This window comes from Lentinula edodes (assembly GCF_021015755.1).
Source record: "Lentinula edodes strain Le(Bin) 0899 ss11 chromosome Unknown C8R40scaffold_41, whole genome shotgun sequence".
Taxonomy (NCBI): Eukaryota; Fungi; Basidiomycota; class Agaricomycetes; order Agaricales; family Omphalotaceae; genus Lentinula; species Lentinula edodes.
In genome coordinates this window covers 174286-420700 of record NW_025764347.1, presented here as the reverse complement: position 1 = coordinate 420700, position 246415 = coordinate 174286, and the positions used below count along the sequence as shown (strand labels likewise).

Sequence of the window (246415 nt, the reverse complement as noted above, 5' to 3'; positions counted from 1 at the left end):
GAGCTCTCCTCTGTCTTCCTCTCTCCTTCCACCATTCCTACTCGATTGGTTCTGTTCCCCCTCGTTGGAACCTTCCGAATTACTATCACCCGGTCCCCCGGAAGGTGGTGGAGGAGGAGGAGGCGGAGGTGGTGCCCCTCCCCCGCTCCTTCCTCCCTGTTCTCTTTGACCCTGTCCCCCTTGACTCAGAGGTCGTTCTCGATCTCTCGATTGACTAGAAAAATGTGGGGGAGGTACTCTAGGAGGGGGGTTAAAACCAAAACCGCCTTGCCTCCTCCCTCGTTTTCCAACGCGTACGCTCCTCCTTCTGGTCTCCCATACTCCCCTAGCTCAGCTCTTTGCACTCGGGCTCCCCACTCGTGAATACGTCGTCGGTCCACACTCGGAGTATCCGGGATCTGTCCTGCTTGTTCTACCTGGGGGTTTCCATCCCTAGCTCCTGTAGGAGTGTTTCGGTTAAAGGATATTGGTTCCATAGCTTGCCAGCTCCTTGGCTGGGGAACTACAGGAGAAGGACCCCCCCTCGTATATTCTCTCATTACCCTAGGTGCTCGCCCGGATAATCCCGCCGTGTTTCCTGTTTTGGAAAGGGGTCCTCCCGTCGGTACTTCCCCCGCTGTGAATCCTTTCTTTACCTCACGGAGTTGTTCCTGGAGCGTCTCAATGACCCGAGCCTGTTGTTGGATCATTGCTACCGATTCCTGAGAGCGTGCCGACTCGAAAGCCATGCCAGGTCGGTTCATCTGAGTTCCCGTTACAAAGGGAGTTCCAAAAGGAGCTCCCTGCGGGGGTACCGCCTCTTCGTGAACTGCCAACGTTCTTCGTTGGTTCGGGCCCCTGTGACTTTCCGTTCCCACTGCCTGAGATTGCATTGATACCGACCCTTGATACGGAATGACTGATGGATTGCTCAGTCTTGGAGGAACGTGTACAGGGTTGGGAGCCAACCGAGCTGTCAGATCTTGTCCGGAGATCCGGGATGAATGTTGTGCGCCATCCATCCTCACCTCACCAAACTGGTATCGCTGCGTCGAGACTGGGGTTAAAGGTTTCGTTTGCAGGTTAACTCTGGGGGAGGAGTCGCATTTTGAGCCAAGGCATGTACATTGGGGGAGGTCCCAGAGCGTAACTGGGGGCTCCTCGTGGCCGTGTTACCGGGGTTAAGGAGTTCAGGAACCTCGGTATTCCTGGGCGATGAATGTTTCTGTGCCAGGAAACGACCATCAGATCCATGGAGCTCCCCTTTCTGGTCAAATTGCTCCGGAGGGAACTCCCCTACGCTTTCGAGTTCGCATTGAACCATATACGAGGTTCCCCGATTATCCGCGACCAGTCTGCGACGGAATTCCAAAGCTCTTTCTAGATTCGATCCAGAAAGTTCCTCCGACAGCATCAGAGTGTCTGATTCCGCTAGTAGCGTCCGATGTCGGGTCTCCTGCGAACACAACATCGCTTCAGACTCCTCACTCCTCACCAGAAGCTGGTGCATATGCCTCATGGGCGTGTACGTGTATACCGTCTGTCCGTTACGGACCCGGACGGGACTATCCTGATCAGGCATTGACTCCACTGGGGCCAGGAGGTGAGCCGTGGTGTATCTCCTGCGTCTACGATTTTTTGCAGCAATTGCGTTAGCATCCTCGTTACTTTCCTCATCGATTTTAGCTGCTGCTTCCGCTAGGTTTGCGTTCCGAAGTATTTGGATCGCCTGGTAGTTCGGTATGTTAACCCTCGAAGGGGGAGGTTCAAACCGTACGGCTCCTGATCTGTAGTTAGAGGCTCGGTACAATATACGTAGCCCTGCTTCGCCACAGAATTCCTTCTCCCTTCCATGGTTATGAGGGAGGAGGGGAAGTATTCCCCTCGAGTTTCGGAACGATCGTCCGTAACGTGCCTCTGCCTCTAACAGTTCCAACATCCTCTCTGGGTCCAACAGGACGTTGTACAGCCAGAGAAAATCTGATCGATTCGCGGGGGTCATCAGCCACTGCTGGGCCTTCTCTGGGAGGTCTATCTCCAATTGAGTTCCTACTGTTAGGAACTGTACTCGTAGGTCTGAGAATTCGAGACCGTCTCCCAATACTTCGATCCCCATTGACTCCAATACCTCCCTTAGGACCATAGCTACATCTTCCGGGATACACTCCTGAATTCGAATGACGTCTTCCAGACGCAATGTCATTTCGGACAAGGGTTGTACGGGGAAGTTGGTCCTACTATGGTGTATTGCGTGTGTACGCTCCCAGTTGGGCGTATTCATAGCTGGGCTCTTCAGAAGACTGGAGAGTGAACTTCCTCGTCTCGGGGGAGGAAGGTTAAGGGACTGTACTGGAGGTGTTGGTAACCTCCGGGATGACGCCCGAGATTGTTCGGATACGGCAGGGGATACCCTCCTCTCTGGAAGTTTCTCCTGTTGTCGTACTGTGAGAGGGTCGGTACTTCCCCCTTGTATCCTTTCGATAGCGGCTACTTGACCGCTGACTCTTCCACCCGCGTTCGAAGCTGACTCCATGTCTAGCTGCGGTATCGGTCCAGGGGGAGGTCCTCTCGTTCCCCAGGTAGGGGAGTATGCGAAACCTCCCATGGGACTACTGGCAGGTTGGGCGTAACCCATGGAGGTAAACCTCCGTTGTGGTGGTCCCATCCCAGGTTCCACTGGAGGGGGCCCCTGAACCTCCGGTTGACGTCCCTCTGGGGTCCGGATGTTACTGGCGGTTTCATCCCCGAACGACTGTTCTGGGATGGACATCAGGCGTTGACCAGCTGCCACCGTGATGACAGTGGAGCTAGCAGCCTGGTTCGATTTTTGAGCTTGTGTCGTGTTTCCACGAGATAAGGCGCTCTTTTGTTTCTTCGATTCGGTTTTGGAACTAGAAGGTCGTTCCGTTGACGTCGCCGACATTTCGTCGCGACGAGTCCGTTCAGTGACGGGAGAGCTTGGTATAATGTAAGACCTGGGTCAAAATAGGTCTTAGGGTAGGTTTTGGTATGTGGAGGTTTATGTTGTAGCGTGCTAGGAGCAGGCTGGAGCTCGAAGGGAGCTACGAGAACCGCGACCGAGGACGGGAATGACCTAGTAGTGGTTGGAACGACGAGATGGTGACCCTTGAGGGGTTCCTAGGAGGTCCAGGGAGGTCCCTAATGCGTAGGGAGGTTCGGGACGAGTGCGGGACCGTAAGATATTGCGTAGTAGGAGTTGTACTCGCTAGAACGTCAATATAGAGTCGAGTAGGTAGTTTATGCAACGGGGTCTCGAGGGTGTAAGCTCCCGAGAAGGGATATGCCAGGGAGGGTAGGTCCCTGGGGACTGGGTTGGAGGATGGTCGTCCTCGAGTGTGGGAGGTGGTAACGGAGAAGCAATACGTAGTTCGACGTGAGGGATAGCTTCGACGTTACCTAGATCGAGGTCCCGAAGCTTACGAAGTAGCTAGGGAGCTCTGGGAGGTTTGGGGAAGAGTAGCTCACCAAGCGGGTAGGCGTTGGGGAGCTTTAGTAATGTTCGAGGGAGCTCGGGGACTCACTCGGAAGGCTTAGACTTGAAGTAAAAGCGTATATTCGATCGTACAGACGATCAGAGAGACAATAGACAGAAGTAGAGAGAAACAGAGGTAGAGAAACAGAGAGTAAAGAGAAATCCGTATGGTTAGCAGGTACAAAGGGACAGGGACTGGACCTATGCAAAAGGGTGTGTGTTCAAAATATACCAAGCTGGCGCTTGGAGACGTTACGGAGCTACTTAAATAGGTATGGGAAGTGAACAAGGGAACATCGGAACCTAGGGACATGAGGCAGTAGTCGAAGGAGACAGGTGATCGAGATTTGTACTTAATGGGGCTGGTGCTAAGGAGTTTCGTACGCGTGTCGGGAGGTTGTCAGGATAGTCTTGGGGAGGTGCGTATTACCCGTGGTCCTGTCTTGGGGAGGTGCGTAGTACCCGTGGTCCTGTCTTGGGGAGGTCGGATGTCTTGGGGAGGTGTAAGGAAGCATGTGGGATGGTGCTGGGACTGGTTGGTTGTGGTCAGGGCATGACATTGGCCATATACTCTGTTATAAATTATTACTGCTGTTGGAGTATGCGTTCAATATCGTGCAATGTCTATGTACACTGCTCTTGTTGCACTGTTTTTCTAGTTATATGAACAGGTTGTTAGAACTTTTGTATTACTCTCATGCTGTGTTGCACTATGCATCCTTCATCGGTGATTCTAAATTTGTCTTTATTGGAGGTAGGCGCAAACCCAAATCTACTGCATATGAATCGCTTTGTAGTGTGTTCTATTCCCCTTTGGCTATAGATTCACCGAAGCCTTCATAACCAAAAGCACCAAATAGTACAACCTGTTTGGCCACAAGTGATGTTCCTGCTCAATTGCCTTGTTCTGCAACTTTCACTTTTCAAGCGAGGTTACCCTCACATGATTTTCTTGTCAATGCAAAAATGGATGAATCCTCCCCACTTGCACATAACCCAATAACTACTCTACCTCGCTCACCCACCTTTTCTTTCAAAAGTCGGCTTCCCTCATACCAATTCTCCACTGAAGCTCCTATGCATGTCCTTTCAACTACTTCGCCTCCACCACTATTGCACTCAATGGTGTCAACCCTGTCATCATCTATAAATTGTAAACTTGGTGTTGGCACCAATCCAAGTACACATAACCATACCATTGAAAGTGAGTCTTCTGGTATGAAATTGGTTGAAAAAGCAGTCTTTCCACCTCCACCCAATACCCAGTCCCACATTGATAATATAATCCGAAAATGGTGTACAGCTTCATTACCTAAACGATTTGAAGAAGGTGGTTGTGCTGTTTGTGGTCTTTTAAAGCCTGCAACTAATCTTTCACCTTTAAAGCATATTAAAAATATGCTGCATTCTTGAAGTACCTGGTGTGTCCCGTGTTCCCAGGAATACTTGCAAAATGATATGTGACAGCTGCAGGTCTGACTTGCAATCTAGTAAAGTACCCTGCTATGCCTTGTGCAATGGATTATGGTTGGGCAATGTCTCACTTGAATTGAAACACCTCACATTCTATGAGCGTATGCTTGTGTCTCGAGTCCGACACTCTAAGTGTTTTGTCTGTGTGCAAAGGGGTGGGTCTAATGGTAATGGTCACAGTAAATTGGTTTCAAATGTCATAGCTTTTGAGAATCCTACACCCAAAATATATGATGTTCTTCCTCCACCACGAGTTGATATGGAAGAAGTTCTTGCTATAATGTTTTCTAGTTCTGGAACACCCACAGACGATGAATATAAGCGTGCTTTACTACTTGTTTGAAGAAATATTGTTGCAGAGGCAATCCATTGGTGCATACTTAATCATAGTGATTACAATGACGTTCTTTTTTCTCCTGAAAACTTGCAGGGATATACTGAAGATGCTCTGATTGTGGCTATTGAATATTTTCAGAAAGATAGTAATCGTAATGCTGAAGGAGTCAGTGTACATGATGACCTTGAAGATGATGGTATAGAGGGAAGCGAATGTGTATTTACAGTACATGGTATTATTGGAGAAGATTTGCAGCATATAATGGTAGATGCCCAGAAAGCCTGTGCATTGAAGCATCTTGATGATGGTGGTAGATTCCTCCACACATCTCATGCAGAGAAGCCAGAAAGTATATACAACAATCCTCATCTCTATCTGAAAATGTCCCCATGGCTATTCCCATATGGCTTAGGTGGCATTGGAGGCACGCGATTATCATTGAGTAAGTTGTCCGATGAAAAACATAAATCATTATTGATGATGTACCATGACAAACGGTTCCAGACTGATCTGTCCTTTCCATTTATTGCATTCAGCCATGAACAAGTCAAAGCAGGTACCACACAATCTTACATTGTGGCTAACTCAAAAAAGTTTGACAATATTGCATCCCAGATGCTATCTATTGATAAGCAAACTTTGGAAGATCTTGCCACGTGAATGGCCACTGGCAAATTTGTGAAACCCTCATCTAATGAAGAAACTGAATGTTTTGACTTGCTCCGTGACCTGAATTATGGCTCCAGTAAAGTGAAAGGTTCTATCACCAGTAAGAAAAATATGCAACATGAGATTTGGTCACTTATCACTAATGTTGGGGCACCATCATGGTACTTTACGCTGGCCCCTTGTGACCAAAAACATCCCATATGTATGTACTATGCAGATACCAATGACTCCTTCAATGTTCCGCTGTGCACAAGTACTGAGCACTGCCGCCTCCTTAGTAATAACCCTGCTGCAGGTGCGCATTTTTTTCACTTCTTGGTCTCACTATTCTTAGAAATTGTTGTTGGTTGCAAAACTTCTGCAGAACCAGGTATCTTTGGTCCAACTGCTGCTTATTATTGTACAGTAGAACAGCAGGGGCGACTAACACTTCATTTACATGGTCTCATTTTTTCAAAGAATAACTTATCACCACTGGAAATTAAGCACCATCTGCTAGATCCTGCTTCTGATTTTCAGGTCTGCCTAATATTATATCTGGAAAGTGTTCACATTGGAGAATTTTTGACAGGAACCAAAGATCAAGTAAAGACAGCTGTGTCACAGGCAGAAGATGATTGTACCTATGTTAGTCCCGAGCTTCAGATGCTGATTCCTCCACCTCTTTTTTGCACTTGTGGCCACACAGATTGTGGTACCTGTAGTGATTATTTGCTCTGGCTCAATAACTATAAGTTCACAGTAGATGATCTACTCACAAAGTCAAATCTTCATGACTGCTTCCGTGCTTTTTATCCTGATGGTACCATTCGCAGTTTAGACAAATGGGCAGTTTCTTGCCTTAACAACAAATACAAGAAATGCAAAGCTCGGTTTCCAAGACCTGTACATTCAACTTCACATGTAGATTGCGATAATGGTCATCTCACACTGAAGAAACTTGAACCTTGGCTTAATGATATATCACCACCTATCACATATATGCTGCGCTGCAACACTGATGTAACCTGTCTTCTCTCTGGTACTGCTATCAAAGCAGTGGTTGCATATGTAGCTGACTATATAACAAAAGTCAGATTGAAAACACATGTTGTTTTTGACAGTTTGAAAGTTATCTTTGAAAAAAATACACAGCTCATCACCGGTTCCCAAACTAATAAAGAGAAAGCTAGAATACTGATGACGAAAATGGTTAACCTGTTAGCTACTAAATTGGAACTTGGTAGCCCAATGATATGTATGTACCTTCTTTAACATCCAGACCACTATACTAGCCACATTTTTGTTCCTTTTTATTGGAAACCATTTGTGGTTGAGGCTCGGAAGTTTTGGCATCCTGAGGATCATCATGAAGATAATAAGGTGTTACTAATAAAGCAAAATAATACTTATGTTGGATTATCATCGACATATGACTATACACACCGCCCCAATGAACATAGTCATTATAACCTGTATGATTGGATTCAGCGATTTTACCGCATCAAGCGGCCACGCACAAAAAAAAACTGATTTAGATGATGCGGGCAGTGCTTCTGAAGGTGACGACAATGCTATTCTTCAATGTCCAGGCTTGCAACACATGCAATTTTTAGATGGACATCCTCTATTTTCCACGCATTCAGTTGCAATGAGAAGAAACTGGACCAATGTCATACCTAATTTCATCGGACCATCTCTACCCTGACCTGACAAGGAAGATCATGAATATTATTGCTGCTCCATGCTTTCATTCTTCAAACCTTGGTGCTCAGGAGACAATTTGAAAGGTGCTCATGAAAGCTGGCATGAGGCATTCACTGCACACAAATTCAATAAGCAGGAATTATTGTTTATGAAGAATATGAATCTTCGGTATGAATGCCTAGACTCCCGTGATGATTTCTGTGCCCAGCTTAAGGCTGGTAATTTCACATCTTTAGCAGGAACTCTTCCTTTCAATATCGATAGCATTGATGAAGGGCTATATAATTCACTTGGAACTAAGACCTCAATAGATGCTGACTTTGTTGATGATGAAAATGATGAACTTGTTGTGCTGTATGATCCTGAAACTGGTATGCAAACAGGTAAGCTATGCATGGCCCGGCAAAGAGCAATGAAAGTTATGCGTGATATTCTTTTCTCATGTGGGTGAACAGATTCTATCCCAATGTCTTTCAATGTAAACAATACTTTTAATAATATTGAGCAGAGCAATATTCCAATACACTGTGCAGAAGACTGGTCTAATCTAATTAGGACAACACGGCAATAGCTGTTGCTACAAAGAAGGGAACATGCAACATTGTCTTCTAATAAAGAAACCAACTCAGGCAAATATAAATGCAAGCCTAATATTGTTAAAATCTGTGATAAATCCTATTTCAAAAAATTGGGCATTGAGTATGGGAGGATCAAAAAAGTCACTGAAACAATCATTGATGAGTTCCAGTTGAATATGGAACAAGAACAAGCTTTTTGCATTGTTGCACATCATGCCTCAGGTGCTTGCTGTGAACAATTAAATATGTATATCGGTGGAATGGGTGGGACAGGTAAATCTCAGGCTGTAAAAGCACTCCTTCAGTTTTTTGAATCTCTGAAATGCAAACATGCAATTATTGTAGTCGCCCCAACTGGAAATGCTGCTGCATTGCTAGGTGGTTCAATGTATCATTTCTTATTGGGAATCAATGGTAAATTTGAAGAAGCACCAATCTCAACAATGTCTAAAGTATGCTCGCGTTTGCAAGGGATTGAATATGTTGTATTAGATGAAGTTTCTATGGTATCTTGTAATGAAATGTACCGCATTTCTGAGCAGTTAGCGAAAGTGTGCAATGAAGTTGGACTTGCATTTGGTGGTATGAATATGATTTTTGCCGGTGACTTTACCCAACTACCTCCTATCGGTGGTGAATCTGTTTCATTGTATACTCACCGCGCTGGCTCTGATCCTAAGTCATTGAATGGTCAGCGAATGGCGATAGGAAAAGCACTCTGGCATCAAGTAACTACTGTTGTCATACTTAGAAAGAACATGCGAAACCAAAGTGATTCACCTGAGGATTTGAAGTTCCAAAAGGCTCTTAAGAATATGAGATACAAAGCTTGTACAAAAGAAGACATTAGGTGCTTAGATGGTCTTGTTTCTGCTCAAAAGCCTGGGCAACATTTTATTGGAGCAGCACCATGGTGAAATGCTGCAATTATTGTTGGTGGGAACAAGCAAAAGGATGAGATTAACCGACTAGGGTCAATGAGATTTGCATCTGATACTTCATAGAAGCTAACACTATTCTACAGCGAGGATAAAATAGTCACTAAAGCAGATAAGGGTAGCCAAAAAGCTTCAATACCTGCTAAAAAGTCCAAAGTCAATGCAATGAGCCCTGACTTGCAAAAGATATTATGGGACCTTCCACTATCAACTCATGAGCACCATGCTCCTCCAGTGTTGCCTTTGTGTTATGGAATGCCAATCATCATACGATACAATATTGCAACTGAACTCAATATCACCGAAGGGCAGCAAGGAACGGTTCACTCATGGCACAGTAAAAAAGGAAAGTCAGGACAAAATGTATTGGAGGTACTATTTGTCGAACCGGATAATCCTCCATCTCCTGTAAAGTTAGAAGGTTTACCTCTCAATGTTGTTCCACTTGTAAGAAGGGAAAACAAGGGGCACATTACACTTCCTGATGACACTAAAATCAATATTGCCAGAAATCAGGTTGATGTTTTACTGGGATTTTCAATGACAGCTCACGCATCACAAGGTCAGAGCCTATCTGTAAATACTGCAGATTTAAATACACTCGGGGGCCACCATGCTTATTATACAGCATTGTCCTGCAGCAGGAGCTACCATAACACTGCTATCTTGCAGGGCTTTGATCCAAAATTTATAACAGGAGGGGCCTCGGGCGCACTTCAAAAGGAATTCCGGGATCTGGGAATTCTAGATGAGATTATGAGGTTGAGATATGAGAAAAAATGTGATTCATTAGTACAAGGGTCAACCCGCTGACACGCCTAAATTTTGGCTAGACGTCTATGCTGTGAATTGTGACATTTTCATGTATAGATTTGTATCAAGAGGACTGTAATTGAGACCCAGATTGACAGTCAAAGTCAATACTGAATCAGTCTAATAAGTTGAAGGGACCATATACCCATACTACCACAAGTTGGTTAGTTTACCCATCCCCGATACTACCTTCGGATAACAGTCTACCTGCTTGTCAAGCAGGATTATACCAGACTCAGACTACATCTGAAGGATGACCATTCATGTATGACATACCAAGGATATTCTTATTGGACCTTACACTGACAGGAGTTTGGAAGAACTTACTCAAGCGACCATGAGCCAAGGATTGACTTGAAATGACTTTCTAGAACTCAGAGATTATCAAATACTCCTTCTAGAACAAGATCATGCATTAATCTAAAAGACTGCGATTTAGTCTAATAGACCAATCAAGTTGCATGGTTGAGGAAAATGACTAGAAGAATAATCGAAGTACTGCAAGGCTCCGAAGACATATCAAATGAATGTCAAAGAGTCCTGACGTAGAAAATACTGAAGAATGCAATTAAATGAATACTATGTGTAACTCCCTTGAAAGAGTATAGGCACAATGGGTGTCTATTGAAAGAGAGAAGCAATTAGTTTAATCCAGATGAATCAGATTGATAGGATTAGAATTGAGGAGAGCTGATTTGCCTCCGGACGAGTTGACAAACAATCGGAGGAAGTGTTGAACAGCAGTGACAGCTGAACACCATTCGAGTCATTCTCCAAAACAATTAAATTAAATGAACATCGAAGTACCTACCTATGTTTGGAGGTATACTGAAATCTTGGAACCATTATGGACCAAATAAGGACATGAAGATTCAAATTAAGTGGTATCTGACCAATTGTAGAAGTTTCCTTGCAGTTCCAAACATTTATTGTATTAAATTAATTGTACTGTGCGACTCTATATTTTCTATGTATAAATAGCGATCCGATGTATCTGGAATACAAGTGATTTTGGGACGACATTGCAGTGCTAATCCGTAAAAAGGAAAGACACACTCCCGCCAGACTGAAACCTCTTCACTAGCAGCCATTCAGGCCCAGCACTTGTGAGTATAGGAACATTGTGTTCTGCTCCTTGTGACTGCAAGAAGTATATCCAGTTGTTGGGTATTCTTTGAACTTAGGATCAGTCGTTGGTCTTAAGGGCAAATCACGCTGTGTGGTTGTGCCAGCACATAGTTCTAGCCCTCCGTAGGGGTCTGTGTGTTCCGGGTTTTAATTTACTTTGATTCAAACCCCCAATTCTTGATATACCCATATCAATACAATCAAAGCACAGATCGTGCTGAATCTACCTTGATCAAAGGGATATACCAAATCCTTAGAACGATTCAAATTGATTGATCGAAGCTTCTTACTTAGCTCTCAAAGCTTTGCGGAACCTTTGCCAACGCTACCCCTTGCTATTAAATAAATTTGATAGCAGTGAACTCGCATATTGTGTATTAGATTGGTTGGTTGGAGGGCCCATTAGATTCCTTCCTTTCCCTTTCACACAAAAACGGGGCAAGCTCATTACTGCTCTCTACTTATAGAATCATTCTGCAAATGGAAAGGTTCTAATTATAACCCACCTCTCACGCACTCTGCAATCAAGTGGTCACTGAGTGATCCTTATAATTTAGAAAAAGATGACCCATTGCCCTGGACCATTATAGGATCAACTAAAACTCAGGCAGGGCGCAAAGCTGCTTCTAGTACAAAAAGAGATACAACTGCAACCACCTTGAGTAAGAATACCAGCAAATCTCCTGCAAATGCTTTATCTCTTTCAACTACTGCAATACCTTTGTTACAAATCCACGTGCAGGCACCAAAGCGCTCTGCCTCTGATGTAGACCTTGTTGACCCCACCCTACCAACAAAGAAAGCAAAGCACTATGCAAACAACAATAGTACAGAGTTTGATGTTGAATACCCATTTGGAGCGACTGAATCAAATGCTGCATCCATATCTGATACACTTGGAATTCCATCTCCACTAAATGTTGCAAAATTGTGGCATTTGCCACTGCATACAAAATCATTGAATGCATTCTATTGGCAGGTATCCCAAGTCACTACTTTGAAATGGTCAAATAATTTGTGCATACGACTCTTTGTTTCTCATACTGAGACAGGTCTGGAAGGAAACTACTTATGATGTAATATTGTACATGAAGTTACCTACAATAATGGATGGCTTTCGACAACATGCCTTAGGTAAAACATCATTGGAAATGGTCTGCGACAATTTCCGAAGATCAGTACAATCTCAGTGAAATCTGCAATGGGGTGCTTATACAAGTACTCAGGATGTACTGGCACAACTGTTGCGCACTAGTTGCCCGTGCTTTGATGCTTCTTTGAACTGTGAAAATGGGCACATACCACAGCGAATACCTCACCGTCCACAGGCTACTCAACTGCACCCACCTTTCATTCAACCACCAACATCTGCATCATCATGGTTCACTGATATTCCTCGTTGCATCACCTGCCATATTCGGGTGTATAAACAACACATATTGAACAGTGCACCTTGTATTATATCATTCAATATTGATGGGGTGCACCCTTTCTTGATTGACTCACATATTAGCAGGGATATTAACAACGAAACTGTTCATTATAGATTAGTGGGTGTGTCATACTACAGTTTCAATGATATGCACTTTTTATCAAGGATCATTACTGGGATGGGTGAAATATTTGTACACGATGGGATGTGAGATGGAGGGAATATGGTTTTCGAGGCCAATGCAATCACTCACGTAGATTTACTCTGTTGCACAGATTACACAGCATCTGCACTTATTTATATGTGACTTTGATTTTCGGACTTGTTCTTGCCACGTGCGCAGCGCAATGGCCCACTTTCGCATGTTATTAGAACCAGTTGCTGACATTATCTGCATCTGAAGGCCTTGGCTCTTATTGTACTGTACTTAATTATCACTATGACTCTTTGTAAACAGCCAATTGGGCTTCCATCTATCAATTCAATGACACTATAACAGTAAGGAGAACATTAGCAAGTCATGTATGGAGTGGAAGCTAGGATCATCTATGATATTTTGTACTCATCTATCTGCATTTTTTAGTCTTTTTTCCTATAGAATGTGTTTTGGCAAGATAGCTATAACTGTACAATAGCATGACTGGGGGTAAGGCCGCAAGCAGCAGGTGCCGAACACTTTCAATTATTCATCTGCTACATCTGCAAAATGGGCTGAGAGTATATCCTAGTGCTTTTACTGCTGGGAAATGCTCTCGACGGCTTTCAAACCCTCAACCAAATACAGGCTTTGTAGATGAATCATAAGTAAAAACAAAAATTTCCAGGGAAGTAGGAACATACACCTCTTCTGATGCCTTTTGTGCAAAATCTAACTTGCTATGAGGATTATGCCTTGCCCTTGGAAGCCATTAGCTACTGGGACAAGTGGTGTAATAGTGGTGGAAAATGAAAACTGAAGAGCATCTGCAAATCCTGGATTTTTGGCTATGGGCTTAGAGCAGATAGCCCTCAGATCTGCTCTCAACTGCTTTCAGACCCTTAACCAGAGTTGCAGGTTTTGCAGATGGAGATAGAGACTAGGAGCTTCATAACCTAGACTCATCACATGGAACAGCTAAGTTGAAACTACTTGAACTGAGCTGAAAGCTATGATACCATGACAAGTCACTTCTTGCAGCTGCACTGTTGTTAAGATCATGTACACCGTGTAACCATGCCAGAGGCCACAAGGTGTCTAAGGGCGGAAGGTCGAGTGGGACAGTAGTGAAGTTATTAACAACACTGCCATTATGCCATTAGTCCCCGGAGATTGAGAGTATAGAAGGGAGGAGCCAGTAGCAGCCAAGTCGGAGCGGCGGTATCGCCGACGACGAGGAGCAAACCAAAGAACTAAGTCCTAAGGTTGTAGTAGAGAGTACTTCGGGGCGAGGAGCCTGAAGACTTAGAAGAGCACAGAGTTAAGGAGGGAATCTAAGTCAATAATTAAACTGAAGAACTACAGTAGTGTACAGGCAGTATGTCAAGTCCATGCCTCGGCCCTCCATTCCACCGCTCGGTACTCCGAAGATCCACTCCTTATTGTAATCTCTTCTTATTGTTCTTTCTCGCTACACATACCCTTTCGTTCTAGTCCCTCCTTATTGTCTTTTACTTTACCCTGCAGGTACTACTCGTATAGCTCCTAGTAGTTAGTTTGGCGTTCCGCACCGATGCGCCGTTCCGTAGATATAAATACTGCCTGTACGCTACTGTAGTTCCTCAGTTTAATTATCAACTTAGATCAACTTAGATCTCCCTTCTCAACTTAGCTCTTCTCTAAATCTTCAGGCTCAACGCCTTGAAGCACGTTCTACTTGACCTTAGGACTTGAACGTCCTCTGGCCCGCTCCGACTTGGCTGCTACTTAGCTCCTCCCTCTATACTCTCGATCTCCGGGGACTAACGGCGTAACGGCGGTGTTGTTAATAACTTCACTACTGTCCCACTCGTCTTCCGCACTTAGACACCTTGTGGCTTTGGCACGGTTACACGGTGTACATGATCTTAACACAGTATTTATATCTACGGATCGGCGCATCGGTGCGGAGCGCTAGACTAACTACTAGGAGCTATACAAGTAGTACCTGCAGGATAGAGTAAAAGACAATAAGGAGGGACTAGAATGAAAGGGTATGTGTAGCGAGAAAGAACAATAGGAGTGAGATTACAATAAACGGTGGATCTTTGGAATGCCAAGCGGCGGAATGGGGACCCAAGGCATGGACTTGACAACTGTCTTCATTGCCACATTCTTAGTCCTCTTCAACTTGGGTCTCAATTCTTCTGACTCAGAAATGTCATTTTAATCTGAATGGCCATAACATATGTAGACCTTTTAGTGAGCAAACACAAGAAAGTATCACATATGCACTTTGGACTAAATGGCAACTGTTAAAGTCTATGCAAGCTACATTCATTGAATGGCCTTAGGCACTATGTGAAGTAAAGGCAAAGACAAGAGATGGCTTTTGAATTGCTGGATAAAAGATTTCCAGAGTTTGGCAGACAAAATTCAAAGCTTTGAGTGATTGGGCTCAGGATGACACAATTTCAATGGACTAGATCTTTGCCCTTGTGTCTGGAAAAATTTACAGTGGCTAACACTGCATAATCTTTATCTTTATGAGTATTTCATGAGTATTTCATAGGTTTTGGGAACCAATGTGCCTAAAACACCATTTGGCAAACTCAGTCTAGTCACAATTTTTTTGTTCCCAAAACTGGGCTTCTATCACTCAAATTCTCCATACAAATGCAGATTCAGCAGCAATACCTTGAATGATGTTCTTGCCACCAACACAGAGTAATAATGATGTAATTGTTACTAGCACATGACCGTGGGAGATGGCCAAGCTCAACTTCCCCCCTACAAAATGAACGGAAAGATTTTAGTAAGAAGCCTTACCTAAAGGTTCGGCAATAATGCCTCCATATTTACAAGGAGCCAAGGCTTCCAATGCAGATGGGAATTTATTACTAAATTGGGGGTGTTCGTGGGAAATGGCCATCACTGTACAACCAATTGATGTCGATAAGCGCCTGAATAAGTAATTTAATTTTAGCGCTCGTAGTAATGTATGTTCTTTGTTTTTTGTTCAACCGTTCAATTCCTTCTCTTCGCTCTTTTCGTGTTTGTTTACATTTGATTTAGCTGAAGCAAAGGACGCGAACCAGTGTAGATCAGCCTGCACCCAAATTGGGTGGCATATATGAAGGATAGACAATTATCTAGTACACTCACTGGAGGAACCAGCGCAGTGTACATGCAGGATGTAAATTTCAAGGTCGGAAACATAGAAGATCCGATGTTGAAAAACCTCGCGATAACGCTAGTATCCGAATGGAATGGTTCACTCAAGCTCTAGAAGTTTCAAAGGAGCTCTGAAAATTCGCTCGAATTGTTCGTCACGGGCGTAGATTGGAGGTGTTTTGCTGTAAGTAATCGCCCCTTCAATCAATTGGGTTGTAGTTTCCAGACCCCCTCTAATGCGGGCCCAGGTTGGCTGCATCGACAGAGTTTCAAACTTTAGCACGGTTTGGACCCTATCGCAAATCCTTGAACTTGGTAAATCTACGGGGCAAGTTGGATGCATTACGTGCTTTACCTGCTCTTGCTGGACGGTTCGTGTTTGCGTTGAGAGTTGTCATTGAACAAAGACGAGAACCTTATGATAGATGCTGCGCCGATATCCGAAACAGGTTTCGATAGGCCGGTTCTTTTTCTTCTTCGTCAGGTGTGATGAGTGTTGTTGGTTTGGGGATGGTTTTGTAGGAGTACGAGCCACTAAACTTGATATTCACTCCAGAATCGACTTCCGAAAGGAAGGAAGGGAAAATTGATGATTATCGGTGCGGTTTTGATCTCTTCCCGCTCGTTATCAGGTCCCTTGTCTGGAAACCCTGCGGTAAATCGCCATATTCACACTTGACCTGTCACATTCCTACTGCTCATTGCCTGTTTACAGTAATCATAGGCCAAATCGCGATCGTCGCGTTGTCTTCGGAAGGGAATTCAATAACTTCCTCTTCGACATACTTCTACGCTGCTAAATCGGTCCTAATGTAGCCGCTGCCACTAGGTATAAATTCAAGTTATCTAGTCATGCGATCGCCTCACCTGTTTTACCTTTATCCCCACAACGGGCCGTTCTGAGGATCCAATGAACATCTTGACCTACGTGCTGGGATCCAGTGATGCCAGTATAAATTGCATTCCCAACGAATAGATTTCTGGCAAGGTCAAGCTTCTTACCTTCCTTTCCGCGAAGTTTTTCCTCGATCAGCCTCTCTCTCTCTAGTACAACAATGGCTCGTTTTAGGGCACATTCTCTCAAAATCGGTGATCGTGTCACCAATGCTGCTCAATTGACGATGAGGTAGGGTAGCCATCCTTGTAGTAATCGCCATTATCTGATTCATCATCTAAAGGGAAACTATATTTCCTCTGTTCCTCGTCACCATTCTATACTTTCTCTGGGTTAGTACAATCTTTCCCTTATGCTAAGCCAACTTACCGAAACCAATATTCTTTTTATTTTTCGTTTCAGGGCTTTGCCTATGGTCTACTCGATACCCTGAACAAGCATTTCCAAATCAATCTGGGCATCACTCGAACACGCTCCTCCGGGCTCCAAGCAGCGTACTTTGGTGCCTACCCCCTCGCTTCTCTAGGCTACGCCAACTGGGTTTTACGCCATTATGGCTACCGCGCTACCTTTATCCTTGGTCTTACTCTCTACGGTATCGGCGCATTTATGATGTGGCCCGCTGCCCTCAAAGAATCTTTCGGTGGATTCTGTGGAGCTACATTCATCATCGGTAGCGGCCTAGGCTCTCTCGAAACCGCTGCCAACCCCTATATGGCAGTCACTGGTCCTCCCAAGTACTCTGAGCTCCGTATCAACATCGCCCAAGCTGTCCAAGCCATCGGGACCGTTGTCGGCCCCGTGCTAGGCAGTTACGTATTTTTCAACGAGACCGGCGAATCTGTTGACGCATTGAAGACTGTTCAATGGGTGTACCTCGCCATCGGGTGTTTCGTTTTTTGCCTCGCAATTGTTTTCTACTTTAGCGTTATTCCGGAGGTAACGGATGCTGATATGGGCCAGCAGGCTGACTTGACGCATGGAACAAACGGGGACGACGACAAGCCGTTCTGGAAACAGTATAGACTCTTTCATGCTAGCTGGGCACAGTTTGCGTATACGGGATCTCAGAGTGAGTTCATATATATATATATGCCTTGAGGAAAAATCCGGGAGGCAGTCTGACTGGTTTGCAGTCGCAATTGCGGGATACTTTATCAATTACGTCACAGAGATTAGGCCCAACACCTCTTCTGCACTTGGAGCCAAGTTCCTCGCGGTTGCCCAAGGCTGTTTCGCCGCTGGGAGGTTTTCTGGTAGTGGTAGGTATTGATTTTTTTTCAAAGATATTGGCCAGTGCTGATTGTGTTCTCCTTCCTTTTCTATCTGTTTTTGCTTCTTGATCTTCTTCATGATATCAAATCAAACGCGTTCAACATATTGACGAATTCATTTCGGAAAAATCACATCTTTTCTGCTCATCTCTATCATTGATACCCCCGGTGTCGACCTTCTGACTCCCCCGCTATTCGTACTATCCATGGATTCACGCACTTCTTCCTCACTCAAAAAGGTATAATGAGATTTATTCGACCCCGATGGGTCTTCCTTTGCTACCTCTCCTGTGTCATCATCTTCTGTGCCGCATCCATTACACAACGGGGAAACATTGGCCTTGCCATGCTCACGCTGACACTGTTCTTCGAAAGTGTATGTTTCCCGACAATTGTTGCGTTAGGTATCAGAGGATTGGGTAGACATACAAAGGTACGTGTGGAGAGTTATTTCCGTGTTATCGAAGGTTGAAATACTGGTTTAACGTTTAGAGAGGCGCTGGTGTGATCGTCGGAGGCGTCGTCGGCGGAGCTTGCAGTACGTGCTTGCTATAAAATCCATCCCTTCCTTCCACTTTTGAGTTAATCAACCGCCTTGCTCATCCTAGTCCCTCCAATCCTTGCCGCGGTCGCCGACCGTCGCAACAGCACCGCGTTCGCCATGATCGTCCCCGTCATGTTCTTTATCTCCGCTGAGACCTATGCCCTTGCTGTGAACTTTGTTCCCAGCTATAGGGATCGGGCGGATAAGATTGGACAGGGCATCATTGCTGACGGTGCCGCATCCAGAAACGATGTCGAAAAAGCTGCGGGAGAGGTGTCTGAAGAAGGGAGTGTAGACGACAAGGCGGTTGTTTACGAGATAGATAATGCTTGAGGGATATGAACGATACTGAACGATGAGTTGCGACACGAATGTTGACGAATAACGTTGTGTATATGTGTGCTCATGACTGTATTTCTATTGAACCGGCCTTTTGAAAATTTCACGGAATATGCAAGCTGGAAGACACAAATCACTTATCCCTTGGATGTGGAAGCTGGGAAGTCTCGTCAATCCAAACTCGACCAGGCGAGCAAAATTACACACTCCAGAATTTGTCCAAAGGTATCCACAGAATGATGATATTTTCATTGAATCAAAGCATAAACGTGGGTAGGTTATCATTCAATGTACTTTCTACCTGGATGTAATCCGTTCCATAAGCCTTCCAAAACTTTTGCAAGACCATCTTCCTGTCAGGCGAGGAGATCGCAGAGTAAATCTCCTGTAGTTTGGGAGGCAATGCCGCTTCTACATCGGAAGGGTTCGAAGTGTGAGCTTCTGACTGATTATCCGAAGAGTCACGAGTAGTCGACGATTTTGATGATTTCGGGCTTGTAGACGTATCATTTGGAACGCGCGACTGATATGTTGCTGGCGTTGTAACATTACTCTTGAAACTCGAACTATTCGCGAAATCATGACGTGAATCTACAGCTCTGGGAAAGCTGAACGTAGCCCTTGTCTCAGTAGCTCGCTCCTCAGGCTTCAAGAAGTCTCCTGAAAATGACTCTCGAAGCCGACTGGGATTTCGAACAATACTCGAATCACCACTAGCACATGAAGCCCTTTGTGGTCCACCCATTATAGGCTCAGCAGTGATCTGATCTCCGTCCTTTCTCCCATTTCCGCTCGAAGTATTGCTACCAGTATGAGACGAGCGCCGCGAACTGGATTCACGTAACAATCCATTTTCTAGGTCTCTCAATTGCTTGAGGATTGCCTCGGTCTCTTCCAAATCACCCGCTTGCTTCCAGACCCGCAGGACATATTCGGGAGGAAATTTATATCGATCAAACAGAATTTCGACCATCATATCGACGAGGCGTGATTGGTCGATTATGGAAAGCCAAGACATTGAAAGGGAGGAGAATGATTGTTGAACCTTGGTGAGAGATTTAGCTGAAGTTGGAGGAAGATTCGGTTCGGAGGTGTTGCGGACTGGCTCGGCAGCAGGAAGTAAATCGGTGCTAAGCAAGAGGTTGGATCGCGATATATTAGATATCATGGCAGCTTACCTATCCGACGTCGATGTATTAGATGGACTCAGAAACATCCTTCCCATTGCTATATCTCCGTCTTGCTCGTGGTCCCGGTCCACTTCCTTTTTCGAATGGTCTGACGAAGAACGATGATGATAAGGGATATCCTTCATCTTGTTCGACTCTGAAGAAGACTCGGACGATAAGGTCCGTTGCTGTACAGGTTGTGGACTGAGTTTGCGGGATCTGTCTAGAAGTACGTGCTTCTTTGTTGTCTCTGGAGGAGGTCGACTGGAACCTTCACCTAGTCGGACACGTCGGGCCATGTCTTGCGCTTCAAAACCTTCCTGAAGATCGCGGCCATTGGTAGGTACGGTTTGCTCCGAGGCATCAATTCGGCGTCGCTTCTCCTGGACGTTGATCTCACGTTCAGGAGTTTCTTTGCGTTTTTGACGTTGAGGCCTATGAGCCGCAGATTGATCGAGGTGTTCCTGAGCCTGTGGTAAATCCCGAGATGTAGATGCATCATCTTGAGTATTTCGAAAGAGAGTGCTTAGATTCCGTTTCTGTTGTAAATCAATTCGACGGTCAAAGTCAGCGGATTCCCGCATGTAGCGATGCCTCCAGGCTTGCCAGGAGTGCCTTCTTGCCCAAGGAAATAGCTCTAGCTATCAACCATTAGGATCAAAATATTTGGCTTGTCGAGGTCAGAAAACGTACGTTATCCACGAGTTGATGGTACAATTTGTTTCCTTTCCTTCCTTGATTATATTCCGCTAAATATTTTACCAGATGTGCGTCATCTCTGGGGTTAAATGCAGTTCTACCTCTATCTCTATGCACGTTGTCAGTAGATGAAGTACATGAATCAAGCAGAGAGATTGAACGCATTACCCAGGAGCCATTTTGATAACGTTAGATAGTCGTTAAGTTATGAAGATATGAACCGTTGAAATGTAATAAACGTTGGGTATAATGTGCGGATGGTACAAGTCGAAATCTGGAAGTTGAGAAGGTGTAGAAGGACAATAGACACCGACAGAATTCGTGGACACGATAAATTGGGACGAAACCTCACGTGGTCACGTTCCGGACCTGTGAGTCAACCACTATGGCAACAGGGACAGGACAGCTCGATTTTGGCCCGCCGGCCATCAATATTTCAATGCCGACCAAGGACCCCATCGTCTTGTGTTATCACGTGCACTGCACGGCATAACTTCTTTCTTTCGCGTTGTTTTGTTGATCAGTCCAAATAATTGCTGCCATAAATTCACTATCATTATTTTCCTTCTTTCTTTGGGACTGGTCTGAACCATGCTCATCAGGCTTGATGTGTCGTCCGGCGGACCTCCATGCTCATTTGCGATAGCCTGATGAGTATTCAAAGAGTGCCTGTTTGGTGTCACTGGACATCAAGGCAATTACGGCGAGGACATTAAAGAGCTCTACTACTACCATGACTCAACTCCTTCCCACTCGTACATGAGATTCCTTTACAAATACCCTCAACGCCGCTACCTGTATAAGGAACTGGTCACCAAGAACCAAAATCGTAGTCGTGACATTGCTGAGTATGAGATTCTTGACTCAGATGCATTTGATGAAGATAGGTACTGGGATGTCTTCATGGAGGTAAGTCCTAGACACATATATGCACGTATCTTCTCACTTACATTACATACCATCAGTACGCCAAGGACAAAGACTAACCAGATAATATCTATATCTAGAAAAGCCTCTGATGCCTTCCTTGACTGCTCATAATCGCAGTGGCATCGATTACATCACTGCCAAACATCCAGACCAACCTAAAACCCACCTCTATTGTCCTCCTTCTCTCCCACCGGTTGGTCCAGATGGCAATTTTGATGTTGATCCCGAGACAGAAACCGTTGAACCAGAATTGCTATTTACCGAGAACAACACCAACTTTAGTCGCCTGTACAGAGGTCAGAATGAAACACCTTACCTCAAAGACGCTTTCGATGACCATGTTATTCCTTCTCATCGCCCTCCACCACCTGAGGGCAATGAAGACTTCTTCTCATATAAGATTCGCTCTTGACCTCGTGTCTACTCTACTGCTGGCTCCGAATTTGACGAGCACGTATTTTACTACTGAGATATCTGATCGCCATAACTAACATCGATCACTAGATGGATATATCCATTCTTCGCTGCATGGGACACTGCTTTCCATTGCATTCCTCTTGCAGTCGTTGACCCTGCATATGCTAATAAACAGCTGGATCTCATGACTAGGGAGTGGTACCATGAAGCCCGACGGTCAACTTCCCGCCTACAAGTGGAACTTTGGCGATGTGAACCCACCTGTACACGCCTGGTATGCATGCGACAATTGCCTTATCATCTTTGAATTTTGATTTTTATTAAATTTCCAGGGCCACTTTCCGAGTCTTCAAAATCGAACGAAAACTTTATGATCGCGAAGATCTTGAATTCTTGGAAAGAGTATTTCAAAAGCTGTTATTGAATTTCACCTGGTTAGTCGTACTTCTTATCTTTTGATCTAACTCGTCGTTCTGAAAGGTTGTTTTAGGTGGGTCAATTGAAAAGACGCTGAAGGGAGCAACGTCTTCAAAGGTGGTTTTCTAGGGCTGGACAATATTGGTCTTTTTAACCATTCTGAACTTCTTCTGACTGGAGGAAACTTGCGTCAAGCCAGATGGTACCGCTTGGATGGCTTTCTATTGTTTAAACATGTAAGTTTTCTTTCATGAGTTCCATCTTCATCTATTGAACGTCATGTTTAGGCTTAATATTGCCCTTGAACTCGCTAAACACAACCACGTGTATGAAGCTTTTTCAGGTTTGCCACGATAATCGCGACGATTCCTTACTAACCTTTTTTTAAAGCACTTCCCTTTCATTTCTGATGCTATGACATACAAAGCTGGTGATAACGAATCAAGTCTGTGGAACGAAGAAGACGGAATGTACTACGATGCGATTTCATTTGGTCCCGGCAACACCATGCAGTTGCCTGTTCGCAGTCTCGTCGGCTTAATTCCTCTATATGCGACAATGGTCTTGGAGCCTTCGGTTCTGAAATGCTTGCCCGGATTCAAGAAACGTATGGAATGGTTCATTGACAATCGACCGGGGGTTCCGGACAGGAACATCGCCAATATGAAAGGTAAGTAAGTTGACTCATCTCTGTAAGCATCATTTCTTATCTTTTTTCTTCTCTGCTTTAGTCGGAGGAAGGGATCAGCGTCGATTGTTGGTGCTGGCTAGCAAAGAACGTCTAGTCAGTCTTGCAGAAGATGCTTGATGAAGACGAATTTTTCAGTGAACATGGAATTCAATCATAAGTATTTTTGATCATTATGGGCTCGTAAGTTACTCAAACTTGAAGATAGATTGTCAAAAAAGCACAAGGACGAGCCATTGGGGTATGGATGTGCACTGTCAACAATACAATGTGAACTATTGGCCTGGAGATTTGAAGTCAGGCATGTTCGATGGAAACTCCAGCTAGACTAGCTTATATAATCTTGATATCGATATCTTTGTCTTTGTACACATAACTATCCCACATGTCTTCTAAACGACGTATCAATATACAATCATCAGATGCCCCTACTCCTGAAAAGAAACCCAAGAAAAACCAACACCTGCCTCTTCGTGAGCCTTTTAGATGTTTCTATTGCTCGACATGACCTAACTAAACGGGACATCAGCACAACCTAGGTCTGATCTCCTACGATGGGTACATTACTACTGGCATCTAGGCTTTAGTGACAAGGATATCGCCAACCATGTGATGGATCACTTCAACCATGAAGAGTATGGTATAAGGTATTTATATATTCTCCTTGCTTGCCTCAATTCCTAATTGTTTATTCTTTCTTGTAGCTACAAATCTGTTCAACGAATACGGAATGACCTTCAGCTTCTGGGTACACATCAAAGAAAAGCTTCATTCGAAACCATAATGCCTTATTTTCTGGAGCTTCGCGAGTTATACCCAAATATGGGAGCACGCGCTATGGTGACAGTCTTGAGACAGGAATATGGCATTAAAGTTCCAGAGTGGGTTTAAACATTTCTACAGATTCACAAAATAGTTGATCAGGATACTATAGAAAGCTGTTAAATGATTTTTTCAAAAAATTTGAGCCCGATAAAGTTAAGCAACGAAAATACAAACGTTTCAAGCGACGGCGATTCTGGGCTGCGGGAATCATGGATGTCCTTACTATGGACCAGCATGATAAGCACCAGCGGTTTGGCTTACGGTATCATCTGGGCTTTGACCCTTTTCCTGGACGGATTGCTTGGTTTCGAGTTTGGTGGTCAAATCGCAATCCCAAGGTTACATCAAAGTATTTCCTAGACTCTTCACGAGAAAGAGGAGGTGTGAGGCTTAATGTTTGTTGCAAGTGTCATTCTGAATATGTATCTGTTTAGGTGTTCCTTTAGTTTCGCAAAGTGACCCAGGCTCAGAAAACTATGGCCCCGCAAACTGTCAAACTGCTATTCGACACCGTCTTGATCCAAGTCTTCAGAACACCCGTCAGCATCGGTGGAAGAACCATACTCAGAACGTCAAACCAGAATCAGTATGGTCCCAGATGCGGAGAAATTTTTTTCCTGGGATTGAAAATGTTCTTGAACGTGGCGTCATCAATGGATTATTTGACATTAACAATCCTCTGGAAAAGTATGTGCTGCCAATATATGAAGCAACTATTTCCTTTACAGAATTCTTTAGGTTGACACTGCGGTTCTTGGCCATACCTATGATTCAAGCACTGTGTGACTCATATGCCCGTCGCTATAATTCTAGTCCCAGACGGCCTGACAAGCGCAAGGTTTTACCGCAAGGAATTCCAGATATAATCTGTGCCAAACCACACTTGTACAATACAGAGGATTTTACGGTATGTGATTGAATTAGATATCTATGGTCCTTACTCTAACTGTTGCGTACTAGGTGAAAGTTCCTCATGAGCTTTTCGATGAGATGGAAGCGAAATACGCACCACCTGATGACCCTGCTCTGCAACTCACTCCACCTGAATTCCAAGTGCTGGCCGACACTGTCTATGCATCACTCGGTAGCCCTGTCATAACATTAAACAATCTATGGGGAGTGTACTCGGATATGCTCGAAGGTTTGCGACTACTTAGGGAAGCTCAAACTGAATCTTTTCAGACAGTTTTGCAAGGATCGGATGCAGCTTTTAACTGTGAAATGCCGTTGATCCCCGGCTTAGAGGAACTGCGTGAAGGCCTTGAAATTGTTCCAGGTGGTCCTCGTTACATGGGAGGGATAAATTTGGGGGAGGGTGTAGTATTTGATATACAGGAGCAAGAGTCTGAAAGTGGAGATGATGAGGATCACAGAGAGTATGCTGACTGGACAGACTTAGAGGACGAAGCATAGTAAAGCTGTGTATAGAAGAATTTGATTTTTGATGATTAAGCATAAGATGTTTTATTGCGATCGTGAAACCTCTGCTCCTGACTCCATTTGAACCAAAAATGTCTACTCCGATACAAACAACTGATAACTTAACCTTTCAAAACGTACCTGGCCATGAATTGCAAGCCGAATTTACCAATACTGGTGATGAACCAGAGATATGCGAACGGCCTACCTGCAAGAAAGTTCTTCCCCTGGGAGTTAAACGTGAATGGTTCAATGGAAATACTGGAGGGGGGCGACTGCTTTGTCCAGAATGTGCAGCACACTATCGCCAAAAAGCCACAACTCGGAGAATCAGCAGTAGGTTAACTCTTTTTTTGCAGAATCAGACTGACATAGTGTATAAGATACAGCAAATGTAATGGCTTCTCCGCTACTTCCTTCTCCTCAAATCGATGAGGCAGAAAGTATTAGAAAAGAAAATGCAGGAGCACAGCGTGGAGGTATAACTTTATCTCTGTTTGTGCACAAGAAATCTGACAAATTAAATAGAACCGGGTCAAGAGGAGGTTCGAGTAGGAGCTTTACCTGCTGCTCAGCCAGCCAGCACTACTAGTCAATATATACAGGATAGAGCTGGGCGAGTATTTTTAGTTCCTGCTCTACCTCCACCATCTTCCTCTGGATACATTACCTCAGCATCGCAACCTTTAGTGGTCCGATCTTCTACTTCATTTGGATTTCATCCTACCACAGCCCATAACCCCTCTGGAGTCCGGGTTGGGCTACCTGGACTGCCATCAGCCTTACCACTTTCCACTTTGGCACCTCCGGCATCTTCGCTTGCTGCTAGCTTGAATGGCCAAGGATATGGATATACTGCTAGTCACTCCGTTTATAATGCAAACCGTTCCCAGATGGCTGGTATGGCTTATGCAACTGATATAGAGAAGAAGGTTATGGTTGAGGTTAGAATGGTCGAACTTCCTGAAGGAAGAAAAAGTTGGAAACCCATCGGCGTATGCACCATCTTGCTTGCACCATAATTTAAATGTTAACATAAGATTTTTTACAGGCTCTTATGATTGTCATTCCTGGAGTTCATATCAACATCGGCGTGCATGCGCTAAAGGCCCTGGCCTTTTCAAAAATCTTGCCGATGTGGCAACAGTGGTCCAGCAACCACCCCTTATCTATTTGCGACGTCAGCATGAAGGACAAAAATTGGCTTGAATTCGAACCTCTGAATATTCATGACACCGATGCTATTAAAGCCCAGTACTACTCGAACCCAAAAAAGGCTAATGCACCACCTGCATTCAAAAAAGACCATAAGGCTTCGATTCTTCTCCATGTCCCAAATAGAATTATCGGCGAGGTGGAGTATCAAAAAGCAACAAAGACTTGTGAGCAAGATCAGGAGTCTACGGGCGCTCCTACAAGGTCTCCCTCTCCTACCGTAGGATCGAGTCGCTTATTCAAGCCTTCAACACCTCCTCAGGAATCATACAAGAAGGCACGGAAGGGAGAAATTCCATCTGTTTATCGCTCACCTGATAGAGAAAAGCTAGCGGCTGCTTTGCGTGCAGAGAAGATGCCAAAGACAACAAATAATATTGCTATACGTGAGCATCGTTCATTTGTATTGAAACACTATAACTCACTTTATCTGATGTTAGTCCGGGAATCAGCAATACCTGTTCGTGTCTTTCATGCAAAGAATCTTCATCTCGATCAGTTGATTCTGCTTGCAGGACGTAATGCTGCTTGGTCGGAGTACTGCGAAGAGGGTACTCCTAGCACCCTCTTTGTCGACCTGAGCGAAAAAAAGGCTGCGAAGGGGGAATTCAAAATGACTAGTCTAGGTCAAAGCGAGCCTCCTGTATTTGATGGCCCCGAAGTTGCAGTAAAGCAGCTTTTCTTTACCAAAACTTCCATTAACTCCAAGCCCAGCAAAACGTCAGAAAATATTTCGAAGGGTCGAGAAACTACCGTGGTCAAACACTTTTATCCATGTGATCCAGAGAACCAGCACCGTGCTTTGGTTATGGAGCTTAAGGTTATCCAATACGGACAAGCTCTACTGAATTTGGTGTACGCGTATATCCAATCAGTCAACCCAAGCGAGAATGTGGATCGGTTTATCGAGATCCCGAAATTCCGCTTTGTGCAAACAGCTCTTGCAGTAGAACAAGTTCCTCTGTCTACTCCAGGTACAAGGCCACGAGTTTTCCTATTAGAAGAAGATTTATTAGCCATGAACAAGGGACCATTCAAAAAATACATGTCGAACATGCCTCACATTTTCATGATTTTCAATAACTCAGAAGATGCAGTTCGCGCAGATTTTCTTCGCTTTACCCAGCATGTGATGTACTGGAAGACAGGAAAAATTGCTTACGTCTCAGACTATCAAGGTAGATATTGCCGTACCACTATGCTATTGTTAGTTGATAATTTTATCTTGCAGGGAATAGCTCGACACTCACTGACTGTCAGTTGATGACCCACAGGTATTAAACTTGTTCTTGCGATAGTTATTCCAGCTCACGTTTAACATGATACAGGAGTCTTGGACAAGTCTTTGCAGACGGGAATGTGCCAGAGGGATTTGAAGGCTTGGAAACTCATCATGATTGCAACAATCGTTTTTGTGAATTCTTCAATTTGCCGAAGATGAACGAAATTCCCCAGGCTCGCGTTGACTAAACACTTCATTCATTGCCTTGCCGTAGGTACTATTACTATTTTAATGTCAAGCAAAAACCCCGTCTGTTTATGAGCTTTGCTATGAAGTCTGCTATGAAGCAAGCGTATTCAGCATCAAGCTGAATACCAGAACATGAGCACACACCTTGATGCGCACACTCTTTTCCGTTTCCTTCCTTCTGATGAGCACAATAAGAGGGTTCCAAAGGACTAGAACATGAAGAGTGACTGTGGCAGCATAAGCATGTTTGTCACCAAGGTCAAATACCCGCCCGGGCATAGAGTGGGTAGTATGTGCCGGTAGCGGTAAGATGGAGAAATCAAGAAGAATATTGCTCACCTCACAAATAACCTTTCGGAGGAGCCAAGCCAGCCAGCTGGGCACAGATGGTCCTGTGGGAAAGATACATCGTAGGCAAAGCTAAGTGGCAGTTGGAAGGAAACACGTGAGGGCTACTGGTGGAAGCTCAATTAGGCAAGGTAGGGAATTTGGACAGGTTTGCCTTTTTGGGCTTCGACCGTTCCCAGCAAAAAAAAAAGAAATCAACAGCACGGCACTGGCTCTGGTTATCGCTCGACGTGATGCAACAGGTGCATGGGGTCTTCGGTCGGCATTGATGGCCGGCGGGCCAAAATCGAGCTGTCCTGTCCCTGTTGCCATACACCACCACCATTTCCTAAACGTCTTACATAGATCCAGATAGATCCGAGTCTTTGATCCCCTTTACATTAGATGAATTGTGTTTCGCGACTAACAAATACAAAATCGAGTATTAGCTATGTATGAGTCTTTAATCTTCGCCGACAACATTCGATATAAAACTACGTCGTACATCCTCCCCGAGACCTTTGCCTATGAGAACCACTTTTCCTGCAAAGGGGAATTCCGACTTGGTGCTCTCATCATCTCCCTTAACAGGGATAATCTCGTACATGCTCCGCACGCCTTGGAGAACATGCTTTTCGCCGGAAGTCAGTGTAAGCAGACCCTTACACCGTAGGACGTTGATGTTGCCTTTCGATGCCGATTCTTTAGATTGAGTGTCGGTGCCTTCTAACTCTGGAAGACAGTTTTCCCATAAGATAGTACGTATCCAGACATCGAATGCAGCAAATTGTGAAGCTGAGAGGGGAGGAAGAGATAATTGCAGACTGGAAATACCACGGGTAACGTAGTGCGGGACAGCAGCGGAAAAGGATGAGTGGGTGTGTTCATGCTCATGCTCGTGGTCGTGGTTGTGTGGTTGATTCTGGTCATCACGGGGAGGAAGATGCCGACCTGTACTATACGCCTGTATTCCGAGTATATGAGCCAAATCAAGCTCCGCGCGAACGGTTCGGTGAAGTGGCGCAACGGGATTGACGTGTTTTATTGCTGCTTCTATCGCAGAAAGTGTAGAAGGCTGCACCAGATCGACCTTGTTTAAGATTATCACATCCGAACCAGCAATTTGCTTCAAACTTTCCCCAGGTTCATCGTCTCCGTTATTTGAATGATCCTCTTCCATCTGCTTCAATCCAAATACCGCATCCACAACGCACACTACACCATCCAGTACGATACCGTTCTCAGAGCCAATAGATTGGGCATCGATGTACTCTTCATTGTGCCAAAACATGCCCGCAATAGGACCTGGATCTGCGAGACCTGTTGCTTCAAGAAGGATATGATCGAAAGCGCCTCGTTTCTGCATTAATTTCTCAATAGCGGCTGCGCCGGAATCCTTGATACTGCAGCACAAGCAACCATTTGCAAGCTCTAATGTCGTCGATTCGCCGTCAACGGTGACAGATTTAGCTATGGAAATTTATTTAGTAAGCATTGGTTTATGGGGCCCATTCAGTGCACGTACTTACTTACCTTCTATATCAGCTGTATCCCCAAATTCGTTCATAATCACCGCTATCCGGTATCCATGTCGCTCGGTCAGTATTCTCCTCAACAGCGTTGACTTCCCGGCTCCCAAGAAACCACAAATGATAGTCAACGGAACCCGTCGAGCAGTGGGACTTCTGTCGCTGAGTGATGGCACATTCCCTTCAGTAGGAACAAGATCGCTGTCAAGGATGGATATATGATTAGAAGTTAGAAGGTGTGCAAGAAAAAGACAACAAACGGTATCTCATCAGCGTCGGAATCCATGATGACGAACTAAAAAGTTGGAGTTATATACCGTGGGAAAAGGATTTCTTCCGTCGCGGCCGCCCCACGCAAATTCCTCTGTACTCTTTGCAGTAGCCATGCTCTGTACCACTTGGGCTTATAGGTCTTGACTGATCCACGCGATAGGCAAGCGTTTTTCTATCTTGAGTGAACATACACACAGCAGAAACACAGCCTTCCGGTCAGAGTTTCTCAAGCACCAGCGGCGCCAGCTGAGGCTAGTACCGCCGCTGCTAACCACAGAATTGGTGGTGCTCTCTGTTTTTTTGATCCTTCATTAACTGCAAGTGAGTAAAGCTAGATAATAAGGCGCAGGGAGCTGCGGCGACCAGCTAGTTTGGTGTTAAACCAGTTATTCCAACTCTGACCTGCACTGTTGCTGATCATTCGCACCAGTACTTCTTCACAGACTAGAATATCTTCTGAGCCTTCCATGGCTAGCATAAGCCGGCTCTCCAACCCGTTTATACGCATACCAAAATCTGCAGGTGCTTGAATCTCCTACCAAAGGAGTAGTAATCGAATCATACGATAGATTTGATTGTTTACATCGCCCCTATTCAACCTAACTCTTCCATCGTTCTCGTACCTCTGTCCTCTCAACATTCCGGAATCTTTGACATTTTGCCGAGAATTTGTACGTCCGTCTCCTCGTCATTGGCACTGTGTATGAATTTTGCCTCCATAATCGTAAGTGCTCCTTGGAATTTTCAGCTCAGTCTCTCGCTGATCGACTCTCTTTTCATTCATGATTGCCCTCATGAGACGACCTTATGTCTCATGGGAAGTTTGGCGTTGCTCTGCGCTTCAAATGCTCGATTTCACGACAATGAATAAGTCCAGGATATCGTCTACTACATATCCCCAAATCCCGCTGGCTCAAGCTTTTCCATGTTCATTAAATATATGCTTATACGCCATTTCAAGTGCCGGGCTTGAATTCCGCCGAATAGAACAACTTATATGCTTAGTGCTCAGCCCCTCAATTCCTATTTTCTACATATTGCAACCAGCGGGGGCTGTACTGATCTGCTGGAGGCTCGTTGCTTTTCCAATCCTACTTTCAATCATGGAATCGACACACTTCCTCGTTCGATTTTTCCTCCATTTGTCGTGCCACGGAGTTATTATTGATACTGTCTTTCAATCACAACATACGCCTATGATCTCTACTACCCTCCGCCCTGCGTTCATCTACAAGTTGCTCTTCTCCGACCATGTTTTAACCTTCACGTGTACAGCGCATGCAAGACTGCATTTGGTGGAAGTATCTTGATCAGACCAGACACCATCACCACCAGCCACCACTAAGTGCTCCACACGAAAAGAGCTATCTGTGACGGCGGCCCTTCACTTTTGGCTTGTTTCGTGACATAGATGCTGTACCTGGTGTCAAAATGGATGGCTCTCATACCATTGCAACGTCCTCTTTCTCAGATTTTGAGTATCGCATCTGTTCTTAAACACGGTCCGGTCGTTTCCTTGTTTCTGAACTTCCTCGATAAAAATAAACCAAGCGGAGTTGGAACAATAATCACGCCCCAGAACTCACCGCCAACCCGTGTATCGTAGGGTGAATCAGTGTAACACTGTCGCCTTTCCAATTGCGAAAAGAAATCGATAGCTGAATGTGAAGATCTGGACGGCAGGCAGCAAATGCGGTAAGTGTTGCGTCTTCAAACACCTGAAGACCTTGCTGAGAAGGTGTGTCTCTTAGGGTGAAGGGTGTAACACATTTCACCGTATAAGAGTCATGGGGGCTCAGGAAAAGAGTCCAAATTGACATCATCTTTGCCCATATTCCTCATTAAACCCCTCGAAATGGTTGTTCAATCTAATGGTACAAGACCTCCTCAATGGGGACCCGAGATAGCACGGGAAGTTTTCATCATCACTCGAGGGTTAGGCGGATCTGTTCTTTCCTGGGGCCGCGCTGTAGTCCTTCCCCAATTGGAATTCTCAGCAGTGCCGGATGTGACAAAACACTGGGCTCTGCTTATAGGTGACACTTATCACCAGCTGGAGAAGGCCTCTGGTGTCATTTTATACCAGCATAAGCCAAAGGAATGGTACGATGGCTTTACCAAGTACTCTGTTGGCTGGACTAATCTTGATGATGATACAATCAAATGGCATGGTAATTGGTCTCACATATATCATCGGCCTCGAATGCTGACGATGAGTGTAGCACAGAGGACTATTGATAGTATGCCGCCAACTTATGATCTTACTGCAAACAACTGTCAAATCTTCACTCTTGGCCTGATGAATCGAATAGCACCTGGCTGTCGCCAATTCAAAACCTTATAGCCTCTTGTAGTCGATGATACTTGTACTCAGGGTGTGCATGCCGTGCTGACTCCCGCTTGGATCATATGTTGAGGACCTTGCGATTGTATCTGCATTTTATATTCCATACTCGTCCTAGATTCTCAGTCACTTTTCCTACTCAATCTTTCTGGCACAGTCTCATTATATGCTAGTACCTACTATGTACAGTACGGGAACACATCGCGGCGAGACCGAAGCTTACATGAGCTCGAGATGGTAGGTGTCTCTCCGCAATAACACAATTCGGGAGGCCAACCCTCTATGTTAATTTCTAACAATCTATGTTCGATTGAGCCCGTAACAAGATGGAGTGCATGGAAGAGTAGGGACGAGTAAGGAACATCGCGCGACCAGGATAGCTATTTCAATCTGAAAAAACATTGTTTTGCTCCAGGGATATCATGCTTCGTTAGCAAAGGCCAACGATCCACGCAATCCTCGAAGTCAACTCCAATGGGATACCATTTACGTGAGCTTGGCAACATCGGTATCCATGAAGGGAATTTAAATCAAACATGATGTTCGTGTCTTATAAATCGAAATCGAGAGCCACACAATGTCATTGTAAGCCGTCTGAGTCGGCTGCAAAAACAACTGCCATTCCATATCCTACATATTCTCATTTCAGAGAAACTAGTAAAACCTATCTTGCCCTGATCTTGCCCAACCAATATTCTCAAGCTTGGTCCCAAGGATCGAACAGCACCTTCCCTACCTGGCCCTGATCGAAAGCTCTATACATTTCCGAAGCTTGCTTGATATCCACAACACGGTCAATCAGACTACTCTCTGTGCCCACTTTGCCAAATACATCTTGTCGTTTTACTGTGTACAGAAGAGTTGAACATGAGATCAGTATGCGAGCGAGTGATCGGGAGTATGTAGAAAGCGGAGAATAAGTAAGCGGGTAGATATGAGTACACACCTAACAATTCGAATGCCATGGGAAACATCGCACGAGCAGGACAACGTCCGAAATCAAACGAGATGTTCTTATTGTATAGATCTTGCCCAGTGAAAGGAACGTTCTTCGGTGCATGTACACCTACTGAGGTGATGACACCGAATGGTCGCGCGAGATCATACGCCGCTGTTAATGCGCTGTTATTTCCAACTACCTGACAAGCAAAAACGACATTAGCACATTCCCGACCAAAAATTTATCGTATCTTGTACTTACCTCCAACACACCTGTACATCCAACATCTCCAGTCCACTTCGCCACCGTCTCCTTCGCTTCTTCAAGACCCTGCACTACGAATTCTCCATTCTGGCCTTTCCCATCGGACCCAATTGCTTCGTACACCTTTTCCATTTTCTCTCTCCGGCTTTGGTTGATATCAATAGCCACAATGCGATACGGCAGACCCTTCTGAACTAAGGCATCAAGTAGCGCTACGGCAGCACACACGCCCACAGGACCCAGTCCGATCATAGCTATGGTCAAGAGGCGGTCCTCTTGAGTCAGTAAACCAGAACCGAGATCGATAGTAGGGCTCGAAGGGTTTAAGCTCGATGGCCAAGACCTCCCTGTAAGCATTGGCTGCACCTTTGGATGGGCTAGGAGCTGCGTAGCGGCAAAGACTCCAGTAGGAAGGATATCCGATAAAAGTAGCAAAGAACTATCTGAGATATTTTCGAGGAGAGTTTCCACGTCGGAGGTGGCAGTGAGCGCGCTAGACCAGGAAGCTGGGGAGCTGAGGTTGTATAGTGTTCCTCCGGCTTTGGGTACGCGTACGTATTGGGCTTGTCCTCCATCTAGCTTGGGACTGCCGAAAAGCGCCCCAACAGGACAGCGCCCGGTATATCCTAGTCGACATACACTAACAAAGGGAATAAGGTGTGAAGCATGTGAAGGTTGGTCTCGAAGGAAAATAGGATGTGTGTTCTCACTGGCATTCTCCACAATTGACCGTGAACGGCGCGACGACTTTGTCCCCGACGCTCAGCGTTGCGTACAAATTCGGTCTTCCACTGGTGGATCGAGCAGCGTTGGGACCATAGTTGGAGCCCAATTTGACGACCTCCCTAAGGAGGCAAAATTTGACTTGTTGATTATGGAACTGGTAGTATAATTTAGATACCCGATAAACTCATGGCCTGTTATATGACTGTGGAAGTTCGATCAGCATAGACGAGGAATTGGAATGATGTTAACACATACACTTTCGTGATAGGCTGTTGTCCTCGATAGATGTGCAGATCGCTGCCTGTTTATGCACGTCGAAACAAGTTTACACAGCTCGAGCTCGATTGGGGGTGACCTACCGCAAAGCCCAGCAAGCTACAGCATTCCACTTCTATGAGCTCATGACAGTCTGGATTTGAATACTTGTGAAAGAAAACTTACAGTCACTTTCACGACTGCATCATCCGGATCTTCGATTCTTCAAGGATCTCAGTCAAAGTAACGGAATTTGGTACGAGGACTTACTGAGGAACAGGAACATTCTCTACTCGGATATCGTACGAAGGGGGATGCCATCTTGCAGCCAGCATTGTTCCGGTATTGTTAGAAGACATGCAAGAAACGAATTGAGCTCGCGATAATTCCAATGAAAATGTCCGGTGACACATTTTGCTGAAATTTCTTTCGCGGGAACGGCGAAAACCGAACCGAGCTATGCCACTGAGAGATTTAATCAGCATCGTCGTCAGGGACCATGTCGTGTATGGGTTGGTAAATTTCACTTGCAGAATGCAACATGAAAGGGCCTCGAAAATTTCAAGAATGATTGAAAGCGGCGACGCGTCTAGACGCCAATTAGTCACGCCAATTTCATTCACCGCTTTGCCACTGAACATCACTTTCTCTATTGACCTCCATCGTCAATTCTATCCTTTTCAGTTTCTCCTCCAACTCACCATGTTCAACGGGAATCTCACTGAAGAGCAGCTCAAGAATGTTATCCAGGGACCGGGAGACGTGGAATGGAAGTAGGTGGTATTGTCACAAGTTCACGAAGAACAACTGTTTTGAGATGATGATTTAGATATGAAATGCGTCGGGAATGTCAGGAAATTCTTCCTGGTCTCCTTCTTGGTCCCTTTGTTGCCTCGAAGTCTCTAGAGACGCTTCGGAGCTTGAACATCTCACATATGTCTGTATCTCTATCGTTGGCGTTCAGTAATCGGTACTCATTCACTCTCTCGATGACAAATCCTACATCTACAGCGTGTGTATACGAGATCAGAAAGAGGCTTTCTCTGTCAAACCAAGATTCCCAGATCAGTTCATGTATCTAGTCCTAGACGTGGAGGACAACGAGGAACAGAATCTAATTCGTCTTTTCCCCTCGTGCGTCCTTATTTGTCTGTCTGTAGCATCGCACTCACTAACATGTCAGTTTCTTTTATCATGCTGCAGTGCAAAAGCATTCATCGATACGGCGATTGCGAATGGTGGTCGCGTCCTCGTGCATTGTAACGGTACGCGTGTCCCCTCGGACTCCTTTAGCAAGAGAATTGCAACTGATTGTTTACCAGGAGGTATCAGTCTATCGCCATCATTCGTTGTAATGTTCGTTATGCAACATTACGCTCTCTCTTGGGAGGACGCCCTACACATGGTTCAGAACCGCCGATATTGTATATCGCCTAACGGCGGATTTCTTACACAGATCAAGGTATGGTTTCCTGTAGCTGGCAGTACGCACATTAATAAATAAATCAATATGATAATCCATCAATCGACAGGAATATGAGGCCATATACAGAGCTAACAGAGCAGTGTCATCGTATCCTGCGATGCCTAGGAATGTTTCGCGGAGGAAACGGAGCGATGACGATGAGGAGGAGGAGAATCGGTGAGTCTGATTTTGTGGCGTCCTCGAGAAATCCTTATTCCTAGGTTCGACAGGGACGACGACCGTAAACGGCCGTTGGTTGACCACACGACGCACACCTACCGGCCAATAATGCCGGTATCAGTAGACGACCCATATGCGATGGAAACATGATGGATTGTCCTTGGTCCTCAGTTCCTTTTTCCGAACGTATATTTTCTAGCCCTGCCCGCACATCTGACTCTAATGTAGCCATTTCTCCCACATCATGCTCATACATTAATCTTCCACATTTATACGCCAACCACATCCCAACGTTAGAGTGACTTGAGTTTGGCTTTTTCCTTCTCTTGTAACACTCGTTTCGCATGTACGTCTGTTTTTCCACAAAGCAGCGTCATTTTACATTAGTATCATCATTGTAGTTTTTAGGAAACAATCGTTTACTCACCGTTTCGTTTGACGAATGCTTCAACAGATATCCCAGCAAAAACAACGGCGGCGCCGAGCCACTGCCCGGGCGTGAGTTGATGATTGTATACGACTACAGAGAGTAACATTGTGAACATTTTGCGCGTTAGTGTAATTGTCCTGTGAAGCGAACGTCAGGGAAGTGAAGAGATTGAGCGATAGACTACGTACACCAATGTCAGTGAACCGAAATGCTGCAACGTTTCAAAGATAAATAATTGTCCCAGTGCTCCAGTAACGCTGAATTCGATTAAGGGTGATATTATTCCAGGGTGTTGCTGGACGAAGGTCAACGCTGCGACGAGTTCAGATCTGCCGTTTCCAGAAGGCAATAAAACCGGAATAGACGGAAGGGGTAGCACCATAAGCACGAAGGAGATGCATGTACACATCAAATTAATCCAAAGCATCATCTGCTGTCCAGAAATCTTGTAACGCGAAAAAATCTCGTCCTGTGTCGAATTTATCGCGCCGTCCAAGGCCAGGTTAATCAAGAGGTAAGAAGCGCCTATTAACGACGCGTATGGCGTCGACCCATGGTCCATTGAAGCAGAAACTGCCTTTTTACCACCGTGTTTTTGGCTATCAGAGCCGAAGCCCATAAAAATGGTTATCCCAGTAGTGACCATGAAAACAACGAGATATTTGTGGGGCGCAAATCGACGACGGTAGAGCAAAACGTTCATGATCATTACCGGAACAAGTTTGCATGATTTTCCGAGGACCATCGCGGGGTAAGATATATAGGAGAGGGCAGCGAAACCGAAGGGCGCGGCGAATGTGATGAAAGTGGCGCATTGGGCGTAGCTAAGTAGGAGCGCTTTGGAGGAGAATCGTGTGTCGGGTCTTGGTTTGGCTGATCCATTGGTATGGTGGGTGTGGGTGTGTGCTTTGCCGTTAGCAGTAGAGGCGGAGGCAGGCACTCCAGAATTTTTGTCATGGAATCCCAGTGCCTGTATAAGTGTCTCCGAGGATTTCTTGCGGACTAGGATATACATCAAAGCAGATAATGAGCTCAGAAAGCTCTGGCAGGTGCCGAGGAAAAGGGCGGAGCGAAATTTCGCGGATGATTCGCCATCTATAGATTGAAATGGAACGGATACTGCAACGCGTCCTGAGTTTAAAAAATGATGAGAAACAGGAAGATTAGCGTACGTCGTTCTTGTGCTATGGCCCACCACTACAATACGATGAATACCAACGCAGGACACAGAGAAAGGCTGGCGTACTAGAAACATGGAATAGACTCCAGCAACGCAGAATATCAACCTTGATACAACAGGTCAGAGACTGGAGACATCGGAGAGCAGCGTTAATACCTTATGAAGGACATGATAACAAGGTCAGAAATGAGCTGGCCAGTGGCTTTTTATTTTTATGATACCTCGGATGTTACACGTCGCAGGACGTGTAGCGATCGGATCAGCGGGCCGCCTATTTAGACCCTAACCCAGATTTAGCTGTGCTTCAGCCCCTTCCCCTGCTAACTCCTTGTCTCGAGAAGCAATGTCACGGCCAAGGCAATAAGTATATAAGTATTCAGTACAGCAATACAGGAACGAGACTCTTCGTAAATAAATCACAAGATGGCCAGGGTGTATACATAGTAAGAGATGCGTTTCGCACCTTTATGGGGGGCGGTTTCGGCCCAGCAATGCAAATCCGATTGAAAGCAATGTAACCCAATGTAACACATTGATTTTCAAACTTCGGGTCCTAAACATGTCTAATATCCCCTCCGTAGCCTTTCGTTCTCTTCCCTTAACCTTCGATTTTCTTCCCTAAGCTCCTTCAACTCTCCACCGTACTCACCCATCAGCTCTCTTAATTCCTTCTTCCATCCCCTTCCCATGCTGACTAGGTCCAGATGCAAACTCATCATCTCCGCGCGAGACTCTTGGTGAAAGTCATACATCACATCTCGAACGATGTTTCGTAAAAGACCTTGTGGGGAAGTTCCACCAGGAGATCCTGGGATGTTAGCATATTGCTTGTGGAGATATGACTGGGAATGACGAATGGGAGATCCGTTCCAAGGCATGGACGAGGCGGATGGACCACCGGAGGGACCTATAGACCCAGGTCTTCGGGGTGATATTTGCCAGGAAACACTTTCCTCCCGTTGGTTTTCTTTCTCCGACTCAATATCATCATCTGAGCTTGCCTCGCGAACAGCGCACCCATTGTCAAATTCCTTCCCGGAGTCTTGGAAAAGCACAGTTCTTGCCTTGCCTTTACCGGAATCTCTCTTTCGAGATTTGTTTCCCGGTACCGGCAGGTCGACGTCATCATCTGCATTGACCTCAATGCCTACCGGCGCGCCGAGCACTGGGGAAGCCATCCCTCTACGTCTACTAGCAGGCAACGGTGTAACAGGACCAGGACCAGAACTTGTCATAGCTTCAATATCAGATAAATCGGGGGACGGTGTGCGAGCGTTGGACTGTGGACCTGCTCCGGAAGTAGAACCAGTCTTTGTTTCTACTTTCGACGATGAAGCGTGTGAGCTAGGGAAGATAACCCTCGACTTTTTGACGTCTTTCGGTACAGAAAGATGATCTACCTCTGTCCTTGTACGTGTTGCAGCTGCAGAGATTGACTCCGTTGTTGTAACTGTGACGTCGGAAGCTTTCGGAGCCCTCGATGTACGAGTAGAGCTGGTAGATACAGTCCGCGTCCTGCGAGAAACACCCGTGGCATCTTCATTGACTTTCTTTGATGTTGAAGCAGAAAGTGGCGAAGATACTGCCGCCGTCCTGGAAGTCGTGGAAACAGTGCGTGTACGTCGAAGATCCTCTTTTGGAGATAACTTAGACCTGGAGGCGGATGCAGATAGAGGTGAAGGCTGAGGTCGTGGACGGAGTCTAGCGGATGTACCAATCCGAGAAGCGGAATCCGAGTTGGAAAGAGCAGAGGACGCGGGATCTCGTACTCGCTCGGGAGTATCTCGAACTGGTGCTGGTCTAGACACCTTAGATTTGTCACGCACGACAGGCAGGGTATCGATTTGTACTGTTCAAGCAAGTATTAAGGCTGAGTAATGGATCATAAATAGTGGGATGCTCACGAGAAAACTCATCACTATGATTGAGACTTGTATTTCCTCCGTTACTGATGCTCAGCAGGTTCCTCAGAGGTGAGAATACCTTCTTGTTGACACCTTCCTTCTCCTTTGCGGCAGAAACTCTTTCAGTACCTGCGGTCAGCCTTGCGGGCTCTTTGCCCTTTGATGAGACTGACACAATGCGTCTAGCAGGCGAGGGTTTGTTTACAGAGGCGATGGTAGCTGATGGCTTGCGTGAGGTAGGTTTAGAGAGTTCGGTGCTTTTGGTAGTCGCAGGGGGGTTCTTGGTTGTTTCTGAGGCTGATTTGGCCTTTGTGTAAGAAATGAATCAATATCTTGAAATATAGAAATATTTTGCGCGCACCTGAACACTCATTGTTGCCAATCGTGCACCATTCTCACTAAGGACTACGGATTTAGGAGGTTTATCAAGTGAACGCAAATCCAAAATGAGAAGTTTGCCGTTCTCCGTTCCTAAATAGACACTGGCGCCTTCTTGGGAGAAGGAGAGAGAGGCAATCGGCACTTTGACATTGATGGTTCGGAAAAGTCTATGAGGAACCATGAACTTCAAGGCATAAATGAGTACAAGTCCAGAGACATACCCTTTTTCCTTGTCAAGATCAATGAGCCCAAGGGTTCCTCCGGTAGTAGCAACTGCAATCAAAGTTTTGCTGAAAGGGCTACATGAGATCGCACAGATGTTACCAGAAGAAGTCTCGCTCAGGGAAATAACCTTAGCGGGTCCAGATGGGCGATTGATATCATATATAACGACCTTCTTTCCGATACCAAGCAATAAGCGTGTCCGAGCATGAGAGTGGAATGTGCACGTCGTGATAGACTGTTGGTCAGATACAGGCAAGCCTCGCAGGGCTGTATGTGAAATCAGCGTGAGATTGTGCACATATGCAGCTTTGGATGAGGTAGAGGCCAATAGAGTCGAGTCACAGGACGAAGACAGAGATTTGACGGAATCCTGGTGGGAAACGAATGTTTGGGAAATCTTCGTCGTCGAGCCACACTCTAGAACGTGGACCCTTTCACCTGCACCAAAAATCACTGAGGATTTTCCTTTAACTACCAAGGACGTTATAGATTCTGAGGTAGAGAAAATATCCACTATAGAGTGGTGCTCGGCATCGTATCTGTGAATTGTATCTGCAGAGGCGATAAAAAGGAATTTGTTGTCAGAAGACCATGAACTGGCTACGGGAGGGGAAAGGAGAGCGACGGTAGATGGATAAGATGACGGGGCCTTTTTCAACACGATATGATCAAGTATGCTAAGGGCTTCGGTGCTTGTGATTGCGAGCATGGTCGCGTTCGAGGTTCAACAAGCGGTTACTCGGGCCGTAAAAGCCAACTCGTTGAGACATGTGATCGTTCTCTAATCTAATCTTATCACTTTTCTTCTTACTTATTTACCATGAAAGATGGATTGAAGCTTCGACGTCTTTCAAAATCATGCCTGGAACTGCTACCTGTAGAGGTGAGGGCTTTATTACCCGAAGCTTGGATCAAGCGCTCATTACTCCCCAAGCTTTTGTATGAAATCCAGCTTTACGCTCTATCACATTCTCTTCCATACACATCCCACTCTCTTCACCTGATATTCAAATCTGCACCCTCATCTTTCCGAGCGGAATACATCTTCCTGTGCTCATCTGGTAGCTCGGAAAATTTGTACACGAAAGCTCTTCGATACCCATTATGTTCACTGGAGGTCCTCCGATTTATCAAACTCCAAAGTAGGAACCCTGTCACTGTGTTGGAGCTACCCAAACGTCTCTTCCGTGACCTGGGTACTCGGAGGGCCAGCTCCAAGTGGACCGATCAAGATCATCCTCTGCCGTTCATCCGCGACTTATATACTGCCGGATTCTCTCTGGACCTTAACTCCATCAACGGTTACGCCCTCACCAAAGCAGTTCAGACTGAATTTTACGCTCTTGTCAGGCTTCTACTTGATAAAGGTGCTTCGCCCACATACAAGGACAACCTTGCCGTCCGCGTGGCTATTCGACGGAAAGACTTACGAATGGTAAAACTATTGATAGAGCGGAGTTCTGGTGAAGTACATAAAAGGAGAAGGCTGGAAGATCGAATGAAAGTTTCGAAGGAATTGTTGAAACTTGCGGTGAAGTGTAATGCACAGGACTTAGTGGATTATTTTACGCGGGAGAAGGGTTGTGTACCCGATATGCAGACGTTGTACCTCATGCGCTAGATATATCGTGCGTTGGTTTGCGTACTTTCCGCCACTCATTTGTCTTACCCTGGCTTTCTGATAAGTGAAAACTCGTCTGAGAGTATATACAGATATCGATGCAAGTCTGCTGTCCTTTGATCATGATCAAGAATATTCCGCTTACGATTCAATACGCCAACGTGAACCCACGCGTCACTAAAATGAAGCTGCTCAATATACACGCAAATGAACACCGTACAAGTAGTACCGATCCCATCTTTCGATGTCCCTTTCTTCACGCAAAGCATCGAGTAAAATCAAGATAGTACCTGTGGCCTATGGCGCCCATCATTCATCCAAAACTTCTTCAGAAATCCTGTCGAGAGTTTTGCTGCGTAATTGGAAGAATACGATCAAGGTGAATTCCCTACAGCTCTGTCTCAGACGGGAAAGATAGACCCAACTCTCACATGCGTTCACATATGATAGTGCTCTGACATGAGGGCCACTCAAAAAAAGAAGCGTCTTACATTAAATAATTGATCATCATGCCACCAGTCGTATTCTTCCCGGAAACTACAGAATAATCAACTTCAAGAATAATTCTCCGAGAAAAGAGAATCAGGAACAAATTAAGTAACGCCTGTTTTGACTCTGACTGTCAACATTAACCAAGACGTAAAGTTTAAGCTATACGGGTCTGTAAGTTTCCAATGTGCACAAAGCAGTTCGTCCGATAAACCCAAAATTGAAGAAGTTTGAACGTCAAAATTCGACGCAACACATTTACTGTCTAGAAGTTATCCTCAGCCGAACATGGTCAGTGCAGTCGTTGATCTATCAGACGTACATCTGTCCTTGTTTGTAGCGTCAAAATTTGCTGTTTTACAGATGTGAGTATATTACTCGACGAGCGTAGAAATGATTATCTTACCTAATTTTTGGCAGACGACATCATCGACGTACAACTTGAACATAAAGCTTTCCCCTCGCCAACACACGTAGCAATGATAAAATTGTTTTTATAGTTGTACCAAGGTCGTCCGATTACGCACTGGCAGGCCCAAGGACCATCTCGTTGCGCATTCCTTCTTTCGACGAGTCTACCATTACCGCCGTTAAAACACAATGCCAACTTGTCACTGTGCTCACACTCTCTTACAGTTAGTAGTTCTACTGCTAATTCTCCAAGATGTATTTCACGCCACTGCAATTTTCCGCAATTACACCGTTGACGATAGCGATTCGTCCTGGATCTACAGCCCTTATGGAGCGTGGAATATAGGAAACGATTGTCATGGCTGTGACGCTCAACCTAACGCCACCTTGGCTTACAATCATACCTGGCATGATGCTGCTGTGTGGCCTTTCCGTCATCTCAATACCGAATAACACTGATTCCTTCATCTTACTAGTTTTATGCTCCTCCCAATCAGCAGACAATGACAGATCCCAATGTGCCGTTTACGGCCAATATTACCTTCAACGGCAAGTTTCCTATCCATATATCCATAATATCACAATCAGGGTTCTTATCCTCCATCAGGCACTGCCGTATATGTTTTTTGTATCATGCTCAATAGCGCGACATATCCGATCTTTGGAGCCTCAGACATAAGCTTTCATATGGATGGGGTTCCAGTCAGCACGTACCAGAACTCACCGACAGAGAACCTGGATACCTATACATATAACGTACCTGTTTTTGCCATGCCGTCTCTTAAATACGGGACACATTCATTGATGGTTCAAAACGGAGTCGCTAACGGGACCGATGCGCTGATTCTGCTAGACTACATCCTTTACACGTATGCAAATGCCAAGGCTCGTTTGGCATCAATACTAAATCCGCATTTTAGGGCGGACGATGGCCTTGAGTCCATTACCCCCGGTCCTTCAAACATTGTAACCACGAATTTGCCTACACCGTCGCCTTCATCTCCGAGTCCCTCAACTTCCAGCACCAGCAGTTTGTCAGTGAAGAATTCCAACGCGCGAAATTTTATGGCAATAGAAATAGCTGTTCCCATTAGGATCGTTTTATTGCTAGGGGTGGCTTTATTCTCTCTCTGGCGAAGACATCGCCTCCGTCCACTCGAGGTCCGCCGCCAAAATCTGCGAGTTCAACCTTCATATTTTTTCCCCGTAGACCATCATGATGGGCATACTCAATCGCCCCGAGCTCAAAAGCACAATCCTCGTGGTTGGTCCGAGGGTTCCACTTTTGTGAGCGCCAGGTCGCCTCGTGAAGAGTTGTCGACCTCGACTACCACGCGAATAGTAGAAATCGAAATCTTGCCCCCTGCGTATTGTGCTACGATGTGAGCATCGTGACTTGGGAATGGACTGTAGCTTTACTGAGCAGAAGCATGTAGCGATTTACTTAGTCATGATCATTTTTTCAAAATACGGTTCACTGATCTATGGCAGTCACCAGCCCCATATGCAAACCTTTCACTCTGTCTTAAAGTTCTGAAATAGATAATGGAGGAATGGACACCATATTATTAATGCAGAACAGAGAAAATGGGACAACGTTCAAGTTGACCTGCAGGAATATCACCTATCTCCAATCTTCAGGACTTGCTACAGATTCTTTTCCAAAATTACGAGCGTTCCTCGATCCAAATGGAACGTCCTACAGTGTCCTGTCCCTATTTCAGTTAGGGAGACAACGTCATTGCTCTAGGATACCTTTCGGGATCACCTAGATATGCAATGAAACGAAGGGGCTGTTAAGATGGCCCTATATATTTACACGGTATTGAAGCGGCAACGCGTCAGTACTTCAGTACTAGGTGGTAAGAGGTGGTAAGTGGTATGCATGATCGACAGACCTTATACAGACCTGCCACTTCCGTAATTATATTTTGGATGAGTTGTGCTGAAGAAATGAGTACAACATCGTTTAGTAACTATCAATCAATCGATCAATCTATACACCTGTCCAGGTCGGTTTCTTCGCGGTAAGTTTTTGGATAATTGGATTTGGGAAACACTGGTGGTATGCAAAATATTCTCAGTTACTCTGATGAACTCACAACTCGGAGTCAGCTGCAATGATCCTCTTCCGCTACATGAGTCGTAACATCATAATTTGAGGTACTATGTAGATAAAGATACTATCACTGTGAGAGCGCAGCATGTAGTTGCTTTGGAAACTAAGAGAGCACTGGGCAACATACTTGGATATTTGATGAGGCCTCAGTCTCAGGCTGGCCTCAGTCAAGTCCTTGATAATATGATATTCCCGCAATGGATAGCGATGGACCCACAATACGTTACAATACGTGACGGACGGATTCTGATTAACTAGGGCGGAAGTGAATAGATCTATCTTCTTATAGTCTTTTATGCATAGTGGTGTTAGAGTGCCGTCAGACTGTGTGCTTTGCGGTTCAGACATATGTTACATGGTGAAACATTAAGTAGCATGTATCATGTAGTGCTACCATCATCTTTGCAAGCAAATTCGGGACAAATAGCCTGTTGAATCTGCTTGCCTGAGCTACAGAAGGTCACAGGCATCTACAAAACCTGTATTTTCGGCTAAGGGTCCGAAAATACAGGTTTTGCAGATGGGCGCCAGGGTGTTTTGAGGGGACCCCCGTTTATGGTAGGGGAGGTTGGTTCCTCAGCCTTCCAAATGGGCTTAATTTTAACCGAACATTTTCTTCATAAAATCCTTCAGGAATCCTACAAGTTCAACCGAATTTTGGAACTGACTTCACGATGGACCCCAAATTTGGGTCTTAAAACTTGAACAGCCAGACATATTTTGGTGCCTATGCTTAGCGCTAATGTAAATCTGCTCCATGAAATGCATTAGAACTGGTCCTCAGTTTGAAAATTTGAGCCAGAAAATATGGCAGACTCTGAGTTCATCACAGTATGCCAATGTTCTAGTGAGTGCAGGTCCGATATTGACCGGAATTCATGCGAAGCTTCAGTCAACATCTGCAAAACCTGTATGTTCGCCAGAGCAAGGGTACTGGCTGGAGAGCGCTCTCCAGCATCGAAAGCACCGAAAGCAAGATTTTCAACTTGCTTTCGGTGCTTTGGCTGCTGGGAAGCGCTCTCAGCTGCTCTCGGATGGTTAGCCGAAAATACATGTTTTGCAGATGAACACCCGTTCTTGACCGAAAATTTTACCAATATACATGCAAAATCAGGTTGATTTTGGCCCCTATTATGAACAGGGGTGGCTGTTCTGAGCGGAGCAGCAGTGTGATGGCGGTAAAATGGCATGACGTCCCGAATTCAAAGGCTAATTTGAAGTCCCTTCTGGTCGGCTTGTCTTGTAGCCCTGGGGTGGTTAATCTTTCAGGATTTCATTGAAACCCATAGACATATATTCATAGTGACCAAAGATACGCCTCGAGTCCCGCAGTAGATAAATCATATGCCGGCCATGATACACAAAACCGATAAAATCAAACAACGAAGCTGGAGTACTAGTATCCCTTACACTACATGAGCCGTTCAATAGACGATAAGCCGTTCAATAGACGACAACAATTATTTGTGGTGTAGTCATGGGCAATAATTAGTGGGGTAAATTATAAATTTCAGAATGATTTCTGTACACAGTAACATATCATCTCCTTGTCTTATAAATAGCAGGTAGAATTTTGTTAGCTAAATTTACAGTAGTACATAAGTAGCAAGTACGATTCGATCTTCGACCAAGCACATGAATTCCGTAGTAAAGGAAGACAACTTCCGTGACATGATCTATTGGGAAGGAGATACATAAGTATCTGTAACTCTTTACTAGTACTTATGGTAGACACTTGTAACAATGAGATTCACCTTGCGCCTTGCCCTTGGCACTCGCCATAATCGGAGAAAAGAGCCAATCTGAGAAGTATCATATATGTAACGAAGAATCGCGCGACTCGGGAATGTCTCCGAGTGTGGGAAGTAGGGAAGCCTAAAGGGTCTGCAAGAGATGGATTCAAGAAGGCTCGGGGATATCCAGAAGATGCTTACACCTTGAACGAGTGTGAGGTCACAGGCGATCCATTTGCGAGTCCCAAGCTGTCCCAAGCTGTCCCAAGAGGCCCCGAGTCAAGATTCCATACACATAGCATAAAGTTCGAGCACCATATCCGATCGGAACGACTGGATGGGAAACCTGGGGATTGGTTTCCTCGACATTAGCATAATATCAGAGCCATAACGTATACACTCGAGTTATTTATATGATATATCCAATCAGCGCCAGCGAGTGGCAGAGCCCGCTACCTTGATAGTAATTGCAAGGGCCTAATATGCTGCTTACAAATTCACCTGCGAGAGCCGCTCAGAACTCTGTTCTTTGCTCTTCTCGCAGGAAGAGGAGGACAATGTGTTGTTATTGTAGAGGCTGCAGAGTTAACATAGAATGTGAAAGAAACTGTACATCTGCAAAACATGTATTTTCGGCTAACCATCCGAGAGCAGCTGAGAGCGCTTCCCAGCAGCCAAAGCACCGAAAGCAAGTTGAAAATCTTGCTTTCGGTGCTTTCGATGCTGGAGAGCGCTCTCCAGCCAGTACCCTTGCTCTGGCGAACATACAGGTTTTGCAGATGTAGAGCAAATTAAATGACTGAAATTGCATGACTAAAACACGTGGCAGGACATTTGATGGCAAAATCAAAATGTTGGGTCTGTAAGCTTCTGTGAGACCCTTCTACCTCTAAAGAGGTAGCGGGAATAGTAGTAGAGATACATACATGCTTTGTACAGTGTACACCTGTACTTGACCCGTCCTGTTTTTGCTCTCAAAATTTCAGTTCTGTGCAGCGTGTAACCTCTTCTGATTCTTGATAATATTAGATACACTCCTGCAGAATTCAACCATTTGAACCTTCCATGGGCCAGCGGCATCTTTCAGCACTCAACTGTCCAGATTGGACTTCTGATATCGAGGCATCAGGTCTTGATTAGACATCGAGCGCTCGAGCTACGATGACTAATAGTTGGTTGTCAGGAATCAGCATAGTGAACCGCTGGGACGGTTGAAGACGACTAAGTAAGTACATATACTTAGGCACGTAGTTAAACTTATCATCAGAAACTACCTTTGAGTACGTGTTTATACCGTCAGGCAGGCAGGCATACCCCGGCTGGAGGAGCTCATGATATCCACGTCGGAGTCTCTTGGAGATGCCTACTTGTAGCAGCCTTCATAGCAAAAGGATATATATATTGTGAATGAATACATATAAAGCTGATGAATCGAAGTTCAAAAGAGCGCTGGAAACAAGCAGCAACGAGGACTCAGAGAAGTAAAGTGACTTTAAGTTCGGAACCTGGAGTGTCCGATAGCAACTTCAATTTTGTGTGCTCAAAAGTACATTGATCAACTTGTAAGAAAAACCGGAGTAATGCAAGAGAATTTGACTCTTCCGTACGTACATTTGGGAGATTACCAACTCGAGATATGTATGCACTCACTAAAATATTGGTGTTATCATTGTTGCTGTGATGTTCAATGGAGGACACAATGAACCAATCCGCCGTTCTCATATTCTATCACCTCGGATGGGAGATGATGGATGCTTCCCAGTATTTGGCCAGCGTCATTGAAGGGCCAGCATCCACTCTCTGCCAGGGCGAAAGAAATAATAAATCAGAATAGGGTGCAGGAATAAGTGGATGTATGCCCTGGAATACGAGCTAAACCATGCGGTACTTACACCTACAATCAACAAGTATACATATGTGACATGTACTTGAAATGAGCACAAGACTTAAGAGATCAAGGGCCAACATGGATGTTGTAAGGGTTGAGCGCTGTCGAGGCCAAGTAAGTAACTTACCTGGGACTTACAGATTGGACCGACTGACTTATAAAGCACTCTTGAGCCTTACTGAGCACTCTTCAATCGGTTTTGACAAGACGAATTTGTGCGAGCTTGGTGGTCAAATTGTGAGGGACGTGTCTTTCAATGGGCGGCCTACAACAATCAATGCACATATAGTCAGCAAACAATCGTACCCAGAAGTTTGGAAAGCAGAATCCTGGCAGAATCATACCAAGAAAATCAAATGAGGACAGCGAAGACTCGGATATCCGATGGTTTACTCTGATAGTCCTCCTTGTTCGCCGTTGTACAGCAGGTGTACCTAGATGTACGAGCGGCACTGTGAATCCAAAGGCCGTTTGTTGCTATTCGTGGAACCTAGGGAAACCTATGAAAATCGTGTGATGAGCGAGATGAGCACTCACAGCCGACGCATGATAAGTTGTTGAATTGTTCTACTCCTGCTATGACTGGGCGTTGATGTACTTACATATCTGCGCAGAGGGAGGTTTGTAAAAGCTTGGTAAAGCAGGGTAAAGCCTCGGGAACTTGGAAGGGCTCTACATAGAGTAGATTTCTTCGAATCCGTCCGACACGGGTATATCGAACGGTTCAACGGCTCAACTATGATTTTCCACGAGGTTCTACGAGGAAAAGTACTCCTTTTATTCTCGCTCTTTCATTATATGCATATTATATGCAGACGGAGATAGGGAAATGGTCGATGAAAATGCTCGACTCCATGTTTTGCGAAGAAGCGGAATCTGTCCATAATTCATGCGTACCAAGGTTATGGCTGCGCCGTGCAAACCAGGCGGACACTCGTAGATTGAGGGAGACGGAAAAGGACCGCAAGGCCCGATGCTCGTTGTCTCATGGTCCTCTGACCTCGAATGGTACTCCAAAGGTCTGGGACCTGCATAGTAAGCGCAAGATTGACTGACAGGATTAACTGTCAACACGGCTCCCGAGCTTTTACTTGGGGACTGACAGATATCTTGTTTTGACTAGCAATGTAGCCGACTACGATGTAGGGAAATGGTCGATGAAAATGCTCGACTCCATGTTTTGCGAAGAAGCGGAATCTGTCCATAATTCATGCGTACCAAGGTTATGGCTGCGCCGTGCAAACCAGGCGGACACTCGTAGATTGAGGGAGACGGAAAAGGACCGCAAGGCCCGATGCTCGTTGTCTCATGGTCCTCTGACCTCGAATGGTACTCCAAAGGTCTGGGACCTGCATAGTAAGCGCAAGATTGACTGACAGGATTAACTGTCAACACGGCTCCCGAGCTTTTACTTGGGGACTGACAGATATCTTGTTTTGACTAGCAATGTAGCCGACTACGATGGCGTTTCCATGCTGAACACCGAGCGGTATCGTCGTCGTTCATATATATATGCATGACGGGCTGCAGACAAAATATATATCTGTGGAGGTCAAGGAGGTCGTAATAATTATGTAGTCAGTTCGACGGTTTTCAGCGTTGGTACCTGGAGGTGGGGAGTGGGGACCTGTGGGAACCGAGAGTCGGCGAGGGGCTGAATTGTGTCTGGTAATGCGGAGTGGGAGACAAAGTAAAAAAGTTCAGTACCACTTTACACGTCCGGTTACCCGATTTTTTGGACCAGGATATCGTCTGATATTGTTCGTTACTTCGATTGCAACTGTAATACTTCCTGTGCTTCTTCCTCGGGGGTTTCAACTATTCGGTGTAACTGTTCCTGATTGTTCTTATCCTTTGTTTTATCTTGGTCTCCGTGGCAGGATCCGCTGGTCAAAGGTAGCTAGTAATATCGTCCGCAAGTAAGGTTCTCTGAATCGAGACCGAAAGCCTGAGAACAAGGAAACGGGTTCAATCATTAATAGAGCGCTGGATTTCGACTTATGTATTACCTGGAAGTTTCCGAGTCGAAGAATCAAAGAGACGATTGTTGACTTGTGATTTTCGTTATGTTGTGAGGATCGTCCGTGGTTAACGTTGCTTCTCCATTCTTTCCCCACAATTCCATATCAACTTTTCAAGCTCAGTTCAACGCTTCAACGCTGGTCTGTAAGCCTGATTGAAAGCATGAAGCCAAGAGTAAAAAAAATCAGGGAATATGAGGGAATATGCCGTTGGAATAAGTTGAAACAAGTTTGGAAAGTCTTGGGATATGCTGGGATAGCGCAAAGCTACACAGGAAACGTGAGCATGATAACATCAGTATTAGTCTGCTTCCTTCAGATCGACGGTGTTTTACCATATGCATACTCGCTATTTCCGTGACCATCTTTACAGCATGGGGTGAATCCGAGTGATCCTATCCCTTCGAGGAGTCAGTTATGCCTGCCTGAAGGTCCTGGACAGACGGTGAAGAGCGGTGAAGTTACTGGGGTATACTTAAGCCATACGATGATGCACGTTGAATCCCGTATCATGGAGATGGGGAACCGAGACTAAGAGTCGCCAAGTGTGCGAGCAGAAGAACCCTCGAAGAGCCAATGATAGATAGAGGAATCCTTCCTCCCACAGCTATACTGGGCTGATCCAGGCTGATCCTAGGACGTGTCACCCGCGTCTTTAAGAATGAGGTCTTCCATTGCAAGAGGGGTGTACGTATACCTCGAACGTTCAATATTTTAGTGTTTGTCCGGGTGAGAAGTTTAGAGATTATTGGGTGAGAGAGTAAGCCGGGTGGTCTCCAAGCGGTAGTATCTCGTTTTCCAAAATACCAATCCGCCGAGAAACCATTACCACGGGAGAATGAGTCTGAATGAGTAGAAAACTGGAGTAAACAATGAAAAAGTAAGAATAACCGAATGAGGACACGGGGATCAAGCGTCAATGAATATCGCGGAGATTACATCTTACGGAAAGGCCGTTGAATCGGAAAAGGAAGGACGGGACCAAGGGCGGAATTCAGGGTTGCCAAACGGTGGCTGAGCCGCTGAGGTACCATGGATTGCATAATCACGATGGTTTTTTTTTACATGCACTCCAAAAGTATAGCGGCGACTTGCGTGTTACGCTATTATACGCACGGTGAATTTGGGTATGTAACTTTGTAGATAACTCGTCCTTCCTCCGTGAGGCTGGACAAGTTCCTCCCCACCAAAACTCTCTTCTTCTGGCCCACAAACGACGAACAAGAAGGGCGATTGGAAAACCGAGAACGTCGGATATGATGAGCGCAGACCGGCCAAGAATAGCGATGGCGATGAACTCAGAAACACTTTCCTTGTCTATGAAGACAACCACGGCGACACTCTTTTCTCTTCCTACAGAAATTCTGGAACACATCGCGTTTTACTACGCCTGTCCACGAGTACTAGGACCTCCAGTTCCACTTACTGCACTGTTGCTGCTCTGCAAGGCTGTATCATACAAGCTGAGCGCAGCACGGCACCTGTATGCGCGTGTATTCAAGTACAAATTCTCCTTCAGCGCGATCCGACGACGGGGATTTGAGCCGAAAGCTGGAGAATGGTCTTGGCAGCTGCGATGGTGGTCCGAAGTGTTGAGAGGTGTACGGAGCAGGCGCAGAAGACTGGGATCTGAGCCGTATATGGACATTTCTGACGCGGAAGAAGCCGGAGTGCAAGAGACGATGTATGCGTTGTGGATTATGTGCCTTGAGGATGATGGGTGTAACCGGGTCCAGATGCAGCTCGCCGGTGTCTATGAGTGGGTTGAAGGGTATATCCGGACGGAAATGTACAAGACTCTTGACAAAGGATGGCCGCTTGCTAATGCAGGAAACAGCTGTGCCATGTGGGTCTTTTGGTATCTCTCAAGCAAAGGTCAGCGATCGTTCATTATTTTCAATCGTTCAAACTAATGATTTCTGTGTAGCCCGTCTCATGGATGAATCTACTGAGCAACGAGAATCACTCATTGACCTTATCCTTCCATTCCTTGCCGTTCCTTTTCGGTATCCTTCCTCCTTTGCTCCAGCTAATCACTTCCGTCTTCCGCTCCGGTCTTCCGTCCCATCGTCATCCTCGACGCCATTCAGTATCCCGACTCCTCACGGTCCCTTCCCAATCTACCTTCATCCCAACCGACATACCTGGCTCACACCTCATTTTGACCGCTGGACTCCTTTATGCACACCGCTCGCAGCCGATGCTGCTAAATTGGTATACTTTTCCCGTCGTGAGACGATGCTTTTTAGTGTCCTTGATCTATTACCACGAAACAGGGAAGAACATCGGGCTAGAATCCGCGCCCGGCTTGCGGCTCAAGGCAATGGCGAAATAGATGAATTTCAAGTCGAGACCGTGTTACAAAGTGAACTTCCTCGGCCTACACAGGAAGATTTTGAAGAGCTCAATGCCGGTCTACTCGGCGGAGATATGGTCCCTTCCTCACCTTTTTCTAAAGGTGGAGGGACACCGTTACCTCGTACATACGACCCTTGGGACGATGCTCGCAAAAGACTGCCTAATCTCCTCGACCCCAGATTAAATCATACAGATATTTCTGAGTCGAATTTGGACACAGCAGAACAAATATTTGGTGGTGAAATCGACGAAAGTGCATGCTCCAGCCGTCGTTGGGACGCTGATTGGTGGCGGTTACGACTGTGTCGCTCGGCTTGGGTGGGTCAAGGAGAACCCGAATCCGAAGATAACCTCATCGCTTCCGATGTCGGTATCATCACCAATAACGCTGATACAAGTATCGTAGCTGATGTGAATGATGAAGAAGGAGAAGATTGCGACGACGACGGCGAAAACGACGAGGTGATGAGTGACTATGACGGCGACGGACAGCAGCACGTAGATATGCCTGTTAATGGAGGGGCAGAAGAATCAGCACAAGTCGAACAAGTTGACAACGATATGCAACGAAATCATACTATGCTTACTGGATATCCTCAAAAAGGTGCCGTCTTCACGCCCGGTTCGCTCAACGGATTATGGACAGGACGGATGATCGTAAGTACTCTCCGTTACTTTGTTCACAATATTTTGTCGAATCACTCCCAACCTGCCTCTTATCTGATCGTCTTCGGGTATGCTAATTCAAATTATTATGAAGATCCCGGACGAGACACATCTCCGTGCACTCCTTCTACCCCCTGCACCGACAGCAAATCAGCAAGAACTCATACTTCCCCATAACCAATTTCCTCTACCCGACAATGACAACCACGAAGACGAACCTCACCCCGCTGTTGTTGCTGTTCAAAATCCTCTGAACAACGCCAATCTTACCCCGAACCCTCGTCAAGAAGCTGGACACCGACCCATTCCATTCAATGAAGGTACTCTCGGGCTAGTCGCTGTACCCTTATACGTTCGTCTTTCAGAATATGCAGTGTATTCTGGCGGGAGAACAGTTCCATGTGCTCATGACACTGAAGATGATAACGATTATGGGACAGATTTTGATTTTGACGGCGACGACGGAATACACTCTTCCACTCGTTCTCACAATAGCGGAGACAGCTCAAATACCACTCGCGCTGGCAGTAGTCACGATACGGTTCCTAGATCTACGAGTATCAACCCCGATGATGCTTTTGATCAGGGTATAAAAGACAGCTGGTTTCCTCCCAACACAACATTATCCACTAAAGGTGATCGTGTTATTGCCTCCGTACCTTCTTCTGGTCCAACCAATGGAGGAGAGTACGAGTATGTCGCGGTTAGGAATCGTGATATTAGTGCGGATGATGATTTCCGGTTTTCCCCGTCTGTCGCTTCGACATCTACTTTAACTTCCGCACGCAGCGAAGCAGAAGCTCAGAGCCAACGCAAACCTGGGACGTTTCATGATCGAGAAACGTGTACGGGGTGTATAGCGCGGGAGAGGGCGTTGTTGGTTGCAAGAACTGAGGCGCAGGCACTAATAGATATCGATCCTGAACATCCCGCAGATGCTTCATCAGATGGATCCTCCGACGAAGATCTGTCTGAAGAAGAACCCGCAGAGGATCTCCCTCCGTACGTCCCCTCCGCAAAAACTATCCCTCCTTGCAACGGCATCCGAGATGTGCTGATCACTGGAAGTACGGATCCGCGACATGCTGCTGCGTGGGGCAAGTGGGTGTGGAGAGGACGAGTGAGGAAGTGGGATGGGTTGGTAGGTCTGGTCAGGAGTGTCGATAGTGGGGTAAGTTTCCAAGTCATGTTTTTTGTTCTATCGTGTCTTATCTTGTTTCATCATCTATGTTTTCATGCTTACTGACTGCTCCTTCCTTTTTCGATTTTTACTTAGCCTTCTGGATCCTCTTCAGGCAACGGCGGCGGCGGGAAGATTTTCTTCTATGGCACCCTTCTTGGTGGACGAAATCTCGTAGGAACGTGGCGGCTAGCGCATGAAGACCCACGAATGCCTGCGTATGAAGGCGCGTTCACCCTAGGGCGAAAGGACGAGTGATTCAACGCGTCGCTCAATCGACAACCTAGTTCATGCTCTACAGAGTCCGGACTGATTCTCAAAACAACACACGCGAATCTAGAAAATTGTTGACACCCCAAAACTTTGTAGAAACAGAAAGGCTCAAACCCAACGCTGTTTCTTCCTATATTCATATCTCTCGCTGCTCTCGCGACCCCTGTTGATTTCGTCTCATACTAATGAATCTCCTTCGTGCATTTGCATCTTGTATTCTTGCTTTATCCCAGTATTATTCCCCCTTACTTTCCAGGGGTCCTTTTCCTTCGCCCATCTTTCGCCATGTTTGTTTCCCGCACTGCACCGAACTGTGTTGAATTCGTAATATCGCATCCTTTTTCTTTACTTGTATCACGTACCGATTGCATCTTGGACTTTGGACTTCATTGGAATAAGTAATCAAGTTCTGCACATCCTTCAAGTATTTAAATCTTTCGAAGTATTTAATTTCTTTTTGGGCCGTCCATCGACATCTTTGCTTCATTGTCGAACTGACTCGCTCCTTCATATGCCGCATTTGAAATTCGTTGGAAATATACCTCTCCCCACTGCTTCTCCCAACCCTCATCCCTCCTCTCCAACGACTTGTCATTTATCTCACTCTCCTCTGTGTTGTGTTGTGTTGTGTGTTGTGCGTTCTGTGTGCGTATTTCGTGTGTTGTGTGTGCTGTCTTGTGTTTTGTTGTGTGCTGTGTTTAATATTCGTAACAGTCGTGCGTCAAATGTATGCCTAGCTGGGCCTATACAATCGATAATTGACATACACCGATGCTTCGAGTCCAATTGTGAACCTATGTTCATACGTACAATTCTTCTTCACTCCATACATACATACTCGTCGTACTGAGGTTGCGAAACGACGAATCAGGGAAAAAAAATACAACCAAAAGGGACCAATGGCCAACGTGGGGATCGAACCCAAGACCTTCGCGTTATTAGCACGACGCTCTAACCAACTGAGCTAGTCGGCCATACTTTCTATTTTTCACTTTTAAATTCTATCTCATAATTTTTATGGTCTAGGCAGGTGACCGCGTCGAAACTCCCGGGTATTTGGGCCGGGTTGCAATTGCTTGTTTTCCCTCCAGTACCCATCCTATACCCGGTTTCGACCACAATATCCAAGTTATTACAAGCTCTTAGCTCACACAGATGATCCTTAACATTCCTCGTGGTCCTTTACTCAGATGCTTTTCGCCGACCCCTACGGTTGCCCGTAGAAGCTTTGGTACCCGTCGATATAATTCAAGTCAGCCCCCAGACGATGGACCTCAGGGGTCTAATGGAATTGGAATTCCTCCACCACTCGCTGGAATAAAAATTGTCGACCTTACTCGCGTTCTGGCAGGGCCAACTGCAACAATGCTGCTGGCTGATTTGGGCGCAGATGTTATCAAAATTGAGCAAGTAGGAAAGGGCGATGATACTCGTAAGCTGTACCCAGCTTCCATTGTCTATGTCATGGATTGAATGCCTTGGTTGTTTTCTGTAGGATCATGGAATCCTCCTTCCGCGCCTCTCCTACCCCAATCGTCCTCTTCGAATTCTCTACCAGAACGTGCTCATTTCTTGCCCCCTGAATCTGCCTATTTTTTATCTTCGAACAGAAATAAACGCTCGATTACTGTCAATTTCAAAGATCCTGCTGGTTTGGAAATTGTGCACAAGCTCATTGAACAAGCAGATGTCCTGGTGGAGAATTACATTCCTGGTAAACTCGCAAAACTGGGTCTCGGGTGGGAGCAGTGTCATAAGATCAATCAGAGGTTGATCTATGCTAGCATAACTGGTGGGTGCTGTGGAAATTGATGGCCCCGTCTTGTACGAGTCTAGTGAATCATTTGAGGTATCAATAGGTTACGGACAGACTGGGCCATATCGTCAACATGCTGGCTACGATGTGATTGTCGAGGGTGAAGCAGGGCTGATGCATATCACGGGAGAACCGTATCCGGCCAAACCTGTAAAAGTTTGACCTCTTTCTCTTTCTACTTATCAGACGATATCTGATCCCTTACTACTGGACAGGTCGGCGTAGCTGCAACCGATGTCGCCACAGGCCTATACACACACGGAGCCATCATGGCTGCACTTATAGGAAGACAAAAAACAGGAAAAGGGTGTTGGATTGACTGTAACCTGTTCGAGACGCAAGTTGCCGGGTTAGCAAATATCGCGTCCAATTACTTGATAGCAGGGCAGGAAGCACAGAGGTTTGGTACAGCTCATCCGAGTGTGGTGCCGTATCAGGTATGATTCTTCTCGTATGACCATATGTGTGGCTTCTGATGCTCGAAAAAAAAACAACTTCTGTTTCCAGGTATTTCCGTGTAAAGCACCCGATGGACAGGCAGGCGACGATTTCATCATGATTGGTGCTGGAAACGATAACCAGGCAAGCGATGATTCTTGCCGTTTTAATTTCCGTCCGACAACTATTTTTGTTACCATCTTCAGTTCAACACTCTGTGTACTCTAGTTCTTCCTCTTCCCAGCTTACCCTCGGATCCACGATTCTCTACAAACGCTCTTCGGGTGGCAAATCGCAACGAATTGATCAAGTTGCTGGAAATAGAGCTCAGGAAGTACGTGTGTGCTTTGTCAACTATTATCATATTTACATCTACCAATTTATCCTCGTGTTCGTGTTTGCTGAATTCATTTGGATCCAGAGAGACCAAAGCCCACTGGCTAGGAAAATTTAGAGCAGCAACTCAAGCAGGAAAAGGTGTTCCCCATGGTCCCATCAATAACATCAAGGAGACGTTCGAGCACGAACAAGCTATCGCAAGGAACGTGACTGTCGAAATCGATGTGGGTTCTCTGTACTATATTATGTGACCAATTTCCTGGAACTACTACTAAATTTCTTCCAGCATCCGCGCGCAGGACCAATCAAACTCGTCGCTCCCGCTGTTTCATACAATGGGAAAAAGATGTCTGTGAAGAGGCATCCGCCGTGGTTGGGAGAACATAGTGACGAGGTGGGTGTTCTCTTGGCTCTAGGTCATAATAGTGCACATGTAGACTATCGCTAATCAATGCAATTGCTAACCAGGTCCTCGCTGAATTGGGGTACTCCGCCGCGCAGGTGGAAGAGCTTCGTGCGAAGGGAGTAGTTTGAACATGTAAGAACTATGTAACTGTATTTTAAGAGGAGGGTTCTGATTCAGGCTATGCATACCGTGAGTTCTCCCATCGGCCTGATGGTCTAGGAGTATGATTCGTTGTTAGGGTATGTTCCTTATTCGACGAGGTCCTGGGTTCAATTCCCGGTCAGGCCCGCTCTCCTATGTTTTGTTTTGTTGAATAACTGCAGTCTGCACCCCACTTTCACCCATAGGCCTGATGTGTGATTTGTTGTGAGGGTTCATTCATTTGATGAGGTGTCAGGCCTTATCCCATGTTTTGTTACTGGATAATATCTGTACTCCTTCGGTGTTTTGCATTTATGTAGAATCACCAAGTCTTACTTGTATGTAAGTATCCTCATCTTGCAATTCACTGTCAGTTACAGTAGTCATGTTGTTCTGTTCTCACCTCTCAGAAGCAGCTTCCCTGTTTTTCCTTCGGATGATATCTGCGCTTGCGTTGTTGCTCCTTTGCATTGATTCTCTCGAACAACGCTCATTCTCTGACTAAAATCTGCGACGACTAGAGAAATAATCTAGTGACATGCGATGTCAGGAATAAATAGATTCACAAACAAAATTCTACTCTACGGCGCAAACCGTTAAGGTGCAGGTTCACTGCAAATGCCTGGAAAGCACCAGCATGAATGCGTCGTTGCGTCGAGAAATGGCATGGCTTCTGGCATAGAGACTCGCACACGCTATACAGTGTACCACAATGGTCGTGTGGCAGGGACAGCGATGCATTCAAGTCGCCTCAAGACATTGAAACCAGAGCGGATAAGTTGACTTGGATGATCATCAGAAATTTAAAAACCGTTGGGTTGATACTACATAGGTACCTCCTCCCCTTTATGGAGCTCCAGCCCAATATCGGGATGTAAATCATGCAAGAAGTATCGCTAGCAGTGTCGACCTTTTGTCGTCGGCTTCCATTTGAATGAGGATTCTCATGAAGGTGTCCAATAAGACCCATGGCCTGACCATTCTCTCCAGATTGAAAGCTCCGCAAATGAATCAATTTTCACGTAGTCCCACTCGTATCAGAGCTATCTTTCAGCAGCCACTGTTGCTGGGATAGGAAGGATGCAGGTTTGTCTACTACTTTATGTGAGTTACCTGCAAAGTGCTCAACGAAAAGGGCGCCAATAGTTGAACGCTGAGGTTTGAAATTAGATCCAAATTTGACGAACGAATCTACAGATACTACATGCTTACTGTAGAGTTAGATATAGTTCCTGAAAGTCAAGCCCTCCGAGGTCCATATAAGGTTGAGATGTGCATCTCAAAATCCACGAGATAGATCGGAGATTACAATGCCGCTACTTGATGTTCACCTGTGGGTCTCTGTTGGTCTTAAAATCCTCGATTAGGACGAGTTGACTCGACAGAGGTACATACATATAGGGAGTTGCAGCAAGTGGCTGGACGGGCGCGAGATGTGTTGCCAATGGGATTATGTTGGCGATTATGGTAATACCTGCCACCTATCTCCACTGCAATGGTGTAACAGCAAGGAAATAAATGAGTTTATTATACGGAGTCTAAGGCTATCCACATCGCGCCAAACGCCGCCGAAGCACTCAGCACTCGGAGGCTCAGGAGTTGGGTCTGATCTGGCGTGCATCTGAACGCTATATGGTTTGTTCAGAAGACCTAAACGATTTTCTGTTGGATACGAGTCACAAAGTAGGAAGGTTTTGTTTTTACGAATTGAAGAACAACTTGCGCAAAATCCATTAGACTAGCAAGGACTCCAAATTTATGTCCCGGAAATCAACACGGAAAAAAGTTATAACATGGAAGAGAGATATGACGCGCTTCGGAGGTAATCGGCATACCGGAAAAGTCAAGCTCTTGATCAGTGACCACCATCATAATCGTAGCTCAGTCTACGTCTCTTTTTTCTTTCTCCCTCAATGTTGTCAAAACAAGCTCTGCGGAATTTGCCTTCAAGGTCGAAGGCAGCCGTCGTCGCGGTCAGAGCTCAACAATCCGTGATTCCTCGTCGACGTGACTTGGCAACTCCTGCTGCCAACCCACCGTCACCTAATGATATTTTCGCTAATGGCACCAATGCTTATTATGCAGAGGAAATGTACAGGCATTGGAGGCAGGATCCCAGCTCTGTGCATGCTTCTTGGGATGCCTATTTCAAAGGACTTGACAAGGGTCTTCCTAGCTCTGTAGCTTTCCAACCTCCACCCAGCCTCGTAGCACCTCCTACCGATGGTGCTCCAGCTTTGCATGCTAGTGCTGGTGGTGCTGAACTTGATGATCATCTCAAAGTCAGTCATTGAAAAGCTTATAGCCGAAATAGCACAAATTACTCAGTTTCATCCGTTTTTCTCCGCAGGTTCAACTCCTCGTCCGAGCATATCAAGTTCGCGGACACCATGTCGCTGAACTTGACCCTCTTGGTATCTTGGATGCTGATCTCGGCAATATTCAGCCCCCAGAGCTCGAGCTCAGCCGATATGGCTTCACCGACCGTGATTTGGACAAGGAAATTACTCTCGGGCCTGGTATTCTCCCTCATTTTGCTACGGAGGATAGAAAGACGATGAAGTTGGGTGAAATTATCAAGTTGTGCAAGCGTATCTACTGTGAGTACCGAACGCGTTTTCTTTCGAGCTTTCCTCACTAGTTTCACAGGCGGTGCTGTCGGCATTCAATACATCCACATTCCCGACAAAGATCAATGCGATTGGATCCGTGAACGTGTCGAGATTCCTAAACCCTGGAATTACACCGTCGACGAGAAACGTATGATCCTCGACCGTCTCATTTGGTCTGAATCCTTCGAAAAGTTTATCGCTTCGAAATATCCCAACGAGAAGCGTTTCGGCCTCGAGGGATGTGAATCTCTCATTCCTGGTATGAAAGCTCTTATAGACCGTTCCGTCGAACATGGTGTTTCCAATATCACCCTGGGTATGCCTCACCGTGGTCGGCTCAACGTTCTCGCGAACGTCATCAGAAAACCCATTGAAGCTATTCTGAATGAATTCAGCGGAGCAGAAGGTGATGAACCCGCTGGAGACGTCAAATACCATCTTGGCGCCAATTACGTTCGCCCGACGCCCTCAGGGAAAAAGGTCGCTCTCTCTCTTGTCGCCAACCCATCTCACCTGGAAGCCGAAGATCCTGTCGTTCTTGGAAAGACACGCGCTATCCAGCACTTTGAGAAGGATGAAAAGGCACATAACACTGCAATGGGTGTTTTACTCCATGGTGATGCTGCGTTTGCTGGTCAGGGAATTGTTTACGAGACCATGGGCATGCATAATCTTCCCAACTATGGAACTGGAGGAACCATTCATCTTATCGTCAATAACCAAGTTGGTTTCACCACTGATCCTCGATTCGCCCGTTCCACGCCTTACCCCTCAGACATTGCCAAATCTATCGATGCTCCCATCTTCCACGTTAATGGCGACAACGTCGAAGCTGTAACTTTCGTGTGCCAGCTCGCTGCGGATTACAGAGCCAAGTATAAGAAGGACGTTGTCATTGACATTGTTTGCTACAGACGATATGGACACAACGAAACCGACCAACCGATGTTCACCCAACCTAGGATGTACAAAGCCATCGAGAAACAGCCTACAACCCTTACTCAGTACTCCAAATTCCTCGTTGGAAGAGGAACTTTCACTGAAAAGGATATTGAGGAGCACAAGAAATGGGTCTGGGGTATGCTCGAGAAGGCCGCCGCTGGTGCGAAAGACTACGTACCTACCTCGAAGGAATGGCTTTCCGCCTCCTGGCAGGGATTCCCCTCGCCCAAGCAGCTCGCAGACCAGACTCTCCCGACCCGCGCTACCGGTTCCGACGAAGCCACCCTCCAACGCATCGGTCGTGCCATCTCCAGCTACCCCAACGGTTTTACTGTCCACCGCAATCTCGGCCGTATCCTCCAAACCCGTGGTAAGACTATCGAAGAAGGCAAGAACATCGACTGGTCGACCGCCGAAGCACTCGCATTCGGTGCTCTCGCCCTCGAAAACATCCACGTTCGTGTTTCCGGGCAGGACGTCGAGCGTGGCACCTTCTCCCAGCGTCACGCCGTCCTTCACGACCAGGCCAACGAAAAACAATACGTCCCTCTAAACGACCTCGGCTCCTCCCAAGCTCGCTTCATTATCTGCAACTCATCCCTGTCTGAATACGGTACACTCGGATTCGAACTCGGATACTCTCTCGTTTCGCCCGACTGTCTGACCATGTGGGAAGCTCAATTTGGTGACTTTGCAAATAACGCACAGTGTATTATCGATCAGTTTATTGCAAGTGGTGAGAGGAAGTGGTTGCAGAGGTCTGGGCTTGTTATGAGTTTGCCGCATGGTTATGATGGACAGGGTCCTGAGCATTCAAGTGCAAGGCTTGAAAGGTTCTTGCAGCTCTGCGACGATCATCCCAACGTCTTCCCTAGCCAGGAGAAAATCGAGAGACAACACCAAGATTGTAATATGCAGGTTGTATATCCAACTACTCCGGCTAACTACGTGAGTCTGTCTGTCCTCTTCCATTTGCTTCTTCTCACTAGCAATGATGTTCTCGACGTCTTAGTTCCACGTCCTTCGTCGTCAAATTCACCGTGACTTCCGCAAGCCCCTCATTATATTCTTTTCTAAAAATCTTCTCCGTCACCCGAAAGCTCGCTCTGACCTTTCTGAAATGGTTGGGGATACGCACTTCCAACGATATCTGCCTGAGCCCCACACCGAAGAACTTGTCGCACCAGAGGAAATCAAGCGACATGTGTTGTGTAGTGGTTAGTAGGTCACTTTGAGAAAATAAGATTTTTTGCTGATTTCATGAGCAGGACAAGTTTACCACACTCTTCTCGCTGCTAGGGAAGAGAGAGGTATCAAGGATATTGCAATCAGTAGGATCGAACAACTTTCGCCCTTCCCCTACGACATGGTATGTTCTCAATTACTACTGTTCCCATCCATTCAGATTGTATGATTGGTTTCTTCGTAGATCACTCCTCATTTGGACAAGTACCCCAACGCCGGACTACTTTGGTGCCAGGAAGAGCCTTTGAACAACGGCGCATGGAGCTATGTCGGGCCTCGTATTTACACTGCCGCCCAACAAACCGAACATCACAAGGGTAAATACCCGAGGTATGCTGGAAGAGATCCTACCAGTTCTGTCGCTACTGGATCGAAGGTCTGTCGCCTGTGCTCCTTCAGTTTCTACTTACTCTCGTTAACTGTGCACTCATTAGGCTCAACACAAGAAGGAGATTGAGATGTTCCTCGATGCCGCTTTTGACCTCTCTTCATAGGTCCGAGCGTCAATCGATAAACGCTTGAAATGGTATTATCAGAGAAAATTGTGCAGCGAAATGACGTGCTTTCGAGAATATAAAGAATGCCGTTGCAACATTAGAAATAATTCCAACCTTCCTTTTTGTGTTTTCAGTTTCACCTGTTTGTCCCAATCAATTACATACATCATGATAGCTTTTATAATGTGTTTTGCGATTTTAAAAATCTTTGCTGCTGATCAGGTAGATTCTCATCTGCAAAACCTGGATAGTTGCTAGAGCAAGGATATTTCTTGGGAACGCACACCTAGCAGGTATCAATACTGCTGGGAGTGCTTTCCCAGTTGGACAGCACTCAGCTGCTCTCCAGCTAAATACTAGTTTTACCTAGATGACTTGCTGCTTGGAGGGGTACTTTTTGATATTTGAGTTGAAGGTGAATGTGGGGTGCCACCGAAGGGTTTCTAATGTCCGATAGGCTTCAGAAAACTCATCAGTGCTTAAGCAATTTTAATTATCTCCCAGCAGCTCGATGAGCAGTCGATATGTCTACCACGACCATTGCGTCCTGCAAGTGGTCCAGCATCTGGATCTCAAGCCGGCAAGCCCTAACCTAACCCAACTTTAAACTTAATCATTTGGTGCCTGAATGGAATAGACCAGGCTAGATCATGCTTCTTTCTCTTCTCTTTTGAAATTTGAATCTTCCGGTCAATCGTATCTTTCGTAAATGGCAAGGTTCACGCTTCAACTCCCACTTCCCACTCGTACGCTTGCTTCGCCAGTGATTTCAGCTTGTATTCGCTTCCTTCATCCGGGCACCGCGAGACTAGTCGTAGGAATGATTACAACCTGGATCGGGTACTCCAATTTTCACTGCGGAAAGGATGAAGCTCCGAGAAACTAGAATCTATGTCCTCATGACATTAAAACTAATGTATCCGAGCCAAGGGTAGACTCCCAATTGAATATCTCTCACAGTGAGTAGCCCTAATTCTCGAGCAATCTTTTGATGTACAGTTCAAGATAGCTATTAACTATACTGAGACGATATGTGGATTTATCGCTCTATCGATAAAGGATTGGTCAACATATGGTTTAAACCTGATTCTAGCCTTTTACGGGGTCCACGGGCCTTAACTTGCATTGACCTGCGCGAAACATCTCATGGTACATGCGGCATTTTCTGCTTGCTTCAGGTGCTTCGCTCACGCGGTTCGATTTTTGTTCTCGATTCCCGGACCTGAACGGCTGAACCTATCTCTGTCGCCCACAAAGGCCCACCACTGGAATGAATAGTAATTCTAACCGGAGGGGTCTCGCATGTATTCGAACAAGCAACCTGCACAGCTGCAATAACGAGCAGACCTTCGGACAGCATATTTCTAGTTTGATCTAAAAGGCCGAAGGCAATAGCGCAAGCTATCCATGTCGTCTTTACTCCTATGGCGCGGTAGGATCAAAGCCTACCGTTCGATGGAATTGCCTACTAGGACCGCCTTCTCATCGGATCTTCTGGTTTGGGTACTGTACGATATTAAACTACATGTGGAGGTCTTTTTTTTTTCCTGATTCGACGTCCCGGTTCAACTTTTCTTCGGCGTTCGTATTTTGGAGCTTGTCGTATGACTTACATGTAACTCATACAGTATCCGTAACGGGTATGTGTACATCCAACGATTCAATTTATGTACATATGCCCCATGGCCATGGGATTGAATATTTAATCATTGAACCTCAACATTGAGCAAGTTTAGTGGTGCGTTTAATTGGTAACAAGCAAGATAATAAGGCTAGACCAACGGGCCGAAATCAAAGTTGACGTCAGACGGATCGGCAATATCCGGTTCTTGATTATCACTTTCACCTCACACTCCCATTTCCGCCCCCGACAGCCTTCCTGTCACTAGCTTCTAATTTGACTCTTGAATACCCTTTTCTACCGCTAGAATGCCGGTGAACGAGCCATCAGCACCTCAGCACACCATTAAAGCCACCACTGAATCTCCTTCTTCCTCAGTAAAGGCACTCAAAGCCAAAGTTGATATTAATGATCGCGATTCCCATGAAGACAAACCTCCAATCTCTCAACCTGCTGCCAATCGACCTTCCTCTCCAAATACAGATTCGTCTAAAAACCAGAATTGCGAAACCGAGGCAGAAGTATGTCCTACCCCCAATTCAGTATTCGCCACCTTTAGCGAATCTTACTTTCAATCATAGACATCATCGTCGGACGAGGACGAAATAATTGACATGGAAATTTTCAATCAAATCTTGGAGCTTGACGAGGACGACACGCATGACTTTTCACGAGAAATGGTTGAAGCGTATTACACTCAGGCTGCCCAAACATTCGATGATATGGACGCTGCATTGTCAGTATCTATCGTCGATCTTTTTCTTGCTACATATTAAAAATCTTAAATTGCAGAATCAAGAAGGATCTAATGACTCTTTCTGATCTGGGCCACTTTTTAAAAGGCTCTTCCGCTACACTCGGTGTAGCGCATGTCCAAAACTCGTGCGAGAAGATTCAGCGCTACGGCCAGTTACGAGATGAGGAGAAGGGTATCGATCTTGATAGCAAACAGGCGCTAGACTTGATAACCTTGCTAATATCTCAGGTCAAGGGAGAGTACTCCATCGCGGAGAAATGGCTGAGAAAATGGTATACGGAGCATAGCGAATGATCGAAGAGTTATGCTCCACCCGCGGTTTTGCATTCAGAGGAAGAGCGCGAGAGGGAGGGCCAGAAGGCAGGGAAGTAACTCTCAGAAAGTTGCCGCGGGGCATGTGCCGGAGCTCAGGAAGGTTTTGTTTTGGTCGGGAAATACATTCTCACCCCCTTCCCTCACCCAAAGCTTGAATCTATACATTATTCAATGCAATCCGTACATATTCTGGAAGGATGAGGCTCGAGGAAAGCAGATCGAACCGTGGAGACTGTTGCATAGCAATTGTACAATATCGTACTCCATCATTCATCGCATCTCCGACTGGACGCATTATTTAGTTCATCCGATTCGTTTCACGATTTCCTATCATTTCTTTCTTTGGATCAATGCTCATGACTTCGAGAATCAACTTCTCAACGTTCTTCATCTTCATCTTACTTTTCCTCGCCTTAATTGCTATGCAATATATATCCTCATCGTAATTGCTTTGATTCATATCTACATTACCCAAATCTGCTAGATGGCTAGATTTGATGCGGTAGGTTTACTGGAGGTACCCTATTCATATACAGGAAACGCATGGAAGATGTACTACAATGATGAAAAATATCGGCGATCATCGACAGATGGACTCGCAAAACCCAGAGGATACATAAAGTAATAGATAGCCTATGTGTATGTTGGGAGGGAATAAGTTTTATGCAAAAATTTGGAAAGAAGCCTTTGAATACATATTCGATGTCCGACATGTTAATTTATGCGAAAGTGGGGTGTCTCCTCAGCCCAGCTGCGCGCAAGGCATTTGCAGCTTCGGTAGCACGAGGTTGGGGTCTCGATTGCGCATCAACTGCAGGTTTGTCCTTGAAGGTCAAAAGGTCGTACAACGATGCTATTTGATCACCCTAGACACGGTGGTTATTGAGAAAAGGATGGGAAAATATTAAAATTGAGCAACACTACCTTCTGTTCCAGAATATCGACAACTTCCCGCAAATGCTGAGCCAAGAGGTTCCTCCGGGGAACATCAGATACAGGATCCATGTCTTTATACTGGTCGGCAAGTTCAACGTACACACTAAGGGTCAATCATCAGTACAGATACTACATACCTCGAAGATGGCACAAACCTTTTGTAATGAGTGAAATCATCCTCGAGTTCTCGAATGACACGAGCAAGAACAGTTTGTTGAGGCAGATTCTTCCTTTGTTCGTAGGTGTCTCTAGGAGGACCCATATCTCGCTGTTTCCCATTCCTCTTCATCCCGCGCGCAAAGTGGTCACGGAAATTCTCTTGATTAGCCTCCTCTGAGCCTTCAGCGAATCCTTCGTCAACATCACCATCCGCTTCATAATTATGCTGATTAACATCTTGTGCAAAGCGACTCGGGAGCCATGAGGGAGACATGGGTCTTGTATCGACTCCGCGGGGACCTCGATGTCGACAACACACATTGCAGGTTTTCTGGTTGTGCTCAGGCGCACTGAAGAAGAGTTTCTCAAGACGCTCGCCGCGAATCTGGGGGAATGGAGTCTCAGCAATAGAATCGTCAGGATCAGCGTGCCTATACGATGGCCTGTGATTATGAGTCGTTGCATGCCCAGGAGTAGGAGGTGAAGGACGATTCGGTTGATGAATCTCCTGTGCCTCTCGAGCTTTGACCCGCCGTAGTCGGACAGATGCGGAGCTCAACGCTGGAGATGGCGATCTATTTTCTTCCTGGAAATGCAGATTATGAACACAGTCATTCTTGTCAGCGACATCTTCAACTGTAGCCCGTCTTTGTGTTGCAGCAGTAGGCGCAGGTACAGGAGAAGCTGAGCGGGAGGGATTCAACACTCTGGAATCGAACTGAGAGCGAGAAGTACCCGCGGCGGAACGCTCAGACCGCCTCTCTTCAACATCTGCGGCGATACGCTCTAGTTCATCATCATCGATGAATCGAGTAGGTCGTGATATGTTTCGCTGGCTGGCCCCAGGAGTACCCACAGTTGCGCGATCTGTACGAACGGTCTTGTCCAATGCGTCTAATTCACGGGAGGATCCAGGAATGGACATAGGATCGAAGGGTTCCGGCTCTTCGTGATCATCAAGGTCTTCCTCCTCCAGTTCTTCATCCTCCTCCTCCTCTCCATCTTCCTCTTCTTCGAGCTCCTGCTGATGCTCGTCTTCCCTTACCCCAGTGGAATCAACTGCCTCCTCAGTGTCTTCCAGAATCTCCTGCTGCGCCATAGACTCGGAATTGACCTGCGACACAGACGCCCGGGAGTTCTCGCGCGCAAGCCTTCGCTCTTTGAGACCTTCCTCCACTACGCCTCGCAGAACCTCAACTTCACCAGCAAGTCTCTCGACCTCAACCCTCAGACGAGTAATGTCAGACGTCTTCTCCTTAAGCGCTCGCGCGTCTGATTCACGGAACGAACGAAGCTCAACCAGAAGTTCTTGGTGCGAAGAGAGTTCCGCCGTTAAGCGAGTCAAATGTGAACGCAGAGTAGTGATAAGTGATTCCAATGCTGCAAACGCCAAAAGTAATTGAACGACAAGTCCAATAGGCAAAAGTATAACAATGTACCTTTCTTTTCCTCCACGGCTTCCTTGTATCTCACTGACGCATCGATGTCCGCGTGCATACTCGTGTCCCTCGCTCGCGTCTTGCCTTTCATACTTCTCTTCGCGTCGGCAACAGCCCGCTCGAGCTCACGCTGGTTCTGCAAAATAGCTTCCTCTTTCTGTATAACCCTCGTACGCTCTCTGGCAACATCCTTCTTACACATCTCGAGCTCCAGTTCCAACTCACGTACTCTGCGACGAGAGATTCCGTTTTCGTCTTCCAGTTGCTCCAATTTGTCTTGAATGGTGTTCATGACGGTAAGAAGGCGTACTATAACACAAAGAAATTAATAGATTTCCAACGTCAATCAAAAAATAAACCATCACCTTCGATCTCTCTGGGTTCATTACTGGATTGATATGGGTAGTGGGTACTAAGTGCTCCTTTAGCTGGTGACTCGACTGCATTCGTCAAGCCAGTTACGTCAGGTAGATAGAGTTTACTATGAGAGATATTGTGTCCCTTAGATAAACTGGGCGTGTTGTATATTTTTTGGGTTCGCTTTGGGGCAGGAGTCCCATTCGCAGGTGGAATGTCGTACGAAATGGAGGGAATTTCGGCATTAGTGTACAGAGAATCTCCGATGCTACGATTCTTGCTCTGCGCTGCGTAAGTGCGTTCGACTTCAGCGTCAAGTTCTCGTGTCAAACCTCGTGCTTTTTGAGAAAACCTGGATGTAGACGAAGAGGGAGTTGGAGGTTGGAGGCGAACTTCAGGATGAGGAGTGGATTGATTGTTGGTGCGTTTAGTTGACTGACGTGCTTTAGGAGTAAGAGCATTCTGTTCGTTGGCCAACGATAGGGAGGCCTCACGAACTAAAGGTGAAGTGACGTGACGTGCAGAATTAATAATAGATTGTGTTGAGCCAGGGAGGTTAGATGAGCGATGGCGAGGAGTGTGTGTAGGATGAGCCACCCGGGGACGTTTTGGCGAGAATGACACTCGTCGAAGGGAATCGACAATTTTCGGGCGTGAGGAAGGACCACCTTCAGAGTCGGATGAAGAAGAGGAAGAAGATGAGCGCGAGAAATGAGGGTTTGCATCTCGAGGGGCAGGTGGAAGGGCATAACCCGATTCGAGAATTCGGTCTAATTCCGCTGTACTATCGACCACCAGAGGATCGAGAGATGTACCAGGACCAGGAGCCTACGAAGGATAAACACAAGCAGAAAAGTAAAACGGAGAGGCTAACCGAGTATTTTGACCTCGAAGGGTCCAAATCAAAAAGACTGAACCTACTGTCAACACCACCGATGATGTTTTCTAAAGGTCTGTCAGGGTCATACTCTGCCCCACTGAGACTAGCATCTCGCCGGTTCCCTCGCCCTCCAAGTCCAGCCGTAAGGGTCAGAGCACTGGCGTGATGCGCTGCAGTAGACATGGTCTCGCCTCCATAAGGATTGATGCCTTCTTCGTCATCGCCTGTGCGATACGACCAGCCATGATGTGTGTCGCCATCACCAAAGTTGCCGCGAGAGTGGTTGATAAATGAGCCAAAATCGTTGAGATGGCCGGAATTATGTCTGGGATACTCTATACTGTCGTTGTCGCCCTGTGACGAGAGTCGAAAGGAGAGGTCGGTGTTTTGTAGGTTGTGCTCTAGCTGAATGCGATCTTGCTCGAGTTCATCGCCAGGAATTCCTGGATGAGTAAAATCGAAGGAAGTTGAGCGAGGATGCCTTTTCATCGCAAGGAATGAACACAACGAAGACAAGCTTGAGCTTGAACGCTAAAGTAAGCGAAAAATAAGGATCAACAAGAACCGAACGCGGAGGTCACGTGTAGCGCGTTCAAATTCGCCACGTGGGGCCTCCGACCAGTCCAAACTCCTTCGTTAATGCAAAGATTCTCCAGGACTACTGTCGGGCCCAAGAGCACTCGTTGCTTTACTACAAGCAAGAACGAGATTAGACGTTCATACCTCTATGTGCCCTCATCCTCGGACAAATTACTGGAAAAGTCACTGACTGTTAAGTCTGATATTATCATCTACGACCTGGAGGATAGTGTATCTCCTGCACCTGCAGACAAGAAAGATGCAAGGGATAGACTGCGTACCTTCTTGAAGGTATGCTGCTTGCTAGGAGATGAATATTCCTCTAATTGCATCTGCAGCGAAAGGACGTCCCACAGGCAGAGCGAGTCGCGATCCGACTAAACGATATCAGCACTCCCTTCTTCCAGCAAGACATTACGCACATTGTACGTTTAAACCTCTTGCTCAATCATCTGTACCCACGTTTCATGGAAAACGTAGCTCCAATCCCCATCTGTGCGGACCTTGATATTACCAAAGATCCACTCCGCACAAGACCTCCACTATGTATCGCGACATATTCACCAAATCTCTCAGAAGCATCCTCACGAGACTCCTTTACGGATTGTTCCCAGCATCGAAAGTGCTAGGGCTCTATGGAATCTTGGGGCTATTGCGGGTTGGCAATCAGAACATGGCGCGTTACAAGGCGGCGCCGTGAGCGGATTACTTGTTCGTTGTTTTGTTGTAGTTTATTGTCATACGTTCTCATTACCTCTACAGTTTGCAGCTGAAGATTGTAAATTGCATGGCGGTGATAAAGATGTTCCGTAACTTACAGGCTCATAGACTGTGCGGACACGTCCATCATCCGAACACGCTCGCGGCAGGAACTGCTATACACTCGTTCTCAAATTGCAATCGCAGCAAAGGCTTTCGGTCTAGAGGCCATCGACATGGTATGTTGACTTCCCAAAGCCGTTCCTGATTTCAATGATTTGACTGTAATCCTCGCGTAGGTTTGTATACACTACAAAGATCTTGAATACCTGAAAGACGAATGTGAGGATGGTCGAAGATTAGGGTTCTCAGGGAAGGCAAGTCGCTTCCCTTTTCTTCTTTCCCATCTTATCGATCTTTCTCTTCCAATAGCAAGCTATTCATCCTGCGCAAGTCGAAACCATACAGAACACGTTTGTACCTACTGCTGAAGGTAAGTTCTTATCGTCTCATATACTATGTTATGCTATGTACAGTACGAACTATCTGGTGTTTTGAACCCCATAACTCAAATGCCTTTTCCCGTCATAGAAATTCTCCGTGCAGCAAAGATCCTCCGTGGCATGCAGGTTGCACATGCATCCCAGAAAGGCGCCATTGGTTTGGATGGTGAAATGATCGATGCACCGATGATCAAGCAGGTCAATTTGTATTACAGCTCATTCATTACGCGCATTACACTCATCATCTCCATCATTCAGGCCACAAAGATCGTCGAGATAGCGAAAGAAGCAGGGATCGAAATACCCCAAATCAACTAAACCGTCCGACTGTCATACCTAAATGTACAATAACCAATACGCCTACCAATATTATTCTTGCCGCTTTCTCCCTTCTGGCGTTTGTGATTCACCGAGCTACATTCAGATTCACAAGGCGGCTTCTATAAACCACAACGGCTTTGACTGGCCGCCTGGTTTGCCGACACCGATACACGTCAGGATCCGGCGGTCTACGCCTATGAGGCAATGCGCAGGCTATGGACTGTTAGTGAAGTCATATTAGCCCAGAACGGCTAATTTTCGCCTTGCTTATCTGCTCCGCATTTCAATCTTCGACCGGAAAAATCGCACAGGAAGCTCCTGGACGATCGTCGAATTGTCAGCTGAGAATTGTTTCACCAAGGTTTGCTGACCATGGGAAGTTTTTACATCTTAGAAAAGCTTAAGCAAGGAGAGGCAAGGAGGCTCATTGCTCAGCTGATACAATTACCTGCTGATGTATAGTATCTTGCATAGTACCTCGTATGATGCTCAATGATATGTGTTTTTGGTACTGCATCTGAGAGCGTACAATCCGGAACTACAGTAAGCATTGATTTGAAACAAGGCTAGAATCGGGGTCGAAATAGATCGAACTTTCTTCGCTTCACCCTGTGCTCTTGACATGCCCTTCGGCGACATTCCTTTCCTTTCCCTTATAAGCGGCCTCATTATGCGTATTTCTCCCAGTGCTCATCACTCTCCCCAATTATCGTCTTCATCAACATCTGTTGTTGAACTACCTTCATAAACCAAACGCTAACGACCCAATTTACTTACGATGAAATCCACGTCCTCCATTATGAACCTGCTCGCTTTCTTCATGACGATCCTATTCACGATTTCGAACGCTGTCCCTGTCTTCAAGCGGGATGTGTTCGTTCCTCCCATCACTTATCCGACTAGCACGACCGTGTGGAACAACGGAGAAATTCACAATGTCACTTGGTGTGTTTTAACCAGTATGATAATTACTTGCAGTCACTAATCAATTATTCGTATATCGCAGGGACATCTCTCAGGCTCCTGTAAACATCACAAACAAACTTGGCAGAATTCAGCTTCGTCAAGACGGTCTCACCACTCCTCGTACGCTCATGCACTTCCCCATTATATCACAACTCTGACTTGCCATTTTCTCTTCAGTGGTCCTCGCCGATGGCTTTGACATTCTTCTGGGAACCATCAATGTCACCGTGCCATTGGTTATCACAGCCAACAACTATGAGTTAGTTTGTGAGTGCTATATTGACCCTGAATGGTTTACATTCGACTTAAACTATGTTCACAGTATTCGGAGACTCGGGAAATTTCAGTCCTGAATTCACCATCAATGGTGTCTCCGAGTAAATTCTGGGGTCCAGTCTTTCAGTTTCTTTCATGTTTCTTTCATGCTGAGGCACTGAGGTTCATAACTTTGGACAATTTTTCCAATGATCAGTGGACCTTTTCGGATGCTTGCTTCGTTTAGTTAACTCAAATAGTGTATTCTAGTCACGGACAAAGGACTCATCAAGTTGTATAATTACTATATACAACAAACAATGCATGGTTTCTTGGTTTTCTCGACCAATGTTCAGATACTTTACTCAAACTGGACCTTGTTCTGGTAAGAGTATGGTTTGCTGAGTGCACCAAAATAAATGACAGAAGGCCATGTACCTTATAGAAAGCAACATAGTTCTCGATAGGCTTTGCACGATCACTTATTGTGTTGGGATAGTACCTTTGACAAAAGTGAGATATAGTAGCACGAAAATAACGTGGAAACACACCAAGCTACGTCTGACACGGTCTTTCCGCTGATTGTCGCGTCGTAGTATGAACAGGTACTATTTCCGTCGAGTTAGATCCAATATCATCAAGCTTTGGAAGAGCATCTGCCAACCCTTTCCATGGACACACAGAGCTACAAATAGGATGTTCAACACCGAGCCCAAATTTCCAGTCAAGTTATGGATGGTCTCATGTAACAGAGCTTACCTCGTATCGGATGCAACAAAATACTCTTTCTTGACTGAGTCGGGAGGGAAATAATGGTTGCCCTCGATGACTTTGGTGTCATTGGAGTCAGCGAGAACGATACCGTCGAGAATGGCTTTCATGATGATAGTAGGGGTTCAGAGAAGATGACTGCGCGTGGTGCCACCCATTCCCGCATTAATGGGCGTTTAATCATCATTATCAGTAAGCAAATCGGGTTGCGTCGTCATCGCCGTTTTCAAGAACACCGATGTGCTGAAATGCATAGCCTATATTATGATACATTGCAAAATCACAAGGAACGTTGAACAAGCAAAAGGGATATACAATTCTAACGCCATATCTCCCAATGATTCCTGACAATATTTTACGGCTTCAGAGTTTTGGTGTTGGTTTCTTCAAAGCTTTGGCCTTTTCTCGTAGCACACGACGCAGTAATTTTCCACTGGGATTCTTGGGTATAGTCGTCACAATCTCGACCCCTCCTGCTAGTCGCTTGTAATAGACCTTATTGTCGGAAACGTGCTGTCAAAGGACCGGTCAGCATACTGATCAATTGAATTATGATAAGAAATCACCTTCTGAATCGAAGCCTTCACTCTTGCACTTTCTTCGATACTACTTATGGCTCTTTGGGCAGCTTCCGGTTTGAGTACTACGAACGCTAACGGAACTTCACCACCTGCGCAAACCAGGTCACAATTAGGCGGAGGAGGCGAAAGATGCGAAAGAGGAAAGAACCCAACTGTAATCGTCTGGAATACCAACAACACAAGCATCTGTGTAGGGATGGAGATTGAGGCTCAACTCCGACTCGGACAAGAAAATTGTCGAAGCGCACCGTTCACATCGGGATGGTCTAAGATGCACCCTTCTAGTTCAGCCGGTGCAACTTGGAAGCCTCGTACTTTCATAATTTCCTACGATGTACATGAACATCAAATGTTGAATACCTTCGAAATACACTCACTTTCATTCGATCCATGATCCACAATTCCATGTTTCGGTCTATCTTGGCTTCATCTCCAGTTCGCACCCATCTACCAAATGATGTCAAATTAGCCAGGATTATAGAATCAGACCAACCCATCTATAAAGGTTTCTCTCGTACTATTTGGATAACTCAGATTTTGCAATGTACAGCAATCTGTGCAGCACGTACGCTTGTTCGTTGTTATAATAACCTAACGCATTAGAAGGGCTCCAGATGTATAGTTCTCCTGGCTCGTTGAAGGTACCAAAAGTCCCATCTTCCTTGAGGATTCGAGCTATAAAAACGGTTGAGAGATGGACCAACATGACTCCGCTTCGAACATACCGCGAACACCTGGCTTCAGCAAACCAGCGCCTAACGTCTTTAATTAGTTTCTGTAATCTACATCTGGCATGAAAGTGTATTCACTTCCCGCACTCCCTCGCTTCTTCGAGATGGGAAAAGCACTGACCGATGTGCACGTCTCAGTCATTCCTATACACGTAGATGGCGTCATTGAACATCGTAAAAGCAACGTTCACGATACATACCGTAGGCTTGACCAATATGAGCCTCCGGGAATATATTAAATAACTGATTGTTTACTTCATTTGAGAGCGGGGCAGCTCCAACCATGATGAATCGAACACTGTCAAGGGCATAATCTTTGAGAAGTTCAGTTTGCTATCAAAAGAAATTAACTCGAGGTTTGGGAAAGTTATTGAAAGGGGTCAAAGTAAACCTTGCAGAAAAGCACAATATGCGGAGGAACTAGCCTGAGGATCATAGACGGACTTCAGTTCTGATCGAGGAAAACAGAATGAACAAACATCAACCAACATTAAGTGTGATATACGATAGCGGTCAATATTCCTGAGCATGTCAACAAAATTGAATTTCTCCACGAGAACAAGAGACATCTGAAGATGTTTAGTTAACTATTCTTGAACCAAATTTCAGTGTGGGCGAGGGACTAGTTGTTTACCCTGCTGTAAAGAATAAAGTGAAGCTAATTTGATGTCATCGAGCTATAACGTGAAAGAAGAGTATCCTGAGCACACGTACATTCAGGACAAGCCCGTAAATATCTAAAGGGGATGAATTCAGACTAGTTCAGTTTGTGAATGGAGAACAACCCACGATATATGGGTAAGACTCCGATGGAAATATCCCCAGGCCTGAAACGACGCTCGTGCCAAGGCGCAGACTCTTGGAAAACCTTGAAATGGATTGCCATTTGAATCACATTTATGATTACAGAAAAATGGGGGATTGCGACCGCCTGCAAAAAGAGGTTCACAACTAGGACATGGTCATTTGACCGCTTCAATGCTCGCCTTTGGTTTCCCAGTTGTTCCTAGAATATATCAATATTCAAAAGAGTCTGCTAGATAGTAGTTATAAGCATACCAGATGAAAAGCTTAAAAAAGCAAGCTTCGTCCTGGCGTCTATTTTAGGTTCCACGAGGTTACTTGGTCGATTAAGGCCTTCCCAAACCAGATTTGAAACGGTTTGGAAACCTTTAGGTGCATTCTTTGAGTCAACATCAAATACTATAACACGGTCTAAGGCGATCCCAGCGGAACGTGCAGCTGTAACAGCGGTTTCTAGTGCGTCCGGATGCACTAGAATGAGCTTCGCATTGCAAACTTGGATTTGATAGAGTAGTTCATTGCTAACAAAGTCCGGATTCGCCCCTCTATGACCCAGTAAGGTACATGCACATTTCTTGAGCAGGTGTAAACTCACGATACAATTCCTCCCACACGGTGAACTGCCCAGATAGCAATGGGATAATCTTTTTGCGTCGATGGTCATCAGTACCTTGAGTGCGCGTGAGCACACGACATACCAACATGATTTCGACTAAATATGAGCACTGCCGAAGCTCAGCCTAGAGCTGAATGAACACAGCTACGTTGCACATACCCACGTCATCATTGGCTGAAAACGTAGAAGGATATAAGCTATGTGAAATAAAAGATAACATTTAGAGCCGACCAATGTTGTATCGAATGCTTATTGCATTCGCAAGCCCGAAACTGCGACGCCGAATCTGCTTGAACAGTTAGTCGTGGACCAGGTGAATTAGGCAGTTCCACACTTCAGCTAAACCGATTTTGCGGCCGGTCCTTTCCTCTATGAACCAGGGATTGGGTTCTAAGCCTTGGACAGGCTGGCCATTGGTTACAAGCTGTTCGTTTCCATGATAGTCAAGAAAGAATTGTGGGATGGAAAGGTTATCTGGGACGGTGGGCAAGGTCTCTGTCGTTTCGAAAATGTTCATGTCTTGGTGGTCATACGAAACAATCACGAAAACAGCATATTTGAGGAAACGCGGGCCATGGTCAGCTGGTGGTTAATGTTAATGATCATGATCAATGAACATTGATCAGACCGGCTACGGCTCCATCTTGTCCGGACGTGCGCAAGTGCTCTCACGAATTTCATCGTTCACTCTGGTTTCCAACACAAAATAATAATGAACAATGTCCGGTACAACATTCTCGCAGATGGCATAACATTCATGGACACCCGCTTCCGCAACGAACTTTACAGTGATATTATTACTATCAGGGATGTGTCGGAAAACTTCAGTTGCGCTAGATGGTTTATCCTTCAAGCGTACAATAATGAATTGGAAAAGGGCACTGGGAGCAACTGATTGTGATGGAGGAGCGGGGCGTGAAGAGCTTATCGCCGGGTATATTCTGATACATATATTCACTTTGCTGCTGAGATATATGTCTCGATAGAGGCTGGGCATAGTTATAAAGTGGAATTAGAATGTGGCCCTGCCGACGTTGAACGAAACGATGCTGTTTGAGTAACTTTCACGAGAAACATGAAGATTCTGTTTTAGATATGTAATCTGTTCATTGATACCAAGGTCTTTAAAGCAGATATAGCCTTTGAGATATCTGCTAGCAATCGAAGCGGTTTTCTTAAATAGCCAAGACGGAATTTCGGCATCAACCAAAATGGACTTCAATGGATAAAGAAACGTGAAATTCGGGATATAACTTACGTCGACCACATTACTCGGCGCTTGAGGAGGTCCAGTTTACACTCTTAATGCATCTATGTGACCTTGTCTACGTTCGCTGGCCAGGCCCTTCTTGAGAATTTCATAAATAATATGTCCGCGTCCAAGCAATCAAAATAACCTGACAACCTTAGGACTTCAGACCATCCTCGACGTCCAGTGCAGAAACCAAAGTTGGGGTTCCCCATGTAATCAGATGTAATCTGACTTGCTTCACTCGCTTATTTCATGAATTCGCTAACGCAGGGTATATTTTCGTATAAGTTCTCGTAAGACATACAGAGCATAGATTGATTTCGAAATCTACGGTACTTACATGCACGATAACCAGATGATAACCTGCGATGAACAACGATACGAACACAATTTCGTGCCAGCCATGATGGCGTCGAGTGCCAAAGGAAGGCGGACATGATGATGTCCTTGGGGAACGATCAACGAAGATGCACATCCTTTACATGTGGCTGGATGGTTGATATAGGCTCATTAACAATGAGTAGTTGTAGCGACGACAACATTTCTGTTGAATCCTGTTCTGCGTAAGCCAGCCAAGCGCAGGCATAGTCCGAAAAAGAAAGAAAACTGAAAGAATAAAAATAAACTGAAAATCAAAAGAATTTAGAATTGAAGAAATGTAGATATATGCGACTTTGCAATACGACAATGCCAAAAAAAGACGGTTAAAGGAGTGGATGCTGTGCGACGGACAGCGTGCAATCGTAGACGATGTCGATAATTGTGACAAGTAGTTGCTGAATGAACATGCTTGTGGAGGGAAAGCGAAGACCAACTGCTAAAAAAGGAAAACATTTCATTGACTGCAACGAAAACGAAAAATCAGAACATACTGTGAATTTGGACGGGAATGGAGATTGATCGAGTCAAACAAAGTGTAGATTTACTGATGAAAATGAAGGGGAACGATGAGTATGTACTGACGATGAAATGTATTAGTTGGCAGAGGATATAAAAGAAGTGTTCGTTCATGAATGAACAGAATCGGGAGAACGACGATAGAAATATGAATATAAAATGGCTGGGATGGAGGAGGAACTCATAAAGTGCGGGGATGTGATGTCAAAAAAAGAAGAGCGAGGAGTAACATTAGCACTTCGAGGCAGCAAAGAATAATGTCACAGATGAAGAAGGTACGGTCGTCAAACAGCGGAAACCTGAAGGATACATACAAACGAAACCCCTTGAATGCCAGAAAGAAGATGATCGAGCAAGGCGTGAGGTAGAGACATGAAAGTCATGCAAAAACGGGGTGCCGATGCTCGCGAGGTGGTTCAATGGTCTGCCTCTTGTATGGTATCTCCATCATCGCTCAATGTCTCCACTCTAACACCTCTAGAAGAGCTCACACTGCGTATGTCCCTTCCCTCTTCAGCCAATTCTCTGCTTAATTCTACTCTTCCACGCTCTTGCGAATCGGGGGATTCGCCTTCTTCGACTGGAGCATCTGCAAAATCGGGTTTGCGTAACATTGTTCTGAAGGCATTGGCAATGATAGCTGCATCAGCACCACTGAACGGTCCACCTTCCCCTGCACTCCCACCATGACTGATCGATGAGGCTCCATCGGGAGAGACAACACTTGGTGCTCGTTGGAAGCCTGTAGCACCATGTCCAGTTGAGCTTGGGCCTTCGGCCCCGCCTGCTAGTAGAGGTGAGCCCGGAGACTGCACATGAGCCATCATAGGACTAGAGGAGCCCATAGAATTTCGATTGGAATCCAGCTCGCGTCGACGGCGAAGTCGTCGCATGATGAAGAAAGCCAGTAAACATGAAGACGCGATTGCCAGAAAGCCAAGGACGACGATCACGGCTATTGCCCAATGAGGAAATCCACCCGAATTGCTGCCGGACTGGATGTTTCCAGATCCATTCGAGGATGACGCGCCAGAAGCAGTGGTCGATGATGTCGACGCCGCTGCAGAGGCTGATGCTCTAGATGCAGATGCAGAGCTTGCAGATGCTGCGGAAGCAGATGAAACGGAAGCAGATGAAGCTGAAGCAGATGAGGCGGACATGCTTGATAAAATAGAGTCTGGGAATGTCGTTTCTAAAAAAAAAAAGAGAAATTAGCGCATTACATCAGAATCGAATTTATGAGAAAGGAGACTCACGGACAGCAGTGAAGTGGGTCTGGGTATGCGCCGATGCATCAAAAGTAGTGGTATTGGGTGTGATGCCGAAATAAAACCCATACGAAGTGTTTGTTCCACTGAAATCAGGGCCGTTCTCACCCCACCACGAGTCGTTTGCTGGTAGGGTGATAACTCCAGCTTGATATTTCGAGTTGTCCACGTTCGGGATTTCCAGGATTTGCTCGTTTGAATCTCCATGAAACAGGTATATGTTAACTTTGTTGGTCTGAGCATACGAAGGTAACTGGGAGTTCCCTATGCGATAAGTGAGCCAAGGCAGACATAGAACTTCGACATATGAGACGCACAAACGAAGGTGACAAATTGGGATTGAGCAAAGACGGAGTCCGCTGTCGGGAAACAAGACTCGATGTCATTGCCAGAAAGGATATCGCATTGAGTCTCTGCTGTCTCTGTTGGAGCAGGAGGATAAGGCTCAAGTGAGCAAGATCAACAACACAGCACTTACCGACTTCGCTCTCCAGAGCTTGTCTAGCAGAGAAAGAAGAACTGGCAGGAAGCGAGGTATCAATGTCGACTTTCCGTCTTTTTGGGGACCTTTGATGGGACACTACAGGTTGTGTTTGGCGGGGCCAAGGAGCATTTTCGACACGGCGGGACATGGTATAGAAGGATGAAGGGCTCGAGGTGAATTTGCGGGAACTGGTGACCAGTATGATGATGATATATGTGGAATTGATGAATATTAAGAAGCTCTAAGTCGCATTATCCAGTGTCAAAAAAAGAGAGCGGCGCAGCAGGCAGTCCTTCGGGACCTGTGCAGGTGAAAGTTTTGCCAGCGACGTCGACGACAACGATAATGAACGCCAAGTTTCAAGCGTCCAGGTCCAAACAAAACCAAACTCGTCACAGCGTGACGATTGATGTGCCTTGTCACATTTGTGATTTCATTTTGCGGCCTAAATACTCCGATCCGTGCTCAGCGCTTGAATATCATAGACTTCGTGCGCTCACCAGCTTTTCAGAACCTTGAAAATAGACTTTCGCAAGTCTATAGGATAAGAACTCTAGTAAGCGGACATGTCTAGCCACGCGTATACCAACTTGCTCCAGCATTTGCACCGTGCTCAACCAGCTCTTCCGTTGGAGACAATTCAATCCGCTTTGGCTTTCCACATCGCTAACCACAGTCTGGTACCCACTCCTCTTGCCGCGACTGCTATTACCTCCCCCTTGTTTCTCTCTTATCCATTTACCTTATCCCGTCTACAAACACTCTCAAATTCCTTCCGGCATGCTATTCATCTCAAATTCACATTACTCTCCGGACCCAGGTTTACCTTCTTTGAACGCAGTATTTCCGCCCATCTAGCTCAATGGACGAAAGAATTAATAAAGGGACTACAAGGCGGCAACCCTCTACTTCGACTTGCCGCAGCGAGTGGTATCCTCCTGGGTTTGGAGGACCTACGAACGCAAGCTAAAGCCAACAGCCTTGATGTTGATTCGAACAGCAGTGATCTAGCAAGCCAAGATCCGGTTCCGAATGCCACCAGAGCCAAAGTGGAAGACGAGGTTGTCATCGCTTTTGCTGAAGTCATGGATCAGGAAGGTGTCGGTCGCGAGTGGGAGAGCGAATTCCAGCAAATAGCTCTTTTGAGCAATTCTGTTCCAGGTAAGCCCTGCTGTGCTGCATAGGGTTTAGAGTTTCTGTCACCATGTTCTCGAGCTTCACTAACTTTATTTGGCTTTATATTCCATGTAACATATATGTCTCCATCAACTTGTCGCAATCTCACTATGGGACCTTGCCTCGTTTGCGATGCATTGCGATGCGGACGATGCCCACTGATGCACACTAACCACTCATTCCGTGGGCTGTGCCTTTAAACATTGTTTAGTAGATGCTCCAGCAGGTCAGTTAATCAACTTAATGTGGCGTAACCTTTTTGTCGCACGTTGAACTAAACCTTTACATCTACTTATATATTCTACGCCTCGCTTCCAACGCGTTCAATTTGTTGACATTTGTATCCTCCTTCAATTTGCACGTTCGGTTGCCTTCTCCGAATTTCAAGGTCAGTTCAATTCCTGCCGTCTTGTAAGTAAGCACTAACCAAGTTTGCCTTGCATTACTTTTCTGTCACTTGCGGTACAATCTCCGTTTGACATCTCTTTACCTCGAATCCCGATTTATTGTCAACGAAACAGATCAAATTCCATCTCCGTCCATTTCTCTTCCTACACTCTCCCTTATCCTTGCTGCACAATCTCTTCCACTCGTCGCTTCATCGAAGCTCAAAGCACTTCCCCTTACTGCGCTTTCACAGATTTTGACGTCATGTATTACAGAGGCGTTCAATGAAGGTGACTTTCTGCACCAGACCACAGCTTCGGAAACACTCCAACCCTATATTGCTTCCCTTAGTCGTCTAGAGGCACTCGTGCTTTCTCTCTCACTAAGCTCTCGTCCTCGAGAAGGGCTGTCTTCATCCCAAGAGACTCTGAATCGTTTGCAGGAAATAGCAGTCCAGGTTGTGGGAGTCATACCACAATTATTGTCGGTAAACATCCCATCAGCCACGATGGCAGTAAGCCCGTCTTCTGGACCCTGGATTACGCTCAAGACCCTGCTGTTCTCCATAATCATGATATCTGACTCTGTCCTCTCCGCATGTCTCTATATTCCACCTACTGACTACCGTCTCTCACCCACGTCGTCCTTATCATCTCCTGCTTCCCTCTCACTAACTACCCTTCTCACCCTCTTCCGTCTATCTTTTGTTGTCTCGCAATTCGGCGGTATATCATCGATGGGGGGCGGAGAGGAAGCATCGTTCAAGGAGATGCGCAAGGCTGCTTATTTGGCTCTAGATATACTCGCTAGCGGGCCTGAAGATGTATCAGAGCGGTTCATAGACGAGCTGATGGCGCATCGTGTATCAGTATACCCTGGGTCCCAGGAGTTGGGGCATCCACAGACCATAGTGGAAAAGGGATTGAAGCCTCCGGTTGAACAGATTATTGAATTAGCGAAGATTTCTTTCGCTTTATCATGTATTGAACAACTTGTTCCCGTTCTTAGCATCAAGTATCTCAAAGGACCTGTATGGAACCTCGTAGAGCCAAACCTCGATCTGCGTCATTCGCCACCCGGAACGTCTGAAGCATCCTCTTCCAGTCCAAACTATACGACACAGCAACTCATGGATCAATTGATGCGGGAGACGTTCGAGTCGGCACATTCGGTGGTCTTGGCTATACTCGCAGCGAATGCGACAAATGCTGATCTCAAGGGCCCAGGAGTTTCGGGATCGAATGATGGGAAAGGCAAAGCTCGGGAGGAGGAAGATCTATCGTTGTCAGATTTCTGTACCCGACTAGTACCGTTTTACTCAAGATGCTTAATTCAGGTAAGCTTTTTCAAGTAATACTAAATGCGCCAGTGTCTTGATACCTCACTTTAGAATTCAGCTGAAGGCAAACTGTCTACCTCGCAATTGCGGATCGCGTATGCGGCACTCGTTCGATCGGCCTGTAGTTCTGTTTCCCCTACAAGATACGAAAGCGATGAACTATCTCAATACACTCTCGCTTGGTACTGTATCTCAAAACTACTCAGTGCCATACAAAACCTTGGAAACGACATTCCGGACCTCGAGCAGAAACATCGTCTCCATATCACCTTCATTGCATGCGTCTCAGCCCTCCCGTTATCCCTTCTCGGTCGCTTTTTTGAAGAAATCGACGGTGTTTTGCGGGTCGACAGAGAAAGTAAAAACTCGGAAGATATGGCAGCCTTAACGATGCAAGATCAAAACCGAACAGAACTGATACAGGCATTGTATCGGGAGTTATCACAGATGGTTGGTGATAGAGAAAAAGAATATGTTTTGCGATGGTGGTCTGCGTTTGCGGCGGAGAATACCATTGCTCCAAACAGAAGAACGATCTCGAAGTTGTGAATATATTCCATGTTGTAATGTAAGTCTCTAGGGAGCGGATCTCTTCCGAATCTTGATAAGCGAGTTCGTAAGGATCCACAAAGAGTCGAAGACACTTCAGGAATCAACCTTTCTCCGACAATCATTTGACTAACAAGACATGCAGGAGCATCGTGGTCGAATGCTTACAATCCAGAGTTAGACTTCATGTGCTACAAGCATGCATTGTGTAAAAAGTCAGAGCATAGAGTAAGGAGAGTCAAAAAGATACAAAGAAAATCTGAAACAGTAAATATTACAAAGCCTGGAAATTGCACGGTTCTAATAGATGTACTCTGAAAATTAAGGAAGGTGATATTCAAACAAATAGGCAGAACAGTCAAGGCGTCCGTGAAGAGAGGTGTCTCATCAACAACTCATACCTACAGGCTAGCGTCAGGACTGCGAATACTAAGGTAAAAGGAACGACGCACGTCAACATGGTAACTGCGCTGTTTGGTACAGTTCGTAAGAGATTGATGGATAACCCTTTATACAGACTCGTCCAGCCCTCCTTACGAATAAGCTTCTTTGTGGTGTGTATTACTCCTCGCCCAGTATGACGTCTTATCATCCCGTCTGATGAGAGATCGTCCGCGAGAGGACGACGTTGCGTCTGTAAACGTGTTCGTATGACTTCATGAGGGTAGGTAGTGACTGAAGCAGTCATCTTGGCAAAAGCAGAGCAAAGAAGAATGGTGCGGCTGGTCAGAGGTTCCTCGGAGTCACCTTCTTTTGAGACCAGATTCAGGACAGAATGCAAAAGATTGCGAGGAAACAAAACGTACGTGCCCAAATCTTAAGTTGCTCGTAAAGTGGAAATTGTACTGCTACATGAGCGATGCCTAGGAGACTTGGCAAGAGTCCTCGGTAGAAGGCGCGAATGCCTTCACTGCGATAGATAGTGAGTGCGGCATCGAGTGTATGTCGATAGCGCACTTCGTCCCGGGATTGCGTCTGTGGATTGAATATGAAAAGATAATCGAACAAATGAAAGCCAACGCACCATAAACCGTGTTTTGATGACCCAAAGCGGATTGGTACAAATAGTGCTGCATGCTCCGGCTGTCATTGCTGAGAGGATATGTAGTGACCAAGGATGTTCGCGCATGGCAGGTTGATAGCCCTTGACCTGAGCGGCAGGGTATATCCAATTCTTAGATTTGGAGTTCACACCTAGAGGTGCTTCACCGAAAGCAGACTTAATCCCGTCATAGACGGCGAAATATATGGCCCAAGTTGGAAGATATCCTAGGATTGTTGGTCCCAGACCACGATAGAAACCTTTCAGTCCATCATACTTTGCGATTGTTTTGATTGTTCCTTCAAAGCTTAATGAACAAAGAACGTCAAAGCTCAACACAAAAGAAGTGCGACTCACCGGCGATACCCTCATAACCAACCTGACCTTGGACGAACCTCTGAGCCTGAAGTTTCGTCTTGACAACATCAAGAGGACAAGTCGCTACACTTGCAACAAAGCCTCCGCCCGCGCCAGCTGGATAGAACTTGTGTGATAAGAAAAAAATGTTAACGAGAGCCCACGAACGAGTTACTCACCGATCATGCTGTTTGCAGTCCATTTGGTCTTGCCAGACTGCATAGCTTCGCCCCGCAGATGCGCGGGGTCCTGGCGTTGCTTCTTGGTCGGTCGTTTTGAAGAGACTAGGTCGTGGAGCTCGTTGGACAGTCACTGGTGCAGCTTATGAGAAATCTCTTCCGAAGTTATCCGGCCAAGCTCCGGGGTTCTCGGAAGACATCGGCAGAACTGAAACTCCAAAGGAATCCTCTTCGATTCCCGTTGATTTCTCTTTCAGGTGTTTTTGTCAGCCGAGTTCAAAGAGGCTAGGCGTTGCGCAATTATCAGAGGCATGAGTACCACAGCTTCTGAATTGTATAGTACAGAGCTTATATGTGAGTCCTTGCCAATGATCTCCATTATCCACAGGTAAATCAATAGAGCTCTTCATCAACAGTTCTCAACGTCCATCGCCATCCCGCCAAAATCGCGCCCTCGACCCCGCTATTCACTGAGTCACGCCTAGCCAGTACTCACACATGCGACCTGACTCTTGCTTCGACATAGTGCTGGTCTTCACCCACCTTTGTGGGTCGTAATCATGTTTTCTTAATTCTAATCCTATACAAACGAATATCCTTTCCTGATCAGTCACCAGATGCAACAGCCTTTACCGTCGCCATCCCCATAATGTGGCTGAGCCTTCCCGAATTCATACCACCTGGAACCGATAAAGATCCATACTACTACTGAGGAAAGAAACACACGGACAGATCCCTATGCATGTCTTACTCAGGTGGCTCACTCTGAACGATATTTGCATTTCACAATGCCAGTCAGTAATTTTCTGTAACTAAATAATACGTGTGTTAATTACTGTAAAGCAGCTGATGAATTTGAAACTTAGAACCACTTCAAATCCATTGCGGATTAGGTACTCTTTCCCGGAAAAGCACCGGCAAGCTTAAGGAATCCCTTGTCTTGGTTGGATCATTTGCTGGTCATGCTCCGAAAAGCTCTGAAACCTCACGGAATAGGTGTCGCTACAGGTGAACACACGCACAACAGGATGGTGTTCAAACAATTGTTACAAGCCGAAGCTATCGATGTATGCCAAATCGATTCATGTAGGTTGGCGGGCGTGCGTGAGGTCATCAGTGTGTTGTTGATGTGATAGACTCGAACCAGTCTGCTGCTGAGAAGCGATATGCGGAATCACTTTCTCGGCAGAGATTGAGCGCCAGTTTCCAAAGTGTCAACATCCGAAGCTACTGGCTCGAGTCTATTGATGTGAAAGTCTAAAAAAGTATGACCACTGTTTGCTATCAGCAGTGGTTAAAAAGATCGCATTTTGGATTCGCGTTCCCTCTTCTTCTGAGGCACATTGAATACACAAGTTGCTATCTGAGGTTCAGCTGAGTTTCACTCTGTAAGTGCTGACATTCAAGTTGTTGAGCACTACTTGGCATGGGGATTTCATGCACGAGTTACTGGCTAGTTATTATAACGCACCAAAGCTTTGCTAGATTCTTCTCATTTTTCCGCAGTGGCTAACAGAAGTTCGAACCTCCCAAGAAATTCGCTTTCCCGAGTGTGTCTTCGCCGTTGTTCCCGACTTGGCTTCACGCGTACCAGAAGAGAAGTAAAACAAGACAAAAACAATCGTCACCTGTGCGATTCGAACACACGCGGGCAAAGCCCAACCGCTATCGACTACATGAAGGTAGCAGGCGATCCCGTTAACCTCTCCGGCAAAGTGACCTGACACTCGGGTTGCAAGGTCGTAATATAATCTTGAACAAGGAAACTAACATTCTCGCTGCGGAAGTTGTTTGGACTCTTTCAGATCTTGTTGACCGATTTTAGCTTGAGTGAAGCAGCTTCTTTTGTGCTCCTCATCATACAACAACATGCTTCTCATATGAGAGATTCAGAATTTTCATCACCCACGAACTCGAGTAGGTACTGTAGTTAACTAGTTTTGGCTTGATATAACCAGCTTTGACCCCCCCGCCGTTTGCTTCCGTCCGATCATTAAAATACGTTTCCCACACTATCTCTGCGTTGGAAAGTTGCTTAGAAATCACCATTCCAGCTAATGGGCATAAGGCTGAGTCTTGGTTCACTCAGAATGTATCTCCGTTGAACCAGTATTGTGCTTGAGCAAATGACAGACCTTGCTGCGGCAAGCCCTGGACAAGCCGGACGTACAATGAAGCAGGGCACTCGTTCAATAAGAGGGTACGTAAATATTTTGGCAGTAGTATGTACAAAGCCGCCAATTGTACTTTGTGGATCGACAATGGACCTATTTGAATCGTTTAGCAATGCCGAATCATGTTCGCCAAAACCCAAAACTGACAGCAACGGATTACAAGTGATAGTATGTACAGAGGTGAATGCAAGATTTCGAACTGACAGCGTTCAAGAAATAGAAGAGCTGAGAAGTGTGAAAAGATGAGTAAGCATAACATTTCACCAATCAAGAGCGAAGTTGCATCGCATCATAACGCTGCATTTTCCAGATACATCCCATGTCCACAGATCGTTCCTTCCACATCTTCATCTCTGTCCACCGCTTTTGCCTGTAGAGAAGCAGACATCGTGGTCCAAGAAGAGAAGTCAACATCGAAGAGGAAAGAACAGAACTGGACCCTGGTTTGGTGCGCGTGATGAACACTACTTGTCTCATTTTTGGGGATTGCATAAAGTGACCCGAAAGAAAGGCCTCTGTGTTTGGTGCTACACCGTTCGGCAGAGAAAATGAGGCCTCGATCAGATTCGGATATCGCGATTGGAGTGGTGCAGAGCAAGGGAACTGGACTTGCGAAGACCTGCACCCAATAATGTGCAACGTTTCGATTTGGTCCAAAAGTTGGCTTCCTTGCGGGAGACTCCAAATGCAATCTTCCATCACGGTGAGGTGTTTCAAGAACCGATGTTGAAAGACACAGGGAAAAGGAGCTTGATGCGGCCCAGGAGAAGTGTGCATGGCATCCCACGATCGCAGTTCTCTTGCACCGCAGGCAAGGGAGATGAGATTCGGGCAACAGTTGATGCAGAACAATACACCAGCATCACCTAGTCCTAGTAACTGAGCAGAAGTATTGGGCAAAAGCCATATATGCTTTACTCGAAGCGCCAAAGTCGGATTCTTCTGAAGCCACATCACGAAAAGCGGAACCTGGTTTTTTTGAGTGATACGGATGGGAAGGAAAGGTACACATTCGTCTCGCACAAGTTTATATGTCGCTCTGCAAGTCAGCAGGAGGGAGAGATAGGTGGATTGTGACTGAGAACCCGCTAGACACAGTATATTGAGAGCAAGTTCGATGGGAAGATCGCAGAGCCTGAACGACAGGCTAATCTTCCTGGAATCGCTATCAGCACTACCCATCTTTTTAGCTTGATCGGTCAAGCCTGATGTGACATTGTCGAAACCGTCTGTCCATTCTGATTGAGCATCCTTGGGCACATTGATATCGTCCACCTAGAGTTGGATCATTCAAGTTACTGATCATTAACATGAAATCGTCGGAAGAAACGGCTTACGAGCCTTAGAGAAGAGTCGTTCGTTGGTCGATAAGTTGGGAAGGGGTCTCGCAAGAATGAATAAACAATAAAGATTGATTTAAGCAAAATTGTAAGGATAGGGACCTCCATGGTTCACCTGGGAGCAATTATGATCAGGGACACCGTGAAATACTCAGAGAATTTAGTTACACGTGACGACAGAATCGCTTTCGTCAGCTTTTTCCGTAGCCTTATGAGCACTCAGCTTGCTGAGCTTCGTCTTCGTCTCCGCAGTACTTATCTACATCTTTCTTCCATGACTTCCTTCATCATCAAATCTCAGGTTGATCGCCCGCCGCACTCATGGAAAAAAGATTCCAACTGCGCGTTTTGTCGCATAATCAATAACGAATCCCCATCGAACCGTGTATACGAGAACGACAAAGTGGTTGCGTTCCTAGGTCATTTCGTCACATCATATATGGGAAACTTGGACAGGAAGGCTGACATTCTGCTCTCATGACCACTCGCTGTCATCTGCCTACGTACGAGAAGACATAATGCCATTGAGGAAAGGGCATACCCTCGTCGTACCAAAAGTACACTATTCTAGGCTGTCAGATCTTCCTTCTGAATACGCCGCCGCTGTTGGTGAAGCTGTCTCCAAGGTAGCTTATGCGCTTACTCAAGGTTCGAGTTCGTGTCATTCCGTACGGTGTTTTGAAATGTACATATATGATGCACTAGCACTAGGAAATACCGCACTTAACGTTGTATGCAATCAAGAGTATGCACAAGCAGTGCCTCATGTAAGAGATATTTCTTGTAAATCGTTTCTGAGCCGTATTCGATCAATTGATTACATTCTAGGTCCATTATCATATCATACCAGCGCCGAATTATAACGCTTCCTCATCGCCCGCCATAGCTGAAGTATCAAACAACAAAGGACCGCCTCCAACTAGAAGACAGATGCACCAGATAGAATTTGAAGGGCGGGAAGAGCTAGACGATGAGGATGCTATGTTGTTAGCGAAATCAATCCGCGCACGATTATAATTTTTGTCTAGTCCACTTGACAAAATCTAGATCTCTCTGGTTTATATACCCTTTCAAGAAAAAGCTACTCTATAACTGAACAAAGGATGGGGAAATGGATTCCGACTCGTGATAATTTGATTCCAGTCGGCAAAGCCTAAACTCAAAGTGAGTAAAGTGCGAAGCCGATAGCTAAGCATATACTAAGGGGACCACATCGACCCTTCACATCAACAAGGAGACCACTATGCACGATGGAGTAGAAGGTATATTCGTGGTATAGCTTTGATTCACGAGGTTCAAGGCCCCAGCAGAGCGCCCCAAGATTGCCCAGGATCTAAACTCCCCGACTCGCGTCTATATACCATCTTGTTAGTGGATCCATGATCGTTACAATCTATCTTAGAAATATAATGGCCCATGCACGCCGTTCTATGCCTACTTACACTTCCATATGTCCTTTCACGGACAAAGTTTATCTGCTATTTCCTCCAATAACTTCTTCACTTCTTTTTTACTGATTCCATTCTCTCCGCATCCTCCCTTCGCTAGTTTTCCCTTGAGAATTGATTTCGCCTGAAGCACCTCAAGGAGAGATGTCATCTGGGATTGATAGAAGGGAGAAAGCCGCAGGAGGCAGCCAAGGCAAGCAGTCAAACGATGCACTGTAACATAAACAAGACGATGTGCAGGAGAAATTCATGAGCAGATGAAAAAATGAGGAGACACAAATCATACTAACCAACATCCTCGTTGACTTTCTCCCTATCAATAGCCTCCACCACCGCACTCACCAGTTCTACTTCCCAATCCTCATCTTCGATGTCACTCTTCCCACTTCCACCACCATTTTTCACAGCATCCACTCTTCCTTTCTGTAAAAATGCCGCAGCGTTGAACACCAAGCTCGCCGCAGCAGTTCTCACACCGGCGTCTTCGTGTAACAAAGTTGAAACTAGTAACGCCGTCATTGAAAATTTAACTTGGCCTAGAAGGAGCTGCGGTGCGAGGACTGGACTGGAAAAGGTGTTTGAGAGGAGACGCAGCAAAGTTAGGAGATATGCACGAGGTGCACTAGCTACGGAAGAAATCACTTTGGATAAGAATAAGTGGATGGGCGTGGTGTTGGGAGTGGATTGCTGAGCAGCACACCAGGTTGCGACACTGCTGTCCAATAATGCTAAGCGCCACATATCGACTAGAGGGAAGAGTGATTCCAGCGGAAGTGCTTGTACTAGTGTAGACGTGGTCTTTGCCCAGGATGCCAGGAGAATGGGATTTGCTGACAAAGGAGGTGTATTCGAACGAGATTTGAGGTACGGTAACACTGTATTGAATAGGACCTGTTTTACGTCGGTTTGGCTTTGAGTAAAATTTGGAGACCATTGCGTGGAAGTAACAAAGGACATAAGTTTGTTCGCAGCGGTGTCTAGCGCGGGTGCTTGAGTAAACAATATCGGGTTGAGCGACAAGGCCTGCATGGCTGGAAGCGATAGGGAATTGTGAGGATGGGCTATGCAACAACATGTCAGCTTTTTCGAATAATCCGAATGAATTGGAGTTTTCCGCACGCGGGAAGGCTTGGAATAGAAGCAGGTTTATTTGGGATCGAAGCTCGTTGGCATCAGCACCTTTCATCTCAGATATCTACAAGTAACAGGAATAATCAGCAATTCACGCGACGCAAAAAGCCGAAAACCATGCCTTCTTTCCATCTAAGAAGAACATGAATGTTGGCATGACTCTAACACTCCATTCGGCTCCCAGTGCTTTCCCGGGGGGAGTAGAGAGATCTATCTTTGCGAAAGCAGCACCCGCTCCACTGACGGTTTTGACGCCCTTTTCATGAGCGAGTTGTTCATATACAGGAGCGATTACTCGGCAGGGAGGGCATGTTATCATATCGGAGAAATTTACCACCACGGCTTTGTGCGTCCGTAATAAACTCTGGAGAGAAGCAGAATTGGTTATTTGATGTAATGGGGCTACCAAGGATTCTGTAGCCTGTAGAGGAGGGGCGGATGAAGGTAGCATGCCTTGCTGAGCCTGAGCGGCAACAGCCTGGAGGATAGAGGCCGCCAACTCAGGATTGGGAGTTGCCATTGAGGTTGGAGCAGCGTTAGTCGGGAGAGGTGGTTGCATAGCTCCAGGACGCCTATACATAGCGTCTATTGTCGGTCGTAGAGCGGCACCAAAAGGAGTAGAAAGAAAGTCAGATGGAAGATCTGAATTGAAGTAGATGGGAAATCAGAGTGAGTCGAGATAGTGCCTCTGAGAAGAAGCCCTACCTTTGATGAAATCAGGTATAGATCCTCCCGTTAGGAAAGCAGCACAGTCATTGGTGAAGGAATTACAGTTGAATTCTGAGTCAAAGCATCCATAAAGAACATCTTGCGATCATTTAGTTATTTGAACTGACCTAGGAGGTGATACTGGGCAAAAAGTAAGCGTGAAACCTGGGAATAGAGCGACAATGAGTTCACCTTATCAGCTGTATAATGCTCCCTCATCTCTTCTAAATATTCATTGAATGTTGCTTCATCTATGTCAGTTGTTCCGAGGTCAACAATGTGAAGGGGATTGCCATGCTAAGAACTTTCGATTGGATTGTGAAGAGAGTTTCGTGGGCTGGGCTTAACGTACATGAGATCGGCCTGGAGGAGTTATATCGATGCCTTGACCGTAGAATACTTCTTTTCCGAAAACCACGATGGACGTGTGCCTGTACAGTAATACGAGATGAGCTCTAATAAAGAGGAATTGAACGCGAAAGAATAGTACTCACCATATGCCATCGATTTGTCTGCCTGTCAACTGGAGAGACATTTGCTTCGCCATGCCACTGCTGAGATCATAGACGTATAGCTTTACGGGTTCAGGCATTGTTCAAAGTAAAGATGATAAATTCAAGTTCAGGTAATAATATTTAAGTAGGATTGAAAGAATTCGGAGGCAACGACGCGCGTACACTAGCGCTCATGATCAGGATATTGGGCATGTGATTATATCGGTCATTCGGTTTCCCGGCAGGCCTTATAAAGTAATCCTTGACCGTTTTACGGTTACCCGAAGTATAGTCTGCTCCTAAATTCCTCCTAGACTCTCCAATTTTATAGATCTTCGTTGTGGGTTTTTGCGATCCCATCTTATCTTGCCTTTGATGCTGAGGTCCAGTTCCAAATTCACGCGTTGTCGCCCATCAGTTGTGCGTCTATTTCCCATGTTCATGGTCATTTTTCTCACTCAAAAGAATTGCGTTTATGTAGGGCTCTTACTCCCAAAGCAACCCTTCATTTGCTACTTCTATCATGTCTAAGGCATCCCGGCCATCGAAATTGAAATCTTCTGCGTCTCTTCATACCTCTGAATCTGTACCTCCTGGATATGTATTGGATCCGAGGGCTCCACCAATGCTACGATTTCAAGAATCCCTTCCGCATCTTCCCGTGCCTTCCCTCTCGTCAACTGCCGCCAAGTACCTCGAGACTGTCAGACCGCACGTTAATGATATTGCTTTCGCAGAGACGGAAGCTGCCGTGAAAGAGTTTATATCATCGCCGCAGGTTGCGGAACTGCAGAAGAGGTTGGAAGCAAGGGCAGCGGAACCTGGGATCAAGAACTGGCTCAGTAACTGGTGGAACGACGTTGCCTATATGGGCTACCGGGACCCAGTAGTCGTATTCGTCAGTTACTTCTATGTGCATCTTGATGACAAATTTAGAAGGGAACCAGCTGCACGGGCCGCTAGTCTGATCAAAGCTATGATGGTTTTCCGTGAAATGACTGAAGGGTATGTGAAAGGTAATTTTCATCGTCCACCTCCACATTACTCATTATGATCACAGCCAGCTACTTGAACCCCAGAAAGTACGCGGCGCACCTCTATGTATGGATTCATACAAATGGTTGTAAGTAAGCTCATTGACATTGCTTCTGCCGCGGACCTTCATAACTGACTTTGGTCCGACGTAAGATTCCATTCATCTCGTTATCCCGTGAAACCGTCAGACGTTGCGAAAAAACACGATCCGAAGACAAATAATCATGTTGTGTTCATCCGCAAAAATAGGTTCTTTTCCGTACCTCTAGCTATTGACTCCGACCCAAGACGTGAGCTATCGGCAGCCGAACTTGAAGTGTTCGTGAATTCTTTCGTTCCCTGACATACATTTCTGTTATAACTTGCGATTTAGCCAGGTAGGGAGGATCATCCAGCAAGCTGGTTCTGAATCAGCTACAACCGTTCCAATTGGCGCACTTACTTCGGATAATCGTGACTATTGGGCCGATGCCCGAAAGACAGTTATTGATGGGTCCCCGGAAAACGAGAACGCGTTGCGGGAAATTGAAAGTGCCATGATCGTCGTATGCTTAGATGATACAAAACCAGTCACGCGAGAAGAGATTTCCTGGTCTTGTTGGGTCGGGAATGGACGGAACCGCTTCTATGACAAACATCAACGTTAGTACATACACTTTTGACCTGACTGACTGACTCATCATCTCTTCAGTTATCGTCTTTGACAATGGCCGTTCAGGTTTCCTGGGCGAACATTCGTGCATGGATGGTACCCCTACGTTGCGAATGAACGAGTTTATTCTGGCTGCCATAGCTCAAAACAAGATAAATCTTGGACCTCCGCGTACAAGCGAAACTGAAGTTTCACTTCCTCAACCAGTTGAGATCAAATTTGTTTTGAACGACAAAATACGGAAAGATGTCGCCTCCGCTGAGGAACGCTTCGACAAACTTGTCGCCGATCATGATTTGCACGTATGTTACCCCAATCTCTCATATAATTTATTACTAAGATTTCATTTTGTTATTGTGCAGGTGCTTCATTATGAAGGATACGGGAAGAATTATATTAAGAAATTCAAAGCGTCCCCGGATGCTTGGGCCCAGCTCGTGAAGCAGCTCGCTTTCCACAAGATGTTCAATCGTCCCCCAGTTACTTATGAAAGTGCCCAGACGAGGAAATACCAACTCGGACGGACCGAAGTCATTCGAAGTGCCAGCAACGAGTCCAAAGCATGGGCAGAGGCAATGCTTGATCCACACCAGACCGTGCGTTCCATTTAATCCTACTCAATGATCAATCATTGCCTCTTTAGATGGTAACTAATCAGTATTTTTTTCGATCAGGACGTCCATCGATCTTCGTTGTTCCGCGCTGCAATGACGCGTCATCTACAGTACGCAGCTTGGGCTGCTGACGGACAAGGAGTTGACAGACATCTCTTTGGGCTCAAGAAGATCATGAATGAGGGTGAAGAATTGCCCGCTATCTTCAAGGATTCCTCGTACGCTAAGACTAGCCATTGGGAGCTGAGTACCAGTCAGTTGAGTAGCGATTACTTTGACGGATGGGGTTATGGGGAAGGTGAGATTGGGCATTTTATATCAGTATAATTTTGAGAGATCTGATATTGGCTGCTTTGTGTATTCGCCACGTACCTTTAGTCGTTCCCGATGGATACGGACTCTCCTACTCTATTGGAGACGATTACATTCGTTGGACAATCACAAGTCTTAAACGCAGTACTGCAGAACTCAAACATTATCTGGCTGAGGCAGCAACAGAGACGCGTATCATGATGGAAAACGCTGCTGCTCAAATTGCAACGGATAAAACCAAGCTATAGTGTAGTGCTATGTAGTGCGTCATATCTTTTGTTGGTATCTATCTCCCACTGATGGGCGCTATACGATGTGATTCCACTCACATTCACTTTTGTCCATAGTTGTAGGCAATGGGTTTAATTAGAAGTGGCCGAAGTCGACGGAGTCATCCCTCATGGAGATTAGCCGCTGCAAAAGCTGAACTTAGGTCCCCGGTTCTTCCGGATCCGAGCATTTCGCAGCGCTGGCTCACACCCTGTAAGTACTAGTAGGAAGGTAAAAGAAAGTTCAAGGGCAAGTCTGAAGAGGAACAAAATTCACAGCGACGTTCTTACTTCAAAACTGATCTCAAAGTCGTTTAAGGTTTCTTTGGATCTTAATGCTCACAAGACAGGGCTGAGAGGGAAAGATTAGGAAAGATCGACACATGCGTTCTCACTTCTGTCCGTGTATTTCGCATGCAGTCACAATTTTCGGAAGAATATTTTTGTTCATGTATATAGATAGTGTCGAAGTAGTTGGGCTCATTTGGCGGTCCTGCTGTGTGTAACCAGATGTAACCTCTCCGAAAGACCAAGGGGGACAACCTCAATAAGGAAGGACGCCTTCCATACGGAGTTATCAATAGCTGCCGCCGCCCTTTTTGGAATAATCCGATTCGGAGTTCAAAAGATTTATAATTTCTGTCTTCGTCCGGAATCAAGATGTTTGTTCTCGTCTATCTGTTCTCGTTCTTCAATGGGATTGTTCAAATTGCTGTTGTAGGTGTGTACCAGGGTGTATTGCATAAGATCTTATAGCTGTCCTATTGATACGGAGAATGTATAAAAGTCAAATAAAGAGACATCGGCGGAAGAGTTGCGATTAGGAAGAGATCTTTTGAACATTTCATATATAGACATTTCTAAATTCCGCGTCTCCGAGGCTCTCCCTTGATATAATATTGTGTAAGCAACCCATTTTATCCCTCTTCTTCCCAGCCAAACACATCTTATGCTGTTTGCACGCACATAGTTTTCTCTATCTTCGACCGCCAACCCAGGCTGCTTCCAGAATGTCACCGTCCGTTGCAACTTTCAGTGGACCCAGCATCAACATCGATTGTTCTGCAGATGGAAGGCCTGTCAAACGTCCTCGCAAAGACCATCAGCCAGCAACACACTCCGAAGGAATGCACCAAGAATTTACTGTTGAACCCAGCTCTTCACAAAACCATGTATTCATTTCAGAAACTTTGACCTCCAAAAAACAAGGTGGAAAGAAGGTAGCTTGGCCCGACCTTTGTCGCCAATTTTTGGGTAGATTCACAATTCTATCTTTTAGGTTCCATTGTCATGTTGTGAATGCAGGCGGTGAGAGTGGTACTCCATGAATGAAAACATATATAATTGAACTCGGTTGTGTTGATCAGATTGAAGTTAAGAGTGAGCCTGCAATTTTTGCCGCCGATGTCTTCAGCACTCACGTTGTATCAAGTGTGATCGAACCTTTCCTTGGTAGGGCCCATAAAACATCTTCTCATCTGTCCTGCCTGACTTATCTTGAAGTGGGTCGTGCAAGAAACGAGGGGTTAGCGACATATGTCCCGATGGTGAGTTTCCGACGTTGTTGTTCACAGCATCTTCCTCAGCTTATTCGTCATAGGTGTACTGGTTTCTGGCAAGGGAACGAGGTAGATTTTCCGTTTCTTATCGAAAACCACGTATTCGTTTCTGAATCTATTCAGATTCATTCTTGCCAATACTGAACAACTTCATTCCAAGATTCAAGAGATGAGCGAACATATCCGGCGGCTTGAAGAAGCTTTAGAGGGAACTTCGAGTCCATCCAATCCGCATCCACTCCTTCAACCCGAAATGCTCAACGTGAAAAGCACCATGCAGCTTTACGGTGTGGCTCAACCGAAACATGACGGGTCTTCCATTCCAGTGTCGGCAGAGCGGACTATCGACCACGATCTCAATCCAGATATCGAGCCCAATTGGTCTGATGCAATGAGTAGCGTAGCTGCGGTATGCTTGCTTGTTTTTTCGTTAAGCTTGTCGGTAACAATATGTAGGGCAAACGACGTGACGATAGAATGGAAGCCGAGATTCAGCGTCTGAACCATGCCTTTCCTCTTGGCGATGGCCGCACTTCTCTTGAGTCGAGCCTTTCCTTAAGAGAGTATATCCGTTGCCAGCTCCCTTCTCGGCAAGAGAGTGCATACCTCTGGGAACAAATGCGAGCTAACGTCTCTTGGCAGTATGTCCCTTCCGATTGCATTTTCCTGGGCTCCGAAACTCATGGGCTCCTCACGTTAGATGCAACATCCATCCAGATCCTAGTTTCATTTCTAATCTTCTTCACCATTGCTATAGTACCCCATTGGAAGAGCTCAGTCCCAGACGTCTTGCACTGCTTTACATGATCCTTGCTATCGGTTGTTATGTTGATCTCAACAGACCAGCTGAGTCTCCCGACAGCGAAAAATACCATATGCTTGCCCGCGCTGCTCTTTGCGAAATTCCAGTCTTGGAAGACACAACTGTGGAGACAGTCACCGCACTGTATTACGAACTGTGGTTCCTATTGGTGTTCTCAGACAAGAAAAAGAGCACAGACCAAGCCTGGGCACTCATGGGTCTGACTGCCAAGCTTGCTCAAAGTGTATGTCGACAGTTGTAGTATCCTTCATAATTCTGACCAAAAAAAACACCGTAGATTGGACTACGTGCGTTCCATCCTTCCATTCATATTGTTCAGCCACTGATCCCATCCAGATCGTAATGGGGTCAAATCTAAGGTCATTCCCGAGGAGGTAGAGAACCGTCGCAGGTAGGCCGTACACATATATTTGCTCTAATGATGCTGAGGTACATCGACCCCACTAGTCTGTTTTGGGAGCTATTATGTTTGGACTCCCGTCTTGCACTGTCTCTAGGTCGACCTCCATCTTTATCCGTCAAACATATGGATTGTTCACGTCCGATGTATATTCCTGACCCTCATTGTGATTTCTTGGAGTCCTCTCATCATTGTGAGTGCAATCTATTACTTGATCAGAGTGTCCACTCAAGGCGTAAGTACGTTCAGATCAAAGCTGGAAACACTCTTTCTATGTCGACTGTCTATATCCCATTGTCGATGCTCTTTCCCAACCTGGAATTGAATACAGTACCGTTCTCGAACTGGACATGCAAGTTCGAAAATTTCCCATCCCCGAACACCTACAAAGACAGAATTCGCAATCACGTATAATGCTTTTGCAGCAGGTCTCGTTCACTATGGCTTATGAATCTGGTACGAAATGCTCTGTCATGCGCTTACCCCAGTCCGTTAAACCCCCGGTCAATTTAGTACTCCTACAACTCCATCGGACCTACTTTATGAGAGCTCTCAGTGGTCCTGAAGAAGCTTTCAATAAACGGCATAGATATGCCCCATCAGTTGTTGCAGTCTGGCTTGGTGCTGTGCGGATGATAGCTGCAGTTGAAACACTGTATCGACGTGAACCCGAACTAGCTGCACGGATACTTGGATATTGGTCGAACACATTCTCGGCGGTGGTAGGTGAATATGTACACATTTTATGTTGCTGATTGATTTCCGATCTCACTTAGGTTGCAATTGCGCTGCTTGTCAGTCGAGCACCGTTTACATGCCTGTATGTCTCAAAAATCACTTGTCAATGACTGATTTGTTGAACGATTATGACAGATCCCCTGCTGGTCTTCAAGAATTGCAACGCGCGCGACTACTCTACCAGGCTGTAACTCATACGAGATCTAGTGAGATAGTGGTAAGTTTATATATTTGGTGTTTCTCAACAAATCTCGACTGACTTGTCTAGCCAATGCTTGACATTATCATAGCGAAAGCGAATAACATCTTTCAACGATGGTATCATGGCCAAGATGTTCCCACCTTGGTGCTACGGCACGAAGACGAACATGATACCTTTATTGATCAATTGATCAAGATGGATTCTAATCCGTTCGTTCCTGCTCCCAGTCCGCCACCAACAGATGATTCATTCCAACACGCACACCCTCTCCTCACACAATGCATTGCAGAAGCTCACGAGAGGGCCAAAATTATGTTTCCGATGCGTAAACCTTGTCAGTGCTCTGTTGGGAACCCTACCACCTGTCCGCCTTCACATTCGTGGACTCCGCCTCCGCATATAGACCTTTCGAGGCCCATTCTGCCCTATCTGTATGCCGAGATTGCTAATCCTTTTGTGTTCGATGCTGCTCCCGCCATTCCCCCGATCACTTCCCATTACACCGGGTCTAACTCAGTTAATTTCGAGCTCGGTGCGTTGCATCCTAACACGGAACAGAGTTGGATGGGTTGGTTCTGAGCAATATATAAGTCTGGCCTTTACGACTAAGTATATTCATGATTAGGACGTGTATCTCTTTATGTGTGTTCTATCACCGGAAGGAGAAGAATTTTCATCAAAATTGGATACCAGTTTTGTCCGTAGGTTGCCGATGTCGTTCACGCTCTTTCTCAATCAGGATTATTGCGCTGTCTTCGGAGCCCTTGTGAGCCTTCATGACACAATTTAGCGCTGGTGAAACGATAAGATGAGAGCTAGAACTTCGTAGCCCCGAAGGATGAACCGAATTTTGGAGGCTCTAGTGCACACTCCCAGCTATCGAAGGGCAACGGCCGAACATGAGCTCTCCATGTGACAACGGGATACATAATTGGACGTAAGTATACTGTGGAAAGAAGTTTAAGGAAGCATGTAGACGGAAAAGGCTGTTTGACTTTAGAATTCGACGTTACCGGAGTCACAGATCGGCTTCTCAACTTTCTTAGTATGCCCCAAGTTGTCAGGCCTCTCTTTAGCTCAACCTCCCTCTGTTCTCCACCATCATGCTTGTCTCGGGCTTACCTGGCCCTGACGACGATGGGAATGGTCGTCCAATGAAAAGAGCGCGAAATTGGGGGAATCCACCCTTCGGCCAATATCAAGAGTACGAAATTCAAACGAACTCGTATAGCGGTTTCGACATGCCTAAGCAAGATAGACACGAAGCTTCCCTCGCTACTCCTCACAAGGAGAAGAACCCGAGCCGTACGTTGTCCTGTAGGGAGTGTCGACGGTAAGCACTATTTCTTGCTTTTTTACTGACACGAAAATTAACCACCCATTTTTGTAGGCTTAAGTTGAAGGTAGCTACTATTGTGATTTTGAGAATGGGACATGTCCTCATCCTCCTCGAGTGTGATCGAAATTTTCCTTGCCAGGTTTGTGCATTCTTATATCCAGCGATTTTCTTTTTTTGAAATCGATATTGATTAGTCCTGTCGGAAACGGGGATGTGGTGATATATGTCCTGAAGGTCATTCTAGTTTCTCTGTGGAAGCCCCTTGCCTAAAGTCGTTTTAGGAGCTCTGACCTCTGGAAGGGGTAGCCGGTACGTCTTTCTAAATATCTCAAAATCAATGACCAACAAGGATTACCCAGATTCATTCTTGCAAATACAGGACAACTTCATGCGAAGATTTCGCAACTCAGTGAACGCGTTCGGCAGCTCGAAAATGCACTGCGCGACCATACTAGTCCTGAACACCCTTTGCTTGCTCCAGATCTTCTCCAAATGAAAACCATCCAAGAATTTTATGGGACGACATCCGCTTCGCAAGCCGAACTTTTTCCACGAGATGGCGAGAACTTGCATCAAGCCGTGAATACGTTGTCCCTCAACAGTAGCGATAATGCTAATATCTATATGAATGTGACCTCCATCTATAATTTTCCATCTCCTTTTTTCTAACATGAATCAGGAACATGTCGAGCAACTGACTCAAGGACCGCCCGAGGTGCCTCAAGAGGTGCTTCAGCTAAGCATCACCTTTCCCTTTCCGTGGGCCGTGGATCTCAAAATCCGACAGCGTATTCGAGACGCTTTGCCCCCTCGAGCAGAAGCTCAGTTAGTATGCAAGGAAGCGCAAGGAAATGCGTTGTGGCAGTCTGTTTCACTTTGAATGCTTCAGTAGTATTGACTTCGTTGACAACGCCTCTGATTTAGATACAACCTCGACGCTTCGGAAACATTCCTTCCAAATCTTCTGCACCACTGTTACGAGTCACCTATTGAAGACCTCAGCCCTAGACGTTTGGCGCTATTACTCATGGTTCTCTCGATAGGATCCCTGGTCGATCTCAACAAGCCTTTGGGTAATTTATATGGTGAAGCTTACCATCACTTGGCCCGTGCTTCTGTTTGTGAGATTCCTCTCATGGAAGAACCCGACTTCGACACGCTTCATGCCCTCGTACGTTTTTCATCTTTGCCACCCTTTCAATTGAAACGCACTAGTATGTACTGACGCGTTAAGCGCAGTTTTTCATGATCTGGTACCATCTGATTTTTTCCGATAACAAGAAAGCTGTGGGGTATGCTTGGAACCTAATGGGTTTCGTGGCGAAATTAGCACAAGGGGTGAGCTATAGTATCCTTAAGCTCGTCCTTCTGAAACAATATTCACCGATCTCTTCCTCATCTTAGCTAGGACTTCGTACGTAATTGAAACGGCGACCTGAAGCCTCTTTCTGACATGCGCAAGCAGATCGTGAAGGTTCTCGCATCAAAAGGATACCTGAGGAACATGAAAAGCGGAGGTTCGTCTTCTGGGAGCTCCTTAACCTGGATTGTCGTATGGTGGGTATCTGAGCTTCCACGGATATGCTATCTCTAATACATAGTTTTAGAGTCTTTCTCTTGGACGTCCACCATCCATCTGCTTAGCGCACGTTGATATTAAGCCGCCTTCGTTTACCGCCCCAGGCTTACATGTTCCGCGTGAGGAGATGATGTGTAAGTTTTTGATGTCATTTGTTCGTCTGACGCTGACCCTAAATAATAAATAAACATCAGATCATGAATGGAAGAACAAATTCTTCATCGACTGTCTGTCGCCTATTCTGGAGACGATCGTTTCCGTCAACACTCCACTATACCAGAGAACCGTCGAGCTGGACAAGAAAATCCGCGATTTTCCGATTCCGGAAATACTCAAGGACGACTACAGCTCCGGTTCTGGTTCCAGATCCCTTGCCATGCAGAGAGCTCTGTTGTCGACGGGGCGCGATATAGGTGAGTTCTATCGTTTAGCATCGTAGCGTAAGCTTTGAGCATCTCTTTACCTACGTTCGGCTTGTGCTACGTTCTTTCACAGCTCTTCTACAACTTCACCGTCGACCATTCATGGAGCTCTTGAACAACTCAGAACACTTTGACTGGGACAGGGAGTTCGCTCCATCACTCCTCGCGACTTACCTGAGCACATCGTCCATAATTGGGGCGGTAGAGACACTATTCAATAAGGAAGAACAGCTAAGTGGAAGGTTTTTATGCTTCTGGTTCAATACATTTTCCGCATCTGTGAGTGCCCTGATTTCCGATTGGATTTAGTGGACGCTGAGCGAATCAACGGCTATCAACTTCACAGGTCACACTTTCCCTCCTAGTGTCCAGAGAACCTTCATGTTCACTCGCTCCGCGCGCACTGGAGGATTTGGATCGTGTCTATAAGCTTTTCATGCGAGCCGCGAAAGTTCTGCCGTTCTGCGCACGAACGCTGGTAAGTTAGGCTATCACTTTCGTTACTTCGAACTCCGCGAACTTCTCCCCTCGAAACAGCGGCGATTACTCACATTATCTCTTTTTCTCTATATAGCCTGTCGTGAAGAAGATGCTTGATAAAACCACACGAGGTTATATGGACTGGTGCCACCGTCGCAATTCGCTTTTTAGCGCGAGCGACAGTGGCAACACCGAATCGTCATCCTTCCCTCCATCTTCCCAATCCCAATTGCGTCAATATCCTGTCCTAGGCGCTCCCGTTCCCCATTCTGGATCCTCAGTATCTTTGCAAATCTCACCTCATCTTTCCTCGACATTTCATGATTCTCATCCATATCTTAAACAATACTTGCAAGATTTAAACAGTCATCCTCCTGTTCTTCCTACTTTCCTTGCTTTATCAGTGCTGGGGCCTTCAACGCCGTCACGCAACAACAACATAGTAGGCTCGATCGTAATGAATGATTTTGGTCCGGGCCCAGGAGGTTTCCGTGGCCCTAGTTTGGGTACATTGTCCGCTCACCCGCAAAGCTCAAGCTCAGGTCCCATGAGACTCCAGTCTTCATCAAGCTTTGGAACGGGACAGACGCAAGAACCAGTATACAACATCGGCTCTTTTGAGAGACCTGCACACAGTTACCCTGATTCTCACCGACGTCTCCAGCCTCCATATTATGATGGCACAGGCCCTTGGCTCCCAGACATATACTCTTTCAGTACGGTAGACGGTATAGGTGTCGAGAATCGGTACAAACCGGCTTTGGCGCCACCGACGCCGTTCATGCCTTCTTCGCCCCGGGTGGACGAGAATGAGAAGGTCAATTTCGAATATGGAGCATTGACGACGGACTTAGAAGAGACGAGTTACATGGCGTGGTTTTGAGTTTTTTTTTGTTTCATCCCAATCTCTTTGCACATAGTAGGTGGCAAGCGCGTTTTTCTGTACTCGTAAACCATGCCCTTATCTGATGCAATTATTGTATGCCTGGTTCGCAAGTACCACTTCGTTGTCGTTACGCATCGTTCTTATATTTTGTAAGCCATGGGTCATCTTTCTCTCTGTCTACCTGACTTTTACCCGATACCTTCGTTTATTTTCTCTCCATGTCTATCATACTAAACGTCTTTTACTGTATACACATTATTGTTTAAGTCTAGTGTATAAGTATTTCTAGTTAGGCTGTGTGTATGATATGGGTGTTATTACTTGTATATACTTAACTTTACCGCATTACCCGTACATACACAGTTCGACTCTGCCTTGAAATTTATTTCGTTCGTTACAGCTAGGCAAAATTTTGTTCAACCTTTTTGATCATTTTTAGTATAGAACAGTTCAGACAGGCTACACATCGTACTTACTATTCATCGGTATTTCACTGTGATGCATCACACAGGCCCACTCACCTGCCGCCGCTCGCCGGCGCTACTTGGTTAGGCGCCTTCCCGATGTCGAACACTCGTGACTCTTGTTACTCTTGCCTAAAGACACTTAGATCGACTAACGCTGGTTCGGTATGTGTCCTTCTTCAATCTCCGTTTTCCATATTCCAATCAATATGGAGTCCCTTTCCACTGTCCTGAAGTTCTCATTGCTTCATTTGATATAGTTTCCTCGATACGAAAAGGGTACTAGCCACAGAAAATTTGCAGGACAAAGGCGTCAGTCAGTGGTTCCACGTCGTTTGGGCTTTTTACCTCAGGACTGATTGATCCATCCATATTTTTTAGTCGTTTGCTCTCACTTTTGTGACCTATCCACAACTTTTTTTTTGATGCCCGCCATGGTAGTTTTTCCATCACATTTCTTTTCGGGATGTTTTTTACTTTCGACCCTTCTTGCTGGGGTTTTTGCGTCACCTTTGACGCATCAAATTCGAAGAAACGAATCTAGTAGTATGTGTTCAAGGACTATGACTCGAACGAATACTTATTCATTCATCATAATCCAGGTCGTATCCATAACGTACCCTTCAGAATGTTGCGATTTCTCAGTCAGCCGACCGCGATAGACCTTTCGCCTCAAATCCGAGCCTTAAACGAACCTGTTGGCTCGGGTGAATTTTGGGCATTGGAGATTGATAAGTTCTATGGCCAGAATGCATTTGCGTATGCCATCCGCTATGATCCCGCTGTGCGCAGTCACGTCGGAGGAAAGGTCGAGATCAATCGGGGACTGCTGAAGCCTCAGCAATTTCATGATGCTACGTTCGAAGAGTCAACATTGAAGTTTCAAAGTATCAAGCACAGGAACGAGTTCCTCAAGCAATTCGAAACAGTCGACCCGAACAATAATGCTAGAAACTTGGAATTTCTGGAAAATTTTTTGACCAAGATGACGACACAATTCGAAGGAAACCCGCCGGTGCTTGCGACTATTCCCCTTAGGTTGACAGAGCTGATCACGGAGATGAAGCGGTGGGAACAACATGCGGATGGTGTGGTAAAGACGTCGAAGGGCTGGGAGACGGTTACAAAAGTCGACGCTCTATTTGCGAAGTATGACCAAGAACATCGCTAATTATCCTTGTACTTTCTTTTCTACGAAACATAATGTCTTTTGGATTCTTTTGGGCTCCCCCATCGCCTCATGAATTTCTCGAAAGATAGTCATCCCCCGTCATTCTGGTTGCATTGTTTTTCACGAGGATACGCTTTCCACATATGTTTATTGTGAATCTGGAAGAACAGACGGATCACGTTACCGTATGAGTGCATTTTACAATGTACATTCCGATATGTTCAAAGTTTTGAGTTGCCCACTTGCCCACTGCCTAATACTTCGCTGTTTTCCATCATTGGGCTTCGTCTATGCCGCGCATTCTTCCTCGTCTTCTCAAGAAACTAAAGAATTCCCATAATCCCGAAACCTTTGACCGCTTCAGCCTCGATGAACATCGCTTCCGTGGCAAATCCCTTTGGAAGCCTTTGCCCCAAAACCCATTTCCGTCATTCAAACCATCAGATCATGGTCAGTCAATTTTATTGACACCCGGAAACCCGATTACTTCCTCAAGAGATTATATTCGACGCAAGTCTTTGCCACCGCGTGTGTATATACCTGAGAACGCTCAGAAAAGGAAGAGGAAGAACGCGTATGAAGTATATGATGAGCCTCGGAGGATGACGGGTGGAGAGAGAGATTGGTGGGCTAGTCCGTACTGTATGTTCATTTCGATTTGTATCTTCTTGAGGGTATCCCCAATTTCAACCTAGCTGTTCTCTAGTGCGAATGCTGTCCACTCCATTACGGAGGTGTCTTCAGACCCAGCAATTACTTCCATCAGGTAAGCAGTGAGCTTTGCAGTATTCAATCTGATCTTACCCTGCTATGGTTTTCTTATGTAGCGTTTCTCATACGCTTGGGTGTTTTTCAAGCTCCTTCATCCCAACCACTGAGATTATTCTCACCAACTTCACCTTCACAGGCGCTTTTACTCCCCGATGGACTAGAACATTCGAAATTCAAAGGTCGGAGGTCTGGCAAAGCAGGATATGTTTTGTGCTGGAAAGACGCTGTTGAACATTTACGAGTCTCAGGTATGCTATTCTACTTTCTATTTCCATGCTATATTCACGAAAAAGCGATAAGGCGCGTACAAACGCATAGCATTCAACTCCCGCATTCCTTCCGTCCTCGACCAAATTCGCCATCTACTACGTCTACGAGTCTTGCAGGAACTCCAACTTGTCATTGACGCATTGCGATTCCGACCTCGAACACTCGTTATGAAGGATAGACCACTCGTTCGAAGGCTCACCAGAGCTGAATGGCATGAGCTCAAAGCTACGGGACTTATGCCTATTACTATCACGGAGAACGCGATGGCAGTCATCGTTGTTCCTCCATTAAACCGTCATCCAGTGACGAAACAACGCCCGAAGGGGATAATGTCTTCGTTGCCTCCCCCTGAAGATCCCGAAGATTCGAATGTGCCTCGGAAATTTGAAAGACCTTCATTACCCCTATGCACCCTTCATCTGACCCATCCATCAGCGGAAACTCACACGATCAAGAACAACCTTCCTCCTAAAGACATATCCTTTTCTAACCATCATTCTCACTCTCGAGTCCCTCTCTACAACGGCGTTACACTATTTCCGGATCCCACACAACGTGCTGCGCTGTTGGATTTGCTTTGTGGTATACTTGCCATCGAAAGAAAAGCCAGGGTGAGGAACCAGGGTCGTGCTATAGCTCCAGGGGAAATACTATCTTCGGAAGCTAATCAAGCCTCGAATTCCCCTTCATCGTTATCGTCGATTCCGTCTTCATCACTTTCTTCTTCTGTCGATGACTCCACCCGCATAGACAACCGTGCAAGCCACGCCTTCCTGCTCTATTCAGACGCACACACCGCGCTCACCGCTGACATGGCTGGTGTCGGGCTTGCATTATGGAGAATTCCTATGTTTGAGGGTATGGGGTGGGAGTCGAAGCCGCAGGGCGACGTGAAGGGTGCGGCTCGTGAAGCTTCGGAGAAGGGAAGTTCAGACTTTAACGTGGAGGATTCATTTGGATCATCTGGATCACCGTGGGTCAAGCGATACAAATATCGTTCAATGTTTGGGGATGAGAGGTATCGGGTGCGGGTGTAGTTTTTCGGTCTAACAGTCGCGTAAGTTATGAATTCTCATTTTGCCCTCTATCTGTTCTGCTGTGTGTCGTCGATAGTATGTAAAGTCGTGGAAAGATTTTTACTGTGATGCATTGGAATCAGGTTTTGTGCAGATACAAACAGCGGATACTGATACTTAGATGTGGACTGGAAACCCGCGGTGGTGGTGGGAACACCCTGGGCCAGTGTGACTACAAGCATATAAGTAAGCGGTACGTTTACATGGACATCGAGAAGGTAAGTATTGCTTTTCTATCTTACTGCACTGTTGAGGTTGAGGTTGAGATGAAGGTAGACGCTGCCGATCCTCCTGCACAAAGTGACATGAACAAGCTGTGGCATTCCTGCTTCGAAACGACGGTTGCGCACCCGAACATCTGCAAATTGAGAATCCGGCGTGTGATTACCACAGAACACCGCCCTTCCATGTCCTCATCATTGACTTTGACATTTCTGTCGCGGTAGGGGATGTAGGGCTTCTGGAGTTACAAAGGAACGTAAATATTGTCAACGCTCAACTCTTGGATCGAACCGCAATATATGTTTGTAAGATACTTTTGCCTTCCGACCAAGATATTTTTGCCTTCCGACCCCAAGCAGGTTCTCGTGTGATTCAAAAGTTTGCATCGACCGCGGAAGGCTAGGGCGTTTGCAGATACGCTGGCCGCAGCGCCTGACCCGTATCAGGTTGCAAGATTGTAAATGCGATCGGAGGACAAACATGGTATAGGTCAAGCTTAGAATGGACAAACAATCGCGCGTCGCATTGATACTGAGTAAAATCGGCCGCCGCATATGTTTTCGTGATACAGATAACATTTGATAGCATTCCTCGTCGACAATTCGCTTTGGCTGAGAATGGAAGACTGACTCCCCTGTAAGGGTTATTGGATAGTGCATCTAAGTGAACCTGTCAATGAACTCTGAGCCCTGATCATGTACATACATATTATGATGCAAATAGTTGCGCACTCGATGACTTCAGCTAAGTAGGGACTGCCAGGCGACGATGCGACGATGTCCGGACTGGTCCGGAATTCAGATGTCTTTTTAGACGGTTCTGCTGATCGCGCAAGCTCGCTGAGGATGTGATAAAAAATGTAATAGACAATAACACAAGTTTTTCACGAGCACGGAGACAGAGCAATGCAGTGAAATACGAAACAGAGGGAACAATGTTACGTCGGGAAGGCTCGCGCATCGTCGCGTGGAACTTTCTTGGTTTCCGCGCTTTTGATCAATGGTTCCGAAATGTCTTTTACTCCTATCTTCCTAACTCAATATGGCAGCGACCTGTTAAACGGAACCTCTTAGGAATAGGAGCGATCAAGAATATCAGGTCGCTATGGACTTTGGGCTGTATAAAAGCACCGTCGGTTTGACAACTTGTAATTTCGGTTCTGCCAACTGCCCTTACTCGGTCAACGACGATGACGGACCAACTTCTCGATACACCATTCAAGCATCCTGTATCCTTCACTGGCCTTGCAGATAATGCATGGAACCGTTTATCGGAAGCTGCGCTTAGTACAGGATGGAAGCCTGTCACGAAACTCGCTGAAGCTGCTGTTGTAGCGCAAGTTCAACTCTTCTTCTTCTACTTCCAGGTCATATTAAACATCTTTCTACAGGTTAATGCGTAACATAAAGCAAGGCCAACTGAAAGTCCTCACATTTTCGCATATCTACACTTTTCCTTCGCACGAAACAACCGCACGGATTGAGGACGGTGGACACAAGGCTGAACTGCGAGTTGTCAACGATGTCTTCTGGGTGCGGCTCTGCGCTATGGGCGATTTGGGTTTCGCGGAAGCCTATATGTATGGCGATGTCGAATGTGACGATTTGATATCGCTTTTTCAGGTATGTGACTTTCCGTTTTTTGTAATATCCTCTTCATTATCACCCTACCAGATTTTTTTGAACAACCGTTCCCACCTCTCTAATTTATCCTCGTCTCTCTCATATCTTTTCACCCTTCCTCAAAAATTAACCTCCTATCGGTTCCTCAATACAATCTCCAACTCCCGCTCAAATATATCTGCGCATTATGATATCTCCAATGATATGTTTGCTGGGTTTTTGTCCAAGGACATGACATACTCATGTGCTATTTTCGAGGACCTTGATGGCGATCTAAAGGGAGGAGAACCAGGAGAATTGAAGGGAAGATGGAACGGTGGTCATGGATTGAAGAAACTTACGAATGGCACGACGAACGGCGTGCCATTGTTGTCTATGCCATCTCCTGCATCAAAGAAAACTGGTCTAGGTCTCCCTTCTCCTCCTCTTACTGCTTTAACGAAGACCGAACCCTGTACCAGTCCAGAACCCCATGTCGCAGCCGAGTTGCCCTCCTTCTCCGACCCTCTTGAAGACGCCCAATATCGCAAACTGCACCACATAATCCGTAAAGCGCGTATTCTCCCTGGTCACCGTGTCCTCGAAATCGGTTCCGGCTGGGGCTCTCTCAATGCTCATCGCTAAAACCATCCCAAACACAACCGTCGATACTCTGACTCTGAGTGTCGAACAACAATCCCTCGCTCTGTCGAGAATCAAAGCTGAGGGACTTGGAGAAAGGGTGCAAGTCCATCTAATGGACTATCGTCACATGCCCGAGGGGTGGAAAGGCAAGTTCGATAGAGTTGTGAGCGTGGAAATGATCGAGGCAGTTGGGAAGGAGTTTTTGGAAGGATTTTGGGCCAAGGTGGAGTGGGCGATGAAGGAACAGGAGAGTGTTGGGGTGGTGCAGGTCATTACGATTCCCGAAGCGAGTGCGTCCTATGTTATCGAAGTTGAATTCTGCGTACTGATCTTTTTTTGGTGATCTTTAGGATTCGAAAGGTACATAAAGGAAATAGATTTTATCCGGAAATGGGTACGTACAGGAGCACGCCTTTTTTGATAGCAAGGTACCAATTATAGACCCCGTCTTTTTTCTTTTTCCTGCAGAGTAAGTTTATAATTATCTATCCTCTACCTTGTGAAGTGCTCACCTTTTTCGTTTTAATAACCAGTCTTCCCAGGCGGATTTCTCCCAACCCTCACTTTCCTCCTACAGACTCTCACTTCCGGCTCCCGAGGAACGCTCACCGTAGACTCCATCTCGAACATCGGACCGCACTATGCGCGTACCCTGAGGGAATGGCGGAAGCGGTTCGTACAGAGATTTGAGGAAGTGGTCGTTCCGGCTCTGCAGAGGGATTATCCTGAAGTTATGGGTGTAGCGAAAGGGAAGGAAGGAAGGAAGGAAATTGAAGTGTTTAAAAGGAAATGGATTTGTGAGTGTCCTCAACAACCAAAAAAGTTCATGTCCACCCTAATAATAATATTCAACAGACTATTAGTGAGTATTCAATCATCATCGCTGGCGCCCCGCACATCTTGGCTCGAGTTGTCGTCGTTGCTCGTGTCGATCGAGTTGTTGCATCCGCGATTCATTTTGATATCGGTTTCTGATTATATCCTGTTTTCTCTCCCTTTCGATAGTTGTTACTGCGAAGTTGGATTCACGACGCGGACACTTGGAGGTATGTGGCATTTTCAGATGTTCGCTCCTACTTTTTCTTTCAATGTGTTGTTTACAACCTACGCCCAGATCATATAATCACATTCACCCGAGAAGGAGCGCAGTCTTATGGGTGCGATTCTTTCAATTAGGATTATGGTCTATAAAGGTCACGCAAAAAACAGAAAATAGTTCGTAGTTGTATTGTGTCCAGTGGGGGGCTATCAATGTTCGAAATCTACCATATATGCAGCTTGCTTTTTGGTAGCGTGAGAAGTGAATATCGAAGTAATAGGACGACGCCCTTCGACTTGCTTGACGCGAACCCACACATCACATGGGCATGTCACTCCTCTGGCTGGATCTCCAATGCTAACAGCAGAGTTTACCTGAAGACCGAACATTTCTAGAGATGACATGAGATGTCCTTCCTCTTCTATGATGCCTCTTGTCCCTGCCCATTGCTTGAGGATTGGGTGAACAGCAGCTCGGGCTATATGCATCACAGAAGGATCATGGGATTCGGAGGATGGCGGATGGACAAAGAACTGGTAGCGGACTGGACCGTCAGTATTTGCTTGGGAGCTTGTTGGGACTCGTTGGATGGCCCGGACATTTTGAATAAAGGATTCGAGTCCAGGGTCCGATGCCACACGCAAGTTGTTGTACACGATTTCTCCTATCTGGGACATGGCAGTACCGCGGGGTACTACCGTTGCTTCAGGAGGGGTGACAGCTGAATTCTAGGAAATTAAGGGAAAGTTGTCAGTTGAAGAGAAATATTACAGTCGACGGGGAACAAGATCATGTTAACAGAAACAGCGACTCCCTGTTGCCTCATATCAATTCGAAAGAGAAAATTTTACTCACATCATTCGTGATGGGCACTGCATAAGCGGCGGAGGCAAGAGCGAGGACAAGGGGGGCAACGTTCAAACGCATGATAGTACTGGGTCGTCGACGGTAGACAATTGGCCAGAGCCCGGTAAGCAATAGAACGAAGAATCCAGAAGCCTTGACTCACGATGAACAAATGGGGAGAGAAGACAAACAATTTTGTGAATGTTTTGGGCGATGGTCTCGGACAGCTCAAAGTGAGTAAAGAACTATGGAAGTATTGTGACCGACCAGCGGTAGTGGGGGAAAAATGAATAACTTTTGTAAGGCTTTTATACACCTTGAGGTTGAGTTATTATTTTTTGTTTCAAATAATTGTCCGACCCCGGCCCTCGCACCACCGTCGGGAATCACTTGAACGCACTGCAAAGCACAGGACCCTGGACCTGGGTTGAGTAGTCTCCTGGTTGAGTGAGCAGTTTTATTTTTTTTGTTTCAAACTGGCGGTCACCATCAGATGAAGGGAAACTGTGCATCTGGCCGCTACGCATCCGGATATATGTAAGGCAATCATGGTGACCCTGTTCCGCCGTCGGAACGGACAGAGACAACTTTAAAAGAGGAAATTATGCACGGGCGCTCGAGGTTATGGATGTTCAACGTTTACAGCGTGTTCGGAAAATGATGACAATCACGAAACTTTTATCAGCCCATAAAATAAAATAAAATCAAAAGGTACGCGTCGGCTACCGAAGAAAATTTGCCCAAACGAGAAAGCACTTGATGTTGTGCTGATTGCTATTGAAAATCATCCCATACCTAATGGCTATATACAAGTAGAGGTTGTTCCTAAAGCTCCAGAAATAATCCCTAGGATGAGCTGAAGTAGTTCCAGACACCCCACACCCCTCCTGGACCTTTGTGCTATCATTGCAGATGCCCTGCTGCATCTTTCCCTGGCTGATCAGGTAAAAATCTCATACAAATGTGCAGTATCCGACGCATAAGCTCGAGTACCTTTTTATTTTATTTTATTTTTTTGAGCGAAAAAAAAATCGCGTCTGTCATCATTTTCCGAACACGCTGTAATGACCATGCAAGGTGAATGATGACAGTCGCTGTCACGAAGCGGCAGAGGCGGAGTGACTAACGGAGCGGGAAAGCGGAGCGACTAAGCAGAACGGTGAGGCGGAGCAACTGGACAAGGCAACAAGGCGGAGCGACTAAGCAGAACGGCGGCAGACTGGTCCCAGATAATGACAGAGATATATTGAGTATCGTAGTCATAGGTAATAATAAGTAAGCACATACCTGGTCCCAGATAATGACAGAGAGGTCAAGATAAGGGACCAGGCTGTGGAGGGTTGGCTATATATACATAATCCGGTCTGCGAGAAACAACGATGTAATACTGTACAGTTTAGGAACAAGGAAGGTGGCGGAAGCCAATAGAAGGAGAAGATGGGTCAGGTGGATCAGTAATCGATGGATCAGTAATCGATGGGGGTTTGACAGTGATGGGATGATGTATCGTACAAGTAAAGGCGTCGAGTCGGTGAGAAAAGGAAAATGATAGGGGCTGCGTACTTTATGACATTACCCCCCTCCTTATGACCATTGCCCTCGATGGTCAAGGCTTTGCCGCTGTTGGGTGTTTTTTATGAAAGGCCCGAACAATTTTTGGTGCTCGACTGAGGTTGGCTGCGGGTTCCCAAGAGTTGTGCCCTGCGTCGTAACCTTTCCACTTAACCAAATATTCCAACTTCTTCCATCGAACCCGGCTGTCTAAGATCTCCTCTACTTCGTATTCCGGTTCGTCTTCATCCTCTAAGTATACCGGCTCTGGTGGTGTTGGTATTTCGCCATTAATGGAGTTACCTTTCCAGGGGTATAGTTTATCAACATGGAAGACGGGATGGAGGCGATCTAGGGATAGGGGAAGGTCAAGGCGGTAGTCTAAAGGGCCAATTTTCTCCAGAATGCGATAAGGGCCAAGCTGTCGATCTCCTAACTTTTCACTGGAAAGCTGAAGGTTAATGTCCTCTGCACTGAGCCAGACTAGGTCTCCAACTTTAAATTGATGAGCTTTCCGCTTCCCGCGTTCGTATCCCTCCTTCTGTTGTTTCTTTCCTAGGTGTAAGGCAGCTCCGGCATCTTGTCGCGCTTCTCGGAGAATCCGTATACGGTCATCCACAGCTGGAATACCGCTGCGTTGGCCCACTGGGATATTGAACAGGGGAAGATAGCCGTAGGTTAGCTCGAACGGGGACATGCCTAGCGCAGAATGAGTCCGTGAGTTAATCACAAACTCCGCCATGGGAAGGTGCTCTGCCCAGTCGTCTTGTCGTCGTCCTACATAGAGGCGGATGTATTTCTCTACTTCCTGATTTGCTCGTTCGGTTTGGCCATTAGACTGAGGACGGTATCCGGAGGTTAGATCTGATTTAATTCCTAGCCTAGCGAGAAGGGATCGCATGAGCTTAGCTGCAAACTGGGGTCCACGGTCGGATTTAAAGTGAAGAGGAAGACCATGGAGACGGAAGATCTCTCGGTAGTAAATATCGGCAACACCTTCGGCTGTGATGGAGCTGGTGCAAGGAATGGCGTGAATTTGTTTTCCATACAGGTCTGTGCAAACCAAGACAGCATCGTAGCCTTGGGAGTTAGGTAGCTGTGTTATCAGGTCAACCCCTACCTCTTCCCATAGACCGGATGGTACATCTAATGGTTGAGTTACGGCCCGTGGGTGTCGCTGGATCTTCTTACGGGCACAAACCTCGCATCCCTCAACGTATTTTTCCACAAAAGAGCGCAACGTAGGCCACCAGAAATGGGTACTGACCAAGTCAAGTGTCCCGTGTAGTCCGGGGTGTCCTGCAGTTGGATGGTCGTGGCATTGACGGAGTACCTCAGTGCGTAGGTCGTCATTTGCTGGTACATATACTCGACCTCGGTAGTAGACCAACCCATTGTCTTCTTCCCATTCGGCTATCCCATTGGCCAAGCGCTGTAGTCCGTGCTCTTTGACTGTTTTGAGACCCTCCAATACCTGTGCCTCCCGTTCTGAGGCTTTCCGGATACGATCCTCTAAGGGGTTCTGTAGGATCGAAGCTGCAATTTTTACGAAGTGGCCAGGTTTAAGGACTGTCTGTTGTCGGTTATCATCGCTGTCCGATACATGATGAACTGCCATGCGGGAGAGAGCATCAGCTTGGGTGTTTACTCTACCAGGGCGGTGGATCATATGAAAGTCAAACCGTGACAGATAGAGGGCCCATCGTGCTTGTCGGCGGGTGAGGTCTTGGGCAGTGCGCCAGAATTCGAGGTTCGAATGGTCCGTAATGATGTCGAATGGTTGAGGGAGTCCTTCTAGAAAGTTCCTCCAATCCTTCAGTGCTTCAATGATAGCAAGCATTTCTCGATCGTAGATTTCGTAGTTCCGTTCTGCTGGCTGCATGGATGCCGATCTGAAGGCTACCGGATGCCATTGGCCATCGTCTTGCTTCTGCATAAGGGCGCCTCCCGTGGCAAAGCCTGATGCGTCTACCTCGATTCGAGTAGGCCTGTCTGGTGTCCATAGAGCAAGGATCGGTGCGGAGATGAAGGCTTCTCGAAGGGTATCAAATGCTTTCTGTCGAGTGTCGGTCCAAGTAAAGCTGGTGTCTTTCTTCGTCAGGTCGTTCAGAGGTCGTGCTATTTTGGCAAAATTCCGGATAAAGCGTCGGTAGAAGTTTGCAAATCCCAAGAACCCTCGTAGTTCCCGAAGATTAGTAGGGACTGGCCAGTCGCGAACAGCCGCTACTTTTACCGGATCCATTCTCACCTCCCCTTCTGAGATGATGAGTCCGAGGTATTCAATCTGTTGTTGTTCAAATTCGCATTTTTCTGGTCGTAGGTAGAGGTCGTGCTTTTCTAACCGGGTTAATACTTCCCGTACCATTCGTCGGTGTTCCTCGAGATCGTTACTGAAGATAAGGATGTCATCTAGGTAGACTGCCACCTTGCCGGCTGCAATGAGATCAGCAAATATAGCATTCATAAGTGCTTGGAACGTGGCAGGGGAATTTGTGAGACCAAAGAACATGACCTTAGGCTCGAACAAGCCTCGGGTTGTTGCGAACGCGCCTTTCCATTCATGCCCTTTCTTAATCCGTATGTTATTGTAACCCCAGCGGACATCAAACTTCGTGAAGTATCTGGCTCCCTGAAGTCGACTAATGATATCAGCAACTAATGGAAGAGGGTATCGGTTCTTCACAGTGTACTCGTTCAGTTTCCGGTAGTCTTGTACGAAACGGAGTTTCCCATCCTTCTTCTTTACAAAGAAGACCGGTGATGAGATTGGTGATTTTGAGGGGACGATATAGCCTTTCCGTAGGTTTTCTTCTAGGAAACGATCCAACTCCTCCTGCTCGTTTAGGGACATGGGATAAATCTTGGTACGCATGGTTGCCGGTGCTCCAGGTACGAGATCAATTGCATGGTCCCAAGGTTGGTGGGCAGGTAATCGTTCGGAGGCGGATTCTGAGAAAACCTTCTTGAAATCACGATACTGCTCAGGGACCATTTCTTCGAAGGTTTTAACGGGTTTGTCTCGGTTGGCTTCCTCTGCTAGCTGCTGGGAGTAAGTGAATCCTGCGGCGCACCAGACTTCCTCCGTCTGTTCCTCTAGAATTCCTGCTTTTACCCATGCCCGGCGAGTTTTATGATTGGCTCGAATTCGGTGTATTGGTGGTTCTTCCACCGCTGCTGATTCACTCGGTTCAAGGGTCGCTTCTAGTGGCACCTCAATGTGGGGGTTTTCTGCGGGAGGTTCCAGTTCTGGGAGTTCGAGGATCGGGGTTTCTGTGTGAGTGGCGGCTAGATGAGAGTACAAGATCTCCTCGTCTGGGACTTCTTCTATCGTTACTCGAGGAGGCTTTACTGAAAGTCGTCCTTTCTCCCAATCAATCTCCGGATTTACCTTCCGTAGCCAGGGGAGTCCAAGGATGATGTCTTCACCTCCTAGGTTGGTGATCAGAAAGTCCATCCATCGCTCTTGATTATCCACTGTGAGTGCTAGACATGCAAAATGGGTTATCCGTCCAGCTCGGTTAGGTGTTCCATCGATATTAAAAACGTCGATCGGTTTATGGAGGGGTGCACATCTTACATGGTTCCGGGTGACAAAGTCTTGGTTTAAAAACAGGGCGGTAGCTCCACAGTCTACCATGGCTGCAGTTGTTATACTGTGATTCCTTCCTCTTAGTCTCGCATGAATTCGGAAATGTGGGGAAGTAGAGTTTAATTCCCGGATCGACGATATTGTACATGATGGGTGCGAGTCATACGAGGAAGTAGCGAACATAACAAACTGATTACGGGGTACTCTCGGTGCAGCCGAAGCGGGTACCCTCTTTAAAAACCCTGTTGGAAGCCAGAGGACGAGGAGGACATAGCGTTAGCACGATCAAGTAATTCCCTTATTTGACCAATCTGATTGGAAAAGTCCTGGTTAGGGGGGCTCGGAGTAGCAGCTACGGGTGCAGAAGCAGATGTTGGGGTCGAGGACGCGATTTGGACGGATTCGTTTGGGAATAGGGAGAATGGCGCGGGTCCCGTAGCGGATATCTGTTGGCGTCGAGGTTGCTGGCGTCGGCCTCGGTCTCGTCCGAGTCCCATAAATTTGTCTTGGCAGACTGCTTCCAGATGTCCTCGACGTCCACAGTAGCGGCAGGTGGTTTCTCGGTGTGGGCAGTTTTGCTTGACATGACCTTGGGCACCGCAGCCGAAGCATCGTCCTCGCATGCGAGCTAGGAATGCTTCCCTAGTATTCCCATTACTGGTGTGGGTTGCATCAATGTCCATAGCATGGGGGTCAGCAGGGGTAGTATGAGCGGTATGCGTGGGAGGGTATCCAGAGTTCCGGCCAGTCATGGTGGGATCGTGCAGGTAGACATCCACCGATATGGCCCGTTTGATTGCCTCCTTCAGAGTCGGAGCAATTCCTTGGGCAATGTTTACGGTGATGAGGTGTTGTCGGATCTCTGGGAGTAATGCAGTGAAGAAACGTTCCCGCAAGTCAATATCAGACATTTCAGTCCGATCTCCGATATCCTTGAACTTCTGAGCGAATTCCGCAACTGTCTGTCCTTTATTTTGCCTGAGATTCTTGATCTCGCTACGGGCTTCCATACCTGGGTCCATTGGTTCAAACCGTTGGCTAAATTCCTTCAGAAACGCCTCCCAATTTCCTCCGAAAGGGGGATTTTCCGCATTGAAATGTAGCAGATGGGGAGTTGCCCAATCTCCGGCACTTTCTGTGAAGAAGCCCAAGGCGGACTTGATGAGTTTTACCTGGCTTTTGGCGAGATCCGGTTGTTCTGATGCCCAATTCTGGAACTGAGCCATGAAGCGACGGGCTTCAGCGCCATCTTTACCCTTGAAAACCTCGGGTTTGTTCATGCTTGACTTGGAGGATGAGCGTTCCTCCATAGCTGTAGCAAGGTTAGCTACTTGTCTGATGAGCTGAGCCATGAGATCATCCGCAGAGGTGTTTGGGGCAGGCGGGATAGGAGTCGACATGATGGGAGTAGGCAATCGGGGCTGAGGAATCGGCAGGAAGGTTATATTGCTCACAGTGAGTGGCTCTCGGATTGAGTTCGAAAGGGCGTTGGGGCAAGGTTGAGACTGGCAATCGCGCCAAGTATCGTCGTTGTTATGGGCGTGAGCTTGGTCTCTGGGGTCAAGTGCGTGCGGGAGTGCGGAGCAGTCTATACTGGCAACAGGTGTTTCAGAGTCGGGCAGAACTGGGGAAGACGTGGTGTCTATAGACCCTGCAAGGACAACCTTATCGGTAGGCTGTCAGTGCAGTAATGGATCTTGACCTAATGTCACGAAGCGGCAGAGGCGGAGTGACTAACGGAGCGGGAAAGCGGAGCGACTAAGCAGAACGGTGAGGCGGAGCAACTGGACAAGGCAACAAGGCGGAGCGACTAAGCAGAACGGCGGCAGACTGGTCCCAGATAATGACAGAGATATATTGAGTATCGTAGTCATAGGTAATAATAAGTAAGCACATACCTGGTCCCAGATAATGACAGAGAGGTCAAGATAAGGGACCAGGCTGTGGAGGGTTGGCTATATATACATAATCCGGTCTGCGAGAAACAACGATGTAATACTGTACAGTTTAGGAACAAGGAAGGTGGCGGAAGCCAATAGAAGGAGAAGATGGGTCAGGTGGATCAGTAATCGATGGATCAGTAATCGATGGGGGTTTGACAGTGATGGGATGATGTATCGTACAAGTAAAGGCGTCGAGTCGGTGAGAAAAGGAAAATGATAGGGGCTGCGTACTTTATGACAGTCGCGAAAGTTTTATGAGCCCGCGAAATACAGTGCTTTGCGAAAAGGTTTGATTGTATGGATTTTTTACCAAGTAATTATTGTTGCTTGTTCGTCCAAGGGCTCTCTTCGGGGACCGCCGGGCGTTACTGGAAGGAACATCGATGTCCTTTACTCATGATGAGCAAGTCATGAAAAATAATCATCTAAGTATATGTAACAAGTAGTATGTGCATACGAATATCGCCCTATATCGCCCGAGGTGATGTCGAGAGAGGTATGTGTGACGATAATGGGTTAAAATCCTTTTAAATATAGGCAGACGTATCGTTGACAACCACCGCCTTCGAGTGTACACGGTGCTTCTCACCGTTGATGTAGGGAATCAAGAGGACAACGCCCTTTGAGCCTGGTTTTGATGCAGGGTGCACTATAACCTGACACGGACACGTTACGTGCTCTCTAATCACAACCTGGGAGTCTATCTGGATATGGCAATGGTCCAAGTTTTCAGCAAAAGCTGCCTCCGGCTGTTCCACCAGCTCTCTGTTGTAAACTGAAAGTATCTCGCGAATCCAAATTTGGGCCTTGGATTTGACTTCGGATTGGAATTGCGGTTCATTAAATACTGGGAGGAGCTTGGGAAATTTCTTTATCGACTCGATAGGAAAAAATTGGTAGTGAATCGGGCCTGTGGAGCTTGCTGGTTCAGTCGAAGGAAGTCGGGAAAATGGGGGTGATCTTAATGATTTAGAAACCATCCAGTCTAGGATTTTGGAAGGTGTATCCTGTTTCGGAGCCTTCATCAAATGCGACATCGTCAGTGACAAGATGGTGATGAAGGGATTCGGGAATATTTTGACTCACCTTTTCATTGACAGGAGTTGCATACACAGTGGAGACAAGACCCAGGACAAGGAAGGCAATGCTCAGGTGCATATTATCGGAATACAATGACGAAGAAGAAAGAACAACTATAAGACAAGCAAATTAGAAGGGACTAAATCTTTGAATATCGAACTCCAACGAACAGATTGAAACGGGGAGTGTTAGTGGACTTGAAAGACAGACGCGCGGACTCGGAGGTCTGAAGCGGATGAAAAGGTAAGAGAATGTTGCCCTGGTCAAGGAAATCAATCAGCATAGAGAAAGCCATTTTTTCAGATGCAAGGTTAAACTTACAAGAAACATAATGCCATCTGCAAAACCTGGATATTCGGCTAAGGTCTGAGAGCAGATCCCAGCAAATCCCAGTGCTGAAAGCACTGAAAGCAATATGCTCTGAGTGCTTTCACTGCTGGGAAGTGCTCCCAACTGCTTTCGGACCCTTAGCCGAAACTACAGGTTTTGCAGATGTGACCAAGGTTCACGGCAGAGCACTGGGGCGACTGGACGAGCAATGTGCAAAGAGACTGCAGTAGAAAATATGGAAGACCGGCGGCCAGCAGTGAGGGATGCAAAAAAAAATCCTGCCCTTTTATACATGTCCCAGACTCTAACCGGTTATCTTTGGTTCATACAAGATCGATTGCTACTCACCCCATCGGACCCAAAGCGAAGTGGACCTGGTGGCACCTGAGGCATGTTGTTGTCAAGTTGAAGAGGGAGATAGATATATAGGCTTATATACACAGTCAGGAGTGAAAGCCATCAAATTATCATCTGAGAAATCATAATCTCTAGATAAAGCTGAAGATGGTAGAATTCTAAAAAGGTTGAGTGGTGCTCTCCATTCAAATTCAAGATTATGCACTGCAGTGCATCCGTTCATCTGCAAAACCTGTATGTTCAGCTAAATAGCCGAAAGCAGCTCAGAGCACTTGGGAGCACTTCCCAGCAGCAAAAGCACCCAGAGCAGGCTTTGATTTTTGCTTTGGGTGCTTTTGTTGCTGGAGAGTGCTCTCCAGCTAGTATCCTTGCTCTGGCGAGTATACATGTTTTGCAGATGTTTTTGATCTATATCCAAAATCTCCAATCTAAATTTTTTGCATATAAAATTTCCGATGTAAAATTTTTTGGGGTCTGATTCTGTCCAATTGCCATATGGTGTCCGTGCGCTGCAGCTTGCAGTTTGGAAAGAGAGCAAACAGAGATAGATTTGGGAGCGAGAACATCTCCCTGTCCATACATAGGACAAATCTACACATATAAACACAGCAACAATTCATTTTGGAAAAATATTATCTCTCTAATTTGCAATAATATGCATAATACCATTTTGATATTATTCTAACCTTAAGCCGCTGCCGTGTAGGCCGCAGATAGATCAATACACGGCAACCCAAATGCGTGGAAGAGGTGGATAGTATTTCACCTACTAACAGTGATCCCAGGACGATGATTATGATACAAACATGCAGTACAAAACGAAGGAAAGTTTGAAGAGTCACTGTGAGCATAAGTAGAGAATATAGAAGCTACAAAACGAATACAGTTACCATGCAAGTATAGAGCATATCATGATCAGAATGTGACAAAGTGGGGACCCTTGGTTCAACGGTTAATTTTCCTGATCTGTCTGGTGAAGGACAGTTGTAGCCTTGTAGGACGTTGGCCTTACGGGGGATTATCCAGTAACTGTGTCAGGTCGAGTATTCCCTCGTACCGACGCAAGGTGTAACCACAGCCCTCGCCGTCCCACTCAGACTTCTCTGTATCCTCCTCAACACCACCTCCCTCGACGGGCTCAACTGTCGTGAGCGCCTTTCGCCGCTACAATCACTTAATGAACAATCAGAATCATCACTGCTGGGCAATTCATCTTCCGCTTCCGTCTCTCCATCAAGATTACGATGTAATCCGCGCACTCGCCTGAGAGACCCTGTTCTGCCGTTGGAACGGACAGAGACAACTTTGAAAGAGGAAATCATGCACGAGCGCTCGAGGTTATGGATGTTCAAACGTTCAATGTTCAATGTCCATGCAAGGTGAATGATGACAGTCGCGAAAGTTTTATGAGCCCACGAAATACAGTGCTTTGCGAAAAGGTTTGATTGTATGGATTTTTTACCAAGTAATTATTGTTGCTTGTTCGTCCAAGGGCTCTCTTCGGGGACCACCGGGCGTTACTGGAAGAAGTGTCATTCCTGGGGATGTAAGGAGAGATGAGTACCGGTTCGGGGTCTTGGTCATGACATTCCGGTCATATAACGAGAGGGACGCATTTACCAAGGAGTGGAGCACAGGTTATAAAAACTCGCTGAGTGAGCGGGAAGGATTGAAGCTCCGGGGTATAGGGGAGGATTTTTAGAGGGGGCTGGGGGTCTCTCGCAGGTCAATGAGGTTGAATCTGAACAAACAGAAGCGGGGGTAGATAGTCTCAAAATATATACTGAGGTAAACTTCGCCTCTTGGAATGTTCATGGAGACCTTATTGTAAAGATGCTCAGCCCAGATTTTAAGATGCTTATAGGGGAGTTTGATGTTATTGGTTTGCAGGAAACACATCTATGTCCTGAGGAGGAAGATGCTATGGCAAAGCTTCAAGGGTATCAATTCTTTGCTCAGTCAAGGAAGGCAGCAGAGCCATGGGAGCATCAGCATGGAGGAGTGTGCGCATTTGTACGGAATAACATCCAGGTCAAGAAATCAAGCCTATCTGTGCCAGATATTCTGGTACTGGATTTGGGCACAACATGGCTTATTGTGGCATATGTACTGCCAGCGTCTTCAAAGTATACTCACTTTTCGGAAATTGCCCCAGAGGAGAACCTCTGGACTATTATCAGGCTGTGTCGGTTGTCAAATAAACCTGTGATAGTGATGATGGACTTGAATGGTCGGATTGGGTCTAACATTCCGATATATACACACAGACCAAGAGTATCAAGTGATGCCATAGAGAATGCACGGGGTCGGGCTTTCATGCAGGTATGTTCTCAGGAACATATGTCAGTGATAAATGGGACTGCGCTGGAGGTCAACAAACCGGGTGCCTACACATCACATCAGCACAATGGGAAGGCTGTGGTTGACTACTGTGTAGTGTCAAATGACATGGTGAATGCAGTAAAGCATATGAGAGTACATGGTAATCCAAAGCAGGAGGAAGATAGGTGGTCAGATCATTCTGTGCTCTCAATGGCAGTGGAGTTGTCACTCAGACCCAAGGCCAGTGCAGTGAAGGGGCAGGTGAAAATGACATTCAAAATACAGCCTCTACATGAACCTACAGATATACTTTATAACAAAATTCTGGCAAGTGCTCTATCGGAAGAAGAGGCATTGAAACAATACTATGGGGATTTCTACTATGCCAACGATCCAGTCACAGTATATACAGATGGGTCATGTCTGGGTGGGGGAACTGATTCTGCACAAGCTGGTGCTGGAATATGTTATGGCCTGAACTCAAGGAGGAATCAAAGTGTGCGAGTACCAGGACCTGGAAGACAAACAAATAATAGGGCAGAGTCATATTCAGTGTACTTAGTCCTATTTGAAATGGATCCAAAGAGGCCACTGATAATATACACAGACTCAGAGTATATTATTAGGCAATGCTGCTACTGGGCTGGCCGCCACTTGGCCACGGGGTGGAATATACCAAATGGCGATATACTCAAGGACATCGCACTTCTACTTAAAGAGAGAGCAGCTTCAACCAGATTTGTATGGGTCAAAGGCCACAGTGGAAACCAGAATAATGATGAGGCAGATAATTTAGCCAAGAAGGGTGCTACAATGGATTTGCCAGGCAATTATAGGCCACTCAAAGAGGTACCATGGAAGTGTAACACCTCCTGCCTAGTACCACTAGAAGGGGACAAGGTCTCAAGTGCTCTACCCAAAGATGTAGGGGGGGAGAGAAAAGCAGGGGGTGAAGATGTGAGACAGGGTGAAGTATCACACAGAGGAAGGTCAAAAGTTGCAAAAATTCAGGAGGATAACCTAAAGAAGTTACAAAACTGCAAAACTATTGCACAGTTCTGGTCCTTATATATCAACTGGATGGATGGCAAAGCAAAGGAAATGGAAGTGACCATGGAACAGTTGCTTAGGGAATTCCGGTCACGCATGCAGAGCCCAGTCATTATCCCACCAAATTTAGATGCAAAGTATCTGGCACTGTGGAAGCAATGGGAAGCAATGATACCAGAAAAAAATGTGGATACAACTGAGCAGAAATTCTTTAGCCGTGCAATACAGGAGGAGGAGATTGAGGAAGCAAAGGCACATATTGCAATGAAGAACCTAGACAGCTCTGTAGGTGTGGACCAGGTGGATTATAAACTGATTATGAAGATCCCAAATGAGAATTGTGTGAAGTTGTTGAACCACTGTATAGAGAACAGGACTGCTCCATCGGCATGGCTAGTTGCATTGGTAGTGGGCATACTGAAACGGGGGAAGGAGGCAGATGACCCTTCAAGCTATAGACTGGTGGTGCTAGAGTGTTGCTTTCTGAAAATGCTCACATTAATTATTGACAGAAGGTTGAGGGAATATGCAGAGCACCAGGATTTACTGCCATCAACCCAGAATGGGTTTTGGCCGGGTTATCGAACTACAAATAATCCATTTATTCTCAAGACCATGGTTGACACAGCTAAGGCAATAAGAAAGCCATTATATGTTGCATACATGGATTGGACGCATGCCTTCCCACTAACAAATAGACCAATGATGTGGATGAAGCTGAATAAAATGGGCATCAGGGGACCACTGATTGATTGGCTGCGGCTGATGTACCAAAAGTTGGGAAATGTGGTTCAGGTGGCAGATTCCTTCTCAGAGGCATTTACTTCAAATATTGGAGCTTGGACTGGGGACCCAGGAACACCTATGCTATTCAATCTAGCAATTGCAGACTTCAGACTTAGTGAGCACCCAGGGGATGTGGTATTATATGACAAAGTGGTCAACCATACAGAACAGGCAGATGATGTATTGATGACTACAATGTGCCCTACAAGCTTCCAATCCAAACTCAACCAATTTGGTGAATATTCTGCACAGACTGGATTTATTGCTTCAGTTCCAAAGTGTGTTTATGCAGTGTATGGAAAGGAGGAGACAGAGGGCTTGCCATTTACTCTGTATGGCAAAAGGTTGAAAAAGAAGAAAGAGATGAAGTACATGGGAATCTGGCACCAGACAACAGGAGTTGACATGTATCAGCAGCAGTACAAGGAGAGTGCTGAGAAAGCAAAAAAGACTGCAGGAGCAGTACTACATGCAAAGGTGTTTGTGGGGAAAAATATTCCAATATGGGACTTATGGTTGCTGTACATGGGCAGGGTTGATCCCTATTTGAAAAATGGAGCAGAAGTGATAGTGGACATTTATGATGTAAGAAGAAAGCAATTAGAGAGTGTACAGCATTACTTCATTAGGAGGATGTTGGGACTGAATGATAAATCAATGGTGGCACTATTATTCTCTGAAACAGGCCTATGGCCAATTCGATATCGAAGAATTATTCTGTTCCTGAAGAATCTGAAGTACTTGGTGCAGTTGAAGAGAGACCACTTAGCATGGAAGGCATGCAGACAAGCATATGAACTAGCAGAGCAGGGGAAAAACTCAGTCTTTATGGAAATGGTACAAGTGTTAGACAGGCTACCTCACAGGGTGGTATGGAATATACCAAGATTCAAGGACTTGACTGTGCAACACATTGATGGGGTAATGGAGAGGGTAAAGAAATCAATGGAGAAAGACATTCAAGAAAAGGTGGACACATCAAACAAGACAAGGGATGTGCTGAGAGATAGAAGAGAGTATGACAAGAAGACAAAAAAAATGGTTATAAAGACCATGGCTTTTAGACACTACTTGAGGATTCCAATAGGTGAACATAGAAGATCCTTGATTGATATGGTAACAAGCAACCACAAATTAGCAGTGGAGAGATTAAGGTGGGCAGAGAGGAACAAACCAATGGTGCAGCATGATAAAAGACTGTGTAGAATGTGTAGGGAAAAAGTGGAAGATGGGGCACATGTTTTGTTTGAATGCAGCAACAGCTGCAAGGTCATACAGCTGAGGAAAGCCTTTATGCAAAGGGTAATACAGGAGATACCCCATTTTGCAAGGCACTATGGGGATGGATGGGAGCTCTTTAGGGAGTTACTGGCAGATAAGAGGGTTGTGGGGTTGCTGGCAAAGTATGTGCATGAGGTGTTGGAAGTATTCTATGCAGTTGAAATATATCGGCTGGAGTGACACACTGCATGCATATTGAGGCAGGGAAGACCGTGTAATTCATGATACCATGGGAGGGGTTTTTTTCCGCTTTTCCCCTCAATAACCAGGACATGGATGATCATAATCGCCCCCCTGTATTAGATATGTGTGTTCCATTATTGTACAACATCATGTAATATTGTACAGTACATGGTAAACTGGTTGTTCGGGAATCGGACCTCGCCAGTATAATTCATATCCTATCCTATCCTATCCTGGAAGGAACATCGATGTCCCTTACTCATGAATGAGCAAGTTAGAAAGATAATCATCTAAGTATATGTAACAAGTAGTATGTGCATACAAATATCGCCCTATATCGCCCGAGGTGATGTCGAGAGATGGAATGTGTGACTACAATGGGCTGTAATCCTTTTAAACAGACGGATGTTTGGCAACCACCGGCCTCGCATGTACACGGTGCTTCTCACCGTCGATGTAGGGAATAAAAATGACCATGCCTTTTGAGTCTGGCGTTGATGGAGCTTTCACTATAACTTGACACGGACACGTTACGTGCTCTCTAATCTGAACCTGGGAGTCTATCTGGATAACGAAGTGTTCCAACTTTCCAGCAAAAGTTGTCTCCGGCTGTTCCACCACATCTCTGTCGTAAACTGAAAGTATCTTGCGAATCCAGGATTGGGCCTTGATTTTGGCTTCGGATTGGGCTTTCGGTCTATTCAATTTTGGGAGGAGATCGGGAAAGGGCATAATCGACTCGATGGGAAAAAATTGGTAGTGAATCGGGCCTGTGGAGCTTGCTGTTTCAGGCGAAGGAAGTTGGGGAAGTGGAGGTGATTTGAAATATTGTCGAGAAATGATCCAGTCGAGGATTTTGGAAGGTGTACCCTGTTTCGGAGCCTTCATCAAATGCAATATCGTCAGTGACAAGATGGTGATGAAGGGATCCGGGAATATTTTGACTCACCTCATTATTGACAGGAGCTGCATGCACAGTGAAGACAAGACCCAGGACAAGGAAGGCAATGCTCAGGTGCATATTGAATATTGAACTTCAACAAACAGATCGAAACGGGGAGTGTTAGTGGACTTGAAAGACGAACGCGTGGAGGATAAAAAGGCAAGAGAATGTTGCCCTGGTCAAGGATATCAATCAGCATAAGGAAAGCCATTTCTTCAGATGCACTAATTTAAACTTACAAGAAAAATAATGACCAAGGTTCACGGCAGAGCACTGAGCGACTGGACGAGCGATGTGCAAAGAGACTGCAGTAGAAAGTATGGAAGACCGGCCAGCAGTGAGGGCTGCAAAAAAAAACCCTGCCCTTTTATACATGTCCCAGACTCTAGAGGGACTCGGAAAAATAACGCACCGGTTATCTTTGGTTCATACAGGATCGATGGCTACTCACCCCGTCAGACCCAAAGCGAAATGGACCTGGTGGTGGCACCTGTGGCACGTTGTTGTCAAGTTGAAGAGGGAGATAGATATATAGGCCGCAGATAGATAGATACACGGCAACCCAAAGGTGTGGAAGAGATGGATAGTATTTCACCTACTAACAGTGATCCCAGGATGATGATTATGATACAAACATGCAGTACAAAACGAAGGAAAGTATGAAGAGTCACTGTGAGCATAAGTAGAGAATATAGAAGCTACAAAACGAATACAGTTACCATGCAAGTATAGAGCATATCATGATCAGAATGTGACAAAGTGGGGACCCTTGGTTCAACGATCAATTTTCCCGGTCTGTCTGGCGAAGGACAGTTGTAGGACGTTGGCCTTACGAGAAATTATCCAGTAACTGTGTCAGGTCGAGTAATCCCTCGAACCGACGCAAGGTGTAACCACAGCCCTCGCCGTCCCACTCAGACTCCTCTGTATCCTCCTCAACACCACCTCCCTCGACGGGCTCAACTGTCGTGAGCGCCTTTCGCCGCGATCACTGAATGAACAATCAGAATCATCACTGCTGGGCAATTCATCTTCCGCTTCCATCTCTCCATCAAGGTTACGATGTAATCCGCGCACTCGCCTGAGAGTAGGCGAGATCAAGTGCCCCGGCGTTACTTGACCCAAATGCGGGTCATCGTCGGACGAGAGTTGCTTTTCACTACGCAGGTTATCGGGGTCGGACCCATAGTCCGAATCAGACTCTGAAGACATGCTCAAGTTCGAGAATTCTGGATCTAAATCCCCTTCCGCATCTGGGCCTTGAACAGGGGAAGCTATCGTCACGGTCTTTCGTTTGCCTATCGAGACCTTCCTTGTCATCCGATGCGTGGGTGTCTTCATCGCCTGACCCAATATCGAAGGGGTGATCCTCACGATCTCGACACAGTCCATGAGTAAAGCTTTACGCTTCTTAGATATGGATGTAGTTCGGCATAAGGTAGCCGCATTGTTGGTATCCACGGTAGAGTCAAGTGAAGATGAGGAGGGTGAGGACGACTTTGAAGACATTGCTTTGGAGGATGATGACGAAGGAGAGCACAAAGCAAGATCGAAATCAGCAGCTTCTAGCGAAGAAGATATCGGTCCCGCAGGAAGAGGTAAGGCCAATGGCGGTATTGGCGTACTTATTCTCACCCTCTTCGTCGGCCTCTCCACTTTCACTTGCTCTGGACATGCGGTTCCATCCTCAACACTGTCAAACATACGTTTTCTGTCATTCCCCGATAAAAGGCGTGAGGGTGAACTCTGAACATCACGGCCACGATACTGGGGTGAGTATCTCGTTGGGCACGGAGAAAGGTTCTCCTTATTTGAGTCTGATACACGTCGCTTCTTGTTGGGACTAGCGACAGGACTCACAGGAGGAAGGGGTTTAATGGTGGGAGATAAGGCAAGTTGTGAAACATGTTTTGACTTGCTGGATGGAGTCTTCGGGGAAAACAAAGGCTCAAACCTGCGAGCAAATACCAAACTTGATTCACCAGGGGTATGCAGTAGCGGCGGAGGAGAATTAGGTGCTCCAGCAATACGCAGTTTCGCTCTGGATGCGCGCGGGGGAGTCGATAGAATTGGTGGGGCAGGCAAGAGAAGCCTGATATCACTTCCGGCGTTTTCGGCTTCAATTTTCCTGGAATGGCTGGGATATGGGGAGGCAGGGAACTCAAGCGCGGGAGAGCTGAACAAACAAGGTTCTGAGTCGTGTAAAGAAGAAGCTTCCTCTGTTCTGCTTTTCTTCGAACTGACGACAGATTCGACGCCTTCTTCGGGTGTATCTTCTCCCACATGAGTTTCCTCGACAGGATATGGAGATTTGGGAGAGGGGGCGGCCGAAATTGCAGGTGCGCCGTAAATGTACTCATACACCTTCTTGGGCCAGGCCTGAGGCGGTACATTTACCGAAAATTGAGTCGTGTGCCAGAAGGTATCGAAAGCGTCGAAAGCGGCCACAGGTTTCTGAGGACCTATGAATATGGCATCGAGTATAGGCGCAAACTGTTGCATATATTCCTGGGTAGGAGGAATGACTTCCGCGAGTCTCATGAGATAATTCTCATAGAACGTTACGATCTACGAACAGTTAGATGAGTACAAGCAGCACGGAAGTAAACAACAGCTTTCGAGTCAGACGTACATCATCATAAGAGTCCGTAACCCCAGATCGCTCATCCGAGATCCAAAGAACAATGGATTCCTGGAGGGTTTCCAACAGACTGAGGCACAGCTGTTCAGGACATGAATCGATGAGATGACCAAGAGACCGGATCATCCACAAAGACGAAAAACCTGTGGAAGGTGAGGGTGGATAGCTTTGGTTTAACGTATCCGCGATGAAGTCCATCAGACTTTCTGGAAGGTTCAGGATCTCTCTGAACGAATCACGAGCGTGAGTCATCAGCATATCCGCGATGCGAGTAAGCGATGTGAAAGTCGGGTTGCATTTCTCTTGGAGCCTCTCCGCGATTAGGCCTACCACAGCGACGCAATCGTAACCATAATCGAAACCTCGATTTACAATGAAGGCCAAGAACCTTTCCCACGTTGAAAGCTCGTCGTTATTGAGGTCCCAAACAGTGACACTGCTGTATTCATGGTCAGGTTCTGATTATGGTAACAGTGCCATTGTAGCTCAAACACTGACCAGAAAGGAGCGCTCAACAGAACAAGTGACCCATCCCAAGTATCTCGTTTGCTCTCCTGCCATGTCTGGACAAATTTAGTCCAAACGATGGTGCGTACCGTTGCCGACCAATTCCACTTCGAGTCTACTTGGGTCCAAAACGCAGACAGCACTTTCGACGAATCTTCAGAAGACAGAACAAGATCAACACAAAGTGCAGCCCACTCTTCCCGTACGCTGTCGTCGATCTCGCTGAGCTCATCATCATCGGATTGGACGAGTTGTGCAAGCAGCTGTGTCCCGTAGTCAGCTAGAACACCATTTGGTAATACGTTACACAAGGACGTCCAAGCACGTCGAACCATTCGCAATTTCTTTCCAAGGTCGAAGTTCTGTTCCTGCTTCATTGTGTGACCATCAGAGTCAGAAGTCTTGCTCTCTTCTTTAGATCCCATCCGAAGACTGTCGTAAAGAGTGCTGCAGAGGTTTAGTGCTGCTTTTGATTCAGCTTCGTCATCTTCGTCTTGAAAGAGATTCTGTGAACTGGGTAATAACCCGGAAGAAGACAAGACTTACCTTCTGCCAACGTCGTCACCGCCTTGAGTATGGCATCCCATGTTTCGATTAGCAAGTCCTGGATATCAAATTTAACGCCACGTTATTTATGGAAAGATTTTTGATGACTTACTTCGTTATTATGTTGTCCATTACGGATGCCTATCGCACTGCCCCACAACTCGAGGAACAAACCCATGGTATCGAGTTCGAGTAGCTCATCTTTGTTCAACGGGCGTAGATCACGGACGTGGGGCAGCTCCTCAAGTATATTCTGAAGCGGCCTCGTCAAGTCTTGATAGTCAGCGTTGAGAACACCTGGTATTCCGGACAAGAAGTTTCTGGAAAGGAGATTGTCGATATCCCAAGATGACACCCGTTGCTCGAGGCTCACGAGCTGTTTGATACAGCGTAGTGCACAATCCCTAGAGTCATCACCCCTATTCATCATCAAAGTAAGTATTCTCTCAAGACGGATACGCTCTGCTGGACCCAGTTCGTTCCCAACAATAGCACAACAAGTGCCCACACCGACACCCATGTTGAGGACCAATTCAATCAAGCACCATTGCTTTTTGCTAACCATTTGCTGCTCAGATTTTGAGGGTACCACCGTACACTCTTCGTCCCCGAGGGATGGTAGTGGGAGCTGGTGCCAGGACCAAGTGATAGACCTCCAAACAACACAGGCTAGTTTGCGCACCGCGACTTTTTTGTGCCGCATTGTCAGTGTGAGCAAATTCGTGATGGTCCTGACTAATCGCATGTCGGTCTTGAATGCAGAACCAAGAAGTACAATGAAGCATCCCAAGACATGTAACGCCCAAACAGGACCTTGAGCGACATGCAAGGGATCTTCAGTATTCAATGTCGTTCGCAGCGTTCGACAAATATCAGATTCTTGTGTTGCAGGTGTCGGGCTACCGCTCTTCTTCTTCGGTGAAGCGCGCGTCGACGGAGTAAGAAGGAACTGCACTATTTGCAACGATATACGCGAATGGATGTGAGAAAGGGGAATTGAAATGACACCTTGTGCCAGACCACCAAGAGCATGACAGGCTTGGACCCGAAGGGTCAGAGTTGGGGCAAGAAGGTTTCTAAGGATGGAATCCGTCAAAATGACGAAAGCAGGGACAAAAGTGGCCGGTTGATATATCGCAAGGTCGTGAATCGCCTGGTAGAATTCAACTTGAGAAATGTGTGTAGAACCTGAAGGAAAACTCACCTTGAGACCATCACTAGCTGAGCCTTTCTTACCTTCCTTTCCTAATTCTCCATCTATGCCACGACCCAAGGCAAAGGCGATGGAATCTCGGGCAGGAAGAAGAACAGTGTCGGGTAGTCGCAGTGACTGAATCACGTAAATGGACAGAGCATAAGTTTTTCGAGCATTCGGTGTAGGCAGATCTGTTGCAAGAGGAATAGAGAGGATGCCGCTCAACATTTCAGTTCGTTGCCGGACTAGTGGCTAGAAGTTGAGTCGCGGAAAACACGTAAACTAGGATAAGACTCACCTGTAAAAAATGGGGATAAATCAGGCAGAGAGAAAAGCAATCCGAGGAATTTCAGAACGGAATGACAGATGTTACAAAGATCTCGCGCATGCTTGGCTTGTTCCGCCGTCATGCCCCTCTTCTTTTTCTTCGGGCTTTTTGTTGGGGAAGGAAGTTGATACTCCTTCTGCACCTCCTCCTCGTCATCTCCAATTAATGCATCCTCCAAAGCACGACGCACGTCGCGGCATACACGGTCGCAAAGAACATCGCTGTTGGCGCGTAATGGCTCGAACAACGGTGATGAGCAATCAGTCCAGTCATTGACGTAGGGCCGTATCCTCGCCGTAAGTACAGAGTATGCCCGAATGAGCTCGGGTAGAGTGGCGGATTGGGAGATGATTGTTGATATAGGAGTTTGAAGATAAATGGGGTCGTCAAGCGGGTTAACGGGTTCAGGTGTCTCTTCACGGATTTCTTCCTGATGAAGAGGAAGAAGAGGTTGGGTGGGTTTGAGTATAGACTTTATTGGGCGGCTTTGTAGTGCGCTACTACAACTGGGACCCTGAGGAGGTGCTGACAGACTATGGATTCGGTTCTCCTTCGAAAAAATCACGCCATGAGAACGGCTTCCAAGAGTCCGGTGTTCTTTCTCTCTATGAGAAGTTGTTGGAGGCGTAGGTAGACCCATTGTTTCAGCGATCTCTCCTAATGTTTGGGAGGAGAGTACCTGACTGGCGAGCGTGTGCAGAGAAAAGGAAAAGGAAGAGGTGACAAAATACGCGAACGTGACATTCTCTATACAGTCACGCGTATCATCAACGTGACCGCAACAAAGTCGCGTACTAGTTTGCCATTATTTGTACCGCGACGCGTCCGAACGCACGGACCAAGCATTTTCCTTTTTGCTGCTAGAGATGAAAGTACAATCGAAAGACAATCCCACTCATATTGCGCGTACGTGGAAATATTATAGTTTTTTTGAGAACGGCGCGAGGCAGCTCGTATCGCAGCTGGCAGATATGCTGTTGATATCCCGGTTTTCAACATCAACCTTTTGCTTCACCTGAGCTTCACAGTAGTAAATTTCAAAATGGCGGGCAGAATCAGATCTTGCTGGGTATTGGCTTGAATCGCCGATGAACATATAGAGGGTGTAGGCTTAAGGACCCGATTGGAGCGCAAAGAGAATTCATCTAATTCATCCATACGTCAAAAAGAATGCGAGTGGATTTACGGGGGGTCGCTGGTAAGGACGATGTGGCTTCAAAGATACACTGGATCAGGCTGGGTCTCACAGATGACGAACGCCACAGTCTTCAGAGCCTGGTTTATGCCGTTGAACTGAAGCTCTAGCACGAGTTGTAGTCTATCAGATCAGCGGAGAAAGTAAAGACGAAGATTCGTACGTTCACCAATTTTTGATGTTTCTCTGGTTGGTTCAGCTATATTCCGAAGGATATGGAAATGACCATGTATTTGACTAGAATGCGCTTTAAGCTTGCTCTAAGCAAACAGTAGATCCTCATAGTAGCATTTGAGCACCCGGCAAATCATCGCCACGTATTGGAGCAAAGAGCTTATCGCATTTCGTTTCGTTAGACGTGAAAAGGAGGATGATGGCCGCAATGTATTTGGGTACAGAAAACCCTCACTCTAACTCGACCGAAGCATTGGCGGGGTGGAGTAGATTACCGTGTCCTAGCGTCATAGTCGACTATCGAAGCTTCAATGCAAGCTTCAATTTCTGTATGTGCAAACAAAACACAGGAGTTTTTCACTCTATCAAGCTCGCAACCGCCAACCAAGGACTATTTGAGCAGTCGGTGTACTAGAGAGGGTCAGTTTCCGAAGAACAAGCATATTGGATCTGAAAGAAGCACCTCCTGAGTCGGCGAAAGCAGCGGAACTGCGGCTTAGAAGACCTAGAGACATGAGCAAGAACCTTCAGGTGCTGGAGTAGAGTGGCTGCAACGAGGCCATTACGATAGTGTGCGTATCGCTGTGTCCAATATTGGCGGCAAAACTTACCACTACTATTCCGCCTACTTAGCGAACGAACCTACTGATCCGGCTTTGTACAATATATAAACACGGTCGATTCTAGATTGCACCATCAGTCAGCGATCCTCTGATACCCATTCACAAAGAAAGACATCTCGCCCCTTCTCCTTGCTCAATCCGTGCGATTTCAAAAACAGCCTTGACAATGTGTTTTCTCTTCAGCGCCTTTTGCTTTTTGATCATCTCCTTCGCCAGTTTGACGGCTTCAGCACCGCTCGCTGCTCGCGATGTTTATATCCCACATATTACCGCCCCCACCTCCAACACTGTCTGGAGATGTGGCCAAAACGTGACCGTAGCGTGGTTGGTATCATTTTTCACGATCCTTACACGCAGCGTTGTTGCTGAAGAGCACTGATCAGGGATAGCTCTAATCGCCCAAAAGACGTCACGAACTCCGAAGGAATGGTCCTCCTGCGTAAGGAAGGGCTGGAAGATGCAGGTAAGTGTCTGCAAACTGCACCCTGTATGATATCCTCACCTGTGTCACTCAAGAGCATCCTCTTGCATCCGGATTCAATGTCGTGGATCTTCACTCAATGTCGTTCAAAGTTCCTCGTGTCCCACCAAGGGATGACTACCAGATCGTTCGTGAGTGCTCTACCGTATTTTATCTGCAGCTTGCGTCCTTATGAGGTCATTACTGGCAGTCTTTGGAGATTCAGGGAATTTTAGCCCAAAGTTCACTATAGAGTGCGACAGTGACTCTGCGTGATGATGATCGGCTTTCAGTAATGGTGATGATGGAACGAAATGCGCTTACTATGATGCGACAACGGCTGCTGTAGATTGATTTCGAATCCTGAAGCCAAGACAAGTATTTACTGGACATTTAATCTGCTTAATCTGTAATGTTTTCGACTTGGTATTTGTGATGATTACGGATACATATGGTCCTTGGCTCAACTTGTATACACATGTAAAGTCCCGAGCCGAATGAAGGAGCTGTAAGGCTTAGGATCAATAATGTATGATATAGTAACGCAGCAGAACGCAGCACTGACTGACTTACAGTACATCATGATGTACAGTGCTTTGCGTAAGTCTTTGCTTGCTCGACTATTTCACATCTATTTGTGTTTATTTATTTGTCCAATATATTTTTATCCCAAAAAGGATTCATCAATCACTTTTTGAAGCCCGACGGCCCTGGTGGTCCTCAAAGAGAGCCCTCTCAAGCCTCGGCCCAAAAATGTATTGAACAAATAACTAGAAATAAACAGCAATAAACACTTGGTAAAAAATCCATACAAGCAAACCATTTCGCAAAGCACTGTACAAAAGTGAAACCCAAAACACCAACGACTCAGCCATGATTTCTGTCATGATGCAGAAACTTGATTGAATATGGAATCAACAACTTCCTCCACAAGCTCAGTGAGATGAGAGCACTTGAAAGTTGAATTGGAGATGGATCGGGTATTGCCATATCGCCTTGCCTTTTTCTCACGAGCATTCTAATGTTGAGCACCCTCGAGCACCAAGTTAGTCACTTACAAGAACTCTCGATTCCTGCATTGTGCCTCATCATACATAATTTACCAAAATACTATGGCAGATACTATGGCAGCCTATGCCCTGTCTTTATAGAACATTATCACACCTAACAGAACCTCTAAAGGAGTTCTTTGAGGTTCTTTGGCGTGAAGAATGTTTTGTCTCTTCGGATTCTCTGTTAAGATCATGTACACCGTGTAACTGTGCCAGAGGCCACAAGGTGTCTAAGTGCGGGAGGTCGAGTGGGACAGTAGTGAAGTTATTAACAACACTGCCATTACGCCGTTAGTCCCCGGAGATCGAGAGTATAGAAGGGAGGAGCTGAGTAGCAGCCAAGTCGGAACAGCGGTATTGCCGGTGACGAGGAGCGAACCAAAGAACGTTTAAGTCCTAAGGTTGAGTAGAACGTACTTCAAGGCGTTGAGCCTGAAGACTTAGAGAAGGGCTAAGTTGGGAAGGGAGATCTAAGTTGATCTAAGTCGATAATTAAACTGAGGAACTACAGTAGCATACAGACAGTAATTATATCTACGGAGCGGCGCATCGGTGCGGAGCGCCAGACTAACTACTAGGAGCTATACGTGTAGTACCTGCAGGGTAAAGTAAAAGACAATAAGGAGGGACTAGAACAAAAGGGTATGTGTAGCGAGAAAGAACAATAAGGAGAGATTACAATAAAGATGGATCTTCGGAATACCGAGCGGCAGAATGGAGGCCCGAGGCATGGACTCTGTCAGCGACTGGTTCTAGTAACGGGTGTCACCAGGTGTCACACTCAAGAAAACCTCAGATAGTGAAGCGATAAAGGAAGCAAGCAGAGTTCTGGGCTAAACCAGGTAGAATAGACGAGATCAAAGCTAAGGAAATACAGCAAGTAGCTACAGCCTATATACTAGTGAACAACCCTCTGCCCTAGTAATGCCCAACGCCCTGGGTTAGCGGTAAACATGAGTAGAACACAAGCAAAGCAATGTGTAAGTAATGAAAGCTCGATCACCATGCTGTATACGTGTTGTGAGACTGCTGTGTTTAATATAAGTAAATGAAAAGCGCATGTTGTATCAGTAAGCATAAATAATAGATCAGGTGACAAGATAAGACAAGATATAGGATAAGGGAGATAGAAGATAAGACAAAAGATAAAAGATAAGACAAGGGATAAGGAGAAAGATAAGATGAAAAAGAAGTGATCGTAACATTACCCCCCCTTTAAGGCGCGAATTCCATGACGCGCAAGTCAGTTGACAAGTGCTTCAGACGGCATGGTACTTGGGACTGGTTCTATGTCTGGTGTAGGTATTTGTCGGAACAATTCAGTAGGAAACTGAGCAATCAGAATCTCGATCCGTTTAAGGGTTCGAGGCCTGGGCTTGTTAGGATACTTCTTGTGGAAGTCCTGAACAGCTTCTTTGGCATTCGTCATATTAGCTCCAGGTTCCCACGTCATTTCATGTGGTCCGTAACCTCTCCATTTTACCTTGTACTGGATGCCATTCCGATACTTGCGTGCATCCACAACCTCTTCTACTTCGTATTCTTCTTCTTCTCCAACTACTTCTGGAGGTGGCTTGGTATTTCGGGGTTGTGTCGGGAATTGGGGTTCATGGTACGGGAATAGGTGTGTTTCGTTGAAGACATTATGGACTCTTTTCCACGTGCGAGGGATGTCGAGTTTGTATGAGCTGGATCCGATCTTTTCAAGAACTTTAAATGGTCCAAATCGTTTATCCCCGAGTTTCTTCATTGGGCGATCTGTCGTTATGTTGGTTCCTTCAAGCCAGACTTTATCACCAGCCTTATACTCTATCACTTCATTCCGGTGTTTGTCATATTGGCGCTTCATGTCCTCAGCGGCTTTTTTCAGCGCCGATCCTACTTCTTCCCTGATCCGTTTCATACTATCGGCAAACTCCTGTGCTGTTGGGTTTTGTGACGTCATCTTCGGTGTGGTTCCTTTGTATGGGTGTCTGCCATTGTCTGCGTAGAAGGGCGAAACTTTCGTAGCTGAGTGTACTCGGTCGTTATATGCAAACTCCATCATAGGAAGCCATTCGTGCCAATCACTCTGATGATGATTCACAAAAAGACGGATGTAATGTTCAATTTCTTGATTTATCCGTTCCGTCTGGCCATTAGTCTGAGGATGGTATGCAGTTGTATAGTTGCTTTCGATTCCCAGCAACTTGTACAGTTCCTTCATGAAGCGGGCATGGTACTGAGGGCCGCGATCGTGGACAATCTTCCGGGGCATCCCATGGATCGGAAATACTTTGTCACGATAGATACGTGCCATTCCTTCAGATGTTATCGTAGTATGTGTGGCAAAGAGCCGTAACCTCTTCGTGAAGTGATCAACAAATACGCTGATGGCATTATACCCTCCAGACTCCGGTAATTCGCCAATCATGTCTGTTCCTATGATTTCCCAAGGCTCAGATGGTATGTCATGTGGATATAATGGTCCTACGGGTTTTGTACGATGTGTCTTTGTGGCCTGACATTTTTCACAGCCTTCCACGTAAATCCTGACGTCTCGACTGATTCCTGGCCACCAGTAGTTGCGTGTAATTAACTCGATAGTTTTATAGCGGCCAGGGTGTCCTGCTGTCTGGGCGTCATGATGTGCCTGTATGATCCGTCCTCTGAGCTCTTTGTCTTTGGGGACATAGATACGTCCTTGCCAAACTGCTAGTCCATCCTCAGTTTCAAGCCATTCCTTGTCTTTAGACTCGAGGGCAACCTGTACTAACTTGTCTTGCTGGTTTTTCTTCCTTCGGATGAGATTAAGCAGATCGTCTTCGGGGGCAGATGTCTGATCCGTTACTTGAGAAATGAAAAATTCTGGTTTTAGCAGTGTGACGTCGGTATTGTCATTCTCCCCTTTCTCAAGGCCTGACATCCTTGACAGAGCATCAGCTTTTCCCATCGATTTCCCAGGCTTATGGAAGAGCTCAATATGGTATTCAGCAATTTCAACTACCCATCTGGCTTGTCGTCGATTCAACTTCTGAGGTTTCCGGAAATACTGGAGATTCTGGTGATCGGTAAAGACTTCAACAGGTTCTTTTGCGCCCAGCAAATACTGTCTCCAGTCTGATAGAGAATCCATGATGGCCATCATCTCCTTGTCATAAATTTCATAATTCCGTTCAACCTCGTTAAGTGACCTGGACCTGAAGGCTACTGGTCTCCACTTTCCATCGACGTTTTGCGATAAGACAGCACCATTTGCGTAATCGGAAGAATCAGCTTCAATCCGGAACTTTCCAGTCTCTCTTGGAATAATGAGAGTGACGTCTTTAATGATCCGGTCTTTCAGTTGATTGAACGCATCTTGTTCAAGAGATGTCCATTCCCAAGTCGCATTCCCTGTGAGCCGTGTTAAGGGTTTGGCAATTTTACTGAAATCTCGGATGAATCGGCGGAAGAAGTTGCAAAACCCTAGGAACGATTGTAGTTCGCGCTTTTTCTGTGGTGGCTGCCAGGTTCGAACTGCTTCAACGTTTTTTGGGTCCATCCGGATTTGTCCATTTCCTACGATGATTCCAAGATATTCAACTTCCCTAGCCTCAAAGGTGCACTTTTCAGGTTTCAAGTACAGTTTGTTGGCTTTTAGGATGTCAAGAACCTTTCTGACGATGATCCGATGTTCCTCAATGTTGTCCGTGAAGATAAGGATATCATCCATATAGACAATGACGTGTCCTTGATCAATGAGCTCTCGAAGGATGTGATTCATGAATGCTTGGAACGTGGCGGGTGAGTTTGTAAGTCCGAAAAACATGACTGTGGGCTCGAACAAGCCTCTGTTTGTTCGGAATGCTGCCTTCCATTCATCTCCTTCTTTGATCCGGATGTTATTAAATCCCCATCGGACATCCATTTTGGTAAAGATCTTGGAATTTTTCAGTTTATCAATGAGTTCCTGGATTAACGGGAGTGGATATCGATTCTTGACAGTCATGTCATTTAGCTTTCGATAATCCTGTACAGGCCGTAGTGTTCCATCTTTCTTTTTGACAAAGAAGAAAGGTGAAGCCATGGGTGAGCGTGATGGTCGTATTCGTCCCAATCTAAGGTTTTCCTCTAGGAATTCATCTAAAGCCTTCTGTTCCGGTGGACTGAGGGGATAGACTTTACAGTCAACTGGTTTGGAGCCTGGCGTTAACTCTATGGCATGATCCCATGGACGTCTTTCTGGCATTTGGTCAAAGTCTTTTTTACTAAATACATCAGCATACTCGGCAAGGTACGGAGTAGCGGCATCTGTAGTGGCAGTTTGTACTTTGATATGGCCTTGGTCAGAAAGATACCCATCCCAATCGAACCAGAAGATCCTTTCACCATCGACAAGTTTTTCCTCTGTACCATCATCCTCAGGTGGTTCATAGTGTGGCAAATACCCGCATTTGTCAGGACAACGTTCGAACGTTAATGTAGATTCCTTCCAATCAATGCTAGGATTATGGTAACGTAGCCAGTCTATGCCTAGAAAGATATCTGTCTTGCCTAGATTGGTAACTGCCATATCTATCTGTTCGGCATGATCTCCTATCACCATTCGGACTTGTACATAGCCTTCTATGGAACCATTTTTGTTCAGAGTGCCATCGGCGTTATAGACCGGCATTTTGACTGGTAACTCCTTAACAGTGAGCTGGTGCTGTTCTACAAAATCCTTATTGATACAGGACCCTGTGGCTCCGCTGTCTAGGAGGGCTTCCGTTTCAATCTGTACACCATTGTCGATATTCTCAATAGTGGTTCGCAACTTTAGCTCACGTCCTCGGGTACCTCGGACGAATCTCTTACGACTTTTGAGATTGGTAACTGCTTCAGTTGCGGTTGCATGACTCAGATTTCGTATAGCCAATACCGTTTCTTCCGATGCTTCTCTGACACGACTTCCAGGCATCCAGGCTCTAAGGATTCCTATAGCCATAGGGAGTTTGTCCATTTGTAACCGCTGCGCCACCCATTCAGGTGTGTTTGGTTCATATCTCACAGGTTTTTTCTCAGCTCGGGTCGTCATTGTAGATAAGTTATTTTTATTGGGTGTACCAGTACTACCAAATTCAAAACTAAATTGACTGTCTACATATGACGATGACGAAAAGTCCGATACTGATTCTGAGATTGGCCCCGGCAGACCTGCATCTACTGCTGGGGCAGGACAAAACCCAATTCCTTGGCCATAGCCTCCTGATCCTCCTGTGTCATCCGGCTCCACATGCCTCTGACAAACTGTGGCTTTGGTGCTTTTTCTGGACAGAACTTTGCAATGTGGCCTTGCTTGCCACAATGGAAACATTCCCTGTTGCGACGCGCAGCATCAATATCCATTGGTCTGCCTGCACCTTTGAAAGTCGTTCCAGTGCCGTCTTTCCTATCCTGGGTGGGTACCGCAGGGGTCGGAGCTTTAGTTGCGGGAGCCTGTGTCGTTTGTGGTTGCCATCTCTGGCTACTAGGTCCTTGCCCAGCATTCCGCTGGTATCTGTTTGACCAATTTCGTCGCATTTCCTCACGACGCCACCACATGTCATCGATACTGATAATCTTCTGTTTGAGTTCATCGAATTTCTCGATTCGCTCATTGCTGGTGCCATATACTTGGTCGATCAGCTTTGGCTTTACATTCATTTCAATTAGCCTGATGACGTAGGGGGCGTCCTTAGCATATCCGGCGTCTCGCATGATGACTTCAAATTCCTTGAAGGAATCCTCTGCCCTCTCATTGGGGCCTTGACGGAGATGTTCTAGCTTCTCCTGAGCATTCTCTGTGAGTCCTTTGTCTAGGAAGGAGGCATTCAATGCGTCCTTGAATCCTTTCCAGGTGACTTTCCATTCCTCCTCGTCGTCATTGAAATTATCGTCCGTATAATTCTGGACCCAGCTACTCACTTTGGGACCTCGCATATACGAGACCGCAATGTCGATTCTTTCACTGTCTGTGACGATCCTATTCCTTGGATCACGAATGTAGGCAAAGAGGGTACGGCGCCACTCTTTGAACTGGGCTTTGTCGCCATCAAAGATGCTAGGTTCTCTGAGCAACGACTTGCCATGAATGTTGGAGGTAGTGGTGGTGGGAGCGGGAGTAGGGTTAGACATGCTGTAGTTGGGTGATATGTAGGTAGGTATGAATGAGGTGATATTTCGTTCGATAGAAGATGAAGTGGATGGAGCAGATGAATCGGGGGTACGGTAACGATCGGTTTGTACCGAAAGTCTAGGTCGTCCTAGTCTTGAGGTAAAATCCATTGTAAGGAAGACGAGTTACTAATGCAACCCGGTGGTGATGATGGGAAAATGTATGATTGGATTTGTAGAAGTCGAGAGTAGTGTGGGAGAGATTTCGAAAATAGAGTATGATGATGTGGGAAGCAGCCTTCCACTCTCGCTTGATGAACAGATGCACCCTCCCTGTCTAGGAATGGAGCTCGTTGTGCACGCGAAGACCCCTCTCCGAAGATTAGTGATCAGTCGACGCTTTCGTCTGCCAGTACGGTGTCGGACTCAACGTTACACCTTTGTACTATAGGCGACACTGCTCGAATAGAGAGTAGAAGTCTGTGAAGGGTTGGTAAAAATGTGAGCGGGGATAATTGTGATAGGGATATGATTGCGTAGCGTGTGACAGGTGGTAAGAATAGCTTTGATCTTCTGTCAGCGACTGGTTCTAGTAACGGGTGTCACCAGGTGTCACACTCAAGAAAACCTCAGATAGTGAAGCGATAAAGGAAGCAAGCAGAGTTCTGGGCTAAACCAGGTAGAATAGACGAGATCAAAGCTAAGGAAATACAGCAAGTAGCTACAGCCTATATACTAGTGAACAACCCTCTGCCCTAGTAATGCCCAACGCCCTGGGTTAGCGGTAAACATGAGTAGAACACAAGCAAAGCAATGTGTAAGTAATGAAAGCTCGATCACCATGCTGTATACGTGTTGTGAGACTGCTGTGTTTAATATAAGTAAATGAAAAGCGCATGTTGTATCAGTAAGCATAAATAATAGATCAGGTGACAAGATAAGACAAGATATAGGATAAGGGAGATAGAAGATAAGACAAAAGATAAAAGATAAGACAAGGGATAAGGAGAAAGATAAGATGAAAAAGAAGTGATCGTAACAGACTTGACATTCCCAAGGAGACCTGAAAACAATCAATGGGCCACCAGAAAAGCTGCTGATGTTAGGACGAAAGCAGCTCGAGAGTACTGGCAATAATGTCCTCCAATACCCAAGCATGCTATGTGGATTTTTGCCAGCAACCTTCCCAAATTTTCATTCTGCTTGTTCTGGTTTTTGAGACTTGTGTGCGGCTTTGGATCCAATGTTGAGGACATTGCTCTCGTTTCAATGATCATCGAAGGACCTTACTCTTCGACAGCATCCATGAATTGATAGTAAGTAAGTATGTTGTTCCCCCTCTCCCATTACTTCCCTGCCTCTATTAGCTTCCATACTTCCTAATTACTTTTTATGACACAAACCAGTGTCGTGTCACCCGGAGTGAGTGCAAGATCCACTTTTGAAGGCCTGGAACACCAACAAACTTATCAGCAAGTTCCTGATTGTATAATATGTATAATATTATACACTATCATACACTGACGGACCTGTATGATAGAAAAAGGGGGTACGTGATGAACATACTTCAAACATACCACATTATATGAATGTATATCCAGTTTCTCGTATGTTGTCATATGAATTATACAATATTATACAAGACCTCATACCACTCTCATACCTGTTTCATACACCAATTATACATGCCAGACACATCCGATTACCACTTATACGACATTTTATTGATGAGAAAATTCATATTATTGTTATTATAGAGATATTACAGAACATGTACAAGCAATAATAGTGCTATTACTCAAGCAAAGAACCTGCAGCACTAGATTAAGGGTGTGAGGAAGTCAAGGCAGAGGGAGAACTGGGCTGAGACACTATGTAAGGAAAAGATAACCAAATGTCATGAAGGAAAGGAGGGTGGGTCGTCTGTAAAGCACTGATAATGAGTACATGGAAAACCAGAAATAGCATGCCACTCACACAGAAATATTACCACACATGAACCGGTCAGACCCAGATGTTGAAAACAGCAAATTGATAATGGATGAGCTCTTTTTAGTCCCGAAGTGAATAAGCCTGCAGAAAGGAAGTGCGTTGAACAAAGAACGGGCCAAAAAGGAAGAGACGAGGTATGGATGATGTTCAACTATACAGCACTTCCCAAGCCTCATCATGTGATATTGGCTTTGATTTTTTCTTGTCGAGTTCACTTCATACAGTTGGACCAGACTTATCACCTCTTATTGCCTTCCATCTGTCTGTTCACTCCTCAATATGGTAAGGAAATAATTTGTACTTGGAGTTTCATGATTATACAACTATCAGAGCCAAATGAAGTGGAAGAGATAATGTATGACTTCGTGATTTAAGTGTATGATAAGTGTATGCCAGCTGTATGATTGAGGGTATGATGAAAATACTACTCGGTATAATAGTTTCCGGATCAAGTGAGTATGATTGATGTATGATATGGCATCACCAACATACCATTATACCCATCATACAGATTATACATAGAGGAACTTGCTGATGAAGGCAACGAAGCAAATTGTTTGTAACTCCTATTTTAATTTCTTAGTACACAAGTCAGGACAACCACAATACCTTATTTTCTTGGACTCTAGAGAGAATGCGGCAGCCTCCTAGAGGGGTCTGCTTTAGGCCTATCTTGGGCTCTGTATGTTGTACACACACCTGACGGGAACACTTTTCGCGGCCGAGAAATATATAGGGAAATGAGAAGAGCAATTGCTGATTTCCCCTCAGTGAATAAAAACTTTTCCCATAAGGAAATAATTAGGTTTTACGGATGGGAAATGAGTGAAATATTAACTGTATTTCCCAATTTAGAAATATAGTATTTTTCATCAGATAAAGATTACCTTTCGCCTTTGATGAAGATTATCTTTTGCATTAGATAAAGATAATCTTTTGCGCTAGATAATTTTTAGATTGCGCGCTAACGAGCTTGCCTCGTTTTTGTGTGAAAGAGAAAGGAAGGAATCTAATGAGCACTCCAACCAACCAATCTAATACACAATATGCGAGTTCACTGCTATCAAATTTATTTAATAGCAAGGGGTAGCATTGGCAAAGGTTCCGCAAAGCTTTGAGAGCTAAGTAAGAAGCTTCGATCAATCAATTTGAATTGTTCTAAGGATTTGATATATTCCTTTGATCAAGGTAGATTCAGCACGATTTGTGCTTTGATTGTATTGATATGGGTATATCAAGAATTGGGGGTTTGAATCAAAGTAAATTAAAACCGAAACACACAGACCCCTACGGAGGGCTAGAACTATGTGCTGGCACAACCACACAGCGTGATTTGCCCTTAAGACCAACAAGTGGATATACTTCTCGCAGTCACAAGGAGCAGAACATGACGTTCCTATACTCACAAGTGCCGGGCCCGAATGGCTGCTAGCGAAGAGGTTTCAGTCTGGCGGGAGTGTGTCTTTCCTTTTTACGGATTAGCACTGCAACGTCGTCCCAAAATCACTTGTATTCCAGATACATCAGATCGCTATTTATACATACAGAATATAGAGTCGCACAGTACAATTAATTTAATACAATAAACGTTCGGAACTGCAAGGAAACTTCTACAATTGGTAAGATATCATTTAATTTGATTCTACATGTCCTTATTTGGTCCATAATGGTTCCAAGATTCTAGTATACCTCCAAACATAGGTAGGTACTTCAATGTTCATTTAATTTTAATTTAATTGTTTTGGAGAATGACTCGAATGGTGTTCAGCTGTCACTGCTGTTCAACACTTACTTTGATCGTTTGTCACCTCGTCCGGAGGCAAATCAGCTCTCCTCGATTCTAATCCTATTAATCTGATTCATCTGGATTAAACTAATTGCTTCTCTCTTTCAATAGACACCCATTGTGCCTATACTCTATCAAGGGAGTTACGCATAGTATTCATTTAATTGCATTCTTCAATATTTTCTACGTCAGGACTCTTTGACATTCATTTGATATATCTTCGGAGCCTCGCAGTACTTCGATCGTTCTTCTAGTCATTTTCCTCAACCATGCAACTTGATTGGTCTATTAGACTAAATCGCAGTCTTTTAGATTAATGCATGATCTCGTTCTAGAAGGAGTATTTGATAATCCCTGAGTTCTAGAAAGTCATTTTGAGTCAATCCTCGGCTCATGGTCACTTGAGTAAGTTCTTCCAAACTCCTGCCAGTGTAAGGTCCAATAAGAATACCCTTGGTATGTCATACGTGAATGGTCATCCTTCGGATGTAGTCCAAGTCTGGTATAATCCTGCTTGACAAACAGGTAGACTGCTATCCGAAGGTAGTATCGGGGATGGGTAAACTAACCAGCTTGTGGTAGTATGGGTATATGGTCCCTTCAACTTATTAGACTGATTCAGTATTGACTTTGACTGCCAATCTGGGTCTCAATTACAGTCCTCTCGATACGGATCTATACATGAAAATGTCACAATTCACAGCATAGACGTCTAGCCAAAATTTAGGCGTGTCAGTGCTAGGGAAATGGAAAATTTCCCAGTTCGCGAAACCAAATAGCTTAGCGCCCACCTAAAGACATGAGTGGCTAAGCATGCCACCTCTCCCAAAACTCAGCAAAAACCAACCTATTGATTCATTAGCCCTGCAAGCTGTAGGTAGTGCCAATGGGTGTCAAGCTGTGTCAACTAGAGTGAGTGCCACTCATATGTCTGGGTGGGCGCCAAGAGGTGCTAAGCTATTTGGTTTCGCGCACCAGGAAATTTTCCATTTCCCTAGCGCGCAATCTAAAAAATTATCTAGCGCGAAAGATTATCTTTATCTTTCATAATAGGTAATCTTTATCTAATGCAAAAGATAATCTTCATCAAAGGCGAAAAGTAATCTTCATCTGATGAAAAATACTATATTTCTAAATTGGGAAATATTAATATTTCACTCATTTCCCGTCCGTAAAACCTAATTATTTCCTTACTATGGTTCACAGGGTACTTCCGTAAACAGGGTACTTCCGCATTTTCGAAAATCTCATATTTTGAACATTTTAGGTCGATAAATGCTCTCAGACTTTTTATGTAGTACTTTCTAGGTTCTCTATAAACATACTGTACTATATGAAATAGATTGTATTCAGGGGATACATATGTACAAGACCAAAATACTGTAATATACAAGCGTGACTTTAGATTGAAGCCTCAGGAACCGTACAAAGAGCTGGTAGATAACTATAAAAATGACATGGGCATTAAGTAGAGGCTCTCATCAGCTAGCATAGCAAATTTAAAAGCAATCCAATATGTTGTAGAGATTCGACAAGCAGATAAAGTGAAGAGGGTATGCGACGTGACAATATTTGATTCCAGCTTCATGCCGTAGCCTCGGCAAACCTCTGACACTCTCCAAAAGTGTGATCAACACAAGTTCTGCCTCAACCCTGCATCAAATGGCCAAGTGTGCCAGAGTGCCGAGCAGCGGCATTGATGTGACTCAGTGTGACCCACGATGCGGAAGTACCCTGTTTTTCCTCGGTCATGGTCCGACGCTCTGTTTATGCCTTATCTGCTTTAACATGTAAGACAAAAGACAAGCTTAACATGATTCTAAATAAGACTGTCTACTCAGATTTTTATTTACTCAAAAATTTAAGACGTTATTCGCAATATTCAAGAAATCGGAAGTACCCTGTGAACCATAGTATGGGAAAAATTCTTATTCACTGAGGGGAAATCGGCAATTGCTCTTCTCATTTCCCTATATATTTCTCGGCCGCGAAAAGCGTTCCCTTCAGGTGTGACATAAGTAACATGTAGACTCACCTGGGCCTAGAACTTGCAGTGCCACCGATTGTCCTTAAACATCCTTATGTAATTCAATCAAGAAATGTTTGACATCAACGTTTGCTCGTTTTTTCCCACAACTTGCCGGAACATAAAAGCCAGATGTTCAGCTGGTTCTCCGACGCGGTTGTCCTTGACCCTCACTGTCGGTACCCTCCCGTCTTCTTCTTCTTACACTAGTTCAAGAGACGCTTCTGCCATGTTGACCTTCATAATTTCATGCCTTTTTTTCTCTGTTGTTCGAGCACTCCCTACTCTCTTATCGCGCGACGTTTTTGACCCCCCAATCACCAGCCCAAGTGCCTCTACAATTTGGCAAGTTGGTCAGACCGTTACAGTGATATGGTATGTTCAAATCTGCTCTCTATATCCCTACTATGTTATTCACTTGCAATCTTTGTATTCACAGGGATATAACCAATCTTCCTCCTGCCTCGCAACTGACAGACCCGAACGGAACTGTTGTACTTGGCTACATGGCCAGCTCTACAGACTCGGAACATCTCATGATTGGTACGTCCGATGTTTGTGATCCCATATGTCATCATTGATTTGTTCGTACAGACTCTCCTTTGGCTCAAGACTTCCCCTTGAGTGATGGAAATGTCAGCTTCATTGTGCCTTCTGTAGTTACGCGGTCAGACTACATCATTGCTCGTGAGTATCCGCGCTATTGTTGATTTCCAAGATGTTAACGATTGGGTCAAGTGTTCGGTGACTCTGGAAACATAAGCCCTACATTCACAATTCAAGGAACAGAGTCTACCTCATCTGCGCCTACTACCTCGACCTTTGTTTCTACTCTCTTATCGACCTCCAGTTCTATCTCAGTGCCTACATCATCTTCGCCTTCTACTCTACAAACTACTGTCGTAACCGAGGCAGAGGCTTCGAGTAGCGCAAGTACTTTCGCTCCGGAATCGTCAGCGACAAACACTGTAACTAGCGTTATCACTGTCTCTTCCGGTCCTGCCTCTTCCACGACTGCGGAGATCGGCAGTGCTTCAAGCCTCTCCATCTCCTCTACATCTGGGTCGTCAGCTTCTCCGTCTGCCACTGAGGCAGCAGCATCTAGCAACAGCGCGTGGCAACCAGGTGTATCTCAGAGCCAGGTCTACGCATTCGTTGTCGCTGGCCTACTGGCCGCATGTCTTCTTTGATGGGTGATATGTGATTGCTGTTTTGGACATCATGTGTACATTTACGATCATGAGGACGTCCCCTTATCGTCCTCATGATTCTCATACTCACGACTATGATTTACCGACCTCATCTACTCCGTGCATGAACACTTTAGCATTCACGATCTGTATCATAACGTTTTGAACTGCTACATATATCTTGTGTAAAGCTACGCATTTTACAGACTATCCGATTACCTGATACGTATAAGTCATCAAACAAAATATTCGATATCTTGACTGCTGGACTGCTGGACCCGAACAGTATCATCCTGAACGACCAATGTGACATATAAAATCACATTCTACGACGCGCTCCGTAGCCCAATGGAAGTACATATGGATGTAATAAATGTCGAACCTACTACATACAGAAATCAATCGGAAATGAAATGGGTATGTATCCGATACAAAACATCATATCAGAAGCATGCGCTCGCAGAGCAAGGAAAGAAAGAAGCAACTAGCAACTTGAAGGATTTGTGACAGTGCATGCACTGTAAAACAGGTATATGAACAATAATTCATAAAAATACATCAACTTGTGAGTTATTTCTGTGACCTCTATGGTTGTTGGATCGAAGGGGACAGGACAAACGAGGACAAACGTCTTAAGGCGACCACCCTTGGGGCATGAAGTACCAAGAAATGGACAAGATGCCGACATCGAGAAAAGCAAATTGTTGGAACACGGCGGGCGACATATCTAACCAGATGTGTTAATAAAAATAGGGAATAGTGAAGAGATACGATGAAGTTATACCTAGATCGCCGCCGCCGCAGCTTGGGCAACTATCTTCTGTACGGCCATAGACGACCTTGCCAGTGCTCTCATCGACGATGTGCTTCAAGAAACGCGTCAGTACAAACGATACCATTGAAAGACGCGAAAGTGCGAACAATCCACTGTATTCAGGGAAAAGTGAGTATGCACATCCGATAACTAGATTGAATGATACTGACCTGGCCGCAATTACTTCCATGATTCTCGTCATAGAGAGTCTCCGGAATAGCGATGATAGGATCGTTGGCAGTATTGAATTTGCCACAATTGCCCAAACCGGGTTCAAACCAGGTACCCTGTTTCGATAAATTGCGTCAAGAGTCAAAGTTGCGTCAGAGTATAGATAGACTGTTACACTTGCCCTTCCAGTATGAGTTGTTCGTTTGTCCAGCTCTGCTGGTGTCTCCACAGGTGCAGAGACCACCATGAGGATCGTTGCGAAGAGAAATGACAGGATGGTAACGAAAGACATCATGATTGTCGATGGCAATGATGAGAGAGTGTGATGAATGCGTAATGGAAGAGAAACGAGGAAGGAAGGGAGAAGGAATGTGTTTGAGGAATTTTCCACAAGGATACATTGTTGATTTCGAGGGACCTTCTTATATTTGAGCAGATCCAAGAGACAGTACGTTATCGCATACTAATGATTATCGCGTGTCGACCCAGAAGTAGTAGCCTCAGAGTCCGCATTAGATATTACCTGAAGCTAGCCTAAATTTCGTCTAGAGCTCTTTATCCTTCAATAGGATGAACTTAAAATGAAATACTGAGGAAGATACCGAAATTGGGAAGGATATAATCTGATCTCCCTTCTTCACAAGGAGTCATGGAAAGGAGAATCGGTCATACGTTCCGCTAAACTCCAACAGTGGTAGAACGTAAGTCCGGGCAGAGAAGTTGGATTTTTCATCATGTGCACGGGAAGTTCATTATAGTTTGGACCGCGGAAAATGGTCGAGGGATTTGAGGCGAAGGGAAGTACCAGGGGGACATGATTGCAATTAAGCGGCTGAAAGAGATTCAAAAGTCAAAAATTCAAATACTGCCTTGAATATAAATGACGCCGATTATCCTCTCCTTGTACTCTTTCTCTCAAGCAATACAAACGACCTCCCATTCATTTTGCCCTCCACCGAAAGTTTTGGGAAACCGCACAATCAAAAAAAACCTTCTACTTCGGTATCCTGCGTAGTCCGGATCCAAACTACAGGCAGGCAACTAGCAGGAGCTTCAATCTTCCCGAGGCTGGAAAAGTTCGTTGATAATGCGAATACAGTGGGTAGTTAAACCAGCGTGACAATCCTATTGAAGAACAGTTAGGCCTACCTCAAGATGCTTGTAAGATGTAAGGAGATCCTTTTTTGCCGGATTGAACTCACCTTGACGGTTTTGAACCATTATTCGTTCTAGGCTGCCTTCATCGCGGTTGTCGGGAGAGCCACGAACGATCTTCGAGGCTAAACGATACATGGATCACTCGTGAATGTGGGTTAGACTAAAGGAGGGACAGAGTTCTCACTTACGATCTCCACCAAATCATTTCAAGTAAACCCCCTTGAAATTTATGACAGCAGTATCACACCTACTAGGTATCAATTTCAGCAATTGCCCGAAATTTCCCAGGGAAGATTTGCATCATATACTCATTCTCATTCTCCCTCCGGGGCCCTCTTTCCTGATGCTCCTATAAGTCTTAAGATGAAGATTACGCGAAGGGTTGGAGGGTGGACATACGGGTAAGCTCTGGCATTACCGTTGCAGTTAAACAAGCGCAAATTTAAGCGCTTCGTACCATATTCGGAAATGATATTATCATAAGCGCTCTCCCCTTCCTTTCGACGCCTGGACCAACCATATGGCCTCTAGCAGACAGCTTTATGGTGACTGTCTTCCTGTAAACTTAGCTTTCTTTTCTTTCATGCAAGCACCTAAACCTATCTATCTGTTCTTCAACGTATCTAGGATCAAGTTGACCGAATTTCCGCAAACCTTGACGCTCATATCCAACTGGTAGCCGATGTAAGGATATCCACTCATCGAAATCCTGCAAGGTCTAGATTCTAGAAAAACTGACAGGTTCGAGAATTATACAAGGATCGGGTGGCTCTTGAACGAGACTTCGCCACGAAGTTACAAGCCTTGGCCAAGAAATCCGCGGAAAAGAAGGTCAAGATGGAATCTGTACTTGTGCTAGGGGATGACCCTACAACGGCTTGGGGTGAATCAACATTGAAGCAGAGGTGCGTGATTTCGCCCTTTCTATCTGTTATTGATCATTAATAGTCGAATCGTGATTAGTACACTAAACTTCGCGTTCGATTCGATCATAAATTCAATGGCCAATGCAGCCCAAGATCATAATAATATCGCAGACACCCTTACGACTCAAGTGGTTGAGGCACTCAAAACCGTAGAACGCAAAAACGAGAACATTCAGAAGACGGCACGGTCCTTCTTCAATCATTATCCGTACTTTCAACTAAAACCATCCACAGGAAGGCCAATTTTATCAAAAACTAATTTCAGACAGAGATCGTAGCTACTCTGAGCGTCTCAAGGTACAGTACTCGTTATTCAATATTCAGTGTCCGCTTGCATTCGGTTAGCCCCCAAATTCTGATGACATTTATAGACGAAACAGAAAGTATGCAATCAAGTTCAATATCGACGTTTTCTAATGGTTGTTGATAGTACGACGAAGAATGTGGGGAAGTCGAGGGCAATCGACAGAGGCAGGTCAGTCTTCGTTTGAGAAATTTACACAAACGTAGACGTCGGACTGAAGCCTCTCGCAGAGTCGTGCCAACGATGACAAGCATGCGGAACGGGTTGCGCGCCAATCTGAACAACAACGAGTCGATATGCTGAACAGCAAAAAGTCTTCCATCCCCTTTTGCTTTCGAGCATCTTTTTTGCGTGTTTCTAATACTTCATTAGTGCGTACATCATCGCCACCGCTATAGCGAACAAGACCAAGAGCAAATTCTTCGACACAGATCTGGTCCATCTAGAGAATGTACGTCTATAGTTTGTTACACGATCCATCTTTTTAATCGTGATCCCTCTTCCAGCAACTTCGTGCGTACATATGTTGCCATCTTTCGACAAGCTTTTCAACGACATCCTTCCTAAGAGGCTGTTCAAACGCGTCTTGTTAACAAATTTGCGAAGATTTTGCTTCATGCGCAAGCCTTGCAGATCAGTCACCTCGACGTTTTGAAGAATCGGTTGGCTGAAAATGAGGCGAGGCTTAATGAGGTCAACCCTTCCAAAGACCAAGATCTGTACATCGAATACAATATTAGGCCTTTTAGCGCTCCCAGCGACTGGAAGTTCGAGCCTTGCGCGACCTTCTACGACAACGTCAGTCGCTTTTTATCGCATGGATGATATCTTTAATAGATACGTAATGCACACAGGAGGAGATGAGTGTCGAGCCGGATGCCAAGACTGTCTTGCAGAACCGACTTAGACGAAGCCGTGGCAAGTTGCAAGAATTGATGCCAGTGATAGAAACCAAACGTGGGTGTCAGAATCCTCTCTTATTATCTTCATCCTACATGTAGCATTAGAGCGTGAATATGAACAGCTGGAGAAGCTTGCCGTAGCCTATGATGGAGATCATTCCCTGGGGAATATCGAGGATATATCCGATGTGTGTCCCCTGGAATGAAATAACACGTACCCTTTGCTAATATGTTTGCTCCAGAAATATTTAGAGACCGATCACAACATGACGTTTTTCAGAACATCTGAATGCATACTCAATGCCGAGATAGATGCTATCGTTAAAGCCATTGGAGGTGGGCCATCCTCTTTGTCATGTTCCACATCTTTGGATTGAATTGACCTTCTAACAGACGATGTGGGTGCCCAACAACCCCATAATTTCAAAAGCTCTTCCTTCTCAATTCCAACTACGTGCGGATACTGCAAAGTAACATGTCGTTAATGTCAGGCTTGTGACGTTCCGGTGCTTATAAGAAATTGTTTGTTAGACGTCGATCTGGGGGCTCAGCAAACAAGGAAAGACATGCAAAGTTTGCAATCTTTCTGTTCACGCCAAATGCGAGCTCAAGGTGAGTAGCGGACTGGCATTAGACTGTCGTAGATAAGACTGCAGTGATGTTTTCGCTCCACAGGTTCCAGCCGATTGTCAGCGAGGGGGAGGGGTCAGTCGCCATGCTTCTCGACTGTCAACGTCAACTAGCAGTGCCAGTCGAATGAGCGTCACCGGTACTAGTAGTAAGCTCCATCATGCTTCCTTTAATTACAGTTACTCATGACATACTGTACACCAATACTAATTTTACTAGTTCCAACACAACTAGTCACCCCAACTGCGTCGTCTTTTGTGCACGCCGTGTCTAAAGAGGAAGAGCATTATTCGACGGCAAAGGTCTTGTTCGATTTTACTGCTACCTCCGAATTTGAATTATCTGTCTCAGGTGAGCCTTTTGTGGCACAATTTCATAACTCGGAATTTAAGTGTTCATCAGAGGGATCTACTGTCACTGTCATTGAACACGATGACGGTTCTGGATGGGTCAAAGTCAAGGATGGCAGTGGCGATGGGCTTGTCCCCGCTTCGTATCTTCAACATGGAACTGGCCCAGCGTCAAGTTCGAATGAACAAGGATCTGGCCAATATGGTGGGTTTCATTTATTTTCTTCACTTGCTAGGGATCTACACAAGGGATTCTTTCCGTCATTTACATTTATGTACTAGTCAAGGCTATCTATGCATATGAAGCGCGGGGCTCCGACGAGCTTGGTTTGAAGGACGGAGAGTTGATTGAGTTATCAAGCGGTCCATCAGGTGGTCAGTATTACGGAGAGGGCTGGTGGGAAGGCGAGTTCCCCGCAAATGCATGCTTTCCGCGCGCGCTGGCTCGCTCACTCAGCATTGGATCCAGGTATCGATTCGTTGGGACAAAAGGGTATATTCCCTAGTAATTATGTATGTCGCCTCATTCCGATCCTCCGTTTTCCGGTTAAGTTTCTTTTCTACAGGTTGAGTTGGTATAAAGTAAGTACCGACACGCCGTTGGGGCCGCATGGATGCCATGTACCATATCATCGAGAGCTACCCCGACTGTAATCAATTCTGTCAAGTTTTTTGTGATTATTTACAGTACTTGATCTATATCTAGATTCTAAACTTGTACGGCGTTCAGCGCTTTTGTAGCTCGATAGAAGCTTCGTACTGGTCTTTTTTTTGAGAAGCTTCCTTTAACACTCATCTTTGTGAAGTGCAGGTGAGAGCGCACTACGTCTGTGCGAGGTGTTAAAATGAAACTGGGACATGCATTCATCAAACCCAGATGAAATCGGGGAACGGAAGGGAACTGTACCTTGCGCAACTTTTGGACGTGTATCAAAATGAGAAGCGAGCTCGAGAAACGAGGAAGACCATGTTGCAAGATATAAGACGGTATACATGATGATATCGATATATCTAAGAACATGAGGAGGTTCTTTTCAGTTTGTGCGATGACTGCGGTGGCCAAAAAAGACCCTGCTAGAGAGCCCTGGAGGGTGTCAAGAATTTCAATCGACAGATGAAAACTCCTGAATGTTTTTCGGGCGTGTGACTCGAAACGCTCCATTCTCCAGTTAATCTGCTACATATATGGAGTCAGATTGATTCTTCCTTGACTGTAGAAATCAGCAAGCTTCTGGCGAGATCTTATATCATTATTGGTGACTCTCAAAAGGACCCGAAGGGATACCCTTAGATTACATGGCGCAGCAGCGGAAGATAATTAACTCTGCGTAAAACACAAACTATTACTTACGGGGCTTCCAGCGCCTGCGCATAAGTAAAACATACGTCAAGGAGCCCTGAGCTCCGCCCACGAAATGCTTGATGGAATGCCACAGAAGCGCGTTAGATCTTCGTTCAATTTCTAGGAGTGCATGCGCACGGTGCAGGTCAAGAACTGTTAAGAAGCTTCGCCAATACAATCGATTACAATGACATTTGCTGAGACTCAGAGACATCGTACACAAGCATGCTTGTGCCACATATGCATGGTGAAAACTGGCTCGGCTGCATGAGTTATAAAAGAGTCGAGGATCTGGACAGAGCGAACCCAGACCCCTCTGGGAAAAACATACTCCCCCTGACATATGTCTTAAGTTTCCTCCGCCATCTTTCCTCTGGTACAATCATGTCCATCGACTCACTGCAGTTGAACCAGAGTTCGAGGTCAGACAGGGCCTTTTCGTAGTCTGTATCGCCAAGAGAACAAGCTTGTAGCATGCATGAGACACTTTCTCTTGAATGGCAATTGTACTCTTGCGATAGATGACTGCGAAGGCCCTCTCGAAACCTTGGAACGATGGAATTCGCGGCTGTCTTGGATTAGGACTCGGATGATCCTCAGGTTAAGTTTGAACCCCTCGTGCCTTCAAGCAATTTCCGTAGGCCTTGAACCAGCCTTGAACGGTTATCGCTTGGTATTGCTGAATTCCGATATATGATAACATGAGAGCATCAATTTGGTGTTTGTCGCTCTTGGCTCCTTGTATCTGGAGGTTGCGCTGCGGATAGAGAATGGCGATTGGGAAAAGAGGGGCAACCTGAACTCATATTCGAATTCTACATAGTATACGTCTCAACAGAAAATAGTACATAGTGGTGACATACCCTCTCAATAAATAACAATATAAACACTCTAGTAGTACATTCTAGATTTAATCAGGAAACGAAGTCCAGGGTACGAACGACCAGGAATTTTGTCCCCGCCTGTTATAATGTAGAGGTACTAGCAGTGACCCGTGCGATGCACGATGAGAAGCTCAGTTCCGCTCAGGGCGTCGCGTTGCTCCGCCCACTCGCTACCTTCGCCCGTGCAGTGTTCGTTTGTAACTTATTAGATATAGATAGCACGTGCATTTATGTAAGACAAAATTTGTCTAGCCAATCGGAATGATTGGACCAAGCAGGGACAAACACATAATTTTTTGTAGTGTTGATATGTACAGTCGGGGACAATCAAAGTCGACAAAAAAAATGAGCGAGTTTTCCCAGGCTCAGATTATAGTAGAAATCATTCTATTCTACTTTTCAAGTATTCTGGCACAAAAAGGAAGAGGTTTCAACGAGCCGATCTCCGAAAAAGGCAAGTTTGGGTTGCAGACCTCGAAAAATTGGCCGTACCCTAAAATCTCGTGGGAAAAACTTCGGAGGTGTGTTTTTGGACGTATTTGGCCTTCCTGAGTACAAATCCATCATCAGTTTCATCGAGAAAACTCACCCTCATGTGCCACAACAGCTTTGATGAAGTTTCCCATCTGCCAAAAGGGTGGGAAAGCTTCACATGCTCTGTCATGTGATGCTTGCAGCAGCTCGGACATACAGAGGGAAATGAAGTGGGTAGAATTTAACAGAAATTCTAATCAATTGTTCCCTTATTATACCTTTCAGTGACCTCCATAGTGCTCAGATATGAAATGAAGTAGCTTAGGGTCAACTTTTACCTCAGAAGTTTTTGAAAATCAGTGGAAATCCTTGTCAAAAGGGGTCTAAAGATGCGTTGAAAACTGCCAAAAAATTGGCCGTACCTAAAACGTCGTGGGAAAAACTTCGGAGGTGCGTTTTTAGACGTATTTCATCGTTCTGAATCTGAATCTGCCATCAGTTTTCTGCAAAAAACTCTCGTTCGGCCGCTATCGGCTGATTACAGACTTGTCGGGTTTGATTGTCCCCGACTGTAGTTGAATGAATTCGGACGAATGTATAGGCCATACCCAGGCCATACCCAACACGGAGGCGGATCGTGATGTGGCTGTGACCTCGTGGGATTTATGCACAGAACTCAACTCAGCACGGTCGCCCTCTCCGTTCGCCTCTCCGGGTTGCTTCACTTCGCTCGCAATAAGCGCACGTTGCGCACACTCTCCATCTGTCAAGCCACGATGATTACACAATCGTTCACGGATAATTTTTTTTACTCTCAAAACATTCCCAACGTTCGATGATGGGGACTCATTCGGAATCTACCTCCTGAAATCATGAGTGAAATCTTCCGTTCGGCAAATTGGGAGGTCGATCCATTTCAACAACGAACAACGCATGGCATATACCAGGACACCAGTCCTCGAATTGTCTACCATCAACAAACTCAAGCCGATTCCTGTATGGTACAGTTTTTTTTTTTTTTTCGCTGAGTAGGGTTTGTTCTTGGTGGCGTAATCAAGTTTTGTCAGAGCCCTGCCTCTGGTCCTCCTTGCGTATTTCTTGTGGAATGGTGGTGATACTTCCCAGTTCATTCTTTTCCTTTATCGAGGGATATCTATCACGGTCACTGGAATTACCCATGTCTGTCACTCTCAACATAACGCCATTCGATTTCCTCGATCTTGCGCTATATTCACGATGGGAGAGCAGTGTCCGTTGAAACCAATTTTTCCCCTACTTGGAGTCATGGACAACAGAGCAGTTGCCGGTCAGAAGATCCCGTTATGCAGAAAGAGACCAACTTGTGGGAAACATTGTTTGGACGTTCGTATCTTGCATCTGAATGGGTGACTTCCCGCTGCAATTATTCTGCAGTTAACCTGCAGTTAACTATTAACGGTATTTGATGCGACGTACGGACTGTTGATGGGACCCTCGCTTACACCAAAAACCAGTTTACAACAGGGTAGGGAGGCCGTTGTAAGTTGGTTTTGATGCAGTTTTTGCGAAGCCGCTGTCCGGCCATCTTCGCTTAGGTTCGCTTATATTGGTGGCACAAATTAATTGTCTGGTGTCCTGCAAATAATTCCTACGGGAAGTCATCCAATGTCACCGATCTCGGCATTATTGCAAATATTGCTGGCGTTGAGATCTTTTCGCCGTGGGGTGGGTCGTTGCAAGCTTTACTCGAAAAATGTCCATCACCAGTATAATCCTCCTTGATCATGAGACCGAAAACGCATTTGTTTCATCCGACTGTTTTCTTCACATCCGTCTCAAGAGCTTGTGCATTTATTTCTGTTACAGTCCTGCAAAGGGTTTCCTATACGACTAGGAGTCAGCTTGATTGCCCAATTTGACCTCGTTGTCGATCCAGTTAATGGCGTCGTCGCTGATGATTCCGAAATTCGTTGCTTACAGCCAGAATTTGGGCCATTGGTTTAGTAGCGTCTCTATTTTCTTGCTCTACCCTTTGACTAGCGCCTTTGCTCGACTATCTTTAATATTTATACCAAGATACGTACTGTTAATATTGTACCAACCCACCAAACAAATGATGTTACCAGCGACGTAACGGGAATCGTCATGGACGCATTCAATTACAGTTTCGAGTTATCCTATTGGCTGCCAGTCGCAGGATAGGCTATGTCATTTCAGGGAGACGCGAACAAATTATGCTTCTAACTGCTCTTTCGCCCTCAACAACCTCAGCTTTTCGCTTCCTAGTCAAACGATCCATACCAATCTTTTCTACCTCTCTCACTTCGTACACCGTTCCTGTATTCAGAACAATGTCATCCCAGAGAACTCTTACCGATGCCATCAAGGAGGACCATGAAGAGGTGAAAACTTTTCATCCTTTAAAATATATGCTATGTTAAAATCGCACCTTGCAGATGTATGAATACTACGACAACTATAAGAAGGCTGCTGGGGACGCAGACGCACAGGCTCGTTGGGTAGGTCGCTATACGAACCGAAATCCCGTTGACAGTATTATGGACGAACTGACGCTCCTTTATTGTATCTAGGCACGTCAACTTACCTGGGAGATTGCGCGCCACGCTGTAGGCGAAGAAATTGTGGTATACCCGCTCATGGAGCAACACATGGGTCACGAAGGAATCAAGCTTGCAGATCAGGATCGTGCAGACCATCAGGTAAAAAATTCCATAACGAGCTTTCTTTTTTCTCTTTCTTCGTATGCACTCAAAATTATTTGTAGAAAGTAAAAGAACAACTCTATCAACTGGAATCACTCACAGCTGGAACGACTGATTATGATACTTTGATGACCCAGGTTGGTCTTTTTGTCCATGTTCTCAACCTGCATCTTGACGCTTATTACTGAACTTGTAGATTATGGCTCATCTTCGCCAGCACAATGACAGCGAAGAAACCCAAGATCTTCCTCAACTTGAACCGAAACTGGGCCAAGAAGGTAGTCAGCACGCCGCAGCTACCTTTACCAAAACGAAGAAATTTGCTCCTACCCGGTACGTTGGCTAATCAGTACATATCTTTGTCGCAGGTGATTTTAAGGATATTTTAGTCCCCACCCATCTGCCCCAAACAAGCCTCCCGCAGAAACCCTTGCGGGATTTCTCGCCTTGCCAATCGATAAACTCAAGGATATGTTTTCCAAATTCCCAACTGAAGAAATGAAGAAAGCTGCAGAACGAAACTAAATGCTCAAGAAGAGAAGTAAATCCTGTACCATAGGTAGAATTGTCGCATCATACATGTAATTGTTATCGCTTCCATTGAGACGTCATCCAACCATTGTAGTGAGAGAGAAGAAAAATGAGATTGACGATTTCCAAACAAAGAAACCCATTGCCTAGAAGCTACAGTAAATTGTATACATAAAAAGTTATGAAGAATAAACTTATCGTCCTCCGACTAATGAGGTCCTTAGATAAGACGGTCCATTGCCCATTGGTCCATAGGCTGTAGGCGCTATTTGGGAAGGTATGGTGGGCATTGCCATTGTCATTGAGACAGATGGCGTTTGGCCATTTGGAGGAGGCATTTCCCTAACTGGATTCCTATCCTCTCTCTCTGCAAGCGTCGCCGCACCAGGTCGTCCAGAATCCGCCAGTGACCCATTAATAACCGTAAAGGTTTGTCCCAGACCGTAGAGCTTTCCGTTGTATTCCGAGTCGTCAAATCCATCCTGGAAATACGTTTCGAGCATCTTGAAGAACGCGGACGAGGTAAGGAGTGAATCGGAGCCTGCCTGATGAGAAATCCCGACGCGTTGTACCTGTATATATGTATATTGTCGTTCAGAATGATAAACTCGAGAATGTGGTAGAGGTAAAGACGTACACCAAGGTCGTCCGCGATATCTTGTAACCCGCCCTTCATTAATTTGGTAGCTCGCATCATGAACTTGATATCGTAGACGGTAGGGAACCACGTCCGCAGAAGATCAAAAAACGAATCTTCGGTTGTGGGTAACGATTCCGCCGTCAACAGCTTGACGAAATATCCGAAATCGTATCCGCTGCCAACCACCGGTCGATGTAAGAAAACGGCGTGGCAAAAAAGCAAAACGCCACACACCTATGAAATGATATCCACCTGGTCTCCGGTGCCAGTACCAGCCCCGAGGTGATCATCAGCTCCGCAAAGTCATTCGGCGAGATTCCAATGTCTTCGTGACGCTGAAAGTCGATTCCGGACTTTTGTAGCAGTTCTATTGACTCTGGGGCGTAGATATCTTCACTATGGGGTACATTATTGAGCGTTCAGTCAGAAGAGTAAGATATAGCCACACACACTTCAAACTGAAGCGAAAGTTGAACTGCCACGTCGATCCTTCCGGTGAATAGTTTCCTTCCTCGTCCGTCAACGTGATACCGACTTGTATTATCTTGAGGAGATCCACATTACACCGCATAGTCTGATAATGGTAATCAGAAGACGTCTTGAAGTTTCCAATTGGTCTTGCGACCACGCCAGGGAATTCAGTGTCCTAGATATACGTTGGTAAACTGGGTCAGAAAAGCTTTTAATTCATCTTCTCGCAAGGCGTACATACCATCGCAATGTAAGGATGGGTTTCAATGATTTGTCGAATAAGCTCTAGTTCTTCTGGAAGATTTGGAGCCCATACTTCTCTTATTCGAAGCTGACTGGCCTGGGATTGCATGTTGTGGGGAATTCCGAGTAGCGAGTGAAGCTGGTCTAAAGTGAAGTACAAGTTGAAGATTGCCACAACACCTACACTCCCCAATCTATCTGTCTGACTAAGCCGTATTGGAAGTTGGCAAGTTATTGCTCTCTTGTCTTTCAAGTTCTTGTTTTCGCGATTCTTTCTTCGGCATAAAACACAGAAGTACTTTAGTACAGTATTACTGTCCTTTAATTAGGAATCTGCCGTCTTTGGTCGATGTTTTCTTTTACGAGTCAAGATTAACAGTCTCCGCTTTTCCGATGCTATTTTCGACTCTTTTTGGTAATTCTCCAGGTTGTATTGTAGAACCATACCGGTTTTTATCAAGAGTGCACTGGATGCTTCGACCTCCCCTTTCACCAGTACCCTCTGTCAAAAATGCGTCGACGTTGGATCGATACGTTGATCTCTGATTGACTCATCTCATCTACTCGTGCTCAATCTCAAGACCTAGTTCACTTTTGAACTCATTTTCAAACCTTAGTGGGGCTTAGATCTGCTGGCTGGACTTATCGTCGTAGTTCAGTACTCAGTGGTGAGTCTATTCGCTGCCGCATATTGGTAGTAGCATTGCGCTTGTCGACATCATGCGTTATCTTTGTCAGTCTCCTTCTTTTCCGCTGTTAACCGGTGTGTTCTCCAGGAAACTTGGAGGTGAGTTGACCATATTTTCATTTTTTAAATCTCTCGGGCCATTCCCCACCTGCATCGAACTCAGCCTCATGCGGGAACGGGCGATTCTTGCTTTCCGTGAGCTTTCCGTGATCATTATTTACTGCAAAGTATATTTAGGAATCATTTTAACGAATAATTCACAAGAGTGATAATGCTCGTAAAACATAACGGACAGGAGAAACGGGCAACACTTCGGATTGACCTAATTTAGCATTGACTGCCCAATCGATGTACCAAGGAAGAGAAAACGACATCCAAAACACGACCCACATATACCCGATGAATTTAGCAAATACAGGCGTGACCCGTAAGCCCAAGCGTCGAACAACATCGATAACAATATCTTCAAGTGTTATACCAAACGCTTGGGATATGAAGAAAGGGAACGACGCTCCCAGATATTCCCAGCCGACCATGACGTCTCCGAAGCAATGCAAAATGGCAGAAACGAAGAACGCAATGTAGAGCTGGGTGTACGAAGAAAGCCAGGTCCCAGGTTGAAAGCCTAGTTGTCGACATACGAATTTTCCGATAGACGTCACGTACTGAACGAAAAGACAAGGTTACAAATCCGATGATCAATGTTTGTCGAAAAACATGGTAAGACATGCACCTACTCGTCGAATCATTTGATGCCAAAATTTCCTAAAGGAAAGGACAGAGATTGAGAGAATATACAGATGTCAGAGAGTAATCACACACCCCCAGAAGTTGCGTACTGTATATGCATGCTTCCATGTTCCAAACGTGTCTGGCCAATCCTCTGGGCTCGAGAAACCAAGACCTACACTGAATACGGCAAAGATTAAATACTGCATACTCATGCCAGCATACGGGGTAGTCATCCAGGCAGCTCCGCTGATAATTTGTAGCAGCCAACCTTGAGAAGTGATTGTCGCATTGGGAGGGGGATCAGTGAACAAAGAATTCATGTGAATGTAGCTTTGAGCCAAGTCCATAATCAGATAGAATCTGATAATTTGAACAAGTCGAGATCGTATAAAGGTCCATTTGGAAGTTGAGAGAGGTCGCGGTGGTACGTTGGAGACCTAGGAAACCACAAATATGTGAGACGATTCAGAAAGAAGCAGTTGGGAAAACAAACCTGGTAATTCCATCCTATTCCGCGAGGTGAATGAACAATACACAAAGACCATAGCATCCTTCTCCAAAGGGTCTTGTTCCTAGGATCGTCCTTATCTGCACAGTGTCGATAATGAGCGAGGGGCTCCGCGAATAGAAGAAGATGTGCCGCAGTGAAGAATTGTCCACCGAGCGTCGAACCGATGGAATAGTCTTGCATTCTATCCCCCGTAGTGCATAGGACACCGGAAATGCATACATAAGAGAATAACGCGAAAAAAAGAACGCGAAATTGAAATTTTAGACCCAATGCAAGGATGGCGGCGAGGATGAGGTCAGGTAGTATGAGATAGGGGCCTATTGAAAACGACTGCCGAATGGGAACAGCAGAAGCGGACTTCGTTGCAGTAGAGTTCAGCATGAAGGAATTGAATCAAGAAAGGCGTAGCTTATGGTCGGTCAGTATGTCTCGTTTAGCACAACGTAGAACCTCCTGTCAGTGTCATGGTGGGCGCTGTTGCAGGTCCGTGGGAACAACGCGCATTTTGAGATAAAGGTATCGTAGTACAGCCTCGAGAAAACAGGGATATGAGATTTGAATGTTTGGATTCCTGCAAGCATAGTAATACTACAACAGATTGCGCGTAAGTAAATAATTATGAATAAATAAGTGCATGCTAGTATCTATTCTTCATAAGTGGACAGATGAAGCTCTGTTAGGCAATGTATAGAATTCTTCAAGATTTGTTGCGATCCGTCCGAGTCCGTGCCAATAGCTTGTGATTTACTTTGGACCCGAACTCTTGTACCAACTCGGAGACCTTAATTAGGTCCTCCACCGGGGTCTCCGTGTCGTCCTTGAATGCTTGGAGAGCTTGTTGCAACTGAAAGACTTTTGCGGAGATCGTTCTGTCTCTGCCCCGAGCTCTATCGGAAGCGTTGGTAGTCCCAGTCGTTTTAGGACTGGGCTTGCGTCGTTTCGCAGCACGAATAGAGGGACTGTTGAGGAGAATCGCATCGTCATCATCATTATGATCGTTTGCACCGAACCGATCTAAGAAGAGGAAAGATGAGGAAGAGTGTTCGAATGGCGGCGGGTGGCTGTTATTGGCTCACCTCGTTCCACCATATTGGTGTCGGGGGCGTCCATATCCACATCTAGCTCTCTAGATATATGGAGGAACGTCTCAGGTGACACTACGGCGTTCTCCCAACTTCCGTAATCCTCATCTCCTTCGTCTTCGTCCAGAGAGACCGATACAGCGGCTGCATGTCCGTGATGACTGGAGGGCGGTGCGGAGGGTTCGGGTGTCATGAGTTGGCTCTCTCGAATCCACGATCGGGTTTCGCTCGCCTTCTGGCCACTCTTAGTGGGTGTTTTCAGCTGCTTCTCGGAAGCAGACAAAGCTCGGCCTTTACCCTTGTCTTTGAACTTCGATTTTTCTTCTAATTTCGTTCGCTGATCCGGACTGCCGTTATTGAGCTCATCAATGTCAGGGACTGCTCCTTCGCGTTGTGATATACGAACAGAGGAGATCGGTGCGGGAGTCTCTTCTACAATCTCTTCATCCTCCTGACGCCGTTTTCGCTTGAACCCGCGAGGCGAAGCTGAGTTTGACTGATTTTCGGGGATTTCGTCGTCAATTAGCATCGGAATGAGATTGCTTGATTCAGCAGCGCCTCCTGGCGGCGAAATCTCAGGCTCATGAATTGGTGACGATGACGGTGGAACGATCTTAGGGTCGTTGGCCTTGTCAGCATGAGTGAAAGTATCGAACCATTTCTCAAGTATCTGCGATCCCGTTAGAGGAACAGGTTCCAAAGACTGAGTTTCGGGTACCAGCGAACCAGTCTATAAAAGTCGTACTGTTACAAAAATAAATCAGATAAATGTCGGCACGACTCACTGTTTGTTGCGAATCGTCACTTTGAGTTAACCCCGCAGCGAGACCGACACCCAAGGCCATATCCAGGCCTTTCAAGTATCCAATGAGTTCCGGCTCAAATAAGATATCCTTTCCATGGTACGTGGCAAACCAGAAAACCTCAAAGGCTTTCACAGCTTCCTTTGAGGGGACAGGTCGCTCAATGGGAGATAAAAAGAGTTTCCACAAGAGGCCGAGAGTCCTTTCATTCGGTTCTTCTTTACGGAGCCTTTGAAGAATGTCTTCATACAAAGGGAATATCTGCATTTGGAAGTTTGTCAACCTGAGTTATTCTGAACAAGACAATTACCTACGCTTTGGAAATACACTTTGTCCGGTACGATAGTAGATTGATCTTCTATCCAGCAACGGAGGCTACAGCACAACGAAGATAAGCATGATACGAACTGGTTTTCGTGTACAGAAAGAAGCATTTCACGGATTGTGTCGATATATTGAATGGATATTACGAGAGAACAATCGGAAGAATACAAGGAGCATAAGAGATTGTCCAGGAATGGTAACACTGGTTTCGCTTGTTCTGTGTTCCATGGGATGACAAAGGCCGATATCAATGTATGGAACTGCTGCGGAAAGACGAGGGCCCTAAAATATGAAAGATGAGCATATAAGGAAAAGATGGTAGCGGGTGGACTGACAGAGTCTGGTCGTCTGCTGCAAAGATTATCCATAAGTCATTTGCGCGATCTCGGGTCCTAAACTCGAACAGTGCCTTGTGTAAAAGCCTCCCCCAGAGGCTAAGTGCATCATCAGCGGTGAGTTGTTCACTGCAATCGAAGGACGCTGAGTATCAAAATGGATGTAGGGCAGAAAAAAGACGCACGGAAACACGAATTTCAGGAATGTGACCAGGCTGTCTGCAGAAACATCGTCGATAGCGGCCCATAGGCGTGCTACGGCTACCCATGTCCGCGAGTCGAAAATAGAGCCGCCAGCCAGTTCTTCACTACCGGAAGCGGAGCACACAATGTCTCGACATAACTTCAACCACTCGGCCTGAATCACCATGTTAGAGATTTGATAGTCGCGTTTCACCACAGCAGTGAGTAGCTTATCCCCCGGCTCCTTCAACAACTGAGACCGGGAGAACAACCGCTGGACAGAATGCCATAGCATACGCAGGACCCGGATGTGTTCTACTTCAATGATCACGTCCGAAGTAGTGTGGGGAAAGTCATTACAAAGATTGCCCACTATATGAGCAACTTTTGATGAAGGAGAGACCTGACTTTGCCTTTGACAGTATTCGGAATCAGCTCGAAGAAGAGTTTCAAATGCTGCGATGACCGATTTCTACCACGGGAAGGTAAGTACAGAGCGAGGGCTAAGGATGATCAACCTACCCGAATGTCTGGTAGAGGACGTCGTAAGATTACTTTGAAGCTATGTTTCCACAGATCGTACAGCTTATCCCAATGATCCATCGTTTCTTGGACAGTGAGCTCGCGAATAATCTTGCGAACGACAGTGGAGTCGCAGATGGTCACAGTGTGCTTCATCAGGTCAGCTAGGTGGGCCCCTAAGATTTCGCCATTGAACAGTTGCTCGTGTAAGATGGGGATGACACTCGTGCCAGAACGAGGCATCCTGGCAGAGCCGAGCAATTGGCACAGTACAACCACACCATCTAGCCTCGATGGCTTGTCAACAAACATCCATCCCACCACCTCTAGAATCCTCGCCATCATGTCCTTTCCTTTCAGGTTCAGCATCACATGTAAAAGAAGTGCCCCAGTGCCATTCCGGAGGTCCTGTGAAATGACGGTTTGGACCTTTTTGGAATTTTCTTCATCGACGGGGATCCGTGCGAATGCCCAAACAAAGCATTTCCAGACTGGCATATGCAGAAGCCTAACGGTAGCACTCGAATGATCGGTAATTTGCCAGAGGAGGCTCTTTATTTGCGGCAGGGTCGCACTTTTGAAGAGAGGAGTGTCTATGAGAACTATGAAAGAGGCTATAACGACGGCAGCCCATTGTGGACCAGCGCTATGAGGCGAAAGGTGAGAGTTGTTCAGCGACGACTGCAGCAAATTACGCAAGGAAGGATCCTCTTCCTCTTCAAGATACCGGATCGAAAATTTGCGGATAGTGCGCGAAAGCTCGTAAGAGACTTGCTGTGTACGAGAATAAGGAAGGCCCTGGAGTACTTTGGCGTATGCAAAAGCACTGGTGGTGTGTGCGGCTGCAGAGCGAAGGCTTTCAGATTCAGATATGAGGAATCGGAGAGCGTCGGAGAAAAGATTGCAAGCAGGTCCTAAGAAGAGTTTGGGATAGTTGCGAAGCAGCTCAGCAAGGATCTCAAGATAGTGTCGATTAGTGTTTGAAGATGAACATCAACAAGGGTAAAAACACGTACCTTCAGACCATCGACATTGACATGTTCTTTCTCTCCTTCTAGACTACGCTTCACGCATGCGATGATTTTCGAATTATGAGGAGAGAGAACGTTGACCGGAAGCTTCTGGACCTGAAGAATCCAACGCAAGAGTGCAAATGTCCGCTTGGAATGCGGCGTCGGAAGCGATGTTTCCGAAAGGATAATTAGAACGTCACTGAGTAGGAGGCGAAGTTGATTCACTGATGGACAGACGTGAACGCGTTAGAACTCAGGCTTCAGTGCATAGAATGATGAATCATACCATGCATAGTGGCATTCAACTGTGGGAAAGCGAACAACTCCGAGGTTAAGCGGATTGCCTGTTGACCGAGGAGAGCCAAATCGCGAGCATAGTGTACTTCATCAAGGTCCATCCCCTGGCTTCTCTCCTTCGGGGATGTTGTGCGGGGGTTGATCAAGACTCGCTTTACATCTCGCCGGAGAGCACTAAGCAGAACATGGGAGCGTTCTGCGAGTAACGTTAGAGGAGAAGCAGCTTGATCCGGTTCTGAACTTTGAAGCAGAATTTCTTTGATCCTCGTAGCAAGGAGGTTATACGTCTCGGTGAGGTCGTGAAGTCCGATACGCTCTTCATGCGAGTCATTCAACGACTCGTTCAGCGTTTCTAGCGGAGAAAGAAGATAATGGGCGGACATAATTGTATTTCCAGCTTCTTCTGCGGGGGAGGTAGTGGATGATGAGGCCATGGATAAGATGGGAGGGTTCAAATTATTGTGAGGATGCGACGTGTGGTACTTCTTATTATCGTGCTCTGCCTCGATTGCCTTATATCGCTCCTTGTTTAATGGTATATTCTCCTTCACGTTACTACTCTCGTTCATATCAGGCGCCTTCTGCGTCGGAGTACTGGAAGTAGATATGCACAGCAGAGTAGACAATTGGCAATATGTTCTGGCCCAAGAATGGTCATCCGGAGAAGATTCGTGAGTTCGATTAAACAAAATATGTATAGTTGAATGTGGCGTCAAGCTTAGGACCTGAAATACAATAAAGCTGACAATATGTAGTGAGGGTGATATGTGGGTCCAGGTCAAGAAGCACGTACCAGAGCTTTTATAAAGGAAACGAAGGCAGTGTTCACGAGTCAAATTAGAAGACAAAGGCCTTTCATGATGACAGTCGTGGAACAAGCATGAGTTGAACAGGCGCGTTTGTGTATCGTGGAAAACATGTGATGCTGTGAGAAAAAATCGTTGCCCAAAAGTGAGTCCAGTCAAACTGCTCTGTAAAGATGGCATCAAGGCGTAACATGAGCAGCATATCGACAGTATATTATGGCTGCATATACACTCGTATCGATTCACCAAAAGTCGAGCAAAAGGCAGGATCATTCTCTATCATTCCCCGGAGACGAACCCGGTTCCCGCCCATAAATGATCGGCAGGCTCGGGCTCCGGAGGTATATTAGCTGGACAGCCTGCTCAGGGTCAAAGGCAAGCAGGTCTTCTCTCAACTTTGATCATCCCTATCTGTGTACTCTCACTGGAATTATCGCTGGACGATGTTTTTCCACAAAGTTTCTTCGTTCTCTTCCGCGTCGACGCTTGTTCTTTTACTCGCTTTCACCAATACGGCAGACGCTCTGGCCCTGCCGCCCACGGCGGTTTTGAAGAGGGCATCCGGAATTGACGCAATCGCTCAGCCCGCGGCCAATGCGAGGTCTCTACCTTTTATGATTCGCGATGTATGGTCGCCCAATATCACATCGCCGGATAGCAGCACTGTTTGGAAAGTGAATGACCATGCCGATGTTACGTGGTATGTTCAAAGCTGTACATGTGCTGATCGTGTACTCAAATAGATGGTGATGGATTTTTGTTATAGGATCACCACTGGCGCGCCCGCTCAGATTACCAACCCCAATGGCACGATATTGTTAGGCCATATGAGTGACAATGGGAGCGAGAACCTTGATCTTCGTTAGAACTTTCTCTTGTCCGTATCTCCACTCATTTATCTCTTCGCTTCAGAGCATCCTTTGGCATCATACGTCAATCTCACCCTAGGCAAGGCGACCATAGAAGTTCCCGACGTTCCGACCGGGCGTTATATCATTGTCTGTGAGTCCGCTTATTTCCTTTCCATCCTCCGACCCCGTGTCTTAGTCCTATTCCCTTGTAGTGATGGGTGATTCGGGCAATCGCAGTCCGGAATTCATGATTCAATCTGGCTCCGGTGGTGCGGCAAGTAATAACTCTTCCGATACTTCGAGTACCCCCACCGATTCCTCGAGTGATTCTGCGTCTGACCCTCCGAATACCGATGCCGCTTGATAGTGCTTTTAGCGCGATAGATTCTGTAGTACACTCTGTCCTGAATATGTCCCGAAAATGATATTTCTTGTACAAGGTCTACCCCAGTCCGGCCTATGAACGACTTCAAGTTTCCAAGCCCGCGTTACGATCTTACGTTCCTCTTGGTACAATGCGGGTGGAGCAACTTCAAGCTTGAGATGAACTTGAGTATGAGTTAAATGAAAGTTGGCTCCGCAAATTTCAAGTCTTGATAGAGTTTCATATGTGGTTAATAACAGGGGTATGTACATAGAATTTGATGAGTACGAAAGCTACCGGAGCTAAACAGCTGTACTGGTATTTCGGATTTCCGGAATTGGAATTTAAGTTGCTATATTGGGAAAAAGCTCAAACTCGTTCCCACTTTCATCTCGAGGCTCAATATTTTCGATACGCAATCCTGGCAAAGAGAACCAAGGGGCAAGACTCAGGAGTAACGATGATTACTCTTAGGCTATCTTGTTTTTGAGAGGGAAATATCCGCAAATCGGGAATTAGAGTCAGCGAAGAAGAATCGATAGCGGTCACCGGTTTATTACTATGCGAAGGGCGAGAACTTGAAACTGCAACAGGCGGACAGCCAAATGCCGCTGCATTTACGCGTATTAAGGGTCTCTAACCTTATAGACTCTTCTAGAGTCCAATTTAGGTGTAAAGGTGAAGTAAATTTCCGATCTAGAGGAGCTTCTCGAGAGCCAAACAAACATGGCCCTAAGTTGTATAAAAACCTGTTTCACTCTCCACAGCTTTTCAACACATACTCCAACTTTCAACGCTCGATACTCACGACCATTGCATCTTTCAGCATATCGGAAATTCTACTGCACTTTCTCAAATAATTTCTCTTCGTCGTAACTGCATTGTCGCCTAAAATCAATATGAAATTCTCCACCGTTTTCACTTTCTTCCTTGTCTCCCTTTCGCACCTCGTCTATTCCTCGCCCATACTGGCTTCTCGAGAAGAAGAAGTTGTGTGGTCGCCTACCATTACGTATCCTCTAGGCGAAGACATTGTCTGGCAGTCAGGAAACACTGTGTACAATGTAGGTCTTTCTTGTATTTTAAATCGGACTAACTGACGGTATACCTTCAGATGACTTGGGGTAAGTTTCTGAAACGCTCATTGATACTCGCCCTTACTCGCCTAATCTTTGCGGTGATTAGAAACGGATAATATCCCTGAAGATGCAAGAAACAACACTGGAATCATTATGCTTGGATATCTCGACGATAACGATACCAGCTCAGATGAGCACCTCGACTGGAGTATGTTCACTTAATCGGGCTCGATATCAAAACATACTAATATATTTATTCTATCTAGGAAAACCTCTCGCTTGTGGTTTCCCCCTCACCGATGGAATCGCTTACTTCACACTCGATCCTTCGAGAAACTTGACCACTCGGGACAGCTATGTTCTTTGTTGTACGTTTCTAAAACCTTTATGGTTTTCAGAGTGCTGATTTATGGATTTTCAGTGCTCGGCGACTCGGGAAACATTTCGAACAGGCTCACAATCCAGGCTGCTCAGGCATGAGCAATATGAGACAACGACTTTCCTTGACACGCTCGATTTGTGTCGCCGCCTTATTCTTCATAAACCGTGATCAGACTTGTTCTTGTTTGACGAACTTGCATATGCCTCGGACATCATATACACATAAAAGCCCCAATTAATTCACAGCTCGTTACTCTCGCTACTTAGCTTTGTCGCTTTTGCATCTTTTTTGTTCATAGTACACTCGTCATAATCAATATTCGGGTAGTGCCCATTTGGTCAATCGATATGAGGTCATGAGAGAAAGAGTACTTGGTTGATAAGAAATGTGTGCTATTTAGAAACGCCGACAAATCCTTTGATAGATGCAGCATGAAATACTCGACAAATCTTTCGATAGATAGCAGCATGAGTGTCTCCATTATCCTATTTTTGCGGTCGAATAAGGCTAATTCGAACGAATTGAAGACTTTTCCAGTTCATTATGCAGTTTTAGACTTGATAGATGCGCGGTTAAGGCGCACTGCTTGGGCAATGTAATGATAAGAGTCATACATGAGCCAGATGGGGATGCCGACCCAACTGATACGTGACAATGGTGAGAAGAGGAGTAAATAGAAAAGAGGACGCTACTCACATTACGTTCATGAACTAGGTGCAAAGAGAGTCAGTATAATACATTGTACGTTGGGCTAAGTTCGATAGCTCACAACAAGGTAAACCCAAAGGTACAGCCAGTTCGAGGTGTCCAGGTTTGGGCTACCGGTCAACCACTCGGGACAGAATGTCATCCACCTACATGTACACATGTCAAAAAGCAACAAGCAACTGAACTGGCAGCATAACGCACCCTCCGTAGAGCTCAGCAGTGCTCAAAACCACAATCCAAAAATGTCTCGCCGGATCATCATTGACCAGTTGCTTCAGAATGTAACAGCAGATAGGCCCAGCTCCAAGAACGGTCAAGAGTTCAAGCGATACGATTCCAGGATCAGCGTTCCCCCAGCGTAAGTCAGCCGCAGCGTATTCTCGCCCTATTCTCGTCAACAAAGCAAATAGCAGGCAGGTATGGGAGATATTCGGAGATGTGTGGTGTCCATGAGGAAAGTTTAGGTTTTGGGATTGATATAAAAATTAGTAGACGGACATCAGCATGAAGGCACTCGAAAAGAACGTACACATCTCCGCGAAAGGCCCCGTACTCGTATTGACTTGCCTGCCCAATACAGAAAGGTACAGGAACGATCCCTCGAAGGAGAAGTGAATCATCGCATCGAAAGCCTGCAAGCAAGGGGTTGGTCATTTCATAAATGACGGAATCCAATCGAAGAACAAAGGTAAAGACAAAACATACATGATAACATGAGAAAAGACACCCACCAGCCATATGAACGTGAACCGATCTTTGGTACTTGCATTTTTAGGAAGGAGAAGTTTAGACCCTATATGAGCAGCTATGCCGACCACTATGACTCCGAGAAGAGAGAATAAAGATGTTGCGGTGAATATGGTGGGTGGAGATGAGGCCATCGTGGACGACTTCAAGAATCAAGAGCGGTGTGCCCAGTGGGAAACTCAAATTGAAAGTCGTCCGATACTCATACGGCTCACAATCACGAGACCGTGTATGCCAACCGCCGGTAATGATATCCGGACCCAGGGCCAGGGTCCTTTCAATCATTGCTTTTTTGTTGATCACTCTCTATCAACCTAATAGATGTGCATTACGCCCGTCTGAGTTGAACTTGCTGTATCTTTCACCTCCCGAAAGCTATATATATGTTCACAAAAATTGATACGTGCCCTGTACGTGCCTGCGGTGATAGAGCTCATTCATCTTCTGACATTGGTCCTTCAGTGTCTACCCAATTACGATGGTCAACAGTATACATTTCTGGTTCTCGGAGAGGCTCGGAGTCGGAGAAAGAATACTGATAGGCAGGTTGGAGAAGCAAGGACTCAAGGCACGCCCAAAACTTTGAATGTTTGCCCTTGAAGGCCTATCCGTCTCCTGAAAAATCGAAATGTTCCTGTCAGAACAGGCCGTAAAACGAAAATGGACCGAGATAGGAACGTATACCTCGGTGTATTCGTAACTGCTGTCTTACAGCAGACGTTCTTATAATCAGCATCGCCCCCTGCCTGTTTGATTTGACCTTCCCCTCCCTTCGGTCGTCCACTAGTACTGGCTTTCTTTCCCTTCTTCTCCGCTCAAAGCCTTCCAACTTACGTCTAGATAGCTTGGCTCGACCTTGCTTATAATTCGTCCTCCACTCGCTCACTAACTGGTGCTCTTGCTTCTATCCGTTATCTTTCGTTAACGAGAACATCAACATCATGCACACCTCTATTCTTATTTATTTATTTGCTTGTTTCCTACCTCACTTCATAACCGCTTCTCCCGCGTCTGGGTCTGTCTCCTCCTCCGCAACGTCCTCGGCTACATCTTCCTCTGCTGCCAGTACCACTACTAGTAGCACCGGTAAAAATACCAAACGCGGACTCTCTTATCCTTCCACCGATAACATCCCGGACATCTTAAATGTTAATCAGACCAAGAGCGTCATTTCGTGGCAGTATGACTGGGGGCTGACCCCTCCGACGAATTTGGCGCAATCTGGCATAGAATATGTGCCGATGCAGTGGGGCTCAGGTGGGATTGAGAATATTAGTGCGGCGGTTAAGGCCCAGGGAACGAACGTTCTCTTGGTGAGCGGGACCAGTGATTTTGATTTTGCCGCAACTCACCATGACTGTCTTTCAGACCTTCAATGAACCCGACTTCAACCAACAATCCAATATCGATCCCAAAACCGCCGCGCAATTATGGATGCAATATATTGAGCCATTAAGGACTGACATACCTGGAATCAAGATTGGTGCACCAGCGGTCAGTAGCGGCGGGACCGGGTTCCCTTGGTTGACAACATTCTTTTCCGCTTGTGGTAATTGTAGCTTTGATTTCCTTCCAATCCATTGGTGAGCATTCACCTCGAACATCTTCATCTTGCAATAAAAGCTGATCTGCAATCCCTCTGTCACGAGGTATGGCGAAGGTACTGGAGGTTTCTATGATTACTTGTATCAGATGTACGGTGAATTCGGTAACAAAACCATTTGGGTAACGGAGTACGCAGATACGTCTTTGAATGATACAGGTAGGTCTGTCCGTTCGAGTTCAATTCAATCACTTAACCCATGTCATGTCCCGCAGAGGTAATGGACTTTATCAATCAGACAACGGTTTTCATGGACGGCCTGGACTTTGTTGAGAGATATGCATGGTTTGGATACTTTGTAAGTTCCCACCTTTTTTTCCCCAGTGCAACTCCTGCTAAAATATTTGTGTCAATAACAGAGACCAGAAAATGGCTCCGCATACAGTAGGTGATCTCACAACCTGACGACTTGGACTAATTGACACACTATCATTTTACAAGACATGCTGAATAACAATGGCTCTCTCAATGATCTTGGTCAGTTCTACATTGGCGCTGACACGGTGGAGACTAGCGGGCCTGCGACGAACACCGCTGCTGGCGTTCCTGCCGCCGGTGGACCAACTCAAACACTGGCCACCGTTAGTGTGGCAGCGGGTCACGCGCCGACTTTCATACCGAACAACGCCTGGAGTAATCACAAGGGTTGGCAACGAGGTGAGTATACATGGAGTATGGTAGCAGTCCTGGTCACTTGGATGTCGTGGATGTGCTGGGTTGCATAGTGTGCATTACAAATGGGCTAAGAACTTGGACGCTCTGTTTATCGGTATATCTTTAAATGGCATTCGTGGTTTACTCATTGGACAACAGAACCCTCATCGTTTAAAAGTTACTGTACAGATTGAAATCATATCTGTACTCGACCGGTGTGGCATGTAAAGGCAAATTTCGGTACAGTTCCTTGAACATGGCCAGAGATGGCCTGTGGATACCGTTTGAGAAGTTGCACAGTACTGCGTCGAAATGCCTTTGGTTTCAGATCTGATGAGGATCTTCGGATCGAAAACTCTCACGAAGTTGAAGCTATCCTATTACCACTCTAGAGTATAAGCCTCTTTGAGCATTTTCAGCACCGGCAATACCGCAGAACCTCGCAGAATCGATCTCAGTTTACAAGCTTGAAGAAATCACTCTATCCAATCGATAATATGGGCGGAACACTCTCAAATGTGTGGATTGGTTGGGATACATTCGGGCTATCTTGTTGATCAGGGAAGTTTGGAGGACAAAAGCAAAGAATAAATATTCTTCGAATGCATCGCGCACGCACTGTGGCAGCATGACCTCGAGGCCGTCAGCGCCCGATTTACATAATGTACGTTCATCTACATAGATGGACCCTGCAGACCTGCTGCAGACGTCAGACAGCTTTCATCGGTACCTCTTCGGTTCTTGCACTGAAGGAATTTTTCTATGAACCGAGTGTCCCAGAGTACACTGCAACATGGACCCGACAATTTCCAAAGGTCGATCCATTGCCTCGCTGAAAGAGCAAGGTGCTCAAGTTTTTACCATTTAGAGTCGATACTACCACCATACAGCGCAAGTTTTTGGTCGGTTATCAGGGCTGGTACGCTAGCGAGGTGTTTATCGTGAGGAGTTTTCTGAGGTTTTGTACAAAGGTTCACTTGTCGAGGAGATGGTGCAGGACTCGGTATGTGTTAAAATTCTGGTAGATGTCAACGCGTATCTGACTCCAACGATAAAAGGCCATGATTGGTCACACTGGTTAACGAAGTGCGACGAAGAGGGTGGTGGCGATAAACTTGCTACAGATCTTTGGCCCGACATGTCTCGATATCCGCCCTCGGAACTGTTTCCTGTTCCGGGCATCAAGCATAAATCCGGAAGCCAAGCGTTTCTATTCTCTTCTTGCAACCCTAAAACTGTTCAGAGGTGGGTGCTTAGTTATCTACGGGAAAGTACTCATAGTTCGGACATCAGGCATTTCAATTGGATGGCGTGCCATGGTATCGACGGTGTATTTCTCCAACGCTTTGCAGGGCAATGCGATCCATTGAATCCAGATCACAAAGCTATTCTGGATTGGAGAGACAAAATTGGTGATAATGTGAGGCTAGCCGCTGAAGCTGAGGGCAGAGTGTTTTCCATCACGTCCGTTTATAACACAAGCTTCAATGATTTGACTGAATGAATAATAAACTCCATCAGATATGATGTGTCTGGAGTCCAACCCAATCGCATACAACAAATTCTCGAGCATGATTGGCTGCATCTCATTCGCGAGCGATGCATATTGGACAGTCCAAATTATCTTCAGGAGCGAGGCAAACCAGTGGTCTGCTTATGGGGTAAGTTACATGGATCCCCGTGTGCTACTCGTCGGTCGCTCAATCCCTGGCCTATGTAGGATTTGGATTTTCCAAAACCCGACATGACCCAGATAATTGTTTAATCTGGTTGTTGCAGATTTTAAAGTGACGGAACACCCAACAGATGTGGTTCTTCATGATATGTATGTCAACCACATGTTGCAAGCAGATGACACAGGAATGGCTGGGACAACACCATCTAGCATTCAATCTAAGCTTAGACAATTTGAAGCATATGCATCCTTCACAGGTTTTGAAGTATCTGTGCCTAAATGTATGATTGCAGTATTTGGAAAGGAAGTTGTCACTGACACTGTTTTCATGCTACATGACAAACCTTTGCAAAAGAAGAAGAAACTGAAATATATTGGGGTACATCATCAGACTGGTCGAGGAAGCATATACAAAGACAACTATCAGGTACTCGCAGATAAGGCTAAGAATGCTGCAGGTGCAGTCCTTCATGCTAAGGCTTTTGTAGGCAGTGACATGCCAATAAAGGATATGATTACTATGTACTGGGCTAGAATTGACCCATATTTGAAAAGTGGTGCCGAGTTCAGTATGGATGTGGTTGCATCTCATAGAGACCAATTAGAGGAAGTACAACATTATTTCTTACGGAGGGTTCTCTCTTTACAAAAACGATCATCAACCCAGATTCTGTTCACCGAAACGGGAGTGATGCCAATCCGCTATCGAAGAATCATTCTTTTCTTCAAGAACATGCAGTACCTGGTCAATTTACCACATCATCATCTCGCATGGAAAGCATTCAGAGAAGCTTACTCTTTGGCTCAAAATGGACACACATCAATAATTTTGGAGGCATGCAGAGTACTTGACAACCTGCCAATACCATTCACTTGGAACATTCCAGAGTTTGAGGATATCACTACTGCATACCTGAATGATCTAATCACTGGCATTCAAAATTCCATGGAGAAGACTCTGCAAAAGGCTGTGATATCTTGTCCCAGAACAATGGACACTCTGAAAGAACGAACGGAGTATGACCGGAAACAGAAAAAGATGGTCTTTAAACCTCTGACTTTTCGACACTATTTGAATGTCCCAACAGGTTCACATCGGAAAGCACTGATCCACATTGTGACTGGTAATCACCAGCTTGCGGTGGAACGGTTGCGCTGGGATGAGAGAAACAGACCTCGAATAATCAGAGAGCACCGGTTGTGCCGTCTTTGTAAAGGCTCAGTCGAGGATCCTGCCCATGTTTTATTTGAATGTAAGGGCAGTCTTGAATTGATCAAATTAAGGGAGACTTTCATGCAGAAAGTAATCCTGGGACTTCCACAATATGCAAAATTCTATCCAGATGCATGGATGCTATTCCGCACCTTATTGGCTGATACAAGAATCACGGAATTATTTGCAAAGTTGGCATATGATGTTTTAGAAGTTGTATATGAGGTTGAAATCTTTGTCCCATCTTGATGCAAAGGTTGCTTGCATGCATTGTCGAGACGGGGAAGACCGTGCACGTCTCACGAGGTTTTTTTCCTGCTTTTTCCTCATCAAGTGTGAGAGTGGCATTATCGCCCCCCCGTATTAGAAATGTGTGTTCCAATACTGTAATCTAAGTAGAGATTGTACAGTATGGTAAACTGGTCGTTCGGGAATCGGACCTCGCCAGTATAATTTAACTATCCTATCCTATCCTATCCTATAAGAGCTATCGTATCGTTCTTTCGGGAGTCTACTCCTGGTGGCGTGTATATCATCGCAGGTTGGCTTCTTCATTCCTTGATCTAGTCCTCGAAGCGCGAGCCTGATCTTTCTTAGGAGTTCCAACCCACTGGCGGACAGCTGATGGAGATTCTGATCACAATCCCGCATTCCTAAATCTATGGCTGGAGTCTTTTGACGCTATATCTCCTTGGACTGTTGGTCGGTATAGGAATGAAGACGATGCGACTCAATATTCGAACGAGATTATGAAGGCAGATGTAGAGTTGATAACTGCTACGAATCAAATCCGGCCAGGACCCTTCCGCCACGTCGATTATATTCCCGTAGTACTACCAGGAGGTTCAGTCAGTAATCCCCTCCATAAATTATCTGTCCTGAACTAACGCACCCTCGTGACAAATAGGGCTACAACATGTCGGGAGGTAAATGGGCCTTCAACAATATTAAACGCGAGGGGGGTCATTTCTTGTGGCGACAAATTTATAATGCACTCAAGAATGGTGCAACAATCATTTATGGTGCTACATGGGACGAGTAAGAATCCAACTCAGTGATTCTATTGGTCGACGGTCTAATTCAATGATAGATACGATGAAGGAACGGCCTTGATGCCTGCTGTGGAAAGCAGACTGTTACTCCCAGTATCTCACGACAGCCCGCTATTGCCTTTGGACGAGGACGGTTATAGTATCCCGGCCGACTGGTGAGAGACCTTCTGATCTTTCTTTAATTACTTTCGTTCGTTATTACGCTATGCTGAAGGATCTGATATGTGACAGGTATATGCGCATATGTGGTCTGGCTGCAGGATATCTACGCGGTGAATGCGAGTTCCAAGAGGAGTTTCCCCTTGAAACGCTTCGAAACTATGGACGACAATTTTCAGAAAGCAGAAGTTCGATTACGGATGAGCTTCCACCCCCGCCTTATTCACAAGATGGGAGTTCTACCTCGCCGACGTCCGTTTCCATAGCATCTCAGAATAACTTGATTAAATACGATCAGGCTTCGCGCAGGCCTAGAGTCCGACCTCTTCCTCCTATTCCAGCTGTTGCGGTGGCATCAGGATCAACTGCGCCACTGTTATTCCATGAGAAAACAGTCAGCCCCCTTCCGGTGCCTCTTCCTGAGATTTATCGAGACAGAACAGGTGCTCCCTCCGCTTCATCGCGTTGTTAGAATATAATCACGTTATATTCAGCAGCAATGGCAGTAAGAGATAGAGTGCACACAGCACTGTAGTTGATCACACAGATCAAACGATGAAGGAGTAGAGAGAACTGCTTATTCGACAAGACGAATACTACAGGTTTATATACAAGTCCAAGGTAGACGATGTCATGTTACAGCTAAACATAGCGAGAGAGAAAAGAAGTACAATACGATGTATCCTACTGGTAGTCCTATAGTAATAGTACACGATGGTGGGATTGATAACACGACGGTGAGACTGATAACACAATAGTGAGATAGTGGTTTGTAACAAGAGAACAATGTTCCATAGATGGTATGTGAGTCATCAAATGTTAACACTCCCCCTCAAACCTTTGTTAGTCCCATGGACGCAGCGAAGTGTTTGGCCTTAAGAGATGGAAGCGCCTTTGTAAAGATGTCTGCAGTCATGTCCTCCGTAGGGCAGTAAACAAGGCGAATCTTTCCTTCTTCAATGACATATCGGATGAAGTGGTATCGAATATCAATGTGTTTGGTTCGGGCATGGAAGCGATCATCTTTAGCAAGAGCGATGGCAGATTGGTTGTCGGCGTTGAGAATGATTGGTTTTGTGATAGGGCCAAATAGTTCCGATAAGAGATTCCTAAACCAAATTGCTTCCTTTGCAGCGTGAGTTAAAGCAATATACTCAGCTTCCGTGGTTGATAATGAGATGGTATCTTGTCGCTTGGATGACCATGACACTGCTCCTCCGTTGAGCATGAAAACGTATCCTGAGATAGCATGTCTATCCTCCTGGGACATTCCGTCAGCGTCCGTGTATCCTTCAATTTCTGCTTGTGTTCCTCCAAATGTGAGCCATAGATCTCGGGTGTATTTGAGATATGCATAAACACGCTTTACAGCATTCCAGTGAGTAATTCCGGGGTTCTGCAAAAACTTTGCCAGTATGCCGACTGCATAAGTGATGTCAGGTCGAGTTGCTACTGATAAGTATTGTAGGGCGCCAACAGCTTCTCTGTAGGGCTTGTCGCGCATGTATGTGATATCCTCGACGGTAGTTGGCATCTGGTCCTTGGTAAGATGTATGTGTGGATCGAATGGGATGGAAAGGGGTTTGACATCTGCAAATCCATATCGAGATAGGATTGCGTCAATATATGCCCTTTGGGATAAATGAATGGACCGTGTATGTAGAGATCGGCGGATCTCAATCCCTAGTAACCAGTGAATCTCTCCAGAATCGACAACTTCGATCTGGTCCCTGATCTTCTTCTTTAGAGTGTCCATTACAGCCATGGTCTTGGTAAGCATAGTCATATCATCGACGTGGATGAATATGATACAAAAAGGGTCAGTTCGATAGAATACAGCATGATCGAAATTTGACCTGGTGAGACCGACTGATGTCATGATCTCCCTGAATCTCATGTACCAACGGCGACCGGCTTGTTTAAGTCCATAGAGGGCGAGCTTGAGTTTAAGCACTTGTCCTGCTTTAACTTCAATGTCGACGCCTGGCGGTGCCTTCATGTAGATTTGTTCATTGTCGTCCAGTTTGCCATATAGGTATGCCGATTTGACATCCATCTGGTGGATGAACATGTTCTGTTCAGCTCCTGTGCTGAGGATGGCTCGAGCTGCTGCTAGCTTTGTGACTGATGCGAACGTCTCATCTGGGAAGTAGTCAACGTCTGGTATCTGGTTAAAACCTCGTACCACTAGTCTGGCTCTGTGACCTGTGACTTTTCCTTGTTCGTCTCGCTTCGTCCTGAATACCCATTTTGATGTGAGGATGTTGGCATCATCAGGTGGAATGACAATATCATATGTCCCGCGCTGTTGTAATCTACGGATTTCCTCATTCATGGCTTCCCGCCATTGAGACCAATCGGGACGTCGCATTGCTTCTGCAACTGATGTGGGGTCAGCGATGATTTCACCTGTTACTTGACCAAGTGATGCTGTAAGATGCCTGAGCTCTCGGTTCGGCTCTCCAAGTCCATTGATGATGTCCTGGATTTTCTTGGTCGGCTTCCTGACACGTTTTCCTGTGATTATATCTGGGTTGATGGGTTCAGCTATTTCCTCCGGTACTGGTATGATAGGCTGTTCCGACTCGGTGACCGATGTTTCCAGATTTCCCAAATCCTGATCCTCCCCCTCAACGGGTTGGATCTGCCTATCAGAGAATTGCACATTACGTTCAGTTGAGACTGTGTGGCGATCTGGCCAATAGATGAAGTAACCATTAGACTCTGGCTCAATGCCTACCCATCGTCCTTCCTGTGCTTGAGCGTCAAGCTTCCCAGGCTCCTTTTCACGTTTAACATAGACCGTGCTTCCAAAGATGTGGAAGTTGGAAATGTCGGGGATTGTGCCAAATCGTTTCTCCCATGGAGAAATCATACCATTTGCCTTCTTTGGTGTCCTGTTCCATACATACACTGTGTACCCCATCATAAATCCCCAAAGCCATTTCGGTAATCCAGATGATATCATGAGGCTGCGTACTCCATTGAGTAGCGTCCTGTGGCTGCGTTCTGCTATGCCGTTGTGTTCCGGAGTGTCATGTACCGTAAGGCTACGTTTAGTGCCTAATCGTTCCAGGTATGCTGTGAATTCACCACTGAGAAATTCTCCCCCTCGATCAGAGTGGAGTTTCTTGACTGTTACGCCATATTGCGTTTGGAGTCCGGTTTGGAGTATTACGTATTGAGCGAAAGCCTCATCTTTGCCCTTCATTAACGGTTCCTCCAACCAACTGGTGGCTTCGTCGATGACTGTCAATGCGTAGACATAATGATTTAGCGTCTGGACAGAAGCTGGTCCCCATACATCCATGTGAAATACATCACCGAATTTCTCCGCTCTCGGGGATGTTCGAATTTTGGAGATCGGAGATCTGGCAGCTTTAGCAAGCATGCAAGTTCGGCATTCGGGTTCTTCCATCTGCTTAGGATCTAACTTGATCCCGTGAACCTGGTTTGATTTGAACATATGTTTGACATAAGCATAGTTCTGGTGGCCAGCGATGCAGTGTGCTTCATAAAGCGAAACCATCCTGGTTGCCTTCCCGGCATAGGCATATTCTGCGCTCGGAATCTGGTAGAGACCATTTGTCTTGGGAACAATTCCAATCGTCTCTCCCTGTCTATTGATGATTTTAAGAGTTCCATCTTTAATTACCATCACATATCCTGCATCGTCGAGTTTACCCAATGATACAAGTGTGTTAGGTGTGTTGGGGCATAGGAGAGTGTTTTGGAGTGTAAGCGATTTCGAAATTCCATCCTCGTTGATTGGAAGATCGATCTGGAGATTTCCGGCAGTGTTGGATGTGAAGGTCTCGGCATTAGCTGCCTGGATAATTCGGGTAGGGACACTCCGCGTGTTGCGAAGTTTGTCCTGAAGTGGCGTCATGTGGGATGAGCATCCTGAATCAAACAGAATTGCTCCGCTGCTGTGAGATGCTACGAAAGCTGTCTCGTAATTACTAGCGATTTCAGAGAAATTAAATATTTCCTGTGACGTAGTTGTGGTAACTTCCACGGCTGCCCACGATGACTCGGGTACTTCTTCAATGGTGGCTGAGGATCCCACTTCTTTATTCTTTGATCTCCAATTATTACTGCCGCTCCCAGATGGTTGGTTTTTCTCCTTCTTCTGAGAACTCTCTTGGGCCTCGTTGGCCTGTTGTCGCTTCGGCGAACTGCATTTATTAGCGAAATGCCCTTTTCCACCGCAATTGTAGCATGTGGAATTGTTCGAGTTTGGTCGACTTTGACCTCCTCCTCTATTACCATTTCCTCTGCCCCTGGACTGGCCTCTGAAGTTTCCACGATTTCGGTTAAATCCACCCCTGCCGCGGTTGGAATTTCCACCGGCATAGTTTGCAGATTCCTTCTTTCCAGACTGTCCTCGGGTATGACCAGATGCTTCAGCACGTATCGTCGAAACTAGCTCCCTTGTGGTCAGCGGGACTGAAGTCCTTGCTGCAACCACTACTAATGCGTTAATTGTTGGTTTGAATATGTTTGGGATGGAAGCAATGATTGTGTTATTGAACATTTCCTCGGGAATGGTGATTTTCCGCGCCTCCAAACTGTCCCTGATTTCCAACAATTTATCCAAATGCTCATTAACCTTTGACGGTTCATGGCAGTGCATGGAATGAAGCTGTTGTTGTAAGTGCGCTTCAGTGAGAGCACTTTTCGAATCAAAATCACTCAGCAGATTTTTCCATAGATCAAACACGTTTTCGTAATTCTTGTATCGCCTATAGATCTGGTCTGATAGGCGGCCCACAATGGCATTTAATAAATTTCCATCATCGTCTTTCTTGGCTTCCCATGCTTCAGTGTTATCTTTTGGATTAGATGTGAGGTGATCTGAAAATCCAATTGATCGGGTGGCTAGCTCCACTCGATTCTTCCACGTGTCCCAGTTAGATCCATCACTTTTAAGCGTAGATACCTTGTCAAAGGCTTTGAATACTTTAGACATATCGTCGTCGTCGTCACTTTCTGGATCTGATACTTCTGCTCCTGGATCTGGGTCTTCCGGATCTGGTGGAGGTGGTGAAGATCTTGGTAGTGAAGATATTGGTGATGAGGGTCGGTCTAGTACTGGGCTAGGTGGTGGTGGGAATACAGGATATTCTGGTTCTGGAGCTGGTGCTGCTTCTGGCGTACCCTCTGGTTTCTGGGATGATGATGATGCGACCTGCTCTGGGGGTGCTCCTCGTCCAAGTATAAGGTCTTCTTGCTTTCTGTCGATAAGTCTAGCAAAGCCAGGGATATAACCAGTTGTTATTTTGTCGTATCTATTCGGACAAGGTTGATCTTTGCAAACTCTGTATTTGTTGCCGTCGGGATCGTGATACCGATCCTTGACGTCGTCTTTATCGAAGATATGCTCCCTATGAGCACAAGCTGCAGTTGGCTTGGTTGGACGGTTATCGGCTTTGCGAGGAGGGTTAGTCCTTAATGACATAAATCAATGTATGCACCGTATTTCTTGTTTATTTAGGTTAGGGCGGGGCCCATAACCTGTTAGAATATAATCACGTTATATTCAGCAGCAATGGCAGTAAGAGATAGAGTGCACACAGCACTGTAGTTGATCACACAGATCAAACGATGAAGGAGTAGAGAGAACTGCTTATTCGACAAGACGAATACTACAGGTTTATATACAAGTCCAAGGTAGACGATGTCATGTTACAGCTAAACATAGCGAGAGAGAAAAGAAGTACAATACGATGTATCCTACTGGTAGTCCTATAGTAATAGTACACGATGGTGGGATTGATAACACGACGGTGAGACTGATAACACAATAGTGAGATAGTGGTTTGTAACAAGAGAACAATGTTCCATAGATGGTATGTGAGTCATCAAATGTTAACACGCGTCGCAAGCAGGTTCTGGACGTACTATTTATACCCCAGTCAGACGCCTTGGCAGACTCTACAACTGGACATAGCATATCGTCCGGTACTCCCGTGCATAATACACTTGAAAGTGATATCATAACCGAAGAACAACGTGAGCTGGACTTGCGTCCGTTGTCTCTTTCTATCTCCGATACCCTCAGTCCCACATCGTCCCTAAATTCTCCCGAATCTCCGTCGTCTTCACCGTGTCTTGCGTCACCATCTACAATAAGACGTCGGTTTTCCCTCTTCAGGAAAAAAGAAAAAGAAAAACGTTTCTCCCTGCCTTCTTCGATGTCTAGTGAGGCTCCCCAACTGCCCTTGGACAACAAGGCCCTGAAGGCCGAAGAGAAGCGCCGGAAAAAGGAAGAGTCAAGGGCAAGGACTGAGAGACTCGCAGAACAGCTGAAGGCTAGAGCTGAAGAACACGCTCAATCCGAAGTAGACCACAATTCTACTATATCAGCGGAGCGAAGGAATAAAGAGCCAAGTGCTATGTATGGTGGTATAACCGGTGTAATAATGTAGGACAATGTTAATGTGATTTTTCCCAAATTCCTTCAGGGCGTCACTTTGCGCATAAGTTCTCTATTATAAATATACTAACACAGTCCGAAGTTTAGAGTCTTTCGTTCTCTCTCCGATATTTTTTATCCTGTAGCAGGCTTTCAGTTTTTCGGGAGTTTCCTGAGTGTTTTTCATAACACATTGTGGTTTCACGCAGATTGTGGTATGTGACTGACACATTTTTCCTCCGAAAGGTTGCCTTATACTTATGACATCTTCTCTGTACTCCCAACACAAGGTATAGCATCAATATTGATTGTTGCTACTTCACAGACCTATTTTGCAACTGTTGGAGTTGAAATTCCAGGTGCTGTAGGAGTGCCTATGATGGGCCTAGAACGACAACTTGACAGTGACGCGAGTAGTGCTCATTTTATTCACCCCTTCACGCTCAAATATAATTTATATAAGCTCCCTACAGAAGGACAGTCTCATATGGGCTCGGATGTTGTACAGAACAACAGGGATCATGAACATACAGGATGATGTCGCAAGTAACACCTTACATCTATACTTGGTCGGCCCGATGCATTCCGTACAAAAATCTCATCAGCATCGGTCTCACCTGGGTCTTACTCTCTACGCGTTACGCCTCACTGACATCCGAGTCAAAATTTTACGTTTCATAACCTGGAAACTCGCTACAGGTTCAATTTCACCCTAGTATCCATTCGCTCCATGATGAAGGGTAAGTTTTTCTTCACAAAAGTTCTAAATTTCTCATTCAAGTCAAATAACTAGAAGGATTTCACTGCATACGGATTTCTGTTGATGTTATGACGGTCCGGAGACTTCAGAAGACGATAGTCACAATGGTCAGACGCGTTCTACATATACCCCATGATCCATCTTTTATATTCTGACATAGTCGTAGGCAAACTCCAACGACACCTACTGCGATACATAACTGAACTGGTCATGGCCAAATCCTCAACAACCTCCTACCATGTTCCCTACAGAGTCAAACAATATATATTGCCTCTTCCTACTCTGCTCGATATTTCTTACCTCCAACGCCGCTATCGACCGACACTCCCTCGTAACCCGCTACAATCCCACTCGAAATGCGTCCAACCCAACAACACCCATGCAAGTCGGTAACGGCAACTTTGCATTCGGCGCCGATGTGACCTCGCTACAAACTTTCCTTCCCTTTGCTACCATGTCTTCCTGGGGCTGGAAAAACGACTCACTTCCACCAAACCGCACTATCGAGGATGTATACAATTACAAAGGCGAATCGTGGTACAATCATGGGAGATTGGTACAATATGATTTTGGTGGAGATCCGGAGATTGAGCAGTGGTTGACTGCGAATCCCAATCGGGTGAATTTGGGAATTGTCGGACTGGTTTTTCTGGACGCGCAAACAGGCTTAATCCAGAACGTTTCGGAAAGTGATCTCAGCGACGTTCACCAAACGTTGGACTTATGGACGGGAATCATGTCAAGCGAATTTACTTACGAGGATACGACCATTAACGTGACCACTACTTCGGCGCAGGATATATCTGCAATCACAGTCACAGTCTCCTCTCCTCTCCTATTTCCCAATACGAGTAACGCCTTTACTCGTCTCGGGATTTTCCTCGACTTTCCTTGGGGAGATGGTTCTCAAAAGTTCAGTGCTCCGTTCGTAGGAAACTTTAGCTCTGCCCTTTTCGATAACCATACCACCACGTTATTGGACCATAGCGAAATTCAGGCTCAGATTAAACATCAAATGGTTGACGCGATATTCTATACCGCGGTTGAAAGTTCTACCAAATTCAACATCACACGCGATTCGCCTATCGCTCACCGCTACACAATCCTTCCCCACTCAGACACCCACTCTCTCTCCCTCGTAATCTCATACAACTCCACCCTCCCTTCCTCACTCCCTTCTTCCGCTTCCCTTGTCCAATCATCCATCGCCACCTGGGAATCATACTGGATGGATGGTGGATTTATCGATCTCATTACCGGGTCAACAGATTCTAGAGCCGACGAATTGCAGAGAAGGATCATCCTTTCGAGGTATTTGATGAGAGTTAACGAGGCGGGGGAGGATCCACCGCAAGAGGTAATGTATTCTTCTTGAGTTGCCAAGCACTTGTCCTCTCCCATTTCTCCGACCACCAAAACCTCCGTCATGCAATTGCGCTTCTCCTTTGTTTTGTCAACGTGGTCTTGACTAACTATTTCTAGTCAGGTCTAGTGAATGACGGCTGGGTAAGCTGACCGTTCGAGCGAGTGCGTATAATACTCATGCACTTCCTATGTTCTGATGCAACTAGTATGGGTATGTCTCCTGAATGTACCCTCATTGTCCAATTCTTCCTGACCTTCTCCCACTAGCAAATTCCACATGGAAGAATACTTCTGGCACTCTGCCCACTGGGCGCTGTGGTCCAACTGGGATATTCTCCACCGTTCCTCAAACGTCTACACTTCCTTCCTCCCTACCTCTCTTTCCCGTTCCCAAATCCAACAAGGCTGGTCCTCTGGTGCCCGTTGGCCCAAAATGACTGATCCCTCAGGCCGTTCTTCCCCCGGCGAAATCAACAATCTCTTAATATGGGAACAGCCCCATCCATTAGTCTTCGCCACATACGAATACCGCGCCTTTCCCTCTCTCTCGACATTGGAGAAATGGAAAGACGTGGTGAAGGCGACAGCGGATTGGATGGCGGTCTTCGCATGGTTTAATGCGTCTACGGGGGTATATGATCTGGGTCCGCCGTTATACGTCGTTTCGGAGGATACATCCCCGAATGTGACTGTGAACCCTGCTTTTGAATTGGCGTATTGGCGGTTTGGGCTTGGTCTGGCAGAGGCGTGGTTCAATGAACTCAGAGAAGAAGTTCCACGCGATTGGACTACAGTCAAAAATAACCTCGCTCCTCTCCCAATTCAGAATAACGGTACTTCTACGGTGTATGCCGTCTATGAAGGCATTGAACCTGATTTCTGGACGGATCCAGCGTATATCAATGATCATCCTTCCTTGGTGGGATTACATGGTTGGCTTCCGCCTACGGAAGGCCTCGATCTGGGGATAGCAAAGGTGACAATGGAGGAGGTATGGGCAAGGTGGAATTTTAGTAATTGCTGGGGGTAAGCACTCAAATAATGAAGTTCTATCGGCTCTACATCTCTTTCTTCTACTTCCTCCCTCCCTCCCTTCATTTCTTCCATTAAACCATTCCCAAGGGCTCTGTCCTTTGTTGTTCGTTGTCGAACGGTTCACCTCCAGGCTGCTCTTACTCGATCAATTCATTGATTTTACATTCCTACTTATTCTACCTCTACATTTTTCTATACCTAATATCAGACTGACCAACCTCCTTCATCCTCGTATTCATCGCAGATGGGATTTCCCTATGCTAGCAATGTCAGCCGCACGGAACAACGATACAGAAAAAGCTATCGAGTGGCTGCTGCATCCGTTATTCCAGTTTGACGATGTTGGGATGCCGATAGGCGGGGTGAGGGTGCCTACGTCAGTCCTCTCTTCATGTTATTCGTCTGGTCTCTTGTGTCTTGGGGTTTCCGAGTTTACATCTGTCATTCCGCATCACTCATCCTTTCATCATCACTCTTGTCGCCTATTTCTTCGTTACTTGTATTTTCCTTTTTTTCAATGGTTTCTGTGACTCCATTTGCTATCGCTCCCTGCTATCAACTCAACTCAACCTTCCGCGACAGACCATACTTCCCTGGATCCGGGGCACTACTCTATGCAACGGCAATGATGGCGCAAGGGTGGGACGGGAGTGACGAGAAGGAAAGAGAAGGGGGAAAGGCACCAGGCTTTCCGAGAACTGGGTGGAATGTGAGTGTCGAGGGGTTAAGCATGGCGCTATGAAGGAAATAATGGTTGATAGTTCCTCTGATCAGAACTCAGGGAACATACAAATGAGATTTTGAAAGACCTTTCTCGTCGTGTTTTGTTTTGGCCATTACACTTATCGTTTCAGGTACAGCTGTGTACTACCATGCTCTTCCTTTGTCCACGAATTGTATCAATGTCTTACCATACATCACGGATCATTCGTAATCGGAAAGCAACCAGTCTCGGTGCAATAAGTGGACCTTTTTTTACTTCGCTCGTTAGGCCACAAGCCACACATATTTTATTATGGATAGGATAGGATATGAATTATACTGGCGAGGTCCGATTCCCGAACAACCAGTTTACCATATACTGTACAATATTACATAATGTTGTACAATAATGGAACACACATATCTAATACAGGGGGGCGATTATGATCATTCATGTCCTGGTTATTGAGGGGAAAAGCGGAAAAAAACCCCTCCCATGGTATCATGAATTACATGGTCTTCCCTGCCTCAATATGCATGCAGTGTGTCACTCCAGCTGATATATTTCAACCTCATTGACCTGCAAGAGACCCCCAGCCCCCTCTAAAAATCCTCCCCAATACCCCGGAGCTTCAATCCTTCCTGCTCACTCGGTGAGTTTTTATAGCCAGCACTCCACTCCCGTGTAAATGCATCCCTATCATGATATGACCGGAATGTCATGACCAAGACCCCAAACCGGTATTCATCTCTCCTCACATCCCTGGGAATGACACTCCTTGGGACAGATTTTGCAATGAGCGCAATCTGATCACCCACGCCGGCTGTGGCATATTGCCCTCGAAACACCCCAATAGCCAACTTCAGCTCCTGCTTATCCCTTGCTGGGGCAGTTGGTGCAAAGGCGGGTGGTCGGGCAAGACGTGGCAGCGGCGCCCCATACCCTTGATTCTGCTGATCATGCTGATAATTCCCGCGAGTGTGAGAATCGTTCCGTCGATAGTCATTGTGACCACTCCCTCGGTTGTCAGTGCTCCATTCATTACCCCTGCTGCCCATATCGTGTACTGACTCTGCACTGTTCCCACGCGGGAACTTCCCACTACGGCCTTCATCCGTCATTTCGTCCTCCCCCAACCTGTTTCTCTGTGCCCCATACCCCATGACTTCCCTTGCCCTTTCCGACATCCTCTCCACCTGTGCCTCCTCTTCTTGCCTCTTCTCTTGCGCCACCCTTTCCACCCTTTGCTCGAGGTCCCTGTTCTTGCCTTCCAGCTCTCGGTTCTGCCTCTCCAGGACCTCTATTCTCGCCATCAGATCCTTTACAACATCCTCCACCTTTGCCGTGTACGCCTCCGCTTTTTTCTTCTGCTCGTTACACCTACTTTCCGTTTCCTGCCTCAGCCGTCCCTGGATCTCTTTTAAACTCTCCTTTGTAGCAGCAGTCACTCGCTGGATCTCGCCCTTCAACTCTGCACGCACTGCTCTGCCATCATCCCTTGCCTCCTTGCTGACAACCTTCACATCATTCTTCACAATCCCCCGCAAGGCCCTCATCTCCCCCTGTATTCCACTGCATGTCCCAGCCATGTCCTCCTTTACTCCCTTCAGTGCTACCGCTAGCCTTCCGTCAATCTCGCTTCCAGTCGGCATCTTCAATGCAACCTTTTCCACATTCTGCACCCTGCTCTTGAGCAGCACCAGCTCCGGTCGTAGAACAAACTCCCCTGCTTTTTCACTGCCAGCCTGGCCCTTTTCTACTCTTGCCACTCGCTCCTCTAGCTTGCTGAGATCTTGACGCAGAGTTGATGTCTCGTCCCGGAACGCATTCCGCATCTCCATCTGCCATCCCCCAACAGCGATAGCAGTTTTCTTCAGTTTGCTTGCCACCTGGACAACCTTTGAGACAGAACTCATGTCCAAATTGACACCGTACTCCTTCTCCACACGCGCTTCCATCGTCGCATTACCTAGTGAGTCCACAATAACGTCCGGCGCCTCCGACATAGGAGAGAGAAGCAAAGATGTTGCTAACGGTTCGTCCCCTGACTCATCGTGGTCCATTGTTGCTGCTGACAATGTTGAGGCAAGGGTCCTGGCTGCCGGAGAGGCAGTCGATCCACGTGTCCGCGGTTTTTGCTTCGCGTCCGATGGGCCCTTCTCCCCGCCAACTTCCGACTTTCGCACTGTTTTCGCCCTCGCTTTTGGCGCTGCCTGCCCCCCAGCCTTTTTCTTCGTCTTTTTCGGCGACTCCACCACAGTCCCAGCAGTGTCCGCGGACCCGTTGAAGCTCTCACCGTCCCTTCTGCTATCTTCAACACTCGGGCCTGTGTCTTGTTCGTGACCACCGTCCTTCACCAAGCCTTCTCCCACTGTCTTCGTCCCAGGTGTAGCCCTCCTATCGTCAGTCTCCTCACTTCCAGCAAGACCCTGCCTGTCTTCTGAGCCTCGGTCCTCGCCAATAGTCCACTCCGTCTGCAAGGCACCGTTCGCAGGGCAGTCAAAGCCTTCGGTCGACAGCGCTCCTTGTTTTTGATTCATCGATGCGGAGAGGTCTTGCTTGTCCGTCTCTGGTGGCGACGACATGCTTGCTTTTTTTTGGTAGAACTTTCGTTCGCACTCTTTTCGCTCGGTACGTGATAATGTTTCTTCAATTCTGCTCTACGTTACCCACTATCGAGGTCTTTTTTTCTCCCCAGCGTTCAGCTGTTTAGCGTGGGAAAAAACAAGATGATGGTGGTCACAGAAGAACCTATCATTCCCTTTGAGCAGACTGCTGAGTTCATTCAGCCCATCATTCATTCAACCTTGATCTTGTGCATCCACAATTTCCAAATAGAAGCAATGTTCCCAAAGGATAAAGGATTTCGGGCTAAAACTATGTACAAGTGTCTAGAATTTGAAAACACCATAATCGTCGTCTTCTGTCGCCAAGGCCTCCAACAACTCCTTGACACTGACAGTGATGTCTTTCCAACTGGATCCTTCCTCAGGTGCATGCTCTTGCCTATGGATTGACACAAGTGTGATGTCAATCCTATCTCCTGCCCAGGGTCCGTTGATAAGCACACTACACCTTTCACCTTGCATGGAAACGGAAGCGTCACTAGAGCATCCTATGAGACTGTAGACAACCTGTGTGAGGCTCTGTGGTCTGGTGGGAATTACATACTCCTGTTTCAAGTTGGTGAGATTGCGGACCATCCAAAGATCTTTCGAGGACGATGACTTGGTGAGTTTGAAATTTCCTGGTAGCCTGATCCATATTGGGAGAATGGCTTGCGACGAGCAAAATGTTGGAGAATACTCCGTACATCTAGCTTTGATATTACTTATTCTGGTATCTCTCTTCCTATCTATACTTCCGTTTATCTTTCTATGTTCCGACTTACTAATCCCGATCTAACGATCGGGATATATATATTTTCGTTCCATTAGCTATTTCCTCAGTTGATCTTCCTTACTCAACTGAGCTTTACATATCTCTACAGATTATGAGACTGGGCTCTTCCCGAGCCTGAATACACTCCATTGTAACTCACAAACCTACTGAATCTCCATCGTCCAAGTATGTCAACAAATCAAGTCAACGTTCCGATATTTCCGGAAGAGAGTAAACTCACTGGAAAGGACAGCTGGAGCAGGTTCAAAGCCGCCGTTGAACTCACAGCTCAACTTAGGGGCTACACTGGCTATCTCGACAGCACCATCGTCAAACCAGCCTCCTCCCTCTATTCATCTGCAGCAGGCAGTATCTACCCACCAGTAACAGCTACCCCTGCTTATAGCACAACCCCTTATCCCGAGGAATGGTACATGCGTGACCGCTTTGTCGCAGCTACTATAAACCTTAACACCGTAGACGCCACCGGGCTTGGAATTGATCTCGCCAAATCAGCCGCTAACATCTGGAAGGATTTGACAGAAAAGTTTGAGCGGAAGGATGAACAGCTAATCTACCTAGCAGATCATGCCCTGAGGACAGAGAAATTCGATCCTGACTCCTGCACAATGGAGGACCATGAGAAGAAGATGAAGAATTTGAAGAAGAAGCTTACCGACGTAGGTGGTACACTTACAGATGCCCAGTTTCGGATTATCATCCTGGCATCTGTTCCCACTGACTGGAAACCCAAGACTAGGAACATTCCAGGTAAAGGTAGCGACGAAGCGTTCATCCACCTCTATACAGTCTATCTCGAACGTAAATCCGAGAGCAACGAGATTGAACAATCGAACAAGGTCCGGGCGTTGATAGCAAAGGAGATTATGGCCGCTATGCCTGCCCAAAGCCAATCTACCATCGTAGCGACGACCGGGACCCGACACGAACACTTAATCTGTTCCAACCCTCCTTGCCCTAGCAAAATCGGTCACACTTTGAAGAAGTGTTGGGCTAAAGGGGGAGGTTGTGAGGGTAAGGCTCCAGCCTGGTGGTACAAGAAGCATAACCAGGAGCCGCCTACCACGGCCAATTCAACCTCTCCCATTGAAACTTTCACCCTTTCAGCACGTACGTCTCATTCTACCTCCACCCAAAAACTCCCTGACTCTCAACAAAACAGAAATAGTCGATCCATATTGAATCAGACAATGAGTCAGGGAGACGAGGGTTCGAGTAGAGACTTACCTGTATCATTCCGAAAACCTATCTCCTTCAATGGTTGTACTGTTTTTAGCAGCAATAAACTTTTCCCTTGCCACAAACCAGTCAGAACGTATATTGATTCCGGCGCTTCGGAACACTGCTGGGTAGACAGAGATGATTTCATCGTTTACCAGGCAGTGGTTAATCAAGCGGGTCTGACCGCCGTTGCTGGATTGAGCTTCCGGATCGAAGGCATAGGAACAGTTGAATTCCGGACACGGGTAGGAGGAAAGGATAAAATCATGAAATTGACGGGGGTAAAGCACACGCCGTCATTCGGTCATAACCTTATCTCCCTCATGACACTGGATCACAAGGGTCTACGAGGCGATTGGGGTGGGCGAAGGATTAATGTAGCTGATAGAGACGGGAATATCCTGTTGACCGGGACTGGCAGTGAAAGCACTAGTGGTACTGCTGGTGGAAAGATGTACGAAGTGGAAGTACTGGAGAAACAAGATACATTAGCGAATTCCGCCCGTTCGCACGAAAGGGCAGTCGATATACACACCTGGCATCGTCGTCTGGGACACGTCGGGATTCCACGTATTCTTCATATGTCAAGCAAGAACCTTGTCGATGGTTTAAAAATCACGTTGAAGAAGGTGGAGGGCATGTGTGAAAGGCAACACGACGGCCATTCGACGAGAAAGTGGTACACGAATCAGAGGTATTAGAACGGGTACATATCGACCTCTGGGGCCAATCTCGAACAAAGAGCAGGGGTGGTGCGACGTGGATGATCTTGTTTACAGATGGGCGCTCGACAGTAAAGGTTCCCGATTTCCTTAGTAACAAACAAGCTGGCATGACACTGAAGTCCTTCCATCGTTACTGCCTTAAGGCTGAATTGGAAACAGGCAAGAAGGTGAAATGTATTCATATCGACGGAGGGAAGGAATTGGACAACATATTGATGGCAAACTACTGTGGGGAGAGAGGGATTAAAATCGAAAAAATTCCCCCGTACTCCTCGGCAGCTAATGGTATGGCTGAACATGCTAATCGGACAGTTATTTCTGGTGTACGTACCCTGCTGGATGAATCGGGTTTAGGCCATTCCTTTTGGGCAGAAGCCGCAGCAACATACTGCTATGTTGACAGCTTCGTACCATCCTCCCGTTTCCCAGACGATATTCCTATTGAAGTTTTCACCGGCAAATGACAGGACGTCTCTCATCTTCGACCCTTTGGCTGCCAGGCTTGGGCAACATTACCTGAGAAACGAAAAGACGGAAAACTATCATGGCAGGCAGTGAAGGGTATACTGATCGGATATATGGATAGAAGGGGGTACCGTTTGTGGATTCTGGAATGGCGTGTGGTTTTAGAAAATAGGGATGTCCAATTTGAGGAAGGGCAAGCTAAAAGGACATTTTCGCGAGGACTGGGTACCAATCGCGGGCTCAGAGATACCGATGTCGGTGATAAATCGGGTATCACTGAGGATTGGCGTGGTTTTGATGTCGAGGAACTCGATGTTGATGACACGATGCCAGAGCCTCAAGACCCTCCAGCTGCCGTTCCACCTGTTCCTATGCATGGTGAAGTTGCACCAGAACTTCTTCCACCTGCCGATGACGACGAACCTCGAGATTTACCTCCTGCGGCTATACCAGAATTTGATAATCCTGCTTTGCCAGAACTTCCACTTATACCTCCTCCTTTTCATTCTCAACCACTGCGTCGATCGGCACGTCTTAAAATACCAAGTACTCGATACCTCGAATCCAAGGAGTTCGAAGATAGAGAAAAAGAAGCTAATGATCAGGGGAGGGATTGGGCGACCGAAACAGCTTTCACGCGAATTTGTGCAGATCCTTGGTCATTTGCCATGAGTACTGAGGTAGACAGCATTCCATCTGATTACAAGCAAGTTGCTCTCCAGAGCCGATGGAATTGGAGTATAAAATGCTTATGGCGAAGAACGTCTGGACACTGGTCGACCTACCGCCTGGCGCAAATCTTATGGGTGGAAAGTGGGTTTTTGCTATCAAACGTGGTGCATCGGGAGAAATCATTAGACGGAAAGCTCGTTACGTTGCTCAAGGGTTTACACAAGTTTTCGGTTTGGATTATGAGAAGACGTACGGAGGAGTAGCGCGGATGGAGTCCGTGCGTATCGTACTCGCTATTATTGCCTGCTTAGGTCTTTTACTCTTCCAAGTCGACTTCAAATCCGCTTTCTTGAACAGTCCGATCACTCATGACATCTATATGAGGCAACCAGAGGGCTTTATCCAGCCGGGATGCGAAAATTTGGTTTGTAAACTACAGCGTTCGATCTACAGGACCATGCAGGGTAGCCATGACTGGCAAGCTACCCTGTCGAGTGGCTTCAAGGAAGATGGATACAGAAGTTCCAGGGCAGATCCTTGCATACGCTCACGCCGTCGAGGAGGGGAATTTGTCATAACGAGTACTTATGGAGACAATGTTTGTGGAGGAGCCTCTTCCGAACCGGAAAGGCGGGAGGCAATAAGAGACCTTGGGAAGCGTTGGGAATCGGATGAAGTAGGGTCCAGAATGTTACTGGGAATGTCGATAAGTCAAGACCCATCTACTCGAGCGATTACTATTTCACAACAAGGATATTTTACACGGATGCTTCAGCATTTTGGGCTACAAGACGTACAGCCGAAGAAGACTCCTCTCCCTGTAGGTATCCATCTAGAACAGTCACCAGAAACTCTGCTGGATGATGAACGTATGTTCATGGAGAAGAAGCCGTTCCGTGAACTCCTTGGATCTCTCATGTGGGGTTCGACCTGCACTCGCGCTGACATTGCGTTCGCCATGGGATACTTAGCGAGGTTTCAATCAAACCCTGGTTGGGCTCACTGGGAGGGTTTAATATGGCTCGCTGGTTATGTTCGTTGGTCTGTGCACTACTGCATTGTATACCGGAAACCTGAAGTAGGGGAGGAAGCTTTAGGGAAAGGAATACAACCCGCAGGTTTTTCGGATTCTGATCTCGCGAATCGTTTGGATACCCATCGTTCAACATCAGGTTATGTTTTTTTTCATGGCTGGGGCGCCCGTCGCATGGTCATCCAAAAGACAGGGTTCTGTGGCAACATTGACAGTCGCAGCGGAATATATTGCTTTAGCTAGAGCGAGCGAACAAGCGACATGGTTGTCTTCATTCTTGGCTGAAGTAGACCTCGCGCAAGATGGACCGGTAATGATATCAGCCAATAATACTGGCTCGGTAAGCCTTACCGAGAATTCGAAGAAACTTGGACTGGTGAAGCATATAGATACAAAACATCATCATATCCGGGAGAAAGTAGATGAGGGGAAGATTGCAATTAACCTTATATGTTCTGGTGAGAATGTGGCCGACATTTTGACAAAGGCATTGAATGCACCTATGGTTCACAAATTTGCGAAAAGGTTGGGCTACTGTATGGAGTAGGGGAGGTGTTGGAGAATACTCCGTACATCTAGCTTTGATATTACTTATTCTGGTATCTCTCTTCCTATCTATACTTCCGTTTATCTTTCTATGTTCTGACTTACTAATCCCAATCTAACGATCGGGATATATATATTTTCGTTCCATTAGCTATTTCCTCAGTTGATCTTCCTTACTCAACTGAGCTTTACATATCTCTACACAAAATACCGGAGTTCATCCGAGAGAAGATCATTGTCTTGAACCATTATGTCATAATAAAGGTCACTGGGGATTTTATAGGACGGCATCCCAAAAGCTTTGTGTGCACAGAGAAGTAGCCCTAATTCATGACTAGTGTACCCCTTCGGGGCCCTACACCTTGCTTGGTTCAGTGCATAGCTTACAAATTAATGTAACTGTATAGCTAAAACGAAAACGGCCCGCATCATATCGCAAAATTGACTCTACATCTGCAAAACCTGGATATTCGGCTAAGGGTCCGAAAGCAGTTGAGATCATTTCCCAGCAGTGAAAGCACTCAGAGCAGCCTGCTCTCAGTGCTTTTGGTACTGGGATCTGCTGGGATCTGCTCTCAGCCCTTAGCCGAATATCCATGTTTTGCAGATGTAGTGTGCAGCAGTATCCTCTCTGTTGAAAAGTATCTAAAAGTGATGTTGGTACATCAGTACCAAAGTATCGCGACCAAACTTCCAATCACGTAAAGTGAAAGCGACATCAATGGTCACCCCATTCAGAGTCTGTGGTAGCAGAGCCTCAGGCAATGGCGCACCGGTATGATCAACGGCGTTGAAGTTGGCAACTGCGAGGTTCTGCGATGTATCAACCCATCGGGGGTTGGTACGTTCTTTCACAGGAATCAAATCAGTGAGACATCCTGCAAACAGTTAGTGCAAACTCTATAGGTAAAGTTGGCCACTGACCATCACATCCTTCTCCGTAAGCACAAGCCTGGGTAGAGACAGTCAGCATGGATTGAATGTCATTGTCTGCCACATACACGAAAGTGGCAGGGAGTACCAATCTTCATGTGCGTGTCCACAACGCCACCGCCTTCATTGAACCACAGGTAACATGTAGGTTCTCCCTCAGTCCGCGTAAGTATCTTCTGAAGATGCTTGATCTTCATTAGTGCAGGTTCCCAACAATGCATGAGCAATAGTGGTAATGTTGAATGGTGATTCGGACGCAATATCCAACTCCATTGATAACGCAGTGTCAGATCTCAGTTTCAGTAGGACCTAAGCAAGCATTGTGTGACCGACAAAGATCGTTGTAATAATTGGTGAGAAGGTGTGCAGATAAGATAATGTGACGTGAGCCGAAATGATAATCTGAAAAAGCATGGTAAAATCTTCACGCGCGCTAATCGGGCGGACTGGAGAAGGACCTAAGCAAGCAAGGTCATCTGCGTAACCGTCAAGCCTGAGCTCCTTCTTTTCTGCACTAGTGTACCCCTGCGGGGACCTACACCTTGCTTGGTCACATTTTCCGAGACTCATTTCCACAATACAACCTACCATTTTGTTACTTGTAGCAGCTTGTAGCCTGCCATTCAGTGTATAGGGAGATGGAGGACAGAAGAGTACCAAATGCAAAGGAGTCAAACCTGTTGTACCAATGGCGATGGGAAGGTGCCGGTTTTTGGAAGAAATACCATAGGTGAAGGAAGCGAAGGAGGACGATGGCAGCGGGAAACTGCAGGGAAGTACCCATCTGCAAAACCTGGATATTCGGCTAAGGGCTGAGAGCAGATCCCAGTGCTGAAAGCACCGAAAGCAACATGCTCTGGGTGCTTTCACTGCTGGGAAGTGCTCTCAACTGCTTTCAGACTCTTAGCCGAAAATACAGGTTTTGCAGATCCGGGCCATGTGTGATTGTTTTGAAGTATTTCTGAATAAGGGAGAGGATCTTTGGAAGCATGGTAAAATCTTCGCATGTGCTAAACAAACTGACATGGAAAAGGACCTATGCAAGCAAGGTGATAATTGCCCATGAAGTAATGGTGCATGCTCACAAAGGTAGACATTCTACATCTGCAAAACCTGTATTTTCGGCTAAGGGTCTGAAAGTGGTCGAGAGCACTTCCCAGCAGTGAAAGCACCCAGAGCATGTTGCTGTGGGTGCTTTCAGCGCTGGGATCTGCTGGGATCTGCTCTCAGCCCTTAGCCGAATATCCAGGTTTTGCAGATGTAGAAGGAGTTAGGCATAATGTTTAGAGCAGCATTGCTGTGTTTGAATGAGAAGAGTCCGAAATCTAACATGATGCTGAAGCATGGCTAAATCTTCTCGTGCAGATGGCAGGCACCGATGTGAGATTTTTATAATGCGCAACCGACGGAGTGCAAGCAAAAACGAGAAGGCGCAGGTTTGGGATGTTACAAATAAGGATATAGATCTTATAAACCGTGGTAAAATCTTCACGCGCGCTAATCGGAGTGGTATGCCAAAGGACTGATCGGTAAGGAGTCCCTTGGGCAAGGCTTTCTGCATCGGTAAGGAGTCCCTTGGGCAAGGCACGAGCGTAATCTCCTAACAGGATTATACGACTACCCGCCCAGCTTTTTCTCTTTATTTTTTGAGACAGAGATTTGTATCGGACTTGTTCAGTCAGCTCCCATGCGTCTATGCATATAAGAGAAAAGCAAATGAGATCAAGATAATTCTCCAAGAGTTCTTCTGCTATTACAAGCAAGAGCTCATGCGGAAGTGACAAAAGGATTGATGGAGGATAATTCTTTCTAGTACACAGTTAACTTGATCAAGGAATCTCAATATAATACGCACTTGGCCTTTTTCCCTTCAAAAACGCCAATGGCAGAATCAGTCTTGTAAGACGCTGGAATCACAGGAGTCGTCAGGCGGCTGACAAGCGAGTCATCTGGGATCCAGAAGAACTCTCCCAGCTTTCCCAAGTGCCTAGCGGTTTCCCTGTTGTCAATGCTTATTATTGCCCAGTACTGCCCCATGGTGAGTGATTACGATGATGGAACAGAGAAGGAAATATATATATGTGTGCAGTGGTCAACACGTGCAACTCGTAAAGATGATAATTCCTGATCATCTGTGTCCACCAGAGGCCAGCTCGAGCCACAGAAATCTATCTAATAATTAAAAGCTTATGCTTCGGAATAAGTCACCAGCATGTACTTTTGTAAATACTCCCGCTCTAGTCTCAAAATCTCTCTCTCTCTCAAAATTCGAAACGGTCAATTCTCTGTCTTTCGCGTATCCTCGTTGTAATCAATTTTGGATTCTTTAGATTTCTTCAGGGCGTCACTTTTTCCTTCCTATCGCTGATGTCTCTATTATTCGTAAATTGCAAATATTTGAGGCTTCGAGTAATTATGTGAAAAACAAGCTTATCAGTGAATCGGGCCAGTGCGAACGCAAAATTCGATGTATTAATGCCTTTGAGTTATACTTTCCCCATCGATGCTTATTAGAGGAACGTTTGTGCAATGCCCAAAACTCGGAGAGTTGGTGATCTTGAGTGATTGGTTAGCTGGTACGTGAACAAAATCTTGATTCCGCGGTTCAGCTCATGAACGCGTTCTTCAGCTGTTGATGACTCTGGATACATCACGCACTTTGAGAATGCAGAATCCTCGACGTCTTTAGAGCTTCAACGCGTACGAACTGCGCTCATTTTGCCACTTGGAACTTTTCTCCTTCCACCATTCAACGATTTACATCTCCACGCACCGCAATTCCTGTATCAGGGTACGGGCTTAGACCTGCCTCTCCTCGAATGGCTACATCAATACGCGTTCAAAGCGGAGGAGAAGCTCGACAGTGACCCAGTGTTGGCGCGAACAGTGTATCGCAGGTTGGGTCAACGACTAGTCAAGGCGGGTACAGGCGCAGTATGCTTGTTTGGAACGTTGAAAGGGGATACAAATATGATTTTAGCGGAAGAAATGCAGTCGACCGGAATACGGGCATACGTTGGAAAGGTATCTATGGATATATCCTCTCGGCCTTCGTACATCGAAGCTTCTTCATCAGCTGCCGTCGACGCTGCCAGGGCATTCGGCGAAAAACTAGAACAAACTTATTCAGTTACGTCTCAGTCCCGCCCTTCACTCGTTCATCCAGTCATTACACCTCGCTTTGTGCCTACGTGCTCCGATGAGCTTTTACACGGGCTCGGTGCGCTTTCAGCAGAAAAAGGATGGCGTATTCAAAGTCACATGGCTGAATCGAGCGACCAGGTCGAGTGGGTAAGAAAGGAAAGAGGGGAAGATGATATCCATATTTTCAAAAAGGTGATTCCGAGTCCGGGCATGATACCTCTTCGCCTTGAATTAACGATTATCACATAGCACAACCTCTTAACATCACGTACCATCCAAGCCCACTGTACATTCATCTCATCTTCTTCACCCCCGTCCTCCAAACCGTTCGTCGACTTACACGCCCTCGGAACTGCCATCGCCCACTGTCCCCTTTCCAACATATACTTCTCCGCCTCGCGTGCATTCCCCCTCCGCGAAGCTCTTGAAGCGCAAATCAAAATCGGTCTCGGAACAGACATCGCAGGAGGATATAGCTTGGATGTTATGTCAGCCATGAGAATGGCTGTGGCTGTTTCGAGGATCAGAGAAGGCGAAAGAGTGCGGACGGTCTCGTCAGATCACGGCAAGAGCCTGGCCATTGACTGGAAAGAGTCGCTGTTCCTTGCTACTCTCGGAGGAGCTCAAGCACTCGGGATCGATTCCGGGATATTTACAGTTGGAGCACCATTTGATGCTCAGCAGAGTAAGCTTTTGTCTTCATGGTACGGAATTTGAGGCTCTACCTTTACTTTCTTAGTTCGGTTATTTGACCCGAGATCGGGAATTGGAGCAGGCGCGCTGGATTTCTTCGAGTTGGAAATGGTAGTCACTAAATGTCATGAAGAATCTTACAAAAAGCCCGATCTCACCGAGGAGATGATCGAAAAGTGGTGGTGCATAGGGGATGAGAGGAACCGAGAGGCGGTGTGGGTTCAAGGTGTGAAGATATTTGGATAGCATACGCCTGGCTCGTGCTCGCTGTTGCTTTGAATCGCCATCTTTCCATTCACTTCCATTTCCGTAGCATCCTGCTCCGCCAGCTCCACGTTAATTGTACAAAGCGTTCATTACAAAGACATTAACAAAATACCACGTCCGATCATCCAACCCTCTTTGTAAATCGTCAACACGGTGCCCCAGGGCGCTCTGCACACTGCATCTTGTTATAGAAATCAACCCACTTGGCCTGGTCCAGAGTTCCCTCCGCCTCGTGTCTCTGTAACATAAGCAACAGTTTCGCGTATATCGCACTCAAATACTCTAACTCGCTCTTCTTCCTGTGGAATTGAACCTTTTCAGGCAGTGCCAAAAGATCATTGTAAACCTGGTGCAACTTTGTGTCACTGCTGAAGATCATCTTTCCAAAAGTTTCTTTCTGATCCCGTGGGAAGGAAACCACCATCTGGGGCTTCAGCTGTCCTTTCACCAATGAAATTTCGAAGCCCACATTGCCAACGTAAAGGGTCAATTGTTCATCCTTGGAGACGGGAGCGAGGGGAGCTATATCCTTGCCGTTTCGGTCTTTTCGCAAGAGCTGTATATCTGCCTCGGTACCTGTTGATTGTTTTAAGTAAAAGTGTCCAGTATCACTTGAGAATGCATACCTGCACTGAATCTGGTATAGAGAGGCAACGGAGCAGCGCGCGCTCCAACACTGAGAAGGGTGACGATGAGGATGCACATGCATACGAAACGAGTTAGCGATGATGGAAGGCAGAACATGTTGTTTTCGAAGTGAAGGTAGTAATTAGGGCCAGATGCTAATAATGTGTTGATTCAACAAAATAGCAATACGAGTGCAATAGTCACGAACTTCAATTTGACCTGCAAACCGGTGTCCCAATCGACTTGGATGTATTGTGACTGTGTTGGAAAAAGAATTATAACTGAGAGGTGCCGGTGAATCGTGTGCATGAAGATTAAGTATGGCAAGTCCAAAGAAATTTCAACCTACCGAACCAGCGTTATAGAAAAAAAGCTGCCAACCGAAGGTAGAATAGGATGGGCGACTCCAGGTACTTTACTAACTTACAAGGTATATATATTACTTCGATGGCCGTCCAAGAGCGACGGGAGTATGTACCGACGAGGTACCGACGGAGAAAACATTGAAACAACAGGAGTGCAGAGGAGTGTAAGGGTAGGTCAAGTATCTATATTGACCGAAGGGCATGTAAGGGCATAACTAAGCGTTTCTGCCTTACAACGTCGTTATACTAGACGGCATATAATAGAGAGAATAATATATTAGTCTTGTCAGCGAAAGTCAAGGCAAACTTCCCTAAGCTTGCAGAGTTTACGACAATTCCTCCTCTCTCATGACATCCCATGCTGGCAATCCACACACCGCCGGTAGATCATCCCAGAATTTCTGTCTGAACGCGCCCACGTCCGTCGCAAAATCTCCTCGACATGCCGCGCAAAAGCCTTCAGTATTCTGGCTCACTTGCGACATAGTTTGTCCAATAAAGTTGAACGGACCTGTCCTCACAACCCAAGAACTCGCCAACCTCATACCAAGACGTTGAAAGTTCCTCGTGCATGTTCTCCCGGTGCCATTTGTGCATCTAGCCGAAGACGTACGTTGACCAACAACAGTATTGACAAAGTCCAAGATAGCGTCAATTCTCCTTTAGAACATCAGTGTATAGTTAACCAAATCGGACGGTTGCAGAGAAGAGCTAGGCTTAGATGGGTGTGCGACCTGAAGCTTGGGGTGGTCTGCACGAAGTAGGTCGGTTAAAGGATACAAAGATAGGAAGTACAGTGCGGAGGGCACGACGATGCGAACATTTGTAGAACGTGCGAGGTTTAGAACGTGTATGGGGTGAATATAAGGATAGCTTAATTTGGATGGGGTGTTAGGGTCCGACGAGTAAGATAATTGGGGAGTACGGATCGCTAGATCGAGCATGTTGTCGTGGCCTTTAAGATCGTATGACCATGTTTGAGTCAGATGTTTTATTGCCTGAGTACGAAGATGGCTAATAACATATTTGGTGGAGAGACGTAAGATGCCAGCAAGGTAGAAAAAGTCGTCTACTGAACGGTTATGGAAAGTTCTGCCCATAGTGAGGTCCCATTTAGTTTCCTGAACAACAAGAAAAATCTGGAGAAGCACGCACACCCCATCGTACAATGCCTTGACCAGATTTGAAAGCTCTATGGGTATATCATACATGGTTATAACCTGGCATCCTTCATACCGGGAAGCATCGTTATCGTTATCGTACATGGTGTCTGGTTGCGGAAGCTCGAACATATCCCTCAAGACCTCGGAGTGACGAGACAGAACGCCTAACATTCATCTTTGAGTGTTCAAAATATGATGGAAACGCGCTCTTATGAGCACCTCTATGGACCCGGAAGCCGACCGGTGGTCTCTCGGGTAACTCAGAAGATCCTGACTCGTCGCGAGAAACTAGAATGATGTTTCCGTCTTGAAACCAAGGCTGTCCAGCATTTTGGTCAGAATTTTATTCGGGAAGTAGAGATAAATGAGCACACATCGCCTTGCGTCAGACTAGAAGGATCATCCATGGTAAAGAGGCTTCAAAGAAGACAACAAATCCGGGATCAAAGGTTGGGTTTAGGCATTTACAAGATTCGGCCCGGGACGTACCGGCTGGATACCTAACGTGTCAGATTGAATTTTGAATCTTATCTCATCTCATTCTCTTCTCTTCCGTAACCGGGAAGCATGTTCATTGCATGTCAAATACTGCAAACAAGGGTGTCAGCAATTTCCAGTTTAATCAATTTAATCGAGTCTTCTATTAATCACAAAAACAGTAACATTGAAGTCTGCGAAACCTTAAGGTCCAAGAGTAGATCCCAACCCTGGAAGCTCCTAAAACAGCCTGCTTGAGTGCTTTCGCTGCTGGGAAATTCTCTCAGTTGTTTGACCAAAAATATAGATTTTGCAGATTGGCTTCCAAGGCCAGGATGACGCTTGCACAATTTCAGACTACCTATGGGCATATGATGAATGGGTCTGAGGGACGTAGATAAAATTGCTAAGTACTGTCATAAATCGAGGATCTAAGCCCCTGGTAAATTAAGTCTTCCAACGCCTTCAATCTTAAAGTCAACAAGTAGATGATGTATACTTACGTAGTGACAATACTTGGACTGGTTCTCAATGACATCTTGACCTCTAGGACGATCCAAAATTGTCGAGCACTTCTTTACTATGCGTTCTCGTCTTCCATATGCCCTAGTACCTGGGTCAATAATGTGAGCGCTCAACCCACAAGTGAGCTATGAATAAGGATCCCAGAGTCAAGTTCAATCTGATTCTAGTTGGGAACTTCCGAGGACAAAATTAGATTGAGATGACGCTTCAAGCTTCAAGACCAACATGTGTACCGGTTGATTGAGGCTGTTGTGTCAGTCTGCCTACGGGGAACTAATCGGGCTGGGGCTTCACCGGCACCGTGGGCAAGGCTTTAACTTATGATTCTCTAGAATCAAAAGCACAAAGCACGCCCATTTGATTCTTGGAAGGACTTCTTCGACCGTCGAAATTTGGTTGAGACTGAAGAAGCGCCTTGGTCCCTATGGTTAAATGAAATATGGGAGCAACGAGAAAGGGCCGCAACAAATAGGAAACAAAAGTGTTTCCGTAGCTGTCGCACCGTCAATAAATATATGTCTTCAAAATAGAATCGGTGTCGCCTTTGGACTGGAATGGGCATGTGTGACTTAGTTATGGGCAGATCGAGACTCTCGATCCTGATAGATGCAAGAAAACACATACATACCATTGATATTGCCAGGAGATCATCGAGATGGAAGACTATTTCAATGAAATTAGTTGCTGTAAGTAGTTCCCTTTAAGGTTCTGCAGACGGGAGGCAGAGACAATCATTGTGTGGAATTTGCAAGAGCCTTCCAGAGTCTTTCCTGCCAACGAAGCGAAATATACATGAATGTATCGAGCCTATAATTAGAGAGTAACACTCACTTTTATGGACGGTCCCGCGGATATTATCATTTATCCTGGTCAAACCTGGGTCGAACCACTTATCTCTACACAGGAAGTGGGATGTTACCAGATATAGAGCTTGAATTTCGTGATTTGCCCTGCCTTGGAGCCCTGAAGCTTGACAAAATCGAAACAGGTCTATTTACACACTTGCGATGACATCCTTCCTGATGGACACTGGCCGAATCATGTTTCTCGACTTTTAAGGAGTGTCTACTTACACAGCGTGATGAAATGGGAAGAAGATGGTCCTTGTAACGGTGAACTATTGAAGAGGCGTCTTCCGAGTCAATAACGGTTTCGCAAATACTTACCGTGGTGTCCGCATTTGTACGGTACTTGCTAAAACACAAGGACGGCACTACACAGTCGGCAACCTTGTTTGTCAGATGGTAGCTCCAGGGTACATTCCAACATGCTGCACAAGATGGATCTTTGGCAGTGCATGACAACGGACGAGAGCTCGCATATCTTGAAAACAGATTTTAGTCTTCAAGAATCATTAATAGTAGTGTCGCTGGGCCTGAGAGGTATGGGATATAATGTTAGCTTATTTAACCGAAGAAGGCGCTTTTGCCTCGAAGACGGTGGGCACATACATATGATAGCCATGTAGGCTTGCCCTGAGATAGAGAGCTTATGGGAAAATGAGAAAAAAAAGGGTTCCCTACGTGTAATGCAATGTCCATAGATACAGAATGGACATCGCCTAGTGCCAGTCACTTTAGAAGCACAACGAGAGACAACGAGTTCTTCACAATCCCTCCATTGAATTGAGGTACGATATGTTCCATTTTCACCTGAATGCTAGGAGAATGCGGGATGCTCGGCAGGCAGGCCAGCAGGAATCGCTATAGTATGTGTATAGGATTTGTTGACAGGAAGTTAAACTTCGAGGCGAAGGGCGGGGACGAGAAGGAATTCGGTAATTGGGAAGTTTTCGCGGTTCAAGCGGGCTTTTTAACTTCGTACATCTTGATTTTCCGACCGGTTCACGAGATGCTTGAGTTAAACATGCAAGGAAATTTAGTTTCTTGATCTGGAAACACCCCTGCCCAGCTTCTTGGCTCACTCTCGGCATTCGCTGACTGAGTGCAGTGCCCGGGTTTAATACAACCATCTTCATCGACTGCTTTGATTATCGGAGGAGGTTTTTCTACTCAGGTTTTTTCTCTGTGGAGGAAGTTGAATTATGTAAACGGAAAGGAATAAATCACGTAATCATACAATTCTCATCAACGATCTGAGCCTTGAAGGGGTCTGAAATCTGTTCAAAACATGACGATCCTGAACTTTTACTTCCCATTATTCCCCCATCTCTTTTTTCTACTTTATGTTGTACGAGGCAGAGGACAGAAATCGGGCTCGAACCAATGAAATCCGTTACTCCTCCAGTGACTTGCACTCTACGAGTTCAGATGTCCCTAGTCGGAGCCCCTCAATGCAAATTGACTACCGGCCGAACATACAGGCACACAGAGATTATCCTTCTCGATATCAATCGGACACTTATTCCAAGCCACCATTTCCTTACTCTGGCCAATATCCTATATCTAGTCATGGTTTTTCTTCTATCGCTCCCGTGTACACGGACCCTCATTTTCAACATGTTCTGGATTCCCACATTACCAATAGTCTGCCTGAAATTGCTCCTGTAAGGATCGATACACGAGCGCAATTTCCGGCAATAAATCCGCTTTCTCCAAGACGCGACAGCCATTCATTGGGCGTTTCCATTCCCTACATGTCAAATCACACGCAGTTGGCAACTGCTTCCACGTCGCATTCTTGGCCTACAACAGAGGGAGGTACTACGAATGTCGATCTCCCCAAGAAAAAGTCACGGAGAGAAAAGCCTAAGATTGCCCTTGCTCCAGATCAACCTCCAACAACCCAGGGCAGACCACGGGCACGAGTATATGTTGCATGTATTCAGTGGTGAGTGCGTTGCCTTTCTATCTTATTTGGGCATATCCGCTGATTGAATTCTACGTAGCCGCAACCGGAAGATTCGTTGTGATGGTGTAAAACCAATTTGTTATAACTGTGCTCGCAAAAGTAATGGAGGTCACGACTGCAACTCCGACGCCGCCCCTAGACGTAGAGGACCGGATAAAACACCAGGAGCTCGGCAACGAATGGCGAGGGAATTGCAACAGGATCTGGACAGTAGCGGGACACGTCGCCGCCGAAAGCCTCGTGAAACAAGTTCCTCGAGGGTATCTGAAATTACATCACAAACGAGTCAGATCAACAATGTTGCTCCTACCTTCTATGTTAACAGGTTACTTTCTCCGGAAGCATCCAGTAATCAGAGCATATCGCCGTCATACTCCGCCTCTTCGACCTCCTTCCCATCCCCTTTGGTCGATCCTCCAATATATGGTGGCTGCTCTTGTCATGGATTAGTACATTGCCCTATAAGCCAGCCATATGTCTCTACGAGGAGGCAATCACTGCCTTTTTTTGATTTGGTACTTGTCTTTCCATCTCACACCTACAAATCTGATCTTATCATTCGATACAGTTGCCAGCGAGTCCAGGACATATTCCACTCGAGCAACTTTCGAACACTGTTGAACATGGTGGTGCAGCGACCCGAGGATGGACCCTCACCATAGACGATCACAGCGACGAGTCCGATAATGTAACGGATATCTCGAACGAGCCTTCCCTCAGGTTTTCCCGGAAAATCTGGTACGAAGCACTATGCTCACTATATGCTTCCGCCGAAACCTCAAATGCGAATAGAATTACTTACACCAACCGTGCAGCTATATCTCGAAGCATAGCTCGGGATCTTGGCTTTCTCTTCCGAGCCTCGAATTATTGGTTTTCCTTCTTCCACGTTCCAAGTTTCTTTGGCCAATTTTTCGACCCCGTCCGACGTGACACTATGCAACCTAGTCTTATACTAGCTGCTCTTGCGCTGTCGGCCTTTTGGCAAAGTTCTGAAATAGAGCAGGGCAGGAAGGGTAGAATTCGTGCTCTCCGACTGCGAGAAGAGGCACAAAGTGCGCTCGAGGCTAGCTTCAATGCCGGCTCTATTGATGAAACCCTTGCGCAGGCTGCTTGGGTAGGTCTCATTGATAAGGACCCAACGTGTAACCACTGAATGTTTCTGTTTGTGCAGCTTCTGGCGTTGTTCGAAGTCTGTGCTCATCCAGACCACTCCACTTCCCGTTCCGTCTCGGCTATTGTAATGCTTGATTCTATCATCCGGTGCCTTGCCCTCACAGTCCTTGACGCGTATGATCCCAACGCCTCCGTATTTGCAGCAGGTCAAGTTCCCTCAATAAACATACGGTCCTCGGATGGTAATGTATACATTCCTCATCAGGAACGCAGTGCTTCGACCAGCTCTGGATGTAGCTGCCTTTCGCGGACACTGGGAAAATATTGGTCGAAATGTGTTGAGCATGCACCCCTATGGGCGACGACCCCGGCTTGGGATCCTGCTTGGTCAGAGGCTGAAATCCGAAAAGAGTCCTCCCGCCGATTGTGCTGGGCGGCCATAAGCCTCGCTGCGGGACACGTTTCTTACGCTTCTGCAAACGATTCTCATATTCCTGACCTCCACATCGCAGACCCCAGCAACGTAAGTAACCGCTACTTCATCGCCGGGGTTTCGTTTTTTTTTGATTATGACACTTTGTAGTTTGCCCTGCTTTTTTCAGGAGAGTCAATTTCCTGCTCTCTCTCACTCTCGCCTTCCGCAGCAAAGGACACCGTTTGGGCTCTTTACGACCGTTCATTTGTGTTGTGGCATATCTGTGCTAGGGTCAGAGCTGATACGTCTATGAGTGACGTAGAGAAAGGAAAGTTCGCAGTCAAAGCTTGGTTAGAAACGGATGTTATTGAGAGTGCCTTGGACAAACACACCTGCGCCATTGAAAAGGCGTATATCTTCCAAGGAAGGGAGTATCTTTTCAAGTGGGTAGCGCTTGATATCGAAAGGTGATAATTAGACCCACGTTTGAATTGTAGCACCCGGATGTGTATCTCCTTCGATTTCCAGCGTTATATTCCGCTCGTTAATTCGTGAGTGATCTTCTTGATGATGATTGACTATGAGTTTCTGAGTCTTTTCCAGAGGTGTCAGTGGAATTTTTCACCGAACCAAAGCTAAGGAATGGCGTACGTCCTCGTATTAGTTCTCCTAATCACATCTGCCAACGACTATCTAGTCACACATCAAGCAATCGTTGCCGAACGTTTTATGCAAGGTTTGCATGCAGTCACAGGAAATTCCAACAATCTTTTAGCTCGGCGTCCTTTCTTTGTATTCTGGTTCATGTCTCAAGTACTTCGGTATGGGCTTACATGGTTCCGGTTCTTGTGTTTCCAATCCTCAACATCTTTGAACTTAGCTCGTTGCGCTTGTGGCACTGTGATAACTCGCTCACCATAGCGTTGGACGTTTGTAAAGCATTTTTACCAGCCATAGATTAGTACGAATCCCTGCTGTTATCATTATCGTATCTCACCTCTCTGACGATTGTCCCCACAGCTTGAGTGCTCTTTGGCCGTGTGACGGTGCGTCGTTCTGTAGTCTTCCTGTGATTATACTGATGGTTCGTCCACTAGAGCAACGTCAACGTTACATGCGTCTTCGTGGACGCTTGGATTCTGCCTGCCATATCGCTGCTATATCCACCCCTCCTCCTGCGAACTTTGCTCTTCCCAATCCTTCATCTCGCATATTATAGACTTTTATGAAATGACCCTATACGATATTTTGTGAAATTCTCTTTGTAAAACATTGTACCTTTCGTCAAGACTCAAATGTAGCCTTAGTTCTTTTAGCCGGTGGGTCGGCAATAGGAAGGACAATAAATGCTTGATTCTCAAATTAGCAGGAATCAGCTCTTAATCGGAAATCGTCATTTATCGCTCCTTGTCCTTTCACTTCCACTACCTGTATATTCTCTCGCATGGCTGAAGAACAGTTAAAGACGGACTCACATCCTCAATATACTGGGAATGCTTCACTGACGCGTAATTCATCTCCCAGAATTAATGCATTGTCTCTTAAAAGACCAGCGTCGCCGACTTTTGAAGACCAGGATTCTCGGAAACGATTTAAAGAATCTGAAGGATCAATGGATAACCAATGCAAAGAGGATGGCGGAACTGAATCACAGCTAGTGGATGATATTGCTCAAGAATTAGAATGCGGTTGCTGTTCCGAGTTATTGTACAAGCCTGTAATGGTTTCGCCTTGTCAGCACACCTTTTGTGGCAGGTGATTATTCTTTTGAAGCTTGCCTTACTATCCTCTCATCGCCACTATCGTATCCCCCTTATAGTTGTTGTCTGCTCTGGATCCGCGTGAGTTCTGCGGATAACTATTGTCAATTCATACCATTGATATCTCCTTCAGAACGGTGGCACCAACTGTCCTGCTTGTCGTGCAATCTCAACAACCGCTTCACCGTCCCGACCATTGCAACTTGTTCTTGATGCCCTACTACGTAATGTGCCTCAAAAAGCAAGAACCGAACGAGAACGAGAACAAGCTGATGTGATTTACAAAAGTGGCACTACGTTGAGGGTGTGTGTGGCGCTCCTTCAGTACCCTAGTCTTTTCATTTGAACCGTGATCAATAGTTTCCATCTCCACGAGAAGCATCTCCGGAACCCAATGTCAACATTAGCGCAGAATATGCTCGTCCGTGTCCTCATTGTTCGCCCAACAACACCTACGGCTGGAGTTGCCCTTTACCAATACCTGATCCAGCTGTCGACCTTGAACATGCTTGGCATTTAGACGACGGTCTACCGACTGGACACGTGCAATGCGGTAATTGGTGCGTTTGTCGCGGATCTGTTTGCATTCTTTCTTACTACTCTGCAGCGAAACTTTCCTCGCCCTCCGCGCCCCTTCCACAACGAGATGCGACTTTTGTCAGACGTACTTCTGTGGCGTCGGTGTGCCATCTAGGTGCTCAGCAGGTATCCCGTCATTTTAAGCGTTCTTTGGGTGCATAATGAATGTTCTTGTTTCCAGCACCAATTCCACTGCAGCAGCCTCATGGATTCACAGATATAGGTGACCTAATACAGTCATCCGACATCTATGAATGCTTCAATAGCAACACAGTCGAAGTTGAAATCATGCTTGACTACATTACTGCCCAAGGACTTAGTCCCCGGCATATTTACCGAGACGTAAGTAGACTTATCTGTCTCTTGATATGGGGAATTTACTCTTCCGAAGATCGTGAAGTACATCTTGGAACAACCAAGACAGTTCCGACCTCTCATCGAAATGGAACTTTTCATTGTATCCCATGTTGGTCCTCGCGTTGAAACAGACTCCTTGGCTCCTCTACACAGGATATGTCGATCATGTGCTTGCGAAATTTTTATCTGGGGCATTAAGGATTGGTGGATTCGTGAACGAAGAAAAGGTTTCCTGGAAGAAAGTATTATGAATCGCAAAGATTGCCCTGCAGGTAGTGGTTGTGCCATGCAGAGCGAATTTGGTCTGTGCAATCTTATATCAATGGTGTTAGTCTTACTGAATTTCTCGTGTTAATGTTGTATAGGTCACGCCAAAGAATGTAAGCTGCACTCCCATCCGATCTCAGAACATCTGCATTAAAGTCGCAAATTTGTAGTCAATCACATCGACGGAAAGCCAGTGGGATTTACAACCATTTCTGCCGGCTCTGCAACACCTACCGAAGCTACCGAAACCACCGCAATAACAGAGGGTGGCCATTCGCCTTCTACTGCAGAATCCATTCCGGCCGTTACATCCGCACCTGTATCCGAATGACGGTTGGACTGCATTTCTTGCAGATTTTTTTGTATATTCACTGGCCCTGCTTAATTACATACTTTTAATGGTTACTGGTCAATCTAATCTGAATACTCAGTACTCAGTGTCGGTCATAGTGACAAGAAAACCAAGGATCATGATGAACATGTCGTCTGAACTAATTTGTCTGCTTGAATCACTAGTATACAAAAGTATTTTCAAATCCCCCTATGCGGCTTGCATTATAGTGGGGTCCTTCCAAAAGGTCTCTAGACAAGCATGAGCGCAATGGATTATCATTATGTGATGATCCACATAATAGAGAACAACGTTCAACAAAATACGTGAGAGTACTAGTGATATCAACTCTAATGTAAATGTACACAATCAAATCAAGCACATACGTAGAATAATACAACAATAATGAGCGTGGTCAACGATCAGCAACTTCAAAAGATATGAAGTAAGAAAAGCAGATAATCCGAAAGCAATAAATGAAGGTGATAAATGAAAAGAGGACAGGAAACAGAAAAAACGGGCCTACATGACGACACCAGCTATACCACCATACATAGCGCCTGGCTCCTTTTTTCTTCGTTCCGCCGAAAAGTTAGAATTATTATCAGCCTCCATTCGAGCACGTTCTTTACTCTTCGCCTTTAACTGCTCTGCAAGTTTCTCTGTCCTTGCCTTCGCTTCCTCCTTTCTCCGCCGTTTTTCCTCAGCTTTCATGGTTTTGTTGTCTAAAGGCAACTGAGAAGCTTGACTAGAGATTGAAGATGTTAAGGAAGAGCGTGACCCTTTCTCCCTCTTCGTGAACAGAGAGAATGGACTCGTTTTAGTAGATGGTGATGTCGGAGATAGTGTAGTAGGGGAATTCTGGGACATCGGACTAAGAGTATCGAAGAACGAAGGAGACCATGGACCCGGGGAGTCTGGTCGACGCACTTCTTCAGTGATAGCATCCCTCCGAGGTGAGATTGGCACTTTCCACCGGAGTTTCGATTTTTGCTTCGGCCAAGAACTCACCAGAGTGTCGGGGGGTGAAACATGCAGTACCGATATTTCTTCAGAGCTTGAGTTTGATGACCACTCCTGGCCTTCACTCTGCTTTTCAACAATGACAGGAAGAAGGGTTCCATCAGCAAACTCTGCCGGAGTGATAATTCCAGGTGTGGGAGGAAGTTGGTGGGAAGACGTGCTACTGTAGGAGCTACGCGATCTGGATGAGGCTAACGACGGTGTTTCGCTGATAGCTGACGTTCGAGATCGGGGTATATTGAAGCCAGAGAAAGAAGGCGAGGGAGGAAGATAGACCCTTTCAATTTGTCCGTCGGCTGTGACGAGCTCGAATTCGGATGGTTGAGAATATGTAGACGCATAAGAGAGCCTTGACCGAGACGGCGACGAGATAGAACTTGAATGTTTGTCAACATCGCTCTCATCATCTGTTGTCGGAGGGTGGACAGAAGGATCGAGGATGGTTTCGTCGCTCTTGGCACGCTCATGTCGTGGTCGATCAACTGGGGCATCAATAGCTGAGCCTAGCAAATCTGCGACATCATGCATTTCGCGCGCTGTGCGCAGCGACACCACAGACATAGCACTAGTCTGACGAGTGTGCGAAAGTCGCGGTCTGGTAAACAACGAATCCGGGTAATCATCGTCTTCCGCAAGTGATGTACTAGCACCACTCGCAGAGGGTAAAGGAGGAGAATCAGGTCTTAGTGGTGAAAATGAAGATAAGGCATATGGAGCGTTGACGTTTCGATCTGGAGGGAAGAAAATCAATAGATACACAGCATCAAAAACCAAGACTAACTTTGAGCGAAGCCGGCGCCACTGCCATCTGTACCCATGGTCCTCCACTTGGCATCCGAAGTACCTCGGGGGCGGGTAGAGTGTTTTTCAGCTCGAGAACCACCACCAGAACCATCAAACCCCCTGGAGGAACCACCGCCAGAAGTGCCATTACCACCACCGCCATGGCCTCCACTATCAGGCGGTCGACCACTTGAATCTTTATCGCGACGCGGTCGTTTCTGGGTATAGGACTGTGACAAATATAAGTTCACGTACGTAATTGGGTAAAATACGAAATGACCTCTCACCATTACAGTCTTCAGCGCGCTGAAAAAAGAATTCATTCAGAAATGAGCAAATTATAGATTTTTGGCCATATGGCAGTGAATTTGCTTACCGGATTTGTAGACTTCGGCATCCGCAGAGTGTGGCAACTTCATACACACCTACGGAAGTCGAATTTGACAGTGCACGATGCATCGCGTGCTTTACCAACGCCTCGAGATGGGAAATTTGGTAATTCGTAGCTAGAACTAGAAGTTGGCTAAGAACGGCTGGAGCAAGTTGCAGGGGGGTAGTGAGCGACAGGGTATAGAAATATTGTAGCAGGGCCAGAGTTATTGGATAGGGCTCGGAGAGATGAAGTGCGCGAGGGGTTAATCTTGGGTCAGGTCGTTCATAAGCTGGGGCTGCACCAGGTAGTTCTGAGACCTCCACATGCATAGGGGAGGTTGGCAGGGACTCGCTAGTTGATAGAGCCTTCTCAAGAAACTGTTTGCGTTGGACACTGAACCACTGCCACCGCTCTTCCAGCAGCCGCCGCGAGCAAGGGATTTTTCGACGATCGTCACAAACAATTTCGAAATCTGCAAGAACATTTTCTTCAAGTGCAGCCAATCCGAGCTCCTGCATCGGAATATCCATCTTCAACGGCGGTGGTTGGTATATCCCGAAGGCTTCCAGGTCAATTACAGCCACATGATCCCAGCTTAGCAGTCTTCGGTTATAATCGTCCACAAGGTTTCCACTACGATTCCCAAATATGAAGAATTTATTCTGCTCTGGCCAGACACACCCACGGAACCACGAGCCAGTTTCTACAGCTTTTCCAGGATCTATACGAGACCATGTCATGGTGAGAAGGTCGAGGACCCATATTGAAAACGACTGATAACTGTGAGCGAGGTATGTCCCAGCAATTATGAGGTGTGTGCCAAGAATTGCTCCTGTGGGAAACCGGAGACCTGGAGGGAATGTTGTTCCGTTCATCGCACTAGATCGTTCTTGTATGGTGAAATCAGTATCGGGAAGCGGTGAGAACACTTCCAATTCACGCTTGACATCAGTAAACTGTGTCGAAGATTAGAACAAAAGCAGACTTGGAAAATGAGAGAAGCTTACGTTGTAGTTACTGTAGAGATAGATGTCGGCAGGATGATCATCAGTGGGCGTCGTAGAGTATGGTATGTGCGTTAGGGACTCAGAGGAGGTATAGTCCGCAGGGTTTGAATTGGAGTTATCCCGGAAACGCGTTCCAGGAGGTCCAAAGTCGGTAGGTGTTTGTGAGTTACGCGTCTCTTCCTGAGGAATTCGAACGCAAAGAGAAGATGAAACTGCAATGCTTCGATAGGTCCCACAGTGTCGTGGGTAATCTCGTTGTTGGACCCAGGCCTTTCCTAGAAGGTCGTAAACACAGATATCATCCAACCATGTGTTATAAAAATCTTGTCCTCCAATGATGAACAAACGGTCGGCAGAAACGGATGATAGATGTGCGTAACGGGCACGCGGCACCAGGGAGTCAGAAACAGGAACCGAGAACTGTGATTGCGGAATCCAATGTCGAGTATTGAGGTCGAAGAATCGGACATCACTCAAAACACAGAGTTCTTCGGGATTTGGCGAATTAGGTTCGTTACTCATACCTCCGAAGATGATCAACTGATTGTTCCCTAGATGATGATGATGAATGTCATGGCCAGCAGTTGCACGTTAAAGCTCACAAGTATCAGTGCTATGAAAATATCGAGGCTTGGGGATGTCGTCTTGAGGAAAAGGAGCAATCTTCTCCCATACGTGGGTCTCAAGGTCGAAAGCATACAAGTCGGAGACCATTCTACGTTCTGTGACCAGGCGTCCTCCCTGCATAACGACTCAGCGGATTGAGGGCACAACAGACAGGAGTCACTCACGAACAAATACACTTTGGAACCCACTACTGTTGTTGAGGCACCCTACACAAGATATTGGCACAGCGATAATTCCAGAGCTGAAAACCTACCACGAGCTTGGCAGGAACATCGCCGGTAGTCTTACGACAAGAGGTAGTCAGGTCGTAGATGGAATGGAGCATCCTATTCACACCTCAGTAGAAGGGGTAAGATGGTGGACTCGAACGAAAAGGCAAACTGGAAAGATAATTTCTGCGAATGTGAGTATGTATAAGGATCTAAGATCTTCGGCCTGATCAATATTTTCTCACGCCGTATGATGCATATCGGAATACATTTCCTTCTTTTAATTTCTCTTTTACTCCTCTCACAGGCTGCTTCAGCCTGCGTATACGCGTCTTCCTTTTTTAGAACTTTGGAGATCTTGTGCACTCGATTTTTCATTTGATATGCTCCTGCTTGCTGAGCGAATTGAACGCTCCCCCGGTCGTCTCCAACTCCAACTTTTTTTCCCCGAAAAACCCGCGAAAAGCGTATAAAAAATTCTCATGCATGTGAATCACCTCGCAACCACATACATTTGATACGAGTTCAATAATCACCAACTCAACAAAGTTTTGAACCACCAAGTTCACTAATTTAAAGAAGACCTCCCGCAAACAGAATTCGAAAATTTAGAGATCACATCTGCCACTCTGGTCACGGAGGTAAATTTGGAACGCATTCTCGTGGCGTGATATATGACATTTCCAACTAACCATGGTTTGTGGAAGAGTCTCTTCAGCGCTTCGCCCACTGGCATGAAACTACCTCTTTCAAGCCTCAAGTACTTGGTTATCCTCACCACTCCCTCTGGAGTGCCTTCACGACGCTGTGGATATCGCAGCCTGCAAATTTCTCGCTGCGCGACGATGCCAGTTACATCACAAGTGATCGAATCTGGCAGCTAGTCAAATTGCTGCGGCTCGCATCCGTATCTATCCCTCTTTAAGTCCTGCATCGACCTTTAAGTTTGTGGCATATGCAACTCGAAATGTAAGTATTCCTTTTTATTTTCCCACCTCCTTCAAGTTTGCGCCTCTCAACGTTCCTCAATCGGAGCTCAAGCCTTGAAGCTTGAGGGACCAAGCCACTACCGAGCTTCGAGGAACCGGAAGCGCGCGGAATTCCAGAGTAGTGACCGATCATATATTCATGCAAGACCTTGCAAGACTCAGCATGATAGCACTTGTTATATCTGTCTCAGGTGGCGCCCGGGACGTATCCAAAGGAGAGGTATGTCGTTAATAAGTTCATCTTCTCATTGCGAAGCATGTTCACGTACTACGTCAGATTACTAGACTGCTATTGACTACCTTTGTCGTGGGCATACTTCTCAGAACATATACAAAGGTTACAGTGTAGCAGCAGTGGTGTACGGTTATCTGGATGCATTCGAAATCTGATCGCTCCCAGTTCAATGACCCCGATTCTGTACACTTTCACAAAATCTATCGGTCGTTCAGGGAAAGCCCGACCGCGCACGGCATTGAATATCGGCTCCAACTCAGTTGTATCCCCGTTCCATAACGTCGATCAACCGTGAACTTACAACACCCATCTGAACCTCGAGATTCCAGGAACTCGGAATTTCCTCACAAAGGTGCCTCGAGAAAAGGCAGACGGTTTACGTCGCATTTCTGTATTATCCGAGTCATTACAGTATGTTTTTTTATCTTTAGAACTTCGATTATCACCATCTCAAAAGTCAGCGTGGCATTTGAATAAATGAGAGGGGGTACGCCTTCATCACCATATGTCTGAAAGGAGTATGGGAGAAGATGAGAAGTCGGTGTTGACAACGTTTAATATTCAAAGATATACAGAACATATCAGGTCCTTTTCGCCTTGGACTATGAATGGAACACCTTAAACCAGATGCAAGAATTTCGGTTGCATTCTCGAGCTCATAGATGCTGAACCGGAGTCCGGACAACGTCTCCTCAGGCTCCTATCTTTGTATAACTTTTTGCTTATCTCCACCACAAATGGTCTTCCCCTGGTTTATGCTGTTAGCCACCCGAATCTTGACTGACGTTAGACACTAAGCTATTATACCTGGAGTCAAAGATAGACGCATCCTCCAAAGTGGCGATATATGCTAACGATATTCACGTACAAGGCAAACGAAATATGTTCCTACTTATGTTATGTCACGTACCAGGTTCAGGGAAAGCCTTACCTGAGCCTTACCCTCCCAAGGACAAGGGAAGAAGGCTTACTTTTGCGGGAGTCGAAACGCTGCATGGTCACTCATGCGCGGCCTTGAAATGCGTTATCAGATCCTGTCACATAGACCCATTCGTCATTTCAGGATGAAATGAGGAGCTTAGTGTCAATGATCGATTCGATTCGAGGGGCGCAGATGCGAAGAGAACAATGGATGAGAGGTTATCCCGAAAAGTAGTCGATCAAGCCGCTGGAGCGCGGTAGTAGCACAATGCTATATCAAGTTCAGGGTTGACATTGAGTGTTTCCTGAGTTGACATGGTTGGAGACCTCTGCAACGACCTTCAGTCAGGGTGTGCATCATCAAGTGAGAGACGGAGTCTATGTGAGAGAGATACAGGCAACAGCAGGCAACTTGAGAGCATTTCTGATCACGACTCAAGCTTCTTGAACTTGTTTGTTCTATCGTCGTACCTCTAATATTCCTCGAGAAGCAGTCAGTGACTTTGTCGAATTACAATGGTTTCAGACACGAACCATCAACCTGCCTCATTGACCTCGACTGCCGAAACCCCAGAAAACCCACGTAGTCATCCAGAGAAAGCCTCTGCACCATCATCTGTCTCTTCAGTACAAGGAATCCAAAACCAGTTCGCAATTATGAAGCAGTTGTTGCGAGACCAACTTGATAATTGTCGAGAGCAGGTGTCACTTTTAGAAGAGCAGGAGCGAAAAAATGAGCAGATTCGGATTGAAAAGGAAGTGCAGAGAGACGAAATGAAGAACTTTTTGCACGGCGCCCTGGAAGCGCAAAAAGAACTGTCGGCCGTCTCCAGTGAAATGGCCAAGTCTGAAGGTTCGTCCTGGGTTCTCTTTGTTGTATGCCGAGCCCTGATTAGAGCAGCGGAAGACTTAGAAACAATTCGTGTAGTCCTCGAAGAGAACCATTACGTTCAAATGGCTGATATAAAGGCTCACTTAGAAGGTGCGTTGTACCTTGTTGCACGAATACTGTTACTCAGGACTGGCGATTGAAATTTCTCGCAGGGAACGTGAACTATAAGCGACAGAAACAGGAAGAACTGAAAGAGACCTTGCAGACGCGGTCCTAAAGGCCAAGGTCTATGAATTCAGATAATTTATAGTACATTGTCTATGTACATGCTAGGATAGGATAGGATAGGATATAGATTAATGTAGATAGCCGCCAGGATAGAAACATAATGAACGTAAAACCAGTGAAAGTCCAACATCCAACTAAAGACGAATCATGATTTCGACTCCCTCGCAGCAACCTCACAATTCTTCACCACCCATTGAATCTTGACTTTACTAGCTAGAGGAAGACGTTCGTGCGGTTCGAAACGGAGGAGCCGAGAACAGAGTGAGAACGGCCGAAGCCATCATGACAAACAGACTAGCAAACTTTTCCTATGAAATCCTTAGCATCCGCCGAAAACCCGTCAGGAAACTTGGATTCAACTCGGGCAATCCTACGCATGGAGCCTGACAAATTGCAAATAGTTTGATGTCACAGTTATATAGTACGCACCTACTCTGTCGATTTTTGTCCTCGAACGGCGGACTTCTGTTCAAGAATTCGTACATTAACACTCAGGGCCCAATGATCTACCCATTTCCCATGTTCTTTCCTGAGAACCATCTCAGGGGGCAAGTAGTCTGGCGTTCCACATAGCGTTTTCCTGCGGTCCCCTAGTGCATGCACACTCCAACCAAAATCAGCCATCTTGAGCTTCCCATTGAGTGAGAGAAGTAGGTTTTCCGGTCTGATATCGCGATGAATGACTTGTTTTCCATGGAGATAGGAAAGCGCATCGGCCATCTGGTAAACAATGCGGATTTACGGGGAGAAAAACAACGTTTTTTGATGAGTTGGCAATAAAGCTCCCCCTGACCAGCAAATTCTAGCATGAGAAAAACACGTTGGGAGTCACGGAAATAGCCATGAAGGCGTAGGACGTTAGGGTGGCGAAGGTGCATTTGCATCTCGATTTCACGCCGTAGTTGGCATTTACAACCATCCCTCATGAGCTCAGCTTAATAGAGCGTTATAGGCGCAAGGATGTATTGAGGCGGGGCTTTTGTGCGGACCATCTAGACGCGACCATGTTTTCCTTTTCCCAATAGTCGTCCAATCAAGAAACAATGTAAAGACCTCGTCGCAGTCAATTTTGAGATATCATAAAAAACCAAGGTCTTAGATCGAGGGTCAAGGAAGAAGAACAACTACATACAGCGCACTGGATTCCAGAGCAAGGTCGGGTGCATCTTGCGGAGAAACATGCTCATGATGAGTAATGAACATCTGAATCCAAACCACCATCGTACTTCCCAATATCGGGTCCCTCAGCATCATATTGTAAAGCCTTTGTAACCAAAAAGATTGTTCATAGATGCAGGCTGTGTCTTCGTTGAGGAACTATTGTCTCTGGTGTCTCCAACCTTGGAGGCTTCGCCGTTGGTTTCGCAGAAGCCACCTTTGGTCGGGAAATATCAAGGGCAGCGTATTTTGCGAGCAGTCTGGCAACTTGCTCTTTGATGATCATAGTCGGTTTTGGATCGTTCAGGTTGGAGAGTTTGTTCATCAACTTACTGGTAGAGTTAAGCTAGAAAGTGTTAACTAGAAACAGCTGGAAACATACATGTCCAGTATCACGTGGTCGCATTTTCAACGGTCAGTCGAACATCGTGTATATCGTCAGTCTGGTAAGGTCTGGTACTCGAGACTAATCACAGTCTCCCAAAGTTTATAATCTCTTGACACTTTTGAACCAAGGAACTAAGATCGGCCGGTAAACTATTGCCCTTTGCGCTTAGTTGGGCTTTTAGTCCTGGGGCTAAAAATTTCTGGGGTTGAAATCCTTGCTTTCACCAATTTTCACCAACGAGTCAATAATAGCTATTCTTTGCTCTACATGTCATAAAAACTTCAGGTAAGCACTTATATTAGCACGATTGGCTTCATTTAATTCCTCGCCGAGGAAGCTCGCCGCGCAGATAGATATCTTGTAATCGTCTCAGACATCAATTAATAACCTGCTAGAAGCCATAGTTGCGCGCTACCTACATATACTCGAGCATAAGCTCCGAGTCCGATATCCCCCACTCCAGCTCTATTCGGCAGATCCTCGCTTGGGTAGACCCCCAGTTCACGTATAAAAATGCATTGGCTTTCTTAAATCAAACCTTCGTCTCTTCGAAGCGCTAATTACTCAAATGTCACCTTTTCAAAATTTCCTCTTTTTATGCTGGAGTACAAGTCTCATTGCCATGTACTTATTCCGGCGCTTCAATAAGAACTCGAAATCGCTACCTCCTGGCCCTTTGTCGTTACCTTGGATAGGTTTGTTACCGTTCAATATCAACTTACTAACTTGTACTCAAAAGTTTTTATAGGCAACATAAAATGTCTGTTTTCAAGGCCTAATTGGATCACGTATACAGAATGGTATCGGACATATGGTGGGTACTACGTAGAGTGAGATTTTCTGCGATTTCGTTTGATTTATTGTACTGAACCAGAATCTGACATTGTCCACGTCAATATCGCCGGGAACTCGATCATTATCCTCAACACATTAGAGGCGGCGATGGAGCTGCTTGAACAGAGGTCAAGTATTTACTCCAGCCGGTGAGATTCCATGAGCTAGCTTCGTTTTTGTGGATAGGACTTTGATCATCCTGGTTGTTAGGCCCACGTTGCGGATGCTTAACGACCTGTGAGTAACCGCCGAGCTCTTTCGCCATTTTCTGTCTCTAAATGTCGTTCTTATACAGGTTAGGGTCAGTGACAATTGTTCCTCTCTCTTTTTGACAACTTAAACTTAGCCTCGCAAAGATGGGAATGGTCTTTCATCTCTATGCCATACGGTCAAAAATGGAACGCTCAACGGAAATTATTCGTTAACAGTAAGCACTACCTGCTTTTTCGAGTGCCATACAATCACTGTAACATCGTGCTTGCAGTGTTCAATGCAAATAATCCTGAACATCATGAGCCTCAAGAACTCAAATCAACTCGGCTTTTCCTTCTCAAACTTTATGAAAAACCTGAAGATTTTGTTCACCTTCTACGCAAGTGAGTTTGTCATAGAGCCTCATTTGCTTCTGTGCGTCTCATCTCTGATTAATATATGTGATAGGATGGGTGGCTCGACCATACTATCCGTCATCTACGGATACGATGTCGGTGCCGTGCAAGATTCTGCTCACACCGAAAACGCTGAACAAGGAGCGGATGGATTCATGCAAACATTCATGCCGGGTTCATTCCTCGTGGTGAGTATTACGTTCTCATGTTCGTTGTCTTCCGTTATTTACTGTGTACGTCCAGGACTACATACCGTGGATGAGATATATCCCTTCATGGTTTCCTGGTGCATCTTTCCAGTGTCGGGCTCAGGTTTGGAAAGAAGCCATGGAGAAATTATTGCATGGACCGTTCGATGAAATGAGAAATTCCGTGAGCATCACGAGTTGTGATTTCTGTCTGAAGACAAGTTACGATACTATAGGAAAAGTTTGAGGAAGGTTTGCAATCTTGTTTCGTTTCTCGGTGTATGGGAAAGCTCAGCGGTGATTCGAACATCGACCAAGAATGGGTTATTAAACAGACCGCAGGTTCGATGTACCTTGGTGGGTTCCATTTTCTCCTCAAGTACGAGTCCGACAAGCTTGCTTAAAAATTCGTAGCTGGTACTGATACCACAGTCAATACCCTTTGGAGTTTTTTTCTTGCCATGACAAAATATCCTGAATGCCAGAAAAAAGCGCAGGAAGAGTTAGATCGAGTTGTGGGAGCCAAACGTTTACCAGATTTTGATGATAGAAATAGCTTGCCTTATATTCAGGCAATTGTTTATGAAGTAATGAGGCAAGTTCCTCTATCCAGGGTTTGAAAACCACATTCTCATGCGGAAGTTTTGTTCTGTACCAGGTGGCAGCCCATTAGCCCTGGTAGTGAGAGTTTTGTCTCTTTTCAAGTTATTGCCTTCCGACTCAATACGTATCCATAGGTCTTCCACATTTTTCTTCCGAAGAAGATGTGTATGACGGATATCGCATTCCAAAGGGATCGATAGTCATTGCAAATGTCTGGTCAGTTTAATGTGAACATGAATCGAAGCATACGTTTGATTCACTGATACCAGGGCCATGTTACACGAAGAAAAGATATACACGGATCCATATATCTTCAATCCCGATCGCTACATTCGACTTGCCGATGGACAACTCGACCATGATGTGATAAAACCTCTGGCTGGTTTTGGTTTTGGCAGGCGGTACGCAAGCTTCGCGATAAATATATGCTGAATGGATGTTCATCTATGTTCATTCTTCCGCGGCGTAGGGTGTGTCCTGGAAAACACATGGCTTTTTCTGCAACCTGGATCGCTGTTGCATCTATCTTATCGGTGTTCAATATTTCAAAAGCCCTTGATGCAGATGGTGATATCATCGAGCCTTCTATGGAGTATGACACCTCAACGTTGCAAAAGTGAGGAATGATCATTCGAATCATTGAATTGCAATGACCAGATTCATGACAGCCGTCCACGCCCATTCAAGTGTTCAATCAAATTACGGTCCCCTGAACGCCTCCATGTAATGCAAACGGACGTTGACTTTGTTGAGGGTAAATGAGCATCATGTAAATAGGTGATCCAATGTAAGAAAAACCACAGGAAACAGCTTACAAGTGAAAGTGACACAGTGGAACCTAGCTACTTTACGTAGTAGTTGAATATCTTGTAGGAAGGGAAAGAAGCGCCCGGCGATTGAATGAACATTTTTTTGTTTTCACGTCCATGTTCGGCCTCGTCACCTCGTCCACCAGAGCCTTTCGTCCCTGTTCAACAACATTACTCCCATATTTGACCCGCTCGTTTGTTAATAGAGCGCTGACAAAGCCCGTTCCACCAACAACCGGTGTGCTATATACTCTCGGATTCTTCACATCCAACTTATTCTTAATCGGTCATGTACAGAGACAATTACTACGCCAAATGACTTTCTCAAGAGTATAGGCCGCTCGATGGACACGAAAATGACTTCTGCACCAGAGTCATGGGATGATTTCTGGCGGACATCCGGGCTAGACATGCGGAAAGTTGGGCTGAGCGTTCGGGACCGGAGGTAGGTAATCTTTATACAGGGTTATTCTTCTTCGGGAAACACTCAACATACCTATACGCAGATATGCGCTATGGTGTATGAGTAAATTCCGTCGAGGTCTTGCAGTGGAAGAATTCGCGCATGAGCCAAAGCCGAAGAAAACCGTCAGAGGGTACATAGGTTTCGCCCTTTCCAAATACATAATCAACTTTGATATTTCCTAGATGGGGACCTTCGGTACAGAACGGCAAACGTATACGCTCGAAGAGACCCAAGAATCTAAAACGTAAATGAAGCCTAGGGAATGTCCGCGAACTTTAGATTTGGTATATTGTGAGTGCGCATCCCATTTCGTTTTGTTCCATGAGTTTACTAGTGAAAAAGCTTCGTATCCATTGTTAGATAAAGATGATACATAAATGGAAGAACATATCATACTGAATTGAATGCGGATATATGAAATACAGAAGATTTTGGAAATGTAATATACATACGTGTAGTCCATTGGTAGAGGACCTGTCGAGCAAACGTGCTTAGTGAGTAAACCCTTCTATCTGACTATGGGTCAATCATCGCCTTCCTTCAACCCTTCCGCAATAATTCCACCGCACCGAACATTCGGATTCGCCATATGCCTTTTTAACGCGTCTCTCCGACTAAACGTCTGGCAGCAGCCCCCGACTCTCATGTGGTCATGAAACCAATATGGATCTGCATCATCACGGACCTTCCTCGAACCGTTCACTTCACACTTTACATTAAACTCATCTTTATCCTCGAGCCGAACACCTTTACACCACCAGCCTTTTGTCTTGTCCTCTCTATCTGGGCGTAAGTGTGTCTTCAAATGGCGCTGGTAATCAGGCATGCGTTTGTTCGACTGTTCCCATCCGCAAACAGGGCAGATGAAGTCACAAATTTCGACAGAAGTATTGGCAATGGCGTCGAGGAGAACAGGAGAGTCGGATTGCTCATTTCGAGACTCAGGAGCAATGCGTCGACGTTTGGGTGTGGAACGGGAAGATGTAGGTCGAGAAGATGTGGAGGAAGGACTGACGCCTTGTTTTCTCCTAGAAATACGATGACGAGAGACCGCTACTGTACGTCTTCGTCTACGACTCTTGGGAGCAAGTGGGGGAGATGGTGCATATTCGTCGTCATCGTCTGAGGCGTTATTCCTGTATTCGTCGTCGTCATCAGAAATTGTCGTAGCACGGGCTTTGGATGTGCGCTTAGAGGAGGTAGGAACACGTTTTCGTTTGGACACAGGTTGTAGTGGATTGATCATTGATGTCGCAGATAGGTTCATAGGAGGCGTAGGATCAACGGCAGCTTTATCGTAAATTTCCGTCGCAAGTACTGTGAAGGGACCAGGGGTGAATGCTCGATGAGGTAAAGTAGGAGAGTGGAATGGTGAGGTAAATTGAAGTGGATCTGAAGGAGCAAGTCGAGGAGAGGAAGCAGCGGGATAATCGGAAGCGAAGACAGCCACGCTGTCGTGTTCATGAACCGGTTGTGTAGGCTGTGGAATAAAGGGCGCATCTTCCGGTTCAACCCTTCCGTACGAACAGAAAGGATGTCAGAAAATCAAAGGCTCCTGCGTTCAAAACAGGTAACTTACGATACGTCTACAGGCAATTGTGGCTTAGCTGAGTATTCTCTCGGAGAAGGATTACAGTCAAGGATCATGAAATCGACATCAGAGTCCGATTCACTGGAATCCGAACTCGAGTCGTCGGATTGAGCGTACAACTCCTCGTCAGTCTCTCCGTCTGCATCTGCATCGCTGGATGAGGAACTCCCAGAAGAAAAATCAATAGGGCTTCCGGCCAAGAGAGGGTCTTTCGAGTAACTGATCTGTGCAGCTCGAGTGCTGGTATTGTTCTGGGTACGTTTTGACAGAGCAGTCGATGAGACGATACCTGACGACGAGGGCTCGTCCTCCCCCAGTTCCATCGCGTGCTGGCGAAGGAGATCGTCAAAGCTATCGAAGCTTCCGTTGCCAGAATTGTCGCGTTGGTTCTGTCGGATGGTATGGCAGAGGCTGGCCATAGAGTTTTTACGCGTCGTATCGAAGGACATGTTCACTGAGGAAATGAGTGTAGACAGAAGACTAATCGTCGTTCAAGCAATGGATGGAAACGGAAATTCGAGCGGGTCTAGTTATATACAAGAACTAAGAATGTTCCCTTTCATCTTTCCCCCTCCATTCCAATCAATAATCGTGTTTGTTCATTATCCCCGAAAGGAACTCAAGACCTTTTATTATCACCTCGTGTTCCTCTGCAAAGCGACAAACAATCAAGAGATAATGCCAAATCCGGAAGCCCACACAAAGCAAGATAGGTGCATACGTACCAGGAAAGAACAAAGAGCGTGCGAGCACCTTAATCCGACCTTTGGAAGAATATTTGGAAAATCCTTGATGCTATCTAAAGACAAATTAATGTACATAGCAATCAAAGGCACTGGAACGAGGATGACACGAGCCAAGAAGTCGCGTATGTCAATTCCCATGACTCGGAGTGAATGAATTCAGTATCTCCACTCATCGTGATTTCTGGCTCGTAAAATGTAACCTACTGTTTAGAATGCGTGCTAAGAAAGCATCCTGTTGAGCATATCATATCATATCCCTAGAACCCCAGTCTGCAGTGCCAGTTTGTGCTAGTTAGAGCAGGAACTTGGAAGATGGATAATTTTGCTAGTCGCAACCGCCGCCTGAGAAAATATTTTCTAAACGACTTCCATCAAATCTTATTTACTGATACAACTTAACCTCTTTCTGCCTCCTTTGTGCCCGAGAACATCCATGCCACGCGACTCTGACCGTGAATACTTCTCAAGATCTCGCCGGGCTCATAATGGCGTTGACCCACGGTCTAGGAACAGCCGCAGTGACTCTGGAAGGAAATACGATGATGGACCTTCACAACGAGGCGACAGAGGCTCAAACTATCGTCGGACTGAGGAAGCGCGCTACGGCTACGGAGAGGAAGAGCGGGAACGAGAACGCAGACGAGATAGAGAGCGCTATGACCGGGATGGAGACCATAACAGAGATAGAGACAGAGACTATCACGAATCTCAAAGGTCATCGAGGAGGCGTTCTGAATCACCACACTCACGATCATCTCGTCCTCGCTCTCGGAGTCGCTCAAAATCCCCCGTGAACAAAGCGAAACCGAATTTCGGTGCATCTGGTTTACTTGCAGCGGAAACCAACACAGTACAAAGTATCGATGGAAAAAATAGCACAGTCTTGAAATATAATGAACCTCCAGAAGCAAGAAAGCCAGTCTTGGGTTGGCGGCTGTATGTGTTCAAAGGTGAAGAGCAAGTTGGTGAGCATGCAGGTTTTCTCCAACACCGAATTTGTGCTAATGCACATCATGTCAGAATTACTGCATATCCAACGACAAAGTGCATATCTTATTGGTAGGGATCGTCTGGTAGCGGATATACCCATAGAGCACCCCTCGTGCTCCAAGCAGCACGCTGTAATCCAATGCAAGTTCTTTGCTTTGGATTATCTGTGATCTTGCCAACTCTGAACGTACAGATCGCCTGGTTCAAGAGAAGGACGAATTTGGTGGGGCTAAAGGTGTTGTAAAGTCAGAGTTTTCTTCGTCTCGCTGCTTAGGCTACGCATAAGCTCACCAGTCATTCATCAGGCCATTCATAATTGACCTTGAATCCACCAACGGTACCCATGTGAATGATAATAAAATACCCGCTTCCAGATATTACGAGCTCAAATTGAACGACGGTGAGTTCAGAACAGACAATCGTTCTCTAATGTTCTGCAATGGCATTATCCTGACCAACAAACCGTTTTCAGTAATCAAATTCGGTACTTCGAATCGTGAATATGTACTGCTACATGACGATGCCTCATAGTTCGTACAAGATTTATACCGGCATGGCCTTTATCCAGCGTCTCATCATGCATATGAACCAGCTATGTACACAATAGTGATCACATTGAACGAAATCATGCAAAATTTATATTTCGGGGTATTAATGTTTTGCTGGCAAATCGTTTATAGGAAACTCCAACTATGTGGTTGAAGCCGGTGTCGCACTTCTCTTTCGGAACATCACTTGCGCGAACCCGTTCGGACTGAGACTTGCTCCATTCCAATCCGGCTCAGGATATCCTCCATCACCTTCGAACTTGATATCATACGTGACTAGAATGTGCCCAACAAGTGCCTTGATCTCGTTGACTGCAAAAAATCGGCCAGGGCTACGTTTTCAACCATGCATATAAGTTACTCAGGGGATCTTCAGTCGCAAACTGGAGAAACTTACCACATGTGTCGTCCCCCGCCAAATAATCCAAACGACGGGTCTATTCCTACCATTTGATGCTTGATACCTTCACCCTCCATCTCCCGTTTGTTAGAGAATCGGAATGGTTTGAGTGTTTCCGGGTCCTCATAAAGAGCCTTAGGAACCGTATTAGTTGCTCGGATACTAGGGGCCACCAAAAGAGCAACTTACATCATCGTGGTGCATCCCATATGAAGCGACACTGACAATTGTACCGGCAGGAACGACAGTTCCGTTAGAAAAAGTGAAATCTCTGAGGACCATTCGGCTCATGGTAACTGGCAGAATATTCGTCAAGGTTGACGAAGCTCAAGAAAGAAAAGAAAGACGTACGTCCGCCCAAACCACTCAGTCTTGTTGTTTCCTTTAGAAAACTATCCAACTTCCACATCTTGCCCATCGCAGCCTTCGTCCATCCGAACTCCGCGACAGTAGATTCAATCTCTTCACGCAGAGGTTGGGCTAGGTGAGGATTGGCAGCGAGATAGAACAGGGCATTCGTAAACGTCTGGAGTGAAATCAAACTGATTATTCGTGTATAAAAGATACGCGAGATAAACTTACCATACTCTGTTAGCGTTAATATGTATCTGAAAGTCAGATTTTATACGCAAACGCAGTCTAGTTATTACGAACCGTAGTATGTATAGCAGCGAAATTGACAAGAAGAACGCGGGAAACAATGTTGTAGATTATATCCTTACGACGTTCGCCCTTTGCTTCATCTAAAAGCCAAGAGATCAGGTCGTTCTGAAAGTGCAATGGAAGTAAGTAGCGCAACCAACAAGCCATCTGCGAAAAGACTCACTGGCTTATCAGGCCAATCCGAAGATCCAAAATCGACCTCCTTCTGGAGTCGTTCCTTAATCAACGGCTCAATGTGTTTTGTGGCACGTTTGAGACAGGTGGGGACATCTGTCAGGAATTGACGAACGATACTAGCGAAAATTTCAGCGAAGGTTGACGAAGGATCATGCAATACAGACGGTTTGAGGACAGTCGGAAAACGTTGCAATGTTTTGGCACCGTTGAAAGCATCAATGGTGTATTCGATATTGAGATTCTGCGAAGGGTGACCGGGTAAATAACGAAACGAGCGCGTCTGAACGAAAGTCGACCAACGATGTAGTCTGGATCTCGGCCTGATATCCAAAGTCGTCATGAAGTGATTCCGCAGAAACGAAAAGGACAACATACACAAAGGCAAACCAACAAAGTATCGGTTGCTGGTACGAGAGACAATCTTCATCACAGTGTAAAGCATTGGCACTTTCATCCATTCCGTGTCTACGAAGTGTGAGGAGTTGATCCCTATGAAATGGAATGAAGAAGTGGGAAATGACTTTTACCTTTGGCAGGAATTTCATCTGCAAACGCAGCCCTGATCTCGTCCCGCAAGTCGTCGAATCGGGCGGCCAAATTTCGTGTGAGGGGTGTGCGCACAACCTCCACTTGGTAGGTGTCTACTCGAGCAGGCAGTCCCAGCGTGTAATCCGATTGCATGGTCTATGAGAGACGGATCAGAAAAAACTAACGTATGCGTATAACCTATAGACGCAGACGCACTTCTCCGACAGCCTCTATGAAGGAAAGATCAAGATCGCTGGCTTTCTTGATGTCTTCCATCATCTGCTTGCCCGAAACAATGACCTCCCACCGGTCAGGAAGTGGTACCTTGAATGCTTGTCCGGGAAACTAGAAGAATATCAACATACGCCTAGAATGTCGAGATTATCCCATACTTTGGTGTATCCCTCCTGAATGATTTCTCGAGCATGCATCTTGTATCTGCGAGCACTAAGATAGGATGAAAAGAGGCCTGAAGACCCCACGGTAGGTATGGCATTAAGCTGCGACATTTGAGACGGCATAAGAATCTGGTGGCTTCCGTAGTATGACGCGATACCGACCTTGTCCATTCGAGCCCGCCATTGCAAGAGCTTTGGGATCAAGAAGGTCGCAAGAAGGATGGCGCCCAAGGCAAGAGCCTGTGGTGAAAGCGAAAGAGTGGACATGGTGAGGAAAAGAAGGGTTCAATCGCGATATTTAAGGTTATGGATTTCCCTGGATTTCCCCAATAGATGCTTGGAAAATCATTTCGAGTGAATAGGAACTGAGAAAAGAATACCATGAATGTGGTGTCATTGGAAGAAGGTGGATTAGGTGCAAATTAGATGTAAGTCGAAATGACAAAGCGACGCCGACTTCCGACCCGCCTGCCGCAAACCGACCTCGCAACGTTCAGCTCAGAAATTCGGTAGGCGCGGATCCGGAGAGCTTCTGAGAGCGTTCGCCATAGTAATAACATGCTGGGCGATGTTTGAATCCATACGCTTAAGTTCCTCCGGACGACAGTGTCACATAGTAGCAACAAGTCGACGTCGCACTCGGCCCCTTCAAGAGCCTACAAGTTTACTTTCTTCCTGGCTGGAATACATCGGAATAAATATTCGTTCATTCAGAACAAGCCTCGGGGTTGAAGCTACGCTCGCGCACCAGCACCAATCATGACAAGAGCAGTCTACTAGACGTGAATCATGGCACCGAGCTTTCTTCCCGCCTAGTCCCTACCTTATCGTATCATATCATACGCAGAGATTTCCTCACTCTCACACAGATCTACACAAGAAAAGGGGGACATGAAATGACGGCCGTCGTTGTCTCGATCCCTCACTCAATCCTAGATGTCTAAGACCTTGCCCCTGGCATGGTGGTTTTTATACTCCTACCCTTCTTGCGTGATTGGTAACACCAATCGATGTCGACTGCAGCCACTAAGTTCTCATCTGAAGGTCTACAAGTGGTTGTATTTTTGGTTTTGTCTCTAGGTACGTTTCATAGCCATTCCAAACGAACATTCAGTCTGATCACTCCCTCGGTACAGGTCTCTGCCTTACCACCCATTGCCTTTCGCGCTCAGTTGCTACTGCTAAGCTGACGGCAGGTTCCAAGATATCCTGCGCCAGGTTGTTTTTATTGTTAGTGTTCGCAAGTTCGTGGCTTTTCGTATTCATTAGTGCGTAGAAAGATTTCCAAGCTATATACATCACTCAGTCGTTTAATTTTCTGCATAGATCAACTCCTGATTTTTGGGATCACCCTCCAGTTCAACGATACCACTTGCAAGGCCGCTGCACATGTATGTGCGGTTCTTTATGGCGTTAGCAAAGCCTTTATGTACCTCTTCCTTGGTGAGTCGTCATCTATATAATATTCAGCCCCCTCTCATCGTGCCGCCCCCTCAGCCGAGAAAGTGCACACTGTGTGGTCTACCGTCAACAGACGAAGGTTTTGCTCACCGCAGTACAAAATATGTTTCCTTTCCTTACTGTTGTATGCCCTGCCCGCAGTAGCATTGCTGTCAAGTACGCAGTTTGAACCCTTTATTACTTATGTGATCTGAACTGCACTTTTTAACGTTTTCAGACACCTTGCACAAGATTCGCGTAAATGATGGAGTTTGTGTACTCGAACTTGTCCATTATGCAGCGTACTACCTCGTTGCTTATGATATGTGAGTATAGTTCAATTTCCACTCCAGACATCATACTTACTTTCCGGTATCAGTTATGTCACTACATTGTTCACTGCGCTTTTTCTTTGGCCGCTTCTCGACCCTTCAAGAAGGAATCCGCTTATAAGAAGAATAGCATTACGAACTCTGTGGTGAGCATTTTCTATGCATCTCATATTTGATATTGACGCTCAATTCCTGGTTTTCAGTGCATCTATCATCGCACTTACTAGTTCGACAGCGAACGCTGTCATGTTTGTTCTCCTTAAAAATACCGAAGTAGGATGGGTCTGTTTCATTACTTGCGCTATCGATGTCAGTTGTCATCTGGTAATTTCGTATTCAACACTTATGGACTAACGGTCATTCAGGTAATAGTCAACTCGGTTACACTATTTTGGGTCTCCCATTATGGTTTGCAACATGACGAGCATGCGCGTGCTTGCTCAAGGTCGCAATCGGACGACGAATCAATCAGATTTAAGTCATTTATCACCACGCAGAATTCGAATAACTTGGAATCGAAATCGTCCGACGTTGCCGCTGAAATGACAGCGTCAGAACTACCCTTGGTACCTTTACGACCATTAGAAGTTCCCATTATCGACGTCAATGGAAATCAGCCGCAGATTGGTCACATTATCCATCACGATAAAGATTCCAAGGACGAAGAGTTCAATCACCATGCTTCTGACTTTTCACCGGTTTCTGGAAGTACCGATCCTGAGGCGGCGATTGTGGCAATTCGCACTGGCTCAGTGTATGTGGATGTGGATGCGGACGAGATAGACTCATTCACAGGTCCTGAATCGGTAGTTTTCGCATCGATGCCTCCAGTGACCCAAACCAATCATCGTGACCACACGCGTAATCGGTCCTTGAGTTCAAGCATAAGTTCGGTCAGCCTCCCGGTGCTCATAGTGCGAGGTCGCGTTCCAGATACGGGACCTTCAGCAATATTGTCTAGGAAACTGTAATAGACTTGTTATCATATCCTCACGACTTACTGTGACTGATTACAAGAACGCCATAGATTTTAATACTTAAAAATGCCATGCATGTATGTATGTATGTCAATCAGTACTTCATGTTGCCAGTGAAATCTACGATGTTATCGAAATTGTGAGGTCCCATCTACTAGGGAACACTCTAATGCACCCCAAGACATACCTGTTTCCTGAGTAGTTACAGTAGTCACACCGGGGGAGATATAAAGGTCATAGAGTGAAATAGGTCAGAGAGAGCAACAACGGCGTTCTCTGGGTGTATTCCCAGGCTTGTTACTGGTGTACAGGGTCTACTACACAGACTTGAACAAGGTTCGATTCTTTGCCATGTGCGGGCGCCATACGCATAAGAGTGAAGAAAGGCTCCAGGTCCTATGTAGCTGAGCGCTGGATACATCGGCCTTCGGACCGATATTCCGAAACGCCATCATTTCCAAGTCACATGGTCCTTCGGGCGCTTAATCATTTCCAAATTTCTCCTCCCGCGTCATCCAAAGTTATTACTCCTACATTTCTATACTCACCGGCTGGCGGGATACCATTGCACATATTCGAAATTTTACGCTTTCCATTTCCAGCGGACTCTAGGATTGGCGTAGCGTGCTTGGAACCATATTTGAGCAATGGCGATGGCGAACAGTAGTTCTGGAAAGAGAGGAAAAGATGCAGGACGAAGTACAGGGAAAGATCCGGCTCGGGAAGCGATAGAAACCTCCCTTTTGTCGTTTTCGAAAGAACTGTATCGGACGGTGAGTATCTAACTTATCAATTTGAACTATTATTGATGCCTCAACATTACAGCTCGACACGAAACAAGCTGAAATTCAGCGTTTGACAGAGACGTTGGAAAGAGCGGAAAATGACTCAAAGGAGGCGAGCCAATCTTCTTTCGCAACCGATACATTATCTTATATGTTCATTAGCTAACGACTTCCAACGCCACGCTTCAAACTATTTCAAATCGCCTCGCGTACACTATCGAATCACTCGCCAAATCAGAGGAACAACTCAAAGTTGTCAATGAATTACTCCTAGAGGCAAACGAAGCACGAAAATCCGTCGACGAGGCTCGTAAATCTGCCGAAGACTCGAAGAAAGATGCATTATCTCAGCGGGATTGGTTCAAATCTGAATTGGATAGGATAAGGATTGAGTGGAGTGCAAAATCATCCGAGTCACAGACCCTGTTAGACCAAACGAGGGTAGAGTTGAAGGATATAAAGTTCGAATTCAACAATGCCAAAGCAGAGAGCAAAGAAGCTTGTAACGAATTGGAAGCAATCCGTCTGGAGAAAGACACTGCACGAAACGAAAGAGATCAAGCAGTAAAGATGCTTCATCAGGCGCAATTGCAAACCGAAGAGTGGAAACGGGAATATGAGAAGCGGGAAGGAGAGGCATGTATATTGTCTTATATATCTATGTTCTCTGATACTCATAAGCATCACCAGGTTACTCATTTACACACCCAAATTGCTTATTGGAAAGACCAAGCGAAGAAGTGGCATGCGTTTGTCGTTGACTCGACACACAGACAAAGTAAAAAGATTAAATCTGAAAGTGCTATAGCCGCCGTGGCACCCCTTACACCTGCATCTGCGTCAGGCTATAGCTCGAGGCGAAGGGGAGTCGATGATGAAGAACAGAGCGAGGAAATTGAAGATGAGGATGATACAGACCCTGATTCTCCCATCGACTCTCAGCGTCGACGAAACCCTGTTGCTACCACTTTCGGCAACACTACCACACTTAGGCAGGGAGCAGGTGTGGATACATTCAACGCAACTGGGTCAGAGGGCAATTTTCAGACACCAAAGACACTTACGAGAACCCCGAAAAAGCCCTCCACGTCCGGGTTGACTTCAACAGCTAGAGCTAAAGCTGCTACTTCCACATCCTCCGCGCATCCTTCCTCTAGTTCAAAGCCTGCACTTAGTAGAAATGAGGTTCTATTGTCATCTAGAGCGCGCAGAAGAGACGAGGTTGGGACAAGCCATGATAACCGCGGCCGTCAGGAAGACGAAGTGCACAGCAGAGACTTAAATGATCCAGAGGATTCTCAAGGGGAGTACGAAAGAGATAAATCTCTGTCATCTCTCGTCTACCCAGCAGATCCTGACCGAGTTCTTCCTATCCCTCCAAGAACTCCTCACAATCCTCGAATACCTCGCATACGTCACGACACCCATCAGGCCTCCCATGATGATCGAATCACTCATCCCGTCATTGCTCCTACCTCTTCCACTTCAAAGGCAAAGGCCCCGCCCCGGAGCGTCATACATTCCCGTCTCATCCGCCCTGTCAGAGAATATCAATTTGTTGTTGATATTAAAGAAGAGGACGATGAACCGGGCGTAATTTCAGGAAGTTCTGGTGGTAAGGTGAACGGTCCTGTTCATCACACTAGTAACAGAGAAGTCTTCGAGGATGTATACGATGGCGAAATTGAGGACGATGAGCTAGAGGAACCAAGTGGCGATGACACTCAACCTACGCCCACTCGGGAAAGGGCCAAAAGGAAAGGAAAGGCACGGGCTACTGAGCGTGTGCTTGAACACCGATCGCAGAGTGCTTGGAATTTGTTCGACGATGAGCAGGTAGAGGATAGCGTTGGCGTAGAAGCAGAAACAGCCCCAGTCGTTGGTTCTTTGACTGGTATTGGATCTTCAAGTAAGAGACGTGGCCGAGAGTGTTCGAAAAAGACTGGAAGGGTGAAGAGTAGGGGTAAAAGTGATATTGACTCTTCCCGTTCACGTTCACGACTCAAACCGAAGCCGAAACATGTCGATGGGGACAACGATCTCGATGACGAAAACGATCCTAACTCGGAACATGGCGACGACGGCGACAATAAAGTCGAATATCATCGACCTATTCAGCGTACAAGACACCGAGCAAATCCATCCAGATTGTCTTCGCCTTCACTAGCGTCGTCAGAAGACGAACTAATGATCACTTCTAATGGTGTTGGTGGTATCGGGGATTCACCGAAGACCACAAGAACGGGTGCCTCGCGTACTCCACACCATGATCTGCACCATGATTCCTATTCCTCACATCCCTCGTCGTCAAAGAAACGCCCGCCCACTCCACTTACATCGAATACGTCCGATGGAGGCACGGCATCAAGAAAGAGGAGGAAGAGATGAAGAATTTATCCTGTCCTTTGCAGATTTAATCAAACCTGGGAAACTTCTTCCTTGCGCCTACATTCTTCCTGCTCCTCCTTCGACGTACTTCACCATTTGGTCTACATCCTGCCTCTTACGAACAATCTTATTCTTAACTTATTGCATCTCTCAACATCGCGTTATATATAGTATACATAAAATGATTAATTTAGACAGAAATCTTATTTTATCTGCAGAAAATCCTCTCATTTTCACTGCCTTTTGCGTCTGCGTAGGACTCCTCCTTTCCCTAAGTAGGCGTCCCCATATAAGGTAGAGCTCAAGCAAGACCCGCACACGTCAGGTGACTGTGACCCACTGCTATTTTGATCTACGAAAAAATTAATAGCAGTCTCATAAATCTGCCTTCTCGAAATCGGTTCGCGCAGAAAGTTTTGCATCCCTCTAGCAAAACTTTCCTTGCAAACCAATTTTCTATATATATGTCGATAAACGGCTGTTATTAATTTTTGAAGGTCATGTCACGCCGGTCAGGTGACATGTGCGGAACTTGCTTGAGCTCTACCTTAGATAAACAATACATACATATGAGAAGCACCGATTTTGACTTATTCGACAATTGATTATCTGGTGCTCATTCCTACTATATCGGCCGACTAGCTCAGTTGGTTAGAGCGTCGTGCTAATAACGCGAAGGTCTTGGGTTCGATCCCCACGTTGGCCAACTTTCCCTTTTTTTCCTTATCCGAAGTTTCACGGGACGCAAAAGCCATGGCAGTTCATTTGTGCATTACTATCGTGCCTGCCGGCTTTGAAAAGCCACCCGAGTTTGAAAATACATTTTGAAAGGTGTTCCCTTCATTTATAACTGCATATATCTATATCCAAGGAAACAGCTATGATTCATATAGTTGTGCATTTTTATTGAAGAAAAATGGTTGTGACGTCGTTCCACAAGCTTTGTAAATTGCAAAATCCAATTTTCAAACACTGGTGATTTCAGAGTCTTCATTGGCGGCATTGACATCACATTCATTGTCCATATATGTTGGGCATTATAAATAGGCAGTCAGCTTAAATGCATGCTATGCTATGTGTATGCCAAATCCAAAAGCAATCTGAGCCAATACAGGGCGTTTACAAAAGAATTTTCAAACTCTGGTGGCATGATAGTAAGGCATTCACTGCGGCATCTAGTTGTGACCAGTGACTGTCATGGACTGACAGGGGTCAGCGCCAGGCTGAAGTCATGATATGTGGTGTTTCACCATATTTTCATTTTTGTTGACTCTTTCTCAATATTGCATGTAAGGACACATTCCCTATGTGATTTAGTAGAGTAATATTCTTACAAATCATAAATATTATCTCATCATTTCAAAGAACTTCAGCTTTTCATCTCCAAGACCTGTATTGTTGGCTAGTGCAGCTTGAAGCACCTTGTCATGAAGTACATAGCCCCTATCATTTTCCTTTTCTCACCATCTCGACGCCCTTACTTGTACGATTACATCACTGTCAAATCCCATCAATTACTGATCCACCTGACCCCCATCATCAATTACTGATCCACCTGTTATGCTTCTCCTTCTACTGGCTTCCGCCACCTTCCTTGTTCCTAAATTGTACAGTATTACATTGTCATTTCTTGCAGATTGGATTATGTATATAAAGCCAATCCCTCACAGCCTGGTCCCTTATCTTGACCTCTCTGTCATTATCTGGGACCAGGTATGTGCTTACTTATTATTACCTATGACTACAATACTCAATATATTTCTGTCATTATCTGGGACCAGCTTGCCTCTGCTCCGCTTAGTCGCTCCACCTCACCACCTTGCTTAGTCACTCCGCTTTCCTGCTCCGCTAGTCACTCTGCCTCTGCCGCTTTGTGACATTAGGTCAAGATCCATTACTGCACTGACAGCCTACCGATAAGGTTGTCCTTGCAGGATCCGCATACATCACATCTTCTACACCCGTAGATCCTTCCGCTCTTACTGCTACAACAGACTGCTCCGCCCTCCAACACGCACTCGATCCCAGAGATCAACACCATGTCCATCAGATTGACAACACCTGGTACGGCTGTGACTCCCAGCCTTGCCCCCACGCGCTTTCCAATTCAGTCCAGAACCCATTCACTGCAGATGATATAACCTTCCTGCCAATCCCCCATCCCCGATTGCCCACTCCAATCATGTCTGACCCTGCTCAACCTGCTCAACCTACCCCTACACCACCCACTGCAAACGACCTCATGGCACAGCTTATTAAACAGGTAGCCAACCTAGCCACTGCCATGGAGGAATGTTCATCTGCTAGGTCAAGCATGAATAAACCTGAGGTATTCAAGGGAAAAGATAGCGCTGAGGTGCTAACGAGCTTGCCTCGTTCTTGTGTGAAAGAGAATGGAAGGAATCAAATGGGCACTCCAACCAACCAATCTAATACACAATATGCAAGTTCACTGCTATCAAATTTATTTAATAGCAAGGGGTAGCGTTGTCAAAGGTTCCGCAAAGCTTTGAGAGCTAGGGAAGAAGCTTTGATCAATCAATTTGAATCATTCTAAGGATTCAGTATATTCCTTTGATTAAGGTAGATTCAGCACTATTCGTGCTTTGATTGTATTGATATGGGTATATCAAGATTTGGGGGTTTGAATCAAAGTAAATTAAAACCGAAACACACAGACCCCTACAGAGGGCTAGAAATATGTGCAGGCACAACCACACAGCGTGATTTGCCCTTAAGACCAATGACTGATCCTAAGTTTGAAGAATACCCAACAACTGGATATACTTCTCGCAGTCACAAGGAGCAGAACACGACGTTCCTATACTCACAAGTGCCGGGCCCGAATGGCTGCTAGCAAAGAGGTTTCAGTCTGGCGGGAGTGTGTCTTTCCTTTTCACGGATTAGCACTGCAATGTCATCCCAAAATCACTTGTATTCCAGATACATTGGATCACTATTTATACATACAGGATATAGAGTCGCACAGTACAATTAATTTAATAAAATAGACGTTCGGAACCGCAAGGAAACTTCTACAATCGGTCAGATATCATTTAATTTGAATCTACACATCCTTATTTGGTCCATAATGGTTCCAAGATTCTAGTATACCTCCAAACATAGGTAGGTACTTCCATATTTATTTAATTTTAATTGTTTTGGAGAATGACTCGAATGGTGTTCAGCTGTCGTTGCTGTTCAACACTTAGTTCGATCATTTGTCACCTCGTCCAGAGGCAAATCAGCTCTCCTTAATTCTAATCCTATCAATCTGATTCATCTGGATTAAACTAATTGCTTTTCTCTTTCAATAGACACCCATTGTGCCTATACTCTATCAAGGGAGTTATGCATAGTATTCATTTAATTGTATTCTTCAATATTTTCTACGTCAGGGCTCTTTGACATTCATTTGATATGTCTTCGGAGCCTCGCAGTACTTCGATCGTTCTTCCAGTCATTTTCCTCAACCATGCAACCTGATTGGTCTATTAGACTAAATCACAGTCTTTTAGATTAATGCATGATCTCGTTCTAAAAGGAGTATTTGACAATTCCTGAGTTCTAGAAAGTCATTTCGAGTCAATCCTTGGCTCATGGTCACTTGAGTAAGTTCTTCCAAACTCCTGCCAGTGTAAGGTCCAATAAGAATACCCTTGGTGTGTCATATATGAATGGTCATCCTTCGGATGTAGTCCGAGTCTGGTATAATCCTGCTTGACAAACAGGTAGACTTCTATCCAAAGGTAGTATCGGGGATGGATAAACCAACTTGTGGTAGTATGTGTAAGACCTGGGTCAGAATAGGTCTTAGGGTAGGTTTTGGTATGAAGAGTTTATGTTGTAGCGTGCTAGGAGCAGGCTGGAGCTCAAAGGGAGCTACAGAAACCGCGACCGAGGACGGGAATGACCTAGTAGTGGCTGGGATTGAGAGATGTGACCCTTGAAGGGGTTCCTGTAAGGTCCAGGGAGGTCCCTAAGGCGTAGGTAGAGGAAGTAGAGGTATGGAATCTAGTAGCGTTGCGTAGGAGGAGTTGTACTCGCTAGAACGTCGACATAAGATCGAATAGGTCGTAGAGAGAATAGGTCTTGAGTGTATAAGCTCCTGAGAAGGTATACGCCCGGGAGGGGAGGTCCCGGGAACTGGGGGTTAGAGGTGGACGTCCTTGAGTGTTGGAGGTGGTAACAGAGAAGCGGCACGTAGTTCGACATATGGGGTAGCTTCGACGTTACCTAGATTGAGGTCCCAGAGCTTGTGGAGCAATTGGGGAGCTCAAGGAGGTTTTGGGGAGGTTAGCTCACCAAGGCATTAGGCGTTGGGGAGCTTTAGTATTGTTCGAGGGAGCTTGGAGACTCACTCGGATTGCTTAGACGTGAAGTAAAAGCGTGTATTGGATCGTATGGACGATCGTAGAGACAATAGACAAGAATTGAGAGAAACAGAGATAAGGAAACAGACAGTAAAGAGAAATCCATATGGTTAGCAGGTACAAAGGAACAGGGACTGGACCTATGCAAAAGGGTGTGTGTTCAAAATATACCAAGCTGGGGATCTTTAGGACATAAGGGTACTTATATAGACGACATGAAATGGTCAGGGGAGCATCGTGTGAAGTGAGCATTTAATGGGGATGATCTAGAATACATGAGGATGGTCTGATGCATGTGTGGACGAGTTCCCGGGTCTGTCAGGCGGTGGGTGGGTTGTGGAGGTATTGAGTTCGGGTGACAGGTTTGAGGATGGAGGTGGCGTCAGGATGTTCTCAAGAGGGGAAGGGGAGGTTCCCGAGAGAGGAAGGAGGTTCTGAGTAGAGAGAAGGGAGCTACCGCGTCATGGTTTAGTGCCAGTGCATGACAGTATAGGTATATGGTCCCTTCAACTTATTAGACTAATTCAGTATTGACTTTGATTGTCAATCTGGGTCTCAATTACAGTCCTCTTGATACGAATCTATGCGTGGAAACGTCACAATTCACAGCATAGACGTCTAGCCAAAATTTAGGCGTATCAGCGCATCACTTCATGGCTCAGTTCCAGAACTGGGCATCGGAACAACCTGATCTCACCAAGAGTCAGGCAAAGCTTATCAAGTCAGCCCTAGGGTTCTTCACTGAAAGTGCGGGTGACTGGGCAACCCCACATTTGCTACATTTCAATGCGGAACATCCTCCCTTTGGAGGAAATTGGGAAGAGTTCCTGAAAGAGTTTGTTCAACGCTTTGAGTCAGTAGACCCCTGTGCTTCTACAACCTTCATTGTGAAGATATTATGAACTAATTGTTCCAAGATCCTTGCCTCATGCCATTCCGGAATTCTTGTTTTTGTCACGAAGCGGCAGAGGCGGAGTGACTAAGCAAGGCAGTGAGGCGGAGCAACTAAGCAGGTCAGTGAGGCGGAGCGACTAAGCGGAGCGGAGGCAAACTGGTCCCAGATAATGACAGAGATATATTGAGTATCATAGTCATAGGTAGTAGTAAATAAGCACATACCTGGTCCCAGATAATGACAGAGAGGTCAAGATAAGGGACCAGGCTGTGGAGGGTTGGCTATATATACATAATCCAGTCTGCGAGAAACAACGATGTAATACTGTACAGTTCAGGGGCAAGGAAGGTGGCGGAAGCCAGTAGAAAGAGAAGATGGGTCAGGTGGATCAGTAATCGATGGGGGTTGTGAGAAAAGGAAAATGATAGGGGCTGCGTACTTTATGACATTACCCCCCTCCTTATGACCATTGCCCTCGATGGTCAAGGCTTTGCCGCTGTTGGGTGTTTTTTATGAAAGGCCCGAACGATTTTTGGTGCCGGACTGAGGTTGGCTGCGGATTCCCAAGAGTTGTGCCCTGCGTTGTAACCTTTCCACTTAACCAAATATTCCAACTTCTTCCATCGAACCCGACTGTCTAAGATCTCCTCTACTTCGTATTCTGGTTCATCTTCATCCTCTAAGTATACCGGCTCTGGTGGTGTTGGTATTTCGCCATTAATGGAGTTACCTTTCCAGGGGTATAGTTTATCAACATGGAAGACAGGGTGAAGGCGATCTAGGGATAGGGGGAAGTCAAGACGGTAGTCTAAAGGGCCAATTTTCTCCAGAATGCGATAAGGGCCAAGCTGCTGATCTCCCAACTTTTCACTGGAAAGCTGAAGGTTAATGTCCTCTGCACTGAGCCAGACTAGGTCTCCAACTTTAAATTGATGAGCTTTCCGCTTCCCGCGTTCGTATCCCTCCTTCTGTTGTTTCTTTCCTAGGTGTAAAGCAGCCCCGGCATCTTGTCGCGCTTCTCGGAGAATCCGTATACGGTCATCCACAGCTGGAATACCGCTGCATTGGCCAACTGGGATATTGAACAAGGGAAGATAGCCGTAGGTTAGCTTGAACGGGGACATGCCTAGAGCAGAATGGGTCCGTGAGTTAATCACAAACTCTGCCATGGGGAGGTGCTCTGCCCAGTCGTCTTGTCGCCATCCTACATAGAGGCGGATGTATTTCTCTACTTCCTGATTTGCTCGTTCAGTTTGGCCATTGGACTGAGGACGGTATCCGGAGGTTAGATCTGATTTAATTCCTAGCCTAGCGAGAAGGGATCGCATGAGTTTAGCTGCAAACTGGGGTCCACGGTCGGATTTAAAGTGAAGAGGAAGACCATGGAGGCGAAAAATCTCTCGATAGTAAATATCGGCAATGCCTTCGGCTGTGATGGAGCTGGTGCAAGGAATAGCGTGGATTTGTTTTCCATACAGGTCTGTGCAGACCAAGACAGCATCGTAGCCTTGGGAGTTAGGTAGCTGTGTTATCAGGTCAACCCCTACCTCTTCCCATAGACCAGATGGTACATCTAATGGTTGAGTTATGGCCCGTGGGTGTCATTGGATCTTCTTACGGGCACAAACCTCGCATCCCTCCACGTATTTCTCCACAAAAGAGCGCAGCGTTGGCCACCAGAAATGGGTACTGACCAAGTCAAGTGTCCCGTGTAGTCCGGGGTGTCCTGCAGTTGGATGGTCATGGCATTGATGGAGTACCTCGGTGCGTAGGTCATCGTTTGCTGGTACGTATACCCGTCCTCAGTAGTAAACCAACCCATTGTCCTTTTCCCATTCAGCTATCCCATTGGCCAAGCACTGTAGTCCATGCATGCTCTTTGACTGTTTTGAGACCTTCCAATACCTGTGCTTCCCGTTCTGAGGCTTTCCGGATACGATCCTCTAAGGGGTTCCGTAGGATTGAAGCTGCAATTTTTACAAAGTGGCCAGGTTTAAGGACTGTCTGTTGCCGGTTATCATCACTGTCTGATACATGATGAACTGCCATGCGGGAGAGGGCATCAGCTTGGGTGTTTACTCTGCCAGGACGGTGGATCATATGAAAGTCAAACCGTGACAGATAGAGGGCCCATCGGGCTTGTCGGCGGGTGAGATCTTGTGCAGTGCGCCAGAATTCGAGGTTTGAATGGTCCGTAATGATGTCGAATGGTTGGGGGAGTCCTTCTAGAAAGTTCCTCCAATCCTTCAGTGCTTCAATGATGGCAAGCATCTCTCGATCGTAGATTTCGTAGTTTTGTTCCACTGGCTGCTGAAGGCTACCGGATGCCATTGGCCGTCGTCTTGCTTCTGCATAAGGGCGCCTCCCGTGGCAAAGCCTGATGCGTCTACCTCGATTCGAGTAGGCCTGTCTGGTGTCCATAGAGCAAGGATCGGTGCGGAGATGAAGGCTT

At 45.9% G+C, this 246415-nt stretch overlaps 79 protein-coding genes and 4 non-coding genes across 83 annotated transcripts; 51 read left to right on the top strand and 32 right to left on the bottom strand.

The window, feature by feature from the left end:
- Positions 1–4925: 4925 nt before the first annotated feature.
- C8R40DRAFT_1055928 (uncharacterized protein) lies at positions 4926–5288 on the top strand (the record flags this gene model as incomplete). The annotated part of the gene is made up of 1 exon (XM_046225037.1): positions 4926–5288. One exon carries the CDS (start codon positions 4926–4928, stop codon positions 5286–5288), a length of 363 nt encoding a protein of 120 aa, XP_046082066.1.
- A 255-nt stretch (positions 5289–5543) lies between these two features.
- Positions 5544–5942, top strand: C8R40DRAFT_1055839 (uncharacterized protein; the record flags this gene model as incomplete). Its single annotated transcript, XM_046225034.1, has 1 exon — positions 5544–5942. One exon carries the CDS (start codon positions 5544–5546, stop codon positions 5940–5942), a length of 399 nt encoding a protein of 132 aa, XP_046082065.1.
- A 3376-nt stretch (positions 5943–9318) lies between these two features.
- Positions 9319–9966, top strand: C8R40DRAFT_1055832 (uncharacterized protein; the record flags this gene model as incomplete). Its single annotated transcript, XM_046225033.1, has 1 exon — positions 9319–9966. The coding sequence occupies one exon, from the start codon at positions 9319–9321 to the stop codon at positions 9964–9966; it is 648 nt and encodes a 215-aa protein (XP_046082064.1).
- A 1582-nt stretch (positions 9967–11548) lies between these two features.
- Positions 11549–11842, top strand: C8R40DRAFT_1025132 (uncharacterized protein; the record flags this gene model as incomplete). The annotated part of the gene is made up of 1 exon (XM_046223070.1): positions 11549–11842. A coding segment is annotated over one exon (294 nt), but the record flags the coding sequence as incomplete, so codon positions are not given.
- Positions 11843–16668: 4826 nt separating this feature from the next.
- On the top strand, positions 16669–18903 carry C8R40DRAFT_619463 (major facilitator superfamily domain-containing protein). Its single transcript, XM_046235661.1, has 7 exons — positions 16669–16941; positions 16994–17042; positions 17113–17782; positions 17847–17972; positions 18224–18417; positions 18477–18522; positions 18593–18903. Exons 1-7 carry the CDS (start codon positions 16871–16873, stop codon positions 18859–18861), a joined length of 1425 nt encoding a protein of 474 aa, XP_046082062.1. The 5' UTR covers positions 16669–16870; the 3' UTR covers positions 18862–18903.
- A 220-nt stretch (positions 18904–19123) lies between these two features.
- On the bottom strand, positions 19124–20620 carry C8R40DRAFT_1072954 (uncharacterized protein; the record flags this gene model as incomplete). Its single annotated transcript, XM_046226512.1, has 2 exons — positions 19124–19997; positions 20046–20620. 2 exons carry the CDS (start codon positions 20618–20620, stop codon positions 19124–19126), a joined length of 1449 nt encoding a protein of 482 aa, XP_046082061.1.
- Positions 20621–21120: 500 nt separating this feature from the next.
- On the top strand, positions 21121–23307 carry C8R40DRAFT_1267827 (uncharacterized protein; the record flags this gene model as incomplete). The annotated part of the gene is made up of 10 exons (XM_046233973.1): positions 21121–21210; positions 21402–21644; positions 21748–21961; positions 22275–22356; positions 22415–22516; positions 22573–22576; positions 22680–22735; positions 22787–22842; positions 22927–23169; positions 23231–23307. The coding sequence occupies 10 exons, from the start codon at positions 21121–21123 to the stop codon at positions 23305–23307; spliced, it is 1167 nt and encodes a 388-aa protein (XP_046082060.1).
- Positions 23308–23721: 414 nt separating this feature from the next.
- Positions 23722–25425, top strand: C8R40DRAFT_1210951 (uncharacterized protein; the record flags this gene model as incomplete). The annotated part of the gene is made up of 7 exons (XM_046233187.1): positions 23722–23834; positions 23892–24068; positions 24122–24393; positions 24447–24699; positions 24751–24919; positions 24973–25291; positions 25355–25425. Coding segments are annotated over 7 exons (1374 nt in total), but the record flags the coding sequence as incomplete, so codon positions are not given.
- A 3274-nt stretch (positions 25426–28699) lies between these two features.
- C8R40DRAFT_1124733 (CobW/HypB/UreG, nucleotide-binding domain-containing protein) lies at positions 28700–30333 on the bottom strand. Its single transcript, XM_046228940.1, has 3 exons — positions 30234–30333; positions 29978–30174; positions 28700–29914 (listed from the first exon to the last, which is right to left on the bottom strand). Exons 1-3 carry the CDS (start codon positions 30257–30259, stop codon positions 28908–28910), a joined length of 1230 nt encoding a protein of 409 aa, XP_046082058.1. The 5' UTR covers positions 30260–30333; the 3' UTR covers positions 28700–28907.
- A 482-nt stretch (positions 30334–30815) lies between these two features.
- C8R40DRAFT_619366 (uncharacterized protein) lies at positions 30816–31777 on the top strand. Its single transcript, XM_046235660.1, has 2 exons — positions 30816–30970; positions 31046–31777. Exon 2 carries the CDS (start codon positions 31092–31094, stop codon positions 31554–31556), a length of 465 nt encoding a protein of 154 aa, XP_046082057.1. The 5' UTR covers positions 30816–30970; positions 31046–31091; the 3' UTR covers positions 31557–31777.
- Positions 31778–32101: 324 nt separating this feature from the next.
- C8R40DRAFT_1175192 (uncharacterized protein) lies at positions 32102–32590 on the top strand (the record flags this gene model as incomplete). The annotated part of the gene is made up of 2 exons (XM_046232296.1): positions 32102–32417; positions 32469–32590. The coding sequence occupies 2 exons, from the start codon at positions 32102–32104 to the stop codon at positions 32588–32590; spliced, it is 438 nt and encodes a 145-aa protein (XP_046082056.1).
- A 697-nt stretch (positions 32591–33287) lies between these two features.
- C8R40DRAFT_1055746 (chaperonin 10-like protein) lies at positions 33288–35134 on the bottom strand (the record flags this gene model as incomplete). Its single annotated transcript, XM_046225024.1, has 9 exons — positions 33288–33436; positions 33537–33729; positions 33792–34434; positions 34505–34639; positions 34696–34722; positions 34776–34817; positions 34876–34895; positions 34962–34998; positions 35046–35134. The coding sequence occupies 9 exons, from the start codon at positions 35132–35134 to the stop codon at positions 33288–33290; spliced, it is 1335 nt and encodes a 444-aa protein (XP_046082055.1).
- Positions 35135–35477: 343 nt separating this feature from the next.
- Positions 35478–36421, top strand: C8R40DRAFT_1055759 (protein-tyrosine phosphatase-like protein; the record flags this gene model as incomplete). Its single annotated transcript, XM_046225028.1, has 6 exons — positions 35478–35548; positions 35605–35712; positions 35787–35909; positions 35979–36040; positions 36098–36237; positions 36308–36421. 6 exons carry the CDS (start codon positions 35478–35480, stop codon positions 36419–36421), a joined length of 618 nt encoding a protein of 205 aa, XP_046082054.1.
- On the bottom strand, positions 36216–38310 carry C8R40DRAFT_1124723 (UDP-galactose transporter). Its single transcript, XM_046228939.1, has 6 exons — positions 38187–38310; positions 38097–38136; positions 38023–38047; positions 37039–37969; positions 36848–36987; positions 36216–36772 (listed from the first exon to the last, which is right to left on the bottom strand). Exons 1-6 carry the CDS (start codon positions 38198–38200, stop codon positions 36714–36716), a joined length of 1209 nt encoding a protein of 402 aa, XP_046082053.1. The 5' UTR covers positions 38201–38310; the 3' UTR covers positions 36216–36713.
- Positions 38311–38593: 283 nt separating this feature from the next.
- Positions 38594–41267, bottom strand: C8R40DRAFT_1240165 (WD40-repeat-containing domain protein; the record flags this gene model as incomplete). Its single annotated transcript, XM_046233511.1, has 4 exons — positions 40537–41267; positions 40296–40482; positions 39935–40241; positions 38594–39879 (listed from the first exon to the last, which is right to left on the bottom strand). The coding sequence occupies exons 1-4, from the start codon at positions 41247–41249 to the stop codon at positions 38594–38596; spliced, it is 2493 nt and encodes an 830-aa protein (XP_046082052.1). The 5' UTR covers positions 41250–41267.
- A 66-nt stretch (positions 41268–41333) lies between these two features.
- On the top strand, positions 41334–42249 carry C8R40DRAFT_1124720 (uncharacterized protein). The gene is made up of 2 exons (XM_046228938.1): positions 41334–41423; positions 41475–42249. The coding sequence occupies exons 1-2, from the start codon at positions 41361–41363 to the stop codon at positions 42159–42161; spliced, it is 750 nt and encodes a 249-aa protein (XP_046082051.1). The 5' UTR covers positions 41334–41360; the 3' UTR covers positions 42162–42249.
- A 652-nt stretch (positions 42250–42901) lies between these two features.
- On the top strand, positions 42902–44733 carry C8R40DRAFT_618971 (uncharacterized protein). The gene is made up of 6 exons (XM_046235659.1): positions 42902–43015; positions 43071–43481; positions 43538–43610; positions 43669–43930; positions 43982–44443; positions 44498–44733. Exons 2-6 carry the CDS (start codon positions 43251–43253, stop codon positions 44601–44603), a joined length of 1134 nt encoding a protein of 377 aa, XP_046082050.1. The 5' UTR covers positions 42902–43015; positions 43071–43250; the 3' UTR covers positions 44604–44733.
- Positions 44734–49539: 4806 nt separating this feature from the next.
- On the top strand, positions 49540–50459 carry C8R40DRAFT_1072944 (uncharacterized protein; the record flags this gene model as incomplete). Its single annotated transcript, XM_046226511.1, has 4 exons — positions 49540–49569; positions 49617–49836; positions 49948–50157; positions 50332–50459. 4 exons carry the CDS (start codon positions 49540–49542, stop codon positions 50457–50459), a joined length of 588 nt encoding a protein of 195 aa, XP_046082049.1.
- Positions 50460–52108: 1649 nt separating this feature from the next.
- C8R40DRAFT_1175185 (uncharacterized protein) lies at positions 52109–55284 on the top strand (the record flags this gene model as incomplete). Its single annotated transcript, XM_046232295.1, has 4 exons — positions 52109–52697; positions 52750–53837; positions 53941–55017; positions 55123–55284. The coding sequence occupies 4 exons, from the start codon at positions 52109–52111 to the stop codon at positions 55282–55284; spliced, it is 2916 nt and encodes a 971-aa protein (XP_046082048.1).
- A 915-nt stretch (positions 55285–56199) lies between these two features.
- On the bottom strand, positions 56200–56273 carry C8R40DRAFT_t215. Its single transcript has one exon. It is a non-coding gene; the product is annotated as a tRNA-Ile (tRNA).
- A 29-nt stretch (positions 56274–56302) lies between these two features.
- C8R40DRAFT_618703 (CAIB/BAIF family enzyme) lies at positions 56303–58555 on the top strand. The gene is made up of 9 exons (XM_046235658.1): positions 56303–56731; positions 56795–57091; positions 57159–57271; positions 57331–57552; positions 57623–57697; positions 57760–57887; positions 57975–58116; positions 58179–58286; positions 58361–58555. Exons 1-9 carry the CDS (start codon positions 56455–56457, stop codon positions 58424–58426), a joined length of 1428 nt encoding a protein of 475 aa, XP_046082047.1. The 5' UTR covers positions 56303–56454; the 3' UTR covers positions 58427–58555.
- C8R40DRAFT_t216 lies at positions 58503–58586 on the top strand. Its single transcript has one exon. It is a non-coding gene; the product is annotated as a tRNA-Pro (tRNA).
- A 1766-nt stretch (positions 58587–60352) lies between these two features.
- Positions 60353–63732, top strand: C8R40DRAFT_1175183 (oxoglutarate dehydrogenase; the record flags this gene model as incomplete). The annotated part of the gene is made up of 7 exons (XM_046232294.1): positions 60353–60721; positions 60790–61039; positions 61089–62941; positions 63006–63210; positions 63262–63362; positions 63423–63614; positions 63673–63732. The coding sequence occupies 7 exons, from the start codon at positions 60353–60355 to the stop codon at positions 63730–63732; spliced, it is 3030 nt and encodes a 1009-aa protein (XP_046082046.1).
- Positions 63733–65563: 1831 nt separating this feature from the next.
- Positions 65564–66735, top strand: C8R40DRAFT_617963 (signal transduction histidine kinase). The gene is made up of 3 exons (XM_046235654.1): positions 65564–65877; positions 65938–66092; positions 66149–66735. The coding sequence occupies exons 1-3, from the start codon at positions 65665–65667 to the stop codon at positions 66405–66407; spliced, it is 627 nt and encodes a 208-aa protein (XP_046082045.1). The 5' UTR covers positions 65564–65664; the 3' UTR covers positions 66408–66735.
- A 412-nt stretch (positions 66736–67147) lies between these two features.
- C8R40DRAFT_1175181 (uncharacterized protein) lies at positions 67148–70688 on the bottom strand (the record flags this gene model as incomplete). Its single annotated transcript, XM_046232293.1, has 6 exons — positions 67148–67294; positions 67353–67467; positions 67520–68903; positions 68963–69271; positions 69328–70147; positions 70194–70688. 6 exons carry the CDS (start codon positions 70686–70688, stop codon positions 67148–67150), a joined length of 3270 nt encoding a protein of 1089 aa, XP_046082044.1.
- Positions 70689–70838: 150 nt separating this feature from the next.
- Positions 70839–72298, top strand: C8R40DRAFT_1162923 (citrate lyase beta subunit; the record flags this gene model as incomplete). Its single annotated transcript, XM_046230312.1, has 9 exons — positions 70839–71069; positions 71117–71203; positions 71259–71489; positions 71541–71556; positions 71607–71716; positions 71777–71854; positions 71910–71970; positions 72069–72178; positions 72239–72298. The coding sequence occupies 9 exons, from the start codon at positions 70839–70841 to the stop codon at positions 72296–72298; spliced, it is 984 nt and encodes a 327-aa protein (XP_046082043.1).
- A 377-nt stretch (positions 72299–72675) lies between these two features.
- Positions 72676–73747, top strand: C8R40DRAFT_618637 (uncharacterized protein). The gene is made up of 6 exons (XM_046235657.1): positions 72676–72715; positions 72776–72844; positions 72989–73246; positions 73308–73387; positions 73445–73534; positions 73590–73747. Exons 3-6 carry the CDS (start codon positions 73080–73082, stop codon positions 73646–73648), a joined length of 396 nt encoding a protein of 131 aa, XP_046082042.1. The 5' UTR covers positions 72676–72715; positions 72776–72844; positions 72989–73079; the 3' UTR covers positions 73649–73747.
- A 79-nt stretch (positions 73748–73826) lies between these two features.
- C8R40DRAFT_618207 (DUF427-domain-containing protein) lies at positions 73827–74542 on the bottom strand. Its single transcript, XM_046235656.1, has 5 exons — positions 74282–74542; positions 74187–74207; positions 74074–74130; positions 73961–74024; positions 73827–73904 (listed from the first exon to the last, which is right to left on the bottom strand). The coding sequence occupies exons 1-5, from the start codon at positions 74401–74403 to the stop codon at positions 73884–73886; spliced, it is 285 nt and encodes a 94-aa protein (XP_046082041.1). The 5' UTR covers positions 74404–74542; the 3' UTR covers positions 73827–73883.
- C8R40DRAFT_1210866 (phenylacetyl-CoA ligase) lies at positions 74542–77542 on the bottom strand (the record flags this gene model as incomplete). The annotated part of the gene is made up of 19 exons (XM_046233186.1): positions 74542–74806; positions 74860–74963; positions 75028–75060; positions 75123–75201; positions 75252–75321; positions 75368–75391; positions 75444–75549; positions 75600–75629; positions 75684–75749; positions 75806–75938; positions 75997–76030; positions 76095–76174; positions 76290–76342; positions 76395–76556; positions 76665–76954; positions 77005–77053; positions 77108–77143; positions 77257–77311; positions 77360–77542. The coding sequence occupies 19 exons, from the start codon at positions 77540–77542 to the stop codon at positions 74657–74659; spliced, it is 1737 nt and encodes a 578-aa protein (XP_046082040.1). The 3' UTR covers positions 74542–74656.
- Positions 77543–78866: 1324 nt separating this feature from the next.
- On the bottom strand, positions 78867–79420 carry C8R40DRAFT_617488 (uncharacterized protein). Its single transcript, XM_046235653.1, has 2 exons — positions 79150–79420; positions 78867–79094 (listed from the first exon to the last, which is right to left on the bottom strand). Exons 1-2 carry the CDS (start codon positions 79286–79288, stop codon positions 78982–78984), a joined length of 252 nt encoding a protein of 83 aa, XP_046082039.1. The 5' UTR covers positions 79289–79420; the 3' UTR covers positions 78867–78981.
- Positions 79421–79590: 170 nt separating this feature from the next.
- C8R40DRAFT_1175176 (uncharacterized protein) lies at positions 79591–81074 on the bottom strand (the record flags this gene model as incomplete). Its single annotated transcript, XM_046232292.1, has 4 exons — positions 79591–80366; positions 80431–80706; positions 80760–80864; positions 80921–81074. The coding sequence occupies 4 exons, from the start codon at positions 81072–81074 to the stop codon at positions 79591–79593; spliced, it is 1311 nt and encodes a 436-aa protein (XP_046082038.1).
- Positions 81075–81492: 418 nt separating this feature from the next.
- Positions 81493–84377, top strand: C8R40DRAFT_1072933 (uncharacterized protein; the record flags this gene model as incomplete). Its single annotated transcript, XM_046226510.1, has 4 exons — positions 81493–82087; positions 82317–82328; positions 82624–83825; positions 83880–84377. The coding sequence occupies 4 exons, from the start codon at positions 81493–81495 to the stop codon at positions 84375–84377; spliced, it is 2307 nt and encodes a 768-aa protein (XP_046082037.1).
- Positions 84378–84735: 358 nt separating this feature from the next.
- Positions 84736–85998, bottom strand: C8R40DRAFT_1162920 (mitochondrial NAD transporter; the record flags this gene model as incomplete). The annotated part of the gene is made up of 6 exons (XM_046230311.1): positions 84736–84778; positions 84830–85127; positions 85184–85352; positions 85402–85718; positions 85777–85893; positions 85956–85998. 6 exons carry the CDS (start codon positions 85996–85998, stop codon positions 84736–84738), a joined length of 987 nt encoding a protein of 328 aa, XP_046082036.1.
- Positions 85999–87577: 1579 nt separating this feature from the next.
- On the bottom strand, positions 87578–87675 carry C8R40DRAFT_t214. Its single transcript has one exon. It is a non-coding gene; the product is annotated as a tRNA-Ser (tRNA).
- Positions 87676–88396: 721 nt separating this feature from the next.
- Positions 88397–89577, bottom strand: C8R40DRAFT_1175173 (uncharacterized protein; the record flags this gene model as incomplete). Its single annotated transcript, XM_046232291.1, has 2 exons — positions 88397–89404; positions 89467–89577. 2 exons carry the CDS (start codon positions 89575–89577, stop codon positions 88397–88399), a joined length of 1119 nt encoding a protein of 372 aa, XP_046082035.1.
- A 166-nt stretch (positions 89578–89743) lies between these two features.
- Positions 89744–90486, top strand: C8R40DRAFT_1162919 (HIT-like protein; the record flags this gene model as incomplete). Its single annotated transcript, XM_046230310.1, has 4 exons — positions 89744–89888; positions 89983–90117; positions 90175–90236; positions 90298–90486. The coding sequence occupies 4 exons, from the start codon at positions 89744–89746 to the stop codon at positions 90484–90486; spliced, it is 531 nt and encodes a 176-aa protein (XP_046082034.1).
- A 441-nt stretch (positions 90487–90927) lies between these two features.
- On the bottom strand, positions 90928–93348 carry C8R40DRAFT_1055755 (PPPDE putative peptidase domain-containing protein; the record flags this gene model as incomplete). Its single annotated transcript, XM_046225027.1, has 9 exons — positions 90928–91130; positions 91208–91978; positions 92037–92112; positions 92149–92690; positions 92754–92828; positions 92885–92897; positions 92949–93053; positions 93109–93187; positions 93251–93348. The coding sequence occupies 9 exons, from the start codon at positions 93346–93348 to the stop codon at positions 90928–90930; spliced, it is 1962 nt and encodes a 653-aa protein (XP_046082033.1).
- A 425-nt stretch (positions 93349–93773) lies between these two features.
- Positions 93774–96111, top strand: C8R40DRAFT_1162917 (acyltransferase ChoActase/COT/CPT; the record flags this gene model as incomplete). The annotated part of the gene is made up of 8 exons (XM_046230309.1): positions 93774–94255; positions 94311–94373; positions 94439–94619; positions 94663–94927; positions 94977–95239; positions 95300–95533; positions 95612–95849; positions 95930–96111. 8 exons carry the CDS (start codon positions 93774–93776, stop codon positions 96109–96111), a joined length of 1908 nt encoding a protein of 635 aa, XP_046082032.1.
- A 934-nt stretch (positions 96112–97045) lies between these two features.
- On the top strand, positions 97046–98016 carry C8R40DRAFT_616952 (uncharacterized protein). Its single transcript, XM_046235652.1, has 7 exons — positions 97046–97271; positions 97412–97440; positions 97500–97512; positions 97565–97584; positions 97636–97679; positions 97733–97760; positions 97852–98016. Exons 1-7 carry the CDS (start codon positions 97143–97145, stop codon positions 97862–97864), a joined length of 276 nt encoding a protein of 91 aa, XP_046082031.1. The 5' UTR covers positions 97046–97142; the 3' UTR covers positions 97865–98016.
- Positions 98017–98494: 478 nt separating this feature from the next.
- Positions 98495–100433, top strand: C8R40DRAFT_1055655 (uncharacterized protein; the record flags this gene model as incomplete). Its single annotated transcript, XM_046225016.1, has 8 exons — positions 98495–98741; positions 98851–98905; positions 98962–99107; positions 99164–99342; positions 99403–99636; positions 99691–99734; positions 99788–99869; positions 99921–100433. 8 exons carry the CDS (start codon positions 98495–98497, stop codon positions 100431–100433), a joined length of 1500 nt encoding a protein of 499 aa, XP_046082030.1.
- Positions 100434–100957: 524 nt separating this feature from the next.
- Positions 100958–104557, top strand: C8R40DRAFT_1055685 (uncharacterized protein; the record flags this gene model as incomplete). The annotated part of the gene is made up of 16 exons (XM_046225021.1): positions 100958–101187; positions 101281–101332; positions 101388–101427; positions 101475–101502; positions 101553–101823; positions 101885–102057; positions 102118–102364; positions 102433–102541; positions 102659–102750; positions 102801–102906; positions 102967–103185; positions 103268–103473; positions 103541–103672; positions 103769–103805; positions 103926–104039; positions 104268–104557. 16 exons carry the CDS (start codon positions 100958–100960, stop codon positions 104555–104557), a joined length of 2346 nt encoding a protein of 781 aa, XP_046082029.1.
- Positions 104558–105652: 1095 nt separating this feature from the next.
- C8R40DRAFT_1175167 (uncharacterized protein) lies at positions 105653–106195 on the top strand (the record flags this gene model as incomplete). Its single annotated transcript, XM_046232290.1, has 1 exon — positions 105653–106195. The coding sequence occupies one exon, from the start codon at positions 105653–105655 to the stop codon at positions 106193–106195; it is 543 nt and encodes a 180-aa protein (XP_046082028.1).
- Positions 106196–106485: 290 nt separating this feature from the next.
- Positions 106486–108273, top strand: C8R40DRAFT_1175166 (uncharacterized protein; the record flags this gene model as incomplete). Its single annotated transcript, XM_046232289.1, has 4 exons — positions 106486–106837; positions 106902–106961; positions 107023–107214; positions 107267–108273. 4 exons carry the CDS (start codon positions 106486–106488, stop codon positions 108271–108273), a joined length of 1611 nt encoding a protein of 536 aa, XP_046082027.1.
- Positions 108274–109723: 1450 nt separating this feature from the next.
- C8R40DRAFT_1162915 (S-adenosyl-L-methionine-dependent methyltransferase) lies at positions 109724–111956 on the top strand (the record flags this gene model as incomplete). The annotated part of the gene is made up of 9 exons (XM_046230308.1): positions 109724–109900; positions 109944–110156; positions 110208–110565; positions 110638–110745; positions 110858–111070; positions 111131–111178; positions 111314–111581; positions 111786–111826; positions 111895–111956. 9 exons carry the CDS (start codon positions 109724–109726, stop codon positions 111954–111956), a joined length of 1488 nt encoding a protein of 495 aa, XP_046082026.1.
- A 72-nt stretch (positions 111957–112028) lies between these two features.
- Positions 112029–112746, bottom strand: C8R40DRAFT_1072925 (uncharacterized protein; the record flags this gene model as incomplete). The annotated part of the gene is made up of 2 exons (XM_046226509.1): positions 112029–112547; positions 112675–112746. The coding sequence occupies 2 exons, from the start codon at positions 112744–112746 to the stop codon at positions 112029–112031; spliced, it is 591 nt and encodes a 196-aa protein (XP_046082025.1).
- A 7529-nt stretch (positions 112747–120275) lies between these two features.
- C8R40DRAFT_1210812 (uncharacterized protein) lies at positions 120276–120909 on the bottom strand (the record flags this gene model as incomplete). Its single annotated transcript, XM_046233185.1, has 2 exons — positions 120276–120767; positions 120835–120909. The coding sequence occupies 2 exons, from the start codon at positions 120904–120906 to the stop codon at positions 120276–120278; spliced, it is 564 nt and encodes a 187-aa protein (XP_046082024.1).
- Positions 120910–127530: 6621 nt separating this feature from the next.
- On the bottom strand, positions 127531–128158 carry C8R40DRAFT_1175159 (uncharacterized protein; the record flags this gene model as incomplete). Its single annotated transcript, XM_046232288.1, has 2 exons — positions 127531–128019; positions 128087–128158. The coding sequence occupies 2 exons, from the start codon at positions 128156–128158 to the stop codon at positions 127531–127533; spliced, it is 561 nt and encodes a 186-aa protein (XP_046082023.1).
- A 777-nt stretch (positions 128159–128935) lies between these two features.
- C8R40DRAFT_1175158 (uncharacterized protein) lies at positions 128936–133937 on the bottom strand (the record flags this gene model as incomplete). The annotated part of the gene is made up of 7 exons (XM_046232287.1): positions 128936–130648; positions 130713–131160; positions 131220–131721; positions 131775–131832; positions 131887–132927; positions 132979–133214; positions 133268–133937. The coding sequence occupies 7 exons, from the start codon at positions 133935–133937 to the stop codon at positions 128936–128938; spliced, it is 4668 nt and encodes a 1555-aa protein (XP_046082022.1).
- Positions 133938–135318: 1381 nt separating this feature from the next.
- Positions 135319–136119, top strand: C8R40DRAFT_616849 (uncharacterized protein). Its single transcript, XM_046235651.1, has 4 exons — positions 135319–135613; positions 135673–135752; positions 135806–135901; positions 135961–136119. Exons 1-4 carry the CDS (start codon positions 135456–135458, stop codon positions 136023–136025), a joined length of 399 nt encoding a protein of 132 aa, XP_046082021.1. The 5' UTR covers positions 135319–135455; the 3' UTR covers positions 136026–136119.
- Positions 136120–148930: 12811 nt separating this feature from the next.
- C8R40DRAFT_1055915 (uncharacterized protein) lies at positions 148931–149891 on the top strand (the record flags this gene model as incomplete). Its single annotated transcript, XM_046225036.1, has 4 exons — positions 148931–149076; positions 149141–149244; positions 149296–149388; positions 149440–149891. The coding sequence occupies 4 exons, from the start codon at positions 148931–148933 to the stop codon at positions 149889–149891; spliced, it is 795 nt and encodes a 264-aa protein (XP_046082020.1).
- Positions 149892–150460: 569 nt separating this feature from the next.
- Positions 150461–151290, bottom strand: C8R40DRAFT_616378 (riboflavin aldehyde-forming enzyme). Its single transcript, XM_046235649.1, has 5 exons — positions 151058–151290; positions 150876–150992; positions 150813–150818; positions 150676–150757; positions 150461–150618 (listed from the first exon to the last, which is right to left on the bottom strand). Exons 1-5 carry the CDS (start codon positions 151169–151171, stop codon positions 150524–150526), a joined length of 414 nt encoding a protein of 137 aa, XP_046082019.1. The 5' UTR covers positions 151172–151290; the 3' UTR covers positions 150461–150523.
- Positions 151291–152526: 1236 nt separating this feature from the next.
- Positions 152527–155652, top strand: C8R40DRAFT_1240138 (uncharacterized protein; the record flags this gene model as incomplete). The annotated part of the gene is made up of 20 exons (XM_046233509.1): positions 152527–152593; positions 152662–152718; positions 152776–152939; positions 152998–153142; positions 153195–153257; positions 153332–153343; positions 153391–153435; positions 153495–153577; positions 153637–153715; positions 153771–153777; positions 153833–154062; positions 154119–154221; positions 154272–154354; positions 154409–154502; positions 154560–154636; positions 154698–154778; positions 154842–154944; positions 155016–155147; positions 155199–155351; positions 155429–155652. Exons 1-20 carry the CDS (start codon positions 152555–152557, stop codon positions 155650–155652), a joined length of 1974 nt encoding a protein of 657 aa, XP_046082018.1. The 5' UTR covers positions 152527–152554.
- Positions 155653–158516: 2864 nt separating this feature from the next.
- Positions 158517–159350, top strand: C8R40DRAFT_616196 (uncharacterized protein). The gene is made up of 2 exons (XM_046235648.1): positions 158517–158847; positions 158905–159350. Exons 1-2 carry the CDS (start codon positions 158780–158782, stop codon positions 159233–159235), a joined length of 399 nt encoding a protein of 132 aa, XP_046082017.1. The 5' UTR covers positions 158517–158779; the 3' UTR covers positions 159236–159350.
- Positions 159351–160176: 826 nt separating this feature from the next.
- C8R40DRAFT_1162911 (uncharacterized protein) lies at positions 160177–161073 on the top strand (the record flags this gene model as incomplete). Its single annotated transcript, XM_046230307.1, has 6 exons — positions 160177–160227; positions 160282–160344; positions 160417–160545; positions 160611–160685; positions 160745–160881; positions 160938–161073. 6 exons carry the CDS (start codon positions 160177–160179, stop codon positions 161071–161073), a joined length of 591 nt encoding a protein of 196 aa, XP_046082016.1.
- Positions 161074–161273: 200 nt separating this feature from the next.
- C8R40DRAFT_1055795 (CAF1-domain-containing protein) lies at positions 161274–162542 on the bottom strand (the record flags this gene model as incomplete). Its single annotated transcript, XM_046225029.1, has 5 exons — positions 161274–161651; positions 161717–161894; positions 161954–162115; positions 162172–162365; positions 162432–162542. The coding sequence occupies 5 exons, from the start codon at positions 162540–162542 to the stop codon at positions 161274–161276; spliced, it is 1023 nt and encodes a 340-aa protein (XP_046082015.1).
- Positions 162543–163334: 792 nt separating this feature from the next.
- C8R40DRAFT_1124487 (membrane bound O-acyl transferase family-domain-containing protein) lies at positions 163335–164930 on the bottom strand. Its single transcript, XM_046228937.1, has 4 exons — positions 164347–164930; positions 163944–164290; positions 163859–163886; positions 163335–163786 (listed from the first exon to the last, which is right to left on the bottom strand). Exons 1-4 carry the CDS (start codon positions 164743–164745, stop codon positions 163379–163381), a joined length of 1182 nt encoding a protein of 393 aa, XP_046082014.1. The 5' UTR covers positions 164746–164930; the 3' UTR covers positions 163335–163378.
- On the bottom strand, positions 164914–169825 carry C8R40DRAFT_1124484 (uncharacterized protein). Its single transcript, XM_046228936.1, has 9 exons — positions 169717–169825; positions 168913–169664; positions 168630–168850; positions 167614–168570; positions 167094–167563; positions 166909–167037; positions 166564–166855; positions 166232–166510; positions 164914–166176 (listed from the first exon to the last, which is right to left on the bottom strand). The coding sequence occupies exons 2-9, from the start codon at positions 169490–169492 to the stop codon at positions 165379–165381; spliced, it is 3726 nt and encodes a 1241-aa protein (XP_046082013.1). The 5' UTR covers positions 169493–169664; positions 169717–169825; the 3' UTR covers positions 164914–165378.
- A 282-nt stretch (positions 169826–170107) lies between these two features.
- On the top strand, positions 170108–171025 carry C8R40DRAFT_1124480 (uncharacterized protein). The gene is made up of 4 exons (XM_046228935.1): positions 170108–170429; positions 170496–170590; positions 170642–170731; positions 170793–171025. Exons 1-4 carry the CDS (start codon positions 170173–170175, stop codon positions 170942–170944), a joined length of 594 nt encoding a protein of 197 aa, XP_046082012.1. The 5' UTR covers positions 170108–170172; the 3' UTR covers positions 170945–171025.
- An 818-nt stretch (positions 171026–171843) lies between these two features.
- C8R40DRAFT_1175147 (uncharacterized protein) lies at positions 171844–172503 on the top strand (the record flags this gene model as incomplete). The annotated part of the gene is made up of 5 exons (XM_046232286.1): positions 171844–172008; positions 172059–172068; positions 172130–172231; positions 172290–172391; positions 172445–172503. The coding sequence occupies 5 exons, from the start codon at positions 171844–171846 to the stop codon at positions 172501–172503; spliced, it is 438 nt and encodes a 145-aa protein (XP_046082011.1).
- A 443-nt stretch (positions 172504–172946) lies between these two features.
- C8R40DRAFT_1055667 (Emopamil-binding protein) lies at positions 172947–173994 on the bottom strand (the record flags this gene model as incomplete). The annotated part of the gene is made up of 6 exons (XM_046225018.1): positions 172947–173046; positions 173102–173115; positions 173175–173259; positions 173315–173498; positions 173643–173745; positions 173845–173994. 6 exons carry the CDS (start codon positions 173992–173994, stop codon positions 172947–172949), a joined length of 636 nt encoding a protein of 211 aa, XP_046082010.1.
- Positions 173995–174801: 807 nt separating this feature from the next.
- Positions 174802–176188, top strand: C8R40DRAFT_1055934 (glycosyl hydrolase catalytic core-domain-containing protein; the record flags this gene model as incomplete). The annotated part of the gene is made up of 6 exons (XM_046225039.1): positions 174802–175173; positions 175229–175443; positions 175510–175622; positions 175679–175761; positions 175823–175847; positions 175905–176188. 6 exons carry the CDS (start codon positions 174802–174804, stop codon positions 176186–176188), a joined length of 1092 nt encoding a protein of 363 aa, XP_046082009.1.
- Positions 176189–176983: 795 nt separating this feature from the next.
- C8R40DRAFT_1055806 (uncharacterized protein) lies at positions 176984–177837 on the top strand (the record flags this gene model as incomplete). Its single annotated transcript, XM_046225030.1, has 4 exons — positions 176984–177088; positions 177217–177362; positions 177411–177581; positions 177639–177837. Coding segments are annotated over 4 exons (621 nt in total), but the record flags the coding sequence as incomplete, so codon positions are not given.
- A 2259-nt stretch (positions 177838–180096) lies between these two features.
- C8R40DRAFT_1020440 (uncharacterized protein) lies at positions 180097–180379 on the top strand (the record flags this gene model as incomplete). Its single annotated transcript, XM_046222994.1, has 2 exons — positions 180097–180212; positions 180289–180379. Coding segments are annotated over 2 exons (207 nt in total), but the record flags the coding sequence as incomplete, so codon positions are not given.
- A 5675-nt stretch (positions 180380–186054) lies between these two features.
- On the top strand, positions 186055–186647 carry C8R40DRAFT_1175143 (uncharacterized protein; the record flags this gene model as incomplete). The annotated part of the gene is made up of 2 exons (XM_046232285.1): positions 186055–186072; positions 186135–186647. The coding sequence occupies 2 exons, from the start codon at positions 186055–186057 to the stop codon at positions 186645–186647; spliced, it is 531 nt and encodes a 176-aa protein (XP_046082006.1).
- A 621-nt stretch (positions 186648–187268) lies between these two features.
- On the top strand, positions 187269–190767 carry C8R40DRAFT_1153314 (Six-hairpin glycosidase-like protein). The gene is made up of 9 exons (XM_046229574.1): positions 187269–187374; positions 187428–187501; positions 187555–187639; positions 187695–188751; positions 188877–188900; positions 188966–188970; positions 189027–189785; positions 190039–190170; positions 190377–190767. The coding sequence occupies exons 3-9, from the start codon at positions 187605–187607 to the stop codon at positions 190534–190536; spliced, it is 2172 nt and encodes a 723-aa protein (XP_046082005.1). The 5' UTR covers positions 187269–187374; positions 187428–187501; positions 187555–187604; the 3' UTR covers positions 190537–190767.
- Positions 190768–199206: 8439 nt separating this feature from the next.
- Positions 199207–199691, bottom strand: C8R40DRAFT_1175137 (uncharacterized protein; the record flags this gene model as incomplete). The annotated part of the gene is made up of 3 exons (XM_046232284.1): positions 199207–199439; positions 199486–199513; positions 199563–199691. The coding sequence occupies 3 exons, from the start codon at positions 199689–199691 to the stop codon at positions 199207–199209; spliced, it is 390 nt and encodes a 129-aa protein (XP_046082004.1).
- A 1460-nt stretch (positions 199692–201151) lies between these two features.
- C8R40DRAFT_615511 (uncharacterized protein) lies at positions 201152–201574 on the bottom strand. The gene is made up of 2 exons (XM_046235647.1): positions 201350–201574; positions 201152–201299 (listed from the first exon to the last, which is right to left on the bottom strand). The coding sequence occupies exons 1-2, from the start codon at positions 201529–201531 to the stop codon at positions 201248–201250; spliced, it is 234 nt and encodes a 77-aa protein (XP_046082003.1). The 5' UTR covers positions 201532–201574; the 3' UTR covers positions 201152–201247.
- A 423-nt stretch (positions 201575–201997) lies between these two features.
- C8R40DRAFT_1055820 (Metallo-dependent hydrolase) lies at positions 201998–203577 on the top strand (the record flags this gene model as incomplete). The annotated part of the gene is made up of 4 exons (XM_046225032.1): positions 201998–202070; positions 202124–202830; positions 202888–203323; positions 203378–203577. 4 exons carry the CDS (start codon positions 201998–202000, stop codon positions 203575–203577), a joined length of 1416 nt encoding a protein of 471 aa, XP_046082002.1.
- An 843-nt stretch (positions 203578–204420) lies between these two features.
- On the bottom strand, positions 204421–206160 carry C8R40DRAFT_1210747 (uncharacterized protein; the record flags this gene model as incomplete). The annotated part of the gene is made up of 5 exons (XM_046233184.1): positions 204421–205187; positions 205260–205682; positions 205746–205917; positions 205973–206072; positions 206128–206160. 5 exons carry the CDS (start codon positions 206158–206160, stop codon positions 204917–204919), a joined length of 999 nt encoding a protein of 332 aa, XP_046082001.1. The 3' UTR covers positions 204421–204916.
- A 3191-nt stretch (positions 206161–209351) lies between these two features.
- C8R40DRAFT_1055679 (uncharacterized protein) lies at positions 209352–212316 on the top strand (the record flags this gene model as incomplete). Its single annotated transcript, XM_046225020.1, has 11 exons — positions 209352–209545; positions 209604–210081; positions 210135–210683; positions 210741–211205; positions 211266–211540; positions 211595–211648; positions 211701–211744; positions 211795–211918; positions 211978–212058; positions 212118–212143; positions 212195–212316. The coding sequence occupies 11 exons, from the start codon at positions 209352–209354 to the stop codon at positions 212314–212316; spliced, it is 2412 nt and encodes an 803-aa protein (XP_046082000.1).
- A 106-nt stretch (positions 212317–212422) lies between these two features.
- On the top strand, positions 212423–214608 carry C8R40DRAFT_1124368 (uncharacterized protein). The gene is made up of 9 exons (XM_046228934.1): positions 212423–212852; positions 212917–212938; positions 212991–213161; positions 213218–213417; positions 213465–213562; positions 213618–213778; positions 213828–214095; positions 214159–214173; positions 214231–214608. The coding sequence occupies exons 1-9, from the start codon at positions 212542–212544 to the stop codon at positions 214389–214391; spliced, it is 1407 nt and encodes a 468-aa protein (XP_046081999.1). The 5' UTR covers positions 212423–212541; the 3' UTR covers positions 214392–214608.
- A 75-nt stretch (positions 214609–214683) lies between these two features.
- C8R40DRAFT_1124366 (uncharacterized protein) lies at positions 214684–216596 on the bottom strand. The gene is made up of 2 exons (XM_046228933.1): positions 216196–216596; positions 214684–216145 (listed from the first exon to the last, which is right to left on the bottom strand). The coding sequence occupies exons 1-2, from the start codon at positions 216518–216520 to the stop codon at positions 214914–214916; spliced, it is 1557 nt and encodes a 518-aa protein (XP_046081998.1). The 5' UTR covers positions 216521–216596; the 3' UTR covers positions 214684–214913.
- Positions 216465–218637, bottom strand: C8R40DRAFT_615115 (regulatory protein ral2). The gene is made up of 5 exons (XM_046235646.1): positions 218458–218637; positions 218369–218410; positions 218180–218318; positions 217578–218128; positions 216465–217526 (listed from the first exon to the last, which is right to left on the bottom strand). The coding sequence occupies exons 1-5, from the start codon at positions 218527–218529 to the stop codon at positions 216570–216572; spliced, it is 1761 nt and encodes a 586-aa protein (XP_046081997.1). The 5' UTR covers positions 218530–218637; the 3' UTR covers positions 216465–216569.
- A 2437-nt stretch (positions 218638–221074) lies between these two features.
- Positions 221075–221667, top strand: C8R40DRAFT_1072904 (uncharacterized protein; the record flags this gene model as incomplete). The annotated part of the gene is made up of 3 exons (XM_046226508.1): positions 221075–221411; positions 221487–221540; positions 221603–221667. The coding sequence occupies 3 exons, from the start codon at positions 221075–221077 to the stop codon at positions 221665–221667; spliced, it is 456 nt and encodes a 151-aa protein (XP_046081996.1).
- A 23-nt stretch (positions 221668–221690) lies between these two features.
- Positions 221691–222844, bottom strand: C8R40DRAFT_1124347 (kinase-like domain-containing protein). Its single transcript, XM_046228932.1, has 2 exons — positions 222811–222844; positions 221691–222757 (listed from the first exon to the last, which is right to left on the bottom strand). Exon 2 carries the CDS (start codon positions 222396–222398, stop codon positions 222108–222110), a length of 291 nt encoding a protein of 96 aa, XP_046081995.1. The 5' UTR covers positions 222399–222757; positions 222811–222844; the 3' UTR covers positions 221691–222107.
- Positions 222845–223792: 948 nt separating this feature from the next.
- C8R40DRAFT_1055648 (cytochrome P450) lies at positions 223793–226219 on the top strand (the record flags this gene model as incomplete). The annotated part of the gene is made up of 14 exons (XM_046225015.1): positions 223793–223919; positions 223973–224038; positions 224099–224207; positions 224269–224295; positions 224415–224485; positions 224543–224654; positions 224719–224854; positions 224910–225038; positions 225097–225211; positions 225269–225453; positions 225543–225673; positions 225727–225858; positions 225927–226073; positions 226126–226219. 14 exons carry the CDS (start codon positions 223793–223795, stop codon positions 226217–226219), a joined length of 1581 nt encoding a protein of 526 aa, XP_046081994.1.
- A 124-nt stretch (positions 226220–226343) lies between these two features.
- On the top strand, positions 226344–227141 carry C8R40DRAFT_614563 (IGR protein motif-domain-containing protein). The gene is made up of 5 exons (XM_046235645.1): positions 226344–226504; positions 226564–226711; positions 226773–226862; positions 226915–227023; positions 227075–227141. The coding sequence occupies exons 1-4, from the start codon at positions 226384–226386 to the stop codon at positions 226982–226984; spliced, it is 429 nt and encodes a 142-aa protein (XP_046081993.1). The 5' UTR covers positions 226344–226383; the 3' UTR covers positions 226985–227023; positions 227075–227141.
- A 114-nt stretch (positions 227142–227255) lies between these two features.
- On the bottom strand, positions 227256–228772 carry C8R40DRAFT_1072901 (uncharacterized protein; the record flags this gene model as incomplete). Its single annotated transcript, XM_046226507.1, has 2 exons — positions 227256–228246; positions 228312–228772. The coding sequence occupies 2 exons, from the start codon at positions 228770–228772 to the stop codon at positions 227256–227258; spliced, it is 1452 nt and encodes a 483-aa protein (XP_046081992.1).
- Positions 228773–229363: 591 nt separating this feature from the next.
- Positions 229364–230950, top strand: C8R40DRAFT_614387 (SMAD/FHA domain-containing protein). The gene is made up of 5 exons (XM_046235644.1): positions 229364–230034; positions 230090–230200; positions 230253–230304; positions 230365–230459; positions 230532–230950. The coding sequence occupies exons 1-5, from the start codon at positions 229503–229505 to the stop codon at positions 230588–230590; spliced, it is 849 nt and encodes a 282-aa protein (XP_046081991.1). The 5' UTR covers positions 229364–229502; the 3' UTR covers positions 230591–230950.
- On the bottom strand, positions 230750–232884 carry C8R40DRAFT_1055751 (cytochrome P450; the record flags this gene model as incomplete). The annotated part of the gene is made up of 12 exons (XM_046225025.1): positions 230750–230939; positions 231005–231141; positions 231197–231303; positions 231359–231595; positions 231658–231775; positions 231834–231963; positions 232012–232088; positions 232148–232167; positions 232223–232312; positions 232375–232531; positions 232592–232720; positions 232768–232884. 12 exons carry the CDS (start codon positions 232882–232884, stop codon positions 230750–230752), a joined length of 1509 nt encoding a protein of 502 aa, XP_046081990.1.
- An 899-nt stretch (positions 232885–233783) lies between these two features.
- C8R40DRAFT_1175126 (uncharacterized protein) lies at positions 233784–235516 on the top strand (the record flags this gene model as incomplete). Its single annotated transcript, XM_046232283.1, has 8 exons — positions 233784–233853; positions 233910–234041; positions 234100–234216; positions 234271–234390; positions 234452–234539; positions 234593–234691; positions 234749–234854; positions 234911–235516. The coding sequence occupies 8 exons, from the start codon at positions 233784–233786 to the stop codon at positions 235514–235516; spliced, it is 1338 nt and encodes a 445-aa protein (XP_046081989.1).
- Positions 235517–236017: 501 nt separating this feature from the next.
- C8R40DRAFT_1124318 (uncharacterized protein) lies at positions 236018–238977 on the top strand. Its single transcript, XM_046228931.1, has 4 exons — positions 236018–236295; positions 236348–236419; positions 236470–236943; positions 236998–238977. Exons 1-4 carry the CDS (start codon positions 236170–236172, stop codon positions 238693–238695), a joined length of 2370 nt encoding a protein of 789 aa, XP_046081988.1. The 5' UTR covers positions 236018–236169; the 3' UTR covers positions 238696–238977.
- A 350-nt stretch (positions 238978–239327) lies between these two features.
- Positions 239328–239401, top strand: C8R40DRAFT_t217. The gene has a single exon. It is a non-coding gene; the product is annotated as a tRNA-Ile (tRNA).
- Positions 239402–246415: the final 7014 nt, after the last annotated feature.

Bases quoted from the DNA above. Each gene is read 5' to 3' on its own strand.
- C8R40DRAFT_618637 (XM_046235657.1), top strand. From the start codon at position 73,080: ATGAAATCCACGTCCTCCATTATGAACCTGCTCGCTTTCTTCATGACG. The intron at 73,247-73,307 runs GTGTGTTTTAAC...CGTATATCGCAG, and splicing joins GAAATTCACAATGTCACTTG to GGACATCTCTCAGGCTCCTG. The intron at 73,535-73,589 runs GTGAGTGCTATA...CTATGTTCACAG, and splicing joins CAACAACTATGAGTTAGTTT to TATTCGGAGACTCGGGAAAT.
- C8R40DRAFT_615511 (XM_046235647.1), bottom strand. From the start codon at position 201,531: ATGGGGCAGTACTGGGCAATAATAAGCATTGACAACAGGGAAACCGCT. The intron at 201,300-201,349 runs GTGCGTATTATA...TGTACTAGAAAG, and splicing joins TTTGAAGGGAAAAAGGCCAA to AATTATCCTCCATCAATCCT.
- C8R40DRAFT_1124720 (XM_046228938.1), top strand. From the start codon at position 41,361: ATGAAAGATGGATTGAAGCTTCGACGTCTTTCAAAATCATGCCTGGAA. The intron at 41,424-41,474 runs GTGAGGGCTTTA...TTACTCCCCAAG, and splicing joins TGGAACTGCTACCTGTAGAG to CTTTTGTATGAAATCCAGCT.
- C8R40DRAFT_616378 (XM_046235649.1), bottom strand. From the start codon at position 151,171: ATGATGTCTTTCGTTACCATCCTGTCATTTCTCTTCGCAACGATCCTC. The intron at 150,993-151,057 runs GCAAGTGTAACA...TTATCGAAACAG, and splicing joins GAACAACTCATACTGGAAGG to GGTACCTGGTTTGAACCCGG. The intron at 150,619-150,675 runs GTATAACTTCAT...ACATCTGGTTAG, and splicing joins CTGCGGCGGCGGCGATCTAG to ATATGTCGCCCGCCGTGTTC.
- C8R40DRAFT_1124723 (XM_046228939.1), bottom strand. The intron at 37,970-38,022 runs GTACGCTAATCT...GACGCGTTGCAG, and splicing joins GGCCATAGCACAAGAACGAC to TATCCGTTCCATTTCAATCT. The intron at 36,988-37,038 runs GTACGTAGTCTA...TTCGCTTCACAG, and splicing joins TTCGGTTCACTGACATTGGT to GACAATTACACTAACGCGCA.
- C8R40DRAFT_616196 (XM_046235648.1), top strand. From the start codon at position 158,780: ATGGCATATACCAGGACACCAGTCCTCGAATTGTCTACCATCAACAAA. The intron at 158,848-158,904 runs GTACAGTTTTTT...GGCGTAATCAAG, and splicing joins CTCAAGCCGATTCCTGTATG to TTTTGTCAGAGCCCTGCCTC.
- C8R40DRAFT_619463 (XM_046235661.1), top strand. From the start codon at position 16,871: ATGGCTCGTTTTAGGGCACATTCTCTCAAAATCGGTGATCGTGTCACC. The intron at 16,942-16,993 runs GTAGGGTAGCCA...CATCATCTAAAG, and splicing joins GCTGCTCAATTGACGATGAG to GGAAACTATATTTCCTCTGT. The intron at 17,973-18,223 runs GTAGGTATTGAT...TCACTCAAAAAG, and splicing joins TGGGAGGTTTTCTGGTAGTG to GTATAATGAGATTTATTCGA.
- C8R40DRAFT_615115 (XM_046235646.1), bottom strand. From the start codon at position 218,529: ATGCTCCATTCCATCTACGACCTGACTACCTCTTGTCGTAAGACTACC. The intron at 218,411-218,457 runs GTAGGTTTTCAG...TATCTTGTGTAG, and splicing joins ATGTTCCTGCCAAGCTCGTG to GGTGCCTCAACAACAGTAGT. The intron at 218,129-218,179 runs GTGAGCTTTAAC...ATCATCATCTAG, and splicing joins TTTTCATAGCACTGATACTT to GGAACAATCAGTTGATCATC.
- C8R40DRAFT_618703 (XM_046235658.1), top strand. From the start codon at position 56,455: ATGATCCTTAACATTCCTCGTGGTCCTTTACTCAGATGCTTTTCGCCG. The intron at 57,092-57,158 runs GTGGGTGCTGTG...AGGTATCAATAG, and splicing joins GATCTATGCTAGCATAACTG to GTTACGGACAGACTGGGCCA. The intron at 57,553-57,622 runs GTATGATTCTTC...TTCTGTTTCCAG, and splicing joins CGAGTGTGGTGCCGTATCAG to GTATTTCCGTGTAAAGCACC.
- C8R40DRAFT_617963 (XM_046235654.1), top strand. From the start codon at position 65,665: ATGCCGGTGAACGAGCCATCAGCACCTCAGCACACCATTAAAGCCACC. The intron at 65,878-65,937 runs GTATGTCCTACC...TTTCAATCATAG, and splicing joins ATTGCGAAACCGAGGCAGAA to ACATCATCGTCGGACGAGGA. The intron at 66,093-66,148 runs GTCAGTATCTAT...CTTAAATTGCAG, and splicing joins GATGATATGGACGCTGCATT to AATCAAGAAGGATCTAATGA.
- C8R40DRAFT_614563 (XM_046235645.1), top strand. From the start codon at position 226,384: ATGTTCGGCCTCGTCACCTCGTCCACCAGAGCCTTTCGTCCCTGTTCA. The intron at 226,505-226,563 runs GTGTGCTATATA...GGTCATGTACAG, and splicing joins GCCCGTTCCACCAACAACCG to AGACAATTACTACGCCAAAT. The intron at 226,712-226,772 runs GTAGGTAATCTT...ACCTATACGCAG, and splicing joins CTGAGCGTTCGGGACCGGAG to ATATGCGCTATGGTGTATGA.
- C8R40DRAFT_614387 (XM_046235644.1), top strand. From the start codon at position 229,503: ATGCCACGCGACTCTGACCGTGAATACTTCTCAAGATCTCGCCGGGCT. The intron at 230,035-230,089 runs GTGAGCATGCAG...ACATCATGTCAG, and splicing joins CAAAGGTGAAGAGCAAGTTG to AATTACTGCATATCCAACGA. The intron at 230,305-230,364 runs GTCAGAGTTTTC...GTCATTCATCAG, and splicing joins GGGGCTAAAGGTGTTGTAAA to GCCATTCATAATTGACCTTG.
- C8R40DRAFT_616952 (XM_046235652.1), top strand. From the start codon at position 97,143: ATGTCACCGTCCGTTGCAACTTTCAGTGGACCCAGCATCAACATCGAT. The intron at 97,272-97,411 runs TTTACTGTTGAA...TCTATCTTTTAG, and splicing joins CCGAAGGAATGCACCAAGAA to GTTCCATTGTCATGTTGTGA. The intron at 97,680-97,732 runs GTGAGTTTCCGA...TATTCGTCATAG, and splicing joins TAGCGACATATGTCCCGATG to GTGTACTGGTTTCTGGCAAG.
- C8R40DRAFT_617488 (XM_046235653.1), bottom strand. From the start codon at position 79,288: ATGAACGAACACTTCTTTTATATCCTCTGCCAACTAATACATTTCATC. The intron at 79,095-79,149 runs GTATGTTCTGAT...TTCCTTTTTTAG, and splicing joins CATTCCCGTCCAAATTCACA to CAGTTGGTCTTCGCTTTCCC.
- C8R40DRAFT_1124347 (XM_046228932.1), bottom strand. From the start codon at position 222,398: ATGGCCGATGCGCTTTCCTATCTCCATGGAAAACAAGTCATTCATCGC.
- C8R40DRAFT_618971 (XM_046235659.1), top strand. From the start codon at position 43,251: ATGCCAACTTGTCACTGTGCTCACACTCTCTTACAGTTAGTAGTTCTA. The intron at 43,611-43,668 runs GCAAGTTTCCTA...ATCCTCCATCAG, and splicing joins GGCCAATATTACCTTCAACG to GCACTGCCGTATATGTTTTT. The intron at 43,931-43,981 runs GTATGCAAATGC...TCCGCATTTTAG, and splicing joins CTAGACTACATCCTTTACAC to GGCGGACGATGGCCTTGAGT.
- C8R40DRAFT_1124480 (XM_046228935.1), top strand. From the start codon at position 170,173: ATGTTTTTCCACAAAGTTTCTTCGTTCTCTTCCGCGTCGACGCTTGTT. The intron at 170,591-170,641 runs GTTAGAACTTTC...TCTTCGCTTCAG, and splicing joins GAGCGAGAACCTTGATCTTC to AGCATCCTTTGGCATCATAC. The intron at 170,732-170,792 runs GTGAGTCCGCTT...ATTCCCTTGTAG, and splicing joins CGGGCGTTATATCATTGTCT to TGATGGGTGATTCGGGCAAT.
- C8R40DRAFT_616849 (XM_046235651.1), top strand. From the start codon at position 135,456: ATGTGTTTTCTCTTCAGCGCCTTTTGCTTTTTGATCATCTCCTTCGCC. The intron at 135,614-135,672 runs GTTGGTATCATT...AGCACTGATCAG, and splicing joins CAAAACGTGACCGTAGCGTG to GGATAGCTCTAATCGCCCAA. The intron at 135,753-135,805 runs GTAAGTGTCTGC...GTGTCACTCAAG, and splicing joins GGAAGGGCTGGAAGATGCAG to AGCATCCTCTTGCATCCGGA.
- C8R40DRAFT_1153314 (XM_046229574.1), top strand. From the start codon at position 187,605: ATGGCCAAATCCTCAACAACCTCCTACCATGTTCC. The intron at 187,640-187,694 runs CTACAGAGTCAA...GATATTTCTTAC, and splicing joins ACAACCTCCTACCATGTTCC to CTCCAACGCCGCTATCGACC. The intron at 189,786-190,038 runs GTAAGCACTCAA...TATTCATCGCAG, and splicing joins AATTTTAGTAATTGCTGGGG to ATGGGATTTCCCTATGCTAG.
- C8R40DRAFT_1124484 (XM_046228936.1), bottom strand. From the start codon at position 169,492: ATGAACGAGAGTAGTAACGTGAAGGAGAATATACCATTAAACAAGGAG. The intron at 168,851-168,912 runs GTATGATTCATC...TCTGTCCATCAG, and splicing joins GTTGAATGCCACTATGCATG to TGAATCAACTTCGCCTCCTA. The intron at 167,564-167,613 runs GTAGGTTGATCA...TTCCCGTGGTAG, and splicing joins GTCCTCTACCAGACATTCGG to AAATCGGTCATCGCAGCATT.
- C8R40DRAFT_618207 (XM_046235656.1), bottom strand. From the start codon at position 74,403: ATGAAAGCCATTCTCGACGGTATCGTTCTCGCTGACTCCAATGACACC. The intron at 74,208-74,281 runs GTAAGCTCTGTT...TCCTATTTGTAG, and splicing joins TTTGTTGCATCCGATACGAG to CTCTGTGTGTCCATGGAAAG. The intron at 74,025-74,073 runs GTGTGTTTCCAC...CTTTTGTCAAAG, and splicing joins ACCGTGTCAGACGTAGCTTG to GTACTATCCCAACACAATAA.
- C8R40DRAFT_1124487 (XM_046228937.1), bottom strand. From the start codon at position 164,745: ATGCTGAACTCTACTGCAACGAAGTCCGCTTCTGCTGTTCCCATTCGG. The intron at 164,291-164,346 runs GTTTGTTTTCCC...GTGGTTTCCTAG, and splicing joins GAATAGGATGGAATTACCAG to GTCTCCAACGTACCACCGCG. The intron at 163,787-163,858 runs GTAGGTGCATGT...CTTTTCGTTCAG, and splicing joins GGCATCAAATGATTCGACGA to TACGTGACGTCTATCGGAAA.
- C8R40DRAFT_1124733 (XM_046228940.1), bottom strand. From the start codon at position 30,259: ATGGATTCCGACGCTGATGAGATACC. The intron at 30,175-30,233 runs GTTTGTTGTCTT...CATCCTTGACAG, and splicing joins TCCGACGCTGATGAGATACC to CGATCTTGTTCCTACTGAAG. The intron at 29,915-29,977 runs GTAAGTAAGTAC...AAATTTCCATAG, and splicing joins GGATACAGCTGATATAGAAG to CTAAATCTGTCACCGTTGAC.
- C8R40DRAFT_1124366 (XM_046228933.1), bottom strand. From the start codon at position 216,520: ATGAATTCTTTTTTCAGCGCGCTGAAGACTGTAATGGTGAGAGGTCAT. The intron at 216,146-216,195 runs GTTAGTCTTGGT...TCTTCCCTCCAG, and splicing joins TGGCGCCGGCTTCGCTCAAA to ATCGAAACGTCAACGCTCCA.
- C8R40DRAFT_619366 (XM_046235660.1), top strand. From the start codon at position 31,092: ATGCTCGATTTCACGACAATGAATAAGTCCAGGATATCGTCTACTACA.
- C8R40DRAFT_1124318 (XM_046228931.1), top strand. From the start codon at position 236,170: ATGGCGATGGCGAACAGTAGTTCTGGAAAGAGAGGAAAAGATGCAGGA. The intron at 236,420-236,469 runs GCGAGCCAATCT...TATGTTCATTAG, and splicing joins CGGAAAATGACTCAAAGGAG to CTAACGACTTCCAACGCCAC. The intron at 236,944-236,997 runs GCATGTATATTG...AAGCATCACCAG, and splicing joins ATGAGAAGCGGGAAGGAGAG to GTTACTCATTTACACACCCA.
- C8R40DRAFT_1124368 (XM_046228934.1), top strand. From the start codon at position 212,542: ATGGCTGAAGAACAGTTAAAGACGGACTCACATCCTCAATATACTGGG. The intron at 212,939-212,990 runs GTGAGTTCTGCG...TATCTCCTTCAG, and splicing joins GTTGTCTGCTCTGGATCCGC to AACGGTGGCACCAACTGTCC. The intron at 213,162-213,217 runs GTGTGTGTGGCG...CGTGATCAATAG, and splicing joins AAAGTGGCACTACGTTGAGG to TTTCCATCTCCACGAGAAGC.